The following is a 252277-nucleotide window of genomic DNA, read 5'->3' on the forward strand; positions in this document are numbered from 1 at the left end:
AAACTCCCACTGTTCCTCACAAAGATTATACAGGATCACACACATTCATGCACACAGTACGTGATGGCACGCAAGCATGTGCACGCACACACGCATACAGACAATGGAGTGATTTCCCCCGTTGTCTGATCTGGTTCATGTCTTCCTGGAGAGGAACAAGAGATAATAAAGAAAGAGAGGGAATCGATTCTAGATGCTCCAGTTCACTCCAGTTTCTTCCAGTTCCCTCCCACACCAACCTCACAGCCCTGTCACAGCCGAGGGAGTTATTTTGTAAAAGCTACAGTGCACATTTACCCTGGAAAAAAAGCTACTGAAAATCATTTAGTTGCTGTTTCAGAAGCAGAAATATGCCCTGTTGAAATACTTCTGACTGTTCTACAACTCGCAGCATTTATGTGAGGCAAAGCCTCTGTGATGTGATCACCATAATAGTGTGCTCATCAGTAAATTTGACTCGCTCTCGGTTTGTTAGAAAGCACGATACTGTATATTTAAAGCACGCTGATTTGCAGTGGATGGATTCAATGGATTCAAGCTTAAGCAGCAGAGTCACTGCATTGTTTCACTGTTCAGATCAAGCACTCAGGCCTATGCTGTTATTCTGGTGGATGCCAAACATGCATTTCCTCACTTGTTGAGAATATGACAAAGGATGACTCATCTAACCATACTGCTTCTTTCACCTCTCTGTGGATCTGTACCTATCGTTTTTACACCACTATACTCTCAAAAGTGCATTCGCTGTTGTTACGAGGGGTTTATATATCCATCTATATTATCCCTCTATATTTAACATAATATAGAGAATTTTTGCTGACTTGGATCTGGTTCTGTGGTAACTTTATGACTCTCTCATCAAATTAAATGGTTTTCTGTTTTTTTCCCCTACATATTTACTATGAAACTAAAATTTGCTGCACTGATTTCTTTATCATAGAAAAAAATACACACATTTAGGTTTTGTTACCATTTCTGGTGAAACACTACAGTGTTTGTGAGTCCTGTCATCAGTGCTTCAACTATGAGGACCATCTTTGGACACAAGCCAGCAGACCACAGATGGGTTATATGTTTTTAATCAGAGTTACTAAAAACAAATGTAATCAATGTTTCACAAAACATAGGAAAGCTTAAGTTCCAGCTGTTTGCAGCAGTCCTGTGAGTTTGTTAAATACCTGCAACTTTGTAGGTTTACCTACAGCAAGAGAATCAAAGTGAGGGTTCCCAGAATTATTATTTATTCAGAATTATTCAGAATTCTGTTTAGCCAACAGACAAACAGGTGAGCTGCATACACAGTCGAATTTGGACTTTTTAAGTCATTTGTTACATAACAGCCATCCAGTTAAATAAAAAGATGTTTTTCTCTTGCAATTTTGATAGAAAATCAGGACCAACTGGGCTACAGCTCTTAAATACTACAGCTCAAGACTGAATGTTAATTATTTAAATGTACCGGCAATCTGAACATTTAAGTAGGATTATACTGGCACACTCTGAAGGTTTCTTGAAATGTGCAAACATGAATGGAAACAGTATATAAGGTAAAAAAAAAAAAAAAAAAGCAGCCTTCAGGAATAAATGGTAAATGGCCTGTATTTGTATAGCGCTTTTACTACTCCCTAGTAGTAGTAAAAGGACCCAAAAGCGCGTTACACATTCAGTCATCCACCCATTCACACACTGGTGATGGCAGCTACATTGTAGCCACAGCTGCCCTGGGGCGCACTGACAGAGGCAAGGCTGCCAGACACTGGCACCACCGGGCCCTCTGACCACCACCAGTAGGCAACAGGTGAAGTGTCTTGCCCAAGGACACAACGACCGAGACTGTCAAGTTGGGGCTCGAACCGGCAACCATCTGATTACAAGGTGAACTCCCAACTCTTCAGCCACGATCGCCCAGAATACTTCTCAAAGCTTCTTGAAGGTTGTTCAATGCTCTTCTTTGGATGTTAGGTGCATTTTGATCTGTTCTCTGTCAAGATGATCGCATACTGCTTCAATAATCTTGAGGTCCAGGCTTGAGGGAGGAAATCCATGACAGTGTTTCACTGTGTGAATTTTTGTACAAGTATGCTGTTACTGCATTTGCAGTTTGGGATCACTGTCATGCTGATAAATGAACCCATTGCCAGTCAGATACTTTCCCAGTGGTAATGCATGGTGGACCAAACTCTGATGGTACTTTTCTGGGTCCATCAAGATTTTCATCAAGATTGGCTGCAATGCAACCCCAAACCATGACAGACCCTCCACCATGCTTTACAGATGGCTCTGGACACTCACTGTTATACCTCCCTCCTTGACCTCCTCCATACTTATAGACAACGATTTGGAGCACAACTTTCAAATTCATCACTTCGTAAGACCTGTTGTCACAGATTTTCAGTCCAGTTCTTGGATATGTCTTTGGTCAACATTGGTTGTTGATCATTGGTCATGACAATTAGCATATTAATGACCAAAAAACTGACCTCACAGCCCATTGTTCCTTCAGTGGTGCTAGTTTCTGTCATTATGCAAATGTACTGTTTATAAGGTTGGGGAAACCTGCAGTCAGCTGAAGAAGTCACTTGGATGAGTGACAAAACGTTTCTCCCACTGAAAACACTACATCCAGATGAACAGAATCAATATAAGTATAATTTGACATACCTCAGACTTTTCTTCCCTTTTTCCTCTGCTTAAGAACTGTTTACTGACAGCCACAATTTCTGATGAGGCTTCAATAAACAGTAAATAGATCAATTGAAGGGTCAGATGCATCTCTTAGGTCCTGTATCAGGTCTTTGCTGGATTTTGTTTTCCTGTTTCTTAAGGAGATGACTTTCATATATTGTCCATCTGCTGTAAATAGTTTGCAGGCCCACCACTTCTACAAAGAAATGAGGGCTGGCTCAATACTTATGCACAGCACTGTGTAAAATATATTTTTGTTGTCCAAAAGAGAAGGATGGAGGAGACGTTGCACATAAAAGCATTGACGATTTATGTCTATCTGCAAGAATGCATAAGAAAAAAAAAACTCTATTCAGTGAGCACCATTATTGTCTTGCTTCGATACAGTTCGTAGGCACACTAAAAACCTTACAAATTACATTACATAGAAAAAAGTCAAAAGGAGGAGGCTCATCTGTCTAATCCATTTAGAACCTCAACACTGTACATCACAAGGCATAAGCGTACTGCCATAAAGACTGAAAGAGATGTGTTCTTCGTGCAGTGCGCTTACTCCCACGACTCTGCTGAAATTTTGTTGGGGAAGACAAAGGAGATAAGGTGAGGAGGAACAGAATACATGGGATAACTATCAGGAAGGAAAAGGGGAGCTGAACAGGGAAAAATACAGGGAAAAAAGAGGAGCAGAGGAAAGGATGAGACTGGTTTCTATTTTGTCAAGCTTTGGGACGTGTAAATATAGAGACAAGCTTGTGGTCTTGCGCCATCTTGTGGTAAAAGTGGACTTCCATCATTGAAGTACACTCACCAGACACTTTATTAGGCACATCTTGCTCATACTAAGTTGGACCGCCAGAACTGCTGCAATTCTTCATGGCATGGATTCAACAAGGTGCTGGAAATACTTTACAGAGATTTTTATCCATGGGCATGATGGAAGCTATTTGAATTCAGTAAACGTCTTGACATAATCCAGAAACCAGTTTGAGAGTTTTGACATGGTGTGTTATCCTACTCAAAGCAGCCATCAATAGATAGCATTGTTTAAAAGCCTGCCCGAGTGTACCTTAGTCGGTATTAAGGGGCCCAAAGTTTGCTAAAAATATATCCCCTACACCATTACTCTATTACCACTACCAGCCTGAATCGTTGACACAAGGCAACACAGATCCATGCACTGATGTATATTGCCAAATTCTCACCCTTTCATCCAAATGTTGAGGCACCAATTGAAACTCAGACCAGGCAACATTTCCCTTCTTTTCTCCAATTTTGGTGAAACTGTACAAACTCTAGACTCTGTTTCCTGTTCTTAGCTGATAGGAGTAGCACCTGGTAGGTTCCCCTGCTGCTGTAATCCATCTCCATCAAGGTTTGACATGACATGTTGTGCATTCAGAGATGCTCTTTAGCACACTTCTTGGCTGTAGTGAGTATTACTGTGAAAGGACATGACTTACATTGAACAGCACAAACACGTTTCAGTCCTTTTATTGTCCGGAATCAACGTCTACAGGCAATTACACGCACAAAAAGGCTTGATTATAAAACGTTCTTTCTGCTACAAAAAAAAAGAAGAAGAAGAAAGTTTTCCATCTTTCCAATAATGTTTTAATGCAAACTTTAAAATAACACTGATTGTCAAACTACTGCATTTAACTTTCTTTTAGCTTTTATCTCCAACATAGATACATGGATACTACTGATATGGAAAGACAACACAATCCCACTTCCTGTTTATTTCAGAAAAACTGTGGAAAGACAAAAGTACATATTCATACAGTAAGCTGCAACTTATCTCTGTACATGGCTGTTATTTTAAACTTTAAGACAGCAAACAGCCATAAAACAGACTGAAACATGTTTTTAAGTCATTACATAATTAGAAGTTGGAAATTCCAGTTTTAAAGACATCGAACAGTTTTTCCTTAATGGGCAGCGCAAATAAAAACCACTTTCACGTATAAATAATAAGCCTCTCATCAAGCACAAAGTTGGATGTGTTATATTATTTGCAATCTCTGAAAAGGAGAATCTAACCATTTCAATAAACTCTTGCATACTAGTCAAATATATATATTAAACATTTAATTACCTGGACACTGAAACACTACTAAAATACTCTGACCACATTTAAAACATTTTTTAAGGATGAACGTAAACATTGCAAAGATCCGTTTTTTACTGTTTGCTTCTGTTTTAAAAGCTTTCTTTTTAACTACTGCATTAAGTGGTGTCACTAAAGCAGACAGATTCAGTGCTTTTAAGTCTTAGGTCACTCCTATTTTGCATCTAAAAATGACACATTTGATGTTTGACATGGTCCATTGTGCAGTGAAAACAGTCATACCTGTATTTGGTTTATCTCTCCCCTTGGTCTGAATCATAGCATATAACCTTTAGCGCAAAGCTTTGCAGGAATGGCTCAGCAGATAAAATTTAAGTTAGTGACGTTTTATAGACAGTGACATCCCATTATTTAGCGAAATATCTCATTTCAGATGGTCTCAGCTCATTCACACAGGCCTAGAGACTGATCAGGCCATCTCCCCCGGCAACCTCTAGTTGCTAGGCAAAACTGTGTATTTGGCAACCACTTGGCAAGTGGTTCCTGGAAGTTGGGGAAGGTTGCCAGGTGACATCAGCGCTGCACCACAAATCGTCCTTGTGATTGTTTTGGTCACTATTAGATTGCCACAGTCTCCCATAGCTTGCATGGAAGACAGCAATTTGTTTGCAAGCAGCCTTGACTTGAAAAAGCGCACCACAAACAGGAAACAGAGAAGGTTCACCTTCAAAGTAAAAGTTCTGCCTTACCACTGGAACCAACACATTTCAAAAGGCCCAACTTTTACTTTGAGGGCAAATGTGTTCCGTTTCTGGTTTGTGTTGCACTTTTAACAGTTTCACTACAGCTGGGTGAGCAGTTTTCAAGTGTTTGCAGACAAGTTAACATCTTCCTTGAAAAAGCAACCAGAAAGAGGTTTTTGTTGCAGAACCGTATATCTCTTTAAACCACTCTCAAAAACTTGTTGAGAACACGGTTTTCCCTCGTGACCAGTGGCTGTCTAATGGTCACCAACCAGTCTCTAGATGCCTAAAACACCACTTTCAAAAATACATTGTGTGCAAACATTTTAAATCCTTCTAGATTGTCTTCAGATTTTAAAGTCAATGACTCTTCAGTCATTGACTTTTTTTTTTTTCATGGAATACATCTTAGTAAGTCCTAAGTGGACCGTTTCTCCACACCCTGCTTGATTCCCAGGACCAGATGAACAAACCAGTTAATCTGAACCATCCAGCCTTTCTCCCTGCAGATCTCTATCTGGTCCAGCAGGTGGCGCTGTGCCTCATCTTCACTGCGGCCAACAGTCAGGGCCTCGCGGATGTACTCAATGTCCTCCTTACTAGTCAGCTGAGGCATCCCTGTTAATGAACCAAAAATAAGTGTCAAAGCATGAGCATGTCTTAGTTTCACTTCACTTTGGTATCAATATCTAAAAAGATTGAAAATCTGTTTAAAACTACTTGTCACCGGTGAGCCAGTCATACTCAAATTGGGTACAACTGGACCAACCTGTGAAAATGACACTATTATTATTGTTTTAATAACTGGGTGTTGTGGTATCAGGAGGAGATTGTACCAGTCATAAGCATCATGGAGAAAAGAATGATGAGCAGGTTGGTGTGATGCCGAAGGGCGAGGTAAGCCTTCACGCACACGTCCTGAAACACAGAGGATGTTCATATAGACAAATGTGACTAACTGGTGTTTGCATGAATCTGCATGAATTTAAGAATGGGACGTGTGTGTTCCTGCATCTATATTGTATTGACATGAAAAAAAGCACCTGGAACTTCTGGAAGTGGGGGCTACTTTTCTTTCCCGAAGTTCCCATAACATACAGGAAGTCTGGTGTGAGCACAAAGGGAACCCACTCCTTACTGATTCCCATGAAACTCTTGTAATTCCCCAGGATGTGACCAAAGTCGATGTGGAAGAGATTCCCTGCAGAAACACAAAGGAGGTCTGTTAGTGTGGTGCCACTCGAGTTTAATTTCTTTCTAAAAATATCCCATTTTTGTAATTATTTAATCTGTATTTTGTCTGACAGTGACGTGAAAACGCAGATGTAAGATTACCAGATTCAGTGATCATGATGTTGTCGTTATGGCGATCCCCAATACCCAGGACGTATGTAGCCACACAGTATCCACCACAGGAGTACAGGAACCTCTCCACAGCCTGCTGGAACTACAACACAGACAACAGAGTTTTTAATCATGTACTTGTGTACGACAACATCCGGGCTGTAACCCATCCAGCTTTGATAAGTGAGCTTCACACTAATAGTGTAGCTGTTAAAAACATGCACAAGGACATTCAGCTCCTCATGAAGACCCAAGTTTAATCATCACGACTAATGCAATGGCTAAAGCCCTTACACTGACCTAAGCCTAACTTTATCTTAACCCTTTAAACCAAGTCTTAAATCTCAAAGAGGTCTTTGAAAGGGGTGTGGAAAAAATGAAACACCATCACTCTTACAGCCTAAAAGTGTATCAAAGATAGACTATTACACACTATGTTTTCTAAATTCTGTGTCAAATTTATTAATTTTCATCTTCAGTTTTCTTGAACAAATGACTTGCGTCGCACAGTCTCTAGTTTGCATGAGCAGTTGTTATGAAAGCTCCAACACAGAATCTGCCCACTGGGAACATGCAGAGGCACAAACACACACTCACACACACACACACACACACACACACACACACACACACACACACACACACACAGTGAGTGTATCTTCGCATCAGTCCTTGCTTCAGAAGTGTAGCTTTCTGACTGCTTGCATGTGATGCATTTTGGACACATCTGTAAATTGTAGCTTTAACAAATAACCTCAGTTACACTCTCGCCCAACAGACGCTGCACTATTAAAAGCCAAGTGAGCACACTCACTCACACACACAACAATACTGTTTTGGAAAGAGAACAGCCATAATTATACGGTGGCAGGTTAAATTGATGGTATGTGTGTGAGTCACTGCTGATAAACAAAAGCACCCAAGAAGCAGAAGAAGTCAATGCTAACTGAGCTAGATTAGGGAAGATTCGATTTGGGAAGACTTGTACTTACGTTATATTGACCCCTTTATTTGAAACTCTGGCCATATTTAATATGAGAATCAATTATTGTAACAGAGTTAATGCCAAAAGTGACAAAAGGAGTAACAGGTCCCCTTTAAGAAACTTTGACCTTGTAGTTACTGGAAACATAACTCGGTTTAAAAAAACCACGCAGAGGAAAAAGCGCAGACTGTGGGAGTGCAGGTGTCTGTGCTAAAAGTAGCGCACGTGGGTGCCATAGCGACAGGAAAAACTCTGACGGTTGCTTCCTTCCTCTCTCTTCCTCTCTTCAAAGTGTCATTTCCTCTGATCTAATAAAGTCTGCAAAACTGGTCTTATCAACACAGTTACTTAATGCATGCATTGCGTGCAAGGCTTGTAACTAAAGCTTTGCTGATCAGCGACATGTAATCAAGTATAATGATGAATTGGAGCGGAGGTATCAAATATGGGGGACAGGGACCAGAATCAGCCTGACAAAGACTTCAATCCGGTCAGCTGGATTGCTTTGCGAAAATGGAAGTAGGGCATAAAAAAGTCCACCAATGGATTTAAAAAAACTAGATGACAGCTTTGTAATGCCATTTGTTTTATTTGAGACTTCTACATCATCCGTGTGATTTTTTAAGCAATAAATTGTTTAAAAAAAAAAAATCCCAGCTGCACATCACTGAGCAGTGATGACCAGGAACGCGAGCAGCATGAAAAATCATCAAAGATGGAAAATACAGCATGAAAAACACAGTGACAGCAGTGGAAACTTCATTGTTTAGCACTTGGTTTACCTTCAGCTCTTTGCGTGTTAGGACTTCGCTCTTCACCGCAGCTGATTGACCACAGGACAAACAAGTGCAGCCCGCAGACCGGTTGTACTGCATATTTTTGACACTGACCCCATCTGACAACAAACACTCTCTGTAGGTAGTCAGGCTGTCCACGACTGCCCGCAGACTGTCTTCGTGCTACCCCCGCTCAAGCGTAAAACCATCATAAGCTGTCAGTGATACAGTACGTACCTTGTCCTCACTGACACACTTGTCCCGGAGCCACTGGTAGAGGATTTCATCTTTAAATGCGCCGGTGCTTCCCACAACACTCTGCTGGATGTTGGCGATGGTGGTGGCGTCCTTAACAATCTCAATCATGCCTACAGTGATGCAATAAAGACAGCGATGACACGCTATTTTGGATTTGTCAGGCTCACATGATCAGCCTTGGTTGTTATAAATGAGGGACACAGGATCTAATATGTTTTCTGTATCTCTGCAAGGAATAACCGACCTATCTTATTTCCAGTGGAGATGCAGCCGTACGGTAAAAGACAGAGATCCAGCGATTCAGTCTCCCAGATCGACTCCATGATCAGCAGAATCTGCAAAGAAGACAGATGGAGTGCTACAGAACTTTTCTTCTCATAACTCTCTCAGTCCTGTCTAAGGCTGAGCTGCTACACACCTGCAGGATGAGCATATCCTGTCTGAGATCATCACCGTCTTTGAAGATGATGCCTATGGGGTCTTTGGAGAGAGTGGTGGAGTCGGCCCGTTTGAACTGCAGCCACAGCGGCTTCTTCTTAGACGCCATCACTTTGCACTGCTCAATCTACATAAAGATAAATTGTTTTCATCAAAAATTCAGTCATTTATAGATACAATTCTGACGTCTCTGCCCAGAAATAAGCACTCATGAGAGCTGAAAGTTGTTCTAATTTCAGTGTTTATTGCAGGGTCGTGTTGATGTGTTTGCTCCTCACCAGCAGGGCTCCAGCTCTTAGTCCTGGATCATAAGGAACTCTGAAGCTCTCTGGCAGACCAGAGGACTGCAGATTCTCCAACTTCTGACGCAACTGAAACACCACTGAAAAACACACACTTCTTTCTTTACACGTCTTTTCAAGTCTTAGTGCAAATTAGAAGGTTTAGAATAGTCAGAGTAATATCGACACATCAAAAAATAAAAAATAAATACACATCTGACCATACAGTACATACATGCAACCATGTATTCATACAACAGACATGCTTTACACATGCTTAGATACAAATGCTGGTGTTAACCACAGAAAGTACAACCCAGAATAAACTAGTGAAGAATGTTTAGCAAAGAAAGGTAACCGTAGACATTTAAAGCAAAGGTTTGGGGTGCAAACCTCAAAAGTGTGATATTCTGTTGATAACAGAATAAATAAAACCAGTGTGGAAGAAAAAGTCAGCAGGTTCACTGTATAAGCAGGACCAAAGCCTTGGAGGGTTTGTATTTAAAACTGAAACCATCTATCCATCTTCTTCCACATATCCACTTTGGGGTTTGCAAGGGCACTGGAGCCTATTCCAGCTGTCATAAGACAAAAACTGAGCTTACACCCTGGGCTAACACAGAGAGACAACCATTTTTTATTATTATTAATCCTTTATTTATCCAGGTAAAAAATCTCATTGAGATTAAAAATCTCATTTCCAAGAGAGACCTGGCATCATAGCAACAAAAGTCACATACCACATAGGTATCTAACATTTAAAACAAATACAATATCCCATACAAACATGTGTAAAATATACAATAACAGATCAAATTAAGAGTACATTAAAAATAATCACACTGAGTAAAAGAGCTGTTCTCTCGTTCCTTTAAGACAGACTTAAACTCTCCCAAGGTAACCAATTCTGATAACTTCAGTTCCTTCTGCAGATTATTCCAGGAAGCAGGGGCAGCGTATTTAAAAGCCCTTTTCCCCAATTCTGTTCTGATTTTTGGGACAATCAATTGTATGATTTTGTTCGAACGAAGGTTGTATTGGTTGTGGTTTTTACACATATAAACACATAAATAAGATGGAACCAGCCCAAGGAGAGATTTATAGATAAAAATCAACCAATGGGAGAGTCTGCGAATATGCAAAGATGGACATTTAGCAGCAGCATACAAAGAACAATGATGTACACGATTTCCATAGCCAGTAATAAAACGTAAAGCACAATGGTCCACAGTATCCAACCTCTTTAGGTAGTGGGCAGGTGCATTCATAAAAAGCAGGTCACCATAATCCAATAAAGGTAAAAAGGTTGCACGAATCAAAAGTTTTCTCACTTGGAGGGAGAAACAGGATTGGTTTCTAAAAAGTAACCTAGTTTTAGTTTTAACTTTGACACAAGCCTTTGAATGTGAGTCTTAAATGACAAATTCTGATCTATAATGATCCCTAGATACTTGTAAGATGTGACCATTTCAATTTCAGATCCTTGAATTGTTTTAATCTTAGGAGACGTAGCTAACAACTCTTTGCCATTTGAGAATAACATGAACTTGGATTTCTCTGGATTTAACACCAACTTAAGTTGAGTTAAATGGGACTGAACGACATCAAAGGCAGACTGCAGAAATTGCAGAGTTTGTGCTACTGAAGGGGATGAACAATAAATGATTGTATCATCTGCATAAAGATGAAATGCTGCGTTTGACAAATTATCACAAAGGTTGTTTATGTAAAGAGAAAATAGCAATGGTCCTAATATGGAACCCTGTGGAACTCCTTTGGATACTGGGAGAAAAGAGGAAGAAGACCCAGCAGCACGGACACACTGTTTTCTTGCTGACAAGTAATTTGAAAACCAACTTACAGCATTTACAGATAGACCAATATTGTTTAGACTATTTAATAAAATAGCATGGTCAACTGTATCAAAAGCCTTTGACAAGTCAAGAAAAAGAGCAGCACAGTATTTTTTGCAGTCCATTGAATCAACAATGTCATTAACCACTTTAATAGCAGCAGTTATTGTGCTGTGTTGTTTTCTGAATCCTGACTGATGTTGGGAAAGAACTGAATTTTTGTCCAAAAAGTCTTTCAGTTGTTCACTAATGAACTTTTCTAGAACTTTTGCTAGAACACACAATTTAGATATGGGCCTGTAATTATTAACATCTGAAGGATCACCTCCTTTCAGCAAAGGGAGAACATAGGCAGATTTCCATATTACAGGGATCTCACTGTTCGAGAGGCTAAGATTAAAAATGTAAGTTATCGGTTCTGCTATAAAATCTGCAGCCAACTTAAGAAAATAGGGATCAAGTTGATCTGGTCCTGCAGATTTATTTAGATCCAACAGATTTAAAGCCCTATGGACCTTAAAAACATTTAGTGGAGAAAAACTGAAGGGTTGGACCACAGATTCAGTTTGAGCGGTTGCAGAGAGAGCCTCTTGTTGATTAAGCTGTTTTAAATCTGGATATAAAGATTCAAATAGAGATCCTGAAGAAACAATATGCTCATTAAAGCAGTTTAGAATGTCGCATTTCTCTGTTAAAGTGCAGGAGTCTTTTACAACAAAAGTTGGCATCTCGTTTGTAGTTATGTCCCCATAAGAAGATTTTATTATTTTCCAGAATTTTTTAGGATCGTTCAAATGTTTAGTAGTTTTTGAAAGATAGAATTCTGATTTGGCCTTTTTAATTAAGGAAGTTGAACGGTTTCTGAGCTGTCTAAAAATCAGCCAGTCCGCTTCGGATTTAGTTTTTCTGGCCTTAGCCCAGGCAGCATCCCTTTTTTTGAGTAGACTAGAGAGCTGAAGAGAAAACCAAGGGTTGTTTCTGCATTTTACTCTAAATTTGCAGATAGGGGCATGTTTATTTATAATTTTGATAAAAGTATCATAAAAATAATTCCATGCCAGCTCAAGATCAGTTATCAGGTAAATTCTACTCCAGTTATAGTCCCATAAATCATGAAAGAAAGCTTGCTCACAGAAATGCTTAAAATCTCGTTTAAAAGCTATCTGTGGCCTTGATTTTGGGAGCTTCGATTGCCTGACTACAGCTACCACACAGTGGTCACTGATATCATTTGCGAAAACCCCAGTGTGAGAATATTTATACGGCATATTAGTTAAAAATAAATCAATAAGTGATGACTTTTCTGGGCATTTAAGATTTGGACGAGTTGTGCTGTAAATTAGTTGTGTGAGATTATATGAATCACACATGGATTTAAAACTGTCTGAGGCAGAGGACAACCAGTCCCAGTTGAAATCTCCGGCCAGCACAATTTCATTAAAATTTAAAGTAGATTTTTTACTAAGTGAAACTAAAGCCTCACTACTAGCTGAGGGGGGTCTATAACAGCCCACAATGGTAATAAAATATAGCCCTTGAAAAGTTGGAGTTTGAGGGCAAGAAGTTCAAACTGCTTACAAACAGATACCGATGAATCGACAGTAACATGGAATTTGCTTTTTACATAAATTGCAACACCGCCACCCTTTCTGGGGCGGTCGCAACGGAAAAGATTATAGCCCGTTATTGCAATGTCTTTGTCAGTAATTGATTTAGTAAGCCAGGTTTCTGATAATATAAGAATATCAGTATCTAACTCTTTCATCCAAAATTTCACAAACTCAAGTTTGGGAAGAAGACTTCTGACATTTAAATGAGTGATACCAAGACCTGTTCGAGTTTTGAAATCACAAGGAGTACTTAAGCATTTGCAGTCTGGACCGGGATTAGGTTGCACATTTCCAGATAAAAGAAGCAGAAGAACAATAAAACATTTTCTTTTCACAGATTTTTTTTGTAGGATTACAGACTGATTTCTCTTAGTGCCCGATCTCTTCACGCCTAAACGCAGTTTACTGTCGCCAGTTAACCTAACAGGCATGTCTTTGGACTGTAGGGGGAAACCAGAGTGCTCTGAGCACGTGCAAACTCCACACAGAAAGGCCGGCAGGTTTGAACTACCAGCTCTCTTACTGTGAGGTGACAGGGGCATCCACAAAGGAGTACCACTAAATTACTTTAAAAAAAATAAGCAAATAATGCACGTTCATGCTACACGATATAGGCTCATATCAGTGCTTCTGTTTCTGCTCCTCACCTTGTGGCGTAACATCATACTTGTCTGCAGACATGGTCTTGATCTCACGGGTGACTTTCTGCAGAGCCTCTGTCATATCCACCTGCAAGCATCAGGACTTTCTGTCAAAGATGTGTTCAAACCCAACCCCCCAAACACCTTCTTCTTCAACACAGCCTGAACCTTTCTAGGCAGCTTTCTCGTCATTTCATTAAGAAGTCTTCGGCAAAGCTCTTCTTTGGTCAGCTGCTTTTTGTTCCATTCTCTGTAAAGATTATCCCAAATTTGGACTCTGTAAGACATGCTGCCACCAGTGTTGATTTTGCTGACCAACAATTTTTTGTCACAATTTTCATCAATGACTTCTTTTCCTCTGATGAAAAGAAAAATGATATCTAAATAAAAGTGAATGCACGAGGACAGAAACCAGCGAATAAAAACGAGATGAAATAATTCTGAACGGAAAATTCCAATCAGAACTATTAAGTTGTCTAGAAAGGCGGGACAAGTTTGGAAGTGATCCAATCAGAAGTAATCACCACGTGCAGTGAGGTTAGACATGCTCATTTGATGTGCCGCCAGGATCAGTACAGCTGGTTCACACTGTGTCTCATGAAAACGTCACAAAATCTCAACGCTTGGGAGGAAGAGATGAGCAGACATATGGAAACATTTCACATGTGACATCAAGGAAAATTAAAAAGCTTTGAAAACCGTGTTAAGTCTACTCTAATTATGACTAAAACTACATTTAAATTTGCTGTCAAAGTTATTGATGGTTGCCCCTAATTTTCCCTTCTTTAAGAATGGCGTCTTCACAGCCTGCCCTTCAGACCATGCGTATCACATTTTCACAGTACTATACAATTGTGGAAACATCTATAAATAGGGCGTGTCACCTGCTTCCGGAAGTCCTGCAGCATATTTTCACCACAGCCTCTGAGGTAGGCCTCCAGGAGGACAGCGTACCTCTGCTGGTAGTGCTTGGACTGAGCGATTTCACTCCGCAGGAACCAGAAGAGAAAATGACCGATACGCTTACTCTGCAAAAGAAAAACAAAAGGTGTTGTTTAACTTGACATTTTTTTGACTGCAGTTATTGTGCTAGTAAAACACACACACACACACAGAGCTGAAATGACATAACACAGGCAGACACATGTCTGCTTACCCTCAGAGCTCTCTTCAGCAGGAACCTGACTAGAGCGCTGTCATGGTAGGGCTCAAACTTGACTGCCTGCAGGACACACAAACACATAAACAAAGCAGCTAACATGATTTCTGATGATAGCACAATGTGTGTCTACAACAAGCCTGTGTGACCTCTGGTGTTGTGCAATGCACAAAAAGGAAAATGAAACATTCTTCCTACTCCAAAGCACGTGGTGGTGGGCTTTCTAACAACATCACGCTCTCTTCTCTTTGTACATGTTGCCGTTGGGATTAATTTTTAGAAAATACAACATCTCCTTTCACTGTTATGCTGACGATATCCAGATTTATTCACCTTTGAAATCCGACGTGTCCGCTTCTTTGCAACCTCTGTTCAACTGTTTGCATGAAGTTAAAATTTGGTTATCACATAATTTTCTTACATTGAACGAGAATAAGACCGAAATCTTTGGTAGTCTTTGGTAGTCACACTCCGCTAGACCAGTTAGCTGATGCCCTTGGCCCTCTCGCTAGCATCTCTCGCTCGCTGTAAGAAACCTTGGAGTGTTCCTGGATGGCTCTTTTAAACTTGAGAAACACGTCTCCACTGTGGTAAAAAACAGCTTTTGCCAGTTGCGTCAGATATCCAAAGCAAAGCCGTTCCTTCCTTTAAAGGACCTTGAAAAGCTTATCCACGCATTTATCACATCCAGATTGGACTACTGTAACTCCCTCTACTCGGGCCTCCAACACTCTTCTCTTTACCGGCTTCATTTACCGGCTTCAGTTACCGGCGCGTCTTTCAACAGGTACGAGAATATATGAACGCATAATTTTAGCCAAATTACATTGGCTCCCTGTTAAATATCGCATAGATTTTAAAATTCTTTTATTCACTTTTAAAAGTCTGAATAATTTAGCGCCCAGCTATCTTTCTGAACTACTCCACTTATACAATCCCAACAGAGCACTTAGATCATCCAATCACAGGCTCCTAGCACAACCTAGGTCTCGAATGAAGTCGAGAGGTGACCGGGCCTTTGTAACCGTGGCACCTAGACGTCTTAAAACTTATCTTTTTACTTTGGCTTTTGATTCTAACTAGTTGGCTGTTGTGTTGTTACCTATTTTTTGTTGTCCTGTTTTATTGTTTGTTTTAATTGTCTCATGCTTTTACTGACTGTGAAGCACTATGGTCAACACTGTTGTTTTAATATGTGCTATATAAATAAATTTTGATTTGATTTGATCATCTGCCAGGTGAAGTTAGCAGGCTGTGTGCACACATTTATACCAGAAGAACTGCCTTTTAACAGAGGCTACAGTGTGTTGGGAAGCAGCATGGACTGGCAGTAAAGCAAGTGCAATGAAAACACAGAAGTAACTGTGCTCCAACATAACTGCTATTTAAATGTTTAGAAAAAGAGGCAGCGAGTGGTTTAAAAAGGACTGAATCCCTTTTTTTTTAGCATATTGTGAAGCATCATGGAAACAGTGTATGTAATGTGTATTCTTTCACGTTCACCCTACAAAGACTTTGACACATGCATGTTCTGGAGAATTTTGATGGTATAATATATTCCACAGATCAGTGAGATGTCATAACTGCATTTAGGAAGATGTCTTTCTCCTAAAAGGCTCTTTTGTTGGCCACGGCTGACGACTGATACAGTATCGCTCATGCAAAGCTGACTGCAGAGTCAACTAAACTCACAGCATGAAACAGTGAATCAGACAGAGTGAGAGTGTAAATGCAAAAGAGGCTTGGTCCTCTCGAGCTAATATTTATCCGACCAGTCAAATGTTAGTGGTTACACATTTGAAATCAACAATAAACAACTGTAACAGCAGCAGAGTGTGTGCTCATCAGCACCGCATCATAAACTCACAACAACACAAAACTTGGCAGCAGCAATGTAAAGCAGGCAGTGTGTGTTTTTGTTCACCAAACAAACTGCCAGCGTAGGATTAAAGTGTAGCATGTCTGCGCTAGGCTATGCTAACCAGCGTCACATAGATACCAGAGCCTGAATCTGACACAGGAAACGAATGTCCAACTCTAAAGTGCAAACAGTCTCACATTATCGACACATCAACACAGAAACTGTAAAAGATCAACTTTAGCATTCAGCAACATTTTAAAAAATGCATTAGATTGATTGTTTTGTAAGCAAATGTGGTTTCAGCTGCCAAAAGAATACAGCAGGATACAAAATGTACCATCTGTTTCCTGGTTGTAGATGGAGGAAAGAAAAGTTCTGTGCAAGTACAGCGAGTACATGTTAGGTATGCAAATGTTAGCGGCAGATAACAGCTGATTTTAATGCTGGCCCACGTCAGTCGATGACTCAGCAGATACTTTTACAGCCTTCTTCGATTACAATTGGAGACTCTCACATAGGGCGCCACTTTATTAGGTACACCTCACTAGTGTCAAACTGGACCCATTTTTGGCTTCAGGAGTGCCCTGATGCTTCATGGCACAGATTCCTCTGTGCTGAGACCTTACACCCTCCCTCCATCTTTAGCTCTGAATGCACATGTATAGAAAGGTAGGAAGGTCCTAGAAAAGAGCTGATGGCTAATTCTGTGACTGAAGTGGTTCTTACTCAGATTAACCAAATATTATTTATATTAAAATAAAAGGAAAAAAGACAGGGTGTACCTGTACAAGCTGGAGAAGATATCGGAGCACATCATCATCCTCCAGCGTCTCCAGCTTCCTGACAGCCATTGAGCGAACCTGTGCATCTGAGTAGTGGCAGTCAAGCAGCTGCATGGCCAGGCCAACATCCAGACCACTGCAAAGCAATGTTATGGTGAAAGGTGATACGACATTGATCCTAAACACAGTACAGTGGCAGTTTGAAACGCTCTTGTACCTGGTGTCCCATGCGCTGCTGCGCTCCAGCAGTCGATGCGTCGCCAAAACATCTTCCTGTTTCCCCCATCTGACTGAGCCCAGCAGCTTTGGGTAGGCTCTAAGGGCAAGGCATTTGTTATAAAATTATATTTTCAATACTTTGGGGCAAAACATTACTTTATTGTCGTTTTAATTTAAAAGGACAAATAAAGAAATAAATCAGTACCTGGGGTCACGCATACATTCGTGTCTAAAGTGCCACAGCAGCTCTTTGTCCTCAGGGCTGAGGGGATGTAGGGGATCGGTACCTACAATGGCCTCAAACTGCTTTTTCAAGTGGTTTGGCATCTCTCTCTGACCCCGCTCCCCTCCCTCTGCATCCTCACCCCCAACAGCCCAGTCCCGGCCCACATCCCGGCTCTTGGGTAGTACCACAGGGTAGCAGTATTTGTCCAGCAAAATGGCAATGGCCATGGAAGAGGCCTTGTCTGGGTTCGTGGCTGAGGTGAGCTTGTCCGCGTTGATGCTACTGCTGCTTTCCTCGCTCTTTTCTGGCATTTTCCACATGTGGAGGATAAACTCCCCCTGGCGGAGCAAGGAGCGGTGATCGATCAGGAGCAGATTCACGTAGTACAGGAGACGACTCTTGGTCTTTCCTGAAAGCCGGGTGAACACACAGAATAAAGCATTGCTCTGTAGATTTTCAACATGCGAAAGAACAGAAAGGGAGAGGACTTTACCATCAAGACAGCTGCTTCCCGCTGTACTCTCTTGATAAGAGCTTCCTTTGGAATTTGGGATCTGGGGTTGCTTCCCACAGATCACCTGGGTGGGAAACGTAGAACCATTATGTAACAAAAGTACAATAGTTACAGCTTAATGATTATTTATTCTACCAACAAACAGAGAATGATAACAGCACCAGAAAGAAATTTCTTAGATTACCTGGAGGTTAAGGCATGCCCCCTTAGGCAGATCCTTGATCTTAATGTTAAACTCCAGCCAGCAGTTCCACAGCACTTCTTCACTGAAGGTTTTAGAGGTGGTTCTCTCCTTAAAAATGTAAAAAAAATAAATAAATAAAACACTGCTTTTATCACCCTCCAGCCTTTTTCAAACCCATCTATTTCATATATTTTCATGCTGCTTATACATTTGTGGGCAGAAGTCATCATGGGCATGAATGTGAGGGTAATTTGGAGCTTTCAATGCTTTCTTTGAACTGTTCTTTTTCTAAGGTGGCATACATCTTTAGTTCAAAAACAAGAAGTGAGTGCACAAATTTGAAATTCCTTTAGATATTTTTTAATCCACTATTTAAGTATACATAAAGGGTCTAAAATATACATGCTGCTGCCACTAATATTGGGTTAAATGTCCCTTAGCAAGTTGCACCTGAACCAGGTGCTATTAGTAGCCAACAATAAATCTCGCTGTATATTTGCCTATTCTTCTTGAATAGGCCAGCATTTAAGCATAATCCACGGGCGATCCACGGGCGATCGTGGCTCAAGAGTTGGGAGTTCGCCTTGTAATTGGAAGGTTGCCGGTTCGAGCCCCGGCTTGGACAGTCTCGGTCGTTGTGTCCTTGGGCAAGACACTTCACCCGTTGCCTACTGGTGGTGGTCAGAGGGCCCGGTGGCGCCAGTGTCCGGCAGCCTCGCCTCTGTCAGTGCGCCCCAGGGTGGCTGTGGCTACAATGTAGCTTGCCGTGAATGGGTGGATGACTGGATATGTAAAGCGCTATATAAATACAGGCCATTTACCATTTAATTTTGAAGAGGCTGAGGTCAGAGCTCTGCCAAAGCTGTTCAGGAAGCATAATGGGCCATTATGTTTAAACTGCAGATTCCAGGATCAGCAGTTTAAACAACTGTTAATGTAAGTACATGTTAGTTGGATGTCTTACCGTTTTACCAAGGTCTAGAAGAAGACCCAAACAGTCACCCTCAGAGGGTAGAAAACTGGTTTGAATGCTCAGAAACAACCAAGGCTCAAGCTTGCCATGGAATGGAAAAGTGCTGGAACACCAATGTCACTGTCCACAGTTAAGTGAGTTTTCCATTTCCACGGACTGAAAGGCTTGTATAGTTATATTTAACTCATTCACTCAGTGAAGCAGTGGGCAGCAATTCAGCACCCGGGGAGCTCAGTGGTACCTCAGTGCAGCCGTTGTATTTTCAAATTCAACACAAAACTGTTTTATGTAGTTTGTAACACAAACTATCTGCTAGCTAAATATGCAGTTGCTGTATTTTTTTTCTCTGGGTGAGAAAAAAACATTAAAGTGTGACAGATGAAAGACAGGACAGAGGAAGTGAACGTTAGCAATGCTCATGCTACCAGTAGTGAGAGTGCACTGAAGCACCCAATCTTAGGTATACCCTACCTGGCTAGTCTCATTTTAACCTCTGTTTATATGCTAATTATTGGAAGAAGCATACACATAAACACAACAGTCACCTGAAGGTGCCTAATATTGTAAGTTAGAGACCCTATGAGGACGCACTTGGCGACATTGGGAAGGAAAAACTCCCTTTCAACAGGAAGAAACCTTCAGCAGAAGCGGAGGCTATCTCCCGCTGCCAGTTTGGGTAAGTCAAGACATGACCTGGATGCTTGAGAATCTGCATGGACCAAAACTGGATCACAGTCAGTTAAGGAAGTTAACCTCATAATAAAGCGCTATACAAATACAGGCCATAATAGTATTTGTCAGATAAATGCACTAAAAATGCTTCCAAAGCCACAACAAAATGATCAAAAGGTTAAGTTAATATGACTTGGTTCAGCTTTGATGAAGACCAGTAGGAAGCCAGTGGTCTAAGTTTAAGTTTAATGCAATTTAAAGATAAAATAAAGGGTAAACAAAGTGTAATTTAATCTAGAGACTGCAGAGGGATCAACTTGGTTTTATGGCTGGGCTTAAATTGTCGTTTGAAAAAGTGTAGTTTTGTCTCAATTACCTGAGCTAAAAGCTGCTGCCCGTGAAAGATGCTGGCCTCGATGTAGACAATAAACTCCGGGACTTTGGGGAGAGATGGGATGTCAATACCCAGCACCTTCACTCTGAACTTCCTGTTACAGTCCCACATGGAGATGGTGAACACCCGTTCATGGTCCTTCTCATCAATGGTCAGCTGCTCATGGGTGCCTGAGAGGGAAAAATCAAAAGACTAGGGTTACAAGGTTGGCCATGTGGAAAGAAAATGACTGAACAGCTTAGTTTAACTGTTTACCTGCAACTCCAGTGCAGTCATCAACTTGGGCCCAGTCTTCCTTCTGGACCAGATCCAGATCGGGATCAGGAGGCATCTCCAGAACCAGGTGGATTTCCTCACCATTCTTCAGGCACTGACGGATCCAGTTAAAGTTCTCCAGAGGCTTTTCTCCGTACAGGTACTCCTCCCTGTGGGACAGCGGCATGCTTACTCTCTAATGTAACGAATAAAATAGTAATGCTGCTCTGTTTCTCTCAACTTGGTTCTCAGTTTAAGCCATCAGCGGCTTTCAAGCCCAACTCGATGGCACGGTTACCTGCCACACACCCGCAGCACAAAGTCAGTCTCACACACATTGTCGGGGATGCCCAGCAAAGCTCTTTTATTTGATGTCTTGGCAAAAAAGCTCGCCAACACCTAAACAAGATGGCAAACTTTCAGGAAACTGTACAGGAAATAGGCAGAGGAAACAGTAAAGATATAAGTGGAATTCATCACTGCACATCTACCAGTGTTGGTGTGTCATCAATGGAGACTTTGATGGTCTGGCTGGCTGTCCCTATGTGGATTACCACCAGAATGTGGCCATTATTGATCTGAGAGGAGGAGCAGAACACAAAAAACAACTTGAAAGTCTAAATAAACACACACTAAGACATTTACTCCAACATTTGACCAACAGCTTGTTGACAAATGGTCAGTCATTTACGTTTTGATGCATTCTCAATCATCCAGGTAAGTAAATCTCCAAAAGTTGATTCTATTCATCTGGACGTAGCGTTTTCAGCGGGAGAACCGTTTTGTCACTCATCCAAGTGACTTCCTCAGTCTGAGCTGACTGCAGGTTTCCCCAATCTTATAAACAGTACATTTGCATAATGACAGAAACCAGCCCACTGAAGGAACAATGGGCTGGGAGGTCAGTTCCTTCATCATGATTATGCAAAAACGGCCAGAAGACAGAAGGATGCGACACCGAGGACAAGTGGGTGAAGAATTTGTCTGGCAGACAGCTCACCCAAACAGAGAAAAACATCCTTGCTAAAGGGTTGAATTTTGCTGTCACGCCAAGACAAATCCCGCTAGTGGAACTGATCACAGCCACAGAAACAACAATATTGCAGAAGTGGAAGCAGAGCAACTACGGACAAAGGTTTCGGCCTGTCGCAGCAATGCAAAGCTCCCAGCATCCAACATCACCATGGAGGAGAGGAAGGCACTCACAACAACAATGACAACAACATTATCATCCTTCTGGCAGACAGGAGTAGGTGCACAGTTTTGCTAAACCAGAAAGACTATCGTGAGAAAATTTTGTCACTACTCAATGATGAAAATACTTATGAGCCCCTGAAACAAGACCCAGGCAGTGGCTACAGGAAGAGGGTGATAGACTGTCAGAAGCAGTTAGAACGAGACAATGCTATTGACCAGACCTCATACCACAGGCTGTACCCAGGGGAGTCTACACCAAGTCTGTATGGTTTACCAAAGATACATAAACAGGGTGCACCTTTAAGACCGATTGTCTGTATGATCAACTCGGTCACCAATAACATCTTTAAGTTTCTGGCTTCGATCCTCAACCCGCTGGTAAGCAGCTCTGAACACCACGACCAGAACACCTTGGATTTTGTTGAGATGTTACGATGGAGGCAGTTGAAACCATGGTCTCGTACGACGTTACATCTCTCTTCACTTGCACTCCAGTCATGGAAGCGTTGGAGGTAGTTCGTAAGCGATTACAGGATGATCCCAACCTCAGCAACAGGACCACTCTCAGCATCGACCAAGTGTGTTTGCTTTTGGAACTGTGCCTTCATTTCACCTATTTGACATACAAGGGTCAGTTCTACAGGCAGAAACATGGGTGTGCCATGGGTTCCCCAGTTTCACCCATCCTGGAAAATTTGTACATGGAAGAAGTGGAAAAGAGGGCTTTGCTATCCTACTCTGGAACACCACCAAGTCATTGGTTCAGGTATGTGGATGACACCTGGGTGCAAATCAAATCTCAGGACGTACCACAATTCATGGATCACATTAACTCTGTGGACCGACACATCAAATTCACCAGGGAGGATATGAAAAGTGTCAGGTTAGCCTTCTGTGAGATTTCCATCAGTAATGGGGGACATCTAAAAGCTGACGTGTACCGTAAACCTACAATACGGATCAGTATTTAAGGTTTGACTCTCATCATCCACTGGAGCACAAACTGGGTGTCATCAGGACGCTACAACACAGAGCCAACACCATCCCCACAGACACAGTGGCCAGAGAAGAAGAAAAACATCACATCAGGAAGGCCCCGAGTACATGTGGTTATCCCAGCTGGACTTTTGTCAAAGCTGGGAAGGCGCCAAAAGAAAGCTCCAGCTGATCCAGGAGAGAAGGACAACGGTAGACTAAGCGAAAACCTGTAGTTATCCCGTACGTGTCAGGAGTATTGGAACAGTTGAGACGCATTTTTTCTAAACACCGCATCTCATTGGGGCATACATCGGGGAAACCAAACAACCTCTGGCAAAGCGAACAGCACAACACAGAAGAGCTACCTCGTCAGGCCAGGACTCTGCAGTCTATGGACACCTACAGGCCAGTGGACACTCTTTCAATGATAAGGATGTACACATCCTGGACAGGAAGGAATGCTGGTTTGGAGTCAAGGAGGCCATTTAGGTGAAAAGAGAAAAAGACCATCTCTGAATCGAGGAGGGGGCCTAAGTACCCTTAGGACCCTCCTCTTTCGCCATCTTACAATGCTGTGATTGCAGCCATTCCCCAACTCTCTGTGAATGGTACTCATGGCCATTGATCAGTGGTCTTTGATCAATGGTCATGAGAATTTGCATAATCATGATGAAGGAACTGACCTCCCAGCCCATTGTTCCTTCAGTGGTGCTAGTTTCTGTCATTATGCAAATGTACTGTCTATAAAACTGGAACTGAAGAAGTCACTTGGATAAGTGACGAAACGTTTCTCCCACTGAAAACGCTACATCCAGACGAACAGAATCAACTTTTGGAGGGTCAGTCATTTAGTGGAACATAATTTCTAATTAAGACTAAACTGAGAAATTCATCAAACAGTTGAAAGTTCAAGTTCAGCCTGTTGATCTGCAGTTTTCTTGATGCACTATTTTCCTCATCTCATTCAAAGGCAAAACTCGCTGCTCTCATTCTCTGCCCTGTTCTCCAAGCAAATCACTCCACAGTCAGTTTTTTTGAAAGAACTTTGAATGAAGAGCCTGGGGTTTCACACTGGTAGTAATACGCTCCAGGATCCAATCACCTGTCATTACAATCATACAACTAGGAGGCAAATAGGTGTATACAAGGCTAGAGGAGGTGGTTTCTGTAGCAACAGACATCCCCGTCTATCCTGTAAGCTCAGGCTGGTGAAGAAAGTGGCTCTTTAGTGAACTTACTACTCCAAGTCACACTTTTATGTGTGACTAAAGCTGTATCAGTCATCAGCGCAAGCACAGACTTTATAACTCAAGAAGAAGAGAGAACAGGCAGATGAAGTGTGGAGCTAATACTTTTTTTAGGTTTCAAAATGAATTATTATGACTGAAGCAGAAGCTGTAGCAAAGGTTGGTCCATTTTTTTTAAATAACCTAGCCCGTTTTTCTTTTCTACTTTATAATTATAGGAAAACATCTACATCATTTTACAGAGGTTTTCATTTAAGTCTGCAGGGCTTGGAGTTCTGGGTCAAACCTTGCATATACATATAAGTCATTTTGAACTGCAGTAATTAAAGCTAACAGTGCTAACTGTGTTATACTATTATAAACACACACACACATACACACACCTTGGAGAGCAGGTGCTCGGGCAGAGGCTTGCGTGTCACCCAGGGGTCCATGGAGTAGAGCTTTGGGTCGCGTTCCGACAGCTCTATGCGTCGTGGGGTCAGCAGCTTCCTGCGTGTGAACTCCAGCTCGTCGTCGTGGACGTTGCTGACGTCGGTTACGTCGTAGCCAATCAGGTAGTTCAGGTAGCGCTGGTACTCCACAGACTCCTGTGAGGGCTGTGGGCGGGGCACTAGCTGAATCCGCCCCACATCCTTCTTCAGAGCTTTTGAAACAAACAAACAAACAAAAAACAATTTAACATGATTTAACAAAACATGATTTTTACATCACAGCTAAAGACCAGCTCAGACTCTGATTGCAGGTAGAAGTGGGTCGTGGTACCTCTCCAGTAGCGAATGCAGTCTAGCGTCTGGAAGACCTGGTGCTTGTCATAGATCTCGCAAACGTTGCCCTTCTTCTGGTACAACAGGATGCAATGGTCAGGAGAGAAGCGCTGGTAGAACTCAGGGCACAGGTTCGAAGTCACTGCCTTCATCCATACCTGGGCTTTCACCTGCAAACGAGGCGCAGTGAGGATTTTTAACATCTACAGCAGACGGTACGCGGGTCTGAGAAGAAAAGGAGTGAACGAGCCGGACCTGTTCGACAGTCCAGTTCCCAGCCACGTCCAGCTGCAGAGTGTCGGGGCCACTTCCACCCCGCGCAGCTGTGGGCAGCACAAACTCGACAGAGATCTGATCCATGGAGGTGGAGCAGGACGAGGTTATGGCTTTCTTTCTCCTCCTCCTTCGGCTCTCTTCTCGTGGTACTTGACACTCTTCGTCGCTCACCTGGATCTGCTGCCTGTCCATCGCCTAGCTTGAGGAGGATGAGTATATGGAAATAGGAAAAAAAATCCAACGCGCTGGTGTCATTAATTTGTGACGAGCCCTTCCCTTCAATAAACTCTGAAATTGGAAACATGCTGTGTTTCCTGCTGATGCTGGAAACTGAGACAGGCCATGATTGGCTGGTGAAAATATAAAATACCAAAGCATCTTCGAAGATAGACGACTCAGAGCCATCCCGGTATCAAGCATCGTCCAGCAACGCCTCCTCGTGTCAGCAAAATGTTGTGTCAGCAAATTTACCCAGATTAAGAAAGACTTCAGATTTCTTTTTTTAAACTTATTTTCCATTTATTCACATCATAAATTCAGTTTACTTCTCTTTTTTTAAGATCCAGTTTTAGATTGGCATACTTCCTAAAAGTTGGTATCAGAAAAATTCAGTCAGTCAGTGCAGAGGCAGATGCAGCAATCAGCCCACAGACCTTCAATGTTTTACTGACACCCCCCCCCCCTCTCTCTCTCTCTCTCTCTCTCTCACACACACACACACACACACACACACACACACACACAGCTCTCTATAATTAGACCTATACAAGAATAATACACTTTGCAATCTAAATGTTACCTCTAACTACACTTCAGAATCAGACACAGAAAATAAACACACTGAGGGCGACTGCATGTACTGGCACTGCTTTTGGGAAAGTAAAGATTTACCAAGACGGTATTACTCATATACCTCACTAATAACTAAATACTTTTTCATCTTTTCTTTCAAATCATCTTCACTGGCTGACGTGTTCAGGATTAAATGGCCGGGGTTTCCCTTCTGCTTCTGTCACATCAGCAGAGGAAGCTTTGAAAAGCAGGAAGCAAAACTCAAAACAACATGGATGTGATTACAAGTGGCTTTAGTGACAGTCTGCTGTTTTGACGACTGTGTCATAAACATTTAAAAACACTTGAAAAGTGACCGTGGGGCATCTACTGGTGGGGATAGTTCAGCCTGTATTTAACATGACCACAGCCGAGCAGGGTTAGCCTGTGGGTGTAACGGTACAGCTGCCGCAATAATCGAAAGGAGAGGCGGTAATTCTGTAAAATAAAATTTATAAAAACTCACCAATGAACGAAGATGGCAACGAAATCCGGAGCTTTGGACAAAAGTTTCGGCATTTATGCGGAAAGAAGAGACCACGGAATAGAGTAAATGATACTTTCAAGCTAATGTGCACAGTTTGTGGTTAAGGAAACGCGGCGCTTCTACTCAGAAACTTTGTCAAACTCTCTGGCCAACTTTTGCCCAGTCAGAGTCACACCGACACTTCCGGCTTCTCTCCAAAATAAAATACCATTACGCGACACCATGCTCTCATAGACCAGTGCAGAAAGTTATTATGTATAATATTTACAGTCAGTGACATGGCCCCACCAAGCTGAACACGCTTTCTGCAAAATACGTAAAAGCAAAAAAGGGTAAAGCATTTAAATATTAAGGGCAAACTAAAGTGAAGGGATGTTTAGAGGGAGCATGTAAGAGCTATAAAAGCAATATTATTATGTATATTTATTATTTTTATTATTATACATAATTGCATAGTTCCCTAATTAAGTTAGTGCTTTCTGGCATCAGCATCATGCCTGATCCGATGCCGTAGAACTGCCGTTGTTCACTGCCCTCTGGCGGCTACAGTAGGAAACTACATTACTACCAATACATGCGCTCGTGAGAGGTTTAAGTAATACATTTGTGAAGGAATAAGGGCAAAAATAACAAGATCCGAATTTTACGAATAAAATATGTTGAGCTACCCACTGTCGTTGTTGCTCCATTTATGTTGGTGTTTTATTAATTTATTGTGAAATAGTTGCTGGAAATGTGCATATGTAACTAGATCTAACTTAATCTATCGGGCTTGCTATAAGTCTCCGTAACCATAACCACTAGAGGGTAGTGACTGACAAAATTGCATATCAAATACCTAGTGCCAGCTGCAGTCACGCAATACTTTTTTTAAAAAATAAATACATTTGTTTAAACATGTACTTTCCACGTGTTTTACTAACGACGTGGTCGCCTCACTGTTTTTGCTGAGTTCTGCATGTAGTGCTCTCAAAGTTATGCTCCTAAAGCTCAACTGGTTTGATGAGTTTAATGTTTCTGGGTCTTGCTCAAACTAGTACGCTGATGTGTATTCACTCATTTCACATAATGATAACATTGGTTGCCCATATTTGATTTGTAAAAACAGTCGCCAAAACGGAGAATATCACACAGCAAATTCTGAAATCCATATGTTCGGCTTTACATAGACATCTATAATTACAGTAAAGACCTATTTAATCGCTTCACACAGAAGTTGCAAACTTTGGTGAAAAAACAAACAAATAAAAAACGGGTGTGTGGGACAGAAACCCTAACCAGGCAACATGGCGCCCCCCCAGTGTTTTTGTTGCGCTGGATCTGAGAACTGAGCTGAAGGCTGTTTGACCGCCGATGTTCGTAGTTATTTTACAAAAAGACGCTTGAGTCAAGCATACGACTCCTGTTTCATTTTAGAGTGCTATTGTAAAATTGCGCTAATGGAAATGACTTTCTATTTAGCTTCACATGTAATAAAAGAAAAGAAAATAAATAAAAATGAAAAGTAGACACACACGATACATTTTTAACAAATTTTTTTTTTTGCGGGGATCACAATGTACAAAACCAGCTGGAATGGAATTGACCAATGAGCGCAAGAGAAGTTGCGGATTGACGTCGATTGTGACCAATAGCACAGCTTGTGAAACTGTGTTTATACCTACCCACTTTTCCGTACAGGGAGACTGTTTTGGTGAGTTAAGGAAAGTTCATTGAAATAGTTTATAGGTTTAAAAGCGTTGAAATGAAAAAGCGACTCCACAACTTGATTTGTTTCTCATTGAACTAGGCGTCGGAGCAACAGCGTGAAGCTGACACCGTGCGTTTTTTGTCGTAAAATACATTTGCGCCGCTCGCCCCGTAAAGCTTCATTGTTGACGTTTGTTGTTTTGTTGTAATGTCTTTTGCGCAACCGTGTAGCTCGTCCATTTTCATCCATTTAATGGCATTTTCACCCCGAACATGTTTTGAGAATGTATTCGGTGCGTTTTAATAAAACCCGAGATGTTTTTGGCCACTTTCTTGTCGAAGTACAAACACAATTTTATCGACAGCTAGTTTCGATACAAAATGCTCGAGTGACGCGTTTCAAAACGGGCAGTCCGTGACGTAACGCTGTTGCGTTAGCTTTGGGTGATTTCATTTCTTTGCTTTTTATTCGTTTTGACGACTTTCTTCAACTCTTATTATCGCTCCCTTTCTCCGTATTGAATGAATGGGCTTTTTGTGCGCATGCGTCCAGGAACGAAGTTTATAAACAAGACGTCACATGATTATGAAATTATAAAATAGATAAAAGTTCTCTTCGGGGTCTGCGGTAGTTCTCGTCTTTAGTCCCTCTGGTAGTGAAGTGGAACGGGTCTAATGTGTCTATAGTAAACCTGTTTATGAGAGGGGAATAGCAGCCAGGCTACTGTCCCCTATGCCACCGCAACCATTTATAGCCTATACATTACAGCTCAGTTAGGGATTATATTTCTGTGTGTGTGCGTGCCTGCGGCTGACCCATGGGGATTGGGAACATGGCTAATGCTGATTCAAGTGTATAGATTAGCCTTAATTCTGGGTCATGTATCTGAGACTCATGTAAATCACTCTGTATGTTTTAGTGCCTGACATCATGGTGTGGGAGGTGGTGACTCCAACTGTGCTGTCAGGTCACTCTAAATGTCACCAAGTGCCGGAGCCCGAGCCTCAGGCTGAGGACACAGGTAACCACTGATTACAGCAGTTTGTTAAACATGCTTCTGTGCTATGATGAAGCCGTCAGAAAGCCTCACCAAAAAAAAAGAAGGTCAAGATCTAAATGTCTCTTACCCTGGTTCTGCTGGAGGTTTCTTCCTGTTAAAAGGCAGTTTGTCTTTCCCACTGTCACCAAGTGCTTGGTTTTTTATATTATTATAGGATCTTTACCTTGTGATATAAAATAGCTTGAGGGGATTGTTATTGTGATTTGGTGCTGTATATGTATAATGAAGTTGGACTAAACTAAATTATTTAAAGCCCCGTCAAACCGTTAAAGCATGTGGTGACTCTGCTGTAACCTTCAGAAATGATGATGGATGCAGATGGAGACCAATCGCATGATTCGCTGCGCTGTGACGAACACTTCCCCACCAGTGACAGTTACATGGAATATGGTATATAAGACACGAGGAAGCAGCTTGCAGGCTTCAGCTCTTATCAAAAGGAATTTAACTGTTTCTAATGTCTGTTTACTTCTCCTAGATGACCTCCCAGATCTACAGGAGGTTCGAGAGGAGACGGAATCAACATCACCACCTGTGTACCAGGTGGAGTTGGGTGTGTCACACCAGGAACGAAACACACAGACACACAGACCAGAGCCTCCGGACACACGCTGGCTGACACAGCTAGCACACATTGCCACTGGACCTCAGAGTCCACTGCTACAGGAGCCTCCTGACAGCAGGTAGGTGCATGCCTCTTAAACAAAGCTTGAATACTTTACTGAAGGTACAAATAACTGGAAGTGTGTATAGTCTTAATTTGTCTTGTAAACAAAGTGAAGTGACTCACAGCACCGTGACATTTAGTGACCCGAGATCAATTTTTCTCAACTTTCAAACACATTAGAGGGTTACCTGTGATACATCTGTGCTGAATCTACGTAGAGTCTATGTTCTTTCCAGGTTATGGTGTAAGTTATGGGATAGTGTTTCAGAAGGGTTCATGGTTATGATGCACCTATAGTGTATATTTAACACATAAATATAAGTCCCTCTGTAGATGACAATATTAGACATTTCTGGTCTCCCTCACATCATACAGGGCCAATAGTAGAAAAAATGTCTGAAACCAAGTGTAGAGTTGTCTCAAGTGTGAGCTTTTCACTCACAGACATTACTTGCACATTTGCTGACATAACTATTTGAAACGCCGGAGCTATATTAATATGACAACCCACCACTGTAACAATATATTATCCCCTTTAAAGGTAAAGTATGTAAAATATGACCACTAGATGTCAGTATATTGCACATTGCAGTCAGATGAGTTTTGTTATCCTAACTACAGGGGCCCCTGTGTGGCAATCAACTCTGGCTGCCGTTCATCAGTAGTGAGTGTAGGTCAGTCTGCTGTTTACCTCAGCTAGTGTCCACATCTGTGTACTCTGCAGGAGGCTGTAAAACCTTGAGGAAAGAGTCTGATGCGAGTCAGTGAGTCTGAGAAGCTCAATTCTGTCCGATAATAGCTGTACAGAGCCTCAAATAATGTGGGAATGTAATTTTAAAAAAGTTTATCAGAGGGAAAGATGTCAGGTCACTTGAGCCTAACATTACATGGAATAATGTTACCACATAACCAGCTGTGGTTGTTGTCTTGCCGGCTCATTGTTAGTTGTATGGAAACAAGAAGGTCACATATCTAACACACACAAAAATGTTTATTAAAATGTTAGAGCCTTGACATGACCACCTCAAGCCGCTTCTTCTGATGAGGTGGAAATAAGGGAGGAAAGAGAATAATGTACAATTGTTAAAATATCATATATATAGTTTGAAAGAGAAACTTGTGATCTTTAAATTAAAAGTAACTTATAAGGCATGCAACATATGTGGCCGTTCTCTAGCATACATAAAACAGTAAGGCAGAAGCACGATGTCTTTCTCCACCACTGTATGGCAGGGCAACAAGTGCTGTGTTCTCCTTTGTATTTGTAATGTATTAAGTTTATGAGAAGACATCGGTTTTTTTAAGATATGATTACACATTAATCAGTGTATATTTATGAATACAACATTTTTTTTCTATGAAATAACTTCAACAGTTTACAGACTGTACCTTAAACATAGATGTATATACTTCATTACAACGAAAAAGTGTGTCAGAAACAGGCTTTATTCTCTTTTGGTTGTTTTCTCCTCCAAATTTAAACAAATCACATTTCAAAAATCTCTTTTCCACACGTGAAAAGTACTGAAGCAGCAAGTGAAGCAACAGAGAATGGTTTATTGTTTTTAACCAGAGAACATGGAAACAAAACTAGCGCCATCTCCTGGGGAAATCTGGTACTGCACATGTATTAGTGAAACATTTAAAATATAATTGGACTTACTTTTTTCACTGTTATAACCTCATCAAACACTTATCTTAGTTTTTTTCTATAGTTTCTTGTTTGGTCACATGACTTTTCCCAAAACGAGGCAGTCTTTCTAAGACACTTCAGCTTCAAAGAGGGGATGTTATATAGTCTATGCCTAATATTTCTACTTGTGCACACGAGTTGCTGACATTAAACATACCAAAAATTACAGCTCGTGTTGACAAGTAGAAAAACTTTAGCACCACATCTGAGTGACAACAGCGAGCTTCAGAACATCATCTTTATTACACAATTCTTTGTGTCCTTGAGCCCTCTTTTAGCAACACGTAAGTGGACATTCTGAGCATTTACAGTCACACCTCTCTTTTTGCAGTTCTTCTTCAGTCTGCATCCCGAGCAGCAGCAGTGATCTACATTCCTACGCTCGGCCTCCTCCTCCTCTCCCCAGCAGCCCCCTGTCGTCCCTCAGAGGTCACGGCAGGGAGCGTCAGCGCTGCAGGGTAGAGCCTTCTTATTTCCTGTGCTTCAATACCACCCACAGTCAATTATGAAAACTCACTTACACCACTGCTTTTATAATTGTATACGTTTAATACAGTAGTGGTTTTTTTGGTGAAACCTCCAGAGCTTTTCTGGCTTCTTACAGCATGCATTGATCCTGATGATGCTTCTGTATCTTTCCACAGACAAGCAGTGAATGTGGCTCTGCAGTGTCCACCAGATCTTCTCTGTCTGATGATGAAGACATGGGCTGGAGTTTTTCCTGCCCACCCACTGCCTGGCACTGTTTTTTCAAGGGTACGTACAACACTTACACACTCAGTCAAGATGGACTGATTGTGTTCTTTCATTTCACAGTAGCTCACTGCTCCTCTCTGTCACCAGGAACTCGTCTGCATTTCCACAGCAGCTCAAATATAGAGTGGCGAGAAGCTGAGGACTTGGAGTCTGCTGAGGAAGACTCTGCTGATGAGGAGCAGTCTAGATTTCTGAAGGTACGTTAAGCAAGCAGCAGACTGCTGGGAGAAAATGCATAAAAAAACAAGCAGGGATCCACCAAAAGACATCACACAGTGAGGTAAAAATACCACTTGTTCTTCTGCAGAGTTATGGCTCTGAGGGTCTGCAGCTGGTGGAGCATGCAGAGATTGTGTTGTCTGGTCAGGCTGTTCTACAACTGACCTTTGACCCCGGCACATTTGGATATATCCCCCTGACTGCCCGCTGCCAACTGGATCACCCCTTCTATGTCAAAAACAAAGGTACAAGTGTGGTCAAGGTTTAAAGAGACTAAACAGCATCAATGACTCTGCAGACATTTCATCCTCCTTTCTGTCGTCAGGCTGGTCATCCTTTTACCCCAGCTTGACTGTGGTGCATTATGGGATACCATGTTATGAAATGGAAGTGGGAGATGTTTGCCTGCCTCCAGGACACAGAGACGCCAAGCACACAGAGGATTCTCCAGTCTTTGACACATTTAAAAGGTAAAGCAGATGTTTGCAGTGTCATGCTTAAATACAGTGTTATGCGAAAATGACTCAGTACTAAGGGAAAGGTCTTAAAACAGTAATCAAATGCCCATATAGAGGCTGTGGTTTGGGGTGAAAAAAAGAGGGGAAATAGTCTTGTTTGAACCAGCTAAGCCTAAAATAAACACCACTTAGTTTCAAATCAACCTCTGTTTGTCTCATACTTAGTTATGATTTCACTCCTCTGGACTCCTCGGCGGTTTACGTATTGAGCAGTATGGCGAGAAGGCGGCGTGCTTCCCAGTCCAGTGGGGGAGCTGTTTCTCCAGACAGAGACGTGCTTCAAGGTCCTGCACTTCAAATCTCCTGAATTATTACTTACTCACTGATACCGTTCAGTTTGCAAGATGCAAAAATCCCTGAAAAAAAAATTCATGTGAACCCTGTTTTGAACCCACAGATGTGCACAGTCCCAGTCATTCCCACGCCACTAAGCAAAAGCCCCCCAAAAACCAGCTGCTCAGTACACAAGGAGGCAGCAGCGCCACACCCACTAAGTGCAAGCGGCCAATGAATGCATTCATGCTGTTTGCCAAGAAGTTCAGAGTGGAATACACGCAAATGTACCCGGGCAAAGACAACAGGTGGGTGCATGCCATGGTTGTTAGCGTGGGTGTTGTGTAGGAGTAATCAGGTGTGTGTGTTAGTAAATGTGTGCGTCTGCCATCAGAGCCATCAGCGTCCTCCTCGGTGAGCGGTGGAAGAAAATGCGAAGTGAGGAGCGTCGCGTGTTCACCCTGCAGGCCAAAGCACTCGCAGACGAGCAGAAAAGACTCAACCCAGACTGCTGGAAACGGAAACGAACCAACTCTGTGAGTACACACATGCGCCTGCACAGCTTCACCCACTGTTTTGTATTTCTGCTTCATCCTGCCTCTTTGTCTTGCAGGGCTGTCAAGGAAATTAAGGCTACAGAAAAGAAAAGAGGACAACTGACAGAGCCTGTTGTGTACACACACACACACACACACACGCACTCACATACGCACATTAAAAAAAAGAGCTATGCATAACCGAATATTACGCTTTAGTTCTATATTTGTTTTGTCTTGATCTCCTAAATCCCTGAATCCTGTTATAGTAATGCAAAAAAACAAAAACAAACAAACAGCTGCCCCTGGTGAACACCTTGGGCTGCTCTCAACAAACATCACTTTCCTTTTTCTTGCCTTTCAAAGGTGCTACTTATAAAATCTTGAAGTGCTATAAATCATTATTTCTTAATAGGAATTAGCAGAGGTGTCAAACATCGCCTTTTTTTTGAAATGCTGCGGGACACCGGTAGTGTCTCCTGCCGGGGACCGGATATTTTTCCAAAGAGATGAACGGATTTTAGCTCCAATGAGCAAATTTCGTCTCTACACGTGATTCTTACATCAATGTGATAATATCCACAAAAAAAGAAGAGATTCTGATGATCTTCAGTTTCTCACACTATGCTTGAAACAGGTGGAAGTTGTGGTGCTTTTAGCCAAAGTAGAGAATGTAGCTATTTTTCCAAAATTCTATATTGTACAATAAGAAATATACAATTTATTTTATTGTCTGTATTACTTGTATTTGGACTCAGTGTTATTGCACAAGACTACATATGTTAACTTTGCTTTCATTTATCACGTAGCATTTAATAATGAAACACCACAAACTCTTAAACAGGGGCCTGGGTTTTATTCACCTCCCCACAAATTAAATGTGGCCTTTTTTAGCAGCAATAATAATAATTTGCTGTATTTTAGTGAGTCTCCAGTAGTGCTTCAGTTTTTCTCAGTAAGGGTTCCTCGTGGAGTTGTTATGTAAACAAATGTGTTTACATTTGGCGTTAGTGACCTAAACCTGCCGTGTCATTTGGAGGACTGTGCATCACGTCACCCTTGTGATCGCGTGACAAACCAAGAGACTGCATAATATCATTTGAATTCATCAAGTTGAAGTGATGAAGGGAAAAATAACCATTAAATGTCAACCCAAGTTAAAGCTCTTTCATCTTTGAGGTTAACAATTCTAGTGGCCAACAATGGAGGTAAAGAAAACCATTGAAATGTGGTGGTGCAGTAACTCTAGGTCATCTAAAGAGGGTCATCTGTGCGCTGGTCCACCAACAACCAGAAACAAGTTGCTTTACATGAAGACGAGGCTTAAAACTCTACAGGGTTAAAGCTTCCCTGAACTCCTTGAATCCCTCACTTGCCCAAAGCTTTTATTTTGAAATAAGAAATGTATTTAAGGAAGTAGAACCACACTCTAATTGTACTTTGAATTAAATGACAATTACTTGGACAGTAAATAATCCCACTGCTTAAAGTTTAACTTTACCTGTGACTACTGGTGGCTTGACTTCGTGTAAAATAAATAAATAAAATAATAAAAATAAATTAGTAATACAAATATATATATATATATATATATATATATATATATATATATATATATACACACATTATGACGTGCCCATTGATTAACCGCTACTGTGAACATTCGGTGAAGCTAAATGCCAAGAAATCATCATGAGCAGTCGATGTGATCAGAAACAGGGAAATGTACGATGATGAGGTTTTGTGGTGTATTTTATTCAGGATGTTTCGTTTTTGGCAAAAATAAACAACTTTGTGAATGTGTTTACATGCACATTGTAAAGAGTAAAGAAGGAAGGACATTTTACATTTACATTGTAAATGTAAAATTGTTTACACTGTAAAATTTAGAATCTCAAAGATGAAAATGGGAAAGGAAATAAAGCAGCCCTGAGGCCTCACTGATAGTAGGGAATGCTTGCCAAAGGCACTAAGAAGAATTCTGGTATACAGTCATAAGCATTAAAAAAAAACTAACAGTACTGTTCCTCTTACTAAATAACTGAAAGTGAAACGCGTCTCAGTTCGGAAAACCTTCTGCCTGAAAAGCGCGACCCGGGGCTGAATCGTCATACCTTAATAAAAAAAACAGGAGATATTCCCCGTGTGCATGTAAACACACCCACTGCTAGAAATGTTTGGAATTCAACAGGTGTATGGGAACTCAGCTGTGTGAGGATTTAGAGATGTCACACAATTATTATGAGAGAGTGGGTTTGTGTAGATTTGCTATCCAGGCAGAGTGCAGGAAGGGTGGGCACTCTTAACTCCCACTGCACAACGAGGTTTATTCTTAATGCACTATATACACTTTATCTACTATTTTTTTGTGACTGCTACAGTATAATGTGTAAAGATAAACATTAATATGATCATATAGAAATCTATATTTTTGGTTTTGACTTATCTTTGGTAACTTTTCGTGGTTGTGCTTTGGATTATTTGACTTTTTGTCTTTGCCATCATGTCATGTACAGGTCCATCAGGGGAGACAATGCAATACAGTGTATTATAGTCAAAATAAAAGTGTGATAAACATGTAATGCTCCATGTCTTTACTTCTCTTTGAGTCCAATAATGATAATTTGAAAAGACGAGAAGATGTCTACAATAAAGGTTTGAACAAATCTTTAATCTTGTTGCATTATACATACAGCACCAGTTCATAGCTGGAGATAAAGGTGTAGACATTAAGCTGCTACTGTAATTATAGAGATAAAAAGAGATGCCATTTCATTAAAACTATAAACATGATCAATTTTTCCAGGCTAAAATTATCAAATAGAATCCACACAGTTATATATATGTATGTGTGTGCGTGTGTGTGTGGAAAGGACTAGAAAATCACTTTTTGTAGTAAAATAGAAAATATGTAGAGGTACAGTATAAACATACAGTAATTTGGCCTTTAAAGTATTCTGGGATCTTTACACATAAAGACTTTTTATTCCAGTTAGGACTGCTCTGAGCGTGTTCAGCTGCGGTCTCTGTGATTTACACCAGAAAGAGATTCACAGGTTGGCTAAATGTGTCTGATGCAATAGAAAATACTTGGACCCTTTTAGAAAAATGGAAACAGTCACAGCAAGCGCTACCAAGAATTTCATTGCCAGCCTGTGCCGCTGAGTATTAACAGAACGTTAAGCCTCCCAAAATATCAAGAATATGGGCAGTATCTATTAATTCCTCCCTTGTCTCGTTTCACAGCAGTAAATTTTTACAACGTGATGGCAAAAAAAGAAAAAAAAACTTATCTCTGCCTACATCTATAAGAAAATAAGAAATGTCATCTCTTAAGATTTATTTTCAAATGGATTTTGAGCCGCACATCACTTTAAATCCCAGATTTGATCTTTTTTGTTTCTTTTTTCCTTTTTTAAACAAAACAGCTGAAACTGATGGCATTTTTTTTAACGAGATCACCAACACAGGGAATCACCTTTAAGAAAATAGATAAAAATACCTCACCAGGATTTTGGCATATTAGTCACACAAACAGGTTTTTAAAAGTACAATAACGTGACGTACAAAAGGCACTGGGTACCACGGACCATGGAGCCAGTTGCAAGGTGACGTAAACGTAAAAAAAAAAAAACGAGCAGTTGCTTCAGTTCTCACCAGTGAGGCCTCGGAGAGGTTTGGCTAGTAAGAACATGATTCTAATTAAGGATACGTGGTAGTTTAAGCCCCACAATGTGCTGGTTAATGTGCAGTGCATTTGATATTTTGCAGGGAAATGAAGGGTTGTCTTGCATTGTTTCCCTTTTTAACAATAAAGTAAGAATTTGCACTTTATCTATATTTATCGGCATTTCTACAATTCCATTTTGCCTGTGCATTTCTCTAATATTGATTTATTTTCTCTTAGAAGGAAGGTGTAAACTATGACGGTAATAAAAGAATATACTAATAAAATGAAAGAAACAATAGATAAAAGAAACATTAATAGACAGATTGAATTTAATTATAAGGGATCTGTCATTAGAAATAAACAAAAAAACTTCATGCTGACCAGTGTCAGGTACAGACATGGAGACTTTCTTACCACTATCCCCTAATTCCAACTATCCATCCATTCTCTTCCACTTATCCTTTCAGGGTCGCAGGGGAGTTGGAGCCTGTCCCAGCTGTCTTAGGGCGAGAGGCAGGGCATACCCTGACAGGTCACCAGTGTGTCGCAGGGCTAACACAGACAACCATTCACACCTATGGGCAATTTAGAGTTTCCAATTAGCCTTACCCCACTAACTGCATGTCTTTGGACTGTGGGAGGAAGCCAAAGTACCCGGAGAGGCCATGCAAACTCCACACAGAAAGACCCCGGCCTGATGGATTTGAACTCAGGACCTTCTTACTGTGATGCAACAGTGCTAACCACCGTGCCACCCCTAATTCCAACTAATGCTTTAAATGATGATTAAAAATAAAATAATAATGTATTGTTATAAATGATGCAGGGTTTTGTTTGTTGTTCACTTATAAAGGGTCCCTTAGAAGCAGAAGGGTACCTTTTTCTCTCATCTGGTAGCCTTGTCTGCTGTGCATGCTAACATAACAAAAGGGACACTTTCAGGTGTTTCATCATCGCTTGTCGGGCAGAGTAAGAATTTTCTTCATAATAAGTGATTGAAAGGGAAAAGACTTTAGACCAGAGGTCTTTTAGATTAAATGTCATTTCATTAGATTGTTCTGTTTTGAAAAATGATCTTATAAATAATGATTTTTGAATTTGTGGTAAATGAAAGTATTAGCATGATCAGCAGACCTACTCTTTTCTCCTCGTAATCTCAAATGTGCGCTCGTGTGATTTATTTTCTCTTTCATGCGCATTTTTGTGTGGATGTCTACATGAGCGACTCCAGGCTTTCTGCGATGTTGGTCTGGCCCAGCGGTACAGATCCGTTGGTCTCTGGATTCTGCAGAGCTCTCTGGTCCTCCTGACTGCTCACCAGGCTCAACACCGCTCTGTACAGATACTGGTACTGCTCCTGTAGGGAGTAAAGAGGCAGAACACTGGTAAAAGCTTGTACTTGTTACCTGTCTCATCCATTTATTACTTCTAGGCTGGACAGTTGTGATTCATTATTATCAGATTGTCCTAAATAAACAAAACAACCCCCCCCCCCCCCCCAAAACCTTCAGTTGATCCAAAATGCTGCAGTAAGAGTACTGACAGGGACGAGAAAGAGAGAGCACACTTCCTGTTAACTCCAGAATCAAATTTGAATTCCTTCCCATCATATACAAACTCTTGAATAATTAGGTCCTCTCTTATTTTAAAGACCCCATAGCATCACATCACCCTAATAGAGCACTTAGCTCTCAGACTGTGGGCTTACTTGGGTATTTAAAAGTAGAATGGGAGGCAGAGTCTTCAGCTTTCAGGCCCCTGTTTCTGTGAACCAGCTTCCAGTTTGGCCAGACGAACACCCTCCCTACTTTTTTATTAGGCTTAAAACGTTCCTTTTTGATAATGCATATAGTTACGGCCTGGTCCGGTGACCGCAAGTTTCTTCCTGTTAAAAGTGTGTTTTTCCTTCCTGCTTTTGCCAAAGTGCTTACTCATAAGAGGTTCTCTGATTGTTGGAGTTTTCTCTGTATTACGGTAGAGTCTTTACCTCACAATATAAAGCACCTTGACAGGACTGTTGTTGTGATTTGGTGCAATGTATTTGATTTTATTTATTTTTTCTAAATTATGCTGGTAGATGAGAATTAAAAGGAAACATTCCAGTACTTACTATATCATTAAATACCCCAGGCCTCATGAGGTTGGTCATCCGTGCCACTTGGTAGACATCTACTGATCCCTCCTCCTCTAGCTGATTGGACAGGGTCGTGAGGGCACAAAACAGTCCTGACGTAGCACCTCCCAAACTACACATCCACAAAAAAACCATTAAGAACATTAGACGGATTTAAACAGTTTTATGTCCTTAAAAGGAGTCTGACTCATACTCACGGATCATGTACGATCACCGGTCCCTGTGTGTGCGTGCTCTGTTCTCTGACTCTGTTAATGAGATCAAAGCTGTTTCGGATCGGACTGTCTGGGTTGGGCCAGCAGGTGGTGCTGTACTGACGCACTTCCAGCACATAATTGTTCTAGATGCAAAAACAGTTTTAAAGTCTCAGACTGTATTAAAACATTTTGATTGATGTAAAATATTCTCTTTTATCGCGTGTTACCTGTGGAGACTGGACTGTGAAGTCCTGCACTAAAAGTCTCTCATCATTAGACAGACACATGTGCTCCTCCCTGGAGTATGACACAGTGAAGCCATCAATGCTCAGGGGCTGGTCTTTACTGGGCCAGTACGCACGACACTCTTCGTCTCTCTGAGATAAACAGGAAACATGTTTATGTGTGTGTAGTTTTATATAGATATATCTATATGTATAGGTATCTATAAGTTCTACATGGAGTATGTGTGTGTTTTATACCTGGCTGTTTGAGTCTGGCAGACAGACTACAATCTGTGCATTGTGTTCCCAGATCATTCTCCAGAAATCTGCCACCGTGCTGCTCAGAGGAGTCTGGCTCACTATGAACTCCTTAGTGTAGTGATGTCCCTGTGAAAATACGAGCAGCAATATTTATCCACCAGCTGATTTCGAGGTTTTCGAGACTGGAAAACATTTGCAATTTCCAGTGGTCTTACCATCACGTAGGATGCATTGATGTAGCCTGTGGAGTTTGATTCTGAAGCAGTCAGAGTGACTCTTGATCTCTCCACTTCACAGAGACATGAAGAACCAGGTTAGAGAGAAAATGCCCCCAAAATAAGACAAAAAACAATAATCCTGCATTTAAGTTCATCATTATAGTTAATTAAAGTAACCATAAGGGATTATTGAGCAAGCTGTGGAAGAAATGATGAGGCATCAGGTAACTTGTCGTCATAATCTTGAACCGAAATATCACATTTAACCTCTGACCTCTTCTTCTAGGTCAACGCATTGATCTAAAGGTCAAAGTCATAACTTTGTATAGAGCTATTCAAAACTCTTTCTTAATGCCACTGTTTGCACTGACAATACAGGCATACAGTGATTAACTATGGGGATTCTAAACATCACGTTATAATTTGCATCGAAATATCATGTCATATTTGAACTCTGAACTCTGCCTTTCTTTCTGGTTTATTGTGTGCTATGTATGGACTGAAATTTCCAGAAATTATCTGCAACATATTGCTGGGAGTTGCCGGTTTTGCCCAGTGAGTAATCCAGATCTGCTTACCAGGCATTAGAGCTCTGGCTCTGTTCCTCTCAGCGTTGCCATCTTTCAGGGCAGTGCTGTAGTCTGCGTGCTTCGCCTGACGCTGACTAATTAACTGAAACACAAAAATAAAAACATTTGGTTACATTCACATGGCAGGAACATCACAAATGATTCATTACAAGTTGGTGGGCGAAAAAGGAAGCATGCTGTACCTTGAATTGTTTATCCATACGTGTCCTGCCTGTGGCACCAGGGGTCAGCAGGTCAGAGACGTAATTGTGAAGGAGGTCAGAGGTCACCAAGGTGTCCCGGCTCAAAATAGCTTCAACCAGGGCATCGTGGATGAATATGTACTGCTCCTAGAAGACAGCAAAAAAATGACTTCCTGGTTTTAGTAAGGTATGTCTTTGTGAACACTAGTGAAACACTTTTAAATTCCACAAGTTACATTTTTACAAGAAAGAAATCTGATATGAATGTGTTTCCTCTGGCCCTTGCTGCTGTTTAGTCATCTAGACTGTCTTTATATAAGTGGCCTAGTTTGCCTGTGCTTGAATAAAATGGAACTAGTAATGACTTTGAGGCTTCGAGGCGCGAAAAGTACAAAAATTATACTGAAAAAGCTCAGCAGCAGAAATCAAGTCCCAGTTTGTCAAAAAATGTGCTGTAAGAGAATACGGCGTATTAATATAATAATAATAATAATGTGTGGGGCTATATTTTTCTCGTTCCGTCTTCATCCTCCAAAAGAAAAAGGAGCATGCAGTGAGCTTACACACAGATCGACAAATGCCTCCATCTGCACAGTGACGTGGTTGTTGAGTAAGTCCGTACAGACCTCATTACACCGGCTAAAATTACCCTTAATCTAGCCACTATTTCCTTCTTTGCAAATGTTTAAATTGATATTACATTTCTGGGATTGCCCCCACAAAAGGAAAGGTGAATTCCCACAGCTGTGTCACCCTCTTACCTCTGTCTGAACAAGGAAATTCCTCTGTGTGCGGACATGTTTCAGGAAGCCAAGAACGTTCACTGTCCCTTGATCCTGGATCTGCTGCAGCATGCTGTCTATCACAATGTAGGTTCCTGTCCTTCCCACACCGGCGCTGTGACAGACACATGCATCACATGTTAGCAGTACACACACCATCAAATTGTGGTAAGTCTTAAAGAGCAATAAATCATTCCACACACTCTACCTGCAATGTACCAACACAGGTCCCATCTCCTGCGTACGGGCCCTGGAGGACGCTCTGATGAAGGAGAGGACGGGCAGAGTGTATTCTGGGACGCCCATGTCCGGCCACTGGGTGTAATGGTAATGGAGGACTGTGTGTTCAACTCTCCTTTGAGATACCTAGAGGATCGAAGTGGGTATGAGAAACCTAACCACAAAGCCACTTTGGACTATCGCTGCATAGAGAGAAGGGCTTACCTTATTTGCAGTATCCCTGACAGTGAACGTCCGGAGTGTGTAGTAAGCAAGTGTCTTGGTGTTTTTCAGTGTCACCTGATAAGACCCATACTCTTCCTGGTTCTCCTCTGGCCAGTACTGATCACATTTTGTCTGTAGAAAGGGAGAAAAATTCTGTGGATGTAGTTTAATTTTAGGCCTAATACATCTGAAACCGCAAGGAAAACATGTCAAAAGGAAAGTCCTCAAGTGTATAACAAAGCCAGATTGCACTAGTGTCCATTCTGCAGTTTTTCAGCTGTCAGACTGCAGTGAAACTAAATGAAATACCTGAAGTGAATCAGCTGGTGTCTGCTCATGACAAGAGATGGAAGACACAAACTAAAAAGAAATCAGCTGCCTGGGGTCAGTGTGAATGATATCAGATATAACTGCACTTATGTCTGCGGTGAGGCTTGTGTTTGAGCTCCTACCCGTCCCTTCTCCTTCAGATTGGTGATCATGACAATAACTCCAATATTCTGCTGCCAGATCATCCTCCAAAAGTCCTCCCTGCCTGATTTTAGAGGCCCCTGAGCTGCAATGTATGCCCTCGTCCGCTCATAACCCTGCAAAAGGAAACATCAGTTGGTTTGCGGCAGCCTGGATGTAAGGTGTGTACACGTAAAAGGACCTTTACTTACATCAACAAAGTTAGCGTTGATGTAGTCCCCGCATGTCCCATCTCTGTCCAAACTGTTAGAGAGCTTAACTCTACTGTGGTCGTCTGAGACAAGTAAAAAGAGTCATTAGCAACATTCCTGCTGGCTTACACAGTTAAAAGTTGAACAGCAATGCAGTGAACAGTGAAGGATGACATACAGGCCAGTATGTTGATGTATCGGTTCTTGTTTTTGTTGTCAGGGTGGTTAGAGCTGTCTGTAGTAATGCCCATGTCCACTGTGCATGCCTGCACCTCCTGAAACACACAATCCAATACTAATAAGAATGACAGTAATTACTCAGATGAACACAATGAGGCTGTTTTTCTTACAAGCAGGGAGGTTTGCATTCTCTTCATTTGCCACATTACAATGTGAAGGTCAGGTATATAGAGAAGCTACTATAGGAAATAACAAGAAATAAGCACAACTGAATCATATCAAATCAATTTCTGTCTCTCTACAGTGTGCCTTTTGTCCCGTCTCCCTCCCATCGCACCCAATAGCAGATGGCCGCCCCTCCCTGAGCCTGGTGTTGCTGGAGATTTCTTCTTATTAAAAGGGAGTTTTTCCTTCTCACTGCTTCCAAGTGCTTGCGCATACAGGGTCTTCTGATTGTTGGGGTTGCTGTAGGGTCTTATAATACAAAGCACCTTGAGCACCTCTTGTCGTGACTTGCTGCCATACAAATAAAATGTAATCAAATGAGAGGAGGAGCTGTGTATAGATTTAAGAGAACAAGAAATAAAATCACCCCATGGGATTGGACAAGTCGCCATAATACAAATGTTTTCATTCTGTGATGATGACCCCATATTTAAGCCTCATATTGCAAGCTCTGGGAGAGAAAGGCGACTATTAACAGCCAGTCCCAACAAGCAGCAACCTCGAAGAGCTTCCTGGAGTGGCCACTTAAAATTAAGCATGTTTACATCTTGGCAGACAAAATAATTTTGGTCTCTATAGCTGCTACACCTTTTATGACTTTATGAATTGTACTTTTACTTTATTTTTATTTATATAGCACATTTAATAAAAAAAAAACAAAATGTTGGCCAAAGTAATTTACAATGATAAAAAAATATTACACAGTAACACATAACATCAATAACAAATAAAAAATACCTGGTAACCGATGAGTAAGTAGATAAACAGGTAACTCTCATGCGGTGTTAAAAGTGAGTAAAAACGTGTTGAAGATGGGATTTGTAAAGATTGACGGTCGGGGCCTCTCTAATGTGGAGAGGTAAATCATTCCACATTTTCGGCGCTACAACCACAAACGCCCGGTCACCTGTATTGAATTGTATGAAACTCTTGTATGAATTGTACCAGAATTAATTTGCAGTTCACCTTGTTAAACTTTTTCAAGGTTTAAACATAGGTGGCTATAGCCATTAGCCAACTGCTAGGCCACACCTTAGCTAGCTTGAGACATGGACGTAGCATTCCTTTCTGTGTTTGTGCCTTTGGAGTGATTGAATGCAGCCATCTAACAAACAACATGGATTACTGTCTGGTTAAGTGTGCTAGTAGTCCTTCGAACAAGTCTATCCTTCAGTTTTTGGTGAATATATTTTATTTGCCTGTTTCTTTCTCTGTGCATTGTACCCATACAGTCAAAGGACACAGGTTGCTAGAACTGGCGGATGGGTAATCAAAGTTACTCTTATATTTCTCTGTATTTCTGCCATTTTTACTGACTTCCATTGCTTTTATTAGAAGTGTGTTTAACTCGCACAGGCGACCATATTATTGTGTGTAAAACATGGCGAGTGCAGTAAAAGAAAAATACATTTTCTTCCCAATTAAAACATCAATATGGAACGCTAAATTTTAAAATGTAAATTTTAGATTTTTTACAGTTGCAGTTACACTTGTAAAAATCAGGCCAAGAAAACAACAACAGCTCTGCAACAGGAGAGGGATGGTTGGTGTCTTACCTCATAGGACTCTTTGACAATCTAATGGAGGGTGGTGAGGATGCAGAAAGCACGGCGATGGTGGAGATGAGAGGAGAGTGGGATAGGGGACCAAGATGATGGACAGACAGACAGACAGACAGGGAGTCAGTGCAGGTACAGGATATAGGGGTTCAGATACACACAGAGAGGTGTGTTTAAAGTCCACAGCTCCCATCTGAGCTGTGGACTTTAAACCTGCTACTATGTAAACCATGTTTTGTTATTTTACAAGTATAATTATAAATCAGGCTAGTTTTAATGTAATGATATAGAGAAAGTAAGCAAATGTAAGTCCCCCTGGCAGTAATAAGGGAGAAGTAAACTTTATCTAATCCTATCTGTGTGTGTTTCTTAGGAGGTTCATGCTAGGAAACAGGGGTGACTAATGCCATGCAAATGTACCTGTTGAAATTAATCCATGTGTTTCTCTCAAACCATTAACCAACATTCAGATATGTCAATACTCCACATAAGACTAATATCTCTTTCTTCACATTCTAAACAAGCTAAAATGGAGATTTTAAAAGCCTGAAAGTCAACAGGTAGTTTGCAAGTAGCTGGCCTAGCATTGACAACCTGTCTTTCAGTTGTAAAGTCCAGTTTTCAGGTCAACAGGTTTAAATTTAGAGTCTGGTGTGAGAAGAAAGCTGCACGGTCATGGTTAGTACCAAAACCTTCCTGCATGTTGATGTTGCACATGGGCGTTACACATCAACGCCATGCTAAATGATCTGCCTAAAGAACGTGATGTTAATAGAGATATGGAAGAGCATTAAGGGGCTATGACAAATGAAATACTTATACACATGGACCAGAGCTAGGTGATCTATTTATATGCTGGTTACGTTTTTGTACAAATCCAAAAACAAGAAAATTTTTGTAAGTCTCCTAAAAGCGCAAACATACTGTAACTCACTAGGTTTTTTTTAAAAACAAAAATATCTTCTTCTGAACTCAAACACTGTGACTGGAAATGTCACCGACCTCAAATTCCTTGGAGAAAGTGTTGGTGGTCTGGAGCTCCATGACATGCTTCACAAACTGCTTCACTGTCAGCGGCTCGTGACCATCTGGAACACAAGACTGAATATTAACTACATCCTGGTCACCTCAGCCTAACAGTTACAATAAGACTACTAGGGGATCCTTTGAGCATGTCACCTGTGGCCAACAGCAGGGGTGTAGATGGAGCAGATACAACTTTAGGCGATGTGTCATCTGGGTAGAAATTAGCTGCCTGGAAACAGTTTCTGTGACATACACACAGACATAAAATCTGAAGTAAAGTGCAAGGGTGCAAACTATACAGACAGGCACAGTATGTTTAAGTTGGCACGTACCTCCAGTAGATGAGTATTCCCACTAGTACCAGCAGACAAAGGATGGTGAGAGTGGATACGACAGCCAGAGGAATGACTGTCCTCTTCTCTCTGTCCACACCCTCAACAAGTCCGACCCGAGACTCGTGGCTGCTGTTGCTTCGCTCTGTAAGAGAGTAGAAGACAAGTTTGAAAGTCAAGAATGAACTATGAATTTAAATTGCTATTATTTACAACACAGAGCAACAGTTAAGAGCACAAAAAAACTTTACATAAGAATTTCAAACTGTTCCCCAAAGGTTCCTGTGAAAAACAACTGGTCTGGAATTAAGTGTGGATCTAATGCCCACTTTTGGACATAAGTAATCATACTTATAAAGGTGGGATTGACTATATTCCATTTAAGAGGAGCTGTTAACAAAGCTTGTCTCAAATCACCAGTACTTTTCCTACCATCAGAAGTCTGTTATCATCTTCTAAGATGACATATCTAGCATGTTTTCAAACTGTTTCCTACCATGGATGTATTAAGAGAGCTGAATATACTATCAATCAGATTTCCTGTCTTGCCACAGAGAAGTGCAATTTTCTCCTCGAACTCCTGAGAAAAAGCTCTGGATCTTCACCTGCTAAAGATTCAGACCAAGCCAGAACCAGTTGTCAAACATTGTAATGTGCTGTCTGCAATCTTACCACATAACGCATAGTCAGTTGATCCAGATTTAACTGTCCGTGTCTCCACCAGTAATATTGCTTCTGTATTCTACTTGATTATTGACTCTGATCAAGGTTAAATTAAGAGAAGTCCACCACCTCAAACCTCAAACAATGGGCTGACCTCCCAGCCCATCGTTCCTTCAGTGGGCTGGTTTCAGTCATTATGCAAATATACTGTTTATAAGGTTGGGGAAACCTGCAGTCAGCTGAGACTGAAGAAGTTACTTGGATGAGTGACGAAACGTTTCTCCCACTGAAAACGCTACGTCCAGATGAATCAACTTTTGGAGACCTCAAACCTAGTTAGCTGAAATTGGACTTGTATGCATGTCACATTCCATAACAAACAGCCAGGGCTGTGTCAAATACTACAGTATTTACCTTCCAGTTGCTCCTCCGTTGCCTTGTCGGTGTCCGTCAGTCTGACCAGAGGAACAAGAGGTCCCAACTCAGGGTTACTTGCACCATCAAACAATAACCCATCTACACTGGAGAACTCGTGCACACTGTCTTCAGCTATGCCTTCTTTGTCCTCTTTAGTACCTCCTTTTAAGTATTCTTTATTCTCAAAAGTAGATTCAACCCCTAAAAATGGACCTATAAGGCTTTTGTTTTGATTGTGTTTATAAATTCTGTCACCATGGCCTTGTTCTTCACTGTGGTCAAATAGTATGGACTCTGCTTTTTCACTTTTTGAAAAATTGCCTTTAAGACCTTTGGCATTATTGTCACCTACAGTTCTAAAACCCTTTTTACTGTTATTAAGTACCTTTAGATTTTCTCTAAAGTCAAGCCCATCATGCTCCCCAGAGCCACTGACATCCTCAGCTCCACTTCCGCTATCACCATATATTGTCGTTCCTAATACACTTACCACTATCTTTTTTTCTTTCAGCATCTCCTCAATATTTCTTAAACTCTCATTTCTTACTCCCCTTTCTCTTATATTTTCTCCTTCCTTTCTGTTTAGCTCGCTTTCATTCTCCCGTATCTCATTCTTTGACTCTTTTTCATTCTCATAGTTTTTGCTTTTTGTTACATCTCTTTCATTGATCACTGATCTGTCATTATCAGTGACCATCTTAGTTACTGCTGATCTACTTTTGTCCTCGAAGCTAATAGTTGAAATGTCAAACACTGAAAATTCAGTTTTTACTGCAGCAGCTTCATTGATTTCCTCATTGAAGCCATTGCTGCCAAGGCCAGAGCCTGATCCACTGTCTTCTGCTGAACTTTCTGACAAATCCAGACTTTTGGAATTAAAGAAAAATGTTATTGCACTGACATTGTAGTTATCAATTTGTTTATCCGCCCTGGCTTCCATTTCTCCTATCTTGCTATCACTTTGAGAATGAGGAGACTTGTTTTTTTCTCCATCAGCAGTGTTTGTTTTTGATGGGTTTATGGTACTCCAACCAGAATTAGGAAGGGAATAAGTGGCAAATAATTGATCATGTGAAGACGTGGTAGAGAATTGAGGGTTTTCTACATCAGTCTGCAAAGGAACAAAAGTGGGCTCTTCAGAGGACTTGTCATTATGATGAACGATAACACCACTTTTCCTGTTTTCATGGAGGGCAGGAAAAAGATGGAAGATGGCAGGGTCTTTGCTGAAGGGTGTCTGTAATGGAGGGATTACACTGGATAAATCTCCTTCAGCAGAAAATGCCCATTCAGAGACTGTTGCAAGTGCAGGGTTGATGATAATTCCCTTTTGAGTGTTTTTGAAGCCAGACGAGGCATCAATGGTCGAGTCTTCAACCGTCGACGTGGCTGTATTTGCTGCAAAATATTGCAAAGTCAAAAAAAAAAAAATCCAAGACAGAAAGCTTACAGAAATATCTCCTTTCATTTTGTGTTTCTCAAGCCAGCAAAGATGGAAGCAAAGGAAAGAACTGTTCTTCATTGAGTGTGCGAAAATTCTCCATAAAGGGTACTAGCAGATGAGGCACCCTGGAGATGAAGCAAAGCCTTCATTCTTTAAAGAGGACAGAGGAAAAGAACAACCACCAGAGTGCGCTGTTGAGGCGCAGAAAGAATTCAGACACAGAGAAGGAGTCCCAAAGCAGACGATAATCACCAAGCTCGAGTGGATTCAAGTAGATTACATTGAGCAAGGAAAAAACTTGACCTTCTTGAGGTATGTGCTGAAAGATTTGCAAGAGTCAAACATATTTAATTTCCGGACCAAAAACCAAAGCAAGAAAGGAAGCTGCTGATCATCACTCTAATCATCAAAGCCAACATAATTTTCCTGGCCATCATAATTACCACCACCACATTATCCACATCATGTCACTAAACAACTGATCAGAGAGCGCAGCAGTGATTAGCTACACAGCCACAGGCCATTAGAGGAGAAAAGCAAACAACCACCACACTTAAATCCAGCTTTCCACCACAGAAGAACTTAATCATGTTCCTATGCATTAAAATTCATCAATATGACAATTCACAACTGCTTTTATTAAGACCTGGAGATCAGTTTTGGTGTTTTATTTTGTCTAATGGTGTGTTTGATTGATTCCTAGAGAAGTTGTTACATCTCACCATTGAACATGGGCTGAGTCGTATGCATCAGCACTCTGAGGAGAGAGGAGGTAGTGAAGGACTTGTAAACTGAATCGGCAAGTGTGTTGCTGGGGGTCGCCGTCTTTTCTGTGATCCAGAGAGATGAGGAGGGTAGCGTTTTTGGCAGGGGCTCATTTACAGGGGCATCGTCATCTTCAGAGGGCGGCGGGAAGGCTTCGTCCACTATATAACGGACAAAATGATAAATAAGAAAAGATGGTGTAAACTGAACCTGTCTCATTCTCAATATGTCTCATAAGACACGTTGTGCCGAAACGATGTTCCAGAAGGTCTAAATGTTCTACAGTGATTATAATTTCAGGTTTAGTTCATTTTAAATGTAGACAAACAGTTTCAAACTGAAACTAAACAGTAAAAGATTTACACCACTTGGCAAGTGCCCAGCGGACTTAATCTTCTGTTTGTACCTGTTAGATTAAACTCCCTCCTCACTCTGCGTGACAAGCTGCAATAGCAGAAACAAACAGAAAGAAACAAGAAAAGCACTTATTCTCTGATCTGACCTGGCACTGCAGAGGCAGGCGTCGTTGGAGGGGAGGTGATGATTTCCTGTGGAGAGTTGTTGACTGTGTCTTCATAGAAGACATCTGTGATGTGGATATCCTCCATAGGAGTTGTGTAGAGCTCTGGTGAAGCAGAAGGGAGGCTATTTCCACTGGCTTGCTGTGGTGGGCCTTGATCTCTTGTCTGCGAGCAAAAGATACAGTGGATAAAAGAACAGATGAAGAACTGAATTAGGTTGAATGAAAAAAATTGTTGCTGCAAGTAACAGTGAGTCTTTATGTTTGTTCAAATTAAAAGTTTTAAAGTGAAAAAATCAAAGTAAATTGCGGTATGAGCAACTACCTCATGTGGCAGCACTGACAGCGATGCCTCTTCTGTGATTTGCCGGCGAATTGCTGGCAGAGAGGTTGTCCGAACAACTGGAAATAGGAAGCCTGGTTGTTCAGTTAGCTCAGTGGTAACCCATATTGCGCTATTGCCCTCAAAGCCTGCATTAGTGAAAGGCTGGTTCATCATCTGGTCACCTTCAATCCAGTTCTGATCCACATCATGTGATTTTTTACCCTGTTTCTTTCTGACATTCTGAGAAACTGGGGCCTCGGTGGGTGTCTTCGGGGTTGGAGTGGTGCCTTCTTGGACTGGAATGTTCTGGCTGGCTTGGGTTCGGTCTGTGGGCTGGTTCTCATGATATGAAGGTTGGTTCTGGTAAACTCTGGTCTGCTCCAGTGGAATCGCCTCCACTGGGCTGTTGTCCTCTGAAGCTAAATGCATCGGATTCTGCTTCACTGGCTTCTCCCATCTGACTATGGACGAAAGCTTAAAAGAGGAATAAAAAACAGGTATGTCATGTGTATACTGTGTTTATAGGAAATTAGAAACAAAAAAATGAAGGAGTTTTACAATTTCACCTCTTCCTCCTGAAAAGAGTGAAAAATTACAGTAGGATTACTGTTTATTCTGGTAATCCCAACTCAACATGTCCCTCAAAAAGTCCCTCACAACCTTTTATAAAGCTCTCACAGCCTCTACAAACATAATTACATTAATCTGCATAATAATTAGATGCACTGATTTTATTGCCGACAGGTCAAAAGTCAGCACTGCAAAATAATTGCACAAAATTCAGCTCAATTATGTGGTCAAGTGAAAACACAGATAGCTCAGACAAGCTTACCTCCCTGTTTCCTTCCAAATCCTTTGTGACAGCTTCAGGGTCAGAATCGCTTTCTAAAACAAGAAGGAAGGAAGGAAGAAAGGAAGGAAGGAAGGAAGGAAGGAAGGAAGGAGGGAAGGAAGGAGGGAAGGAAGAAAGAAAGAAAGAAAGAAAGAAAGAAAGAAAGAAAGAAAGAAAGAAAGAAAGAGTTAGCATGTAAAAATGTGCTCTCACCAGGAGCATGCTTGTGTGTCTTTGTACCTGGGTCTTCCAATGGCATGTCCACGATTATCTGGTCGCTCCATCGTCCTCTGAGTCCATTGGTGCAAACAGCCACCACCTGGACCACATAGCTGCTGTTGGCCAGCAGGTTGGAGATGATGGCACCCTGCAAATTTACATGTTAGACTTATGTTAGATCCTTTCAAATGGACCCTCATTACCAGGCCTCTGGAGAACTTCAAGACATGTTGGCTGTGTCCAAATTCAGGGGTAGCATGCTTCGAAGGACCCTACCCTACGTGGAGTGGATAGGTTGGGTCCTTCGAAGCATGCTACCCCTGAATTTGGACACAGCCTTTGAGGAGGTAATTTAGCCATTTAAATCAGCTGTATTGGATCAAGGACACATCTAATACCTGACACCGGCCCTTGAGGCCTGGAGTTCCCCCACCCCTGCTCTAAGTGAATTCAATGCGAATCCTCTTGAGTCGAACCGAATGTCTTTTTACAATGAATCTGCAGTCACAATGACACTTTTAGTATCTTAAAGATATACTTAACCCTCTTAACAGTTACTAAGTATCTATTTGCATTTATCTGCCTGTTCACTTGCTTCTTTCTACACACAGTCACTCATCTTTTTTCATGTACTCTCTCTCAGAATTACCCACATGGATGACACATGACTCCTGGATGTCTTTAAGTATAAGGAAGTTAAATTCACCACCACTATCACACTAAAACAAATATGAAACTACAAGTCGACAATAAAAAAAATAATAAAATAAAGACTGGAAATGAAAATCTCCGAAATCTGAAAATCTTGTACTCTGAAATACAAATACATGGATATTGTTAGTCACAATAAGGGATGTTCAGTGACTCACTGACAGGCAAAAACTGACTGTCACCACCAACAGCAGCAGCTGAACTATGTGAGAGATACATGGAGAGGAAGAGCAGATGGTAGGAATGCTTGATTTTCACCAAAAGTACAGGAAATTACTGTAATTTCTATCGGTTACCTATTTATCAGTTTAATATTGCTGTGTGGACAGTAGATAATAGTACAAAACAACATGAAATTACACATCCAGGCGCTGTTTTTCAGCATTTTGTGGAGAGATATAAAAAGATCTTGCATACCACATCCTGGTCTCCGTCGGTCCTGTACTCCTGCTTGCGCTGGTCTTGGCCCTGCAGCTTCTGGTATGTGACAGTGTACCAGTCGATGGTTGTGTCATACACTGCACGGGGACGCTCCCAGGTCACCATGATGGTGGTGTCGTTCTGAGCATCAGCCTGAACATTCTGTGGCTCAGAGCTGCAAGCTGGAGGCAGTGCACAGAAAGACAGGTTACTAACATGAATAGCATGCAAGAAACATTTTTAAAAAAAGAATGAGAAATAAAGAGATGATAGCAGCAACTGCAAGTAAACATCAAGTATGAGCACACATAAACGTTCCCCACATTGAGTTCTGAGTTTCTGAGGCAACTTGATATTAATCAGCTGCTGAAACTGGGAGGCTGAGTGTATGCGTGTGTGCATGGGTGGATGAATTTGTTACAGGGACAAAAAAAAGCCTTTCTGAATTTCTGAAAACGTTATTTCAATTTCAAAAAGAGCTGCAAAATAAATTGCCTGCACTGAGAGAAGCAGGGCCACTGAATTACAAAGTCGAGCTGCTTGGCAACCCAAAAGACCCACTTTATTTCAAGGTCCCCTTTATGAAAATGGAGAGTGCGGTGAATTGTATCTTTTGATGATCATAATCAGGCTAGCCTTGAAGGACCACATTACAACCATAGTGGATGCAGAAGATGGGCAATATTTTTAGTGGAGTGAAAAAACATAAGATTAATAATGCAATACTTATACTGATCCCTGAGCGGTGATCCAATTTTCTCCTCCACGCACGCAAAATTTGGTATAAATTAGATTGGTGAAAAGCTTCAGAGACTCTGAGTCAAACTCTTTAAAACCTAATAAGGATGTTTTTTTTTCACAATTTAAAATTATAGCATGCTGTATTGGGATGGGGGTGAATAGCATTGTATCTCAATGTCTTACTTTTGGAGACGCTGGTAAATGCGACTATTAGTGTGCACAGTAAATAATCATAAAAAAAACTTGTAAAAAGGTCAGTAAAAACACATATGATGGATAAATGGATGGCAAACTTTTCCTTTAGACTGTGATGACATACTGGGTGTGAGCACCTCCTCGACTCCAGTGTAAGAGGCAAACACCTGACCCATAAACTGCTGCTGCTGCTCTCTGAAGTTGTTCTGCAGGTAATCCGTCAGCATCACATAACCAGCCTGCTCCATAGTCATCACTTCACAAAACACCTCAAGCTGGTGGCAGACAGAAAACACACAGAGGTAAACAAAGAGAAAATGTTGCACATCTTCCTGCTAATCTCTATCAGGCTGCTGAAATAAACCAAAAGTGATGCTTCTGAGTGTTTCTCTGTGTGTGTTAAAGTGGCTTGTGTTGGTGCCAGGCTGAGGCAGAGAGGCAGCGCTGCTCTATTTTTGGTTAGCATGAATATGCCTGTGTCATGCCTTGCCACACTGTTTCAATCATGCATGCACTCACAAAACACACACAAATATTCATGTACAATACACACGCAACCATTCGCAAGGCCTCATTCCCTCTCCATTACTCTGCTGCAAAAGTGATGATTATTACACGGATCAATTCGTCAAGTCAGGGGTCCTTAAGCGTCGTCAGTCCAGAATCAAAATGTAGTAATGCTGCTGCGTCAGCCCGTGATGCCATGTTTACCGGATTACCCTGCTACAAAACCCTGCTCTGTGCAGTTTGACTTAATGTGTCACACTGCATCGCTTCAATTCAGCATTTTGTTTTATTTTGTGCAGAGATGTCAAAGACAATTGACCTGATGCCAACCTCACACAACAACCAGACACAACTGCAGGCAGTTCTGCTGTTTTGTTCATGCACATCATGTGCTGTGCATAGGGCACCAAGTGCTGGAGGGGACGCCAATACAAGATAATGAGATATATATAAATGACAGGCTGACACAGACCTGTCTCTGTATGCGAATCTCAAACCTGATCAGGTGATAAAATAAATAACAGTAGCTGAATTTCTTGCTTGTAGCTGTTTGTAGGAGTCTTTACTTCTGACTTAATTAAATACCAAAGGTCCCGAAATGTAAACACGTAGAAGCATCAGCATTTTCATGATTATATAAATAATGCTGTAATGTATATTTGAATGGTTTTATTCTATGTAGTATTTTTTTTTCTTTTGAATAAATACCGTAAATGTCGGGCTATAAGCCGCTACTTTTTGCACAAGCTTTGAACCCTGCGGCTTTTAGTCAGGTGCGGCTTTTCTATGGATTGTCCATGATTTTTGTCATATCGTAAGACGATTTGTTTTGTGTGTTCCGCTGTTGTACGGCACTACGTTGCCTGGCGGAAGGATCGGGGTTCAAGAGTGGTATGTTAGTCACATGTCCGTCCGCCAGGCAACGTAGTGCCGTACGAAGTAGCGCGAAAAACAAACTTCAAAGTAGCGCTACGCATTCAGCGGGAGGCGTGGATGATGAGCGGCGATAAACTTGCAAGTTATGCCCAAAAAGCAAGTTATGCCCAACTCCACCGGTGGATTCTGACAGCGTGGAAAAGTGTGAAAACATCCACGATCACCAACGGATTTTGAAGGGCTGGACTGCTGCATGATGGAGAGGAGGACACCGCCACGGCCCTTCTGAGGGTGTTCGACTCTGACAATGAGGATTTCTTTGGTTTTGAAAGTGACAACGAAGGAGAGAAGAAGAGTGGATGACGAAGCCATCATGAGCCTGTTTGTATCCGACACTGGAGAAGAGGACTTTGGTGGTTTTAGTGCGTAGGAAGAAGAGAAAGATGGTGGTGAATGACTGACTTTTCTTCTTGTTAAAGCTGTGTCACTGCACCTGAGCCTAAAAGGTAGGCCGAATCTATTTTTCTGGTGTGCTGTAGGTTATTGTTATGTACTACATGTGCAAATATGTACCCATAACTTGTTTTTCAAAATATTAATAAAAGTGATGTCTCCAAACAGCCATCTCTTTCCTGACAATTCCCTTTGTGCATATTCTCTTACATATGATAAGTCAACATTGAAACACCTGCGGCTTTTAGTCAGGTGCGGCTAATGTATGTACAAAACAGGATTTTCCCCTGATTTTAGCTTGTGCAGCTAATATTCAGGTGCGCTTTGTAGTCCGGGAAATACGGTAATTCAGTGTTACATTTGGCCAGTTTTGGGGGTAAGCGTGTGTGTGATTCAGTGTACTTACCTGTGTTTCCGATATGGGCACAACATGCTTAAAGACAATCCATTCCACCATTTCAGTGCATGGGGGGGAAGTCAGTGAGCCGTTGTAGATGTAGTATTTGTCTGTGTTATTTGGCAGCAAGGACCTCAAGGTGAATGCCTCCACTGACCCACTCTTACCTTGCAAAAAACAACAAATAGCAAATCTTTTCTACAAGCTGCAAGAACATCTTTAACATTTTAAAAATATCCCTAAATGTTGTTCTCTGGTCATTTATAGCACTCCTTCATAATTTTTCTCAGATTCATTCTGGTTGTCGTGCACTGTTTACCTCAGCTGTATGTATGACTGCAGTCATTCTGAGGCTGTGAAGGTTTGCAAAAGAAGTCCCATACGAGTCGATGAGTCAATGAAGCTCACTTCTGTTTAATAACAGCTGCACTAAGGTGAGTTGTTGATATTCTGAACTTTTCTGTTGGTAAGCACTGTTGTTTTTGCTGCTGTTAGCTGCTGTTAGCCTCGGTCAGTTGCTGTTATCAGTGAAACTTTCTTTAAAGCGGATCCAACATTGTTAGATTTGGACACTTAACAAATAAACTCTTATACAGTTTGAGAATGTAATTTACCTGGGGTTAATGTTTATCAGAGGGGAAGTGTGATTTTTATTATGCTCGAGCCTAATGCATAACTTTAGCTAATAACTAGTTGTTGTTACTGCTTATCTGGCTTGTTTTGAGTTGGTCTGGAGACGGAATGGAGTCTAAGCAGTCTCATAATTAATAGCAATAATACTGGGAGTAAATGAGCATTTCTATGCATGTTTTCATGTATTAGAGCCCTGACTTCAGCCTAGGAGGTGATGCTTCTGGTGAGGAGAAAGAAGATTGAGGTAGAAATTAAGAAATAAGGAGGGGAAAAACAGCAGTGGTGGAGTAGGCAGATAAAGAAAGACATGATGAGAAAAAGATGATGAAAATATTGTAGGGTCTACCTTACAATATAAAGCGCCTTGAGGCGACTGTTGTTGTAATTTGGCGCTGTATAAATAAAATTTAATTGATTTGAAAATATGTTAAATGGTCACAAGAGTTTTGTGATCTTTAAATTTAATTTATAAGACATACTACATATGTGGACAGTCTCTAGTCACACATATAAAACATGATAAGGCAGAACAGTGATGTCTAGCAGCGCTGCTTCCTATGTACTTTTAATGGATTAATTCTTTTTGAGAACACAAAACTTGCTGTAAGAAGTAATTTCACACTATTTGATGTATATTGAGTACAACATTCTATCTGAGCTCAAAAGAAAATATTTACTGTACCTTTAAGTGAAAAATTGAAATTAGGCCTGCTTTCCCTGATTACGTGTTTTGGGTTATATTTGCTAAAACATACGCTTTTGTTTATCTCTCGATTTGATAGCTTGATATTTAATGTTCATTGTTCACAAGCTGCAATGCACTGTCCTGTAGCTTCAACCTACCAAACCTGCTGACAGTGTTAATGGCTTCCACAACAGGAATTAAGTTCTCATTATCATCCAAGCTAATCTGCAGACAAAAGCACAAGCTATTATTGAGGATCACATAGACAAACAATGACAATATTACATTTACAGTATCTGAGGAGAAACCGATTGGACCCTAATAATGACACTTTAGTTATCAGGTGATCAGGTCAGTTATCAGATCAGCCTACCTCAAATAGCACAGCTAAGGCAGCCACCCTTCCTTCTTTCTCTATAGCTTCATCCAGACTTTGGAACTCCTCTGAATTGTAACAATAGATCTGCATCTGATCCATAAGAGACACAAAAGTTATCACGGTGTAAGGTTATTGGTTAAAAAAGCCAAACTGATGCTGTGCACCACTGTCCTTTACCTCCAGAGGGTATTTCATTCCATTCAGACTGTGTTCAGACCCATCTGATGTTGCATTGCAGCGACCCCAGTGGAAGGTGATTCTGCCAACACGAAACCTGGACCTCAGCCCTCCGCCACTCACAAAGAACTCCCCATCCACATCGATTGCCACTAAAATGCACAATAGAACACAAGTTTAAAAGAGTTTCACAGAAGCCAAAAAGGCCGATCATCAATCTTGTTTAGGCAGGACTCATTACTTATATGTATTCAGTCTCTCCTAACTTCAAAGTATGTCTTTAATGTTTGACAGCCTAAGCAACAGATTAGACAGTAGTAACTTTTAATTCTGAAACATACTTCTCACCTCATAAAAATTAAAAACTTCATGTGATCAAATTTGGCACAATCACCCCTTCAAAATTATCTTCTAAAAAAATTAATTAATTAAAGAAACACTTTTTAATCCGAGTTTAGCATCAAGCCAGTTAAACCTCTAGCATATTGATCTGGTTAGTTAAGTGGGAGAGGGAATTGTTAATCAGTTTCAGCTGCGCTAGAGCAGCAACAATTTAAAAAAACAATAACAATTTTTTTTGTCATAAGCACCACAAGGCTGGGCTCGAACCTACTTAGTTACAGTGTTAGCATTAGCATTACGGTCTCAGAGAAGAATCAATATGCCAGTGTTATACTGGTTTAGGTGCTCACACAGCATACTGCTACCAAGCAGAACAATCACAAGCACGGGCTTATGAGATCAAAATCTGATACATCTGAGGCTGATTGGTTAGGTTCCTGTCATGGCCCATCAGCTGAATACTGGTGATCACCAGATCAATTGGTATATCACTTTCTACTTTGCTGAAAAATATCTCACAACATAATAAAACATTTTAATGAGACTCTGTAGGCTATACATTTCTCTCATGAAAATCCTGCCAGCAATGGAATATCTGTTTAATATGCAATTTCCTCTCAGACAGAGCAAGAAAGGATTAATTTTGGAACCATTAACATATACAGAGCGCACACAGAAGCACACACTCCCACAGCCCAGGCAGTATTGGAAAGAGGGTGATGATAGCTCAGCCAGCTTTCATTTGTTTATCAGACCAGACATCACTCCACATGTTGCCTCTCCTGCCTGTCTCTTCACATCGTCCTCATTTCATGCCTTCCCTCTCTATACGTTTTCCCTTTGCTCTTTTGTCGCCTCTTTTCTTTTGCTCAGTTTCATCTCTGCCTCTTGGCATCGATCTTTCTTTCTCCACACGGTCTCCCTCTGCTGCTGTCCCTCTAGTTGCATCGCTCTCAATTACTTAGTCTCTTTCTCTTCATCTTCCTTTGACTTGTTCTGCTTTAAATCCTAGCTGCGCTCTCCTTCATTAACCTCAGAACTGTGAATCATTTTTTTTGTGGTATTTAGAAAGTTAAGCTTATTTCCACAGCCAGAGATTAAGATGTTGTAATTTCGAGCTCCACGAGTATGTCAAAATCATTGCCGTAAATTGAACTGACCATATATTGTATCTCTACCTCATGTGCTCGCTACTTTAATACTTTAATAAGCTGGTGAAATAGTTCAGTAGAGATGAACTGGCTTGTCGTTGGACAGGACAGAATATTTTTTTAAAGAAAATTAAGAAACAGCACTGGTTAAGGTAAAAAGATAGATGCTGGAAATTATACGTATTAGGGTCAAACACAAACAAAAGCACACAAGGGACAGTAGAGGGCTATCAACATACCAGTCTTCCCGTTGTTGTGAATGGTGGTAGACTCTGCTGTCAAGCTGTTCCAGCCCTCCAGCTGTAGATTCTGGTACTGCAGCCTAACCTGGGTAAATGTCTCGTCGATGTCCACAGGAGACTGTCTGGGACTGTTACAGGATGGATACTTCTTACCCCACTTGCGCTGGTTTAGGGTACCTGTATACAGTATGGAGAAAGTGGATTAGTGCTCATAAAAGCTATTAAAGTACAACTGTTACCACCAGACAATATTCACACGAAAGGCAAGGATTACACCTGTACATTGTGGTGTCACAAAACTAAAAGGTAAAAATACTCAACAAGGTCTCATATATCATAAAGGTAAAAAGTAATACTAAAAAAAGACAAAAAACAAATCATCTGATATCACCAACACGTTCTTATCCCATAACGTAACATACGACGCCATGTGACAAATGTCGATATGTTACACTTTCGGCCATCCAACCTGTCTGTATGTTACGTGTTCGGAAACACGAGAACCATTTGGAATGAATCTACAGATGTATATTTATTTTCTCATCAATAATCGCTTTGGAAAACACTATCTAATACGATTAAGATTGTGGTTAAGGTTAGGGATAAGGTTATGGTTGGGTTAGGGCTGGAATAAACAGCTGGAACATGTGTTACCGCCAGAAGTGTCATTCTGTTGGATTCCATCCACAATCCGGTGCTCCTCATAGGGATGCGACAGGTTACCTTTCACGTTTCTATGGGATGCCTCGAGACGTGACAAATCGTTGGTAATGTTATGCGTTGAGAATGAGAACGGTCTCATACCACTGTTAAAGGTATTATTTTTCATTTTTGGCTGATCATTACAATTTAAATGAGTGCTAGAATAACAACTGTACAAAAACAGTAGTTAATAACAGTTGTTACTAAATGTAACTCCTGTTCTGTGAGTAGGCACAAGGCCACTTACAAGTTTAATCACTGAATGTGTGGACCCAGAAGAAAGAAACCACTTCTGCTTTGTGCTAAAAAGAAATCTTCCCTTTAATGTACAGTTCAGTATATTGCACAGTAATGTAATGTGTACAGTACAGTTTAGTGGTCCATTCAATTAGAATGTATTGTGTCAGTTTCAATTTTTAGTCAGTTCAGAGCAGACGGTCAAACTCAACAGTAACCAATTGGCATCAGTCAAACTTTATGCTAGCATTTTAATTACTCTATATTTTAATATTGATGTGCTGTGGTTGAAGAGATGTCTTTTTTTAAACAAGACTGTATTTTTCACATATAAAGATTAAAAATAAAAACTAAACAAAAACACATTTGTAGTGAAAAATGCAACATGAATAATCCCAATGAGGTAAACCAAAAGCAGCATTCCTCTTTTTTGAGGGAAGGAGTTTTATGCTAATTTTCACCAGCTCAAATGTCTTTGTGCTGTGAATTATTATTTATGAGACCCTGTCAGAATGTACGTATATGATGATTTTCTGAATTTATCTACTGCATGACACATACTCCGCATTTAAATCCACCTGTATAATGACTGTTTTCTGCTTTGGCTACATTTGCTTCATATTCAACATTTATTTAATTTTGTTCATGTCTGAACTGCACCTTTGTATTTATTAACAAGATATATGTGCAAGTGGTTAAAACATTACTTGTTATGTGCAACTTATATATTACTAGTCATGCATTCAGGCACACACAAGTACATGTTTCTGCATAAATAAATGTTTTAATTTATTGTGCATCCAAATCCATGACATTTACTCAGTTCCTCCAGGCATATCTAGGGAAACGCCCGTTAAATGCATTTATTATGCTGACTAAACTTACTGAGCTTTCTGCAACGCTGATAAATACCATAAAAGATAGTACTGTAAATATCATATTTTACATAGGTTTTACAATAACAACTGGGACTTTACTTCATTCTTTTCAATCTGATCCATTAAAAAAAAAAAAAAGATGAATGCATCAAATATGCATCTTTACCAATAACAATTGAGCAAAGACCTATTGTGAGAATTAACATTTCTGCATAATGAAATTGCATAACTAGACGCTTCTTTTCTAAAATATAATCATTAGCATGTGTATACTTAGTATAGTATAGTATACAGTAAAGACAATAAGTCTAACGAGGTCAGAGCAGATGGTTTAACTGTAACTTGTCACACATGACCAAACAGCTATTGGCTTTACATTCCTGCTTGCGTGTGTGAGCATGTGTGTGACGGAGAGAGCGTTGATCGAAATCGATCGCTGTGATCCTTGTTTCGCTGTGCCCTCTTTCAACAGCTGAATACGGAGGGTGAAGGCAGGTGCTTTTTTTCTATCCAAAGATGCCACATGTACGATAAGCAGTTGTGTTACTTTTTCCTCTAATGCTGTCGCCCGGGGACACAGCTGAAGCGACATTCACTCTGCTGTTTTCCAATATAATACAAAATTGAATTTTTCAAACCACTGAAGGGGATTCAGTCACCAATCAACAACCCATTTTTTACAAGCTGAGATTTGTGACCCAATTTGTTTGTGCACTGACCACTCAGAAACCCAACACACAACAGCATCTATCTCTGCATCAAGTATAGATTGACATATGACCTTCAGTATCCGAGTATAATGCTACACCAAGAGACTGTGGAGACTGAAAACCTCAGAGCTACCTCCAGCTCCACTGAGGAATTATCGCATTCTCCAGCCATTCTACCAGTGTATTAAAATCAGCTAAAGGGAGCGCACTTAGTGGCTGCCAGTGGTGTCACCTTATAACCTGGTTCACAGTCTTGGTGTGTGTGCTAATGGGTGTATGACAATCAAATTGTAAAGTGCTTGAATAACAAGCACAATATAAATGTATAGCTGTTTGCCAAGTTTAAACAAGCAGTAAATGGGATGATTTTTCAGTGTTTGCTGGTGAAGCTAAGATAAAACAGTGGTATCATTCTTTCCAAAAGAAATATTGGACTGTCCCTTAAAGACTCTTTAAAGTGCAACTGTGATTTAAGCATATTTTAAGCCTTTACATTGGCTAAGATTTGAACACACAGTATCTGTCACCAAAACCTCAAATCCTACTTTACTTCACTGACTGCAGGCAATCAAAGTGGAGTGCTCTAGTTAAAAGGTCAAAGCAGAATGCTGGTCACACTGTTATTTTGGTCCCAGGTTTAATGACATAATTTTGCATTTATTCTTTATGTGCATTACTGATGTTTATTCACACGTGGGTGTCGGAGAAACATCTCTATGTATCAATAAGCACATCACCCCTACAGCTTCATCTGTCAACATCATAAAACATACACACATACACAAAAACAAACAAACACACACACACTCACTCTTCTGACATAATGCTACCATGGCAACAAGTAGCTGACAGGTTGGTGAGAGGAATAAAAAAAAAATCCCCTGAAGCTAGACTTGGATTCAAATGAAGACAGGAGTCTTCATTTGAATCCATAAATACTCACTCGCACACCAGCTCACACTCGGTAAAGGAGTCAAACAGATGATTAAATATGGAAATTACATTTCATATCTCTGAGTTCCACTTGCTTTTTCAGAGTAATACCAGAAAAAAGTCAGCCAATGCTGCCAGTGCTACTGGCTGTTGTTAAAATCATATAATGTATTTTTTTTGTCAACATGTGTTTTTCATGTTTTAATTTTTACAACTTAGAAAGATGAATTTTAATGATTTCTACTCATTCATATAGCATACCAACACAGCCACCACCACAGACATTAAGGCAAAACTACCCTTCAGCCTCCATTGACATGTAACCTCAGTAAAAAAAATTCCTGATGAATTTAGAGTCTCAGATAACAATGTCAAGTCTTATTAATTTTAAGGTGGAGATATGAGTTTTTTTGGCAAGTTAATAAATGCAGTAAGGTGCGCTTTCCTACAATCTATCTGTAACAGGTAAGAGGAATAATGGTATTTACTGTATTCATTCTTAGCAGAGTGGCACAAGTCCTTATATTCCATTTAAATTGAAGCTCTAATAAGTTTCCTGTGCTCAGTAATACAGTGTTTTTATTATTTCTTACCGAGGTGCTGTAGAGCAAAAATATTTGACCTAAGTATTTATTCACTGATGGATTTTTTAAACAGGAATAAATATGACTAAACACGACTGAAAGCCAACAGTTTGTTTGACATGGACAGATCCTTGATCTTATATAAAAAAAAAAAAACTTTAGTTACCCATATTTTAAACCTCTGGGGCCTCATTCATATCGCCGGCATACACACATAACCAGGTCTGAAATATGTATAAAACAGTAGTGTTCTGTCAGGGTCTTTCTCCTTTCATCTCAGTATTGTGTCAGAAGTCTTCTCACACATCTATTTCCATCACAGGTGATGGATGGGAGACTAGCATAGTAGACAAGCTTACATTGCTTTCACTGCACTTGAGTTGAATTGAGTTTCTCCTGTTGACCATCACAGCCAACATGTGTAACATATGTAACTTGTTTACCATGTTAGTAAAGAAAGCTTCAATGAAGGAGAAGGTAACTCCTCCTGTGTCAAACAGATTCCACAAACGCTTTCAGATTAGCATCAAGTTTAACCAGCTGTTTTTCTAATACAAATCCTACTGTAGATATTGAAAGTCAAAGGCTCAAGCCTTTAATTCACCTGTTTTTAAATAAATATATTTAATATACTTCGGTAAATCAAAATGTAGGCCTGTGTTTCTGAGCTGATTGTAAGCAGAATGTAAAGTGTTTAAAATGAGCTCACAATAATGCTAATCCATGTAACGCTGAGGAGGAATATTTATTTTTGCTGCTTTGTCTGGAATTTGCCAATAATACAGTTTTATTTGTAGTGAAGTGTTTTACATCCAACCATTTTATTGCTTCTTCTACTAAAGCAATGTTTCCATCACCTCACACTATTTTCAGCTAATAGTAAATGGCAACACACACACACACACACACACACACACACACACACACACACACACACACACACACACACACACACACACACACACACACACAGTAGTGAACATGCTCCAGGTACAAAACATGTCCCAAATTCTAGCATCTTTAAAAACCAACCTGATGGATGCACAGCTGGTTGAAAACTCATGACCCATGACAAAACACAAAAATTATAATACTGTATAACTGTTGTTTTGCATTGTGTGGTACATTTTCCTTTTTAGTTTGTCGTTGTTGTTCATAAAGAGAACAACAGGTTTTAAGCTGCTAAAACTGATTCATTTGCTTCGAAATAAGCAATTTGTAATTAATTATTAGAATTGTCATTTAGTCATCTCTGAACTAAAGCACCACAAAAGACAGATAGAAAGGAAAGAAATCATAAATAAAAGTTATTTTTCAGCCAAAAGAGCAGTCAGCTGTTAAAGTGGTCAAGACAGAAACCATTTACACCTGATGCTGCTGCTCCTTTTTATCCCCAGTCATTTGAGCTCACCTCTCACTCAGGGGAGGAGAGAAAACACAGGAGAGGAGGAGAGTGGATAGATGGCAGAAAGAAGAAAAGGAGATACAGCAGCAGAGGGCAAGGAAGCTAAAGTAAGAACAGAAAGAGGAGCAGAGAGAGGATGATATGCAAGACAAGTGGGAGGAACAGAGAAGCACAGAATGAGACAAAATGAGGACAGCAGTGTGCATATGTGCAATGAGGTACAGTGCAGATGTGTTTCAAACAGCACAGGATGTGCACATAGACGTATGGCATGTTTGTGTAGTGTGTGTGTGTCTGTCTCCCCTCGCCCACGCTTACACCAATTAAGCTCCCATGGACAGCATAAACACACAGAGAGCTGATTTCACTGTCTGTCAAAGGTTCTGCACTGCCGAGTGAGCGAAGTGTTCGGAAAACATGCGGGATTATTACTCTGAATAATGTAGGGCTTGACTTTTTTAGTGAGTGTCTGCTCCTGTTTGCATCACTGGCGGCAAAGATAACTGGATATGTATCAAATATTAAATACCGAAAAACGGCCTCTGGTTTAGTTTAACTCGCACTGCCTATTTCGAATCTGCATTATCGTCTGGCTGACATAGATAAAACACCAGTTAAACAGCTTAACCTCATTTCATGCACTGAGAGCCCACTATTTCTCAAAGGTCCTGGATGTAACATTTTATGTACTTAAACACGTTCTTATTGCTTTCATTACCCGCTGGGTTGTTTATCTTTTTTGGCAGGGTTTTTTTTAATCATTCTCTCTAGAAAATGACAGAGATGAATGAGCAATTTTAACAAAAGCTGTAAAGCTGTGAAATCGATCTATTGTACTGTCAGTTTACTGTTTATTACCTCATATCAAACATGCCCAAAGTTTCTAACAATGAGGTCAGCATATGTGTTTTTTCTCTATGACCCCCATCCACCCTGCTGTTAAAATCTTCTGTTTGTAAGAGGCAACCAATGAGAAGAAAGTCGGATTAGATTAGTATGGGGGCAGGGAGTAGATAAAATGACTAAACCGAGGCCAAATAAAGATTATTTTGGACTGAGACTAATGTAAAACTATAACATGAAGCTGGAAATCAGCATAATTTTGGCAATGAAACTTCCCTACTTGATTAACTTACATTAATATTACTACGTTGTAGTCATCTGAGTTTTCCGTAACCCTCCCAATTCAATGCAAAATCCTAGCTACGTTAGCCACTGTAGGAAAAACAACTATGGTTGTTGTTTGTCTGTAGTGAGTGTAGGAAGTCTGTTGCTGTTTAGATGCTAGAGAAGATTAAAACTTGAAAGTAACCCAATGTGTTAAGTGATGTTCACTTATGTCAGATGACAACAATACTGAGGTCCGATGTTGAGGATGTCCTGAACTGTTTTTAACCTCCTAAGGCCCGAACTCTTCCACAGCATGCATTTTTAATTTCTCTTTGATATTTGAGCTAAGACCCTTATGAAAAGGACACCGAGGGAACAGTTTACCCTGCCCGGGACAGGGTTACCGGGGCCCCGCCCTGGAGCCAGGCCCGGGGAGGGTGCCCGAGGGCGAGCGTCTGGTGGCCGGGCCTTAGTCCATGGGGCCCGGCCGGGCACAGCCCGAAGAGGAGACATGGGCCCATCCTCCCGCAGGCCCACCACCCGCAGGAGGCGCCATAGGGGTCGGGTGCATTGTGTGCCGGGTGGCGGCCAGGAGCGGAGGCCCTGGCGGACTGACCCCCGGCTGCCAAGACTGGCAATAGGGACATGGAATGTCACCTCTCTGGTGGGGAAGGAGCCTGAGTTAGTGCGTGAGGTTGAGAGGTACCGGCTAGATATAGTCGGGCTCACCTCTACACATGGCTTGGGCTCTGGAACCAGTCTCCTGGAGAGGGGCTGGACTCTGTCTCAGTCTGGAGTTGCCCCTGGTGAGAGGCGGCGGGCTGGGGTGGGTATTCTAATATCCCCTCGGCTTGCTGCCGGTACGTTGGGGTTTTTCCCGGTGGACGAGAGGGTTTGTTCCCTGCGCCTTAGGGTCGGGGAACGGGTCCTGACTGTCATCTGCGCTTATGCGCCGAGTGGCAGTTCAGAGTACCCAGCCTTCTTAGAGTCCCTGGGGGGGGGGTGCTGGACGGTGCTCCACCCGGACTTCAATGCTCACGTGGGTAACGACAGCGAGACCTGGAGGGGCGTGATTGGGAGGAACGGCCTCCCTGATCTGAACCCGAGCGGTGCTCTGTTATTGGACTTCTGTGCTAATCACAGTTTGGCCATAACGAACACCCTGTTCGAACATAAGAGTGTCCATAAGTGCACGTGGCACCAGGATGCTCTAGGCCGTAGGTCGATGATCGATTTTGTAATCGATCATCGACCATATGTTCTGGACACTCGGGTAAAGAGAGGGGCTGAGCTGTCAACTGATCACCACCTGGTGGTGAGTTGGATCAGGTGGCGGGGGAGGACGCTGGACAGACCTGGTGCACCTAAACGCGTAGTGAGGGTGTGCTGGGAACGTCTAGCAGAGGCCCCAGTCCGCGAGATCTTCAACGCACACCTCCGGCAGAGCTTCAACAGCATTCCGAGGGAGACTGGGGACATTGAGTTCGAATGGACCATGTTCAGCATCTCCATTGCCAAAGCTGCTGCATTGAGCTGCGGCCGCAAGGTGGTTGGTGCCTGCCATGGTGGTAATCCCCGAACCAAATGGTGGACACCAGAGGTGAAGGGAGCCACCAGGCTGAAGAAGGAGTCCTATCGGGCTTGGTTAGCCTGTGGGACTCCGGAGGCAGCCGACAGGTATCGACAGGCCAAGCGGAATGTGGCTCGGGCAGTGGCTGAAGCAAAAACTCGGGTGTGGGAGGAGTTCGGAGAGGCCATTGAAAAAGACTTTCAGACTGCCTCGAAGAGATTCTGGCAAACCGTCAGACGTCTCAGGAGGGGAAAGCGGTGCTCTGTGTATAGTGCTGGCGGAGCGCTGCTGACGTCGACTGAGAAAATTGTCAGGCGGTGGAAGGAATACTTCGAGGACCTCCTTAATCCCACTGACACGTCTTCCGAGGAGGAAGCAGAGTCTGGGGATGAGGGGAATGACCCGCCAATTTCCGGGGGCGAGGTCACTAAGGCAGTTAAACAACTCCTTGGTGGCAGAGCCCCTGGTGTTGATGAGGTCCGCCCCGAGTTCCTGAAGGCTCTGGACGTTGTAGGGCTGTCCTGGTTGACACGCCTCTGCAATGTTGCGTGGAGATCAGGGGCAGTACCTGTGGACTGGCAGACCGGGGTGGTGGTCCCCATCTTTAAGAAAGGGGACCGGAGGGTGTGTTCCAACTACAGGGGGCTCACACTCCTCAGCCTTCCTGGGAAAGTCTATGCCAGGGTGCTGGAAAGGAGAGTTCGTCCATTAGTCGAACCTCGGATACAGGAGGAACAATGCGGTTTTCGTCCTGGTCGCGGAACACTGGACCAGCTCTTTATCCTCTCCAGGATACTTGAGGGTGCATGGGAGTTTGACCAACCAGTCTACATGTGTTTTGTGGACTTGGAGAAGGCATTCGACCGTGTCCCTCGGGGTGTCCTGTGGGAGGTGTTGCGGAAATATGGGGTGTCTGGCCCATTGCTACGGGCCATTCGATCCCTATACAACCGTTGCAAGAGCTTGGTTCGCATCGCCGGCAATAAGTTGGACTCGTTCCCGGTGGGTGATGGGCTCCGCCAGGGCTGCCCTTTGTCTCCGGTTCTGTTCATAATTTTTATGGACAGGATTTCTAGGCGCAGCCAAGTGGCGGAGGGCTTTCGCTTTGGTGGCCTCAGAATCTCATCTCTGATTTTTGCAGATTATGTGGTTCTGTTGGCTTCATCGGGTGAGGGCCTCCAGCTCGCACTGGAACAGTTCGCAGCCGAGTGTGAAGCAGCGGGAATGAGGATCAGCACCTCCAAATCTGAGGCCATGGTTCTCAGCCGGAAAAGGGTGGAGTGCCCACTCCGTGTCGGGGATGAGTTCCTGCCCCAAGTGGAGGAGTTCAAGTATCTCGGGGTCTTGTTCGCGAGTGATGGGAGAAGGGAGCCGGAGATCGACAGACGGATTGGGGCTGCAGCTGCAGTAATGCGGACGCTGCACCGGTCCGTCGTGGTGAAGAGGGAGCTGAGTGTAAAAGCGAAGCTCTCAATTTACCGGTCGATCTACGTCCCTACCCTCACCTATGGCCACGAGCTGTGGGTAGTGACCGAAAGAACGAGATCGCGGATACAAGCGGCAGAAATGAGCTTCCTCCGAAGGGTGGCTGGCCTCTCCCTTAGAGATAGGGTGAGAAGTTCGGCCATCCGGGAGGGGCTCAGAGTAGAGCAGCTGCTGCTCCACATCGAAAGGAGCCAGCTGAGGTGGTTCGGGCATCTGACAAGGATGCCCCCTGGGCGCCTCCTGGGTGAGGTGTTCCAGGCATGTCCCACCGGGAGGAGGCCCCGGGGCAGACCCAGGACACGCTGGAGAGATTATATCTCTCGGCTGGCCTGGGAACGCCTTGGTATTCCCCCGGATAAGCTGGAGGAGGTGGCTGGGGAGAGGGAGGTCTGGGCCTCTTTGCTTAGGCTGCTGCCCCCGCGACCCGGCCCCGGACAAAGCGGATGAAGATGGATGGATGGATGGATATTTGAGCTGATTGGGACCTGATGAATGTAAAAACAAAGAATTACCAGATTTTGTTTTTATCTAATTTTTGTTTCTAAGAAAAATACGAGCCACATATGAGGATATTCATTTAAAATTTTGATAGAACAGTAGCAGTATTATGTCCTCGTAAGTGGATATCAGGCCCTTGTAGAGCAAAATTGAGTATTTTGGTCTAAATAACCCAAAATGTGATGTCCACATATGTGGACGCCAGGTCGTAGGAGGTTAAGGTAAGAACTTCTGTTTTTGCTGCTGTTAGCTGTTGTTAGTCAAACTTTCTTTGAAGTGGCGAATAGACTCTCATACACAAGAATGTATGCAAATTGTTTATCACATGTAAAGTCTATTTCTTTAGGACAAATGAGCCTAACAATACATGTCTGTATCTAGAAGTCATCAGAATCATCATCATTAGCTCAGGTCAGGTCATTATCAACCATCCTAGGGGGCGTGTCCCATTTAAAGCTTGGAACTGAATCGACACACTGGAATCTGGGAAATTCCTAATTATCATAAATGATTCCTACTGGGGACAAATAAGGTGAGTGTACGCTACCAGTAGTACCGTTGCCAGTATCCTAGCCAGCTAAATGTATCTATTTGTCCTGTGAGAGACTAATTAGTGATGAAGCTCCACACTCCACACATCTCTCTCTTTGATTAAGAGGTAAAACCTGTGAAGCTGGTTAATGACCTGCTGCATTTTTTATGTTTTTGGCCTTTTGTTTTGACAGAGCAGGCCCTTATCACAGGGATGCTAATGTAATCAAGCCACACACAAACGACAGAGGCTACTATTCCCGTTAATTAACCCTTCAATATGACATAGGTTATTCTGTATTACACTTTTTCTTTTCTTTTTTTCACTTAAATGACCTCGGACAAGAAAGCCAATTTTTTCTGTTGTTCAATACTGAAGAAATTTAAACTTTATATGCAGAACATTGTAGAATATTTTTAAGGTTATCTGCTATAAAAAGCCAGACCAGGGAAAATCTCCTTCATGTTTTTCTGTGTTTTATTCTCAGTTACTTTCACACAAAGGCATCTGCTGTGATTTTCACAATTCTGAAGAAGTCTCATGTGTATCAGTACTGATAAATGATCAGAATTATAATATTTCTGACTGTCTGAGGCTAAGTTGAATCGAATCGGGACTTTGAAAACCGGAATCGAATGGATTATAGAAATCAGTGATGATACCCAGCCCTAGTGAGCAGCCTAGGCACGACAGAAGTGGATGTAGCTGTAATAGGAAAAGAACTATTGCTAACTTTTCTGTTAAGTTAAGGCCTGATCCTTCTGAAATTCATAGCCAGTGCTCTGACACGGTGTCATCAATCTTTGAATGCTGAAAAAGCACAGTGTATCCAGAAAAACACATTAAATTATATAAATTATTAGAAAATAATTACGCCTAACTTTTTAAAGTTAGGCGTACCGGTACGCCCATGGCAAAAAGTTAGTCTAGAGCCCTGTATAAAGAGCAGATAACAGCGAGCACAGATCACTGCTATCGCACTGCAACTGTTATGTAGGGTTAACAGTTAAGCACTTTTATGCACTACAAATAAATAACCTTGTTCTCGTAAACCTCAATATTCAGTGGTGGATTTTACAATTAGAGAGCCATTCTTCTGTCTCAGCTGGAGTCAGGTGTTTCGATTAGCATCTCAGCTAGCAGTATCACTGATTAAAAGCTGAGCACACAAATAAGAATCATACCTTTGTGTGAGAGTAATTTTTATTCATTTGCGAGCACATACAGACTCACACAGACTGACTGACACAAAGAAGCGAGTCTGTAGCTGACAAGATCTGAGCCACTAAATGAATCCTTTCTGAATGACAGAGAATAGACTACACACACACACACACACACACAATCGCACATCACTCATTCAACAAGATCGACTACAAAGACAGATTGTCACACACATGAGCAGCCAGCATATCTGACAAACAGACCCGTCAGAAAATTCAAAAAGAAAGCAAGCGGGTGGGGGGAGTGAATCAGAGTTCCCATATGAACTTTACGTTATCTCGATGACTCGATAAAGTGGTGAACGTGAGAAAGTCTTCAAACCGCCGCTTGCATAAATATTAAACACCAACTGGTAGACTGGCTCTCTGAATGAATTTACTATTTATCTGAAGTTTTCAAATAAAAATATCTGTATTTCTTACAGAAAACGAGATTCACTTTGACCACTAAAATTATTCCTACTGCCGACACGAGCTTGTATCTTTTAGAATCCCACCTGTTGACCTGTGACTGCTAGGCAAAAAAGACTAGACTGGCCATGCGGGTACACATAAGCGTGAAGTGTGGCGTTTGAACATTTTTAAATGCTGAAGTCACCTCATAACATCTCCCGTCAAGGCTGTGTAGTGCTGCCAGTGCGCAGGGGGGGAAAACCCAAGCAAAGAACTCATTAACCCAACCACATACTGGTGAGAGCAAGTGAAAAGGAGAGAAAATAGGGAGTGCATATTGTGTATTTGTGAATAAAGAAGCACACCTCTGCATCATTACCTCATGTCTCCCACAAGGCTCCAAGAGCAGCCACACAGGCTGAGCAACAACTGGAGCAGAAGAGCAGCCGGCGTAAAGTATTTGGTGACTAAGAGAGCTGTTGAGAACATAGTGGGTGGTGAACACAAGCATGTAAAGGGAAAAAGAAACAACAAACGCATGAAGGAAGGGTGCAATGCACTGCTAGCTGCCTGAGAGATACTTAAATAACAAGGATTTAATGTTTTCTTCATGTCACAGTGGAAATGGCACAATGAGAGCTTTTAAACCGGGATCTGAAAGCTTGTTTCTAAAATTTTCACTCATCAGAAATAAAAGCGGTAAATAAGATGGCTGAGAATAATTAAAGCGACAAATCAGATCTCAGTGAGGAAACAAAATCATGCCTGATGTCTATACTGATGTGAACTGGGTCATGTGCTAGGAATGAAAGGATGCCACACCTTTTACTAGAAATATAAATGACCAACCTACAGAGGGCAGAATTCAAAGACACCTCAAAAATTAAAATGAAAAAATGATGTTCTGTGAAAAGCACAAGGTGCCAATGAGGAACCTGCCAGTTCTGATATTCTATGGCAGATGCCAATCGGGTTCCACGGTGCCAGGCAGCAAGCACACTAGAGGACCATCAGGCCTCCCTCATGAAGTGGCCAGGGGCCTGTTGAAGGTAATTTTGTAGCTCTGACGGGGCTCATTCTCTTCCTGTTTGAAAAAAATGAGCAGATATCAGTCCTGCAGATAGGTTGAGGACCTTCTATGGGTCTGTCTAGCTTTCCTAGAGTAGCGGTCTATTTCCTGGGAGACACAACAAACCTTCTGGCAATGACATATATTGATGTGCCACTCTGGAAGAGCTGGACTACCTGTACAACCTCTGTATGGTCCAGGTATCTCCTCATGCTACCAGTGCTACACTTACCCTAGCAGTCAGTGTCACTAGTGTCAGTGTAATAAGCAACAAATGATAAATAACTAATTAAAGACAATGTCGTTCAAAATAATTGCAAACGCAAAAGGAAGATAACTGGCACTTCTCACATTTAAATAACTACCACTGAAAGTATGGGATTAAAAAGTGTGTTCACAAATCACAAATACAGCAGTGGCCGTTTTAATCCCGAACAGTTTCAGTGTTGATTTGTCATCAGACAGTCAAAACGACTGAGTCTGGTGTGTCACAGAGTTACTTTTCTCCACTCTTACTAAGCACCTTGGGGAATAGGTTTCGCTCTACAATGCTAAAACATCTTCACCCCATTATGTAAGATACAAAGGAAAGACCTATGCTAGGTCTGGCACTTACGGAGCCCCTCTGATGACATGGTCCAAAAAATAAATAAATTGTGGCCACAAAATACTACTTTGTGCCCTCGAAATAGTATAACGTGCCCACAAAATACTTATTTGTGGCCGCGAAATACTATTTCGAGGGCAACGAATGTGGCAACGAATTACGCATTTGTGGCAACGAAATAGATAACGTGCACACATCATATTGATACAATTCCTGGACAGCTGCGTAGAGACATAAGCATAAGAGTAGGCTAAACCTATACACCATGGACAGAGACAGTATGATTGAGTTTTATTTTAGGCTGGGAAAGAGCTACAAATGCATTTTGAAAAGCCTGGCAATGCAAAGAACCATTTTTACGGAGAGACATTTAAACAGGATATTGAGAGCCCAGTTACTTTACAAACTAAAGCACGACCTGGATGCCAGGATAGATTTTATTGTCAACCAACTGCAAGGGCCTGGGAAGGATCACGGTTATCGGTCAAGTGTTTCATGCCCACTAATTAGCATTACACGTTATGCCTATTTCGTGCCCTCAAAATAGTATTTCGTGGGCACAAATAAGTATTTCGCGGGCACGTTATATCCATTTGGTTCCCACGAAGTAGTATTTTGTGGCCACAATTTATTTATTTTTTGGACCATGTCATCAGAGGGGCTCTGTAGTCACTATACAAGTCAAATAAATATGAAAACTGTCTAGCCCGTAGATTTAAAAACAAGATTTGTCTTAATTTGTGTTCCATTTAAAGAAGGCAGAAATAAGCAGAAGAAAACAATTACTAAACTATTTTCTGCTTAATATATTTATTTTATCTCTTTATAAGCTTAATGGAACAGCCTTGAAAATGAAATGATTTGCCCACCACTGCTTAAGGTCAATGGATCATGCAGATGACACAACAGTGACTATATCCCCACCTTACCTGAGTGGGGCCGAATAAGTCATCAAACATCCGATTAACACATCCAGCAGACACAGAGTCCAACATTCCCCTCTCTGCTTTAGTGGCCAAGAAATCCTGTAGCTGATAAACACTCACTGTTCTGGAAACAGCAGCAGAATCAGGCTGAGACATTGCACACAGCAGGGGATAGTTTGCATCAGGTACTAGTGGAAATCATGCTGCCTGACTAGAGCATTCGAGAGGGAGAGCACAGAGCAGTCGCTCACAAGCTGTGAGAGGACATGCGCTATCACATCAGCACAAATCGGTGCAATCGGACTTCAAACAGGCTTTGTGGCAGGGAGTTTGACGATTATGGGCAGAGTCTCACGTGCACCTCAGGTGATGTCGACAAAAGTTTAGAACTGCCTGCTGTTTACTGCAGACAGAGCGATGTAAAGTGTGATCCAGCTTTTGGTTTGCTTGTTTGCTTGTCATAGACTGCATCTGGAAACAGCATTGCAAAAAAGGACAAGTGTGAACTATGAAGGTAAAGCTTCAAGTTGTAAAACTAAAAGAATGACACAATAAAGTCCACATAAAACAAATTTCTGTCATTTCACATCCAGTAAACAGAAGAATAACGAATGCTGTCAAGATCTGCCGAGCTCTTATTCCTTCCTTTGTTTATTTGTTACATACCTGTGCTTGCTTTTCCTACTAAATACTGAACGTGTATACACATACACACATGGACCAATCAGGCATGACTACCTGCCAAATGACTACCTCCCCCTTTTCCTGCCAAAACAGCAAACAACAACAACTGTGATGCACGGTGGATTCTGACACCTTTCTATCACAATGAGGCTGTAGTAAAAAAAAAATAATAATAAAATAGCACTTTGAGTGCTCTATAGCGACCAGTCGATTTATTTTCTCTAATGTGAACAACTAAGAACTCTGTTTGCATGATATGACTGGAAATGCAAAAATTTTGTTGGTGCCTCCTTTGTCTGAATTAACATTATGTGATATCATTGAAATGAATGAGTGATTGCATTTTTATTCATACTGTGCTCCTGTTCCTACATGAAGAACATTGTATAGCTGAACTACGTTGCCTTCCCATTATGCACCTCTCTATTTCATTGGTTGAAATAAATACTTTAGCTTCAATGCAACTTTCTTCGGATTGGCTGCCCCTCATAAACAAAAGATTGTAACAGCGGGTGGGTGGATTTTCCGTGCTCTCATCATAAAATGAGTGTTTAGCGCAGTCTGAAGCCTGAGCCTTTGGCTAAGAGGAATTAATGGTGACCTCATTACTTGGAAATTTTGGCCATGCGTAATATGAGAATCAAATATGATCATTTTCTTTATTCTGTAGAATGTTTTCGACCAATTCTTCTAAAGAGATTTGGGTTAGGTTTTTGTTTATATAAAAGAAGATAATTCAACAAGCACGGATGCTCTCAGGCATTCTCTACCATTATAAAATACACGTACAGAGTCCTAAATTTTCTCATAAATTATTCACTGCTTTTCTCATTTAATATTCTCCCAACTGAATCAACCTGCAGTCATGATTTACTCTTTGGTCCTGGTTTTAGATGAGTGTAACCAGACAGTTCAACATGATATCAAGTCACTTTTGCATCTTTTGTTTCGGGATGTAACCTCTTTAGATGTGCATGTGTTAACTGCAAACTTCTAAGATGAAAATGAGTTAGCTTAATTTGTTTCAACTTGTCGGATTGAAAAATGTCAGACCTCGTCTTTCTTTTTCCTTCTGCCTCATCCATGGATATCAATCAGCCTGTGTGTACAATGGATCAGAGGAGAAGCTGTGCAGCTGCTAACTGAGATCACAATACTGTGACTGTCCACAAAATAGTGCTATGGTTAAAATTAAGATTTCTGAGTCAGAGACATTCCTCACTTCCTCACTCGCCTAATAGTACAAGTGCAATATTTCCCCTCCATCCATGCCGAAATCCACACTGTCTGAATATTCACAGACTATAAACCCACACACAGAGCAAATCACAAACTCCTCTGAGATTTGCCAAAATTAAGCTATTACGCAGTCTCTCTTTTTAGTCCTAATGATTCTGCTGCATGAAGAGCAGCGCTCTGTTCAACTGCAGCATAGATACAGGATGTTTTCTTGGAAACCACTGCACAGTTTAACCAAATGTGTGATCTGAATCTAAATGTGAAAATATATGGGTTGATTCATAGTCTGCTTCTCCTTCCAATCAGATAAAATGAAAACTTTAGGGGGGAATTTTACAAATGCATAAGGACAGAGGTATTCATATTTAAAATCTGCAAATGCATGCATGTACATGTGTGTGCGTTTGTGTGTGTCTTCCCCAGACAATGAGGGGAGTATTGAAGCCTGCATTGCCTTCGGCTATGACTTAGTTGGATCAAGAAGAGGGAAGAGGCAGAGAGACACACAGAGAGGCTCAGATACAGATACTGGGGGGGGGGAGGACAAAAAACATTCAGCATTTCCATTCAATTAAATTCTTTTTGTCTTTGTCATAAGGCCAAAGCATCATGTTGTTACTGCTTCAGTGAAAATACTGTCTTATATAACAGTGATCACATCTATTACGAGGGCTCATTTTTATGTGGTTCTGAGGTAAGTAACTTAAAGCAAATAGAAACCACTGACTTATTTTTGATATCCATTAATAAATAGTGCTATTGTATGTCTATTTCCTCTATAAGGATATGAATATAACAGGCAAAAGCAGGGGAAACTCTGGGTTATCAGGCCACTCTTACATCCACACATACACATAACAGATGGGGCCCTAAGGGGTGTCTTCCAGGCAGAAGGATCCAATGGACACCCTGAAGGCAAAGCACAGTAATGATGAGGACAACACAGAGGAGAAGGCGATGAGGAGGAAGAGGAGGAAGGACTAACACTGATACACTTTGCACACAAATATGGCCTCATGTATGAGTATGCCAGAGTGTGCAGGCAGTTTCTGGAGGACGAAGGAACTGATACCACTAAATGGCCCCACAGTTACCTGATCCAATGAAATCCATCAAAAGTGTGACATCGTTCCATTCCTCACACATTACCGAGTCTATATCATTATACATATCCACATGTTTTTTTCTTATTGAGATTCGATGTGTTTTTAAAGTGTTCCTTTAACTCTTTTGAGCAGTCTAATTTATTTCTCAAGTAGATGAATCAGCAACTTAAAAAAAACAAACAAAAAAACAAACTGTGAATGGTGCAGCCACATGCTGTATGTAATACATTTAATCAAATCAAATCAAATCAAATCAAATCAAATCACTTTTATTGTCACATCACATGTGCAGGTACATTGGTACAGCACATGTGAGTGAAATTCTTGTGTGCGAGCTTCACAAGCAACAGAGTTGTGCAAAATACAATAATGTAAACAAGCAAAATACAAGAATGGCTACATCTGAAACTAATAAATATATGTACAATATATAATAGTATATGCATTTCTGGATGTGTATACTAAATATTTTTCTACGTGTGTGTGTGTGTGTGTGTGTGTGTGTGTGTGTGTGTGTGTGTGTGTGTGTGTGTGTGTGTGTGTGTGTACACATACAGTGGGGCAAAAAAGTATTTAGTCAGCCACCGATTGTGAAAGTTCCCCCACTTAAAATGATGACAGAGGTCAGTAATTTGCACCAGAGGTACACTTCAACTGTGAGAGACAGAATGTGAAAAAAAATCCTTGACTTCACATGGTAGGATTTGTAAAGAATTTATTCGTAAATCAGGGTGGAAAATAAGTATTTGGTCACCTCAAACAAGGAAAATCTCTGGCTCTCACAGACCTGTAACGTCTTCTGTAAGAAGCTTTTCTGTCCCCCACTCGTTACCTGTATGAATGGCACCTGTTTGAACTCATCATCTGTATAAAAGACACCTGTCCACAGCCTCAAACAGTCAGACTCCAAACTCCGCCATGGCCAAGACCAAAGAGTTTTCGAAGGACACCAGGAAAGGTATTGTAGACCTGCACCAGACTGGGAAGAGTGAATCTACAATAGGCAAGCAGCTTGGTGTGAAGAAATCAACTGTGGGAGCAATCATCAGAAAATGGAAGACATACAAGACCACTGATAATCTCCCTCGATCTGGGGCTCCACGCAAGATCTCATCCCGTGGGGTCAAAATGATCATGAGAACGGTGAGCAAAGATCCCAGAACCACACGGGGGGACCTGGTGAATGACCTGCAGAGAGCTGGGACCAAAGTAACAAAGGTCACCATCAGTAACACACTACAACGGCAGGGAATCAAATCCCGCAGTGCCAGACGTGTTCCGCTGCTGAAGCCAGTGCATGTCCAGGCCCGTCTGAAGTTTGCCAGAGAGCACATGGATGATACAGCAGAGGATTGGGAGAATGTCATATGGTCAGATGAAACCAAAGTAGAACTTTTTGGTATAAACTCAACTCGTCGTGTTTGGAGGAAGAAGAATACTGTGTTGCATCCCAAGAACACCATACCTACTGTGAAGCATGGGGGTGGAAACATCATGCTATGGGGCTGTTTTTCTGCCAAGGGGACAGGACGACTGATCCGTGTTAAGGACAGAATGAATGGGGCCATGTATCGTGAGATTTTGAGCCAAAACCTCCTTCCATCAGTGAGAACTTTGAAGATGAAACGAGGCTGGGTCTTCCAACATGACAATGATCCAAAACACACCGCCCGGGCAACAAAGGAGTGGCTCCGTAAGAAGCATTTGAAAGTCCTGGAGTGGCCTAGCCAGTCTCCAGACCTCAACCCCATAGAAAATCTGTGGCGGGAGTTGAAAGTCCATGTTGCTCGGCAACAGCCCCAAAACATCACTGCTCTCGAGAAGATCTGCATGGAGGAATGGGCCAAAATACCAGCTACTGTGTGTGCAAACCTGGTAAAGACCTATAGTAAACGTTTGACCTCTGTTATTGCCAACAAAGGTTATGTTACAAAGTATTGAGTTGTATTTTTGTTATTGACCAAATACTTGTTTTCCACCCTGATTTACGAATAAATTCTTTACAAATCCTACCATGTGGATTCATGGATTTTTTTTTCACATTCTGTCTCTCACAGTTGACGTGTACCTCTGGTGCAAATTACTGACCTCTGTCATCATTTTAAGTGTGGGAACTTGCACAATCGGTGGCTGACTAAATACTTTTTTGCCCCACTGTATTTTACAAATTAAATAGAGTAAACAATAAATAAAATATATAAAAATATACAGAGTTGAGACATGTGCAAAACAGTGGCATTACTGTACAGTATGGAGTGCATAATGTTAAAGTTCCAGTAGTGAAGCTGAGGTGTCTATGACGTGTTCATCAGTCTGATGGCCTGGTGGAAGAAGCTGTCTCTCAGTCTGCTGGTTCGGGACCGGATGCTGCAGAACCTCCTTCCTGATGGAAGTAGTCTGAACAGTTTATGGCTGGGGTGACTGGAGTCCTATCCAGGTGTCTTAGTGACAGTAACAAGAGGCCCAATAATATGCCTGTCCAGCCATAAACTAAACAGATAACAACATGACAAGGGATTTATACTGACTTCATATTATAGCTCACTATCTGATATACAGTATCTCTCACTATTTACTTTCTCAAGCTTTTCCCAGCTTTTGCCAACGATGATGACGATGATTTGAAAAACTATCCCTTGTACAGACTACAAAACACAGACCAACCACTCTTGCTTTGGACTAAAACGTATAAACTATCACTTCTTTAAAAAGGCAGGCCGCCACAAATTCCTAAGCAGGAATTGTGTTTCAGTTCTTTACTTTTAAACATTATTAGGACTCAAACCATAGTACGTCTGAGGTAAGCATCTCAAAAAGGGTATTGTGATCTGGATGTAACCTAATTTGAAACCTTCTCCAACTCTCTAACACCCCCCCCCCCCCCCACACACACACACACACACACTTTCTTTTATTTCCTTTTGAGCCCGCACCCCCCACCCCCACTCCTGACCTAACTAAAACACAGTGCACAGTGCTTCACAATGAAGTGTATTTCTTTCACATGTTAATGCTTTTACTCTTGGCTCAGTGCACAGCACAAGGCAAGAAACAGAGCTGGTCAGGAAAACAAGACTGCGCGCACACACACAGATAGAATGAATCTAAATGAACTGCCGCTGACTTACCTTTATTTGTGATAATGACATTTGAATGAATGAAAGAATGAAAGAAAGAACCATGTCTATTGTAGACATTTGTCATTGTTTCTAACCATTTACACAAAAAAACCTTTTCCACATTGACAAAGAGGGCGTATGTGTGTGTCTGTCGAGGAATTGATTGTACAGATTTGACAAGGGGGAGGAAGAAAAAAACAGAGATGAAAATACATATGAATATGTTGACATTCATGCTGTTTGACAAATAGAACTACAGCGAGTCTCGGAAACAAAAAATAACATAGCTGTATGCGAATTTTGTGTGTGTGCGCATGTATGTAACTCCTCCTTCAAAAATGCACGAGAAGTGATTTATCGGTTCATTAATTAATTAAATTCTTCTGTGACGGCCGATTCGATCCCGTTTTATCCTTTTTGCTTCATTGTTTTTAACATGTTTCATATTTCACCCAGTTAGCAAGGACGTGGATGAATTGTACTTTGGAACAAACAGCCGCGACATTTCATTTTCACAGGCTAACGATATCTGTTTCGGGAATACGGTGACAATTCATCCACCGGTAAAGCAGATTGCGAATGATTACTTTCACATGCTAAATTGTGTGAGAGCTGGAGACACTGTCATGGTAATTTGCAGAAATTCAGGTAAAGGAATGAAGACCAAGAGGAACATTAATCTTTTGCTTTGCGGTGACGTTAACTGCGAATCTCTGCAATGGTAAGCTTCCCTTTTAAGGAGCTGAAACACAGGGATTCAAAGAACAGAAACCCAAACAGTGGATTTGGTGTGCAGGAGAACAGCATTGCCATCTGTCTTCTACAGAAAAAATGTTTCTGTCTGCTCAGTATGCCCATCAATAAACATTTCTAACAAATACTCATAGCTGCACATTATATTCTGTGTACTCATCAGGAGTCGGATCAATAAACCAGACAGAATATGTTGCTGATTTGCCAGTTATTGATTTATACAGTCTATGATCCCTGTAAGCCTAAAACTAACCATTTCTCTTGTATGAGCTTCAAATGACGTGCTTATTATCACCAACATGCTACTTAGAAGTGCAGGTTAATAAGTCTAATAGCTCTGCATTTAACCCCCTGATGGCCTGCTAAGCCTGTTCGCTCCTCCCGGTTCCCCTTGAACAGCTAATCTCTCCCTCTGGGACCATCGCTGTCTGTCTGCGTCCACTCTTCGTTTCTGTTAGACCCACGGCTTAGCTCGGGAGGAGCTTCGTGCTGAGTTAGCCTTTATCATCCAACCATATGGTCTGAGGTAGATCAAGGCTCTCTCGTGGGAGATAGTAACACATAATTCCTTTGCTTGATGTGATGTTCAGACGGTCCAGACTGACATTGACCAGTCTGGTGTAGCTGTCTGTTTCAGGAAGCGTCTGAGTGATTTTGAAATCCTCTGGGATTTCTGGCTGAAACCTTCTGTCACTGTTTGCAAGTTTGCAGTGCGCTCTCCTTCTTTTCCTGCTTGTCTTTCACTTCTCCTTTATCGTTCTTCATATTAGCGATGTAAAATATATTTCAAAGATATTACAACACTGCCTTAAAAATAGACCAGAGATTTGATTTGCCATTTATTGCGCCGTGTAACTGACAGCAGATCAGATTTCTGATGATTCTCATCTGAAATTTCCTCTTAATGCCAAAAAAGGTCAGAAAAGGAAATAAGAAAAGCCACAAAAAGCTCACACAGACCTGAGTATGACCAGTCGACATCTTCGGTGAGCCTCCTCAAGCCTTGGGCCAATGGTTCAGCTTCCACAACTATCAGGGACAGAGAGAGATTATTAAGTATGACGTGATCAATGACTTTTTCTTGGGTTCACTTCAGTTCATTCACCAAGCTGCCTATTAGAAAAAAACTAGTTTCATTTAAGCACACGGCAAAGGTAAGATTCTCTAAGTAACACTGAAACAGCCACAACTTTGAATTATTCCATTTTTCCAACTGGTGTTATATACTGATTTATTCAGTGGCCCTATACATTTATAGGACCACTGAAAAAAATTGGGGTGTGTTTTGGATTTTATTTTCCCAGAATTCTGACACTGACAGAAATGTTTTCTCTTCCGCAGAGCTATGTCAATATATGAAATGACTATTTTTCACTTTTGAAGGGCAAAATAAAATCTTGGTCAAGGTGTTTGAAATGCCACTCACACCAGAAACTACCTTTTAAGGCCCACACGTGACAGATTTCATCATTACAAATTTGCAATGTATTGAACGTAATGTGATATATAGTTCTGGGGCGATCGTGGCTCAAGAGTTGGGAGTTTGCCTTGTAATCGGAAGGTTGCCGGTTCGAGCCCCGGCTTGGACAGTCTCGGTTGTTGTGTCCTTGGGCAAGACACTTCACCCGTTGCCTACTGGTGGTGGTCAGAGGGCCCGGTGGCGCCAGTGTCCGGCAGCCTCGCCTCTGTCAGTGCGCCCCAGGGTGGCTGTGGCTATAATGTAGCTGCCATCACCAGTGTGTGAATGGGTGGATGACTGGTTGTGTAAAGGACTTTGGGGTCCTTAGGGACTAGAAAAGCGCTATACAGATCATTTACCATTTTTTCCAAAGTGACAACATCCCACCTCACACTGTACTTCCCATGAAATACAATAGTTTCAAAGTTACAATTCATAACCAGGAATATAAATAGACATGTTTTTAATTTATGTTTGCAATGAATGCAGGTTAGGTGGTTTACAATAAACATATTCTATATCCTGGGTAGTCCAGTCCAGAGCCTTTTGATGTCTTAATTAAACAAACCAACAAATGAATTCTATACTGAATCAAAACATCTCTATTTTTCATCAAAATGACCTGTGTGTAGCCTTGAGTAACAATCTGTCTTTGCTGGATGGGTTTAATTAATGAAATAATTCCTTCTTCCCATTTTCTGCCACTTGAGCTCATCATGCTCCTCTGACTGTTAAACTATTCTCTGACACAGGGATCAGCAACCTGACAACAATAATTTATGATAATTTGGATGTTTATTATGATTATGATACGATTGCACAATAACACCATGCTTTGGTAGTATTTATGAAATTATTAAACTAAAATAATAAAATTCAATCACTTCTTTTATAATTTTTGTTAAAATCTAAACAGAATAATCATGGCACAGTGAGAAATATATATTCGCATGTACAGGCCGACTTTAGTTACCTGTGTTTTTGCAAATGAATCCGTGTAAATTTGCCTGCTTTGATGATGAATGAAACATTGTAAGTTGTAATAACTGAAAATTAAACAGTTCAGTTTCCGCACCAGGTAAAATTGAATTGTCGCCGTAAAGAAACAGTCTTGGCAGTAAAAGTAAATCTGTCTTTCTTAACAGCCGTTCTTCATTTGGACTCTGTTGGTTGCCATTTATGTGTATACACCCATGTTAAACACAGCTTTACAAGTCCAACAAAGATAAAAGAAAAGGGTGCAGGTGATAAATTGCAACAATGTACATATTACAACTTTTCTTGGCAAATGTAACGAATGATAGCAAATCTAAATAACATTTTCCATCTTTTTAACTAAGTATGTGATGCAAATGAAATAAAAGAGTATCACTAAACAAGAGATGACTTTGTAGAGCGCAGGAAGTAACTGTAATTCTGTTAGCATACACGCACACACAAACACACATTCATAGAGCTATCTATCACGGCAGTAACTTTCACTCTGGGACAGATGAGGACACGATGATGAATGGTGTCGCAGCTTCAGTGTATCTGTGGAAGTGCTGCTTGCATAGCTAATAATTCCACTAGCTGTACATTTGCTAACAGCTTTGTGCCCTTCCATAACCACCCTCTCTTCTATTATCACAGTGTAACAACATAAAAACGCACAACGCTCTGTTCCTTGTGCTAAATCTTGTTCAGACTCTTGCTTTCTATTTTCACATTCTGCATACCAATCTTTTTCTCTGCTTTAGTTTTCCTTCCTACTTCAAACAGGGTTCGGTAATGAAAGGTATTTAATGAAAGAATCGACTGCATGTGAATTTATTTTCTTAACTTGGTTGGTTGGTTTTTAGGAGAGCTGAGTGAGTACTATCAAGTGTATTTCCTAATCATTTCTATTCATGGCACAAGGGTAATCTCAGCTGGATAATAATGTCAACAACATTATCAAGGAATTCTCAGAATTTTTAACAAACATACATTCAAAATATAACATGATAATTTTAACCGGTGATTTTAACCTGCACATAGATAATCCTTCTGACCCTGCAACAAAAGAATTCTTAAACATTCTTCACTGTTTGGATTTTACCCAGCACGTCACGCAGCCGACTCACAACAGAGGACACACTCTGGACCTGGTCATCACCCATGGGCTGTCCACCAGCGTGTCCTCTGTTGTTGACTTGGCTGTCTCTGACCACTACTGTGTGTTTTTTAACATCACCGGTTTTATTCAGCGGGAGACCTCGGTGCGAACTGTGAGGAGGCGCTATCTAACCTCTGAAGTGGCTGCAAATTTTACCAGGGTTTTAGACGAATGCCCCCCTGTGATTTTACCTGCATCCTGCGATTTGATTTTTAGTTATTTCAACAGCAAACTGAAGAAAAGCCTTGACTCCGTTGCTCCACTCACCACCAAAAAGATTAACGTAAAACATGCATCACCTTGGAGAAACGAAGAAGTCAAAAAACTCAAAAGAAATTGCAGGGCAGCAGAAAGGAGATGGAGGAAAACTAAAAATAATATCAACCATCAAATATTTTGCGAGCAACTTAAAGTGTACAATAATACATTAAGGAAGTCAAGAAATTCATACTTCGCCAAAATAATCAGTATTAACAAAAATAATCCCAAGGTCCTCTTTTCCACCATAGATCACTTATTTAACCCTGATTTTAACAGCTCCCAAAGAACCCCCACAGACTCGCTCTGTGAGCAGTTTGCAGACCACTTCAGGGGAAAGATCAGCGCCATCAGATCTGATATTTTATCTAATCGTGATATGATTTTAAATACATCTGAGGGCTCGATTGTACCTGAGGAGACACTGGACAGCTTTGTCCTGGTTAATGCTGAGAACTTTCAGAAAGTTTTCTCCACAGTGAGACCCACCACATGTCTTTTAGATCCAATTCCTTCTTCACTCTTTAAAACACTTTATGGATTTTTTGAGGCTGAGCTTTTATGCATGATGAATTGCTCTCTTCAGTTGGGTGTCTTCCCTGCTGCCTTTAAAACGGCGGTGGTGAGGCCCCTTCTGAAGAAGAGCAATTTGGATTGTAATGATTTTAATAACTACAGACCTGTATCCAACTTACCATTTTTAAGTAAAGTCTTAGAAAAACTTGTTTTTACTCAGATTACTGATTTTCTCAATGATAGACAGATCCTGGAGATATTCCAGTCTGGATTTAGGGTGAACCACAGCACAGAGACGGCTCTCCTAAAGGTTTTAAATGATCTTAGATGTAACTGGGACTCCCAAAAGCTCTCAGTCCTGGTGCTACTGGATCTAAGCGCAGCCTTTGATACAGTAGACCACGCTATTCTTTTAAACAGACTGAAACACATGGTGGGCCTCTCTGGTGCTGTACACAACTGGTTCACTTCCTATCTCTCTGACAGAACTTTTATGGTGAGTATGGATACATGCTCCTCTAAGATCCATAAAATGACATGTGGTGTGCCTCAAGGGTCGGTTCTAGGCCCTGTACTTTTTAATTTGTATATGCTCCCTCTCGGCGGTGTCATCAGGAGGCATGGAGTGAACTTCCACAGTTACGCTGATGACACGCAGCTGTACATCTCCGTGTCTCCTGATGACACCAGACAAATGGATGCCCTCTTTAACTGTATCTTGGATATAAGATCTTGGATGGCAGAAAACTTTTTACAGCTTAACCAGGACAAAACTGAAGTTTTAATTGTCGGTCCTGAGGCTCAGAGAGAGAAACTCTTGTCTAAATTAGAGGCATTTTCACTATGTCCTTCGCTACAAGTGAAAAACCTGGGTGTTATTTTTGACTCTGAGCTTGGTTTTATCCCACATATTAAACATGTAACCAAAATTGGATTTTATCATCTAAAAAATATAGCCAGAGTCCGCCCTATTCTCTCTCGGGCCAACACGGAGATGCTGATGCATGCTTTTATTACCAGTCGCATTGATTACTGTAATGCCCTGCTCTCTGGTCTTCCTAAGAAGAATATTTCAACTTTACAACTCTTGCAAAACTCGGCAGCTCGTGTGCTGACGAAGACCAGAGGGCGGGCCCACATTACACCGGTTTTAGAATCGCTGCACTGGCTCCCCGTGTGTTTCAGGATCGATTTTAAAGTTCTTTTATTGGTTTTTAAATGTCTTAATGGTCTTGGGCCTTCCTATCTCTCAGATCTGCTTTTACCATACGAACCCTCGCGGACCCTGAGGTCCTCTGGTACTGGCCTTTTGATTGTCCCTAAAGTCAGGACACATACTCACGGAGAGGCAGCTTTTCAGTGGTATGGTCCTCGTCTGTGGAACAGCCTGCCGGAGGAGCTCAGGGCCGCAGAGAACGTACATGTTTTCAAGAACAGGCTCAAGACCCACCTTTTTAATTTAGCTTTTACTTAGCGTTTATTTATTTTATGCTTATTTATTCTATCCTGTTATTCTATTATTAATTTAGGATTTACCTAATATTTGTTTGATTTTATTCTTATTCATTTTTTAATCTTCTTATTCTATTTATATTTATATTGTATCCTGTTCTTATTTATTTTATCATTTTACCCTATATATATTGTATTGCGTCATATCTCCAGTGTTTCCTCGGAGGGCGCTCTCTGCACCGGGGCTGTTATTGACCGTGGCTGCTGGGTCTCTGGGGTCCTCTCAGCCTGGCTGGGGGGCTCCTTTGCCTCCCTCCTGCTGTGTGCCCAGCCTGGAGGCTGCGGTCTGTGACCGGCTCCCGGTGCAGACGGCTCCCTGTTATAGTGTTTCCTCACTTGGCTCATGCGAGCCCAGCCCAATTTTTACTCTTTAAGTGTGCGCGTGTGTGTATGTGTGTGTGGGTGGGGGGATATATGTGTATTGAGAGTGTGGGGAGTGAGTTGGAGGGTGGGGTGGGCTGCTTTTAACTATGTAAAGCACTTTGTGCTACATTTTCTCTGTATGAAAAGTGCTTTATAAATAAAGATTGATTGATTGATTGATTGATTGATTATAAAAAAAAATCTTCGCATTTCTGTTAATCAAAACTGCAAAGATGTCTATCTTTACGTGTGGTCCAACAAGCCTGTTGCTACACTGAACCCCACAAAGAGAGCAGCAGGGGGCTCCATGACAGTCCAGACTGCAACATAGAATCTGAAAGGTTTGTGTCAAAAACAACATGAATAAATAAAAAATAAGAGGACTATAAGAAACCATCTTCTCTTTCTTTGATCTTTTACTGTGTGCAAAAATACAGAAAACCTGTCCTCCAGGAAGATGAAAGCCCTGCGCAGAGTCAGATTTAGGTCACGGACAACAACCATCATATCCACAACGTTAAATCTGTCCGTGCGGCTCAAGAATAATCCCATTGTTTACTGCATAAAGCAGCAGGATAGAAACACTGGGTAAATTACTGCACATGTGACATATGCACTTGTGTTGTTCAAACACCAAATATATTTAATGCAACGCTGCCACAAATCCTTTCTGTATCATCTGTTAAAACTCCTTCCTAATGAATATTCAACAAATGCTGACAGAGAATCAGCCACAGGGGGATGTAATGTATTTTACACTTGTCTGACTCATTGTTGCTTCTTCCGCGTTTTTACCCCATAAGTGAATTAAGGGGAAAAAATAAAAGAATCGTTGCTTTCTTCTCTCTCTTTTTGGAGTTTACAGACAGCTCACTGCTAACTAGCTGGCTGAAGAGTTAAAAACAGAAAACATTTTGAGGGAAAAAGGGTTCTGGAAATATCTGAACAGTGACTTATGCTTCAATCCACAAAAACAAACAAAAAAACATGAATCCGCACTTCCTTTACTGTGCTTCATCGCTTTTACATGAATCCAGTCCCACAGTCACCGATGAATCCACTACATTTGGAAATGTATGTAGTTAATGCGTGTATTACCCTGCATATTGCCTGTACTGCAAGAATGAGAAATGATGTGTATTTAGGTGTATGGTCAAGTGAAGAAAACTACAACCAGATCTGTATCTGTGAATTATTATGGTCCATGTAGTCACAATAACTTTAGATGTGTATTATGTGTCTACAAGGGGCGAAGAAAAGCACTGAGGAGAAATGAATGGAGTCAGCTGGAGCTTTAATAATGACTTCATTAACGTCACACTATGCGCAATCTAATTTGGTAATGCTCTTTGGTAAACTTGGATTTTCAAGGGTTTTTTTTCTAGAATTAAATTTCCATCTGAAAAGGGATTTGAAGTATTTCTTTGGAGAAAAACAGGAGAACCGGAGAACTGCCATGGGCAATGCGTGGAAAACAAATATTCAGAATTGAATGAAAATGCAGAATAAATGCATCTCAGCAGTATTTCCTTCCCATGTGATCACTGAGACGACACTTGATTAGACATCCATGACCCGCTGTGCAGTTATGAATTCATGTCCTTTCTCACAATAAAAACGGTTTTCTGCTTAATCAAAAGACAAAACCTTAGTTTACTATGGGACAGAAAATACAGCAACTTTCAGGAGAAACTTAATAATAACTGTATCAAGTCTTCTCTAACTCAAGTGACAGGAATTCACGAATGAACACAGCAAACTTAGCACGTTTTTCACTTCATAATACAGCCTGTGACTAAGAGTGTAATTCCCAAGTAATTAAAGGAAATTTCTGTATGTATTTTATTTAAAATTACAGTATCTACTAATACTTAAAGGTAGGCATACTGGAATAATGGGTAACAAATCAAGTTTTTTAAAGAAACCAAAAAAATAACTTGATTGTAACAAATTTTGAATAATGCCTAAGTAGTTTAGGTAGATTATGAGTACGTTTAAGTACTGCAAAAGTTCAGGTATTTTCCATAAAGGGATCCACAAATTATATTTGCGTAAGTACTGTGAGTGCTGAGTACTTTCTTGGTAATTTGATGAAAAATCACAATCTTACAATGTAAGTGCACTGTACTTTTCTGGACACTGGCTGTATTGTGGAGCGGCTTAATCTTGGCTAAATTCATATATTTTGCAGGAAAAGAGACACTGATGGAGCTTTAGAGGTTCTGCAAAGACAAAAGGGAGAAGCTGCCCGAAAATAGGTGTGCCAAGCTTGTGGTACCATACTCAAAACGTCTCGAGGCAGTGATTGCTGCCAAGAGTGCTTCAACAAAGTCTAAAGCAAAGACTGTGAATGCTTACGTTACATTTTTGTTTTGTTTTTTGTTTTTTTTATATATAGTTGTAAGAATTTCAAGCAAACTTTTTTTATTTTGACATTATGGGGTATTGTATGTAGAATTTTGAGGTGAAATTTTCATATAAAATTCATTTTGGAATAAGACTGAAAAAAATGACAAAATGTGGAACAAGTGAAGCGCTGTGATTACTTTGTGGATGCACGTTATGCTGGCAGTGCCCTGCATGTGAAATGATGCTGGTAAAGCAGGAAAAGATTTCTCAAAATTAGACAATGAAAAGGTTCTCACAGGTGCTTTTCCAGAGTGCTGCCCTTTAAGAGAATACTGCTCAGCAGGACAAATGTAGATGGAAGGCCAGAAGGAGGAAACCAAGACAAGCATTCTCTTAAAAGAGCTGGCAGAGAAAGAGACAAAACTCTCCATGAACAGGAACCAGCAGCTTCAGGTATACTGCCTGAGCTCATGATGTTCCTTTACAACAGTGGCTTGTTGAATCCTAAGAGATTTTTTCAAAAGTGTTTCTCAGTTTAGTGAAGAATCCTTAAAAATAAACTTTTTTTCTGTTCAGCAACTCCAACTTTTACGTCCTTAAATACTTGAAAAAACTAACTGTCTAAACCTACCTACCTAAAAATGTTCTTAGTTTCCTTAGAAGAGATAATGGTATAATAAATAGTTTTAAAGTGTTTTGCTGATATTTTATTGACTCCTTTTACATATAGAGGATTTTCATACTTACTTACTTCACTGAAGAGGTATGTGCCACCCTGCCTAGACCTCTTGCCCCTCCTTTCCCCCCTCATGTAAAGTTTACAAAACACCATTTACACACAAGTCCCAACTCTCTGCACAACATGCACATATTGTCCAGGGTTACTACTGTCTTCACTGCAAGTTATAAGTACACAAGCAGCACTGCTAACGAAAATACCTTTTGTTATCAGTAATGAATACGTTATGCTGAAATGCACACATGTGGAAACTTTTGGGGGTTTTTCCAGTGCAAAAACTGTAAAGTTGAAGCTTTTAGCAGATAAGATAAGGCATATATTGGGGGGTTTGTGGACATTTTGGATCACACAGATAGGTTTCATAGCTACAGCAGGAGCTAGCCACAAGAGCCACAAAGCCACATTTGGTCTGTGGCTGTCAGTCAGTTTTTAGACACTACTTGAGGGAAGAGATGACGAGACAGTGAAAAGCCAGGAGCAAAAAGACACTGGTGCTCTCTGCTTTAAGAGCATAGCGGAGACTGATGGGCTTTCACTGCTACAGGCTGGCCATGCATAAAGCTCACAGCTGAATCACTGTATTATTCCACCCATCTGCACTTTATCTGCTTTATCAGATTTCCTGATATTAAAATTTTAAGAGACTGCTGCAGAAAGAAGACTTTCTATGAACGGTGTTTTATTTAGACAGGAAAGTCAAAGGACATGCAGCGCTCCAACAATGTTTCACTGTCAAACAATCACACGGCTACTATCTGATACCTGCATCAAGGGCATCCAGAAGTAACTGATGTCCTGTGATAAATGAAAGTAATTAAGATGAATGAAATCCTGACTGAAAGGCGTGGAACAGGCACTTGACACTGACGACACTGACTACACTGACGTGTCAGTCAGTGAGGATAATTTGTTATCAGAGCAACACTCATGCATATAAGCACAAAAGATCCTTCGTTTTCACATGTGTATCAGCTGGTTGGGAAAAACTATTTTCCTTAAAAAAAATAAAAAATAAAATAGCATCACACAACCACGTTTCTTAAATTAAATAGCAGGTATTAGTAGTAGGTGCATTTTTAATTTACAGTGCCACTTTTCTTGTAGACAAAATTTAAAAAACAACTTTTAAATGGAAAAGGGGACAAAGATCACAAAGGCAAAGGTCATGAAACTGTTACCTCCTGCTCCCATCACCCTGACGGGTTAGTGCTACCTCTCGAATTTCATTACATCAACACTGATTCATTCCAGACGTGATTTGGTGATGAAGTGCTGAAATTTACTGTTTCAGTCTACATATTTGACCGTGACCTTTTCTCCTTCTTTAGTTACCAATCCCCCTCTGCCCAGAGCAGGGACGTGAACTTACCAAATTAAATCAAGAATTGATGTTTAGGCAAAGAATTTTAGTGTTGCAGTTTGTGAACCTGCATTAGTTTTGGATCACTGGATTTCTCATTCACTGAATTAAACTGATATGTCACTTGTTTTTTGGTTGTTTTTATTAGATTTATACAGCAATAGCATTGGTTTTCTTCTGGTGAAGGCTGCGGTGGGGGGATGGAGATGCTGCGGGAATGATTCATTGAAACCTTCTCACTGTTATTAGATTAAGGAAAAGCGAAGCTGTCCCAGCTGAACACTAATGAATAGCACCGTGTTGGATTACATGACTCCTGGGGGAGATTTAGCCCGACTCCTGAGATGAGGGAATAGGCTGCTATGTTTACACCAACACACACTGATTTCTAATGGTAGATGTTATTACTGTTGTCCTCTTAAATGAGTCTCAGCACTCCAACAGGAAGCCCACATGTGTTCACCCACAGAGGGAAAGGTGTCTGTGAGGTCCTGTGAATGTATTCATTTATAAGGGGTTTACTTTGAAGCCTGGTAAAAATCATATGTGAATTCAATTGTATGTACGATGTTACAATGTTACAATGTTAATAATACATGTAAATGGATCTAATTTGTACAGAGACCATTTTCAAGCAGAAATCTATGATACTTAGATTGTTAGTTTTTCTGAAATGATTCCAACAAAGGCTTACAGTAAGCAGACAGGGAGCTTTTAGGAAAGGGGACCCTAAAGAGACATCCACTAAAATAGATTTTTTTTCAGACCATTGCTTATCTAACTAGGGTTACAGAGGGCTGAAGCTCATCCCAGCTGACATTGTGAAAGAGATGGGGTACACCCTGGACAGGTCATCAAACCATAACAGGACTAACACAAGGAGACAGCCTGCTATTGCTCACATCCACCGCTGCAGCCAATTTAGGCTCCACAAATAGGCTGGCATGTACTGGCACAGCGAGAACATGCAAACTTCACACAGAAAGAAAACTCAAAACCTTCAAGCTGCGAGGCATCATATTTGTCTGCTGTAAGATAAATGAAGACTTTTTTAAATAAACATCCAAAGCTTTAGTGAACAACAAAACATGATGAATTCCACTGTGTCACTATTTATCTAACAAAAACTAAATCAAAATGCAGAAATAGACTGTTAAAAAAAATGCAGTAGCTTGTAGAACTGCCTGGAAATAAAAACTCAAAATAATCATTCTCACGTGGCTTTGTCAGGCTCTCTCGCTTCAGTTTAAGCATAGCTTTGTTAAGTCAGGTCAAAGTCTGGACTTTGATTGGGTCATTGCAACATTTTATTCTTTTATTTTTCAGCCATTCTGTTGTAAATTTACTGCTTCAGATTATTGTTCTCGTGCATGACCCCAAGCAAGGTTTAGCTGTTGACAGATGACCTCACATTTAACTCATAGAAAAGTTTATGATTGACTCAATGACTGTGAGATGTCCAGGTCCTGTAGCTGCACGACATGCCCAAATCATCACACATCCACCCCCGTGCTTGACAGTTGTTATGAAGTGTTTCTGCAGATATGCTGTGTTTGGTGTTAGCCATTATGGCCAAACATATTAACTCTGGCCCTTTGTGTCCAAACCTCATTATTCCAAAGGTCTTGTGGTTTCTCTAGATACATCCTTACAAACCATAAGCCGCGCTTTTATGTTTTTGAAGAGAAGAGGCTTTCTCCTGGCAACCCTTCTAAACACGCTTTAATTTTTTCATCTTTTTCTAATTGTTCTGTCAAGAACTTTAACATTTAGGATGTTAACAGAGGCCTGTAGAGTCTGAGATGTAACTGTTGGCTCATTTAATAAACTACATCATACTGAACAACTCTAAGAAGAAGGACACAATAGTAGATTTGCAAAAATTCAGAGCTCGTCTCCACCCTGTGAAAGTTTGTGGGTTGGACATAGAAGTGGTAACAAAATCTAAATATCTAGTTTTACCACTAGATAACAAACTAGACTGGCCCCTGAATACAGACAAACTATACAAAAAGGGGGAGAGTCGCCTCTTTTTGTTAATCTTACATTCATCTTAAATTTGACCTGAGTGTCAAACCAACATCCAAAGCCAAATTGAGGCATTCAACCATAAACTGAACACTGCTAAGTGAAAGGACGCAGTGACAAAAACTGCCCTGACGGATCTCTGATGAACACACTACATCCGCGTCACATAAAACGTGACACCTGTTGACCTCAGCGTCAGAAACACAAGCCCAAACACACACACAAACGCACACAGGCACATACCACCAGGGGCCATCTTATAACTTATATAGCACTCAGCTGTGTTAGCCATCAGCTGGTTAAATTAGTATGCATGTCATCTCTCACCGTCTCACTATGTCTGTTTCCTTATCGTACTCTATCAGCCTCGGTCTGATTTCCTGTGTGTCATACTGGAAACTATGCACAGGTCCATTAGCAGAATGGTTAAACAGAACAAAGATTTAAACAAGAGACAGCTTAAATGTTGGTTGTACCACAAGCACCCTGTTATTTACAAGTCTAATTAAATATCCATTAAATGGTTCAATGAACATCATTTATTAAACTGTCCATCTAATAAAATCCCAGTAATTTAATTACTTATAGATAAAATGCAGATTTTGCCCAGTTTTGCCTAGTTCTGGGACCTTTTCTGGTCTTTCTGTGTGTTGCTGTGTTTAAGATGTCTCACATATATCTATGTCCACCTGAAAGAATGAAACCTCAGAATAAAGTCCACCAGTGCAGGTTATGAGTTTAAGAGATTAGGCTCCATATAAAATGGAGGATATTGTTTCTGTGTGCTAAACAAACCAAACATTGTTCCGCAGAGAGTCAACGACATTAAAAGCGCAATATAAAACCTTATCACAAAAGCCTATCATTGCACTCTGTGTGTGTGTGTAACAGAGCATGTGGACTGTCTTGCACTCCAGCTGTTCTGAAAGAGGCAAAGAAATAAGCTTTGTGAGAAAGTGTGTGTATGCGTGTGCATGTGACTGGTTTAGAGGTGACCATGAAAATATGGGGCCCTGTCTTGAACAGCTGGGAAAGGGAGGGTTAAAAGACACATATGCAGACACACATACACACACACACAGAGCGTTGACACCCGACTATGTCCAGCCAGATGAGGTATCACATATTCCTTTCCTGCCATTTGGCTCCATGAAAATCTAATAAAACCAAGCTTGTTCTGTAATTTAAAACTCTTCTCAGCTTTAACCAGTTTCATCTACACACTGCCTGACAACTCAAAAGTGGCTGCTGGGTCTCCATGGGACAAAAGCTTTAGTGTGTTTCAGGGTGCGGACTGTACTATAAGGGAATCCCCACACTGGCAGCAGGAGTTAGTAATGTAATCAGAGTTGCATTGAGTTAAACATTTTCTTTCGCCTGTGCAATATTCTTGTTTACTGCACACAATAAATTGAATGACAATATCATACGTAGGCAGTGTCCAGAGAGCAGCAATTACCACAACAGTAAAAATTAATGAGCAGGTGTCCTCTTGCTGTATTTTTCTGTTATTCTGTTAAGATTTTTTGTAAACAATTCCTGGAATATTTTAGATGTAGGCTCAGATGGCCCCGCCCCTCCCTGAGCCTGGTTCTGCCGGAGGTTTCTTCCTGTTAAAAGGCAGTTTTTCCTTCCCACTGTCGCCAAAGTGCTTGCTCATAGGGCGTCATATGATTGTTGGGTTTTTCTCTGTATGTATTATTGTAGGGTCTACCTTACAATATAAAGCGCCTTGAGGTGACCGTTGTTGTGATTTGGCGATATATAGTGAATTGAATTGAATTGAAGATGGGCACAGGAGGAGTGTAGCCAATTTGATCGACAGGTGGATGCTTTCTAATCCTTTTCGGCGTTTAGTTGTAGCTGCTGAAAAACACTGTAAGGAGTCAACTATACGATATTCCCAAAAATAAAATTCTTTTTTTAAAACTTATTATTGTGCATCCAATTAAATATCACTATTACTAACTAAGCCAGGCTAGCATTAGCTAATAACCCCCCCAGCACTACTGTCTCAGACATATATGATCATATCTAGTTAAAAAAAAAATTATCTAATGACCTCAATGGCAAACTTGAGATTAAGAGAAATAGCTTTCAAATCAGCGGGGATCACCACTCTGGCTGGATCCATCTTTGATATACAGTATATTTATTTATATACAGTACTTTATTATCTTCCTGTTCTATTAAATTAGGATTGAGAGAGCTCTTGTCTTGTTCATTGGGCTTCAGTATAATCTTCTAAGTTAAATGAGGTAAGCTCATAAAGCTATAGTGTTAAACTCTGAAAAAAAGATCCCAGCCTTGGGTTAAAGCCAGATGTTAAGAAGATGAATGAGCATGTTCTCTCCACTTTTAGCCTGCAGCTGGGATATTTCTGATGAACTGTGAGTAGCAGAGGCCCTGCAGGGGACTGACCTCAAATTTTTTCTCCTAGATAAAAATCAAACTAGCAGGTCAGACAGGAGCCTTCTTATCCAAAGCCTATGAATAAATGCAGCACATGAAAGCATATGCTCTCTCTCTCTGGCACACATACACATGTGAGTACGTGTCAGATCATTTTCTTAGTCAAATGAGGTGAACACACAATTATCAAAGGAGATTAAATAAGCCATGACACACGTATTACCAGTAACGAATGAGTGATGTGAGGCGACATCTAGGACACACATATGTATGCAGGAAGGAGCGCAGTGGACTGAAGGAAAGCAGCCAGTTGGCACGCACAACTGTTTATCTGTGTGTGTGTGTGTGTGTGTGTGTGTGTGTGTGTGTGTGTGTGTGTGTGTGTGTGTGTGTGTGTGTGTGTGTGTGTGTGTGTGTGTGTGTGCATGTCCGTGCTTAATGTTTCAACCCAATTCCCGTGTTCCCACTGGTTATGTGTTGTGGTTACTGTTGTGTACATGTCCACCTTAGTCATCAGCGAGCTTTGTGCGTCCATGTGTGTGTGTCTCACTAATCTGCCCGTTAGAGCAGTGAGATGTACCATTTCCATCTGCTTGGCACAAACTGAGAAAATACCACACAGCATCTTTGGATATGCGCGTGTGTGTGTGTGTGTGTTTGGAATATGCGATTAGTAGTCTGTAGTTTAGTGGGGCCAGGTTGCACACTGATACATCTGTTTGTGGTTTTAAACAAAGATCATCTTGAAGATTTCCTAGGATCTGCAAGATTTGTTTACTCGAGGAAAGCTAACAAATCTGAATGCACAAAAAGGACACAAGGAAAAAAACATATGGCTTCTTGAAAGCTGTTTTGTTTTCTCTGAGAATTTTCTGCTCTAGGTTGGTTAAATCTTACGTTATGTTACGACACAGACCAACAACATCGCACAGTCTTGTTCATCTGGTGATTCCTTAAAGCGTAATTGTGGAAAAACTTCCCTATCAACAAGTGTCGAGACTCATTGTAGAGTCTATTCAGCATGCTTTCCATAAGCATTCAGCCTCAATCAGCAGAGTTCCCATGACAACAGTTCACAGCGTCATGACAACGGAAGAGCCCCTGATGGCGTGCTGAACACCCTGACTTCCTGTCGGCTTCCTACTCTGACTCTCTCTATCTCCATGGATACAAAACCATCCCCTCTCCTCTCTATTTTTCAGGGCAGGATCACGCCCCCAATTCTTCTCCTGTTTAGCAGAAAGCGCTCACACACAAACACACATAGGCTGGAATAGCAACACAAAAACACATGGATACACTTACAGACTTCAAAAACAATCCCTACACATATACATTTGTATTTATGCACGTATACAAAGGTATTCAAGGGCTGTTGAAAAAGTGTTCAAGCACACAAATATAGGGGAGACTGCTCCAAGAGCTCACCCAAATCTTTCGATTCAAGAATCTCTATGTGCACGCAAGCATGTGTGACTAATGGGGTGGCTGGCTGGTGGGGGTTAATCAACTTTCAAAAAACTCATTGGTCACAGCAGCAGCAACTTAATGAACGTTCCCACTGGAGAAAAAAAAACTTAATGCTCTGCTCAAATTCACTCAACCTCTACTCTTCCCCTCTCTGAATTTTGTGCTTGAAAAAGTAAAAGCTAAATCTCCTTTAACTTTCAATACAACCACTTTTTTGCTCAGTGCCAGGGCCCTGGGGTGCCCCGACTTCCTTAAGGCTCTGGATGTTGTAGGTCTGTCCTGGTTGTCACCTTTCTGCATTATTCAATTAAATTCAATTTTATTTTTACGGCGCCAAATCAAATTAACAGTCGGCTCAAATTGGATTTGATTATTTAAGACCTTGTATGTTCCAAATCATATAGCTCAAATTAAAGCAACTGAGGAATAAAGGGGTGCAACAAACAATTAATATACTGATTAATTTCAGTGTCACATATTATTTTATCCATTATTCCATTTTCTTTACATCTGAAATTTTTGTTGTCAATAAAACAAAAAACAATACTGTGCTGTCATGGTCAGTCTAACCTCTGATATAGGTCTAAGATGCCAAACAAAAGTATTTGCAGTTATAGGTCTATCAGCAGCACACATAACTAAAGATATAAATTGGTATTTAAATAAAAGTCAAGTCTGAATTACACTTTAGCATAAAGCTTAACTTTATTCAATTATCTAACTAAGAACTGTCCTAAAAGTGTGATTGTGTGAGTTCAGAAGTACAGAAACATACTAGAAAGGTACTCCCTCTCCAGAAGCCTTGGTCCTTGTGCCAGCCTCTTAAAAAAACCAAAAAAAAACAACAACAGTAGCTTTTGTATGTGGGCAGAGACAGAGACAGACGGCCATTGTCAGCTGCTGTAACTTCAGACAGACTTTCTCAACTGGAGAGACCACAGAGAGAGCATTGGCATTGGCATTGTATATCTGAGCACTGGTTTCACTGGCTTAGTTACTCTCTTCCTCTCCTTTTCACCTTTTGTCCCCTCTTATCCAGACATTGGCCTTTTTAGATGCAAACTCCTCTGATCCTTATCTTCATCCTCTTATCAGCTCCTGGAGATTTTCAGACTTAAAGCACTAAATGGTGAAGACAAATTTACCACCATTTCAAGTCTGTGACGGCCAGTTGCTGTGAAGTGACAAAGTAACATGGGTTTGAACTTCTCTTACTCTCCAAGTCACCTAGCATCTAGATACCACACAAGAAAGCCGGGCATCTTATTTCTCAGAGAAACATTTAACCACACATTGCTGGGCCAGTGCAAGGCAGCTGTATGGTTGTATTTCAGGCATGATGAATCCAATCCCAGGTTCTAAAGAGGTAGTGCTGATGTTGCCAGTATCAGTTGTAGCAAAAGAGGAGATCATTGAAAAACTGAAGAGCACTGAAGGCTTTTCTAGTTGGTAACCAGAACTCGTCTTATGTTATCAGCATTGTGTTGCATGGTTTTCAGAGAATTCATAGAAACATTAATGAAATGTTGATCCTCCACCACGTTACAAACACTGCCAAAGCCACGGAGAAATGTAGCATTACTAGCTGAGGTCAGAGTTGCCATAACACCAGACAACTGAAGATATCTGGTGAAAGAAGACTTTCACCTCTGCATAGAGTCACTTCCCCAGCAAACTAAGTTTCACTAAGGTCGCTACAGGTCATACTTCTTGGAAGGGGCTGGAGTTTATTAGTGAAGCCGGTCAGCTACAAATCAGAAGGTTGGTGACTTCCCAGCTACAGTGGGGCAAAAAAGTATTTAGTCAGCCACCGATTGTGCAAGTTCCCCCACTTAAAATGATGACAGAGGTCAGTAATTTGCACCAGAGGTACACTTCAACTGTGAGAGACAGAATGTGAAAAGAAAATCCATGAATTCACATGGTAGGATTTGTAAAGAATTTATTCGTAAATTAGGGTGGAAAATAAGTATTTGGTCACCTCAAACAAGGAAAATCTCTGGCTCTCTCTTCTGTAAGAAGCTTTTCTGTCCCCCACTCGTTACCTGTATGAATGGCACCTGTTTGAACTCATCATCTGTATAAAAGACACCTGTCCACAGCCTCAAACAGTCAGACTCCAAACTCCGCCATGGCCAAGACCAAAGAGCTTTCGAAGGACACCAGGAAAAGTATTGTAGACCTGCACCAGACTGGGAAGAGTGAATCTACAATAGGCAAGCAGCTTGGTGTGAAGAAATCAACTGTGGGAGCAATCATCAGAAAATGGAAGACATACAAGACCACTGATAATCTCCCTCGATCTGGGGCTCCACGCAAGATCTCATCCCGTGGAGTCAAAATGATCATGAGAACAGTGAGCAAAGATCCCAGAACCACACGGGGGGACCTGGTGAATGACCTGCAGAGAGCTGGGACCAAAGTAACAAAGGTCACCATCAGTAACACACTACAACGGCAGGGAATCAAATCCCGCAGTGCCAGACGTGTTCCGCTGCTGAAGCCAGTGCATGTCCAGGCCCGTCTGAAGTTTGCCAGAGAGCACATGGATGATACAGCAGAGGATTGGGAGAATGTCATGTGGTCAGATGAAACCAAAGTAGAACTTTTTGGTATAAACTCAACTCGTCGTGTTTGGAGGAAGAAGAATACTGAGTTGCATCCCAAGAACACCATACCTACTGTGAAGCATGGGGGTGGAAACATCATGCTATGGGGCTGTTTTTCTGCCAAGGGGACAGGATGACTGATCCGTGTTAAGGACAGAATGAATGGGGCCATGTATCGTGAGATTTTGAGCCAAAACCTCCTTCCATCAGTGAGAACTTTGAAGATGAAACGAGGCTGGGTCTTCCAACATGACAATGATCCAAAACACACCACCCGGGCAACAAAGGAGTGGCTCCGTAAGAAGCATTTGAAAGTCCTGGAGTGGCCTAGCCAGTCTCCAGACCTCAACCCCATAGAAAATCTGTGGCGGGAGTTGAAAGTCCATGTTGCTCGGCAACAGCCCCAAAACATCACTGCTCTCGAGAAGATCTGCATGGAGGAATGGGCCAAAATACCAGCTACTGTGTGTGCAAACCTGGTAAAGACCTATAGTAAACGTTTGACCTCTGTTATTGCCAACAAAGGTTATGTTACAAAGTATTGAGTTGTATTTTTGTTATTGACCAAATACTTATTTTCCACCCTGATTTACGAATAAATTCTTTACAAATCCTACCATGTGGATTCATGGATTTTTTTTTCACATTCTGTCTCTCACAGTTGAAGTGTACCTCTGGTGCAAATTACTGACCTCTGTCATCATTTTAAGTGGGGGAACTTGCACAATCGGTGGCTGACTAAATACTTTTTTGCCCCACTGTATATGTTTCCCGCTACAGATGCATTTAAGCCTAAACCATGACCTTATTAGGAACATAACCAACTGAAACAGTGAATCGGAATGAGACAACTGAAAATTAAACACTGATTAAAAACGAAACTAAACTGCGAGAGAAAACTGACTAAAGTTTATTTTTAAAATATAGAAACTAAGTTGGGTTTTTTTGTTTTTTTTAAATCCTCAATCATTCCCACTACCTCTTTGTGCAGGTTTTGATGCCCTTTTATCTTTGACACTTTATGCATTTTTAAATCACAACTGACAACAGCAACCAAAGTAATTTGTGAAAAAAAAAAAGAAAGCTCTGACTGACATAAGCAAGCTGAGTTTCCTGTTCAGGCCGCTCAGTATCAAAGAGATCCGTCAGTCCTCGTGGCACAGACCAGCTCTAAAATAGCCATGACCAAACGCTGTCACAGTCGCAGCAGAATGCGTCTGAGTGGATTAAAGAATAAGAGCACTTACGAGTATAATGCTTTAGATGGAGGGGCCAGACAGAAAAGTAGCTGCATGAGTGGGGAAAAACAGAGGGCAGGAAGAAAAATTATCAAAGTAGAAAGCAGCCAATCAATTATTCAGTGCAACAGCTGTGGTTTTTAGCAACACCAACCCAGCAGTGGCTACGGACAGTTCTTCCTACCTCTGCATGTATACTCAACATTCAAGTTTGGCTTTCAATACGATTTGCTGTACAAAGTCTGCAGAACACAGAAATGTTAATAGATTCCTCAACTTTCAGAATGAATCTTTTTTTTAATGCAATATCATCCTCTCCCCAGTGTGTTGTCAAGAAAAAAAGAAATCAGATTTTATATATATATACACTTTTTTTTAAATCCCAAATGCCAGACAGTTAAGAAGGCTTTGGAAAATCTTTCTAACAAGATTTATTTCCCTCAGTGAAGATTTTTATTTCGTTGGTTGACCAAGCTTGACTCCACCAGCCTGCACACGTGTGTATGAATGTGTGTGTGCATGTGTGTAAATTAGTGCGCACATAATCTCATCTTAAGTATGGAGTTAAAGGTAGATGGAGACTGACAAACAGACTTTATCTTAAATGCAATCCTATGTACAAAACAGCAGGGCTCCGAAATAGAAATATGTAGTACTTCTATGTTATGTTGATGCTGACACCAACTAAAACGCTCAGAGGGTTCTGGATTTTTAAATTAGGCAGTGACCTGATTTTTCTATGAGGTATCCTTTAACATTGCCTCAAATAGATACATTGGATATCCCAGTTCATTTTTAATTTTCAGTTTGATTCAATTTCATTTATGTAGCACCACATTATATTAACATTATTTTGTCAGGTGAAGACCCTACAATGGCTCTGTAATCAGTGACAACAGAGCAATCTAAGAGGTCGATCTGCTCAATTCAGTTCAGTTTTGCCCACTATTGACATCACTGCACAAGCAGTGAACCTGAAAGTAAAATCAGGCAGAGCTTATAGTATAGTATGTGCAAATAAATGAAATTATCAACATAAATACATTTATTAGTTTAAATTTTTATTCATTTAGGTCTGTAAGTTGTTGGACAGTGAAATTTCTTTTTTTTTTTTGAATGTGTGTAATTATTTCTTTGTTCATCACCACAGTGAATTTTAAATCAAACATTCAAGATTTGATTTGGGTGCAGCTTTAATTCAAGGGTTTTACAAAAGCACTGTAGTAGTTGTATTAGTTGACTCGAAGTGCTGAACCTGCATTCAGTAACTGTTTGCTGGAACAATGAAGTTCAAAGATATGTCCATGTGAGTGAGGGAGGCCATCATTAGGCTGAAAAAAACAAAATAAACCTACCAAAGAGAGAGCAGAAAATAAAAATGTAGAAGTTGGCTAATGTATTCTATATTCTTAAAAAGAAGGCATGTACGGGCAACACCAAAAGGCCTAATGCCACAGAGGACAAAGTGGATGATCACAGAGTTATTTCCAATGTCACATTGTCAAGAACAGAAGGGAAGTATCTCATTGTAATTGGTTCGTTGGAGAGATAAAATTAAGACTTGTAACTTAAACCAGTATGTTTGGAAGAGAAAGGTATGAAGGAAGGAAAGGAACAGCTCATGATCCAAAGCAGTATTATGGCACGTGCAGGAATGGCTCGGCTAATGTGTATATGATATGACTACTGATAGGAGCAGAAGGATGGCCTGTGAAGTGTACAGGGTGTACTTTCTGTTCAGATTTAGTCAAAACTGATCTCCAAAACTAACCAGACAATGTTTCACAGTGAAAATGGATACTGACCCAAAACATAATGCAAAAGCAACCCAGAAACTTTTCATGCCAAAGAAATGGGATATTCTTGAATGACCACAGCAGTCACCTGATCTTGACCCAAGGGAGCATGCTTCAGTTACTGAAGACAAAACTAAAGGCAGAGAGACCCACAAAAAAAACAGCAACTGAAGGCAGCTGTAGTAAAGACACAGCAGAGCATCTCAAGGGAAGCATGTTATGTGTATGTGACTTCAGGCAGTCACTCACTGCATAGAATTTAGGCCCAGGTATTAAAAATAATCTTTATATTTAAAATTATGTTTGCTTGTCCAATTACTGTTGAGCCTCTGCAAATGGCTCTCTGTGTACAAGAATGGCTGCAATCCTTAACAATGAATCCATTACTTTTGTAAAACCCTTCAAATTAAAGCTGAAAACGTGCACTGTCTGTCATGATTTAATTTAAGGCTGGGCCATATCATACCATTCACGGTATAATGTTGGGCAACGATAAGAAAATGAAATATCGTGATATGGGTAAATGCGCAGTGCCTTTGTTTTCATACGCACATGGTGGAAAAAGCATGGCGGCGACGGAGAATGAGAAGGGCGAAAGCGGATCGTTGAGTGAAACAGATGAACCAGAATTGGTTTGTAAAAATGCTGCAACTTCAGTGGTGTGGAACTGGTTTGGCTTTCGTCCGTCAGATACACAACAAAGCACTATTTTTGGTAGAACATGCTAGCAGGCCGTCGTTATTGCCGTGTTTTTTGGAAAATACGGCACACTTAAAATCAATCCTTTGATTTTTCTGAAAATCGACAGTGCCGCTTATAATCCCGTGTGCCTTATGTATGAATTCTGGTTGTGTTTACTGACCTCGAAACGATTTATGTGCTACACGGCGCTGGAAAATCTGTCAAATGTTTTAGTACGACTTTGCTAAGCTACGAACCTGCACAGCTTATCGTGGTGTTCAATTTGCCTACGAAGATTGATAAAGTAACAGATTTAATGTCAATATGGTTGATTTTAAAGTTCGCTTAAAGAACTAATTTTCATTCATTCTTAATTCTTAGACTTGTCACAGAGCCCAAGAGAATGATCACAACCCCTTGGCAAACTCCGGTCACCAGCGAAAAATGGGCATTGTCCTGCTGGTTAGCAATTGGTTGTTGCACCTTCTGAAACGTGTTGGTTGCACTGATAAGGCACAGCTTTTACATTGAAGGAAAACATTCTCCGTTTCTGGTTTGGATCTCACTTTTTCAAGTTTCCTTATGGCTCAGTGAGCAGTTGGCAACAGTTTGGAGACAAGGTGGTGTCTTCATTCAAACTGAGGGGACACAGGGACAGTCGTATGCACTGTATGTATCAGTTTATGTATTATATTCTCTATAAACCTCTTATTAGAGTCTTCGACCATATCTAATATGAGCATCAACCACCATAGCAATAAATATTCTATAATGTATATTAAAAAAAAGGAAAAAAGGCAACAGATCTCATTTAAAAGTAAAAATTTTAAATCTAACTGTTACAGAAGAGACACGTCTATTGTGCATTACCATCTATTTGACTGATTCGACTGCTTCTTTTATATAATTGATGTGTTTACACATGGAGCATGCTCAGTTCACTAGGGGTGCCAGGATGTACGTGCCAATATTTTGTAGCCAATTACTATTACACCATCAGGCATCCTATCCTTATGTCACCGGATGCAACCCCTTTGGTTCAAATTCCCAGAGTGCACTGGCCAGCCAGATGGTATCTCACAAGCACACCGTACAATTCGCTGAACACTTCAGAGATGACAGTGCATGGTGCTGTAATGCTCAGATTTTCTGCACAGGGGGCTTCATGAAATTCATCTGATGATCAGAGGAATTTTGATGAGATTAGTACACACTACACTCACAGATCAAACACACACACACACACTGATCAATAGCATGCAGCCTGTTGCTGTCTCACTCCATCTAACTATCTGTCATGCACTGCCAAATCTATTACAGCCACAGTGCCTTTGCTACTATTTCCAAGCTCAACACTAGAGCTAAACTCAATACAAAATGATTGGTGGTACCGCGCAACCAACTGCAGAACCAAGCTGGGGAAAAAAGCATCAGCTACAAGGTGTTGTGTTTGGAAAGCTGAGTTTAACGTGTGAGCTGAGCGAAGCCCAGAGTGCTGTGAAGTGGTAAGAGCACCAGAGGAGACAACCACCATGCTGAGCTGAATCAGATTAGGTTTAAATCTCTAACCAGCAGGATCACAGGATACTAAAACTCCATGTTATGGGGGTTTCCAAACACTTGGTTCTTCATATGTACAAAGCCAAAATGTTGTATCCAAAAGGGAACACAAGCTCACATCCTCTCCTTCCTGCTAAACTGCAGATAGAGCATGAAAGGCAGCAGGTGTGATACACACTGAGAAGTCAGATGTACGCTGTATGGAGACTGTGCTGTTAAAAAGCATAAGGCGCAGCAAAAAGGACTGTGTTCACTGCTATTTGTATGTGTGTGTGTTTGCACGGAGGAGTGTGACAGCAAGGCTGAGCAAGAAAATGTGTGTGATGTTGTGTGGTGTCCAGGCATATTGGGAGACAGATGGTGGGGGGAGACGCTGTGCTTCCTCGAGAGAGGGGAGACAATATTTCTCTCACTATGTATCTGAAAACATGAGCTTTCACATAAACATTCAAAAAGCAATGGACCAAACTGCATCAGATAATTGCAAAGAGAATCAACAACAAGTGGACGCCAACAACTTCATCTCAAACTTTGACCGTGCAAAGGCTTTTCTTAGAAAGGAACTCCTCTAAAGTTCAGTAGAAAATGATCTCAGCCGATCACACCAAATCTCAGATGCACAGATCTCTTTATTCCGAGCATCTCCATTTAATTAAGATATGGCCTTTACCCTGTGGTGACAGCAGGTGGTGGAAGGAGTTAAAGGCCGGTGGAATTTATGCAGATTCTGATCCTCTTCTTCTTCTTTTTTTCTTGACATGAGAGCAATAGCAATTGCACTGCTATTATTGAATTCAACCATCCAACCAATCAACCATGTAGTAGAGGAAGATTTCAGGTATCTTCCCTCCCTCGTACCATCTATCATGATGCATCTATTTCTGTACAAATTTAGAGTTTATCAAATTAAAAGAAGGAAAAAAAAGAAAGGATGTCATCAGAGAAAATCTCATCAAATGGGAGCAGACAGGTTTGTGTTTCGGGACGTGAAAACGTTTGAAACCGTCTGATCTCGGCTTAATAACTGGACCGTCATGGGATTCTGCCTTTTGAACAGCTGATTGAATAAAAATCAGTTGGATAACCTCATTAAGACTCAACCTTGAACAACTGACTGTTTGTTATGAGGTCAAAATCAACATTTTTCAACCAGCTTCAGACAGAAGCTGGTTGAGATTGGCAGGCGTCCCTCTAAGTAGTTCAAAGAGCACCTCAGCAAATTTAGAAACGTCTTCATTTCATTCTTCACTTTTGAACTCTTGTTGAAAAATTCCTGACTCTGTGCCAGGAAAATCCCTCCTGGGGCCACTTCAATTTTACTGTTTGCCTCAGGTTTTATGATAACACTTAGATATGCCATATTGGTTATATTTCAGCATCAATTTACTACTATAATATATTTCACAGTGAATGAAAGTTACCATCTAAAGCTACACTGTTCGCTTTAATTCATGTAACTTGGCTTTGCTCCATGAGGGGGCTAGATCTTGGAACTGCCACTAATCTGGTTTTGATGAAATCTGAACAGATCGGATGCTTATGTATTCCAGTTATTAGTCGTTGGTAATGTGTTTGCAGTCAGGATACACAGAATTCACAGTTTCTTCCCCACCTGTTACGCAAATCTGTACCAATTTCAATACACGAATGAGTATCTGTGATTTGGCATCAACAAGCTATTAAGGTGAGGTTAAAATGAGCCAACAAGGTCAAAAAATAATAACTGAGGTGAGTAAATGTTAAAGGCGTGAATTCAGCAGCCAAACCAAAAAGTACTTTCAAACATTATATAGAACCGTACTTAAACCACAATGTGCTAAACATTAAGCTTTCATATGGATTCCCGCGTCTTCCAATTTGAATGAAAATGTAGATTGTATCTACATGTTTGTGACTCAGAGAAAGCCCAGTGGAATCCCGTCATGTCACTGAAAATGTTGATTAATATTTATCTTCTCAGATGCGTTTAGAAGACCGCGAGCGTTCACCAAATAAAACATCAAACACCGAGCGCGCTCACAGCGAGCATCACATTTCATTCACTCTTCAACTTGTCTTTGAAAACGCTTCAACACGTCTAAAGCATGATCAGGGAAACCGCTGCATGCACTGCGCACGCTTCCTCTGAAACAACAATCCTGAAACCCCGAGAAGCCAGCGGCAACATGTGTAATCCTTCTGTCTTTTCCACCGATTGCACATTTGGAAACACGGGCTGAAAGTGTGCCGAATATTCCGGGGGAATAACACGGACCCACCGCTCGGTCTTTAAACGGCGTTCAGAAACATTCACGGCATCACTTGTCAGCCACCACAATCACTTAAATTGGGATTCTTATCATTTTCCTCCTCAGTTTCTTACCTATTTGGATGAAAAGGAGAAGCAGAGAGAAGATAATATGGGTCCTTAGAAGTGCTGTGTCCATGATCTCAGCACGCGAATCAAGCGCAAACAGGCGGAATGTGAGCTTTTAAGGGACGGACAGCGGGTCGAGTGCGTAAAAGATGCGTTAAGAGGTCATCATTCCGTCTCTCCAGCCTTGGACTGCGCTGGCGGGGATGTCGATTCGGATCGTTGTAGTTCGGCTCGGGTTGGTTCGGCTGGGTCTGATTTGAGGAGTGCGGGCTCGCTGGCTGGTTGGACGATTACGGACGCGCATGTACATCGCAGTAAGAGACGAGCTGTGCGCGCGCGCCGCCCACTGCCATTAATGGAAATCACTGTTTCGCTCCTGCGAAATTCCTTATGGTAGTAGGGACATTGTGTGTGTGTGTGTGTGTGTGTGTGTGTGTGTGTGTGTGTGTGTGTGTGTGTGTGTGTGTGTGTGTGTGGCATGCGACTGTGATCAGGCTCTTATATCCCAGGGCGGCAGTACAACACATAATACAGTATTCCTCCTATCTACCCAATGAGATCTTGGTAATATGTGGCACTGTGGGAATGACAAGGATATGCAGTAACTGTACCTGTGCTCTCTAATGTTACAGTGCTGTATAGTGACACACTCATTTCTCACTGCATAGCTCACTTTATTGATTTTTTTCATCCCTTACACAATATTGTGCAAAATTCTTGAGCCTCATTTCTTCATATTTGGCTAAAAATGGAAATAGCTGCAGTGATTTACTGAAATATTCAGTCAAATACTGCATATATAACAAAAACCGAGTTTGTACAATTCTCACAAGCTCAAAAGTCAATATTTGGTGACACAGCCTCGACTCTCTTATGCGAACTTTCTTATAATTTTCAGGTACGGTTCATGTCCTCCACACGTCAAGAAATTTTGTAATGACACACTGCACACCATGCCATGTTAAACCAAGTTTTTGGCTAATATCTCTTTAGGAATCACCTTGTTCATGCAAAAATAATACTTTATCCCTGTCAAACTCTGTCATCTTTGTTATTTTTCATAGATTTGGTGAAAGAAATGGAAAATTGGTTCTTTACTATGTGTCTAATTTGTGCAGACACAAAAGTTGTTCATCCCTTCAGTTACGACCCTTTCAATGCATTACTGATTCATAGGTAAGTGTTAAGTAGTTTAACAAACAAGAAAGAAATTATACTAAAAATGGTCACATACAAGACTGCAGTGAATGAAAAAGCAGACAATGTCCAAAGAAAATCTTTGAAAGTTCTTTAGAAATCTGAAAAACTGCCACTCAAGGCTGCTTTAAAAAATTCCAAGACAGTCTGGATCCTTGGAAGCAAAATATAAAGAAATTAGGGATGGCGGCTTTTGCACAGTTTTTGTGACCCAATGAAACCTGGAGATGTGGGCTACATCTGGGCTTTAGCCACTGGTACACAGTATGGGTATTTGGGCTGCATCCAGCCTTCTTTTCTCCAGGATCAAACCTATATGATTTACACAACATACCACGAGTGCCAAAAGTTTTCCTGGCCCACAGATTTTGTGGTGTTTTGGAACTGTATTTATTATTAAGTCTAGATTTCTGTTTGGGTTCACTGTTGTGGTGATTGAATGTTGTGAGGTTTCCTGTCTCGGTTTGGTTTATCTGTGCATGCTCCCTTGTGTGCTGAACATCATTCCTTTAGGATTCATCCCTTTGCTCCATTCTGTTTACTTTTTGGATTTATGGTTTCTTCAGTTATTAGACTTTGTTGCTCCTGGATGTTTCTCACAGCCATTAAAGGCTCATTTTTATTTCAATCCTTTTTGTTCTCGTGTCTGTTTGTGGGACTTCCCTCCAGCCTTCATTATTACAAAAATAGTCGAAAGGTTGTGGTGTGTGTTTGTGATAGGAAACCCATTGATAGGAAATGAGCATGGCTTTTCATGGGCTAAGCGTCCCCACAGGCAATTTAGACAGCTGTGATGTCACAGAAAAAACAAAAACAAAAGCAGGTTACTTCAAATAGCTCTAATGTCACAGACGGACATCAGGTGGTGACCTTTAAAAAAACAACAACAACAAAAAACCAACTTGAATTTGCGCAGCTAAGCAGAGAAATGACGACAGTCTGCTGAGCTGAAGCAGAAACAAATAACAAAAACAAGAATGTGGAAGCAGCCGAGCCAGCGCAGTCCCACAGAGGAAACAGGGTGATGGTAGAGAGTTTTGGCTGTAGTTGGTTGTGGACTGATGGATTCAGGAGTTTTTGTGTGTCTGTGAGACAGGCATCAGTCACACAATAACACACAGCTCTTGTTGCTCTGTGTGCATTCATTAGCATAAATTAAGAGAGCTAATCCCCCCCTTAACTCAGGCCGGAGCCTCATCTCACTTGTTGGACCAACATTTTTTCGGATGCTTGTTACAATATCCCCTCTGGCGTCCGTGCTGCCGGCACATAAGAGTAAAGGTGCATGCATGTTTGTGAAAGAACGGGAGTGTTGTCTGTGGAAAACATGCTGATTGGACCCTCAGTTTGTGTAATTACTCACACGAATAGAAAAGTTAAGCTTCGGAGGGAATCTTCTCTCACCGAGTCTCATTCAAACCGCACAAACATTACCTTTTATAGTCAAAGCCTGTAACATGAGTGTAAGAAAAGAGGGGTAAATGAATCAAATCATCTGATAACAAACATGTCAGACCCACACACGGTCTCCTCTGACAGTTGCAGCCTGATGAAGGCCTCCTGCAAAAGCATCCAGAGCTTTCTCACATCCTGTTACTGAGTAAAGCTGATTCTGTTTCCAGTGCACACAGGCAGCTATGGATTATGGATTACGTGTTTGCTCTCTTTCCTCACTCTCACTGTGCATTCACATCACGACTGGAACAAGGTCAATAACCTGACAGGAGCTCATTTAGGTTACCCACAGAGAAGATTTGCGCCACGTTATCAGCGGCGCCTCTAATCACTGATTTAATGACACTTTAAGAAAAGATTCACGCCGCAGCTGCCCTCCATTCATCTTTGCCTCATATACTTCTAACTGTGGATGACTACTCAAGTAGTTTTTAACATAAATAAACCAGTTTGACAAAAACCCTTGTACCCTGTTCTGAATTTTCATGCACTGATACACCAAACACGAGCAGAGTCAGTACTCTTCTTGCCAGCTGCTGTCCAGGACAGTGGACTGCATGGAGAGGCAGCTGACTGAGTGTTTTAAAACACATAGAAATAAAAAAATCTTTGCAGCGTTCATGTGGCTTCTTTCACATTTACACATGTGCATATAGTGTCAACAAATGTTATTTAAATGAGTGTGGAAATGCTAAAACTTCTGTTACCATGACAGTGGATGTCATTTCCAGACTGACAATGATATTGACTGGTTGACTGGTGGCAACGGGAGGTCAGCATCCTGGACACCACTGGTTTGGCAAATACTGCTCGATGTGTTCGTTTGTGTTTGTGGGTGAAAGAAAGAGATGCCTCCGCCGTGGAGTGAGTGATTTAATGCTTACTGTAAGTGCTGAAAACATTGGGCTGCACATTATACAGTAGGTGGTTGCTCAAACACTGTACAGTACATTGTGTTGAGAATTCGTGAGCCAAGCTTCCGTGTTCTCTGCGATTAAAAGGCAGCTGACCTATCAGTCAGTGTCAGGAGAGAAAGGGGTTTCTTTTTCTTTTCTTTCCACGGTCATCGATTTATATTAGCAGCACCTGAGTGTAAGTGTTTTCATCTGAGAGTGAAACTGAATGCGAGCAAGTGTGTGACTGTGATCTGACATTTACCGTCCTGGAATACTAAAGTTTCCACTAACAATCTTGAAGTCAAATGACTCATCTCTCACTCTATTTATCACGTGAGCAGGGAGAAAAAGGACTTACTTATCTGTAATTCTGTTTTTACAATATTCAGACCTCATTATCGGCTCCTTCATTTCTTATTTGTCTCTGGGGAATAGATGCCATCTCACAACACTCATAAATATTCTGATATGATGGCCCCTAGCACATGTTGATAAATGGACTAGCTGAACAAATCCAGACGTGCAGATCATTTATATCACACAAATTCATGTTAACATCATAGTCTCATTAACCTTGCTTGAATGAAGTGTTTACATGACAGTTTCTATGAGTCACAGAAAGATAGAGGCACACAGTGAGAGCAGGAGAACAAGAATCAGACTGGTAGCTGAAAGATTCATTAAGGATATTTGGACAGATTAATGGCCTAGAGACAAAATCACATCTGCCCAATCATAAAATCTATCATAGAAGAATACAGTGAAAAAATAGAAAGTACAGTATAAAGACTCTCCTTTAACGTCAATAGATTGATCTGAGCGTTAAAGTGATAATAATGCTAAATAGGACTATTTAAAACAGAAAGAACAAAGAGAAAACAGCTTTAGTGAAATGTCTCTGTAGGTTTCTCAGTCATCCAAGTCCTGCTAGTCTAAAGAGCTTTGAAAGAAAGCGACTGGACATTTTTAAGTTCTTGAAGGTGTTTCAACTCTCATCCAAGAGGCTTCTTCTGTTGCAAGATGTATTTCATTGCAATATTTAAAAATCACAAGCAAGGATAAAATTTTTAAAGTTTAGCTTACAGACAGCGTGCACATTATATCTGATAATCCCTTTTAAACTGCTCTTAGAACTGACTTTAAACCTAACTGTCAGAGGTGGGACCAAGTCATTGTTTTGCAAGTCTCAAGTAAGTCTCAAGTCTTTATCCTCAAGTCTCAAGTCAAGTCTCAAGTAATGTCAGGCAAGTCAGAGTCGAGTCTCAAGTCACTGGTGTAAAAGTCCGAGTCAAGTCACAAGTCTGAAACTTTGAATTTCAAGTCCTTTCGAGTCTTTAAAAAAAAAACAACGAAAAAATAATGTTGCAGTTATGCTAAATGTAAATATTAGACCATGTAATTTTTAAATCTGTGTTTTTCTCAACACATGACAAAATAGTGAACTTAGAAAATATACACAAATTGTGAAATTGCACCTCTTTAAAATGCAGCTCAATTAAACCTAGCTCCAAGAATAATTTTCACCGACAGTTCTGAGATAAGCTGCATGTTATTCTTGGATGCGGTTGTAGGACCAGCTTTAAAATCGCATGACAAAAATATCATACACATAAAAAAAAACTGTATCACCAACGTAGCCTGGAAAACATTTGCTAGTTAGATGAAGTCAGCTATCTCATTGTAGCATATTTATATGCATATTTATAATCATACGGTTCTTGGAGTGAGTGCATACACTCATGAAGTTTAGTAACTTCAGGTCACTGCAACAAGCCCAGGTACAGTTTACCGACGGATGGGTGCAGGACCTTGAAATGCACCGTGTAGAACGAAAGACCATCGTACGTATCATAAGTTTACCAGTCTCACAAATTGTCGTCATAAATACACATTCATTAACTGTTTATTAATAGGACCTTTGAGCTCAACGGTAATTAATTAGTAGTGGAAATAATTTCTGGTAGCATCACAGAAATGTAGCAGTGACAATAATACTGTATGCTGTAATCGTACTGGGCAATTAGTGATACAAAAAACCTGTTTTATCCTGTGAATAAAAGTATATGTTTTTGTCAATGTACCACAATAACAGAAGCGAAACGCAATATTGTGTCAGGATAATTTACTATTTATGCACAATAAACAAAGGAGCATAGCGCGACAATTTCTGTTCAGCGCCAGACTTGCTTGTAACCTATATCACTAATTATGTTATGAAAATGACGTATTAACTACTAAAAGACACTGACCTTCGTGTAAATGCTTGGAGCAGACTAACCTGTGAGCTGGAGGGTTCTGGGACGTTATATTTGATCTTTGAATGGCTGCAAACCAGGCCATCCGTCGCGTCTTACTTCGGAAACATGGCTCGAACAATTTCTCTTCAACGACGTAATCCGATAACAACCGATCTCTTTACCCGTCGGCTTCCCGTGGCTGTCATGCGACCGGCTATTGCAGTTAATAATACAACAGCTTCTTGACATTTTTGTGTTTCTTTTTATCGCTGTATAACTGATTTCAATTGAAAGCCTGCGTGCGCTACTACCGCTTGCCACGAGTTCCCAGAATCCTTTGCGGTTCTACCCGTGAATGACGTCACATTTTCAATCTCTATATAATATGCATGTTAAATTTTATATTTGGGGTAAAATATCAAGTCTTTTCAAGTAAACCGGTTCAAGTCCAATTCAAGTCCCAAGTCATTGGTGTAAAAGTCCAAGTCAAGTCACAAGTCTTAGAACATTTTTTCAAGTCAAGTCTAAAGTCATAAAATTAATGACTCGAGTCTGACTCGAGTCCAAGTCATGTGACTCGAGTCCACACCTCTGCTAACTGTCTTGTCACAAGTACTGTAAACCTCTTCTTGACATACAGGCCGAAGTGACACTGACTGACAGGTGACAGCAGACTGATGGTCACCCCAAAGGAACAGGTGCTCATACAATTTAAAGCATGCATTAAAAATATAGAAAAAGTACTTCTTCCACTGGTGCAGCTTTTTTTAAATTCTATTTGTGGCATTATTCCTGACAACTGTGAATGGATAATACATCACACTGCTCCAATCTAACGGTCGCTGCTCACATTTCTGGTTCTCTCCGCAAAGAATCTGTTGCCAGATCAGATGGTGCTTCTGCTGCTGACAACATTGCAGTAGGAGGAAGAGGAAATGCTTTAGTGCTTTTAATAGCTTTGAAATGACACAATGGATCAACCACCTCACCAGTTCATTTAAAAAAAAAATGAAAGCAAGACTTTCAAACAGAATGAGAAAATAACTTTGAGATCTATCAGAGTCAAATGAAAGTGGTGAGAGCCTACATTACCCAAGTGGTTGATCCCATAGAATTAAGCTTCAAATTCCAGAGATGACCCACATTGTATGTGGAGTGTGCACACACACACACACACACACAAAATGATACAACTGTCAAAAACAGCCAGGTCATTTAAGAGCAAAAAAGAGGAGGAAATGAATATTCATGAAAGCACAAACCTTCCAAACCTCTGAGCTCTGCTTTATTTCTCTTTTAAACATTTTAAAACTTTCATAATAGCCCGATGTATTTTTGATGTGTAGTCACATCTCTTAATTGTGGGGTAGGAGAGATTCTTCTGGAAACAAAAACTTCATATGGACAGATCACGATCACAGCAATGTGCCTGCTCCATTTAATCTTTATTCAGTGGTTCATAACATTTTGTCTTCTTTTTGCTTATTATCACAATTTGTAACAAATAAATAAATAAAATATGAAGCGCTTTTTCAAAAACATACACACGTTTCAGGAATGGCGCTTCATTTAGTTTATTGCAGACCCAGCCCTCCGTGTTGGATCTAAAAGCAGCTCTGCTCCTTCACAGAATGCAGTTACTAAGCCTTGGCTTTATAACCCACTTCCATTTAAGGTTATTTGGTTTGAAGCAGCACATAATGTGGCAGACCTTCCATGAGAATGAGAGTGAGAGTTTGCAGGGCGAGGGTATATAGGGGGCAGATTATAATTGGGCCGAGAGGTACAGTATACTTCATTTGGAGTTCCTGATTTTGCAGAAAGCAGTGGTTTTTAAGTGCAAAGGGTCACTGTGAATGAGGTTTAGTTTTTAACATGGCATGAAGTGTGGCGTCATCAGATGTGTGGACCTCTGTTCTTCAGCCTGCACTCATTATTGAAACAAAGTTTTCTCAAGAAGCCAGTCTGAACTCTAATGCTGCCTGTGACTGCACTGCAAATTAAAATTCACTTCAGTTCAATTCAGTTTTATTATATAGCACCAAATCACAACAACATTTGTCTCTTTATACTATATGTAAAGATCCTACAATAATACAGAGAAACCCCAACAATCAGACAACCCCCTATGAGAAAGCACGTGGCAGCAGTGGGAAGGAAAAACTCCCTTTTAACAGGAAGAAACCTCCAGCAGACCCAACGCTCAGGGAAGGACGGCTATCTGCCGTGGCTCTGCTTTGATTCTGCTTTATCAAAAAAGAAAACAAATTAAAAAGCAGACAGGGTGCCAGTCTCAGCCTCAAATCCAAAGTGAAAGCTGGTTCCACAGAAGAGGAGCCAAAATGCTCTGCCTCCCATTCTACTTTTAAAACAAGATGTGTTCCTGAATGTTTGTGTTTTTCTGTTTTGCCTCCATATTTGTTGCTCTGTGTTGTGTATTAGTTTCAGATCTTAATCCAACAGTGCTTTCCATGGCTGTGGCTTTGCACTGTCACAGTCCGGCGAGGGCAGACTGTATGTGTTGACAAAAGGACCCAAAACGCAGACTCCAAAAACTGAACGTGGCGTGGAGTTAACAAAAAACAAGCCGTTTATTGAGGCTAGCAAAAAAGGGTACAAACAAAAGGGCATTGGTGAAACTAAACAATAACCTAAACTGGGTGAACTAAAACTAAACATGAAAAAACCTTAAACATGGTGAACTGACATAGATTCCTGAAGTTGTGACGTGGATGAGCAGACGACCTGACAAAGAATGACTGAAAGCACACGGACTAAATACACACAGGAGGATAATGAGGGAAGTGGGAACACATGGAGAAACAGCTGACACACATGAACACAACGACGTCACAAGGAGAGAGTAACACTAAAAACATTGAACATAGGAACACAGGACCCCTTCAAAATAACATAGGAAATATAATGAGACGCAGACCTGACAACATAAGACACACAGACATGAAACACACGAAGGGCAAGGGAGACTTCACAGGGGTTGAAAACACAAGGGGGAACTAATAAGCAAATGCACATAGGAAACCTAATGAGCTTAAACATACACTATAAACATCAAAAGAACTAAAACTCAAAACACTGGGTCATAAGACCCAGGATCGTGACATGCACTCCCTGTTTCTCACCGTGTGAAGTCTAAACTTCAACTCGTGTGAAGTTTAGAGCTCAAAGACTCATTCAATAATTAAGCTCTTGCAGTGTGTATACAGTACAACATGGTTCTTAATTCTCCACCACATTGTTCAATATAACCAAGCGGCAGAAATCTTATGGTATTCAATTTCAATTCAATTTGATATATACAGTGCCAAATAACAACAACAGTTGCCTAAAGCCACTTTATATTGCATGGTAGACCCTACACAATACATACAGAGAAAAACCCAACAGTCATATGGTCCCCTCTGAGCAAGCACTTTGGCGACAGTGGGAAGGAAAAACTCCCTTTTAACAGGAAGAAACCTCCGGCAGAACCAGGCTCCCTGTTGGTATTGTCAACAATATTTTAAACTTAAACCTAGTTTTTTTTAAATTCTTTAATTAACCCTCTGTCTCATCCACTACCATCTTTCAAATTGCAAGTCAGACTATTTTGTAAGCACTCTTAAAATAACTGCAATTCTGTTACAATTTTTGCTAAAAGTCAGAAATTTCCTGAAAGATGAGATTGATTTCTTTAATTCTATAGCTAAAATGACAAAATAAGTCCATTAGGTCTGTATGGATCCTGCTTGATAAGGGGTTGAGCCTCATGTATGGTTTGCTTCCAGCAATCTCAGCTGCCTGAACCACTCTGCTGCACTCAACTGCCTCTGATTCTCAAATAAAATCTATTGAACTATTTAGCTCTAATCTCTGAATCCAGCTTTTGATTCTTAAATCCTTTAGTTCTTAATAAGTGTGTGTCCCAGATGAAACGAGTCATCGTAAGTCCGCAGTCAACTGAAATAAGGATGCAAAACTGCGAGTCACAAATTACAGACATGAGGGAGACACTCATTATTCATCACTCAGAGATTTACAACGCATCTTCAAAACTTTGCAGCTTGCCTTGGAGCCTAATGCATTTTTTAAGCTGAGTTACTTTTGCACAGGAGCTACATAAGCCGACAAGCATGTTTACCATAAGATTTGGCGGAGGGTTAGAGCCTGGTGGGATAAAGCTCATGGCAAATGCATAGGATTCCTCCCACATGAAACAGGCTCTCTTTTTAGATATTAGGACTTTATCTTACAGCACTGGTTCAATGTGAGTCAATGTGAGTTGTTGATGTATCTATGATAGCATGAAATATGCATCTTGTGTGCCAACAAAAATCCAATCAATGAACTCATCACACTGTAATGTAACAATTTTAGTAGTGTAGTGTAATTGCAGACAATTTTAGCCACTTTAAGACTTTTTTGAATATCACAGCCCCTCGTTTATTTATTGGTTTTCCACGCACTTCCAGAGAGCTGCTCTATACCTGCTGAAATCTGTGTAATGAAGTAAGCTCAAATGAAAACCCCTCATTAACAGAGGAAGTAACACACCAGACGTGAGGTCAGTAAATGGTTTGTGCCATAAATAGTGAATGAAGTTCTGTCTCTGAAGAAACGCACTCAAGACACGCACAAACACTTACTTTCCCCAGAACAGGGTGAGCCTCTCACCCTTGCATCGGGGGTGCTTGTGTTTTTCATTCCCTTCAGTCTACACACCAACTAGGGTGGATTTCTGCTGGGCGCCATGGCAACCAGTGGGGCTATTCTCCATCACAGTGGCTGAGGGAGGAAAGAAAAAGGAGAGTTAATCAACAACACGCATTTCCCACTAAGACACACATGCACACACATACACAAAAAATCATTACATTCACTTAGCGTTTGCTGAGGCTTCCACGGATAATATGGAGGTATGAATAAATTCATGACCTCCCATACAAACAGACTCAAAGTTTTAGCAAAATTACCCACGGTCACAGCTGGGGTTTCCTGTGGTCCTGTGTTTACTGACATTAAACTATTCCAAACCAAGTTGCAACTAGCAGCATTCCTACCTTTGCCAAGGAGGTTTTGTTGTCTCGCTCAGTCTGTTTGTTATCAGGATTACTCACACTTATGGCTTTAACACTTAAAATGTTTAAGTTTTGAAGTTAATCTGGATCTGGATCCAGGAAACAGAATTTTTTGGAGGGATTTTTTTTTTTTTTTTGCCATTATGAGACAGAGTCTTTTTCCCCTCATATCTTTACAAATGCATAAGAAAATGAAAAAAAAATGAAATTGAGAGAAATCATCTACAGTTTGAAAAATCCCAAACCAATCAACAGGTTCTCCCTGTGTCTGTGTGGGTTTTATCTGGCATGGCAGCTTCATAAAACTAGACTGGAGGTACTTTCTTCCCTGAGGACTGACTTGTCAATAACAATACTAAAAGACTTATCTGGCAAATAAGAATAAAACCACCTTAAAACCTAAACTAGAAATGCCAACCCACTGTTGGAGACAACTCAAAAAGAAAATCTAGCGATCCAAGAGTGTCAAATACAGCGCTTATAATTCATCAGCTGTCTCTGTCCTGTGGTTTTCTCTAAAACCCAAGTGGCCTGTTTCAAAGAGTCCACTTCTCTTTAACGATTTTCTAGTCCAATGATTTCTTCTGTCCAGACACCACTGTAACACCTCACTGCATTTGGCACATATTACCATTTGGACAGTGTAATAAATAAATAAATAAATAAATAAATAAATAAATAAAAATATAAAAAAGATGTGAACGTTTTACAGTGGGTAGAATAGAAAAATAAATGCTGTCAGTGGAAAATTTGCTATCAATCACTCACATGTTGCTTCCTTTAGGAAATACCGTCCTGTAATATACATATAGAGAGAGAGATGTCATACCACCCAGACAAAACCTGCCTCACAAGCAACACAGTTTAAAAATACAATTTAATTAAACGGATGAATTACTTAATATTACATTAATATACAAAAAAAACAACCTTCAAAACCTGTCGTCCTCGCGCTTCTTTGGTGTAACAATGGCGCCATCACCTGGTACATTTCAGTAGCTACGTCCGAACGTCATCACGGCGCGACAAGGAAGCGCCTCTGTGAGCGTCCTTCACTTTGCTCTACGCTACAAACACCCGAGCAGGTTACAAAAGTCTGTCTGTCGTTTGTGGAGTACAAGTAGCTCTGTGCGGGTGGTCGGGCTTTATGGAGTGAACGCGGGAGACTGAAGGGAGACGTGCTCTGAGAGGTTTCCGCGTTTTTATTCAGTGAGTGACGTTTAGCTAAGTTTATACAGGTGAAGTTGGTTTGGCAGCTACCGGTGTGGTGCCACAAAAGTCATTTCTAATATTTCTCTGCTTTTTTAGTGCCCAATATGTTTGCTTATATTGGTAAATAAACTGTATTCAAGAGGATTTATAAAGGTGTTATATATAAAAAATAATGATTATTTTGCAAGTATTTTTATGACTCTTTGTATTTGCACCCACATTATATCCAATCAGTTAGTCCAGTCATTTACAACAGATGAAATATAGTCATTTTTGGCAAATACCGGAAATTAATTGTTGTCTGACTTTTTGCCACAGCACCTGTTGTTGTGTAAGGTTGCAGTCTGGTATTAAAGCAGGCTTAGAAGATGTGCAAGTTCTTTTTGAGGCTGTTTTTTCAGTGTGAACACAGAAAGTTGTGAAAACCTGGACAATATGTGAAGGTAAAGTTTACCCAACTGTATATACAAAGCTTAGATTAACTGTTATATGGATGAGGGGACTTTCCTGACTAGAATAGATTTCTGTGGTAGAGAAACTGTTATATTTTAACAGTTTACCTGTGCTAAGTCATTAGCTATTAAAATTTCTGTTTTATTGATGATTAATTTTCTCTTTGTGTTTGGGGCAGTGATGACAGCTCCAAACTCAGCAGAAAGGAAGACCTGCTGGGATGCCAGGGATCATCTCTGGAAGTGTTTGGATGATAATGATGACAATGCTGCATCGTGCCAGAGGTTCCAGAGCGAATTTGAGGCCAAATGCCCGGCCCAGTGGGTAAAATATCCCATCTTTTTTATTAATGGTTGAAGTTAGGGTTGCAGATAGTGTCGATAGCAGTGTCACAGATGAGCAGCCGACAGTGTTTATTGGACAATTTTGGAAACTTTAAGTTAAATGTAGACATTTAGAGAACATTTTAAAGAACCTAAGCAGCAACAAGATTGTCAGCCTTCAGTAGCTTCTTGCTCCTTTTCATTCTCCCCTGCAGGTGAAGTATTTTACCAAAAGGAGAGACTTCCTGAAATACAAGGAGAAGATGCAGACAGAGGGATTCACACCTGCTGAAGGCCCCCAGGGGGCATCCTAATCACCTAGAAACCATCAAGAGCTGCAAGTTGGCCTGGGTTTGCTGAGGTGCAGGACTTGGACAGGAGCTTGTGGCTTTGTTGCGGACAGAGTGCGTGAAGATCAAACTAATAATGTTATTTATTTTTAAAAATAAAGGCTGCTTTAGGAAATACAAGTGGCAGCACAGGGGACCTGTTTGAAAATCCTCATATCTTCCATCCCCAGAAATGCTAAAGAGTCCAGAGTTATGGAGTCCAGTAGGATTTCACCTCAAAGTAACGTGTCATTTTGGACAGATTTTACTATCATTACCTCCTGCTGGAATTCTGAAGTCTCACATTCAACCTGTTGCCATTAGTTCTCACAACACTGTCCAATATTAATGTTTCTGTGGTTCTCTTCAAGCAAAACAATTTTTTTCCCTAACACGTATTTCTCTCAGCAGAACAGAGAATCTGTTCTGCTTTTGCGTCTGCCTGGTGTTTTTCTTAAAAATATGTGATTTGCAAATAAGAGCTGATCTGATAGTGGAGATTTAAACTCTTTACTCTCATTTTTTGAAAATCTTGAAAGCTTGAATGACTTGTGTCGTTCAAGAATAAATCAAAACAACAGAGTGGTTTTAGTGGTTTTATTGTTGCACATGAAGTAATATTGGATCATCTTGACTCCTAGGTTGTGTTGTGGCTGGATATGAATGCACTATCAGGGTCAAACAAAACTTAAGAATGTTACAGCTCATTTGAAACAGGCAAGGACATAGTATGCTTATATTACAAGTCTTTAAAGTATTTACAGAAGAGCGTGGCCCCTGGGTCAAAGGTCACTGCTGTAACACGACTGAGATGTACGAAACCTTCAGGAGAAGTCAATAAATTACACAAGAAAAAGACATGCTTCTGATTGAGGCTACGCTAAAGGCCCATACTGTACTTACAATGCCGTGATATTAAAAAAAAAAAAAGTGACTAATGACACTTAAAATCTGTGTACAAATATATAAAGGCATATATTTTACATTTTTGCACAGTACAGTGAGTGTTCTGTGCAAACCTTTTTTGTGATTTGACAGTTGATTGAACAAACTACTACACCCTTCCACTCCTTGCTTGCACAGTCTTTTCCTTAAATGCTTTCTTTGCGTGCTGCATTAAAGAACCAGTACCCAGAGGGAGTCTGCGGCCTCCCACAGTGGCATTTCATTTTTTTTCTTTACATGCCAGGAGAAATGTTGCTCCTCCCAGGAGACAATGAAAAAGTACAAAAAGCGGTCACGCTATGGTGCGACAAGTGAACGATTTCGTGAAACCAATTTTTCTGCAGTTACTAAAAAAGCTTTCTGTATTTCATAAAGATCCTTTGTTAATGTTTGACTAACATGAGCGCCACAGTTAAAGCTCATACTTCAATAAGTAGGTAAATTATCTTGTTCGACTTGATCTACCTTTAAAAATTTCCAGATCCTTTCAACATGTGACATGAATGCAAATCAGGAGCGCAGAGACAAAGACAAACACCCTGCTGGGTTCACTGGGTAATGACCAGAGTTGGTCTATAAGCTTCTGCAATTAGGAAAAGAAAGTTCTGGCATAGGTCGAGCAAAAAGTAACTGAAGGCAGCTCAAGTCTTTAGCGTAAATACATCTTTTCTAAACTTCGTTATGTTATGTGATTGAAGGAGAAAGGTAAAAAGGCTGGTTGCAGTCGAGTAGTCACAAAAACCCCAACTTTTATGCCTTTCTGATCATTTTTCCTTGGCCTTCATGGAAGTAAAAGAACCGTGGTCCTGTGCTTCCAGCTGGTCTTCTGAGGTAACATTAAAACTGACACACTTTAAAGGGCACATTAACCTGATTTTTTGAAAATGGACTTTATTGAACCTTCTGACAATTATTGTTAATTAATAAAATAATCATTTGAATATCTGAGATTTAAATTGTGCCATATTTGCTACATCAGATTTTTCTTTTTTTGCTTAAAAATGTACTGTGCAATTTCTTTACAATTTGGGGGGGGGGGGGGTCACACTGATGATGTAAGACATTTCAGAAACTCACGTATCATGTCTGTGATACACTAGGAGTCACACTTTTATTTGCCAGATGGCTGGTGGAGTCAGGGAATATTTTTCCTAGCGGTGGGTCCCAGGGGGTTGCCGACTGGTCACCACCAGGGCATCTCTAGATATGCTAAAGGAAGCCCCCTTATTTAGTATTTACCATTTAAGCTGCTCTTGTTATGGCTGCCAGGTGCACATCATTCATTTTATGAATCTTCCTAAGCAAAACTGACTAAAACTACCGCAACCAGGGTGAGGATGAGGGTGGAGTGTGCTTTGACATCACAGGAAGACATGAACACTGTTGGGATAAGAAGTTTGATAGTAGGTCATGTTAAAGTAGTGTGTAAATTCATTAACACAAGGCACTGTAAAAGGCACTGCAGTGTTCGAGTAACATGTAGCAACAAGAATTGTAACGTTCACAGCATTTTAGGACACAAAAGCAGCTTCAGAAACTTTGGTAAGAATGTGCATGAAATGTGTAAGGAAGGCCCACGGTGTTCAACGTAAAAAGTACAGTAGCTCTACATATACAGTACACTGGCAGCCACGGTAGATTTCTCTTTTCATGCTCTTTTCTCGCTTTAATCCAGCAACCACTTCTTCCCTCTTACACGAAAGACAAGACCGATTTTTTCCAGAAATGCTGAAATGTGTTCAATTTAGTTGTAAAAAGTATATTTCATTGGAAATGTTTAAGTTCAGCAAACATGCAATAAAAAGAGACTTGTCTACAGTGGCCTTATGTAGCTTATTTCTATCTAAAAACAGTGAAATGAAAGGATGTTGTAGATCTGAAAATGTATTTCAGGTTTACTGTAAAACTGTAACTTATCATTTTTCTTCTACTACAAATCAAAAAAACTAAATCAGTTCTTGATTTTTTAAGGTTTCAGTTGGAGTTTAATGTCCTCCAGTGGCCAAAGGCGTTTAACATTCCTTGTAACACACCAGTATGGCCAGTATATAATAGTATATCTAAGCAGCTGGTGAGGGTTGTTTCTCCACTTCTTCTCCTTCTCACCACATCCATGTTCTTCTTTTAAGGTCTGTTTAATCAGTATAATTCTGAGCAATCGCAACACTTGCCCAGTCTCTTCCTCATCTGTTTTTGAGTTCATCCCCGCTTTGTACCACCAGCACCTGCCCACTGTTAGTTATAAGCTCCCAGTGACATTCCTGGCCAGTGCCCAGGCTGGGAACTCAGTCAGATTGAAGAGTGGAACCCCCCAGGTGGTGATGGCCAACATTACCACTGCCACGCCAATCAGATTCACCCCAAAACCTGCTTTGACCTGGAGATGAGGAGGAGAAAAATTACTTCAGTAAGCATCAAGAGTTTCTGTTTGCCACATAGTACGAAATAAAAAGAGCCTCGAATTGGATACGCTGTTCCCGGAAGTCTTTTGATTCCGCAGGTGCAAGAAGATTGTGGGACAGTGAGTGTGTGTTTGTGTGTCGTACCATGTCCCTGATCTGCACGTGGCCGTAACTGAAGACGATGGCGTTGGGGGGGTTCCCCACTGGAAGCATGACCCCAAATGACACGCACATGGTGGAAGGGATCAAAGTGTGGAGGGGGTTGATGTGCAGAGTCTCCGACTGGACAGAGAAGTACGCAATGAAGAAGAACAAAGGGGGTAAAGAGAGAGTAATGAAGAAAAAAGACAAGTGCGAAGAGGAGAGGTGAAATGGTTGGGAGTACAGAGGTTATAGATAACTCGGAAAAATGTAGAAGGAGGGAAGAGAAAAGAAAAAAGGATGATAAAGAAAAATTTAACAAATGGGAGAAAGAGAAGGTCAGAGTTACCAACTGCTACAAAAGTTGATATGACACTTAAAAACAACATTTTCACATAATATAATCATAAAAATGTTTGTCTAGAATTAACGTCACAACTGACCCATCCTGTCGCTATGATGTCATACTTTTGCAATGTGGGGAAAAATAAAAAAAAATTGCACATGTACAATTTTATCTGCTGTTACAATGGTAAGCATTTTAAGGTTGTTTTTTTTTTAAACTGAACTTTAAAACATGCAACAAGAGTGGTAATAAAAACCCACAGAAGCCGACAGACATCACTGACTATATTTTAAGGGCCGGTTGAGATTACATAGAACAAGACAAAAATCATTAAAACATGTTAAAAAAAAGACTTTAGCCTTAATGAATGCAGTGTAGTTTGGAGCCGGAAGCAGGGTTCATACATCATCAGTTAACAACTGGACAGAGGTGAAGTATTATGGCACCTGCTGTGAAATAAAAAGAGCCTTGATGTGCACTTTATGAGTAAGTGCACGAGGAACAGGCGCCATTCTGCAATAAAATGGCTTGTGACGTACTGGTGAGAAAACGTCACCACTGACAGCTAAAATGGATTATTGCCAGTACAGCAGTTTTTGGGGGGGGTTCTGAGTAAAAGGGTCATAATGTGCAGATGCACAAATATTTTTCCCCTACTCTTACATGTGTTTGTGCTGCTATCCCAGTATAGTATAAGAGTATAAATAACACAGGTTGTTTTTATGGAAGCCCGTTTCCGCCAATACAAAAAAAAAAAAAAAAAAGGATCCATAACTCAAACTTCCAAGTTATTTTCTCGAAATTTCGATTTATTAACTCAAAATTTTGAGAAAAGTAACTCGAAATTTCGAGTTAGCGCTGCCAATCAGTAATCTACGTGAATGACGTCATTTCCTTGTTACCCGGAAGCTGAAGCCCTCAGCTACAAATGCTACAGCTAAGCTACCAGTATTACATCCAGTTGTGAATGCACAGATTGCTGAGTGTTTTCAGCCTGGCTTCACAAATGATGAAATCCCTGTGTTATTGGCTGAATCACATGGTGTTACTATCAGCAAACATACTCGCGAAAGCGCCAATTTGTTGGGATCCGTTTTTGAGTGTGCGGTCCTCTGCGCCATATGCTTCCGGGTAACAAGAAAGTGACCTCATTCACGTATATTTTTGATTGGCAGAGCTAACTCGAAATTTTGAGAAAAGTAACTCGAAATTTCGAGTTATGGATACTAGCTTCTTTGTTTTTATTTAGTGGCGGAAACGAGCTTCCATATGTTTTAGATATCTATATGTATATAAAAAGAGAACTCGGCCTCACAATCAGTGCCACTTGCCTCAAGCTTTACATTGTTTGCACTGTTACACGCACGCACTTATGTAATGGTTATGTAACCAGTACTATTTAGACCACCTGGTAAAGATTATTCAAATTCGTGGCCCACATCAGAAGTAATTAGCACAGTTTAAAAATGAAAAAGTATTTTCAAGCAGCACATTAGTGCAGACCTGTTAGACTGAATATCCTCCAGGTCATTTATGTGAGTGTTTTTAATGATTTATGACATTTTTATGATCATTAATGAGGAACAGGTGTTGCGATATGAAAGAGAATATGTCGTACCAGCGCAGACAGGATGGGCAGGAAGACGGTGAGAGTTGCTGGGTTGGAGGCGAACTCGGTGACCGCAGAAACCAGCAGGCAGGCTAGCAGGGTGACCGCCCAGGGAGGAAGACCACTCATGGGCTCCAGCTGTCTGCCAATCCACACTGACAGGCCGGACACCTACACACACACGCAACATTAATCAGCTTTCTACATGCTGTTCATATCCCCACCATTACCTAATGTAATAATATGTGAAATGATTCTTCTCTTTTATAGCTACAGTCTCTTGTAGATACGTGTTGAAATCACATTAACTCCATCAAAGTAATCAAGAAATTTATAATGGTGAAAATGGATCGCAGATTCAGATTACCCAGATGCTATGATGCCAGAGCAGTAGAGTAATACAAGAACACACAGACATATATTCGTAGTACCTTGCAGCCCGCTGCCAGTGCATAGCCTCCACCAACCAGGATGACGATCTCCCACGGCATGAGTCTCTGGAAGTCCTTCCAGGTGATCATGGGAGCCAGTGGGTCAGACTCTGAATCATCATCTAATATTTTAAATTGACAGAAAAAAATGTCAATAGAGCAGGATCTGGGGGAATAATATCATGTAATACTTGTGGTTGACAAACACTTGAAAAGTCATTTATTTTACCAAATCTCAAATGAATGGCTCACAACATCTGTAATGTGCTGTTAAAATAATCTGAGGTAGTATACGAATGTTAACGAAGCTAGCTGAACAACATCACTGGGCCCTTTTTTATTATTCAATATGTTTTAAAGCCACCAAATGGAGCCCTGATGAGACAACCCAAAGGTGCTCGAGTGCTGACCTGAGTTTTTACAGCAAGAGGAGGAAGAGAAGGGCCGCCTGGCAGGGATGAGGAAGAGGAGGAAGCCCAGAAGAACAGACACCGTTGCATCAGTCCTGTAGCCTTTCCTGAGAGAGAAATTAAGAATACACAGATATAAAACAGATAATGCAAAAGTACTCTAACAGAGGCCAAAAATCAAAAATATGGTGTATGAAAAGAGCATAAGCACTCCTTACTAAGTGTCTATTATACCTACTATTATACCTACTCTATGTGACAGGGTGTGTATTTGTTACGGAGAACCAGTGCTTCCCTAAAGTGTCTGACCACTAACACTTCTGAACGTTTGTGGTGATCCGGCGCGACATTATCAGTACTTACTTTTCAAAGAGCGACGTCCAGCCGGGCACAAAGCCAGGCTCTCTGGTGAACCACAGCAGTGTCATCAGGATGAAGAAAACACCTGTCACCACCTCTGGGTAGCTGCACACACAATCCACAAAAGCGCGTCAGCAACAATTACATGAGTGACAACACGATGGGGACAAAATGTCACGTCTAGGCTCGTGAGTAAGATGCAAATGCATAGCTTATATTTACACACAGGTGAATTTAGTCCTTTAAATATACATAAAAAGTGGAAGAGTTGACATCAGAGTTGGAATTTCGGGAAATTATTTTGCATCGTTTCAGCTCTGGCACACACCTGATGGGTCCCAGCTTTGCGTACTCCTCGTGGATCCTCCTCTCTGACAGCATCTCTCTCCTGGTTTTGCGTTTCTTACTGAGTGAGCAGGTTTCTCTGAAGCTGAACACACAGACAGCAACAACAAGATCAACCACACGGTGACCTGATACGGTCGCTTTGTGCTTTTCAAGCTGTAGCCTCAACAACATACAGGCAGCAGGATTACCATGAGTCCATAATGACAACATGGAGATGTGGGCAAGTAGGAGACCCACCTCTGTAATCACACCCCTGCCTGTGACCATTAGCACAGCAACTAGCAACACAGCACACACACAAAGATCCTCGAACGGGCACTCACTTGCAGCCGAGGAAAAGGAAGTGCAGCCACAGCCAGGTGAGAACCAGCATGATGATGGCGATGGGGAAGCTGAAGATGAACCATGTGCCAAAGTTGATCACCTTTGCGTCTGGATAACGGCTGGAAAGACAGTTGGAAACAGCAGCTTTAAACCACACTCATCGGTATTCATTTCACTTTAATGTGTAATATACGCATTGCTACACACTGGCTCTTTAGGGGCTGAGCCTCATGACTTGTGACGGCATGTGTCACGGCCGATAAAAATGGAACCTTATCACGTTTAAAAATAGCAGATTAACTCACATCAGCTACACACATTGACCCAGCCTCGGTCACGTGTGTTTGCTTTGACTGACAGATGTTGTCATTCTCATTTACTTATCTGTGCAGCATTACAGCTGACTGTCCACACTGATAAGACTGTGACTATCACAGCTCAGAGAGCTATACTACACTACTGGACAGAAGCCATAATGGGTCACCGAAATTCTCTTAAGAAACACTTAAGAAGCTTCTATAGAGCAGAACGCAGTTACAGAGTAAAGCAGCAGCATCTATCTATTTTAAAAGAAGAGAACCAACATGACATGCCAGAAAGGATGCCACTTTCTAATATTCAGCCTTATATATAAAGCTTTGTAATATCTTTACACATTCACCTAACAAGTGGAAGATATTAGTTCAATCCCGGGAAGAGACACAAATCCCTTTGGGGCTGCATCAGGAAGGTATCTGGCGTAACATTTGCTATAACAAAAAATGTGTGGAGGGACTTGTGTAGCGCCCCCTTGTGGATAAGAGAGCAGCCAAAAAGTATCCATTAATGCCCTACATCTAAGTTCACATTCACACTCATATGAGGAGTAACTCAGGGATACTTTAGCATGCAGCCTGGAGCATCCAGGTGGGAATCAAACTACCAACCTTCCCCTTACTGTAGTAGACGACCTGCTCTAACCACACGGTTGCTACACACTTCTGCAATATACTATTAATATTTACAACCCTTTATTGATAACCTATTGAAAGGTAAGTTTATCACCTAATTAAATGTATTCATGTTTAAAGAGTAGTGCTGTTCATACATCTAGAACAGTGGTTTCAAACATAAGGCCCGGGGGCCGGAATTAGCCCAGCAACTCCTCCAATCCTAGAAGGTTTTGGAAAATGTGTATAAATTAGGAACTTCTGACTGTATTTTGAGAAGTTTTCCAGGTTTCCCTACTGACAAAACCTTCTCCATTGCCATTCATACTGCAAGAAACTAACAGATACACAGGAAAATGACAAAAATGTTCCTGTTTTTTCAAGATTTACTATATTTTCTGTGATTAACTAGAACGTCTATTTAATTTAACACATTTGTCATGTAGAAAAGTTGAAATGTACTGTTGAAACTGGACTTCTTTTTCTGATATTAAGAGTTATCAGGGATTAAATGTTGAGTGAAATGTCTTTATTCTGACAGAAAGGGTTGATTCGCTGATACGATTGATACGATCAAAGTGGCCCACCGTGTAGTTTGACGTCCCTGATGTGGAATGTTTAGGTGTTAGTTGCTCAGATTTGGAGATACTTTGAATCTAGAATCCACTGGAACTAAATGACATTCACTGTTGCTTTCTAAGCTCATAAATGGTTTCAGTTGTTTGTTTTTTCAAAGATTAAGTTTTTATTCTTATTTTAGCTAATTAAAATGTTGTTGTTTTTTCAGTTAACTATGTATCCTTGGTGATCTCTGTACCCTAATTCCACCCAGTGACAGCTGGGATAGGTGAGGATAACCTCCCCCTTTTTTCCACAGAGAAAAAGAAATCTGAGAAAACTGTGAGGAGACCATATCATCAACATTAATAGCCCTCTGTGTAGTGTATCAGTAGTTTATGATTAGTGCACTTTAAGCTATAAGACAAGTTGTTGGTCTCCACTGTTGTTTCATTTAAAGCTATATAGGTAATAAACTGTGTTTGCTCTGATATGCTTCACTGCTCTGTAACGACGCTAAGCAGAGTAAAGGTGACATGCAAATACGGTGATCACGTATCTGCTGCACAAACAACTCTGCCATGCCTTCTCTGACCTCCGGGCATTCTCATCGTGGATGGAAAAGTGAAAGCGAGCCAATAAAAAGTATGGGAAAATGACTGGGCTGCTTGTCATCCTCTGAGAATCATAGATATCTGCATCAAATTTTACAGATCCCATCACCTAGATAATATGAGGGGAAAACCCCATCAACCTCATAGCTCGACAGAAAGAATCAGGGAAAACAGACCTCTGGGAACCATGAGTTTCTATATAAAATAACAGCAGAGAGAAAAAAATGAGATATTTCAGGCAAATAGAAAGTTTCATTTATGAAAAACAAGAACACAATAAATTAAATAAAAGTATGAAACTATTCTAGAGCTTTTAAGATTTCATGTTAACACCAAATTGCATTTTAAAAAGAACTAAAGTAATAAAAATCATAATATATTGACAACATCAGTGTCAGTGTCCATCAGGATTTCCTGTGCTGGGTTAAATTTTATGATCCGTACTAAAGAGACACATTTAAAAACGCTGACAGTCTGCTGGTGGGGCTCTGGAGCCATGAAACACTGGATTCGTTGCACAGTTTAAATAGTTGAAACCCAGTTTACACGAGTATCTTTAATAAGAGCAGAACTTTCACCACTGAAACACAAAATCCAGCTTCTATTACCGCAAAATTATGTACAAATGGAGACAGAGAACAATTAAGCGTACAGTGGAGGGGGTAATAATTCAAAGATGCAGTCCTGTCAGAAAAAAACAGAACTAAATTTTTAAAGTATCTCACTTAAAAAAAAAATTTTAAAAAAAAAACAAAAAAAAAAACAGCCTTTCATCAGCAGGCAAAAGTGGAAGAAAGTTATAAGATGTGAGGCTTCAGCACAGACGTACATAAAAGATGGATGTTGCTAGCAGGATTTTTTTAACCTAGATCTCGTATGGGTATTATTTGTCATTATGGTAACCAGCCTCTACTTGTCTTTATAGTCCTTTTTAACTCTAATGGGGACCATAATGTATCAAATGAGCATTACAGTGTATTCAATGAGAATTAAGATAGCGACTGGAGACCATAAACTCATCAGGAAAATGTTTACTGAGATTATAGATCAAGCCAACGTTGGCAATTAGTCAGAGACTTCAACATAAACTGACTTTAAAAATAAAACCAAATATCCTGATTTCAGTTTTAGGATACTACATTTCTGAATCATCAGTTAAAAATAAAAAGAGTTGATTCAGAAAGCTATGAGTAATGATATGTTTGCAGTTCCATTCAATCCTATTTTATTCATATAGCACCAAACCATAGTTGGCTCAAGGTGCTTTATATTGTAAGGTAAAGACCCTACAATAACAGAGAAAACCTAGCAGCCTAAGTCTACAGCAGGTTAACTAAGGAAGGATTCAGGGATACCTGATCTAGACCCAACTATAAGCTTTACTAAAAAGGAAAGTTTTAAGCGTTCTTTTAAAAGGAGACAGATTATCTCCTGAATCAGAACTTCCATAGAAGAGGGGCCTGAAAGCTGAAGATTCTCCCTCCCATTCCATTTTCAATATTATAGGAACCACAAGTAAGCCAGCAGTCTGAGAGCAAAGTGCTCTACTGAGGTGATACAGTACTATGAGTTTCACAGATAAGACAGAGCCTGATTGTATGTGAGGATAAAGATTTTAAACTCAATTCTGGATTTAACAGACAGAGCCAATGAAGAGAAGCCAGTGTGGAAGAAATCTGCTCTCTCTTTCTAGTCCTTCCCAGTACTCTTTCTGCAGCATTTAGGATCAACTGATCAATCCGTTGGGCATCTTTCCATCCGTTGGGCATCTTTCTTTGCCTTTAGACAACAATTCTGATGGCAAAAGAGCCAAACGGGACAGGCCAAACAAAAAAAAAAAAAAAAAGGATCAACTGAAAGCTTTTCAGGAATATTTACAGTAGTCCACCCTAGAAGTAATAAATGCATGGAATAGTTTTCCAGCATCACTCTGAGACAGGATGTTTCTACTTTTAGAGATTTTATGCAAATGCAGGAAAGTAGTCATTACACTGGAGGCCAAGGTAATGCCATCCAGAGTAAATATCTGGTTACATACAATGTTTCTAAGATATTTAAGGGCCAAGTACAATAATCTCACAATTGGAGGTCTTCTAGGTCATTATGTCTTTAAGAAATCCCTGCACTTTAATTAATTGGAGTGTGTTATCTGGCTTAATGGATATATAAAGCTGGGTATCATCTGCATAGCAATGAAAATGTACACAGAATATTGCCTAAGTGATGAATGAATAATTTGAATAGAACTGGTCCCAGGCAGAACCCTATGGAACTCCACAAGTAGCTAGCTAAGAGAAACCTGCAAACAAACAGCTCATTTTCAGCTTCTAAAAGTTAGCCGGGTACTAAAATAACCCTCCGATAAATCTAACATTGCTTTGTTAGCGTCTCTGCCCTCATTCACATATCATGGGACTGACAGTGACAAGTCCTCCACTTCGTGTAGACACATACTAATGTGTCAAAAGCACATAGCATAGATAAAAAGGCTTTTTTGTTTAATTTGTCTGTATGTTTGAATTTATTTTTATAAGTTTGGTTGTATTTGTGCAGCACTGACTAAAATCACATCCACAATCTGTACAAATATGCTTGTCAAAGCAACTGATGTCAAGTTTATCACTTGTTGTACGAGCATGGACTCCAGTTTTGGATCAACTAAACTGAATAAGTACACACAATCAACGAATTTCAAGCTTAAATCTCTAATCTATGAGATTTTACTTTACACTGCTTAGATTTGTTGCTGTCCCTGTTAGCATCACAACTACTAGCACACACGCAATCCCACACAGATCAAAACCTGACTTTTGTCCACAAGCTGTGACATGAAGGAGGCCATTCTGTCAGGCAGTGGCCAGATGAAATCATCTCTGTGAGCACTGTAGAGGCTGATTAGTTTGATCTCTTGTGGCCCCAGACACTCAGCTAACATAAACTTTTTCAAAATAGAGAACACAGCAGCCAAGAAATCAACCAAGCTGTAAACATGTCTGAGAACTGAGGAGATGTCTGCAGTCATCCAAAGCCATTACAGACCAGCATCTCTCTCTGGTTCTGAACGGTTTGTAAAGTAGATTTAATATTACTGTCAACAGATTTTGGAAGCTTATTTAAATCATTACATAAGCAAGCGTTTGTGTAGATACCACATACGTGAGCATACTTACGTGTTAAACTGTTCAGCAAAGATGAGGTTGGTTGACGTGCCGGTGATGGTGATGAGTCCTCCGATGGTCGCTGCATACGTGATGCTTAGTGACAGGCATTTACAGATCATGTGATCCCTTTTGGTGGGATACTGGGAGTCTCTTCTCATCTTCACCCTCTTTACATTTGGGATTTCAATCTCAACCTAGAGTGATGAAAATGTTGTAAACGAAGAGCAAACATGAGAAGCAATCAGGAAGATTGCTTCTAGCTCTTGTTTCCAGCAACATGGCTCTGGCCCACCCTCTTCACTGACACACTGCTCACCTGTGGCAGGTGGCCGTTGATGTTTTTTATGAATTCCTGGTTTGAGATGGGCTTGAGACCCAAACCGTTGACCTCAGCGGTTTTTGTCTGAAAACAACAGAATACCGAATCAGTGAAAGCATATAGATTTTTCTGTGGCTAATTTCCACATTCTGTGTACTTCACACACACACACACACACACACACACACACACACACACACACACACACACACACACACACACACACACACACACACACACACACACACACACACACACACACACACACACACACACACACACGTCACTTACGTCACTTAGTGTGGAGAGCTCCTGCTTATTGTTGTCATTGCTGAAATAAGAAGAGAAGAAAGAAAATCAGTATGGTTGTGTGAGAGAAAATTGACTTTACTTTGGTTAAAATGAGTGAGACTGAAGGAAAACAGTCATTTGATGTAACTTATTAGCACAGATAAAGAGGTAAAATCCTTGCAGAAATACCACAGAACCCTGTGTAGACAACTTAAACAGACATTCACATATCATCGAGTGTACACTGCATAAATAAAGACCCAAAATGTCCACAGACACATACCAGTTGTTGCGGTAGAGCAGCTCTAGCTGGTTCTTGTCCAGGTTCTCCTCTTTGTCTGGCACAGCTGCAGAGAAACACGGGCATCGTCAAGTCAATGACAGAAGTAGTTTGAAAAGTTTGACTGTTTGCCTGTTAACAGGAGACCCTCTCTGCTACAGCACCTTCTAGCTAATGTCCACACTGGTGCAAGCACTGTTGTTATATTTGCAGAAATGTAGTGACAGACCCAGACATACCACTGTCCTCTTCAGGCACCTCTGCTGTTTCAGAGTCGACATGACTGTCTGCCAGACCGGTGCAGATCAGCTGCTGCAGGACGGCCTCAGCTATGGGCATCACCATGGCTGTGGTGGATGTGTTGCTGAGCCACATGGAGAGAAATACGGTGCAGCACATGAAGCCCAGTACCAACCTGCACAAGAAGGAGGTCATTTTATACTTTTGTGTGTGTGTGTGTGTGGGGGGGGGCGCACATTATGACTACATTTACCATCATTATAGTGTTTAAATGTGCAAAAGTGTGATGCTCACATGCCAGGCTTGGCCCCTGCAATCATCACCATCCTCAAAGCAATCCGTTTATGAAGGTTCCACTTCTCTATGGAGGCCGCCAGGCAAATGACTCCCATCAGCAGCAGAGTTGTGTCTTTGCAGTACTCTGCTGCTACCTGAACACGCACAGAGGTACAAAAATTATCACTTCAAATGATAAGTCTACATCATTTCAAACTAATTCAACAGATGCTGGGAAAATAAACAAAATGAGATGTTGTAGGCAGGAAGAAGTTCCGAGACCCTCCTTTCACCCGGTCCACCCTCCCTCGTACAGGATCAGCACTTACGGTTTGTTGTTCTTAATTTGCTCTACTTCCCATCAGCAGCGTTCACAGGTCTGCAGCGTTACATAATCCCAAGTGCACTCACCTCTCACCTAAAATCTTTTAATTTTCCTTAATAATAATACATTTTATTTAAAAAATAGCGCCTTTCAAAGCACCCAAGGACACTGTACAACAGATAAAAACACAGAAACTGGAAATATACACAATAATAAGAATAACAGATAAAAGTTAGAGCATACAGAGGTTTAAACATAAGCAATTTTAAACAGATGAGTTTTGAGGGTGGACTTAAAAAGAGGGAATGAACTAATATTTCTGAGGTCAGAGGGGTAAGGAATTCCAAAGTCGAGGGGCAGAGCAACTAAAAGTCCTGCCCCCTATTGTAATCAGACGAGCGGAAGGAACAGAGAGAGAAAGAGAAGATGAAGATCTGAGGCACCGGGATGGGAAGTTCATCTGTACTAAATCGGAGAGGTATGGTGGAGAGAGAGAATGAATAGCCTTAAATGTATAGAGGATTATTTTTAAATGGATGCGAAATTTAACCGGGAGCCAGTGAAGCTGCTTCAGGATTGGGGAGATGTGGTGGGTAGAGGAAGTCCTAGTAATAATACAGGCAGCTGAACGTTTACACTTTGGTCTTCTTGGGAACAAAAGTACACAGGGTAGGCCCTATAAAATGTCTCTCCACACTGTTTGTTGTCATATAAGATGTCAAAATCCCATAAATGAACTTTTAAAAACAAGAAACCAACTTTTAGCCTGAATGGGAATCAGACAGATGCTGGAATGCATCCAAGCCTATCAGCTGCTTCACAGTAACAATAACAGCTGTTATTAAGCTGTTTATTAAGTTAAAGGAATGACTAAAATAGCTAAAATCTCAGTGTTAGCTAATGCAAAGCTTAGTAGTGACAGCTCCAGGTTTAACAGACACATAATCATTGCTACAGTATTCACATACAGTGTACAGATTATCCTCCACAGCTGTTTAGCACTGAAACTCGGCTAATCGGTTTTCATTTCAATTTGCAGGTACAAATCCAAGTCATAGTCCTTTCCAATCACTTTAAATACTAGCTTTTTTATGGAACACTTATGACCGCAGAAAACTTTAACTGTTAACTGGATGAGATAAGATCCTGTGCATTGTTGATGCTCTTATATTCCACTCTTGAGTGGCAGCAGATGAAGATGGAATCTAATCTCTAAATTAGCAGCATTAAAGCAGCAGAAAATGAGGAGATTACAAAAAAATGAAAGTGCTATAATAGACTGGAAATGTTGCATAAAGCTCTCTGCTGGCATATTTATGGAACACCATCACAAGCGGCTTACAGCAGTGTTAACAGGCAGCTTTTGTCACTGTTTGTCAAGGCGCTTTGGTCACGACTCAGTTTTTATGTAATGCAGATAACAAAGGTAAAGATGATGAAGGTGAGTTTAATTGAGAGGAAACTGTTACTGGTATTATTTTTTTTTAAAGAAAAAAAAAGGGAACTGACGCCAATGGCCACCACTATCAGTAACGCCAATCGTACTGTATTAAGGATCGGCAGTGGTGTTAATGGTCGTAAAGAGGCTGGGTGTGGCCATGTGAAGAACATCAGTGGGTACTGATGATGAGTGCTGGGTTAACGGGTTCATCTGCACTCTCCACTCAGTCATGTCTAATGAAACCTTCACAGTTGACTGACCATGCCTCTGGTTTACACTGGAGTGTAATAGGATAAGCAACAGAGAACTGTAAATCAAAAAACTGATGTATGTCTGAGGAGCACACACGTGGACCAAATTTCTTTAAGCATACATAGCACAGTCCAGAACACAAAAACCATGCACCGTCTGATCTGCACGTATATTTTTACTACCACCTTTTTCTTTCTTTTCTTGCTTTAATGTTGCTTTAGAAAAAAAGTAGCAAACCCCCAATAAAGTAAGACAATGCAGTTTCTAAGGAGAATATTCTTAATTATTCAATAACCTCTTCCTATTAACATGGACATAACTCTACTTAAACAGATATATAGAGATCTGTACAGCAGATTTTTACTTTATAAAAACTGTAAACACTAAAAATTGATGAAGTTTGTAAAAAAAAAAAAAAAAAACCTACTGGGGACTCCTGTGCCTCATACTGTACAGTTACAAGAACACTTATAATAATGTATACTTTATTGATCCCCATAGGGGAATTACTCTCTCTGCATTGGACCCATTCAATCAGTGGGCAGCCACTAAGCAGGCGCAGCATGTAGGGACAGTACTTTGCTCAGGGGTATCTCAGGGTAGCCTTTCAGTGGATTCGAACCCCAGACCTTCCGACGATGGGGAACCCACTCTACCTACTGAGCTATCCCTGCCCCACTTGTTTAATTAGCAAAAAGCAAAAACCTTAACAAGAATCTGACCAAGACTTTTGTACTGCTACAGGAGTCTCAGTCCTGGTGCCTTTTCAAACTGAAAGAACGGAGGAGGATATTTGCATAATAAGGCAAAGTTTTAACAAAAGACATCCAGAATTAGGATGTAATAAATTAAAGAATAATTGTTATCGTTTAGATTTACTGCACTGTGTCAAAGCTGTAATTTGCCTTGAAAATATTTAGCTACGCATGGTGCTGTAGCAGGATTTGCAGCACATGGCTGTGTGGGAATTATATCATTTTTATATTATGTTTATTCTTCTATATCCTTTTTATTAAGCTTTGAGTAGTGGCATTTGATGAGAACATTTATTCAATTTATTGAACATATAGTTTTAATCATGTTATTACACACATTGCATATGTGCTCATGAAAGAGTTAAGCACTCAGTCCTGTGAAGGTCAGAAGCTTCGTTCAGCGTGACTGTCTATCCTATTTTACAGTGCTTTTCAATGTTCAAACGGGCATTTTAATCACAAGACACATTGAAAACCCGAGAAACATGATGTGAAAATCTCCATACAAAGACAGAAAAGTGGAATCAGCACACACAGCATTCACTGGTGCACAGAATGACACTAAGATTAAGATATTGTCTTTTCAGAAATTGAGAGCAGGCGATGCTAAAACTTCCTCCAATTTTCAAACATGCAAGCAAAATTTTAGGTATTTTGTGGGACACTGAACTGTCTTTTAGCACCTTGTACCAATCAGTTTAAGATTTCACTTATAACGCATTAAAGCATGAGGTCATAGTCATAGTGTCTCTGCTCTGCATGTTCTAACCCGACTATGTGAAACTGCCACAATCGGTCGCGTTCATTCTGAAAAACGGGATCTTTGTTTTTCTTTGCTCTCCTTCTCTGCCAGGCTCTGCAGTTATGAAAAATCAAAACTTTTAGCTCACAATAGATGCTACAATTTTCAATATACAACTCACTCTTAATTTGGCATCTCAAATAGAGTTTATAAGACAGGTTTCAGAGAACTGAAGCTCAAACCAGACAATCAGCTGGAAAGAAGGACTCACCTCACTGGACTTGAGTACACCAAAGAGCGGGTAGAGGAAGGCTGGGACCAGAGCAGCAGCACCCAAGGGAACAGCTTCAGACACCCAGTAGACGGCCGTCACCATCAACACATAAGCACAGCACGCCTCCTGCAACCCCCAAAAAAGTCTGTCTATATCATCCACACAATAAGCAATACAGAAAAAAAGACACAGGTCTCTATAGCAATTGCATTATTATTTTAGATTGGTAGCAACATTGTCCACACACACACATCCATGTGTGGATGTGCTCACATGGATGTGTGTGTGTGGATGTGCTCACATGGATGCGCACAGTCTTTTAGAATACATTACAAGTACAAGTACAAATATTGTGTGAGTTTATTGTTGTGGCAGCAGTGGGGAGTGTTGTTTGTACTTAATATCCAACTGGGACACACACTAACACTCTTTCTGACAAAACTCTAGCACACACACACACACACTGATATTACATTAATCTTGTTATTGGTTATATAATGTCAGCATGCCAGCCTCTCATACCGCTCTGTCGCAACACCAGTGGGCTTAGTGACACGCTCTCCAATCTTCAAAACTAAAGTTGAATCTCGTGACATTTGTTAAGACCTTTTATAGCTGACACTCGCTTCGCAGAAAAATACAGTTTGTTCACAAATGAATTATGCTTAATGCTTAATAAGCTTAATTTAGGTCAGAATGAATGTGTCATAGACAGGGTGCACATAGTGCTATTATATATGCAGGTTATCACTATGTTATAATATGAGACTTGGATAGTCTTTTGTTGAACACAGATTTCATATTAGCTTCTATCAAACGCTGCTGGAGTCTGTACTGAAGAATGCTTAGTATAGCATTTCGCTTGTAGCAGGTCACTTAATCTCAAGTTAATAAACCCACAGGGAGGAGAATTAGCCACAGGACTTCAGCGTGAACCATGTCCAGACCTGCTTGAACTCCCATTTAAAAAAAAAAAAAAAACCTTTTCAGAAGTCAAGCTTATCCATGCCTGCTGTTTACATTATGTTGCAAGAAAACCCATGTACATTATTACAATTCAAAGACATTGTAAAAGAACCCTGAAACTTTGAAGTTTCAAAATATCCACAGGTAAGCACAGATGCCTCAGTGCATGTGACAACAACCACAAAGAGACTGTACAAATGTGGCCAGTGTGCAAAAGAAAAAAAATGGTGTTCAAAAGGAACACAATAGCCAAACTACAGTTTGACGATCAACATATCAATGAAGACAAGAAATATGAGAGAATGCTTGTTGGTAATCTGCTGCTCGCAGACCATTTTTAAGGCGGCTCAGTATGTTTGAATATGCATATTGATCTTCAGTGTGTTTATCATGTGTTTGTATTCAAACTGTGAACCACTTTGCAACTCTGTGTTTTGAAACGTGCTATGCAACTAATGTTATTATAAAGCTACAATAAGCCATTTTAATAGCTATATTAAAAGTTTTAATAGCTGTAGAAGTAGTATAGAAACAGTAACAAGCAAGTAAATATTTAAAAGCCTATTATTATTTTCAACTACCACATTTATTTATTTAAAAAACTACCTTACAGTACTATTGATGGGTCTGATTATTCAAGATATTTTATGTAACATGAAGGATTTTAAATTTATTTTGGATTTAACAGCGAGCCAATGAAGAGGCAGTATGGGAGAAATATGCTTTCTGTTTGTAGTCTATGTCAGCTTGTCTGTTGCTGTGTTTTGGATCAAATGAAAACTTCTCAGGCAGTTTCAGGACAGCCTGATAAAAATGAATTACAGTAGTTGAGTCTAGAAGTAATAAATGTTGCAGAGTGATGGTAAAATAGTTTTTCAGCATAACTCCGAGACAGGCTGTTTCTAATTTTAGACATATTGCACAGATGGAGTAAGGTCTTTATGTCTATAAGACGTTCCTGCAGTTAAATTTACTGGTCATCTAGCTTTGTGAGTAGATAAAACTGGGTATCATCTGCACAGCAATGGAAATGTATGCTATGCCTTCTAATAATACCGCCTAAAGGAAGTATCTATAATGTAAACGGAAGTGGTCCTAGCACGAAACCCTGTGGAACTCCACATCTTAACCTTAACCCCAGTGTGTGAAGACGACTCCCTATTTCTGCTCTAACTGATATCACAGACAGCCAAAAATGTTAAAATGTCTCAAAAGGGGCATTTAGAGCATTTTAAAGCCGGAGCTGTTGGCTCACAGGGATTACTTGCACATACAAAGCTCTCATTATATGAAGCACTGGCCATATTTAACAAGCATCTACCACTCTAACAGAAAATAAGCAGAAGCATAAAATGTGCTCTGACGTTGCTCTGTTTTTGATTTGCTGTTGACAACACAGGTTTTTACTCTAAAGACAGGTGCTTACTTTTTGGAAACGCTCCTAAAGATTTAAGAGGCATTTCCAGGCATTAGGTGCAGCTGCCTGATTAGACCAAATGAGATGTTTGGGGTTCATAATCAAAGAGAACTTCGCCACTGAAAAGATTACAACAATTTAAATCCACTAAGAAAACATTCCAGTATTATAAAGAGAGACATTGTGTCCAAATAATGAGTTTTTGCACTTTAACAGCTAGCTTTACAGCTCCTGCCTGTGTCGGACACAACACCACACCGAGGACGTGCTGGAAGTCTGCCAGATCAGAATCAGAATGCTTTATTAATCCTGGGGGGGATAGGATTAAAGCCATGCCAAAGGTCTGACTACTGGTTTGCGGGGGGGAAAGCACACTGATGAGAATGTAAAGAGAAAAAGAAATGTGACCTTCGGAAAGAACAAACAAATGGACAGATAAACAAAAAAGACAAATCAGCAGTAATCCATGATTGATTATTGGTCACTATTTATCAGAGCACAGTTGCCCCACAGAAACTGCAGCTTCAGTTAGATCCTCAAATCCTACTCTTTGGCTTCCTTGTTTGGCTTGTTTTTAAAGCCATTGTACTTCAACCTTTGTGCTGAAAAGACTTCACGCTAAGACGTGTCGAGGTTCCGAAGTCATCACATGAAAGATAACCTCTGCTTGTGCTGATTTAAGGCAGGCTTCTCTGAAGGTTATGTAACCAGTTATTAATCTTAAAAATCATTTCAACTACAAAATTAGCAACTCTCTGTGGTGACAAAATTAAAATCAGCCTACATATATTTTATGAAAGTGCCACCTGCAGGGCCATTTTTGAGGGAAAGTGGACAACTGACCGGCCACCCCGGCTGTGACAGGCATGAAAGTGTGAGATGCTGTTTTTTGTATTCCATCTAGGTGAGAGTTCACTTGATTTCTGCTTCTGTTGTAAAATGTGATATTGGAGAACCAGAGGGAAAATGTTAAACGGCTTAACAAACTGTAATGGACCCTTCAGGCACAATCGTATCTTTCCTCAAGCAAGATGCTGCAGAGAAGAAAAATATAAGTTTTTATATTCTGGGTATTTAGCTGCAGTTTGTCATAAGAAACATCCATAAGTGACAGTGCATCCTATTACTCTCTTTGTGCTAATGAAAACAGTGAAATAGATCATGCTTTAGACCATTTAAATGCATTTAACAATCAGGACACCAAAAGGACTCATAATTTGTTTGTAACAATGCCCTGGACTTGTTGTTTCCTACTTTCCTGTGAGATCTGTGAGGAAGAAAGAGGAATGCAAAAGTTTTCTCTTTACAGCTATTCACTAGACACTTCTTGAGTCTTTTGCATCGGAGCCCGGTGTGGTTTTAGAAGCTTTGAGCAAAGCGATTACTGTGAGCTTACTGGGATGAGAAAAGATGTTTTTCTTTGAAATCTCAGTGTTTTACAGCTGATAGGTCAGCTTTTCTCTAAACAGAAGCCCACTGATTGCCTCGTCAACTAACTGTTATCCGTGATCAGCTTGGGAAATGAACAGGAATATTATTCAGTTTAGAAAAAGAAGAGACAGTTACCTAAGGATGTCTGATAGGCAGATTAGATCACAGCTCAAACGTTTTTCACTGAGTCAATCAGCAGAAGGCTAAACGGCTCAATAGATAACATGCACACGGTTCACTCCTGTGCCCATTTGTATGGAAAAATACTCACATGAAAACTGACTTGATACTGACAACACTGATGAAACTTCCTTTTCTAAGACTGGAGTTTGACCTGTCCAAGGTGTACCTCGGCTATCTCATCAGTTATAGAGTGCACACCTACAGACCCCACTACCCTGAACTGGGTAACAAATGGATGACATATCAGTCAAACAAATTAATTATCCAAATTGCTCTGACAATAAAAGCATTTTTAAAAGAACATCAGTACACATCACAGCTAAAAAGACCATCTTAGGTGAGTCATACACATATTTGTCCTGATCACCACAGTTATCGTCCTACAGGGTACATTCATTGGCAATCCATCCACATGACAAGACAGCTAAAAACCACAAATGCCAGATTTCTGCTAAAGGAAAATTCAGAGGCTCACCAAATATAAATCGTAATTAACTGCCAGTTTTTTAACAGTAGCAGCAATTTTTCAGTGTGTGCATCACAGCAGCCAAGCCAAAGGCCAGGGAACATCTCTTTGCGTGTGTGTATACGTAGCTGTCTGGACTCAGCAAAAATTCTGGAAAGTTGTGAAACTGCACACGTGCGCCTCTGATAAGCACTGTGCTTATCTGCCACTGACTCTGCTTCTTTGTTCCTGTCCTCAGTCTCTCTGACCTGGCCTGACTGCATCCTACAGATGTCCTGTTCAGCTGCAGCTGGACACAGGACCTCTCCAAACACACACACAATGTTTCTCTGAACCAGTCACATTCCCGACACAGTCTGGGGTCCCTGGTGTCGTAAGGAAGCCACGTGGGGGCTCAAATCCAGCGTGGTTGTGGGTTGATTATATAACTTAATTGCTTGGGTTGTTTCTTTCTTTTTCTTTGTAGTCAAGTTTTTGTTCTTTTGTTCTTTCTTGGCCTCATCCTGCACCACTTACTCATGCCAAACATCCACCACCACTGACATAACAGCAGGGCTCCTTGGCGATCGCTCTTATTGGCTGACGGTCAACTTGTGGAGCATAACACTTTCTTTGAATATGAATGACATTAAAATAAACACAGAGAAACACCTGTAGTTACAATTGATATATGTGTAGAAAACACTATGGCCATGTCCCAGAATATGATCTAAAGCGCATCGCCTCTCTTACGACTGTTTTATCACAGAACACCTTGAGGATTTTGAAAATGCATTGCGCATGCCGTGAGTTTTGAAATGACGTGGGCCTTTCAAACCAACACATTCTCACTCCCTTTAAATTGATTGTTACCTCTGTGACTCAGATTGTAATACATTAAAGTCACAAACTGGAGCTAATGTGTACCATTTGCATCATAAATACAGTGACGTGCTCTGATAGGGTGTTTTAAAGCTTCAATTTTGGTTTGCTGATTGCTACTGTCTTTCACTGGTCACGGGAGAAAAAGAATCCTAATCCCAATTGAGGTGTTCTCAGTATGACCTACACTAGAGGGAAAAAAGTGCTTTCTACTGGATATCATGGAATCTGACAGGTGACCACGTTAACCAGAGAGGCTCTGCAAATCAGAGAAATGCACTGGTCTGAGCCTCGGTAAATATGAGACCACACCACAATCAGAAAGTCTGAAACAAACAAAACAAATATTCAAATATTTTTTAAAAAATACATGAAACTCACTCCCCAGCAGCAAAAGTTTAAGGTTTTAGTCTCAGAATGGCGAATGCTTGCACATGGCTCATGTAATTTTGTGCTTTTCATTACGATTTCACTAATCCGAGGACACTGAAAACAGAGCTATCCCAGATTCGGAGGGAAGACACGCAAAAGAGGAACGGACCTCTCTCCTTTTATTCCCATCTTTTCCCTCTTCACTTTTTTATTTTTCAGGAGCACGATGATGTTTAGGTCATTAACAAGTCGCGACATCTCCTCTCCACACACGGCTCAGCTGATGATCGGGGGAGCTCGAGACAAGCGATTATCAAAACGGAGGACAGTGCGCCTTTCTCTCTCTCCCTCACACACACACACACACACACACACACACACACACACACACACACACACACACACCAAGATCCCATCAGGACACTGAGGCCAAGAGCAGCAGCATCACCACCCACAGATCAACTGGATATCTTGTTTACTGCTGTGCCGGATGGTTGCTAGGTATTTATTAAGAGTAAATTATTGGCGCATGATGTTTGATTTAACCTAAGTTCGCATATACTGATTATTTTTAACATACATCTTTAATTTATTTCTTATAGGCACTGGTATATCCATCACATTTAATGCTTTGAAGAGATTTTCTGGTGCTTTAAAAGTAGTTTCTCGTCATTTCGTCTTTAAATGTTTCACATCTGTGCATTTAAAAAAAAGTGTATATGTCGAACTACGAATTAACTTCAATAAATTTGACGCATTTATATGTCAATAATTTCCAATAGAATATTAATACCTTTATATTCTATCCATCAAATACATTGATAGTGAAAATTATACAGTTAAACTCTACCGTGCTCTTATTTTGAAACCCATTTGGTTATGGTAAGCGTTCTGTTGCGTGTATATGCTGCGTGTAATGATAAAAACTTCACATTTTTTCACACTCTCTCTCTCGTACTCACACTGGTAGGGTGGATGAGCGGTAAGGGAAGCAGGGACAGCGGAATGAACACCACAAGGATCAGCTTCCTCGCTCTCCACAGCTTCCTGAACAGATCCATCCTGGCTGCGGCCTCCAGCCTCATGGGTGACCCGGGGCTCTGGGTGGAACCGGCCACAACTCAGCAGAACCGGGCGTAAGAGTCAGAAGTGGCCTACGGAAAGCCTCAAGGCACAGTCAAGCAGGGAGAGCCGGAGGAAAGAGGAGGGGGTGGTACGATCCTCCAGGGAGAGCGTAAAGTTCTCAGTTTGGGCTGTGCGCCTTAACGCACAGACGGCGGAGCCTGATCGGGTTCTCGGTGAGGTGAGAGAGCTTGGCTGAGCTTTACTTCCACGGTGACTTTCACTCGCACCGTACACTACACACGAAGGTCCCCCTCTTCCTCTCTGTGTGTGACGCTCTCCGAAGCATCAGGTGAGCGTGCCGGCGCATTTATCGGACTGCACAGGTATGCTAATTAATCCCAAGGTTTCCCCACCCTCTGTGGCTGTGAGGCCACCAATCAGGGCGGGTGAAAAAAGTTTGCGCAAGGGTGAGAGTGTGCGTGTGTGTGTGTGTGCAAAGCACACATACACACACACAAAAACGTGTTCAAGGGATGAGAAGGAAATACTTCTTAATCAATTATGTAAAAAAAAAAACAGTGGCTCGTACACAAAAACTGTTTGTCTTATAAAGTGAATCATAGCAATTATCAGAAGGTTTCTAAAGTCATAAAACAAAGCGCCTCATAGAAGCAACAAATCAATCAGGTCAAACAATCACGAAACAGTGATCCAATGATGACGATCAAATAAAACAAACAAGAACGCAGCAAGAGGACAAAACATTATTCTGTTATAATTATACAATTATTCTAAGTAATCGGCCTGTCTGTCTGTTTGTCAGCAGTCTATTGTCCACAGTTGTTGAGATATCATTTTCAAACTTTGAGTGACGGTAGATACCAACAATAGCTCGAGCTGATTTAATTTAGCTGAAACATCAAGGTCACACCAAATGTGAAAACCAGTAGAAACGTTTTTTATAGATCATCTTCAAACTTCACAGCAATATACTGGCCTTGTGCGACATGAGTACCCAGGCTGAAGAAGCATTTGACCTTGACCTTCATGTTAATGGCCAAGATCAAAGTTGACCTTGAAGAAAAAATTCAGGGAACCATATCGCGTAATATGTCATACAAAAGGCCATCAAGACAGCTGCACAACACTTGTGCAGAGAAGTGACACAGTGTATTTGATTAGATCTTTTCAATATGACATCACAAAAAAATCACACATTGCATTAATATCTTAAAATATCAAGTTTTTAGAGCTTATAGAAGCCAAAGATTTCAGAAAGTTCTGCTCAAGTCATATTGTTAAAGATAATAGCATACAAGGTCAAAGGTCAGTGTCACACAAATTAGGGAAAAAATCTGTGGCTCATATATTAGTATGAATTAGTCATCGGGGGACATAAGCAACAGGCTAATGTCATGTTGTATTAAAAGCATCATAAAGCATCAAAGTGTTAGCATAGCTCTTGACCTTCTGTGGAAATGTCACTGTTGTTCTTTAATGTTTCAAAATGCAAAGTTGGGAGTTTTGCTTTGAAATTGTTTTTGGACAGTGGGTGTGCATAGTCCTAACTTTTGGAACTGCAACATAAATGAGGGGTTAATGGAGAAAAATGTATTTATATAGGTTTAAACTATGTTATTCTGTATGTAACAGAAATCCCTACCACACCAGCAGGTATAAAAACATAACACAGGAGGCCAGTATGGAAACCATTGACGTGTGGCCGCATTCATACACTGCCATCTAGAGGATTCACAGAGTTAATGGCATCAAGTGAAGTTTCTAAACAGCTTTCCTCCACCAGACTCCTGCTGGCCCTGACAATGATGTTAGTGTTTAGCCTATTGCTAATCCAGGTAGAGAAAAACTATATATATGTTTTTTATTTTTGCTGAAAATTTTGACTCTGTTGGGATTAATACAACCTTTATCTTTAAACAGTTATCAAAAGGTAACTGTTATTGTATCTTCTAATATATGAAGAAATAATGAAATGTAATTCATAAAGTAACTTCTATTATAGACAGATAATAACAGTTTAATTTTTTTTAGTTCTTTGCAACAGTAAAAACAATATTTCTATGAATGTTAAGAATTTAGTACTAAGGGTTCCCAAATCATTTTTCTCTTTTAACAGAAAGGATTTTTAAATCTCTGTTTTAGTAACGCTACAGAGAACAAAAGCTTTTTCTCAGTGAATATGTTTAATCCCAACATGGCAGTTTTCCATCCATTTTCAGTCCTTTAGTATTTTTCTAAGACTGACGCTGTTATTAAGGGTGCTGATGTTTATTAATAGCCTTCGAAAATGTCATGATTTTGTTGAAATCATCCTATTGTTAGGAATATGATCTTAAAACAACAGAAATTGTCTTTGTGGATCCATCTCCATTGCTTGCACCAAACAGTTCACATCTGTGATTTATTGTCATATATATATATATCTTATTGTAGAATCTAGAGCACGCTGTCGATATTGAAAGTTTTGCCCTGCTGTTGTTTCAATCACATCTTTCTAATAGAATCCAATTTATTCATGTAAACAGGAGTCTTCTTCACACAAAAAGGTTCATTATGTAGTTCCACAGGGCTCCATGTTAGAACCAGTTCTGTTTACATTATGCACGCTTCCCTTAGGCAGTATCATTCAGAGGCATAGCATACATTTTCATGGGTATGTTGATGATACCCAACTCTAGCTATCCATGAAGTCAGATAACACACACCAATTATTTAAACTGCAGGAATGTCTTAAAGACATAAAGACCTGGATGGCCTCTAATTTCCTGCTTCTAAATTCAGATAAAACTGAGGTAAGTGTATTTGGCCCTGAAAATGTTAGAACAATGGTATCTAACTAGATTCCAGTTCTGGGTGGCATTACCTTGGCCTCCAGTAACACTGAGGAACCTTGGAGTCATTTCTGACCAGGATATGTCCTTCAATGCACATTAAACAAATATGTAAGACTGCTTACTTGCATTGACACAATATCTCTAAAATTAGAAACATCCTGTCTCAGAGTGATGCTGATCACTCAGAGTGATTACTTCTAGGCTACACTATTATAATTCTTTATGATCAGACTATCCTATAATATAAATATAAATAAAATATATAAATAAAATAGATTTGAATTAAAATTAAAATTATCCTCATAACAAATCATTCAACAGAAAATATGATAGTAAGGAAACAGTTGCACATCAACAGGCTTTGTATACTCTGAGACCTCTCAGTTGTTCACACCTGCTGCATGTTTATATCACTTTACTTATTAGATATAATAAAGTTTTATGCGGAGCTTCTCTGAAATCCTGCTTATCCAGAGAAGGGGAGCTGTCCACCCTTCTGTGGTGCTGAAGGCTGCTCATTAGCAGCAGTTTGCTTTCAACACATCATTAGTTCGAGGCATGATCAGTACACAACTGTGCTGACTACAGGTTAAATGTTGTGTTTCTATGTATTTATGATAAAATAATAGAATGTTTAAAAAGTAAAGAATATTTCTAATTAAAATAGGAGTAGAGACAGTATATGAAATGTTTAAAATGGATTTTAAAAAATAGGAGGTCTGGTTGAATTTGAATTCATTAAAAAAAAGCCAGGGGCAATTTAAAAAAAAACTGGAAAACTTCTTCTATGCTGAAAAACCAACTGGTGGACCATCTCACCGCTAATTAGTTTAATTAGTAACATGACTGGGTTTCAGAAGTAACGGTAAAGGAGAAGGGTTCAGGGAATCCACAGAAATCTCTGTACACTCTTCAGTGCAAGAGAAAATTGTAGCATGCAAAGAAAATATACATATGTACACAAGATCCAGAAACAATGCTATCTTCTCTGGGCCTGAGCTCATTTTAGGATGAAGTGAAGATAGAAGTGAAGATTACATGAACACAGGTTTCCACCCAGATGTCTTTTTGATGTCAAAGACATTCTACACATTCGGCATCAGCACAGATTTGTGGTTTTTTTTAAAAAAGGTCAAGTGCTACACTAGTCCTTAACTAGTAAGCCACTTAAAGCAAGACATTTTATCAAAAACAAATGCAACACATAAGACTCCAGCATGTAGAATATCTTAAGTAGTAGCGAGGGAATGAGAAGATTAACAAAAGGTGAAGTTATCGCAGGATCAATGGGCAGGAAGCGCGGAGATATCTTGCCCTTGAAACACAAAGGTGTGGTCAAATACTGTTCACCTGCTGTAGATATTTGTTTTTAGGTCTGCCACTTCTTCCTTTGTCATCCATTTGTCCAGTTTCCCCAGATATCTTCAAGGACACGCTGCAAAACATGCTGAAATATGTCAGTAGTGCTTTGTGATTAACGTTTTTGGTGTAAAAATACTATTTTATGCCAGTGAAACTGTCATCTTTGGCATTTTTCATAGATTTTGCTAAAGATATGGGAACAAGTTGATTTCTGTGATAGGCTACAAGTAACAAGCAGCCCAAAGATATCATTTAAAATTGGTTCTCTGTTATGTGTATGGTTCATACCTTGGGTCGCATGCTTGAATGTTTTGGTGTTTAGTGGTTTAACAAGAATTTTAAAAAAAATTCTTATGATAATGGTCAGATACAAGGACTGGACTGAAAGAAACTAAAAAAAAAATCTTTTAAAAGTTCAGAAAACTGGAAAACTATAGCTCAAGAGCACTTTAAACATTACAAAAAAGCCTGGAGGATATCAAGAAATGAGGGGTAGCTCAAGACTTTCGTATAGCACTGAAGAAGAAGTAGAAAAACACTGCTTCATAATCTCTAACAAGCATAGAGGTAGTGTTTAAGTGACACACCCGTGTCCAATGTTTAATGAGGGAGGCATCAGCTTTAAAAGTAAATTATATACACTTTAAAAAAAATGTAAAAAAGTTCTACATTTAAAACGTTGTGTTTGTACTGTTTTCAGCAAAATATAGGTTTCAATTCTTTGCCAATTGTCGCTTTGTGCTCTCTGATTTCCACCGTTGAACTGCATTAACCTCTGATTGCTACAAGATGGTGCTGTATACCTCCCCAAGGTATGTTTTTGGAGCATTTGGCATGGTTTGTTTTATAGATGGCACTCTTATAGATACACATCCACTGTAAAATAAAAGGTAAACAGAAATGGAATCTAGATTAAGGCTGAACATTTTAATTAATTTATTATTAGAAACAGTTGATATTATATTATGATAATCGAAACTGAGAGCCAAATCCACCTCAGTTCACATGAAATAGTTTGTAGTTTTCACTCAATTCTTTTAAAACGATAAACGTAGTTTTAAAGACATTTATATCAATTTGTGCTCCTATTCATTTTTTATAAATTAAAATGCCTCACTGTCATTAACTCTTCTTAAAACAGCAGCGTCTAATCACTTTTTGTACCAGTTATTACTGGACTCTTACTGCACCCTGCGGTGTAGATCAGACAGGAGTTCAGACACTCTACAGGACTCCAGTCCCCCAGCCTCTCGACGTGTCACTGCAAGTTCACATGTTTATCTGACTGCTTATTTTTAATCTGCCACTGTTACTTCCCTCCCAAATTAACGTCAACGCTGTGGGGAGTCACCCAAAGCTCAGATCTTCCCTTAAATCCTCATCCTACAGATTAGGAAGTGGTTAAGTGTTCCAATCCTGAGAACTAAATTGAGTATCCAGGTGTGGAAACCAGAGAAGAATCAAAGTGGAAGCATTAACTTTTAACTTCTGATTACAGTGTACATTTAATCATTACATTACATTTAATCTCAGTGTTTTCTCCTCCCTCGTGTATCATGTTTGTCTTTCCCTTCTATTTTACACTCCTTTGGTCTTCAGATGCTGTGATGGTGCAGTTTCCCCCACAGAGATCAATGACTTCTCATCTCATGTGTCACAGTTACCTCAGTGATGGCAAAGCAGAATTTTCAGGCTACACTCCAGCTCTCAACAAGTCAATCAACCAGTGTGGGCAGTACATTTTCCCCCCATTAAATATTAATAAAAAATAACAAATAAAACTAAAAGCACTTCTGTTTAGTCCAAACAAATAAGCCCAATCTTGTGTCACACACGACAATACTTCAGTAACCGCTCAAGGAACCTCTTGTGGGAACTTATTCCCCAGCTGGGCCACAGTTTCTGAACAGTCTATGATTTGAACCAGCAGCTTTGCCCTTCAAATCCCCTCTGTCGTGTTTGACTGCTTCCTTCCTCTGGGGTCAAATGTGGTTTGTCTCAGCAGGAACAGATGCTTCAAGATACAACTGGTTCTCATCAGAAAAAAAAAAAAGAAACTAAAAAAAGAAACACATCATTAATGCCGTAGAAAGATGAATCCAATCAGGGCAGATCTTTTTTTAATCTACAGTTTCCCACTGTGCTGCAGTAAGACCCTGTAAGCTGTTTATCGCTGGGTATGATGATGTTGTGTCTGCGTTATATGCAGTGCAGATAGACTGAAAGTAATGAGGCAGCTTCATTTGGAAGCAGACAGGTCTAGAGCAATATATATATATATATATACAATATCATTCTCAATCATAACAAAATCAGTATAAAATATGAACGAAGCCTTTGGTGACATAGATCCACAATCTTGCAACAGTTGGCGACACCTGACTCCTAATCTTATTGCAAGAGTGTTTACAATCTGTCTAAGCTAGGAACCAAATAAAAGACACGAGTCAGGCAGTCTGAGCAATAAGACTTTTTTTCATCTTCAATTAGATTTAATGTCAAAGAAAAGGCACTGAGTAATACTTTAGAGAAGTGATGTCTAAAAAAAATGTTAAACATAAGGAACTGAAGAGCACAGAGGACAGGAATGCAAACAGACATCAGACAGGGAGACGGGACCATAAACAGACAGGGAACTAATAGGGAACGAATGAATAGGAAAACAAAAAGAAGGCAGGCGGTGAATCATAAAGGAGGCAACAACAAAAAACAAAACACACATGCAGGAAGTAAAAACACAATAAGATGCGTGAGCAAATTACTTGTCAAAATAAAACAGGAAGTAAGGAAAAGAGAGGGAATAACTCACACAAAAAAATATGAAGACAAGAAATGAGGGAGAGAAGTCAGAAGGAAACATACTAGGAAACTAGCATGGATTGAGAAAACAGCAGTCAAATATAGCAAACAAAGACCCTCTGTTTTCTATTCATGGCATCCCAGCTTCACTTTCCCATACCAATGGTGAAAGCACATAAGCATGCTGGCCAATATACAAAACTTTCAGTGCTGCAAAGGATGATTTTGGCTTCTTGAGGTCAGCTGAAAAAAATGTTCAGTATAGGAGCTGATAGCAGCTAAACTTTGAGAAAATAGTGCCTGCTTTTATATCCCTACATCAAATTTGTACCTGGATTTCATTTTTTGAAATGAAAACAGAAAATGAAAAAATCTGATCGGTCGGTCTGGTTTCAATGAAAATGGAAGAAAAACAGTCACAACAAAATGACATAACTGCAGGAAAACCTAAATGATAGTATAAGGTCAAATATAGTGTGTAAACAGTGTCTGTCACTTTCAGGAAGGTCCGCTTCCTTTCCGGGTGCTGCTTTATTGTAGGTTTTTATGAATACTCTGCAAATATTAAAATTTACTTCTCTCTTGAGATCTTTTAGCTCTAGTTTGGTCTCCACCTTCTTCCACCTTGGAAGAATTTGAGGCTCATTATCTGTTAAATCCTTTGATAAGACCACAAACACCACAAACAAGTTCCAAGACTCAGATTATCTGAGGTGACGCTAAGCTAAACTAAGCTAAGCTAAGGCAACCAGTGGTTATAGTTCTGTGGTTATACAGGGTGGGCCATTTATATGGATACACCGTAATAAAATGGGAATGGTTGGTGATATTAAAGTCCTGTTTGTGGCACGTTAGTATATGTGAGGGGGCAAACTCCTCAAGATGGGTGGTGACCATGGTGGCCATTTAGAAGTCGGCCATCTTGGATACAACTTTTGTTTTTTCAATAGGAAGAGAGCCATGTGACACATCAAACTTATTGGTAATGTCACAAGAAAAACAATGGTGTGCTTGGTTTCAATGTAACTTTATTCTTTCATGAGTTATTTACAAGTTTCTGACCGCTTATAAAATGTGTTCAATGTGCTGCCCATTGTGTGGAATTGTCAATGCAACCCTCTTCTCCCATTCTTCACACACTGATTGTCATGGTCCTGGGTCCTTTTGACCCAGGGTTTTGTGTTTTCTATTAGTGTGATTTTTGGTTCTGTTCTTCCTCTGTTTAGTGTTTACTCTGTTCTGCCCGTGTGTTCCTCTATCTAGTCCGCGTTTCTTAGTCTGTGTCCTTGTATGTGTAAGTTCCTGTTTTATTGTGAAGGTCTGCGTCTTAGTGTTTTCAGTTCGCCTCCCTAGTCTCGTCACGTTAATCCCTCCCAGCTGTGTCCCCCACCTGTGTGTAATCTCCCTGTGTTCTCTGTTGTTTAAGTTCTAGTTTTTCCCATTTTAGAGTATTTTCAGTTCTGTTTCTCGCCACCCCTGCTTTGTGTTGTACTCCACCCCTTTGGTTATTAAAGCTCGCTCACAACTACGCAGTCTGCATCTTGGGTCCGTTTATATTTTCACACGGCCTGCCTCGGCACCCCGTGACACTGATAGCAACACCGCAGGAGAAAGGCCAGCACAGGGATCCAGTATCCGTAGTTTCAGGTGCTGCACATCTCGTATCTTGACACCATAGACAATTGCCTTCAGATAACCCCAAAGATAAAAGTCTAAGGGGGTCAGATCGGGAGACCTCGGGGGCCATTCAACTGGCCCACAACAACCAATCCACTTTCCAGGAAACTGTTCATCTAGGAATGCTCGGACCTGGCACCCATAATGTGGTGCTGCACCATCTTGCTGGAAAAACTCAGGGAACGTGCCAGCTTCAGTGCATAAAGAGGGAAACACATCATCATGTAGTAATTTCAAATATCCAGTGGCCTTGAGGTTTCCATTGATGAAGAATGGTACCCCATATACCACACCAAACCATCACTTTTGTTGTTCCAACAGTCTTGGAGGGATCCATCCAATGTGGGTTAGTGTCAGACCAATACTGGTGGTTTTGTTTGTTAACTTCACCATTCACATAAAAGTTTGCCTCATCACTGAACAAAATCTTCTGCGTGAACTGAGGGTCCTGTTCCAATTTTTGTTTTCATTGAGATCCTCCGAAGGGATGTTCGACTAATGCCAGTCTCCAGTGACATGCGGCGAGTGCTATGCTGTGGGCTCTTGCTGAATGAAGCTAGGACAGCCACTGATGTTTCTTCATTAGTGACAGTTTTCTTGCGTCCACATTTTGGCAAATCCAACACTGAACCAGCTTCACGAAACTTAGCAAGCAGTTTGCTAACTGTAGCATGGGAGATGGGTGGTCTCGTTGGGTGTCTTGCATTGAGATCTGCTGCAATAACCCAGTTACTGTGTTCACCAGATATCAACACAATTTTGATCCGCTCGCGTGTTAACCTCTTCGACATGTCAATGGCTGTGAACAAAGAGAAACTTGTAAATAACTCATGAAAGAATAAAGTTATGTTGAAACCAAGCACACCATTGTTTTTCTTGTGACATTACCAATAAGTTTGATGTGTCACATGGCCCTCTTCCTGTTGAAAAAAAAAATTGTATCCAAGATGGCCGACGTCTAAATGGCCACCACCCATCTTGAGGAGTTTCCCCCCTCACATATACTAATGTGCCACAAACAGGACTTTAATATCACCAACCATTCCCATGTTATTACGGTGTATCCATATAAATGGCCCACCCTGTAGTTTTGTGTAAGCACCCCTGACATTCAAAGCAGGCATTAATAATTTAAACCTTGGGTGCTAATTCAATTTCAACACTATATAGTAATTCGCCTCCTGTACTGTTGTCATGAACTGAGACATTAGCTATAGCCACCCTTAAAAACCTTTTTTTCTGCTTTTTAACCTGCTTTTGGAGAGTCCTACATTTGAAGAGCTTTAGCTTCATTTTTTAGCACTTTAAATGTAGATTTTAATCATTTTGAGTTTCTGCAATCTACAATGTGTTTGTTTTTGTACAAGCAGCTAGGTATACTAATCTGCTCCTTTCATTGGAAATAATGAGCTGAATGAATTCACTCGTGGGTGCTGCCAGCATACACTGTTTGAAAGTTAGAACTTTTTTGCAGTCTAATCTTTAACAGTATTATCAGAAGCTGTGACAATTAAGACAAACTTTACATATGAAGGCTTTAATATTAAGTTTAAAAAATACAAAAACCGTTAAAAAAAAAGACTCAAACAAGAAACAGTGTTGCACATTAGATCTGAACGATTCGATTAACATGGAGTAATATGTGTAATTCAAACCACTAAGTCCTTTATTAAACAGAAAGAGTCAAGTCCAAATCTAACTGTTACTTTTGGTTCGAAATCTATTTTAATGCGTGGCCATAAAACCAAAACAATGAGCAAAAATGCTCTGCACTGTGGGAGAAAGCTGCAAAATTGGGTGGCTCTTAAGATGATGTCATAACATTCCCACATAAAGCTATTTGACATTTAAATTCAAAATAAAATATAAACTATCAGACGCTGACGTTTTTATAAATATATATATCCATGTGATGCAGTGACAGAATACATAAGAATGTATACAACTGCTTGAACATAACAGCTACAGACAGACAGAAATGAAAACACACAGAGAAACACGAAAACGTGAGTGTTCTGTTTCTCTATTATATAACAGTATTTAATGTGCTCTAAGATGTCGCATTAGGGATTAGGCTGATAGTGACTGTGCTGCAGATTGTCTCCGCCTCAGTGTATACGCACACAGACAGACTTCTAATGTTTAATATTCCTCATACTAACCACACTGTACATGCAGGCAGCTTTATTATTCATCAGAGCAAAATGAGGCTTCTCTCTCTGGTTGATAAGCTGGAGTTTTTATGTTGTGATGTTCCACGCTCTCCCAGACATCAAAACTTAAGACTGATGTTCGCAAAAACTGGGAAATCTGGTGTTAATATTCTAGCTTTTTAAGAAAAATGCTTTAAAATTAGTATGCTGCTTTTTAGCTATTTCTATAGCTACTTTTTGGTTGGTTTGTTTTTGATTTTGATTTTGATTTAAATAAAAACTGTGATCACAAAACTCCCCAAAATTAGTTATTATGTACTAAATCAGAGAGTCAAACGCTGCTGTTCTGTCAAATGCCCTTGGTGTTGCAACTTATATACATAAACTGTCCTTTTGCATCAGTGCTTTTAGTGCATCAGTACCAATATTAGATCATGGCAGATTATCTTCCTCTTTTGAGGTGTGATATAGTTCACAGTTGGTGATACGGTGGCAGCAGAGTAAAGTCAGCCAGTAAAGTGTGGTTCTTTTGGAAGCCTTGTGTTTTTTGCATGTTTTTATCTAAGTTTTTCCATTCATTTTCACTCACACATTGGTAAGATTTTAATGCAAGGAATTACTTCCTTAGATTGTTGTTTGATTATAATAGTATAACTGTGCATGTTTAAAAATGCCAAGTTGTTTTTTTGTAATCTTCTATATGTGACAACGTAGCAGCAAGATCCTACTGATGACTCTGCTCCAATTTACTGCTCTCACTACCAGTGTTGGGACTAACGCGTTATTAAGTAACGCGTTACAGTAACTACGTTATTATTGTGGTAACGAGCACGGTAACTAGTTATTATGCCAAAATCAGGAACGCGTTACTCGTTACTGGGATTTAGATAGGGTCGTTACTCGTTACTTCGTGTGGTGGCATCGCGGAGCTTCCACAGATTCAGTAACATTAGCAAGTGGTGGAGGCAGCAGGTGGATGAAGGAAAAGAGACCCGAGGCGGCCGCCGGTCCAAGTGTGAACTGAACTTCAGGTAAGAAGTTATGACCTGCAGTCTCTCTGGGTCAGATATAAACCAAGTTTAGGTGGAGTTTATTTTCGTTATTCTGACCTTTTCCGTACTGCGTGCTAGCTAGCATGACGGAGTTTCTATACAGCTGGGTGGTGCTATGAAGTTAATGATGTTGAACTTTATGTTGTTCATAAGTTATTAGAGTTGCCAACCGTCCCGTCTGGTATTCAGAGGAAATATTACGCGTTTCTTATTGAGGTGAAAAGGAACAGATTGTCCCGTAATTCAGCTGCAATGAAAAAGACACAAAGCTGGATTTATTCTGTGTCTTTGCTGCACAGCTGCCTCTCCTCTCATTCTCTCCCCCTCCCTCTCCCGTTTTTACTTCAATCATGAAACTGATCAGTGATCAGCTGATCAGCTCTCTCGTTTGTTTATCGCTCACTTTGCTCCGAAAGAGGAAACCAGCGGATGTCGCGCTAAACAACAGCAGCACGTTTAAGCTTGATCAGCTGTTGTTAGAATTTATTTAATATTAATTTCTAGTATCAGCTGATGTTTGCTGGAGCCACAGCTGTAAAGCTGCTGGTCATGATATGGTTTGGTTATCTGGTGAGAGGGAAACATGAAGATGAAACCAGGAGATGTCCTTACTGAATCATCAGAGCTGTGATGGAGAAACAGGTTTACCTTTTAGGTGACATGAATGAGTTGAAGTTATGAACTGTTTCTGAGAGACAAATAACACCAGGATCCTTTTTTAGGTAGCTGACAGCTGGTAACTGTGCAGGGGCGGGTCTAGCAAAGTGTTGCCAGGGGGGCATGTAGGGCATTAACAGGGAGAGGGGGGCACAAAGAAATACTTTTCTTTCTTATTCTCATTTAAAATGTCTAGCTTTTAAAAAATAATTATCTGAATCTTACAACAAACGATTGATAGATTGATGCATATATACCATCAGAACAGTGAACATCACTGTCACAACAGTGTTTATTTTCATTCAAAGGCTTTATGATTTTTCCTATAATGGTGGGCCGGTCTCTAGTCAAAATGCCCGGGCCAGTTTTCTGTCCCAGTCCAGCCCTGTATGCAGCTCATCTGCAGTCTGGTGTTACCTACATCTTCCTATTCAGAAGGCAGAATTTCCGAGTTCTGAGTACAATCGAAAGCACCACGACTGCAGTTTTTGTGTTGGATGTAAAAGGCGCACATGACGCTGTGACGTAGGCTAGAATCATGGCAGCAGTCAATGACGGTCCAGGCGTGGGATTTCTCTCGTGGAAATATGCACATTATCTTTTTCTTTCTATTGGTAGGTGGCACAGTGCACTGTGGCAAGTAAGCAAGCTAGAAGACTGCAAAGTTATGGGAGCAACACATTAACAAGAGAATTCTGAGTAAAACCAAAGTTACTTTCCCTAGTAACTAGTTACTTTGAAAGTAACGAGTAACTTGAAGTAACTGAGTTACTTTTGAGAGAAGTAACTAGTAATGTAACTAAGTTACTATTTTAAAGTAACTTACCCAACACTGCTCACTACTGAGACATAGCCAGGTGATGCCAAGGGATAGCTTGTGTCATGAGACACAGCTTTGACAAAACACCAGCATTTGACGCCCTGGGAATGAGAAAGAGCTGGGTAGTAACAGTGTCCTACCCTGTGTTTTATGGCAGATGGCAAACAGTGTTAACTTGCAATACCTCCAGCCACTGTGTTGGAGTGTTAAATAGTTACTGACACTGGATTATTTTTGACATTATTATATTTGTATGAAGGCACATTAAACTTTGTCATCAAAAATCCTAAACTGATTATTGTCTTAGTCAGTAGGCGAATAGTAGTGATTTTATTCAACCGTATCAAAGGTGTCACTGAATCTTACTATACCGCTGAAAGAAGACATGTCAATAAACATGTTTGGCTTAAAAGTGTGAACATGTCGTGAACATCTGTCACCTCCCCTTGCTATCCATGTCTGTCGCTTCTTAACCCAGCTGACTTTCAGTTTCCTCTTTGTGCTTTTCTCCTCTTTTTAAAGCAATCCAGCTGATTGCATTCAACATCCAACCTCCTCACTCACAGTGTAACATGCTGAGTAAATGCTGATAGTCTGTTCAGGCTGTTGGCATGAGATATACAGTGCTGTGAAAAAGTATTTGCCCCCCTTCCTGATTTCTTAGTTTTTTGTATATATATCACACTTGTTTCAGATCGTCAAACACATTTTAATATTAACCAAACTAAAATAACCAAACAAGTGATTGATTGATTGATTGATTGATTGATTGATTGATTGATTGATTGATTGATTGATTGATTAGACAGCCTGGTGATTATTAGGTTTGGGTGTGGCTAGTACAATTGGACTCCTTTTACTCAAGCTGTGGTTAAGTTAAGTCGTGATTTAACATGGCAGTAAGTATTTTTTCACTTAGGGCCTGGCAGGTTTAAGCTTGTTTCCTGACATAAATTAGATAATTGTTTAAAAACTGCACATTGTATTTGTTTGGGTTATGAGTCACTTATATTAGAACATGTTTGATGTTCTGAAGCATTTAACTGTGAGCAAAACAAGAAATCAGGAGAGGGAATGCAGAGTACTAAAAAATACTTTCTCATTGCACTTATTATTGAATTTGTTAAGCATTAATGTGGTAATTATTTATAGATGTTCAAAAAACACAGCAAGGAGCACATTATACATAATCTGATCAAACTGTGCTTAAGTCAGTGAGAGTAGAAACCTGAGTGTGAACTTTTTAAACAAACCATACTTGTTTGGAAGGGTTTACATACTGCTTCACTGAATTTTGTCTTCTTTTTTGTTAAATAAATAATGAGCTGGCATGCTATGCAGTTTTGCTCGTAGTTTTATTTATGTAATTTTATGACTGGATGTTTTTCAAGTATTTTATTAGCCTGTTACTTAGCATATCAGCATATCCTCATTGCACCAGTGCAGTTTATCAATGCATCTTGCAAGCTAGCAGAGGCTAGCTAGCATCCAGACGCGTTACTGTAATCCGATTACTTTTTTCAAGTAACGAGTAAAGTAAGGGATTACTATTGCAAAAACGGTAATTAGATTACCGTTACTTTCCTGTAGGAACGCTGCATTACTGCGTTACAAAAACCGTGATTTTTTTTGCGAGAAGGTCTCATGACAGTGACGTAAGCAAGTGCGTCGTTTGTGACAACAGCTGTGTGCAGATCAACAATATCCAGTGCGGGAGAGAGTATGAGCGTGCAGCGTTTAAAGCGTGGAAGTACTGACCTTACTAAAAACATTAGCGTCCGTTGTGCGTGGGAAGGAAACTTCTTTTTAAAGCGAAAAACCCCCCTAAACTTCCAAGCAAGCACCGAGTGCGCAACGACGTAATGGGAAATTCATAGAGAAACTCGCGGATTCTTCAACTGACCGCTGCGGCACACCTGCACCAGGGTAAACCTACGCCTACGCCACTCCTGCTTTACAGGTGAAAATAGAGCAAAAGGACCGCTAGTCTTTGACTTTATTTATTTTCTGATGTGTTTTACTTGCATCTATTTGAAAGAGTGAGTGTAAACACAAAAATTTTTTTTGCTTGATGCATGAAGTGAAAAGATTAAAACTAATAAAACAAGTTTAAAAAAGAGACTTTTCCATTTGATTACATTTTGTATGATGGATTATGTAAAAAAAAAAGTAGAATTGGGCTGAAAGATCTATCGCTTTATCACCTATTCAGGTTGTAAATCGTGTTTTTAAAAAGTAACTAAGTAATTAATTACTTTTGAAAATAAGTAATCAGTAAAGTAACGGGATTACTTTTTGGGGGAAGTAATCAGTAATTAGTTACTGATTACTTTTTTCAAGTAAGTTGACCAACACTAATACAGACAAAGGAACTTCTCAGTCCAAAAGGCCAACACGGTAGTGGCCAAAACGCTAATGTTGAAGCTTCAAAATATACAATCTAGGATCAGTGGGTGACTCCATCAGTTTTTTTTATTGTCTATGTTCTTAACTTGTAAAACTTAAGGGTTTTCCAGCTAGCAGTTAATTTTTGGTTCGGTGCTGAGCATGTGGTATATAGTGGGCTCCCAAGAGCTTTTCAAGCCTCAAAATTAGGTAAATGAAATGAGCTGTGTGTCTAAATACCACAACAGCCCCTTTTCCATTATTACCTACTTGAATCGACTCGCCATGGTTTGCCACGGTTTTCAGGGTTTATCATTAGGTCATAGTACCTGGTACTGTCATGGGTGTATACTAGAAGGGAAACTGGACGAGCAGCAAGGGATGATCACGGAAGCAGAAAGACAAAAAACCCGGTTAAAATAGTTAAATAAAAATAAATACACTTTATTTACAGCATAAAAATACCCTGACCAGGGAAGAGAATTTTTTTTAAAACATAAAACTCAGCACAATAAAAGTCCAAAAGGTCCTCAGTCAGTGAGCTAAAGTCCCAAGGGTCCCAATCAGGCTCTGCAACACTTCTTGGCCGTTAAGGGTCCGCCGAGTCCACCAGTGGGAGCCAGGCTGACAGCGTCCTCCGTCGTCTCCTCGCCATTCCACACCACCTTCCACCCGCGAGGGCAAAGCTCCAAACTCTGCCTGCCACTGCTCCGTGCCTTTAGTGTTTAGCTGCCATCAACTGGACCCTCTCTCTTCTCCTGCTGTCGCGCCCTTCCGCCAATTGCCACCCCACGGCTCTCACTGCCTTTGCCAGCTATGTTTCCCTTTTCCGACCAACAACAAGGGAGGCCTGATTGATTGCCGTCCTCTATGCCCTCCAGGTGTATCTAATTAGTTAGGGAAAGCAGGGGGGAGGAGTCTCTCCAGAAGAAGTCCCAATAAATACAGTAAAAGCATGCAAAAAAAGAAAAATACTCTTATCATCAAACACAACAAAGCATGCAACAACCAGTAAAGAAAAATCCTTCTGCCCTAGATGGCAGTACCAGGTACTAAGATAGTACCTGCTCAGCCAGAGTTCCTAGCAGGTACTAACATGTGACGTTCTCAGACTGCATGCCACAGACTGACTGGTCAGTAGTTTCACTCGATTGTGAGAGCATCTCATTCAGGAAAATCAAAACCGCCTGGTATATCTTTGCCACGAAGTCCACTTTTGTTGTATCGTTCATTAATTACATCGTGGGATGCTAGGACGTTTCTATGACAATGACCACGCACATTAGGAGGTACTCAATTGTAATGGAAAACCAGTCGATCCGAGTAGCTAATATTGGAAAAGGGGCTTAAGGCGCTCCTTATAGCTAAGGGGAAACTACAATGAGAGCTCAGTGTCCCTTCCTATGAAAAACCTCTTTAATGTTACACATAAAGTATTTGTTTTTGCTTTTATTGACATTTATTTGAAAAGAGACCATGTACATTATTAACACAAATGCCCCCCATTGGATGCATTGTACCAGAGTTAGCTTAAAGCTAACTCTGCTTTAAGAGTTAGCTTAAAGCTAACTCTGCCATCCCTTGGTGGGTTACATGAAGATGATAACAAAAATGTCAAATCAAAAGTATATTGCTGACTACATTTTTAAAGTAGAAATTCACATATCACATATGATATAACATGCTGCTATTGAGAAGAATTTAAACATTCACTGTGTTTGAGTTTTCTGCCAGCATTTTAGTTCACACTTGCATTAGAGGTTAAAGCTCAAACCTGAAGCCACCTTTTCTCTGTTCTAGCCACATTTTGTGATTTATGCCAGCAGCACTTTTCCCATAAAAACCTGGTCTTGTTCAGCTATAATTTGATGGCTTAAAATAAAACCTTGGATCAGTCCTTTGAAGCCATCCCTGTGTCCATTTTGGCAAAGCTGTAGCTGTAAATAATGTAGTTTGCAGCAGCGGAGCCTAGTGAGCCCCCATTTACTGGCCGAACATTTGATAGATGGCAGTTTTCGCAGGCTAAAAGGGCCAGATCACTCCATCGTTCTTTCTTTTTCAATCTCTTGCCGTCTTTCTCTCTCCCACTGCTTTCCTCCTCGCTCTCATGTCATCGCTCACTCTGTCCGCTCCTCTCTTGCTTTTTGATCCTCTCAGACTCTACCTCCTTTCCTTGCTCTACACATCTTGTTCTCTCTCTGTCTCATTCTCCTATTTTTGGTCCCAGCTGCATCAATAATTCATATCTTTGCATGGACTTTCTGACTTGAGAGCTATCAACAAGAGCTATCAGGGTCATCATGTTACACCTGTGACATACGCTGTCCCACATGAGGATGCATGCACACACACACACATACAGTTAAACACAAATGGACGATAGTGCACACATTTAGTGACGCAAGAGAAGGCAGTCAGGTACTCAAGTCACGTTTTTGATCACATGAATGCAGCAAAAAAGATAATCAGAAACAGTGATGATAAATTAATGAGCAGAGAAACTCAGTTTTGGACTAAGGCATCAAACTCACCTCACAGGCTTCAGTGTCTTATTGAAATAAAGCCTTGTGCACTGTGTCACCAAAACACATCCTCCTTGTTGTGATTTGAACATGCCTGATGCTCACTGTTCATTTCTGTGAAAGAGTCAACAACTGGTGAGTTATTGGGGAACGGTGACATATTGTAAGATAGTCACAGGCTGACCTGGGAGTATAATGCCAAACAAGTGTGTACTTTCTCAAACTTTGCTTGAAGATAGCAAGACACAGTGCATGCTAGATAATTTCTTACACTGCTGTCACCAAAGCTTCAAATCTGCCTCACGGGGTAATCTAGGGCTACTATTTTTGGATTGACAGACAGTTTTCACGGCTGGATGCTGGGCTGAGTTCCTGACTTCAGTGAACACAAGAAAAGGCTTATCTTATCTTGCAAGGCTACAAACATGTGATAAAATGTCTCTTTAATATTTTGAATAAAATCCATCAAATAGGGTGCAAATCAGCCTGCTAGACTTGCTGTTTGACATGAAGGTGCAAAATTTAGAAGGTGTGCATTCTTAATAATAATAATGGATTGGATTTATATAGCGCTTTTCAAGGCACCCAAAGCGCTTTACAATACCACTATTCATTCACTCTCACATTCACACACTGGTGGAGGCAAGCTACAGTTGTAGCCACAGCTGCCCTGGGGCAGACTGACAGAAGCGAGGCTGCCATATCGCGCCATCGGCCCCTCTGGCCAACACCAGTAGGCAAGTAGGGTAAAGTGTCTTGCCCAAGGACACAACGACCAGGACAGAGAGCCCGGGGATCGAACCGGCGACCTTCCGGTTACAGATACGCTTCCCAACCCCCTGAGCCACGGTCGCCTTCTTAGATCTACTCATCTCTCCCTTTTCTGCTGTAGGTTTGCTGACACATTCATGTGTGTCTCTCCAGCATAAGCCAGCTAACCATAGCAGCTCCCCTTCCTGTCAGGAGCCCTCTTTAATCTGAATTGACATTATGAGACCTTTGCTGAACAAAAAGCTGGACCTCACTTCAAATCTTCGTATAGCTAATCTCACCTTCTGATTTGACCATCTGTCTCTTAAAACTGTTTTAAGGTGATGAAACTGTCAGAAACTGTCACGGCCTGGGGGTTCAGCTGGTCGCTGATCAGCTGTCTCCCCCTCTTTTTCTCTAGTCCTCTCTCTCTCTTCTCCGCTTTCTCGCCAGGGCTGAACTCATTATGGGTTCACGCCCTTGGCCCACGGCCTCGGAGGAAGGCCTTGTGCCTTATCAGTGTGGTATTTAAGAGGGGAAGCAATGGCTGTTCTTCGCTGGATCGTTGCGAGAATCGCGTCAGTGAAAGTCGAGCGCCCCAGCAAGTATTTTCCCATGCAGTGTATGTGTTCAGCATTTAACAAGCGTCTCTTTGTGTACAGATTCCCTGGACTGTTCCCCGGGTGTGCGAGTGGATTCGTGTCTGGATTGTGTGGAGTGAGACGAGTGTGTTCCCCTGGATTTTCCCCGGAGCCCTGCCCCCCTCACCTTTTGTACATAGCACTGCCTCATATCTGTGTATATACTCTCTTTGGACATTGTTCTGCAATAAATTTCCTTGTGTGCATCATCCCCGGAGTCCAGCGCGTGAGTCCACCCCGTACGTCGTGACAGAATCACAACAATGGGGAAAAAAGAAATTCAAATTAAATTCAAAGTGCAAAGAGAAAATTTGAAACAGAAAACAAACTCAGTTCTCCTGTGTTTAAGATGTTTTGTCAGCCCGTACATCCACCCCAACCTCCTCCCTAAGCAGACTTTGTGGTTCTATAACCCCTAGTTTTTCCTTCTCCCAGTTTCTATAGGCACTAATAAATCTAACAGTTGGTCCAGTGAACCCAGGATTAATATTATTGAAGGACAAGGTAAGAAGAAAAGGTGGCCAAACTTAAAATTGCCAATGCGGCAGATTTACCAAGCAAAGAAATTGCATAAAATTGCAGCAAAATAGTGTGTTAGCACAATCACCAAATAGTACTTATAGGTTTGCTTAGTTTTACAGGGGATTTACAAAAGTCGTGCTCTTTTCCAAACACAGGTGCAATCAGTTCATTTCAACATCAAGTGCAAAAAATAAGAATTGCTTTTTTTCTGTGGTAAAGATTGGTGCAATCAGCAGCAAACTGCGTGTCGCAAACATTAGTAAATCTTTTTGCGGGCTTCATTTAAATATTCTCCTCCCTGCAGTTTTGTGCTGTCACTTCATTCTCTTTGTAAATACCCACAGTATTTTTTTACACCAAACACCATCGGTGCAACGTGTTGGTAAATCTGTCCCGTAGTCAGTCAAGTAGTCTGCTAACACCTGCTGTGCAGAGATACTGGTAGACTTGACCTGAGGTGTCAGCCATTCTATGTTGGGCCATGAGCTAAATCAAGTATTTGTTCTCTGTGCCACTTGGTGTGTTTCACTGCCTATGTAGTCGATATGTTTGAGTTTGTTGCAGGACCTTGTGTTTTATGCAGTCAGACTTTCTAACCACATACTGTATGGGATAAAAGTTCCAGGCTTTCCATTCTTTTTTTCTGCCAAAAGCTCTGGAAGCTTTAACTTCTCTTAGCATGGTGTAGTCTAATCTCCAGCTTGCAATCTCCTAGCTGGCTGTCATCAAGTAGCGAATAATCATCAGTCTGAATCGTTTAATGTAAACACCAATATTCAATGCTCCATGCATGCAACCTGCAAGAGGGTGAGAGGGGCAGAGAGGGAAAGAGCAGCCACCAGGAATATCAGGACTTAAGGCTGCATGAGTTACAGCTCAGCACGGCTCAGCGAGTGAGTTACTGTTATGCAAGAGCTCAGTCAGCCCAGCTGGAGATCAGGGAGAGAGAGAGAGAGAGAGCAGCAGCAGTCCGAGTGAGAGCACAAGCAAGTAAGCCGAGAGACGGCGAAGAGCAGGCTGGAGAGAAAACAGCAGCAAGTGAGCAGAGAGCAGGCAGATTACAGCTGGATCTACTACACATGCATACACGAACACACTTATATACACGCTGTCACGATCCTTTCTTCTGTCTCATGCCTCTATGCAGAGCAGCAGCATCATGAGAGGACACACAGAGGGAGTTTACCTCTCTTCACCAAGGGAGTAAGGAAAAGAAGAGAGGAGAGGAGAAGACTGAAGAAAGCAAGACAGAGAAAAAAGGAAAGAAAGAAGAAAACTTTCCTCTACAGGATCTTTCCTCCACGTTTTGAGACTTACCATGAGGCTCTGAATTCTCTTCCTCTCTCATAGCTCTTCTTCAGTAGCTGAACCCATGTCTCTAAAAGTGGCAGCCACCAGTAAAAGTGCCAGCACCCACCTCTTGATGCTGCTGTGCCCCCTGCTCTGTGCTCTGGTCCCTGCTGGAGGCTCCACACTGAGCCCCGAGGACTCGCGGAGCACTGCTGCCACGTTGCTGCCAGAGGACTTGACCGGCACAACAATACAACTCCAGCCAGACCTGCAGACTGAAGCCCAGACACCAACAGAGGCACAGACAGAAGCACAGACAGAGGCTGTGACAGATATGCAGACCCAGGGTGTCACCAGCAATTATACAGGTTGGTCTAATGCCTTACTTTTACTTTTACTTTTACTGTTTTCACTGCTTCAATATTTCAGTGTGCATGAGGGGCAAATGGTCATTCTTGCTTATTAGCAAAACATTTTGATGAGGATGACTGAGTGCCAAAGCTGAATCTATGGAAAGACTGAAATCCCACACTGAATAAAACATTCATACAAATAAGACAAGCAGCAACAACAAACAGTGTATTAAAAAGTCAATTTAGTCTTTTTTTAAAGTCTAACCCTTTACACATAATCCAGGAAAATTGCAAAAACTGTGAAAAAAGGACCACAATAACAACATAACACAGTATGCATAAAAATCCAGGTAAATGGGGTATTTACAAAAACACTACAAAAAGATTTTTGCATATCTACCTCCTCTCCAGTCAACCTCACTATGGTTTTATCTGGTTCCTTACCTGAACTCAACCTAAGCACAAAAACCACAACAACAACAACAAAAATTCTCTAAGATCATTTTCTTTAAGCAACACTGCATTTTATCTACAAAAGTGTCTTTGAAAGTACCTAAAAGTCCAGTGGACTTGTGTTTTATGCAGTGCTTTACTTGTGTTTTATCCTTTGCTTAAAGCTGGTTTGAAATTTTCAGCTTGAGCACCCATAGAAAAAAAGCAACTTACTCACTCTGAAAGCTTCCACTTTGTCTTTCAGTTCACTCACAAGAAAGATGTAAAAAAACAGAAAGAAACCAAAACAAAATAGAACAGGCATGTTATCACTCTGGCTGTTATAGTGGATGAGTGTGCCTCTCAGTCATTTGGACTGTTTATGAAGGCCTGCCTTTACTTTTGATTTATAGTAAATCCTTCTGTTTGCAGTTAAGTAAGCTTGCAGTTTTGTAATCGTGCGAACATTTGGCAGCACAAGTACATGCAAGGACACACGTGTAAAAGGAGCAAGACCCCCGTACAGAACAGAGCAGGCTTCAGTCACAAGAAATCTGACAATAAGTCAGATAAACAATACATAAGCTGTGAAAGATGCGGCTTGCAGATTTGCAGCAAATGTTGGCAGGATAAAACAGCCTAAACCTCTCATGTCTAAATTATCATCAGTGACAACTGTAACCAATCAGGATAAGTTGTTCTCCCCAGTTAAGAAAATAATCATTGTCACATACATCAAAAACTACTGTTTCTTTCAATGAAAGTCTGTTATTGCTTTCTCCAAAACGTAGAACGGGTTAGGGTTAACAGCTATGATGGCTTAAGTCTCAGAGGATTACCACAGCCACTATGAGATTTGTTAATTGGATGCGTGGTAGTGTACCAGCTGAGCCATTAGCAGTTGTGGGCTGACATTAAGATTGGCAGATCTGCCCGGATTGTTTGGGGTGGACTTTGTGGCCTGCTGCAACTAACAGTGTGCTCAGTTTGATTATTAGCATGAGCTGGTATACAATAAGCAGATAGTTCCCTCTTGTTTTGTGCAGGAAGCTGAAACTATTGTGTTTTTAGGGTCTAGTAGGTGCTTCCAAAACACGAGGCGTTTTGAGTGACACAATTTATATATAAGTCATTTAAATGCAATCCAGTTAGCCACGTAAATGGCAGCTCTAACGTTAGCGCTCACATTTACCAAATAAAAGACAGAAAAATGAACCAGCAGTAAAAACCTGACTTTATTAAACCTATGTGTAACAGAGGAAATACAATGTGATTTTGACTTGGCAGACCTAAATATAAAAATGTATAACAGTCATTTTTTTCAACTTGTTAGGCATCCATCACACTATGGAGCAATTTAGAGAGAAAAAACAAACAAGCTCAAACAGCATTAGAAGGAAATAAAAGGCTACAGCAAGAGATGCTGTTGGATTACATCACTGCAGAGCTCATATGAGCAACGTGGAAAGCAAACAGAGAAAAAAAATGGTAGCTTCCATGGGATCCCTGAAATGTTTGGTGTGAAACAACTTTAATATTATCAGTAAACGCAAATCCGTAAATGTAAGCAACAACTCTGTCATGCAAAGAGGAAACAAAGCCATTCAAAAAATAAATGCTGCTGTCTCCTGTCAGCTTTATATACAGTACTACAGTCTTATGAGATAAGTGGAAAAGTTTCATGTCCTGTGATTCTACTTGGAACTCATGGATGCCACAGCTTCTGTGGTAAAAAGGAGGTGAGGTCTAATAGTGCACCGAGCATGAGCAACACACATCTGCGAAGGCACTATCAATGAGTAGCAGACAATATGTTGCCATCCATTTTCAGGAAAAGGCTTGCCTATTTGAGCAAGATAATATCAAACCATAGTATGCACGTATTCCAAAAATATTATTTTAAATAAAAGAAAAAAAAACACAAAATACCAAGTTTCAACATTTCATATACGATGTAGTTGGATTATGATTTGGCAGACAGCTACACTTGCAGCATGTTTAAGTACAAACTGAGGGTTTCCATGTCTGGCTCTCTGATGCCTCTTTGGCAGCGGTCCCCAACCTTTTTTGCGCCACGGACCGGTTTATGCCCGACAATATTTTCTTTAAGGTGTCGCGGATAAATACAGCAAAATAAAACTAGTACCGGTACCGAAAAAAAGAAGATTTATTCATAACACATGTGAAAAAACCCAGGAAAACCGATAAAAACGATAACAAAATAACGCTAAAAACCCTGAAAACCATACATTACACACCCGAGCCTCAACTCTCGCGGCCCGGTACAGAAGTGTAAGTGGGTGCTGTGTGAGGCGGCAGGTGATGCAGTTAAAGAAAGTTCATTATGTCCACGCTGGAGCAGCTCAGCCTGAAGAGAAAGCTGCAGCGCCACTCGCATGACTTCATCTCTACTGGAGCATGAGCTGCCTTTATCTTTTCCTCCTCTCCCACTGCCCATCTAGGCTATTCCTCTTTGCTTTTCTGTCTATAAGTCTCTCCGTTTCACCAATCCCTGTCTCCTCTGTTTCTCAGTTAATTGCTTTTTTTTATCCTCTGTCACTTGGTTTCTTTCTTCATCTCATCTCATTTCCCTTCTTTATTCTATTATCATTTGTATTTTTTCTTTTACTTTTTCCCACTGTCTCTCTCTCTTTTTGGTTTTCCACCATTTATTCTTACGTCCTCGCCCACCCTCCTCTCAGTCACACTGCCCATATCCTCACGTGTACACACAAACAGCCTACAGCAGATGACAAAATGCAAAGCTCACGTGGCTAATACACACATAATTCACTTTCTCTCTCTCTCTCACACACACACACACACACTAGAAATGGACGCACTCAGCCCAAACGACAGCAATCTTCTTAAAGGTTTAGAAACAACACAGTTGCTCATTTCACAACTGCAGCAATCTGTCTGACCAAGCAGGAATAAGCACTTCATGCTTTAATAACACACACACACACATACAGGTAATCAGCTGGCCTGCCACACTGCACCACATGGAGGGTTTTCACTTGACCAGAGGTTTTATGCAAGAGAGTGCCCAAAAATTTTAAATCCTAAACGTGTGATTAATGTTAACTCTCCTAAAAGCAACATGTGAGTGGTAGCTATGTTTATGAAAAAATCAAATCCTAATCAGCTAGCTTTAAGAGATAAAAGCTGCTCTCCAGATTCTGTTTACTTACCCCCATCACTTTAAAGCTGTTTGATTTTTTACTTTAGGACCAGATTACAGCAGCAATGCAGTGTTTATGTTTAGTCATTATAGGTGTTTTAGTTTTGGCTTTGTAAGTATAAAGCCACTGTCAGGTGACAAAAATTAATTCAGTTAAATATAGGAGATGCAGAGCACTTTGATTCAGCAGCCAAATTAAAGGCAATGAACAAAGTCAAATAATAAAGTAAAAAGTAAAAAAAAATGTCTAGCATGATAAAGCATATAGTCGGTTCACCATGTGGATGTCACCCATTTCCTCTCCAAAGCGTGGTAGACAGCATGCAGAAGTTCCAGTACCAGTAGGGGGAGAAAATTTATTTAAAGCCAAAAAGTCATCCTTCTACTCCAGCTAGGCAGCTAACATGTAAAGTCTGTTTAAACACTTTCCCATAATTCTTTTCATGTAGGCTTGAAATGAAATATCTCCCTCTGCTGTTACTGCAACTTATCACACGTGGCCATTCGGCTAATATCACCCATTAGTCCTTGATATTTAGCTAACCATTTGTTCATTGCTTTTAACAAGTAATTCAGCCATCTGTAAATCTATTTCTCTAACCTAATTCTGCAGTTTTTACATTACATTTGGCTAACTAAATGTAACACATTTAGCTAACTCAATTTACTTTTCAGTAAACTGATCTATTTGTCCATTGCTTTTAGCTTGTTTAGGCAAGTGTTTCCCAACCACTGAGGCACGGCACATAGGTGTGCCATGAGAAATTATCAGGTATGCTGTGGAAGATTATCTAACCAACGATCAGCGTAACAGGCAGAACAACATTTTCTTCCACTGAAGGGCAGTACAACTACCTGCCCTAATTAAATGGGTTGCCGACTGCCAGTAAAACAGAAGGAGAGGAAGAACAAATCACATGATGTGAGCCGATGCAGCGTGTATTAGCAATAGATAAATATTTGAAAAGAAAAAGTAGTCAGTCTGACCTGGGTCCTGGAGAAAATTCTGACCCAAATGAAGGCCCTAGCATTAGTAGTGGTCAGAAGAACGCAAAAAAGGTATACTGGGGACAAACTAAGCCAATTCCCCTACGCCTGGTGTGTGGGGGGAAATGGTGAAAATGGTTTTTGTGACATTTCTGTTTGGTGGTGTGCTGTGTGATTTTTCTAAGGTGAAATATGTGCCGTGGCTCCAAACGGTTGGAAAAACTGGTTTGGACCGTTTAACATTCACTTTGAGCAGTTTCATTGAGCCTTTAATGCATTATTTACAGCTGTTTCCACCACTTTTCAATTACTTTTGAGCTGTTACGATCAGCTAACAGCTTTAACCATTCAACACTACATGACTATAAACTAACCAGCCATGTCAGGAACTCTTTTATTTATTTACTGCCTTTAAGCATGTAGACATGTTCAAGTAATCATGCTGAATTTCAAACTGAGTATCAGAATGGAGAAGAAGGTGATTTAAGTGACTTTGAATTGGTGATTGCTGGAGCCAGACGGTGTGAATATTCGAGAAACTGCTGACATACAACCACCTCTAGGGTTTACAGACAACGGTTGAAAACATTTTCCAGTAAGCAGGCAGTTCTCTGGGTGAAAATCCCTCATAACAACCAAGAGCATCTCTGAATGCGTAACCTATCAAAACTGAAGCAGATTAGCAGCAGCAGCAGAAGACCACACTGGGTGTCCATCCTCTAATGACCACAGTGTACCCATCTTCTTATGGCTGCTTCCAGCAGGATGTCCTAAAGATCAAACCACATCAGTTCACTGTACTGTAATAATATGCTTTAAAAAATCTGCATCTATTATAAGCAAGGTCAATTCTTTTATTTATTTATAGCTATTAAAGACAAGATTTAGTGTCTGAAAACACAACTGAGATGTCCTGTTAGCAGAATTCACAGTGTTAATATCGATGAGGCTGGCGAAGCAGGTGTCTTAAAGTTTAGTTCAAAGATCCTTGGAGTGTCGGGTAAAACAGAGCTTTCAGACTGAATCGATAGAAGCTGCGATTCATTATGCAGCTCATCCAGGAATCCTTACCACTGCCTGGAAGTAAATTGATCTCTATTGATCACGTTATCCTCAAGTGATTCTTCTTTTACATCTGACTATGTTTACATTTCTCTTCTTTTTCCTCTCTTCTTGTGAAATGTTTCAAATAATGCACGTTTATTAGTTTTTACTCATACTATTAAATTATCGATGGATTTTTATCTCAGATCGAATCAGATCAGAATCAAAATCAGATCATTATGATTCACAGCCTTCATTTCACCTACCATCCAAAACGTTCCATGCAGTATCTTTCACACAGAACTTACATTGTACATAATGTTCCTTGCATGAAAGGAGACATTTAGTCATAAACTACACAAGATTCATCCTGGAACTGAATGAATGATTAAAATATTAGGATTCATGAAGCGACCAGGAAGGTGCAAATTATGAAGCTAAAACATGCAATATGTGGTTTCCTTGCTGATGCTGAAGGTAAAAAAAAAAAAACAATCAAAAAAGGATTAAGACAAATTTTTAGGGGAATAAGATTCATCAAATATTGTATGAGGATTTGAAGCCTAAATGTTAAACTGACCAGTAGACTGACATTGGCAGCTCTACACCCCTTCAGATTAGCATACAGATAGAAATAATAGACCTGAATAAAATTAGAAACCAGTTGTCTTAGGGTTGGAAATTTTGGAAAGTAGGAACTTGAAACGAACTGAACACTGCACACTTAGATATCAGCATAAAAAGAAATCATTGGTAGAAATACTTTGTTTTGTACGACTTTTCTCAGGTTTATATAGCTTTAAATATGTGGTCAATAGCAGACTGAGCTGGAGATGGAGTGAGAAGCTGCAGCAGTGCATGTTGATGTCCAGATCGACTTCCTGCGGAGGAACTGGCAGACTCCTGATAAGCAGCAGTTATTTCAGCTTTAGAAAAGCTGTAAGCCTCAAAGTTAACATGATAACACAACCTATTAACCACGACAGAGTGTAAGAGTTAATGTTAATCCCTAAATTAGGCCTATATCTGTTACTTGGCAGACCTTTGGGCTATTTAATCTAAACAAGCCAAAATTGACAGCGAATCCTTTTTAGACTGTCTGGGATATTGCTTATTTTCCCTCTAAAGACATTTCTGTCCAAAAAATCTTTATTAAAAAATCTACAATTGTTTGACTGAATGAGACAACATATGTATGTATATATATATATATATATATATATATATATATATATATATATATATATATATATATAGATAGATAGATAGATAGATAGATAGATAGATAGATAGATAGATAGATAATATTTTTAGTGTGTTTTTAATGAAGTTAATCAAGTTAAATACTCTAAAGCGAATCAACTTTGCGAATAAGAACAATAAAGTTCAATTTTAGACACATTATCTACTTAAGTGTTGCTTGTAAGCTGCTTTTATTCACTCTGAGTTGCTTTAAATAAAAAGGTCAGCCAAAAACGTAAACGTAAAATGTTTTAATGCTTTTAATCTGATTACCTTCTTGGCAGAGCCTATTACCTTTGCCTATTCCAGGTTACATCTAGTGCAAGAAATCCTGTTACTGACACGCTGACACACGCGGATAAAGATGCATTCATTGGTAGCAGATAGAGTCCAGTATATTTTAACATGAGTTACTTCTGTCCACTTGTATATAAAAAAATTTTCTCCACCAGCTAAAAATAACATACGTTTCTCCCATTAGCACACCATTTTAATCTTCTTCCCTTATGTATAATACTGTTGCATGTTTTTAGTCTTACTAACCACTCAAAGCACATTTTTTCCATATGCCATTTAATTGAATACACTTTACTCAGTTTATCTACCTTTAGCTAGCCCATCTGTGGTTAGTCTAGAATCACTAATCTCATGTTTTTGAGTGGAACTCACACAGGCACAGGAATAACATGCAAGCTCCACACAAAATGGGCCATAAATGGACGTGCTGTGGGGCAACAGCGCTGCCCATCCAATCCAACCTCTAGTATCAGTTACCGCATAATGTTCGCTAATTTCCCTTCAGCGAGAAACACTCAAGAAAGGTGATACACAGAGGAGCGTTTTGGCAAAGATAATGTTGGCAGTTTCTAGATTTCTGCAGTTTGACTGACAGGAATTTATTTGGGGACAAGTATGGTACAAGCCACGACACACACACTTGTTTTCATATCTTAGTGAGGACATCTAACTGACACAATGCTTACCCTAACCCTAACCATCAAAAATGAATGTCTAACCCTAACCATAATGTAATTGTAACCCTGAAAGTAAAACCAAATTTGAGTCTGAAAAATGCCTTCAAACTCGTTCTATGGGCATTTTGTCCCATAAGCGACTGTTGGTCCCCACAAGTATAGTAGCACTCCTACTTTTGGTCCTCACGATGATGTATAAACACACACACGTAGATCCAGGGGTATTTCTGTCAATGACAAACACTGTCGTCACTCCAGAGCTGTCCAGCTCGGTGAGCTTCAGACAAAAAAGACTTGCCTCTGTACCCGGCCTGTCAATCCAATATGGCGTTTGGCAGTGACTCAACTTCATTATTACCTTCCCACAGCTTAAACCTAGCTCAACAAAGTCACTAAGCTGGAGCTGGAAATGAGCCTTCTCTCTTCTTTGATGGGTGAAGCAGAAGGGGAACAACTGCTCTTGCACTCTGTCATTTTTGATTTTCTTTTGTGATATAAGTATACTAATTTATCCTCTCAGTATTTCCATTTCCTACATTTTTAAAAGGCAAGCATGAGTTTTATTTGACTCTCCGCATTTGAAACAAAGTGACAGGCACTATGGTGGAACATGCACGCGGAGAAAGTGGGAATAGTCCTGTTATATAAATTTGATGAAGCCTTTTTGCTTAAATGTGTGCTTTTTTTTCTTCTTTTTTTCCCCTTTTTATTTTGTGCAGAATGTACTGAATTCATGGAGCTGTCGCCAAGGCTAATAGAAACTCAAAAGACACTATCGATGCTCAAAATTCAGTCCTACTGTCAGATCTCTACCTGGAAAAATTATCCTTGGTCAAATCTGGCAGCTTTCGGCTAACGTCTGTAGTTTTTGCACACTCAATGAATAAAGGAAAACATAAACCAAGAGATAATCCCTCATAAATGTGATGATCATTTCACATGTTAGGAAAAAGGATTAAACATATGCCATAAACACATGCACTAATTCACAGCTGAGGTTTTAAGGGTTTGCACAGGAGCATACGCTGCACAAGCAGAGAGAGCTGCGGGCATTAGGTAATCAGCTGTGATGCAGCGCATCAGCGAGGTGCCACAGAAATAGATCCACTGATGGATAGGACAGGGAAGCACGATGTTTGTTTGAGCTCAGACCATGTAAGAGAGCAGCTGGAGCAAATGGAGCAAAAAAAGAAGTGCTCAAGAAGATAGGAACTTGAGGACAAACAAGATGCAGCAAGTCAGCCAGATACCCCATCTCTCATTAATATCAGTTCAGAGTTTTAGCATCTGCGTGACTCAAATGAAGTTTATTTGGAAGCATTGTGTATCCAAGGATAGGTTTTGTGGACACTAGCCATGTTTTTCCTGAACTATCCCCCAACTCTGTGAAATGTTTGTTTTTTTATACATAAGACAAGTATTACAATTGCCTTTTTTAGGTAAGATTATAAATTTGAGTTTCTATAAGTAGCTGAAATTGAAATAAAATGGGTAAAGGGCTCTATAAACCTGCTGTTAATAAAAACACGCATGCATTTTTTATTCACTGCATTTTCATTTGTGCATGCTGTGGGTACAGATAGTGTGTATTGGATGTGTTCCCTCTGCGTGTGAATGTGTTTGAATCTTTAATGTGGAGAACCTAATCTTTATTTAATCACAAACTATTCCGAGTGCTTCCATGACAGAGACGAGTGAGGGAGGTGATAAAGAAGAATACAACCCAGTGGATGTTTGGTTGGACAGTGTGGGGTTGCCTGGTTTGGGGAGTGGGGAGGGGTGGGGGGCAGAGTTGTATTAGTACCCTGCTGGCAGCCAAACTCTTTGATATTTTTTTTCTGAATGGGTCTGAAACAAATCGACTGGGCAAACACAGCACAGAGCTAACACACACACATACCCTCACTGCGCTCATACTGTCTTCTCTCTGGGGAAAACACACAATACCTGAACACCAGCATACCTCACAGAAGCAAACGAAGTCTGTGCTTGGAAGCTGCTGTCAGTCCCCCGCTCACACGTCCCCTGTGAGCATTCATTTCAGTTAAAGTCAGATAAAGAAAAAAGTACACTCCAACACAGCCAACACAGATTCAATCTTTTCAGCATTAATTTTGCTTTTCATTGTTTCTGAGCACCACTGAGGACACTATGCTTGTTTGCTCTACACTGTCTTCATTGTTCCTTTTCTACAGTAAAAACCCAGAGGGAAGAAGCTAAGAATCTCAAAAGACATCTCAGAGTCTTAAATAGTGCACCCTGTTTCCTAATGTGTTGCTTAGTAAGTTCACTTTAAACACTGCTGATAAATGGATATCAGTTAATGGGATGACTCTGACTTTGTCAAAGGACTACATAAAGCCACCACGATAAACCTCATTGGATTTTGAAGCTTTTGGCTGGTGGAATCTTAGATTTTTTGAAACTGGATGAATAATTGGCTGGCCAACTAATGGTTAATTATATCTGGTGAAAAACAGGCTTAAAATAAAATAAAAACGACAGTTGACATTCAACAGTACTTTTAAATAGCCACACCCTTTTATGGTCATGAGCTGCAGAATTACATAAAGAGACCATTTTTGCACCAGCAATACACAATTAACATTATGGGCGATCGTGGCTGATGGGCAATCGTGGCTCAAGAGTTGGGAGTTCGCCTTGTAATCAGAAGGTTGCCGGTTCAAGCCGCGGCATGGACAGTCTCGGTCGTTGTGTCCTTGGGCGAGCAGCCTCTCCTCTGTCAGTGCGCCCCAGGGTGGCTGTGGCTACAATGTAGCTTGCCATCACCAGTGGGTGGATGACTGGTTGTGTAAAGCACTTTGGGGTCCTTAGGGACTAGTAAAGCCCTATATAAACACAGGCCAGGCCATTTACCATTATTTCGTGTATAGTGTTTTAACCTCGAGAGCGAATAGGATTACTTTATGTTTATTTATTTCTTATTGTTGAACACTAGTTTTGTCACAATATTACAATTTTCAATACAGCGGGGAAAAATATGACCCAAAATGACTAAGCACAGCAAGAAAGAGGTTAAAACAAAGAGCCATTTTCCGGCAGGTTTAAGGTACTTTATGTTGGCTGTATTTTTTATTTTTTAAATCGAGTTGGTAAAGTGGGCTGCTACTGGGACAGGGCTGGTAATGATGACTGCTAGCCACTACTCACTACCTTAATTGTAACTTAACAGATAGCTAATGCAGCTATCAGGTACTACTAATAGTTAAATGGCTATGGTTAACATGTGTGCCAGCCAGTTTAGCATTTGTGATAACTCTTTAAAATTTAAGTGCTGTTGAAATGGGAGCTTTAAGTTCCACCTTTTTTAGCGTCGTGAACCACAACTACTGTTCAGGTGTTCAGCTGCTAGTGAGAGGAGGGGCTGTGAGCCTGCCTGTCCGTTCCTTTCAGCTTTACTGAGCATTTTAGCATTAAACCTCAGTGTCTCAATTGTCATCACACCAAGAACCTGTTGTTCATTGTAAACACACTGTAGCTCAAGCCCAGTGTCCACTAGCTGCAGATCACACATAGCCAAAGTTAACTGCTAGCTGTTGAACAGGGTGAACCGTTTAGATGGTACTTGCCAGGAATTGTAATTATGAGTAAGTGACAACCAAGAAAGTTACCTTTGAAAAATGTAATAAAATGAATGCTAATGTTGCTTTAGTCATTAAAGTATTTAAAATTGATCTTGTCTCTCTGAGTACTACAAATCCATCCATACTGTAATAGCCTGCTGATTTAAAACAGAGTGAGTCCATTGCTGAGCAACGATAGTGACATTGTTTTGTTATAGTACACTGTTAATGCATGCTGTGGTTTGTGGTCAGGAAACACTGACCTCCAGTCATTGGCTCTCTGTAAATCTGCAAGTTCCTTTAGAATCCTACTGTAAATAAAGCAGCTAAATGCAAATCCATATGGTTGATAATCTCCACCAGTTGATAATCAATATGACCATGAGGACAGTGAACAATGTGTTGTTTAGTGCGCTGCCTTTTAATAGGTCATAAACTGAGAGCTCCTGGTGCCGTAATAATGTCTGATAAACTCACCAGATGAATCTCTGATGATAATTGCATTCACCTCGTTTTAATTAAAGATCATTTAGCTTTCATTCAAATGCAAATTTATCTCTTTAATATTCTTTCTGTGAGAGGTTTGCCCCACTACAACACAAATGAGCAATTACTTTTTATTTCCACAGCAGGAATATTGAATGTTGCAAAGGAGCAAAAGAAAAGAGCAAAGTATTGGAAAATAAAAGAAATTTGACTTGAGTCTGATCCACATCACTGATGACATCTTGAGTGTGTAACTTTTCTTGAACAAGGTTAAACATAACGTCTTTTATAAGTTAAAGGTGTGCTGTATTTCATGACTGTAAAGCAGATTGTTTGAATCATTTAAACAGATGATGTCCTTTAATGTCATTTCTTTATCTTAGTGCCGTGTGTGCATGCTCTGCCAATACAGACATCAGGACCTAAAAAATTCAAGCGTTTGTTTTTTTTTAAGTACACTATAAAGCCCCCTCTACAAAATACATGATGGTCGCCAGATAGATATATACTACATACAAACACAAAGCATGAGTAAAAGGTCTCTTAAGGGAAACAGAAAGGCTTTTAGTCCACCGTTTAAAAAAGAACAGAGTCAGCTTGTCCTTGTTTCCCTGTACTGTAGCAATCACGCACCTGTCTCGTGTATGCTGTGCTGTGTAACTCTGTGTGTGTGTGTGTGAGGGAGAGGATGCTGTCATCTTCGCATAGGATCATGGGATCCTCTCCCTTACTGTCTCTAACGCAGCAGAAATCCTCCCATCTGTCGCTCCTAATCAGCAGAGAGCAGCTTGTATGTTCATAGGGATGATATCTCTCTCTCTCTCTCTCTCTCTCTCTCTCTCTCTCCCATGCACACACACACACACACACACACACACACACACACAAGATTACACTAATAGTGACACAGCAAAGCATTCCACGGTATCACGCGCTCCTCTGGCCATTACTCATTAAAACACCATAATAGCAAACACTTTCTGTGTTTAATTCTTTAATCCATTTTAAAGCACAAATGATTATTTTTTTTACTAAAAATAGAAAATATTACTATAGATAGAACAAAGGTGTCCAACCCACAAAGAATCAACCTGGTCATCCTCCATTAGCATCTTTCAACTTAGCATTTAGCTTTAATCTCGTGCAGATTAACTGTTCAAGTCTAAGAAATTCATGTTCTAACCTGCTTCCAGTTGCTGTGTTCAGCAAACCTTTCTGGGCTGTTGTGATATACCGATTTGATATTTAAAACATGAAATATTAGGATCATGATGGCACTATACATACCACACATCTAGTGTGAACCTACACTGTATCGTAAAAGTAGATGAGAAAGAGAAAAAAGTTAGCCTATATTCAAGGATGACCCAGGGCTACTTTCCAAAACCGAAATGAAATCACAATAAACTAAAGATAATTTTACCAAAGGAAATTACATATTTTTACATTTTTCCATAGGCATGAAATAATATAATTATAAAATAATTATATTATAATTATTGGGCCAAAAAAAAAAGTGCAGCAAAAATTTGATTGCTAGCATAGCATTTAGCTACTAGACACTATAGAAACCCTAGTAACTGCGTTAGTGCGTTCCAATAGTAAAGTCAGAAAACAGGATTTGTTTTGCATTTTAGAAAGGTCAACACATTCATGCATCACTATCGATACAGCACGATGCTTATTTGCCACCGCTGCAGCATCTTCATGGGTGGATCCTGGTCAGTGCTTTGCGTGGGTTGTTTTTTTTAGCAAATCTCAAATAGCAGTGGCAGTATAGATTAAAAGTTCATATTAAAATTTTACATTGTCTGGCAGTGAAGCAATCAGAATTGTTGTCTGAAGTCCAAACAAAATGCCCAACAGATTAAATTGGGCTGAATCTGATGATTTTCCAGTTGAAAATCCCAACTGGGACTCAAAAATTCCAATTTCCAAGTTAATCTGGACCACATTAAAAGTCAACAATACTCTGAGACTTCAGGTAACGATGGGTGCTATAAACACTGGTGACGCAAAATGGGTGGACCAAGTTCAGCGTCTACGTGGGCAACTGAAGCAACTAGTTGATTAGTGTAGTTAGCTAAAGTATTATATGACAGGATAATTAATCCATTAGAGGGTTACCAGAGCCTGGAATATTGTCTAGTGACCAGCCAACACAATAAACCGATTGGTGACAAGTGTCTTGTTTCCTTTGTGAAAGTTTTCTTCAGTTAATGATTCAAGTGATAATGCAGCTTTCCAATTCCATGATGAGGTCAAAACATATTTCTGTACATTCTGCTGGATATCCGCCATTATTAGTATAAAACTCTGCAGATATAACTCAAATGCAACATTCTGGCAAAAAATTTTTAAAACCCAGAATTTCTGCAGTTCAATTTACACCTGGTGACTGCTGAATCGTCACTACTATCGACTGTATGCACAACCCTGTCAGCCCCTATCGCATGTTCATTTTCCCCCCCAGATATTTTTGTTGAATTTTATGCATCAATTTTACAAAAGACAAATTGCACAGTATGCTGTTTTCTTTTTGAAGAACGTAAAACAATATGAGACATACATTCCCACATCATAATTACAACAGTGCCAGTAGATGTAAAAAAAATAAATAAATAAAGAGAGAGAGAGAGAGAGAGAGAGAGAGATCCAAGCTAATAATACAAAGTGGACCCACACCCCTGCACAAACAAACAAACAAACAAACAAACAAAAAAAAGGTCTAAGATTTAAAATAAGTGGTCAGCTTAGTCATCGTAATAAGTCAAATCCGTAAAAAAAAAAAATATATATATATATATATATATAAATAACACCCAGCACGCCCCTGCGGGCGGTTTATCCTTCAAGCTCGGGTCCTCTACCAGAGGCCTGGGAGCTTGAGGGTCCTGCGCAGTATCTTAGCTGTTCCCAGGACTGCGCTCTTCTGGACAGAGATCTCCGATGTTGTTCCCGGGATCTGCTGGAGCCACTCGCCTATCTTGGGAGTCACCGCACCTAGTGCTCCGATTACCACGGGGACCACCGTTACCTTCACCCTCCACATCCTCTCGAGCTCTTCTCTGAGCCCTTGGTATTTCTCCAGCTTCTCGTGTTCCTTCTTCCTGATATTGCTGTCATTCGGAACCGCTACATCGATCACTACGGCCGTCTTCTTCTGTTTGTCTACCACCACTATGTCCGGTTGGTTAGCCACCACCATTTTGTCCGTCTGTATCTGGAAGTCCCACAGGATCTTAGCTCGGTCATTCTCCACCACCCTTGGGGGAATCTCCCATTTTGACCTCGGGACTTCCAGGTTATACTCCGCACAGATGTTCCTGTACACTATGCCGGCCACTTGGTTATGGCGTTCCATGTATGCCTTGCCTGCTAGCATCTTGCACCCTGCTGTTATGTGCTGGATTGTCTCTGGGGCATCTTTACACAGCCTGCACCTGGGGTCTTGCCTGGTGTGATAGACCCCAGCCTCTATGGATCTTGTGCTCAGAGCTTGTTCTTGTGCTGCCATGATTAGTGCCTCTGTGCTGTCTTTCAGTCCAGCTTTGTCCAGCCACTGGTAGGATTTCTGGATATCAGCCACCTCCTCTATCTGCCGGTGGTACATACCGTGCAGGGCTCTGTCCTTCCATGATGGTTCCTCGTCTCCCTCCTCTTTCTTGGGTTTTTGCTGCCTGAGGTATTCACTGAGCACTCGGTCAGTTGGGGCCATCTTCCCAATGTATTCTTGGATGTTCGTTGTCTCATCCTGGACTGTGGTGCTGACACTCACCAGTCCCCGGCCCCCTTCCTTCCGCTTAGCGTACAGCCTCAGGGTGCTGGACTTGGGGTGAAACCCTCCATGCATGGTAAGGAGCTTTCTTGTCTTTATGTCAGTGGCTTCTATCTCCTCCTTTGGCCAGCCTATTACCCCAGCAGGGTACCTGATCACGGGCAGGGCGTACGTGTTGATGGCCCGGATCTTGTTCTTACCATTCAGCTGACTCCTCAGGACTTGCCTGACCCTCTGCAGGTACTTGGTGGTTGCAGCTTTTCTAGCGGCCTCTTCATGGTTCCCATTCGCCTGCGGGATCCCCAAGTACTTGTAACTGTCCTCTATGTCTGCAATGTTGCCTTCTGGTAGTTCAATCCCCTCAGTTCTGACTACCTTCCCTCTCTTTGTTACCATCCGACTACACTTCTCCAGTCCGAACGACATTCCAATGTCATTGCTGTATAGCCTGGTAGTGTGGATCAGTGAATCGATGTCTCGTTCACTCTTGGCATACAGCTTGATGTCATCCATGTACAGGAGGTGGCTGACAACTGCTCCGTTCCGTAGTCGGTATCCGTAGCCAGTCTTGTTAATGATCTCACTGAGGGGGTTCAGGCCTATGCAGAACAGCAGTGGGGACAGAGCATCTCCTTGGTAGATCCCGCACTTGATGGTGATTTGTGCTATGGGCTTGGAGTTGGCCTCTAGTGTTGTACGCCACATCCCCATTGAGTTCCTGATGAAGGCTCTTAGGGTCCCATTGATCTTGTACAATTCTAGGCATTCCAGTATCCAGCTGTGGGGCATTGAGTCATAGGCCTTCTTGTAATCAATCCAGGCAGTGCACAGGTTGGTCAGTCTGGTCTTGCAGTCTCGGCTGATTGTTCTGTCTACCAGTAGCTGGTGTTTTGCGCCTCTGGTATTCTTGCCAATTCCTTTCTGTGTCCCGCTCATGTATTGACCCATGTGCCTGTTCATCTTAGCCGATATGATGCCTGACAGGAGCTTCCATGTAGTACTGAGGCAGGTTATTGGTCGGTAGTTGGAGGGGACCGGTCCCTTCTTGGGGTCCTTGGGGATCAGGACCGTCCGGCCTTCAGTTAGCCATTCCGGGTGTCTCTCGTTAACTAGCAGCTGGTTCATTTGTGCTGCCAGACGCTCGTGGAGTGCAGTTAGCTTCTTCAGCCAGTAGGCGTGAACCATGTCGGGCCCTGGTGCTGTCCAACTCTTCATACTGGAGACCCTTTCTTGGATATCTGCCACTGTGATGGTTACTGGACCCTGTTCAGGGAGGTCGCTGTGGTCTGCCCTCAGATCCTCTAGCCACTGAGCATTGCCGTTATGGGTTGCATCCTTCTCCCATATGCTCTTCCAGTATTGCTCCGTCTCCAGCCTTGGTGGTGCTGTTCTCTTATTGTTCCCTTGCCACTGAGAGTACACCTTTGCTGGTTCTGTGGAGAACAGCTGGTTTATTCTCCTGCCTTCTATCTCTCTGGTGTACCTCCTCATATATATATATATTAAAAAAGTAGATAAATAGATAAATAAATGAAATCATAAAGTGCAGGCTCAATAGAGTGTGTATAATTAAACATAAAATAAATAAAACTAAGTCTGAGCTGGCTAAATGGGAGTGTTGCATCATATGTTCATTTTTTTCTATCATTCTTTGCAGCGATGCAAAAAACAAACAAAAAAATGCTTGCATTGCTTTTCTGTAAGCTGCAGTATAAAAATGTGGCACATTTTGTGCAATCAGTGATGCTGTATGTTTACATGAGATTTTCTGAGAGCTTCAAAAATCCCCACAGCACAAGCTAACAATAGCTGCTGTATCACAAGACCTCTCAGAGGTATTTGTGTATTGTAGCATGAGGAAGATAAAAATAGTGCTGCATGCCTCTGCTTTTCTCCATCTATCGCTCTCTGCTAGTGAAAATGGTAATCTAAATGCCCCACCACAGATTGCAGAAACTTGGGAGCAAGCTGTGGTTATGCCTGAAACGAACATGGATAAAGAAGCGGGAAAAGAGGGGGGGGGGACATTAACTCTGCTAAAGATGGTCCAGCTATTGGAAAAGACATTAACTCCACAGAAATCAAATGGCACTAATCCATGAAAAGGCATAATGTTGGCTCACACACACACTAACTCATGACCTCAGTGAAAAAACCTTTAGAGGGTTCTACTATACTTTTCCTTGCTCGGTCGCATACATATACTGTTATAGGACCTAAAGTTGATATTCCACATGGATAAAGGTTAAAATGAGGTCTTTGTAATGAGCTCTAAGCATCATTTTTCTATTCTAGGCTCTTGGTGTCTTGATGCCTGCTCTGCGGTGTCCCTGAGAGTAGATATCCCTAACATAGTTATCTCTGGCACACCTCTGGCTGTGAGTGCAGCAGCCCTACTCATCCAGCCTTTTGTTTGCGAGGGGCTTTCAATCAGAATAAAGAAGGCTTAAAGGAAGGTGTACCTTCCTCAACTCACTAAACCTCAGTGCCCCCTTGAGGACTTTTGGAGGGCACCCTGTCTAACTTAATCCCCTTTTTCTTTAGCACAATGACCATGTGTTTGGTTGATCTAAGCACTTTTGTCCCACATCCCATCAGGTCTGTCCTGTATGCCTGTCCTGCCACCACGTCGGGGTTCCTTCTATGTGGAAGGTGGAACAGGTGTGTCGATCGGGAGTGCTTTGGCCTTTTGGTGCAGAGATGGATACCAGCTGGTTGGCAGCGACAAAATCTACTGCCATGTCAGGAATGGTAAAGCGCAGTGGAGCAACTACCTGCCTGTCTGTGAAGGTGTGTAGATTTAAGTATGGAAAACCTAAAACTTAAATACATTAGCCCAAAGATTTCTCTCCTGCATTTACTTTTTTTTAGTTTTCACCATTCAAACTTCTACTTTTATAAAAGAAAGAAAAAAAAGACTCATTGACAGTACACAGTTCTTTTGTGTGCTCAGGGAACAAGTCTAACTGTTCCTCTCAACATGCAAGCAATCAAAGCAAAGAGGAAAGAAGAGAGAACCTGAAGAGTCATTTCTGCTCTCCCAACAGCTATCCCCAGGCCGGAGGACCGTGGACTGAGAGTGGCTGTGCTGGCCTCAGTTGTTAGTGGCATTGTCATCCTCGCCATGTCCCTGTCCTTTCTCATCTGCTGTCTGCAGGAGCGATCCAGCCGGGACCGTTCCAAGAAAGATGGACGGATCAGGTAGGAATGGGGATGGCGGTGCGGAGTTATGTTGGTATCAAACTCTCAAAAACTGATAAATCTCTCCTGTGACCTCGTCAGACGCAGAGACAAGCGCTCCGCCCGTCGCAGCGAGTGCTGGCTGGAGAGAGAGGAGGGCGAATGGGAAGCCTTCCCTCCACCTAAGATCTTCCACCTGTCCCAGAGGATGAACCCCCGTCTTGCTCCAGACAGCCCGCTCTACCTGACGGGAGGCCTCAGTGGATACGAGAACAGAGGATACCAAAGGTAACCTGGCAACATTCACAGGAACCAAACACACAGAAAATCTTTTTTAAAAGTCACTAAAAACAAAATAAACTCAACATTTCTCCCAAATTGTGCCGAGACAAATATAGTAAGTAAGAAGGTTTACACCTTAGACCTTTATTTTGGATACATGCGACTGATACAAGTAAATTGAACATGCCTGTATTGTGTTATACATGTAAAAAAAAAAAAAAGGGAAATGAATCATGATCATTTGGAACCAGACCAAGACCACTTCCTCTTGAGGGTCCTGGTGGGGTTGTTTTGATCTGCACTTGAGAGCAATTACGGTGTGAAAACACTCACTAACGGTTCTGTGTAACAACCATCTGCTGAGTCAAGTTAAACTTGGGTTATTTTATAGTTGTAGCATTTCTATAATTCCTGACATGTTTCAATAAACCAGTTGTTTGTTTCGATCTGTACTTTAATCTAATCTTGAAGTGAAGCCTTAGCCTAACGTGGATACATTTCATATGAGTTCTCTTGTTTGTAATAACAGATGGCTTATTGTGCTTCTGTCTTTCAGGAGTCAGGAGAGTCTGCTGAAGGCCTCCATGCCCGGGCTCTACCGCTCCGAGTCTCAGCTTTACCCACATGTTGTCCTGCAGAGGGTCCCAACGCCGACTGCACCGTCCGCTCCGACTGCTCCCTCGGCTCCTCTCTACCTTCACCTCCCTGACTCCTCTTCTGCCGCTTCCTCTCCCGCCCACACCATCCCCCACAGCCAGCCACACGGCATGCCACAGTACCCCACCCCAACATATCCTCCAAAACCCAATGTAGTGCCAAACTACCACCACCCAACACCGGCGCCCATCTATCCCAACCCCAATCCAACACCACAGAGGCCATGGCAGTAAGCTACGTACTTCCGCTTCCATTTTTTCTGGGCGCTGTGGTGCTCCTACTGAAGAACGGGCATGTTCAGAGACACATGAAGTCTTTTTACTCTTTCTTATCCCAGTTTTCTCCCACAGAGGTCTGCCAGTGCCAATAATCTAAAGCAGACATGTAGAAATGGACATGCAGCCAGCGTAGAAGCTCCCCTTTGTTGTGCATGCTTGATGGACTTCTCAGTTTGGACTGAGCGGGAACCTAACAACTTTTTTCCCCTTGATTCTCACTCAGATGAAGCTATGTTACCAGCAGGGGGAGACTGGTGGAGAAAACCCTGCTTTTGTTTAACAACCACCAGATCGTCATTACTGAAACCCGATGTAGCCTAGCAACAAAGGGACACAAAGAGTTGTTATTTAGATTCCACTAATTTTGTTCATTGAAGGAAGACTTTGTTTAGGCAGCTCTCAGAAATGTACATTTTAATAGCTAACTGTTTAGAAATAATCAGCCATCATCGCACATATTATTCTCTTGAGCTAAATAAATTGACAAATATATATTTTTTGACATATCTTCTTGGAATCATACCCATCTTTTTACCAGAGCCATGTGTGATGTAATGAAAGCAGCTCTTGTTAATACACTGAGGTATTTTCCCACAATGAATGGGTAAAACACAGTAATGAGGGCTTTTATTGGCAGCAAGCGCCGTTGTAGCAACCACTGAGCAAAGCCAGCTTGTGTGGATTTAACAGCACACTGGCTATTGTTAATTCACATATTCTTTCTTTCAACACTGTTAACTACTTTTAACTTTTTCTTCTGTCTGTGTCTGTTTATGTTTCCTTCTTGCAGCTATTTGTGTAGTACAATAAGAAAATTAATAAGAAAAGCTTTAGTGATCAGCACTGTGGCTGGTGAAACATTCCAGCGTGGTTATTCTGGGGACGCTTGTGGGTTATAATAAAAAAAAAAAAATCATCACGTTATAATTAATTCTATGACAACATATTTAATTTTATGAAGATCTTTTGTGCAATGTTAGTGAAACATGAGGAAGTCAGGCACACTGAGTCTGCAGTGGGTGGAGATGCTAAACCTTTATTGTTCCTTTGAACTGTTTAAATGCATTTAAATCATAAACTGTGCAAGGCCCATTTACTTTTATTTTTAATAGAACACTAATAAATCTGCACTTTAACCCTTTTTTAAATGGCTAGTCTTTTACTGTAAACTATTTGTATAACAACAGGACTGCCATAAATGCTGAATAAAGAGAGTTCAATATGTTCAGTATGTGTTTTAAGAGTTTTTCAAAAGGAATGCATGGAGAGATGATTACAGACCCAATTCATCACTGTGTCCGGGCAGCTGAAAATGACAAGCTGGCCTACATTTTCAGCATGTTTTTCACATTCAGCAAATCACAACAGTTTCCTCAAGACACTTTATGTTGTAAGGTTAAGACCTCACAATAATAGAGAGAAAAAACCCAACAATTAAAAAACCCCTATAAGCAACACTCTGTGACAGTGGGAAGAAAATCTCCCCTTTAACAGGAAGAAACCTCCCATAGAACCAGGATCTGGGAGGGGCAGCCACCTGCCACGACTAACGATAACTGGGGATCTCTGATGACATCATGAAATCTGGTACATCGCTCATACCATCTTCCCAACCTTGGGTGTTTTTGGAGGAAAGGAAACCCTGTCTGTCTCAAAGGTAAAGGCAAAGGTAAAAGTTTACATAGCCACAAGTCCACTAACTGGACATTTGATTGCAACTAATGCAAGACCAAGATTATTACACCGCCCGGGCTTTTGTGTCAACACGATGAAGTGTGACTTAGGTTAGGACATCATGTAAAATCCAACCCCAGAATCTACTTCACTACATTCAGATATCTGTAACAGCTTTACAGAGCTGGCACATGGTGCAACGTGGCTCATACTTTCTGAGGTAAAAACAAGGTCTATGACTCAATCACAACCTTAGCACTCACAAACTTAAAGATTTTGAGCTTATTCCATCAACTAAGCTTTAAGCTCACAAGACCCTTAGACCTCAGGGCTGTCCTGCTGTCAAAATGTCCAAGAGCATGGGGACATTTTCCCAGATATTAAGTGCTTTTTATACACTCCTTCCAAAAGTCTGCATTTATATAGACTTTGCACAAGGGAATTACCCACAGCATAGAAGACTGTGATGTTTAACGCAAAGTTGCTATGGAAACCCTTGCATTTAGAAACTAAAAAGAAGTAGCTGTTTCCCTAAAGGCTTTGGCGATGAAGAAAGTTCCAAATCTGCAAAAACACAAAGTATGTTTTGACACTGTTAGAAACTACAGTCACATTGCTACTTATACCGTTTACATTCTACTTATGCACAGCAAAGTTTCAAAGTGTCCTAACAGGTGATATTAATTAGGCCTAAAAGTGTTTTGTCCCTTGGCGCCCTAAAACATACTAAAGTGGGTATGTCATGTAATCCATGTACATCCAGCTAATTTAAGAATACTTACCAGGAGAGAGACATCAAATTTTTCCAAGTGTACCATAAAAAGAAGACTTTAAGAGAGCAAGCAGAGAGAGTTCACCACAAGATCAGCCCATACCAGAGGTTGATCTTATAGAAGATCAACCTATACCTATACCATATGAAAAGAGGAATGTCTGCTGAAAAAATGTAACAACTGCAATCCAGTGTTTTTGTTTAAAGCCTCAATTTAAAGCAGAGTCTTAGCTTTGGTTGTGTTGTGGTTATTATATTTTATATTATATTATATTATCCATCCATCCATTCGCTTATCCTTTTTCAGGGTCGCGGGGGGCGCTGGAGCTTATCCCAGCTGTCATAGGGCGAGAGGCGGGGAACACCCTGGACAGGTCGCCAGTCTGTCGCAGGGCCAACACACAGGGACAGACAACCATTCGCACTCACATTCACTCGCACATTCAAACCTAGTGACAATTTGGATTATCCAATCAACCTATCCCCACAAGCTGCATGTCTTTGGACGGTGGGAGGAAGCCGGAGTACCCGGAGAGAACCCACGCAAACACGGGGAGAACATGCAAACTCCACACAGAAAGACCCCGGCCTGATGGTGGAATTGAACTCAGGACCTTCTTGCTGTGCGGCAACAGTGCTAACCACCGTGCCACCGTGATAAATACATTTTTATATTATATTATATTATATTATATTATATTATATTATATTATATTATGTTATATTATGTTATATTATGTTATATTATATAAATCTATTGCAGAGATGAACATAAAAAATGAACCAAAACTAGCTATATTGTAATCTAAGGTTATCTTGAAGTTTAGGCATTGACAGAAAAAAATAGTTGCCATTTATAAGAATCCCAGTGTTAAAGGAAGCAGGCTTCTTGTGTCCGATGTTCATATTGAACTGAACCAAGGTTGAACATATCTAAATCTGCTCCTGTAAGCCAAAACTGCTCCTAATAGTATAATATTAATGATTATCTGCTTTTGTTCTGAGACAACATCTATATGTCACACAAAAATTTTAAATTTTTTCTAATAGTTCATTTCAATTTGGTGCCAGTTGTCTCCTACACAGCATACGTTAATAATGTTGTTGGTAATTAATATTTTTATAAGTAGTAGTTGACATGTTATATAATTAAATGTTATACATAACTGTAAATTAATGTGTTACATAAAAATTTCTCTATATTAAAAATAAAAGCTTTTCTTAAAAATGGAGCATAATTTTTCATTTTCACGTCCTCTTTTCCTTATTGGTTGTTTTCTTCGTTGTTTGCTTCCTCTTCTTTGTAAAGCAATTATTTTAAATGTCTAATGGAATAACTCTATGGATAACATGACATCATTATCTGTGTTGTTTGTGAGATTTGACTCCTTTTGTAAGTGGTTGTATATTAATATTATTTTAAAAATGAATTAAATAGTTCACTGTCTTCACCATATTGGCAAATTCATGCTTTAAAAACTTTCAAGCATGGATGTAATTACTGTGCGAAAACCATTTTGGCACTGGTATCAAATAAAGACATTAATTTTAAAATGAAAAAAACTGTTGGGACAATTACTTAAAAATGCTCTTTTACTGACAAAGTCTTCCCCCTCGGCTCTGTTACAGCAGATACAATGACAACAGTTATCACATACAAACATCAGACACTTTGTCTTTGATAGCAGGGCATGTTCATCATGCTTCAGTGTCCATTTCACATGGCACAGATGGCAAAAGTATGTGGTGAGTTTTCCTTGTAAAGCCAAAAAGAGCGTCTTACTCATGACTTCCAACTGAACCCCGTCAGATGCGACATGCATTCAAGGCAACAGAGTCACATTATACTTTCAAGATTTGAGGAACCAGTGGTATAACCAGACTCTACATGAGCTATACTGAGGCCAGTCACTGCAAATTAAACTAAAATTCACCTTTACTTTCACTCTTGTAACCTCAGAGTAAGCTCGGTAACGACTGTGGCTACAGCTCTTGCTCAAATCTAAACGTCCGCTTGCATTCTGACCTCTGACAGCTAATGACAGTATATCTGAGCTACCTACAATGTTGAGATTATTCACGAGTGGCTCTACTACACAAATATCACAGCTCATTTCTATGCTGATATTCTGGGGCCAAAACAAAGGAAATCTGTCCTCAGAGTCCTTTGGCTCCTCAAAGGAGTTCATTGTACAAGAGATCACGTTAGCATCATGTTAGAACGTCTCTGTTAACGGGCAAACACTACAGCCTGACTTCAACTTCATCCTTTAGTGTTAATTCATGATAGAAACATAGATTTTACCAGCTTTATGTTACATACTGAATATAAACACCCTTGCATTTTGTTTTCTTTGTGTTCTCTTTTACTTAATCTATGGATTTTTACAAGGAGGCCGTAATCACATTTCTCTAAACTGTAAATACATGACTGTGATTTGTAAAGTCACACTTCCACATGATATTCTTGCCATACAACTTTGTTTTGTGTGGTTAAACTGTTAAATGTGAAGCTGATTTATTACTAGGGTTTAGCTTCTTCCTGTTAAATGAGAAACCAGGTGGTCAGACATATGTAAGAAATTTATAAAGACTACAGAGTCTACCATTCCTACCATTCATTCAGCAATCAGAACTGTAAACAGTATTCAATATTCAAGTATTTATTTTAATAAAAACAGTCCTGAAGTAAAGCGTTCTCCTTGAAACACATTCCCTTCGTAGGTCCTCGTAGCATTAGCGATCCTTGCTAGTAGCCCCATTGCTAGCTAAATGTCAAAGTTGGAATCTGTGTGTTGATTGTGCTAGATAATAACATGAAACCTTTTAACCACATTATTGTTATAATTCTTTGATTGTCTCTAAGTGTAAACCAAGCATCTTTGCTCATGTGGTCTGATTAGGTGACAAAAGTGCTCGGCTAGCTCAGTAGAAGCAAAAATCAGACACACTTCTGGATCATTTGTGTATACAAATGATTAGGAATGAACACAATTTCTTTTAAATAATACAGTACGTGTGATTCAAGCGCTGGGTGTCTTTGGCAATCTCGCAATTCTGATAGTCCATTATCAAATACAGCCCATGATCTGCATGTCCCCAGCAGTGTCTGTTGTCTAGTGTCTAGTTTGTGTTGTTTTCTTCACCCCATTACTGCCACTACAGGTTTGTGAAGTGCGATGGAGAATGAAGAATTCACAAAATACTTAAATAATACTAATTAAGCAGTAGGGGTTTGTTTTATAGAGAAACTACAAGGTGATTAACTTTTTTTCTCCTGCAATTACGATCTTACAAAAATTTGGCATTTGTGAATCACTGCAGAATTTTAGGTAACAGTATTTATATGTGACACAGTGTTTTTAACTCACCCCACACTGCGTGGCTGTGCTGGGCATGTCCAAAATGAAAATTAGCTGAACCAGTAGTGGTTGTTCAAGGACTGAGGTGCCCTGATTTGTACATATTTAGCTGCAGTTTTTAATCAAGGAGCTAAAACGGACACATTCTTTTTAACCTTCTTCAGCAATTTACTCATCAGTTTTTTCTTTTTTCTTTTTTTTTTTACTTTTACTTAAAATGTGTCTGATGGGAATCTTTAACATACGATAAAAAAATTGAACAATCAGACAATGTATGAAAAACAAGTCATTCCTAAAACTGTACCAAAGGTTCCACAAATGTCAGTGTTTGAGGTTTCTGTAGCAGCACTGCACATTACAGGACTTCTATGCTCCTTCAGACCTTGGTGGCCTTGGTGACTAAGGGCAGCAGAGCAAATAGATTTCCCTGCTGTTGAAGGTCTCGTCTCCAACCCCTATTCAGGATGCACAAGTGTTACTAAGGAAGACACTGTATCACCGCAGGCTCCAAGGGATCTTCAACCAGACCTTCTTTCAAGCAAAAACGAAGTACCCGCAGGCTAATCTCAGTCACAACACTTCCTGTACACTTCCTGTTCAGCGGTCCTCAAGTCTGACATGTTGTGACTTTTGGTACAAGTCCTGTAAGTTCAATTGTGCAAGGCCAGTTCAGGTATCAGGCAGATCAGAATTAACTGAACTGCCTAGTTCTCAGCTGTGAGAGAGAGCGAGGCCAAGAGTCTGAGCACCCTCTAGAAAGGCCAGTGTAAATCCTCCAACTCCCCTGATTGACCCATGTTCACGTCCGTCTCCAGCAAGCTCATGATGACCGCCATGGCAGCCTCGTCGCTGCTGAAGCTGCTCAGGCCTGGCACCACCATGCTGTCCAGGTCCAGCTGGGCGGGCTCGCCTGAGTGAAACACGAGCAAAACAAAAAATGAGATCTGAGAAAAAAATAACACCTTTAACAGTGTCCGGTAAGCGGAAAAGAACAGAGTGACGTCAAGTCAAGCAGCCGGAGCCTGAGCTTCAGCAGTGATGGGCTGGAAATGTTCCTACAGTACAACTGCTGTGGGAAACAATATTTGCTGTCTGGACTGGTTTACGCTGCTGTTGTCTTTAAAAATGAAAAAAACAACAACAACAATCTAGCACATGGCTCTGTGTCCAGCTTTTATTTATTTTATGTACTTTTATGTGCCAAAGCATCTCTAAGCAACGCTAACATAATTTAATAAGTGATGTAAGTAACATAATGCATAGCTTTAAAATAATAATAATGAATAATATGTTACTCTTTTTGAATAATGACCAAAAATCTCATCAATAATTTTAGTTTGCTCATTTTTGCTAATTAAAATGCTCATTTTAAAGTAGCATTTTACCATTAGCTTGTGGGAGCTGCTAGGTTAGCTGGTTTCAGTTAGCTTCTTTTGCTTTGGCAAAGTTACAGAAGACACTGGCTTCAGCTTCACTGCTTTAGCATCCTTTTTTATTCTAAGGAAAGACAGAGGCAAAATCATTGGGAAGTGAAGTGATGAAGCTTCAGTTCAGAAACTGTTACATTTTTTAAATGTGTCACTCACTGACTTTACCTCAGTTTTGTGCATGTGTATACAGTATATTCTGCTTTTATGAAGTTTATCCATAAACTGCTGTTGTATTGCCTAAATTTGGATTGCTTGCTTACATCTTTTCTTGGCCTGCAGCTGTGAAATCACGAGTGGGATGCACACCATAAACAGCCGAGGTATTTACTAATACAAAATATAAAGTGGTGCTCAGTTACTCTCGTCCTTCACTGCAGACTGCAGTACAGGAAAAAGAAAAGACAGAAACTGTTAACAGAGTGTATTTGTGATGGTCTTGCTGGCAGTACCTGCGCTTTCAGAAGTTGAGCTGCTCGTCCCTGCTGCCGTCCTTGAGTCAGACTGGGACTGGGACTGTGATGAACTGCCTGCTGCGTCCTCCCTGCAGGATGCCTGCAACAAGCCATTATACATTAAAACAGCGTGCAGGACCCTGCGGTTCACCTTTCTCCACTGAAGTGTGTAATTAAACTCAGGAAAACAAGCTGCTTTCCTCTTTCTCACACACATCTCCTCCTACATTTGAAGAGTTTCTTGTCTACGGGGATGATGATACACCTTGTGAGGATGCTGTGGTGGAAGTACAGTTCAGAGCTTTGCATTATATAAAGTAATGGCATACTGACAAATCTTGATACTTTAGATAATTATAAAAGTGTTATTGTGAATTCAATCACAATATCGGACCTCCCCATGTCACCATCCAGCCATCTATTCATCCATTTTACAAACTGCTTATTGAATTTAGGCCCACTTTAGGCCACTAAGTGGCCAAGCATGCAGGTTTATTTACTCTGAGAGAAATGCTGAAGTTGCCAGAGGAAGCACAGCGAGTACGTCCAAACTCCATACTCAAAGGCCTTAGCCAACCACGAGGTTCAAACCAGGAACCTTCCTGCTGTAAGGTGGCCCCCATTAAAATGGCATGTTTATCCAAATTTCCATAAAATGATCAACCAGAATGAGAAATACTCCTAATGTTTCACCGGAAAACGAATCGCACCATTCCTCCAAATCCAAACAGTAAAGATTCAGGATTTCAAAAAAAAAGTGCCAGAAGTTCAAAAAAGGGCAAAAACTATAAACTAAAGGATGAAATATTATGAATAAATTAACCCCCAGCAGCACACCAAGCAAACTGATTCCAGTTGGTGCTTCATGGTTACTGTTAGTAACAGTGGGGAAGTTGCCTGTCCTATTATTTAGGTCACTCACACTCCTGCTGGTTTGTGGGGACACCAGTGGACATTTCTCCTGGGCTGGGCCAAACGGACTCGAAGCTCCGCTTGATGGAGATGAGTTCACCCTGTCAAAAAAATTATAAAACATTGGGTCTTGATGCATGCTCAATCATCCAGGTAAGTAAAACACTGGATTTATCACAAACGGGGTTTCAGTGTTATTCTGGATGTTTTTGTACCAAATGTTCAGATTTATTGGAGCATCTATCAGAAAATATGACGCCTTTCTACGAAGAAAAGCAACATGATTTTAAATTCATCAAGCCTTGACAAACAGAGAGTTGACAGACTGTACCTGTAGGAGTCGATGAGCTCATTTGCGATTTGGGTCCCAATGCTGCCAGCGTAGATCATTGTGCCGGTGCCACTGGAGAAGCCGGGAATTACTGGTATTTGCTTTATGTCGTCTTTTAAGGCAGGAGGACAAAAAAAAGCTCAGACAAAAAAGACACATGACAGCACGGTGAATACACGGCTCTGTGTGCATCTCTTACCCTGGAGTGCCTTTGAGCTGCCTGCCTCCTCCTCATCTTTTGTGTGACCGGGCCCCCTGTTGGTGCAATGGAGTATTTTAACTGCTTCATCCAGAACAGAGTTGTATTAAAAGCTTTACTACGGCAGCACGGTGCATATGAAAGAGCAACAATAAAGTTGAAACGACAGCAATTGGTACTTACGAAATAACCCTATTTAAAGACACGATAAACTCAACTTCTTTGGTCCATGGATTTGTGAAACTAAACCACTGACTTTGGAGGGAAACGTAGGAGCCGTATTTTGTTTTAAACTTGTAGCACTGTGTCTCAATCTTCTCTTTGCTTCGAAGCACTGCCAAGAGATTTGACACATGTCATCACAAAGCAAAGTGAAAAAAGTCACTACAAGCGCTTTCCTTTTCTTTTCCTTCTGACCTGAAGACAAACTGAGCTACAGTTATTTTAGCATAGATTCAGTTTGGCATCAGTTGTGGCTTTGCTAATTACCTTGCCTGTGCTTTCCTGCAAGGTGCTGCAGGTCATCTTGGTGAAAGTACTCATAGCAGGATGTGCCGAGAACTTCCTGCGGCAAATAACCAATGACGGTTGTGGCTCTGAGGGAAAAAAAGAGAGGAAAAAGATGGAGTTTAGTGATTCTGGTCTTGCTTCTTTCACTGCCTCTCAGGATTGTGCCAATTAAAAATAGTAGAGGGAAATGGAACCAAAGCAAATACAGAATAGATAACACTTCACAAAAAGGGACACGAAAATTTGCTTAGTCACCTGCAAACAAACAAAGAACGAATCAGGAGCAATCTGATCGCTAACAAAGTTGTTCGTTAGGACTAGAGCTTATAGATTGCTCTATTTAATTATTAGCTACTGTATTTTGCAGTCTAGTGGTATCAGCAATATCCGATAAATTAACATTTTAAAAAGGAGAAATAGGAAAAAAAACAACCTTCAGCTATGATATGAATGTTGGCATTACACAGTTTGTCCACCAGAGGGCACTGTGCCACTTCCCTGTTGCCAAGATGTGTTTCAAATACTACAAATCCAGCGATCAACTGATCGGATCAGAGCTGGACAGAGTGTGGATGAATGTTAGGGGAATGTTATGTTTCGTACATCTGGGCGGAAAAAAAAAAGCAACCTATTAAATTCCTCAATCACCTATAACCAATATAGGCACTGGTCTTAAAAATCCTTTATTGGACAGGCTGTAGTTAATACTTTCCTAATAGCTCCAGATCCAAACCCTGCACAAAACCCCTCCACTAACTATTTATTCATTAGCATGTTCCTCTTTCTATGCTGCCAAAAAGAGTCATGATTCATAGTTACTGTGGAGGATCTACTGTAACAGCACACAACTTAAACATTACTCAAAAATTACCAACTACTTTTGTATTCCAGGGTAACAATGCAGTTACGCGATGATTGTCTTTACAATTATTGCCTTGTTGAGACTGTAATCATCATATTTAGATACTCATATTCAGTTCACCTGTGCCTAAAATTTAGAGCAAGTAAAAGTAAATTAGAAGATAATAGAAAGAAAAGATACGGTTAGACGGAGGTCAACAAAGCATCAGAATAGAAAAATTAAGCAATATGCCTCGAAAATGGACAACAAAACAAATGAAAAACAGAGTAGAGAAACGAGCGTCTGTGTTAGCGTCACAACTGGAAGAAATGGGCTGAATGACATGTGATTACATCCAGAAAAGCTTAAAAAAATAACTGCAGAAAACTGGGTTACAGTGACGACAGAGACGGGGTGATAGTGGATGAGTGGATGAAGTGGATGTTCAGTGATGAATCACAAATCCACATTAGTGAAGGAGATGATGCTGGAACCTCTGTGTGGTGCTGTTTGTTGGCGATACAGTCCATTTTATCTTACCACAGAGCAAAGACTGTTAAATCCTTTTTTCAGGAAAAACTTAGGGGGCCAATAACCGTCCTGCAAAGCTGATCTGTCACCCACTATCTGAGAAAAGACTAACTGTGATTCTGGTCATGACTTTTCCTTTGCTTCATGTCTAAAAAATGCTATTAATAATGTCATTTAATGTATGTTTCATGAAACCAAAATATTCAGCCATTAAACACAAATGGGTTTATGTCATATTTGTGGATGGTTTATTTGCTACATTGCAAATAAATCTGACTGAAATTGATTGGAATTTTGGATAATATGTAATAAATAAATGGTTACATTTTGATCAGGAAGGCTAATGAAGAAACAGGGAGATTAGCTTCCAGACAGTTATGAACTAATTCATACTTGACACGCCACTGAAATAGCATATGTTCATTTCATTCAAAAACAGTCGCTTTAAGCTCCTTTAAGTACGATTAGGATCCTACGATAATACAGAGAAAACCTCAACAGTCACACAACCCCATATGAGCAAAAACTTGGTGACAGCAGGAAGGAAAAACTCCCTTTTAAGAGGAAGAAACCTCCAGCAGAATCAGGCTCAGGGAGGGGCAGCCATCTGGTTGGGGGTGAGAGGAGGTAGGAAGACAGATCAAAGACACACTGTGGAAGAGAGCCAAGCCAGAGTAATTAATAATAGTAATTAGTAATAACTAATGATTAGATGGTGTATAAACATATACAGTAAAAAGAAGAAGCAGTCAGTGCCTCACAGGCACAGCAGTCTAGGCCTATTGTAACATAACTAAGCAAGGGTCACCTGATCCAGTCTGAACTATAGTTTTAAGTCTAATCTTGAAAGGAGAGACAGTGTCTGTCTTCTGAATCCAAACTAGGAGCTGGTGTCACAGAAGAGAGGCCTGACAGCTGAAAGCTAGGGTACTTTTAAATACTCTAGTAAGTATTCAAGTAAGCCAGCAGTCAGTCAAGGCTCTGCCAGGGTGATATGGTACTTTGAAGTAGATGTTGGCTTGTTTTATAGTAAGTATTCATTAAGGCATTCCTGATTCGTTCTTCGGCAACTAAGAAAGTTTTCACCTCCCTTATCATAAAGTGTTAGCATAGTATAAATAAGCCTCTCATGTAACATTCATCAGTCACACACATGGGTAATTCATTTAATAAAGTGATTCACTATACTTGTGTTGTGAAATTACTTCCCAAAAAATGAGAAGAGATTTTCACGTGATGCCCTCAAGATGCTCAGGTCTTTCTGAGAAACAACGGCAGACACAGAAATGATTATCTCCACTGACAGTCCGACCGACAAATCTCACACTGCTGCGCTCAGAGGCCTCCACACCACGCAACGCCTCTGCCATTCTTTTCTCAGCAGAACTGCGTGCGCACAACAAATCCATGACTCACGGCGGAAAGATACATGGTGCACATGAATGTAGTTAGAAAGGGGAAACTCACTGTTGATCTACAAAAGTGAACTTGCCGTCAATCGCACAGCGAGTGACGAACTCAGTGGGCTTGACGTTGATGTCTTTGGAAGGCTGATGGGACGCGTGAGAGTAGAGGCGGCACATGGTCACCAGGCACGTCAGGGTCGAGCTTTCCTTGTCGGCGTCGGCCTCCAGCGAGTCCAGCTGGCTGCTCGGCCAGCTCCGCATGTACCCGGTGCAGTGCAGTGTGCAGAATCTGTAAGTGTCTGCAGGTAGAAAACAAGTCGTGTGTATGATATAATATCCTTTCTAGTATTGTTAGATTGTGTTTTGGGTGAACTGTGTATATTTAGTGGCACAGAACATAAAATCAGACCTGGTTTCAACAGTCCAGCTTATTTTTCAGGCAACATGAGGAAGCAGCTACTCCTTCAAACGTCACTCCATGTTAGATAAAAACAACATGCTTTAATTCACAGCTGCCGTTACAGCTTACCTGAAGACAAAAATCTACAGGTATTGTTTAAGTTTCAACACGTGGGTTCATATTTGTTTAAGCTTTTTACAGAAAACCAGAAACTGGGTTGGCCAGTTCCTCTGGTTTCAGACAGTAAGCCTGTCAAAGAGAGGTTTGACTTCTGAATTTCTCATGTGGATTCTTTTAAACAAGAAAAAGCAAACATGAGAACAGTGCTTAACAGTGTAACTCACAGTCATGTGAACAAGAAATCCTCCCGTCTCCTTTTCATATCAAAGGTTTTATGTATCAGGATATGATTTTAAAAAATCACCAGATCTCAACCCAACTTAAATGCTGTGGCTGTGCATAAACAAATGCCTGCAAACTTCAGTAAACTAAAGTAATGTTAGAAACAAGAGTGCGCCAGAATTCCTCCACAACAATGTGAGACGTGGATGAAGTCACACAGAAAACCATTGGCTGCTAAAAGTGCTTCTACAAGCTGCTGAATCACAGAGTGTGTTTCCTTTTCCACACACTGCTTCGGCAACCAATAAAGAGCGAATGGGCTTTTTTGCATTATGTGCTGATATATAAAACCACAAAAGTTAAAGAGGGTGTGCTTTCCTCTTCACATGACTGCCTGTGTTTCAGTAATATTGGTACATAAACCAAATCCATGTCACTCAGGAATAAGATACAGCACATCAGAGTTGTATACACTTAAAATAAAGCAGGAGTGAAAGTGAGCCCTGCCTCTCACCTTATGACAGCTGTGATGTGCTTCAGGATCTTCATGATAGTAAATCAGATTGTCAGTTAAGAAAATAGATTGATGGATAAATAATGCTACTAAATAACATTAAAATATTCCTAATTATTTTAGAATGTAAGTGGGAAAATCATACTGAAGCCTACAATGTACTGTAGACTGTAACGCAGCGGTCCCCAACCTTTTTTGCACCACAGACCGATTTATGTCCAAAAATATTTTCACAGACCGGCCTTTAAGGTGTCGCAGATATATACAGATATATACAACAAAACAAAAGAGGCCGGAGGACCGCTGCTGTAACGGACTGTAAGGCAGTTGCTTGGTTTTTCCACTGAGTGGTACCAAAGCTTCATTTTCTGCTGCACAGTTAGCAGAGTTTGACCAGCTACTAATTTGGTGATTACACAATGGCTAGCAGTGACCTACTTACTGTGCAAAACAACATGTTTTAAATTGTGGCATCTAAGACTAGAAAAAAAAAGTCTTTATGCAGTCATGTTTGTTTCTTTATTTAAGTCACTGTTGATGTGAAAACATACAAGTATCTAGAGAATTAGTAGCTTAATAAGCAGCTCCATAGAACAAGAGAAAATGTGAAGAGAAAAGCCACTCTCATCCACTCTCCACCAAATTTTAATAAGATAATTTCTTTAGTTCCCCAACATGCAAACTAGACAGGGCAAAAACACTAAGTTCACTCCATGTGCTTGATTTCCTATATATATGGAACCATGAAGAGGCCGCTAGAAAAGCTGCAACCACCAAGTACCTGCAGAGGGTCAGGCAAGTCCTGAGGAGTCAGCTGAATGGTAAGAACAAGATCCGGGCCATCAACACGTACGCCCTGCCCGTGATCAGGTACCCTGCTGGGGTAATAGGCTGGCCAAAGGAGGAGATAGAAGCCACTGACATAAAGACAAGAAAGCTCCTTACCATGCATGGAGGGTTTCACCCCAAGTCCAGCACCCTGAGGCTGTACGCTAAGCGGAAGGAAGGGGGCCGGGGACTGGTGAGTGTCAGCACCACAGTCCAGGATGAGACAATGAACATCCAAGAATACATTGGGAAGATGGCCCCAACTGACCGAGTGCTCAGTGAATACCTCAGGCAGCAGAAACCCAAGAAAGAGGAGGGAGACGAGGAACCATCATGGAAGGACAGAGCCCTGCACGGTATGTACCACCGGCAGATAGAGGAGGTGGCTGATATCCAGAAATCCTACCAGTGGCTGGACAAAGCTGGACTGAAAGACAGCACAGAGGCACTAATCATGGCAGCACAAGAACAAGCTCTGAGCACAAGATCCATAGAGGCTGGGGTCTATCACACCAGGCAAGACCCCAGGTGCAGGCTGTGTAAAGATGCCCCAGAGACAATCCAGCACATAACAGCAGGGTGCAAGATGCTAGCAGGCAAGGCATACATGGAACGCCATAACCAAGTGGCCGGCATAGTGTACAGGAACATCTGTGCCGAGTATAACCTAGAAGTCCCGAGGTCAAAATGGGAGATGCCCCCAAGGGTGGTGGAGAATGACCGAGCTAAGATCCTGTGGGACTTCCAGATACAGACGGACAAAATGGTGGTGGCTAACCAACCGGACATAGTGGTGGTAGACAAACAGAAGAAGACGGCCGTAGTGATCGATGTAGCGGTTCCGAATGACAGCAATATCAGGAAGAAGGAACACGAGAAGCTGGAGAAATACCAAGGGCTCAGAGAAGAGCTCGAGAGGATGTGGAGGGTGAAGGTAACGGTGGTCCCCGTGGTAATCGGAGCACTAGGTGCGGTGACTCCCAAGATAGGCGAGTGGCTCCAGCAGATCCCAGGAACAACATCGGAGATCTCTGTCCAGAAGAGCGCAGTCCTGGGAACAGCTAAGATACTGCGCAGGACCCTCAAGCTCCCAGGCCTCTGGTAGAGGACCCGAGCTTGAAGGATAAACCGCCCGCAGGGGCGTGCTGGGTGTTTTTTTTTTTTATATATATGTATATATATATATATATATATATATATATATATATATATATATATATATATATATATATATATATATATATATATATATATATATATATATAACATATCATATATTTTAATTCATTTTATTTTAATATATAATGTTTTTGGTAGGCATCTTCAGACCTCTTCCTCATCTCTTTAGCTCTGCAGGACCAGGACTGAACCTGAGCGTTTATACAAAGTGGAACAGTTTCAGTCTATTCAATAAATAACTCACTCGGGCTGTTTCTCGCAGCTGAATCACCTTAAGCGCTCTCATCAGAGCAGCGCAAGATAAACAAGACACTCCAAAGTAGCTCTGTCTGAAGCTATGAATAGAGCCAGTGTGTGTGTGTGTGTGTCTTCACTGAATCTAAATTCGATAAGCAACAATATTAGACTGGTGCAGTTGCTTGAGCCTTCATGTTTCACCAGCATATTCACAGCACGTCGATTATTAATTGATACTTCATATCTACACGTCGTGCCACCTCCAGACTGAACCCACCTTTCTTTTTTGAAGCTGTAGGCAGCGAGTGTTTGTCCTCGTGTTTCTCTGTCAGTCGACTGTGCTTCATGCGGCAGAAGAAGGATCGCCGAGCTCCGGTGGTTAAGTGGGTCGCTCTGACAGGAGCATCCACCTGGACCTGAACCCCAGCTGCACACAGAAGGACCACATTCGTGACTGGGACACGTAGTGCTTATTCTGTTTTTCTAAACATCATCTCATACAGACTACTGTGCAAAACACTCAAGCCACCACTCATTCCTTTACATTTTCCTAAGAAAATAAATAGCAATTAACTGAAATGTGGAAACTTGCATGAAAATAAAGCATATAAGGCAAAAACAAAGGTTGTTCAGTTCCAACAAGCCTGAAAGTCAATATTTGACATGGCCACCTTTATTCTTCAACACAGCATGAACTCTCTTTTGAAGTCAACCGTCTTTAGTCTTCATGAGCACTTCTCCAGGCTTCTTGATGTTCAAAGCTCTCCTTTAGATGTTGGCTTCCTTTTGTTCCTTTTTCTCTTAGGTTGATCCCATACTGCTTCCATAAAGTCCAGGTTCAGGGGAAGGCAATCCATGACTGATAGCATTTTTGGGCTGTGACCCAGGGTTTTGAGTTTATTTTGTATTTTAGTTTTTCTTATGTTAGATTGCATTAATGTTAAGTTCTTGTGTTGTTATTATTAGTCAGGATTTAGTTGAGTTTCAGTCTAGTTTATGTTATCATCCATGTCTCCTTGTTTATGAGTCTTTTTCTGTTTGTCATGTGTTATCATCTCGTCTGTGTAGGTTCCCCTTGTGTGTCTCTCTCTCGCTCCCTCTCTCTGTATTTTGTGTCAAGCTTGCGTGTCCCAGTTCATGTCTCTCCATGTTTCCATGTTTCTTTGAAAGTCTTGTTTCCATGTTCAGTGTGTTAAGTTTTGCTTCCCCTGTGGCATCATGATTATTTGTGTCAGCTGTGTGTATTTAAGTCCTCTGTCTCCCTCTGTTCATTGCTGGTGTGTCTGTTTTCCCTCCTCTGATTCCAGGTACCTCATGATTCTGTTCAGCTTACGTCATGTTTACTAGTTACTAATAAACATGACGTAAGCTGAGTTACTCCCATACTCCTGCTCAGAATCATGTTCATGTCTCGTTTGTCATAGTTTCCACAGCCTAGCTTTTCCCAGTTTAGGTTTTAATTTAAATTTTGGCCCTGCTCATTTTTGCCTTGTTTTGTAATCATGTTTTTTGGCCAAATAAACATTTTTTGTTAAGATTCAGTACCGTCTCCTTCCATGTCTGCACTTGGGACCACGTCACAAACACACCGGCTGCCCCGCTGTTTCAGTTTTATTGTATGTTTTTCTGTTCAGGTATGCTTTTACTGCACTGACGCCTTTACCATGCTAAACAAAATATAGCAAATTTTAGAAACTGAACCAATCAGATTTTCCTAATCAGACAAAAATCTGGCCTATTCTGTTTTTTTTTTTTATGATTCTTGTCTATATTCATAATTTGATCAGTTATGTCAAGATCTTGTGATCACTTTCTTTATGACATGACAATTAGATACTGTTCATCTGCTGTAGATAGTTTTTTTTGGGCTGGCACTCCTTTATATTGCTTCATATTGTCCACTTGTTTAGTTTTTCTCAGTTTTCTTTTAAGGCACACTGCACACCATGACAGGATATGTGAAATTATGTCAGAGACGCCTAATAATAGCTCTTGGTTGGTGCAAACATACTATTTGATGACTGTTAAATTGTGTTATCATTGCTATTTTTCATAAATTAAAAAAAAAACAACTGAATTTGTGGTTTTTCCTACCCTGTTACTGGCATCAGGGTGCTAGTAACAAAGTGGCTAAAAATACAATTTCCAACTTGACTGATAAGTTGTCTGCATACACACTGTCACTCTGTGTACACCTCACCTAAGCACACTGAGTTCCTTGTTTTGCTTCAACTCAATTTTATTTATATAGTGCAGAATCATAAGAAAAGTCACCTCACTGTGTTTTATATTGTAAGATTAAGACCCTACAAAACTCTAGGTGAGACTCAAACAATGAAGCAACCCCCTATGAACAATCACTTGGTGACAGTGGGAGGAAAAACTCCCTTTTAACTGGAAGAAACCTCCGGCAGAAGCAGGTTTAGGGAACAGCAGCCATGTGCTGCAATCAGTTATAATTGAAGGGAAAACAAAAAAAAGAAACAGAGGAGAAAAGAGACCCAGTGCAAAGGGAGAAAGAAGACAAAAATATAATAACATGCTGCAGTATTGTATAAACAGTGGACACTGAAAAGAGGCGAGTGATGAAGAAGTGCACAGTGCCTATGGGAGCATTTCCAAGGGATGGTTCAGGGTCACCTGACCCAGCTCAAACTATCAGCTTTAGCAAAAAAGAGAGGAACTGTTACTCAAGACCATGTTGAAAAGAAATCACAAGAAAGACTGTCTCCTTGGAAGAAATAAGGAAATGAGGTGTGGCTCAAGACATTTGCACAATACTGGAGCTCCGGTGGACTTACTTGCTGCATCAAGAAGACGCTGACGAGGGTACATCTCTGACGAAGACAGCTGTTCCTTCACTTTGTTGATGTCTTTGTGGTGGATGAAATCAAACAAGCTCTGCCCAGTCAGTTCCAACTGTGAATACAAATGTTGTACATCTATTTACTCAGCTTTTTAATGTTTAGTAAATTCAATTTCATTTAATTTTTTACAAAGCACTAAGTCACAACTACAGCGCCTCAAGGCACTTTAGTTGCACTAAGGTAAAGGCCCTACGATAATACAGAAAAAAAAACAAAAATCAGACAAGTTCCTTTGAGCAAGCACTTGGCAACAGTGGGAAAGAAAAACTCCCTTTTAACAGGAAGAAACCTCCAGTTGAACCAGGATCAGGGTGGGGCAGCCATCTGCTGTGACCACTTAGAGGTGATTGGAAAAGAAGAGCGAAATATAAAGTTTTAGTCTTAAATGCACTTTTTTCCACTGCTCTGTATGGTCTAAGTAAGGGCTGATATCATTGGTACACAGCCTTGGCTGTGAGCACAGAATCCCCACCCAACTGCTATTCTAATGTTTTTGTTTGGAAGTGACAGCCAACCATTATACACTGTATATTAGCAGCTAAATCATGCTGTGCCTTTTTTTCACTTTCAGTGATGTTATCTCCTTGTACATAATCCACTGCCATGCAGACATGGACTCGTTTCTTAGAAGCTTTTCTTTGCTATCCCTCCTAATCACCATTCCTCTCTGCTTGCACACAGTGAGTCTTAAAGTTGAAACTGTAGAGCAAAGCATGCACTACAGAGATACTTTCAAAAATGTATCAAAGCTTAGAGATTAATAGCTGTGCAGAAACATCAGGGCATTGCCTTGATTATTAACTTTTACTTGCAGTGCTGAGTCTTCAGCAGAGCATCAATAAAATGCTTCATACTGAACAACAATTTATGTGAACACTGAGTTGTAAAGATTTAGTTCAGCCACAAAGGACTGTGGATAGTGTGGAACATTTACAAATGAATTTATTCTAAAAATAATAATAATAATAATAATAATAATAATAATAATAAAAATATAAAACTTCTACTCTGAGCGTCCAAAAGGTTAAAAAAAAAGTTTTCATATTGTTTCCTTGATTTAACAAAAGCCAAGAGGTTGGTTACTAACACTTACTGCAAACAGGAAGCAACATTAGCCTTTATCTGGTGATGAATGCAGATCCACTTCAATCCACTTTTGTTCTGTTTTTGGGCTCCACCATCCCCTGAGGGAAATGTCTGGCTCTTCATCTTCTAAATGTTACTATACCTGTCATTTGATGCTGGGCAACTGCACAACTAAAAACTACATCTTTTTAAATTTAAGGTCATTTAATGACCTGTTTTTAAAAAGCAATTCCTGACAGTACATGTGAATATAAATGGTCACCATGAAGGTGTTGTCATATACAACTAACTGCATTGGCAATAGCCAACACTGACTGTACTGACAACTAAAGAGTGAAATATTAATATTCTATCAATAATATAATATTGATAGATTAATATTGATATTAGTGTAAAATTGTTACGGCTCCAGACTCTCTTCACTTGCCTCACATATTCAGTGTAGATTATATACCAGAGGCCGTTCCTGATTCAAGGAATTTATGTTTCCAAATCATCGATCCTTAATGTTAGGAAAATAACTACTGTGGAGCCACAACAATCACGTAGTGAAAATCTAATATCATAATAGCCTTGGTTATAACGCAGGTAACTTTGGAGATAACATCAGTCCATGAAAACAATGAAACATTGCATTCTATATAAACCTTTTGCCAGCCTCTTTTTTCAGTGATATATATATATATATATATATATATATATATATATATATATATATATATATATATATATATATATACATATATATATATATATATATATATATATATAAAATTAGGTCCTATATGTATAATATAGGACCTAGCTATTTTACAAATTTTGTGAGGTACTTTGTTCAGTTTTACCGATCTGTACTTTTACATCTTCATTTTGCTAACATTCAGAAAAAGAGAGAGCTGCAACCAGTAAATGAATATTGCAAGTCGTGTGGTGGGAGGGTAACACACCCGGCTAAAGTTGAGGATCTTGGAGACGGATTCGGAGATGAACAGGATTTTCGCCCGGTCACAACTTACGACTAAAAGGAAACCATCGGCAGCCTGGTAGATACACAGAAATACGTGTTAATAAAAGCATAAAAGCGTGAATGAAACAGACGTACGAGGACATACCCTCAGCAGAAGGTGTCTGAGGTCATCGTGAGGCAGGATGGAAGGCTTGCAGGTGGTTTCTGAAAAGGCGCTGCCCATCCCAGCTGAAAGCAGGGGAGCTTTTAGAGTGACAAAAATCAACATCACTGACCACTTAAATCACCACGTGGGTTAAGAAGTACCTTTGAGGGCTTTCAAGTGCTGCACAGCCTTCCGCAGCACAGTGAGTTTGTCGAGCTTTCGAGCCATGGGCTGACAGGCAGGGATCATGGCAGCCAGCTCATCAATCAGATTGTTCATTTTGTCTCTCCGCCGCTTCTCAATTTGACGGTGAGGCTCCCTGTAGGCACATTCAGCCATCAGACAGTCTGTATCTTAGAACTTGAAAGGGGAATGCATAGCTACATTACTACCTGCTGTGTCTTTTCTGGGGGGAAAAATAATTACCTGGAAATTGTAATGGAGCTATTTTAAGACTGTCTAAGTCATTAGGGTTTTAAATAGCTGACATCTTAAACTAAATGAGACCAAGGAAAGCTACATGAGACTTTTTTTAAAGCCACAGACGGCGCAGTCGTTTGATATAAAAATAGAATCACCTGAAGCATTTCATTTTGACTTGCTGATCCTCCCCTTCAGATCTGCAAATGAAAGCATCAAAAATCAAATTCTTTTTTCAGCACGGTCTAACTCAATGCAGATACAGCGGACAACTCAACGTACCTGCTGAGGTCATCGTCCATTTGGATGTCAAGGCTTTGCCTGTGAGATCGGTTGGACAAACGGTGCGTCATTTAGTTTGTGTACATTGTACCATATAATTTTAGCTACAGGCATAAACAAGAGTGAAATGTCTCAGAGTTTGTTTTTTCTTCTTAGACAACATAACACTGCTCTTACTGTACATGCGCATCTGACCTCTCCTCCACATCTCCCTTTCGTTTCCTTGGCAGCTCGACAGCTGGCAGCAAGGAGCCTGCTTGGCTTGGCCCTTCATCCTCTGGAGCAGGATCTGATACATGAAAACAATCACCACAGTGATGTGAGAAGCTACAAATGAACACAGTACAACAACCTTGATCTTTCTAATAACGCTTGCTCTGTTTACACTATGAATGAATGAATGGAGGCTGGGGTTTCTGATTTTAATGAGTTGACTTTATATCAAATGAAAATACCATTAAAGATCTTAAAAAACACATTGAGATTATTCTGACAGTCAAAAATCATCACCCAGGTATCTGGTATATCAGTGGTATGTGACTAAAAGGAGGAGACTTTATTTAGTAGGCTAAAGACTTTTTTCATCTACATGTATGAGTGAATAAATAATGCTTAATTTGAGTTTTGAAGGTTAACAAACTCAACTGTTTTACTGTGTTTTGCTGTTTACAAATTATATTTTTGAACATACACAAATTGTTTGTCTTTTTGAAAACGAGCACCATCAGAATGACTCATATAATTTTTTCTGCATTAACAGGCGGAAAGTATTTTTGAAGGCTGAAATCTCAGCCAGGAATGCTCACTTTAAAGGCTGACCCAAAAACAATTTTATAGCTGGACAGCTCATTTATTTTTCCCATTTTGCCCTGTTTTCTTGCCAATTTTCATACACACATTCTGTTTCTAGGCAAACTTTTGATGCACTGGCTAAAAGTTGCCGTTACATGGCGCCAAACCCCCATGCTATGCACTCCTGCAGTTTGTGAATTTCAGAGGCACGTGAGAGTAAATAGGGTTTGGCCCATTGTATTCACTAATGCTTATATAATACTGTAACACTGACCTACTTCTTACTCGGGGATCCCATTCTATAAAGTATGACATCTATTTGTGAGGAAAAATGTTTTGATAAAGTGACAGACACGTATCTAGGTGAAGAAAAGCAAATAGCACAATACTCAAACTGAACAAAAAACCCATTTTATGTTTGAATCTTTAAAGTACAATAATATATATTGTAAATAAAAGTTTATTTTTAACAGAAAACCCAGAGGTTGTCACAGTGACCCTTTTCTCACGTACATGTGTCCCACTAACAAGCACAGCAAGCTTTCACTATCAACAAAAACTCTTACTATGAGATCAGGGCCCGACTGAACTTTAATGATATTGACATCATTTTCTTTAATCCCTCCAGAGGAGTTTAGTGGGTCATCACTGACGCAAAAGTGAAATGTGGGAGTGACACTTGCAGGCTCTCACTTCCACCCACCATGGCTTTTCACTGCTAGTTGCTGCACCACACACTTTTTTTCCCCGTTTCTTTGTTAGTCAAGAAATGTGTTCTCCTGCCACCTGCACCAGCACTGCCAAGTCATATTTAAAGCAATGCCCCTTGCTTTTATCGGTGCAAAGTGCACGTCTAGATGGTCAACACTGAGTCACGCCCAAGCTGAGAGCACCAGTCGTGACTAGAGTACTGATGAGAGGCCAAGCCAGCCTGCAGGGTAGCAGATGACATACCATATTACAGAAACGCAGGAACACAGGCCACCACCTGTGGTGGAAATGCACAGGAGTGTAACTCAGTATGAAACAGAGTAAGCATGTTATGACCTACATGTACTTCTCCACCTTTAAGTGTACCACTTGAATCACTTCAAGGTATTTGGAGGTGGGGATGTTTTGGGGTCTTTTGTGAGCTCACAGTTTCTTTTTGTGGGTGTGATTTATGTTTGAGTTCTTTGTTATTATTTTTGTATGCTCTGGCTCTACACCACCCACACCAAAGGATCACTTTTTCTCAAAGTCTTCATTTGGGTCTTACCTGCGGTTGAGGGAAAAAGTTTGTATATGGCCTGATTTAGTTTGTTGATACCCTAAAAAAACTATAATACACCAATTAAAGTAGCACAGTTACTCTAATTTAATACATTATAAACCAACACGTAGCCATTTTCTTGATAAGCTAAAAACGATGACTCTCCCACATAAGACAAATAAACAAAAAATAAATGTAGCCCTAATTGTGTGGACAGCAGGGGCTTGCAGATAACTAGCTACTGGAAGGCTTTTAAGTTGTGATGACACCATTACCTAAACATACTGACACCAAACACTAACTGGGATTTTGCACTTAAGCTCAGAATATGCGGCTTTCAACAACACAATTATAGATATGATACAAATTATCTTACCAACTAGTAATGACAGGTTTTCCATACCATGCTGGCACAAAAACATAGAGGTGCTTTCAGAAAATGTCCACAAGTGTGACGTACAGGGGCTGTCACACCAGAGGTCAAAAACATCACACAAGAGGACGTGATATCTTTAAAACAAATAAATCAAACACGTTTGAACACTTTTTATTCCTTTTTGGCCACTTTCAAATTCAGCAGTTCCTGAAATTAAAATATTTGCTGCTATGTGTGTGTGTGTGTGTGTGTGTGTGTGTGTGTGGGGGGGGGGGGGGGGGGGGGGTAAATTACTAATGTTATGTCATTAGAATAAGGATCTAAGCGTGACGAGTTTGGAACTTTAATCTTTTTAGAGTGTAGAAAATATGAATGGGAGAGGCAGGACAAAAAGGTACACACAGAAAATGAACAGAGATCCACACAGAAGGGAGGCAATCCTAACAGGACAGCCAAAGGAAAACAAAATTTACTTAAAAATATCACTTCTCGCATATCTTGATCAATTTAGTTTCATACCAAGTGACTGAATGACTGCCTGTTATTAAGAACAAAGAAAGGAACTGTTGTTGCTTTGGTTACCTTAAAATATTTGACACTATTTGAACTTGTAAATAGTTGATGACATTTCATTCACAATAGACTGATTCCATTCAAATTTGAACTTGACATTTCACAAATTTAATGAGAATTACCACAAAGACACAGCTACTAAAAGGGAAACAAAATAACTACAAAGAAATGTAAAATAAGTAGAAAGAAACACAAGTTAAGTAGAGATAGACACTAAACAACTACACAATGACACAGGACTTCAAAATGATTAATTTAATTACAAAGAGTTAATTACAAAGAGATATACAATGAGAAGGAACAAGCAGAAATAACTATAAAGAGTAACCAAATGACTGCTAAGAGACACAACACTATGACAAGAAACAAAAGACACAGAATAACTCCAGTTAAACGTTAACTACAAAGAGTACTAAAATACACAAAACTAATAAAAAGAGGTAGAAAAACACAACAAAAATACATGCAGTGAGACTTAAAATGACCAGAAAGACACAAAAAACATGGAAAATGATGACAAGTGGGGAAAAAAGCACCACCTTCTATCTCAGCTGAATACTGAAGGTTAACTTCAGTATTTTCAACCAGCAGCAGGACATGAATGTATCAGTCGTGGTCTTTTGAACCTGTAAAGAAGGGTGTGTTCTGTGGCTCAATGCCTCGTAATTTTTCCATTGCTATAAACTATCTGGTTTACACAACAAAGAGCAAGGTGATTGGTTTAAATTGGTTATTAGGCACTCATTTATTACACTGCACAGATAAATACGACCTTTTGTGTATCTTTACACAATTTTACTCATTTGAGAAATTAAACCCATTTGATTTAATAGTGCCCCAGTTGTTTTTTAGTTAACCCTGTTAAAACCATGTTTAGATGTTATACAGTTCAGTACACAATAACCACCCATTACATTCATTTAGATGACAAAAGCTGAAAATGTAGAAGCTTTATTGAATCAGAATTGATAGCAGAGGTGTTTTACTGGACTGCATTTCATTTCATAATGTGCATAATAAAGTAAATGTCACATTATTCCAAGGCTCAGTGTCTCTGCGTACTTCTGGTAACATAACATAATAGCAGGGTTGTAGTTTTGGATGGATGCAGAAAGGTCAAGCCCTAAATCCTACAGTTACAGTGCAATATGTTCTGGGTTATTTCTGGTCAACTGACCTACAATTTCCTACAACCGCTAAAACCAGTACATGCTATTGCTAAGGATGTTTTGCAATAAGAGAATATTCTTTTACAAGTGGCACAGGGGCTATTCTGTTACAAAGCATGCGTTTTTTAACCTATACTGAGGTCAAGGTACAGTTTACCAAAAAAATGTTCACAACAAAATAATATCTGAGTCTATGATTCTTTAATTGAGGTATTTATAGAGCAAATCACACAGTATTAAAGTATTTTGAACATGTATTTTAAGAACTGCATTTACCCCATTTAAACATACTTACTTAATTAACTGCCTAACAGTAACAATCAGTTTGAAGATGAAATCTTGTATTTAAAAGTTTGGTAACAGTTGTGTGTAGTTAAACATTTTAGGGGCTAGATTGTGTGGGATTAGGGTAGAGAGTTAATGTGATGGTTTCAACATTTACAGTAAATGATTACAGTGCTAACAGCTGTACTTTAAAATACTGACAGGACCATTTGAAATATATGGATTTACAGAGGAAAATTGGGTTATGTATGGCTTAAGAGGGCTTTATATTTTCATGCATGTTGTCATTGTGATAGCCTTTTAGCACAGAGCTAATAGTTTTACTACCATGAAATAAGTTTATCCACACTATTTACATGGTGATGTTACATTTGCAACCCAAATGGCTGTACTTAAGATTAGCTTTTGTAAAACAACAAAGGGCCAAATGCATATTCATGAGCACGAAAGACAAAAGGAGGGCAAGGCAGCTTTGAAGGAAAATGCTTTAGAAAATACCCAACTGGAAATTCTGGGTGCTAAAGTTTCATTGTTGAAAAGTGAAAATTTTAGTTTTCACATATACATAATGCACCTTACTCACAGTGGCTAGTTTGAGAGAAAATAACAAGTGAACACAGGTGTTACTAATCCATTTAACCAGGGCTTTGACCCAAACAGAATATCACTAATGTCATTAGTAACACCTGTGTTACCTACTGTTCCTGTCAAAATATCATACTGGGGAAAAGCGATACATTCACAGACCTGCCATTTAATCTAAACAAGAGGCTACTTTTTGTTCGTTTTCAGGAGTTGTACTTTTAATGTGGTATTTGACAATAGCTTTCATATTCTCGTCATAATTTTAGATTGTATTTTGAATTAAATAACGTAAGGGGTTTACATCAAGTGTCTTTGCACATTTTGTATAAACTGTATGATTTCTTTTCAATACCTAGATTTGAACTAATCTTCCATGAATGTAGCTAGCACTGAAACATATTTTTCAGACGTATTTACGCCCTGTAATGATTTACTCCTGTGCATTGTACTGTGTTTACCAGAATGTTAGCACTTCGACCACCGTGGTTCAACTTTTTTTAAAAAGTTCCGGTGATGGTTTAACCCCTTTGTGTTTTAATATCCCGCCGTTAGTCTGCATTATTTGAACTGAAGGGTTTGGTAGCTGACATTCCTCTGTGCTTCTTGGTACGGCTCGGAAACGGCAGGGAGCGACTGCTTCCCTCTGCTGCACACCGAAGGCAGAGCTGCTCTACTGCTCTACTGACCCAGTTTCTGAAAGAAGCTGAACGAGAAAGAATGTTGGGGGGGCAAATCTCGAGGAACCACGTGACAATATAAGCTCCTCGAGGCCAGTTTGGTGAAAGTTAGGCAAATATTAATATCAGCACCAGGCTTAGAGAAGACGCCGGGTTTTCGCAAAGGAACCGCTTGTTAGCAAAGTGTAAAAGTATTTCTGGGCTTTTGGGATGAAGTCGTCGTCATGGTTACAGTGACGTGTTTTTATCGTGAGTGTGAAGTTCGCCGACAAAACTCCCCCCTCCGCTCGCGTCCCCCTCCCTGGAAACGAGCACCACATAGTACGGGAATGAATGGAGAGGGTGTCACGCGCGTTGCCAGCCGACGCGTTCGGTTTTAGGAGGCAGGTGCCAGCTGCTCGAGACACCGGTGCGACGCACTGTAGCGGCTGGTCCAGCAAGGCTACTGCGACTGCTGCCACTCGGTTAAGTGTTATCGTTACTGCCGCTGTGAGGTCGTCTGCTCTCAATGTCCTCAATGTCTCTGTAAAGTTCTTTTTTAAGTAACCTTCACTCAATATAACCTAACTTGCCGTTAAAGAAAAAACACGTCAAGGGACGAAAGAAGTTCAGAACTAATTCGTGGAAGAAGGCATACCACTAGTGCTTAATTTATTTTTTCAGCTAATTGAAGGAGAAAAGTAGTTGCCCCAAAGAATATATTAAAAAGAAGCAAAGCTAAGCTACCCACAATAACCACAACGTCGTCAAGCCGGAGCCCCTACCTGCTGGCCTCTCCGCCGTCCCGTCAGAGCCCCCAGCCGACATGCCTACGGACTGCAGCCGGTGTGCCCGGTGAAGGCTTCGCAACGCCGCGGCGCATGAGGAGCCACCAGCTGTAGTAGTAGCAGAAGGAGAGGAGGGAGGTTAGGAGAGCCGGGGTGTCGTATAATTGACTTCATTTTTCCCTCTCACCCGACTCCTCCTCCCCCCTATCTGTTTTTTTTACAAGGGGGGGGGGGGGGGGGGAGTAGAAACGTGAGGGATGGGTGAGAGTGGAACACCCAGGTCCTTTAGGAAACAAGGGAAGAGTTCACACTTGTCTCGTCCTTAATCGCCTGCTCGCTTCATTCACAGCCGTGTTCACTCGACGGTGTTATAAGCTGCTGAGTCCATTCATATCAGCGCGACTAGAAGTCATGAATCAGCGTCACGTTAGTCGGAATGGAGAAAAAAATCTGTCAAAAATAACCTATTCGCTGCGTGACGATAACATTCGTAGGAAATCGGTTATTTGAATGTACTGCTGTTTTGAAAACGCACTTAAAAATGTCAGCTTTTACTGTAAAGGGGTTTATCTTCGTTTTAAACCGTTGTTTTGGCATTTGGATGCTGGGAATAATAGTGGCACAGACTTGAATTTCCATTGGCACACCTTGGATATGTTAAAAGTCTGTCAGGAAGTGGATGGTCTGCCAGGAAACGTGGGATGACGCCGTGACGGCGCTAATAAACGAGCTCTCATTCATACAGCCGGCCTTGGCTTGACAGGACCGGTGAGGGATTGGTTTACCCGATGCAGCGCACGTTTTGGTGACCTGAAAAAGTACCAAGTGCGCGTCACCGATCTGACTTTGCTACTCTCTCGCGTTCCTCCAAACAGAGCTGCCACGCGACAGATGTCTCACTCTGAACTTATTTCCTGGAACCAACACGATCGCGTTCATGGGCTAACATTGAAGGAGTATATGGGATTAAACCAAGGTGGTCCTGCTAGACTGAGATTTTGAAAACTACAAAGTCGTTTCCTCTTTCATCAGAAGAAACCGAAAACCGTTATGTCCAAGCATGAACGTGTACACACAATAAACACATGTACATACATCAGCAACAACTTCAAAAAAACAAACATACCCATTATATCACGGATGTTAAAATCATGGCCCCCTGGGCCTTAAGTCTGACACCCATGTAATATTTGATTCCCTTCTGCCCTGCTGCTGGACACGGGGGTTGGGGTATCTGTGGACCAGGCTTATCCCAGCACATCTTATGGATGCTTGATGGGATTGTTTGGGGAGATGTTTTGGGGTGATGTGGAAGCAAACACATCACTCCACCGCTGTCGGGTAGTGTCCTTTCAATGGAGTAGGGGTCTCTGTTGTTCACGTCACCCACCTGTGATCTTAATGCTAGAATATGTGCAAACATTAAGCTAAGGTAGAAAGTTGGCTAAGACTGGGTGAAAATGTCTGTAATTTGGGGGTTTCCTCATATCCTTGTTTTATAAGAATACTTTAAATAAATCTATTTTTGTTTATTTAAACAAAGACAGAGGCAAAGGTGTTAAATATAAAAGTCTAATTATTCTAACACCAAAATTCCCCAAAATTTGAGATAAAAAAAAGATTTCAGTAATTCTTTATCGCAGATATCGACGATCTTTGGCTCTCACCTACATAGTGTAATTCGAGACTTTTGCACGAGACTTTACGTAAGGGGGAAGGCTGCACGTGCGAGCGAGAAACGTGTTGACCTATATATTATATAACTGGACAGTCACGTGGCGCTTGGCTCGTTAACCCATTTAAAGCCCGTCGGCAGGGAAAGTAGTCCCGTGCACTTTAGACACCCGGAAACATCGCAAGTGGACAGGAAACACCTTAAGACGCCGAGACACACGACATTATACGCGCTTAGGCAGGGATAGTGACGGTTATATGACGTTAAAGTGGAAAGCTATCAAAAATGCACAGCTTCGAAAATGACTTTTTATGGCCCAGTTTGTAATGAGAGGTTCTGTTGGATATCGCTGCAAGCAGGCAGGTGTGCTTTTCAGTTGTTTATTTGTATCGTATTCACTCCTGTCACACATGGAAACCTATATGAGTCCTGGCGGTCTGTTTTCGGCCCTGGATGTGTATGTTTTCGGGGCGCAGTGACTTGTACTCCAGGTTTAATTTATTAATAACAGGCTATTTTGTTGGCTCTGTTGGCTCTTGGCTTGCTATCCTGCTTGTGACCCCCTCTGTGTTATAATCATAAAGACAAAAAAACATCTTTCTCACCATGGTGCCATGTTCCACCAGTAATGTGGTGTGAATTTTACCCTCACGCAGCAGTAAAACAACCTTATCAGCCCATATGCAGATACACTGCTTCGGTAAGGGCTCTTTAACCTCTAATTCAGGATGTGTTTCCAAGGTTTTGCCATCCTACTTTGCTTAACATGCTTAATAATCAGCATAAATAATTTAAAATACAAATGTCTTAAACTTTAAACTTCAAATTCTATTTATTTAAAAAAAGAAAAAATATAAAGCAGCTACTTAACGGGTAGACAACTATGGATGCACGATAATAACTGGGTTGTGACATGGCAATATCATCCCTGCATCAGGTGCACTTACGAGAACTTACATAACCTAGTTGTTGTGAGCTCTCTGCAGTAACCTGATTTCTTCATGGACACCAGGAACCCGGTTTCTTAATCGGGGTAAGGGATTATAGAAAAACCCGGTTAACACAACTGTGTTTTTGCAGGGAGGAGGAAAAAAAGGTGAATTCTTGGCTTATCTTATTCTAGGCCTGGCTCGTGTTCAGGAGTCAATAGGGAAAGCACTGTGGTGGGATGGCAGGAGAGATCTGCATCACTGGTTGTAAAACATAAAATGTACAGTGAAGCAAATACAAATGTTATTTTTAGTCCCCATACAGTTAAGTAAGCAATAATCATTATGTTTTAAGCTGTTCGTGAATAATATACCTGCAAAATAATCTAAATAGACCAGATTTAGAAAGATTGCTTTTAAATGTGCAATCAAAAAGCTGTTCAGTACATCCCTAAAGTTAACTTTAAGGTGGCAAATATCTAAATATCCAAACACATGGCAGCAACTCTGTGCATTTAGGCATGCAGACATGGTCACAACGACCTGCTGAAGTTTAAAGCGAGTATCAGAACGAGGAAAAAGGGGATTATGAACGTGGCGTGGTTGTTGGTGCCAGATGTCTGAGTATTTCAGAAACTGCTGTTCTGCTGGGAATTTTCCCACATACCCATCTGTAAGGTTTACAGAGAATGGGCTGAAAGAGAGAAAATGTCTAGTGAGCAGCATTTCTCATTGTAAAGTGTCTTCTTGATATCAGAGGTCTGATGAGAATGGCTAGAGTGCTTCAAGCTGATAGGAAGGCAATAATAACTCAACCACTCGCTACAACTGAGGTGTGTAGGCGAGCATATTTGAATCTATTGCACATCAAACTGTAAAGCAGATGGGCTTCAGCAGAAGACCACACTGGGTGTCACTCCTCCACCGACAAACTTTGGGTACCTCAGAACCAACTGAGCACAATGCAACACATCAGCAGCTCAGAACATCTCAAAGTGGTTTATTGGTGATAAAAGGGAGCTTACTATACCCTTAAGGTGTCCAGAGTCACCAGATCTAAATCCAATAGAGCACCTTTTGAATATGGTGGAACAGAGTGCCCAGTGAGTGTAAACAGCTATCTATACAGTGTATACAACATGTAGCTTCAGTAGCTAGCTAGCTAAACCACAACATCCATTCATAAGATTTTGATCAGCAGTAAAGCTGCAACAAGAGCTCCCTCTAGTAGCGGCAATAATCATAGCAGGAAGACAATGGATTGACACTGCTTGTGCCTCTATATCAGGGGTAGGCAACTCCAGGCCTCAAGGGCTGGTGTCCTGCAGATTTTAGATGTGTCCTGGATCCAACACAACTTATTTAAATGGTTAAAATACCTCCTCACTATGTCTTGAAGTTGACCCAGGGTGACATATAAAACCTGCAGGACACCAGCAGGACACCAGCACTTGAGGCCTCAAGGCCTCAAGTTGCCTACGCCTGCTCTCTATATTATAAGAGTTTGATGGAAATGTCTTTTTGAAGTTCAAGTTTTGAAAGTTCTGATTATCCATTGTGCAGTGACCCGCTCAGTGTTGTAACTTAAAACGATGACCCAGGTCAGCGCTGCAAAAGTTATAGTCCTCGCAGTCACGGACAGTAGCACACCTTATGTTCTTCAAGAGTCATTTTGCAGCCTTCTCCACAGGCGGCACACAGGAAGCCCTGCTGGTTTAGCCTTAGGTGTTTAAATAAACACTAACAATCCATTTTTATCAATGTGTGATCACACTTTAGTCTGATTAGAGTTCAAGCATTCATTTATCATCCAGTATGAACCCCCCCCCCCCCCAAACATTGAAGAAATCTTAAGACATGAAGTGTTTAATTTTATTATTTTAAGCATTTTATCAACATAAAAACTCAATGATGTGAATGAATATATTAATGAGCATTTCCTCTTCAACTCCACACAGTTGCCTTCAAGTGTCTACAACAATATGTACACATCATTACACAAAATATCGCACGACACAGTATTGGCCTGTGGAGGGTGGTTTGAGAACCTTAATTTGCCTCATCAAAGGGAAAATTTCAAATTATTTGCCAAATCACTCGGAAGCTTTCTTAGTCAATGTTAAATATATTTCTTGAAACATTGGGCAACAATGACGTGTCTGACACCAAGGCTGAGTCGTCTAGGCTGGTTTGGTCCATCAGAAGTAAATTGTCTGGCTTAATGAACGATAAAAGTGAAACATTTCATGAACTCGACCTCGTGAAAAAGCCACAATAATTCTATTCCCTTTAGATAAAGTGACACAGTAATGGATTTCAAGTCAGTATGTATATATAAGAATTGTATGGATACCAATAGAAGATTTACCCTCAGTTTTCATGAAGAAAAAAAAAATCTATCACAAAACAGAGTTAGGACACTGAACACCAGAAAGTATCTACTTAACAAAAACTGCATTTTTAATCACTCGTGCAGTTGCACACACACTCACAGACTAGCTTACCATGAACAACCTCTACTGTTTGGCTGTGAAACAGGAAGCTCTGAATACAGCACTCGGGCGCTGATACCCAGGTTGTGTCAGAGCATTCCAGTGATTAGACAGAACCTTGAATGTGCAGCGGTAGCCATCAGCAAACACAATCCGCTTCTAATGTATGGGTCCTGCTCCTGACCTGTTGTACCCAGGTCTTAGCCCCATCCGTGTCAATTAAAAACAGTCCATAGGGTTGACTGTGTGATATGATGCAGATTGTTTTGGCTTGTGTTTCAAGGGCATCACCAATTTTCATAGGGAGTATTAGCCTCCCTTTATGGACAGGAGTATAGTGTAGTCTGGTGTTTTTCTAGAGGGAGAAGTCTGAAAACTTTACTCTGATGATGTCACAGTGATGTCACCAGACTATGAACTTTAAAAACAGGCGGTACAGAGTTTGGAAGACACAAGCTTTGGGAGATAGAAAAACACCACATCATATGTTGCATTATAGAATATGTCAGGTTTACAGTATATCCTGGCATCAAGTTTAATACCCCTTTACATTTGAGGTCAAACAACATTTAAAAAAAAAAAAAAAAAAAAAATCCTTTTTTCAGTATACTGAACATTCCCAATGAATCCAATTCATCAGCATTTTAATGAAAAACAAGGAAATAATAAATAACAGAAAAAATATTCACGCATCTGCCCTCAAAATCCTTCATTAGTCATCATATGTGTCATCACATTTTCAGCAGGACTAGCTTGAAGGGGAAGGGGAAAAATATAAATGAAATCAATCAGTTGTAGATGCACTGTCTCCGTCATCCCTCAGAAATAAGGAACACTTTCAGTTTCATAAAGGATTCATTCCTGTGATGGCTACGGCTGAACTGCGGTAAAGTCCTCAGTAGATTTCCCTTCCCTGCGGGTGAACCTATAGATATCCTAATTGAGAAACATCAATCTCCCGCACATTCATTTTCTCACATGTGTACAAATAGAAATGGCAATTTATTCCATAACCAAGTTTAGCTCTCCTGGAACCCTTTTTTTCCCTTCTTTGCAGGTAGTTTTAAGTTAAGTGCAGCAAGCGACAGCTACATGTGAATTTGTGAGGGTCAGAGTTCTTTGGTAAGCATTTTTTAGCACTGTGCCTTGTCCCAACTCTGAGCACACATGAAGCTTAAATGTCTTGTTGAGAAAGTGAGAAAACAGCCTCAGATCTGCTGTTCATGGTAAAAGGTATCCTTTTCTAGACATTTAAAAAAAAAAAAAATGCAGGAACTTGAATACACAAAGATCCACTGTGTTAATCTACAACTTTCATCCTTACTTGTCAAACAAAGACAAACTGTTCATTGTGTTTTCCTTGACACATATTTTATGAGTCTCCCGTTTATTACCTAACCTATAAGCCACCTGCTTTTCTGTAGTCCTGTTGTTTCTTACTGCTTTATCACCACAGATATGCCTTATCACTCTGCAGACACATCAAATCGAAACATCAGTGCTTTCGCTTACTCCTTTCCACTTTGAGTCAAAACAGTTGGTTATAATGAATGCCGTCTTATTGGTCTCACCTATATATCTGGTTAAATATTTATCAGCTCTATGAAAAGGCACTTTGCATGTTTTGTCGACCTAAGAAAAAAAGAAGCGATTGGCCCGTGCACTGATCAGAATTTCAAATAAATCAGAGGAAATAACAAGTACTTTAGCACTGATCTGACCAAAACTCAGATCAGAAGGGGCACGCTCAGCAGTTTGTTTGGCAATGCAAATAGGGCAACACGCTGCAGAAACTGATGTCCAGCACAGGGTAAACTGCATTTCATTGTTTCCTGGCAACAAGCTGTTCTTATGCAAGAAAAGCAACTGTGCTGAGACAACGCTGCAGGCTGGGTTCCCCTCGCTGAGCTGCCACAAACTCACACGGTTTCACTAGCACGAGGGTTAGAGGATGGTTCCAGCATGATTTGAGTTTTTTGCTCATTTCTTTTAGATTTTCTATCCTTTTGATGCTACTGATTTTGAACCAGGCTAACAGCTAAATGCTAATAGCTAGATTGTGAATGCAAAGTCACTTTTTATATATAGAGAGAAGTTTTTTGTTACACTTTAAGTGTAAAGAATGCTCTACAGTGGTGTTACATGCTAACATCAGAGTGGCAATGCTAAAATGTTTAACGTGTTCACCACAGTGGTTTAGTGTATTAGCATGCTAACATTTGCTAATTAGCATAAGACAGCAAAGCTGAGACTGTGAGAATGCTGCAGCTATCGCTAACTTTAGAGGCCTCTGTCGCATAAACTTTGACCCGATGATGACACTAGACGATGTTACACCTGTCCAATCATTGTTGGACCAACTATACCTTGAGCCAGCAGCACCGTTTAGCTAGCATTATCCAAACTACAACTATCCAAACACATAGCTTGTGCTGTTAACCTAAGCCGTTTTACAGTTTTGATACCAACTGACCTTTAATTGGGATCCATTACAACTTTGTGAGCTAATATTTTAGTTCTAAAAAAACTTTTTTTTTGTTTGACCACTAGACAGTTGGCTCCTATATTCTTCAGTTGGGGTTAACTCTTAATTACACTTTGGAAAGTCAGCAAAAAAAAAAACACTGGAAATCATGCTGGAACTTGATAACAGAGTATTGGATACAATAAGTGAGGGGTTCCTGATTTTACCAATCATCCAGAGTTTGACTACAGTGTATAGAGCTCATTTTCAATATCAGAAATGCAGTTTGCATCTGACTAGCCACCAGTGTAAAAACTTATGTTAAAAAGTTTGAGCAGTCATTTGAATTCAAGCCTTGTTCTCGTGTATGTATGTATGTATGTATGTATGTATGTATGTATATATATATTAAAAAAAAAAAAAAAAAAAAACTTCTCCAGAAGCAGTATGCCGCTGAACATGCAGATATGCTGATTTAGTGTCCTAGTTAGTGAGCTGGCCTGAGTGCTATGGCTAAAGACGGCACGTGTATACAATATCAACAACCGAGGTAATGCGGTAATGCTCTTTAATTTCCGAGTTCTTGGCTTTCTTGCCGCGGCTGAGCAGACCTAAATAACTTATGATGAAGGTTAAATTTAGACTGAGAGGCTGACAGCGCAGCCTTCAGCACCAGCGGGGCTCCGGGGCCCGACCCTGTGTCCGTAAACGTCTATTTTTCTCCACCACACCGTCCACCCGTTTGAGTGCGTCAAGCCTTCCCTGCCTTCATGTATGTGGGGATGGTCCCTCGCTGAGTCAGGCCCTCAAAGCGTTTGTAGGTGTAGTTGAGGAACACCCAGTCCTTTGATTTGAAGTCTGGCTCCGTTGCGTTAGCTGTTTCACAAAGACAAACAACAAAAGCAATTTACCACTTGGGGGCACCACAGACTATGCAATGATATCCCCCCTCATATATTTTAACACATTACAATATAAAATATGACTTATTTAGACTGAGCCCCTCAGTCTGTATCTGAAACAAGCCATTTTAGCTCTTCTTCCTTTTAATCCAGCTGTGTTCTGACTGGTTGCCCTTTGCAAACATAAGGTCTGACCAGCAGGTGGGTGAAGCTGCTGACCATTTTAGAGATATTCACTCTGAATGACATACCTTCAAGCCTAAGCTTTTGGCTCATAAAAACTGTATAAAATATAAATAAAAACAGAATGCAATTATTTGCAAATATAAAAAAACCCACATTTTACTCACATTAGAACATATGAAACGTAAAATGTTTAAACTGAGATGTTTTAGTGTTTCATGAAAAATATTAATGCATTTTAAATTTGATGGCAGCAACATTACTCAAAATATTTGGGATGGGGCAACAAACATAAATGGCACTGAAAGGAAACAGTTGGAGGAACACTTTGCAAGTAATCAGAGTAAATTGGCTACAGGTCAGTAAAACGGTGAAGACTTTGAATATCTAACTTACAGTACATGATATTACCACAAGATTCAGAGAATCTGGAGAAATGTCTGTGTGCACGGGGCTAACAATCAACAGTGGATGCACATGGCCCGCAGGGAGCTCTGCATTAAAATCAGAAATTACTGTGTCATGGAAATCACTGCACGGGCTCAGGAACACTTCCAGAAATCATCTTCTCTGAACACAGTTCACTATGCCATCCACAAATACAGGTTAAAGCTCTATCTCTCAAAGAAGAAGCTATAGGTGAGCAAGATCCTGGAACTTCTCCCTGAGCCAACACACATTTAAAGTGCAAAGCTGTTGTGGTCAGCCCATTGAAATTTGAAATTGTTTAGAATGAACACCTAGTCCTTTGATCCATGTCCTTTTCCAAACACATGAATGCACTGAGAGGAATGGTTCTGTATTTCCAAACCAGCTCCTACTACACTCTGAGATTTTCATCACCATCAGTGGCAACTAACCATGACTAACCGTGCCCACTCTTCCAACTTCTCAGTAGTATGTCGATTGTAAAACACACGACAATAAAACTGGACTGTCTGTGTATCAACACAAACTCATAAAAAAAAAAAAAAAAGACTCTGCCTGGTCCTCACTATGTAGATCAGCCCACAAGCTGGTCCTGTTAACACCTCAGTGTGTCCCTGCAGTTCAAAGACTCCTTGTTGTCACCAAGTCTGTGGGGCGGTGGAGTCAACAAGCTACCGAGGTGAGGCCGTGCATGGCTGCTTTGACACTACAGACTGACACGTGCACTGAGATCCACATGGGGATGACATCAATGGCATCAACTATTTAAACTTCTGATTCCAACATCCCAACCAGGACTGTGTCGTTTTCCTAACGAGCAGGATTGACAAACTTAGCCAAGCCAGCACCATCATTGGCCAAAATCTGGAGGCATTTAAGTCAGTGAGGGGACTGAACAAACTGCTCTAATCATGGACAATCCATCACATTCACTCCGTGTTATAGGATCAATAAAGTAAATGTAAAAAATTACTGCATTGTGTCTTTATTTTTGCTTCAGACAGTATCGCAACATTTTTGTAGCTTGGGTGCTTTATGACAGGAAATACAGAAAGGTGGAAGATAGATATAACACAGTTGTTTCTTAGAGCTTACAGAAATGATGAAATGTTAAATTGGACTACAACTTCTGCTTTTGTTGAGAACTGCAATGACTCATCTGTGGTTTGTCATGCGATGTCTGAATCTGATGAAAGGCTAGTTAGTGTTCCTAATCAGGATTTTCCTCTAGCGGCGACAGAAAAGCTTTCGGAAAACAAACCTGGCTGAAGGATGTCCGATTCAGGGAAGTCATCAAAGTTAGAGGTGTCGTCAATACTTTTGATTTCTATGGAGATGGCGGCTGGCCGCTCCCTGTAGAGAATCATCAATAGAAATAAGATGCGTTGCGTTTTTCACTTTCCCGAGGGGACTGCATTCATAAGCAGCAGATATGCTCTTTTGTACCTGATGTGCTCCCAATCCACCGACTCAAAAAACTGGTGGCTCTTGATCTCGTCCACGCTCACAGCTCCGATCCGGTTCTCTGCATCTGTGCAAAACCTAAAACACAGCAGAGGTTTTCTTGGCATAACTTCACCTGCTTCCAAGCTTCACGAGGAAGAGATCTGAAGAGGTTACATCCCCAGTAGTACTTGTAGAATAAGGAACAATGTAACTGCTTAACCCACACATGTTGGCTTGTAGCTTCCATCAGAGTCATCATCACGAGAACCAAAGTTGTTCTTTGTGCTGCAAGTTTGTGTAAGATTTAAATTTTTTTCTGAATATCTAAAACACACAGGCAGGAAAATGACCCCAAAAAAGTGTTGAAGCTTCAATGACAGAAATTTGTTAGCTTCTAATTATCATCACAGTTAGCCAGATCGACTACAGTGAAATGAAGGGAAAGAAAAGCAGCTCAAGCTGCAGTTTCTCCTCTGAGAATAAAGGCTCAGTCTAGCCAAACATACAGTTTATACCTTAATATCAAGTCTTTGGCTCTCTCTGAGATGGGAACTTCAGGTGGGAAGACAAGTGTTTCCTTCCAGTTCATAACCTTCCTGTACGTCTCCTGTGGTGTCTCTGAGCAGAAGGGCGGATAACCTGATAGAGAACCAACAAGTATGTTATAACATCTGTGGCAGAGCAGTTGATATTACTGACTCTTCTGACAGGATAATCCAGCCGAGTTAATGATTGTCTGTCAAGAACCTGTGGGTACTTCGGTTTTTCTTTCATTTACATCCATTTAAAAGCTGCAAAGCATGAAAGAGTCTTTGAAATATTAACCCAACAGTGGCTATTTTTCACAGCAGGAACTTTTTCAAGGAACCAGAAACTTATGAGAATCACTACATTTCCATCACAGGGACCTGGATCTAAATAAAGTTCCAGGGAAATTATTTTTTCTTCCACAAAAAGTCCCTGCTCAGGTTCCAGTACTTTCTGTAAGTTCAGGAAATCCTGCTCACAAAGTTCCATATACTGCATTTTTGCCATTGACAGCAGATGTTTGATAATAACATTGTAAGCTATCAGTTGTATTTGTGTAAATGCAATTCTTCAAATCGTCCTATATTGGTGCCCTCTGTGTGTGTCATGCTTACCGATGAGCATCTCATACATGATCACACCCAGAGACCACCAGTCGCACAGTTTGTTGTACCCCGTCTGCATGAACACTTCAGGAGCGATGTAGTCTGGCGTTCCCACAGTGGAATAAGCCTGAAAGTCACACCAGATGAGAGGTGAAGGTTTTTACCTTGAAACTTAGAAACAATAACATCAAGTTTACTGTAACAGGGAGATGCTTTCTTTATTATTCTGCTGTCTGTAGTACACCTACTCTTTTCTTTGAAAGCTTCTCATTTACAGTCATGTGAAAAAAAATGTTTTCACATCCCTGTGATTCAACAGCCAACTTTAGCTCCAATAAGTTGAAGTACTCATTTTCAGTATGACTTCATCAGTCTCTCACATTGTTGTAGGGGAATTTTGTCTGACTCTTTATAACATTGCTTCAGTTCATTTATGTGCAGCTCTATTTAGATCCCATCACAGCATTTCAATCAGGCTGAGGTCTGGACTTTGACTGAGCCACTGCAACACCTTGATTCTTTTCCTTTGGGATCATCATCCTGTTATATGACCCAGTTAGCTCAAACTTGGACTCCATTCTGGTATACAGAGGAGTTCAAGTCCCACTCATTGACTGCAAGGTGTGCAGGTACTGTGGCTGCACATCACACCTCCTTTAACATTCATGACAGTTAGCGTGTGGTGTTTGTGCTGATATGCTGTGCCTGGTTTTCACCATTCTACAGGCAAACAAGCTGCCAAAACTTCTGCTTTTATAGAATTTTTAATAATAATACAATTTTTGAAAAGTTACTTCTGTCACTGACACAATCAGTCAATTTTCTGACTTCAATTCAGGAGTGCCATTCCTCTCTCCTATAATTTGTCTAGTAAAATGCCAAAATTATACCAGCTGTCTCCGGTTCTTCTTCCAGGTCTCTGCTTTCCTCTTGGAGTTCATATTTTGAAAGGCTGAAAAATAAAGAAAAACAACCATTAAAAAAAAATTACATGAAAAGTTTTGTTTCTAATAGTTTTGCCAGAATTATTGTTATGTTATTTTGTTGAGGATGTCATGTTCGTGACTCACAGAAATCACTGGGCGGGTTGTGCGTCAGGTTCCTGTAAAATTCTGTGCGATGAGCTTTCTTCAGCCCAGTACACAGGCCAAAATCTGACAGTTTCACATGTCCCTGTGAGCAAATGAACATTTAATTAAGGAGTCTGCATCTTACAGATTATGATATCGGAAATATGGAAACGTCTCTGTGAATCTGCATGTGCTTTTGTGTTTCTGTTCTCACTCTGGAGTCCAGCAGCAGGTTGTCCGGTTTGATGTCTCTGTGGATGAATCCCAGCTGGTGGATGGAGTCAATGGCCAGTACTGTCTCTGCGATGTAGAACTGAGTGGCCTCTTCAGAGAGAGTGTCCTTCTTCATCAGCAGTGTCATCATGTCACCTGGCAAAAAGGTCAGACCTTTTAGATCTGAGATCCTAACATCAGGTGACCTGAGATGGTCTGTGGATTTTGCCAGTACTAACCTCCAGGCAGGAACTCCATAATGAGGTAGAGGTTTCTCTTGTCCTGGAAGCTGTAGAACATCTTGACCACCCAGGCACCATCTGCCTCAACCAGAATATCCCTCTCTGCCCGGATGTGAGCGACCTACGGGGAGAGCGCAGATACAGGATCCTGAATGCAGCAGAACAAGTATGGCTTATTATCCTGGAGAACTGTGACGCAGGCAAACGCATTACCTGTTCTTTCTCCAGCATGTCTGCTTTCCTCAAAATCTTCATGGCATAAATGTGGCCTGTGTCTTTCTTCTGTACCAAACGCACCTGAGGGACACAGCATCAGTCAAAATCACAAAGAGACACCTTTTTGATTACAGTCCCACAATCCTGGAGGCTCGAGTTTTGTTTTAGTTTTTTGTTTAAATGTACCTCTCCAAAAGCACCTCGTCCAATGACCTTTAGGGACTCAAAGTCATCCAAACCGAGTCGTGTCCTCTTCAGTCGTAAAAACTCTGTCTCCTTTCGGGCATGCTGAGAGCGCCGCATTACTTTCTGTAAAGAAAACAGATTTGTGAACAAGTCTAAGAACGAAAAGAGAAAAGTAGGAATTATGTAACTAAAGTACAAAGCGTACTGTACCTCCTCATCTGGTAAACCTTCCTCTTCCATGGCCTTCTCCAGTTTTTTCTGCCTATGAATAAAAACAATAGATTCCTTTAAAAAAAAAAAATGCAAATAACACACAAGCTTCCTCATGATACACAAATTAGAGCGGAGAGGAAAAATGAAAAAAGGGGGGAAAAAACAAAACAAAAACAGGAAGAGATTCGATGACCTCGGACGTGTCAAATCTTGAAAATGAATCCCCCCCTGTTTATGGAGGGGTGTAAACAGGGACCCAGCCTTCTTTTACAGGAGCCACTGAACTGTGACGCCTGGACAAAAGATCGACTCTCAGGTAACGTGAGAACAGAAGTGGTCAGATTCCCTGTGTTGTGTTCACACCTAGGATGAAACGTGTCTGCATTGTTAGCTTTTCCAGTGGTTAGTCGGAGGGACACTTGATGCGTGCATAACCTAAGCATTTAACTGGTATGATGCTCAGTTAGTAAAGGAATAAAAAGTTCTATGCAGTACCTCATCTCACGCTCTTCGTGCTGGGTGAGCAGAGTGCTGTAGAAATTTTCCAGTGTCAGCTTGGCCACTGTCACCCTCTCTCGGGTGTGGTTGCTCATGGGAAGGGCAGCTGCAGTCCCTCCCGTCATGGCCATACTATCCTGCAAGACAACAGAAACAAAAGAACAAAGATCAGATTGTGCACATCGGTCCGCTGATGTGCAGGAAGTATCTGTACTATCCACTCCACACTAACGTTTCCAAAGATATAGACAGACATGTGCAAACTCCATAATCAGAGCGCCGCGAAAGTTTTCTCCCCACTGCCAGGTAGGAGCTCGACTGACAGCAGGTAACCTCAGGGAAGGTTTAAAATATCACCAGGATACAGGCCACACCCAGAAATTCTTTGTCTGTGTTTTATTTTCCTTTCAATTTTAACATAAATCAATAAACTATAACAGATAACAGAAACAAAGGAGTTCAAAGGAATTTCCTTTGAAACTGTCACTCTGACTGCTTTCTAAACTAATTTTATGCTTCCACACAGTCAAACACAACAATATAATATGCTCCGTTTATTATCTTACGTCTGTTGATTCGGTCCTCTGCTAAAATTTGACCTTGCAAGTCTTCACTCCATGCATTCAGCTTGTGAAGTAACTCTCATAGAAACAGAATATAAGCAGATTATAAAAGCTACACTCTGCCCGTCCTGTTTGCAAACTGTGCTGTATTCTGCGCGGCCATGACAGTGTTTCCACCACAAATACTGCAGCCCTCAGGTAACGACGAGGGCGTGGACACACCTGTGTCTGAGGTACGATTACACATACTCTATGAACTGGAAAGGGATTGCACACCACCATGACTGTCACGGCAGACTTACCATAAAAGTATTACACTACATAAATACATGTAGAAGGATGACAGTAACATTATTCCTGGCGTGCCAAGTGTCTGCTTTAGAGCAAACAAAAAAGGTCTAATGTCAAAATAGAGCCAGACCGTTCCATCAGTCAGCCAGTACTTTTAGTTTATTTTTACTATCCACATAAGTGTTATCACATATGCGCCAAAATAAACAGCCCTGCCTGTGCACAGCAGCTCCGACTCACTGGTTTACTACAGCCTCATCCCTGTCTGCAGCACCGCAGCTGACTGGATGATGTTTCTGAGTCAGGTGTTGTCGCCATGATTGGTAACTAAGCAGATTGTTCAATACTGTATTTTAATGTGTAACCAATGGCAGGGTGTATCAAAGAGGCGTTTTCAAAAGGCTGTGCTTTTTTAAAGTAATGGACATGGAAGCTTGTGGCAAATACATGGCCAATACATTTCTTGAATTTAAAGTTTTACACACAAACATGTTCACAAGTGCTCAATGTGCTCCAGATAGTAAACTGGACCCATACTTTTGCAAGCATGTATTGAGCCACTGCAGCCACTGCTGTTGCTCCCTACCAGCAACTACGTGAAACTCACGAAAGTGTTTACAGTCGTTGCCGGGCTAACAGCTGCAGAACCACATGATTCTGTTTGATACAGCCTGTGCTGTTTGCACATGTTAGTGATGCCTCAGGCTGCTTTTTCATATCTAATACTGTGACAGTGAGTATCTACCAAGCTTTCCCAACTCATATCATCTGCTAATATGCTGCCTGTGACAGAGTTACCTTTATGGCATGTTGCTCAAACTTTAAAATTTAAGAATGCAGGAAGGATTTCTCAACATCAAATCTAGTATTGTTTAGCCACTACTTCAAAGAGGATATATTATTTAAACCTCCGAAACTCTGACTCCATAACCATCCACTGGTCTGGATTGGAGTCAGAGAGGTTTAAATAACACATAAATAACATATATTCATATAAAATGTGAAGGTGGACATAAGTTTTGTACGTTTAACTGTATTTTTTAGTTTTACAGCTTTTCCTGCTGATAAAGACCTCTCCCATGGCCATTCATACTACACCAGAGTAATTAAGTAATAGACAAAAAAAAGTTTTTCATTATAGAAACTGGGAAACACTATTTAAATTTTACTTCTTTTTCTTAAATTATGATGTCTCAGGGATTACATGTGTAGTTTACACTGACAGAAAGTAGAGTGTGGTCCAGCCCATTTAAAATCAAAGAAGGCTGTACGTGGCCCACAAACTAAAAAGAGTTTGACATCCTTGAATTAAGTCATTTCAGCCATTCTTGCCATGTGTCATGTGCCATAGATACCAGTGTAATATTACTGGTAATTACCGTAGCTCATATTGTCCACTTTATCAGCCAAAGCAGTTTATTAGTGTAACTGCAGCAACAGCACACTTTATAGAAAAAGCAGGCGTTACCAACACTGGCTTTACTGTTTCAAACCCTTGCGTGTTGTAAAAGTGACAATGTACATTCATGCCAAGGGTTCAGCTCTGGAACAGATCCCAAGCAGTGTAGCCTTAAGTCCAGATGAAAGAGCTTGAAAACGTTCAACTACTTGGGAAGAGTTTTCTCTACAAAGCCCTCATGTGGGTGGAATGAAAAGCTCAGGCAGCAAAAGAAACATACATGCACGTGAGGCTGAGGCCACTAGTAGTTTAAACATAATCAGAGACAAATGATCATGCTAAAGAGCACAAGAAAGGAAAAAAGAAGAAGGAAGTTTGATTTTCCCCCAGCGAAATTCATAGAATATAAAAAACACAAACACAAAAACAACAGACTGTGAACATATTATGTAACAAAGGAAGTAAGGAAGGAAGAAGAAGAAGGGGGGTCGTGTATATCATCAAAACATTTCAGCAGTTCGCTATCAGAAAAGGTATGAATGGGCTTGATTAGCTCACAAGGAGATAAAACAGCCCTGCAGGCAAAAGATAGGACCCGTGTTTCGTCTAGTCACTGGTCTTTTTCCCGTTATGGCCCCGCGATCCCACAACAACAAGACATTTCCTGACTTCTGAGAAAAGTCCTGAATCACTGCTGCAAACTGGGAGGAAAACTGGATCAGTAGCAAACAATGGCTTCTGCGTTAGCGAGGTCTGTGCTGATGTACCTGCACCACAGCACACGCTGGGAGCTCAGCAACTCTGAACAAGCACACTTACACTTGTGCATTCACGTGGGCAAGATGTGGTGCAACTTTTTTAAGGTTTCCATCAGCTATGACTGGACCTCTGTGTACTCTACCTGCAAGCACACTTTTCTTCATAAAGAAGTGGATACCACACCACCTCAGCAACTACTACAAACTACTACATTAGAGGTCACTCACTCTGGGACAAGTTTATTTCTCTGTGACTGCAGCTAATATTTCAGTTACTGACTAGATTTATGATTTTGACTGCTGATTAGGCACCGGCTAATGGCTGGGCCTTACTTAATAAGACTGGACTTAAAAGAAAGTGCATGAATTATAGACATATACCTCCCTATCCCCACCATTAGACGACTTTATTGACACGATAAGAGCACTCTGGAGAAAAAGGATACCGTATTAGCTAACCCAAAGTGTAGGTTATCACGGAGCTATCGTTTAAATGCATAAACAGGAAGGGGGTCACATCCTCTGCATGTAGTCAAAATGTCCATCCAAATATTGTGAAATAAAAAAATAAAAAAAATTGCTATACTACAACTATGCACCACTGCCTTAAATAATCAACAGATTTATAACCATAAGTATTAAGTAAACAAATGACCAGTAATATTATGAGCTGGTGTAGTATTTCATATCTGCAGGTGGTTTGTTCAAGTGGTGTTGCAATAACCCAGCAGAAGCTGTTGCTCATTTGCTGTGGGCTTGTATGTATACCACTGTCTACTAGGGCTGCCACAAAAAGATTATTTTGATAGTCGACTAGTCACCGATTATTTTTGCGATTAGTCGACTAATCAGATCATCATCCATTGGACGTACAGCTTATTGCACCAGCAGCATCTGGTCTTATATAACTATCATTAGCTTACAGCTTGAAGTGTTTGTGCTAACTAAAAATAAAGACAAGATGGTAGTTTATTAATTTTTAATGAAATTTGCAGATTGTTTCGGTGAAGTTTAATAAACTCCTTGCTTTCTAAAATATAACAGGACACCGGAGTATATTCTCCAGCGTCTCACACTTCTGATAATCAGCTGTCTGCTTGACAGTTTTAGCTGTGCAAAAACTATAACTTTAATCTCAGCCAAACCGATTTACTCAGGAACAAATAAAATACTAAAGAAAGCCAAACAATAACATTTTTAAGTTATCTAAGTGACTTATATATATGTTTAACCTGACTAGCGGAAGACGGCGGTGGGTTTGAAAACGATTTGCCGGGAGTCCGGTGTTCTCACGGCTCTAGTTAGCCTTGCCCCCGCCTAGCTAACGAGCTAGTGGGTAACAGACGTCGAAAACGTCGGAGCGCTTTTGAAAATATGTGGTGTCTTGATAAACTGAGCAGATATTTGAGGTTTACACAGCTACATTCTCGCCTGAAAATATGTTAAACGTTTATTTTGTGACCCAGAAAGAATAATAAGAGTAAAGTTAAAACTAACTAGCTGCCACCATTGTTGACAACTGCGCTGGGCTGCGCTATGAATTCTGGGACACAGCTTCTTCTTCTTCGGGGTTTAACGGCAGCTGGCATCCTTGGACATGCAGTGCTGCCATCTTCTGTTTCAGTCCGTTATTACACTCTTAAATCCTACTACTCATTCCTGCGTCCTTTGTGATCTTACAAAGCTTCAAACGATGCGTCGACTATTAAATTAGTCGTCGACGATTTTAATAGTCGACATAATCGTGACTAGTCGACTAATCGTGGCAGCCCTACTGTCTACTATGCAGTCTCTCCATTTCATTATTTTGAAATATAGTTTGCCCCCACCCCTCCTCCAAAGTTATGTGGCCTTGAGTTGTGTATTTTATATAAATTATATGTTTGCATATTTTTTTAAAGGAGACAACATGGGTCATGACTACTGCCGTGCAGACATCTATCCTGAGTCTCCCATAAAGTTTTCACAGGATAAGTATTTAGGGCTCAATGAAATACAGAGCCATATACAGAGCTTCAATATGCACAGCTAATGGTCACTCTTAACCAGCTAGCTTGGGTCATTCCCATCTCATTCCCATTTCCATTCTGCAATCAGACAGACATCAGTGACGGCAGTCCTTGTTCAGCCTGAGAGAACCGATTTGAGCTGGAGCATCACTCTAACCAGAACCTGAAGCAGGCGGAGAGCTGATTCGTTTGCCAGCAGACCAAGTTCACTGCTGAGAGAAGAGAGCAGACCGAGGACCGCTGCTTGCTGCGGTTCAGAAAGTGAAGGTGCAGCTCACCTATGACGCGCTCAGTTGAAAGACAGCTGACTATTTCTTTAGTGCTCATTGTCACAAAGTAACATAGTATTATTTTATGTATTTTAGACAGTTGCTTTTGCACACATAAACACCAGTGTGTACGAGGAGCAGGAGTTTCACTGTATGTTCGACTAAAGTCATTAGAGAGGGACATGAACTTACAGTAAATTGGCTTCTACACATACGTTACCATGCAGACTAAGATAAATGGGTTATACAAAAGAGCTTGTTTGCTATCCATCTATAATAATAATTATAATAATAATAATTATTATTATTATTATTATTATTATTATTATTATTATTATTATTATTATTATTATTATTATTATTATGCTTAAAATAAAGATTGTGCATTCTTAATTTGTTCTTGGCTGGGAATATCATGGTTTCATGACTAATGTGCTGACAGAAAAAGCACCAATATTAGTTAGAGCCTGCATGCTATTGGAATAGAGCAGAACTAATCCAGGATGACATGGTGTTAGGTTTAAATTATCTTGATGACAGTCAAATAGTATATTCAGTTCTTTCATTTAGTTTGATTGCGCTGTTATTTTTTTATCCATCTTAGAAGAAGAAATGTTCACAACCTAAACTGGATAACCTGGATTATCCACATAGAAAGGAAATGAGTGGAATGATGTGCTTTTCGTAATATGTGAAAAGAGACTCAGAATTTCCCCTCATGGAGTTTTTTTTTCCTGGTTTTCCAAACAAGGTGGAAAAAGAGGCATCATTTAAACTGTTACATCATAACTGAGCCAGCCAGGCCTTAGCTCTGCCTAAAGGGGATTCAGTTGGCTTGAAGATAACCAGATCCACCCCACAGCTAAACAAACACGGCTGCGCAACTCAGGCACTTATAAGGAAGGCATTACCAACTCGGGCTTGCTATTTAGAAACTTAAGAATGCAGCCTAAAACAGCCCACTAGAACTGAAATACACCAGTGGCTCCAGTAAAGCATTTGGTCCCAATGAAAGCGTCCAACCATAGGAACATTATTTTTAGCCAGTTCTAATGAGGATTTCCAGTCTATCAAGCAGCCATAATTATCAGAAAATAATGAAGATTTCTGTCAAACAAGCTAACACAGACTCATTTCCTTTACGGTTCACAGGCTGTTCTTGGGTCACCAGCAATGGCAACATCTATTCATTTTACACAAATCAAGTAATACATAATATATACATAGCTTCTTACACTTAAAATAAAGTGTTACTGGCAGCTGCCAGATTGTTTGACCACACTTTCAAGTACTAAAAACCTCCAACAGAACAACATGAATGATTTTTAGTTAGTAAGAAATGATTTCTCAATGGAATTCTGAGATCTGTGGATCAGTTTGAGACTATCTGCACGAGAAGAAGCCAGTGTCATACAAGCAGGCAAGCTATAACCCCGGATGCACCACTGAACTTTAAAATCCAGCCTGCTGCAGGTGTTTCTGGAGAAATACTTTACTTTGAATAGAAAGAAGAATCAGGACAGATGAAGCTCAGTGTACCCGTTAACCACTGATTTCTCAGTTTTGTGTGAAAAATTCTTCAGTTTCACACACTCCACCCTTAAAGCACTCGGAGTGAGTGGACAGGAAACCCTTTCCCTCCTGAATGAAAGGACTCAGTCATGAATCAACACACAAATGTGTGCTTACGCACAGAGAAACTGTGAAAGCATATGTTCCCCTGAACAGTTAGTTTATTTTAAGCTAAACAGCCAAGTGTGTGTTAAAAACTCAATAAATGATTCCTGAAGTATATTAACAACTTAACAAAAGGACATTTATCTCAAATACATTCTGAAATCCAATCCACCAGAGAGAGCAGTCAGTTCATATTAGAAGTGAACAAAATATATGGCAAAAAATGGCAATTTTTTAAGGCACAGCTGTTAAGCTTTTCACCCTTTATATGTGGCGATTGACCAGTTACCGGTATGTACACATGCACATGTTTGCCTTAGCTAATGTTTCCCGGCTCACCTACACTGACGCCACCCTGTCGGACCTCAGCTACCATAGGTCCGCCACTGCTGCATGCCTCACACTAGGGAGAATATTCACCGCTTCTTTCTTGTAGTTAGCTTGTTTGACGCTATACTGTGCGAGCTACCTATTTGCTACATTCCCTTTGCGTGTCTGTGTGGCAGGTTCAACTATATTAATAAATTCAATTCGGACAGGATAAAAAATGGACAGCATTTTTTTAAATAAATCTTTTTCACTTACCTCCGTGTCCTGCTCCAGAGTCAATTATTGGCGTGCCGCCAGGCCACGACCCAAATGAAGAAATGAAATGTCTTATATCGTTTCTGCCTAATTTTTTAGGCAGTTGGAAGCTAGAGGCTCTGGTTATAGGCTACCCCTTAGAGGAACCTTAGAGGCTGCACAGTAAACATCACCGCTATTGACCCCAAATCATAACAAAAGACCTCTGACGGCAAAAATACCCCACGCTGAAATAATTTGAAAATATTTTACTGTCTGTACATGTGGCAACCGACCCCCCAAAAACACACTGTTCCCTTCGGTCCTTTATGGCTACAAAATATGAAATAAGCTCCGCTGCTTCCTGAGACCGTCGGGCTCGTCAGACGTTCCGACAACGCAACGGCGTAGCGCCTGAATGACGCTAACGCCGACCAATCAGCGATGACTAAAAGAATCCGTGTTTTCTTCTGCCCAATAAAACGTGACCTCTACATAAGGGTGATAGATTGGCCAATAAGAGCATCCAAGCCGCCCTGCAAGAGTCGGGGACGGGTCCAGCTAGCAAGCGTTTGCAGCGATGAAAGAATTTCCAGCAGTTGGAGGCTTTGATACATAATTTTATTGGTTGTGCTTAACGCAAATTCTTACTAAAATAGCTTTTATTATTCTGATAATTTGCAAGTATTAAATGGTATTTTATTGCAAAATGTTCTTCACACATAATTATGAAATACCGTATGAATGAGAGGGTATGTAAAGCCAATAAAAGGTCACATTGGTGATCAATACACAAGCATCAGGTTTCTAATTGTTGACTAAATGAAAAAGCTGCAGGAGTTAGTTATACTGAAATGTTACTGCTATTCAAAATATAAGTAGAACTAATCGAAACCACACGGATATTTTATTGGACGTTTATCTAGTGGCAATAAACCAGATAGAACGTAATAAAGTATGATAAGATAAAAGTCACACAGTCCACATTTATAGCACTTTCTATTAAGGCACAATCTGAGACTTTTGCCATAGCAGTTTGAGATGATAACAGCTTGTCTGCCTACAAACCCTTTAAAAAGTGCTCATTGTTTAAACTAGAAACCGAAATAAATGTGTCCGCATTCCAACATTGTTACAGTAGAGCCCTTCAAAAAGGAACGGACTTGTTTCCTTAATAATCCCATCAGTGGTGCTTAGAAATGTCTTCATCCTATCTGGACTCTTTCATTTCCTTGTAGATTGTCCTATAGACCTTTGGGATAAACAAAGAACATTAAAGGGAGAAGCTACACTAATCACATGTGAATGAAAACGCAGATAACAAAATTTGAGCACAGACAAAGTTTTGTTGACCAAACCAGGGCAGGTGAAGATTTGCTGTCATAAATCTCCTCGTTCGGGCGGGTTAAGTGCTTTTACTGTTAGGACCATGATGTCAACATGCAGACAGGCGGGTGGGTCCCACTAACACGTCTGGGTGTGGTGGCCAGCAGACAAGGCTGTTTTTATATTTCTCACATCAATGGGGCCCACTGAGCTGTGACACAGCACCTATATTTAGATTTGGGCTATAAAGTCTCTGGCCTGCAGCCTGGGTTTCACAAAGTTCAGTCTGAAATGGATTCAGCCAATATGAAAGCATTTGTTTTGCAAAAATCAAGATTGCACTGCATGACTTGTGAAAATATTTTAGTTGCAAATGTGACAAAGGTGATTTTTGCTCTTTAGGTTTTTTTTAAATATGATGTATCAGACTAACTAGGAGTTAGAACAGAACACACGCATATACATAACTTTCTGTAACGTGAAATTTTCATGCCTTTTACTGAAACGTTTCAAACCGTCGATAGAACCAGATTATGGAGTTGTTTTTTCCCCTCCTTTAAAAATTTTTTTCCTTTCACTATTGTTTTTGTCAAAACACATTATGAAATATACAAGAGCCACAGCTTAGTTCCTCAAAGCTGTGTCCATCAGAATTTCCTTTAAAGGTCACATGAACTGAAATGTGGTCATTCTTTAATTGTAATCGTTTCCTGGTAAAGGCTCGCAGTACGTCATGTCAGTTTCTGCTAGTGTATCAGTTCCAATGAAAAAAATGAAACTGATGCAATGCCACAAACAAACTCCAACAATTAACATCACCCACATGGTTCGTGTACAAAACGCTTGTGGTAACAGTTTGCAAATTATATAAAAAAGGAATATTATTAACACTTATGTGGCTGTCCACGGTTTATTTAAAAAAGAAAATACCTCAGAGAGATGAGCTATCAATATCTACAAAATCTGACATAAATATATAACATATAGTGTACATAAATCACATAACACCTGTCAGATTGGTCTCCTCAGGCCCACAAAAGTTGTTTTTGTTTTTTTAAAATAAAAATTTCAGGAAAAAAAAGATCCGTGTGCATGTAAAGACACCATCCTTCATCCTTCTTTAGCTGAGCTGCAGAAAACAAACAAAAAACATAAAGATGACCTCATCCACACAGAACCGCTTCAGCATCTACATGTTCACACATTTGACATGTGAACACACACCATGTTTGGCAGTTTCAACGATGGCCTATTGTGGCTGAAGGCAAAGAAAATAAAAATAGCTGAAAAGACTGAAAATTGTCCAGAATCATATTATGCATTCCTCGGGTCAGGATTCAGCCGGTGATGGCTGGCTGGGTGCCCCGTTGCGGGTGCGGAGCTGAGATTGGGCAATGTCAGCCAGTGCACTCTGGATCTTCTCCAGGAGCATATCGCCGCGGTAAACCACCTCTTCTAGCCGAGCTGCTGCCTCATGGTTCTCCTCCTCCAGCTGCCGCAGACTGGCCGCCTGATGAGAGGTCACAGTCAGTCAGATTTAATGAAAACAGCTTTGGTGTTTTTATTTTCCCTTTTGTGGAGCGTCAAATAACTGATAACAACTGAGTGAAGGTTTCCTTTAATTGTGTATAACTTGGGAGCATCAGATCTCACAATAACTGACTGAATAATAAAAGAATTCCCACCTGGTACACCCAATATCCCCACACAACGCAGGTGGTGTGTGTGAGCAACTTTTAAATAGTTGATGAGAACCACTTTGTACAAGTTTTGTTTCACGGTTCAAAAGCTGCCATCAGACTGTGACGAGATTCCATGCATGATTCGCAATGTGTGCAGAAAGTCTCCTGAGACGTGGTCTTACAGCTGATCATTTCTAACAGCTTTGTATGACAGATGTCTTTTTACTTTATATCTAAAACCAGTTGCGTATATTGTCGGCCCTCAGAGAGCTACAGGGAAACTAGAACTTCTGGGCTGTGCAAGTCTCATTCACAAAATTCCACTGACATCTGACAGCACTAATATCTAAAAAAAATGCTGCCCTGTGGTCCGCATGAAGATAGAAGTATCCTTGCACAAAGAACCAACACCACTGATTATACAATATTGCTCGGCTGTTTTTCAGAAAGACTGACGACTACTGCTCCGACTTATAAAAAGCTAGAAATGACATGAGCTGCCTGTAAGGATGGCTTACTTTCTTATAACATTACCTAGAGATAAATATCATACTTGTTTGAGAAAGAGCAGCACCTACTCGGCTCAGAAAAGGCATTTGGAGCTTGTAATGACATTAAGCATGATTGGTCCATGCAGATTAAAAGCAATGAAAGTTTGTTTTTTGTTTCTTAAATACCTAATTTTCCAGCAATATATACAATTATTAGTCACGTCATCAGCAAAAATGTGCATACTGCCAAGATCCATGAATCTTTTAGAGAAATCATTTAACAACAATGCTGGTGATTTTCCTTTGGCTCAGACTAAAACTTCCTCTATGCAGGGAAACTCCCCCCTTCCCTGTGTACTCAGAGTCTAAGTTTCCCAAACATTACCAATTTGGCAGTTTTAACTGGTTTAAGTGAGCTTTACCATTTACTTAATGGATGTTCCTCAAAATAATCTCGTTATCGGAACACTCCAGCCGTGGTGTTTATCGTTCCTCTCTTGAGTGAAGGCCATAAAATATTAAAAGAGATGTTTTTGCTTTTTTGTCTACTGATAAAAGTCTCTGGAAACAGATCAAAAAGTTAGCAAGTTTTCCAAGTACCACTAATGTCATTCAAAGATATTTGTGTTACAAATGCTCACTGGCAGTACTGTGTATTGCACTCAAATATGCTTGCTGGGAAACATCCTATTCTCAATTTTCTGTTCTTTAATCTATTCTAGTCTAATCTAATAGCAGAAAGCAGTGCACAGGAAAGTGACACTTGATGCCATGTATCTTTCTATTTACGGGAGAGAGATCAACACAAGAATGACTGTTGTTGTCTTTAACATATTTCACTATAGACTATAAACAGTTTGCTTACACACAAAACACACTTCCCTCTGCTGACTGATAGCTAGACATACTAACAGTGCTCCTCTACTTGAATTAGTTTTTTTTTTTTATGTCCGGGAAAATAGAATTAATACATTGAAATACATATATACACATGTGAAATAGTCGGTGATACTTATGAATGTGCTGACCTGCAGAGCTGCTGTGGACTCCTCACTGGGCAGCGAGTCTATGAGTACATCCACATCTTTGGCTGTTCGGGCTATAAGGGCTGCAAACAGCTGGGCATACTCTAAACAGAGATCACGAAAAACAAAACACAGGTGAATGATCCTGCATATCATTAAAAAAAAAAAAAAAAAAAAAAAAAAAAAATTATATATATATATATATATATATATATATATATATATATATATATATATATATATATATATATATATATATATATATATATATATATATATATATATATATATATATATATATATATATATATAAAAATAACAGAACACAAACACACACTCTACGTGCTGTTGAACCACAGAAAGTACCCCCTCCCCCCCTTTTTTATAAGAGAAAAATCATTATGTACCATAATATTCAGAGTGAAAAGATAAAATGTCACTAAATATTGAGTAAAATGTAAAGTGGTGAAACTAAATCATTTGAGTTGTAGAGAGACACTCATCATGAATGATATGTAGGTGTAGTGATGGAGACCCGGTGTTGTATGATCAGGGGGGAGTACTGTACAAAGCACCAATGTGGACATTTTCATTCCTGTTTCAGACAAATTTTTTCAAGCTAACAAGCTGTTCCACATTATGTAAGCCAGTCTGTACTGCATTTATGTCAGTTTGCATAAGATTTTGTCCGTGTAGCCTAGGGCTGCCATGATTAGTCGACTAGTCATGATTACGTCGACTATCAAAATCGTCGACAACTAATTTAATAGTCGCGCGTCGTTTGAAGCTTTGTAAGATCCCAAAAGACGCGGGAATAAGTAGTAGCATTTAAGAGTGTAATAACAGACTGAAACAGAAGATGGCAGCACTGCATGTACAAGGATGCCAGCTGCCGTTAAACCCCGAAGAAGAAGAAGTAGTGTCCGGTATCGTAGCCGAGTCCAAATTCAGGAACTGCATCCTACTGTGCCCCCATTTGTAGGCCGATTACGTTACAGTGATACGACGAAGACTGTCCGAATTCGAAGACTCCGACAAATGCGGCCGACAAATGCGCCCTTCATTTCCCCAGATTTGAAGGATGGGTCAGGTGTATACTTCGTGGCCCAACCTATCCCAGAATTCATAGCTGTTGCTCAGCTTCCAACAATGGCAACAGCTAGTTAGTGTTAATATTACTCTTATTATTTTTTCTGGGTCACAAAATAAACGTTTAACATATTTTCAGGCGAGACTGTAACTGTATCAACCTCAAATATCTGCTCAGTTTATCAAGACACCACATATTTTTAAAAGCGCTCCAACGTTTTCAGAGACGTCTGTTACCCACCAGCTCGATAGCTAGCCAGGGTTCAAGGCTCACTAGAGCCGGTGAGAACACCGGACTCCCAGCAAATCGTTTTCAAATCCACCGCCGTCTTTCGCTACTCAGGTTAAACACGATATACAAGTCACTTAGAGAACTTAAAAATGTTATTGTTTGGCTTTTTTCAGTGTTTTATTTGTTCCTGAGTAAATCGGTTTGGCTGCAATTAAAGTTCTAGTTTTTACACAGCTGAATAAACGTCAAGAAGATAACTGATTATCAGAAGTGTGAGATGCTCGAGAATATACTCCGGTGTCCTGTTATATTTTAGATAGCAAGGAGCAGACGGCTGAGTTTATTAAACTTCACCAAAACAATCTGCAAATTTCATTAAAATGTAATAAACTATCATCTTGTCTTTATTTTTAGTTAGCACATACCTTACACATTTAAAGCTGTAAGCTAATGATAGTTATATGAGAGCAGATGCATGCTGGTGCAATAAGCTGTAAGGTTTACGTCCAAAGGATGCATGATCTGATTAGTCAACTAATCGCAAAAATAATCGGTGACTAGTCGACTATCAAAATAATCGTTTGTGGCAGCCCTAGTGTAGCCTGATGAATCTGGGTATGCAACCTCTACAGACATGCTTGTGTGCAGTGCACCAAGAGATCAACAGCACATGTAGCACTGGCTGACAGTGATAATACTGGAAACTAATTTGCTGACGAGTTCACTTTAACAGGAAAGAGAGTAACAGAGGAGTTCACCACAAAGAGGAAACAGTGGCAAAAAATAATCAACAATTAAAAAAAGCAGCATGAGAAACACAGACAGTGGATACGTAGACAATTTTCAATACCGTGTTTCATTTCACTGCAAAGAAGTTATTTTTATATTATGACATATCTTTTCTGTATCAGGGTCGAAGTTGAAGGAGAAACTGAACAAATGCAAACAAGTCTAGCTCACAGACTGTTCCGCATAATTGTTATACTGCCCTCTGGTGACAGCACACAGCTATAACATGTACCAACACACAGCTATATACTGGGCTGGAAATCACCAGAGACCCTTTGATACCACATTTTTACAATATATTACTGTCATTTTCAACATTATATGATATGTTAAATATTGCAATAACATATACTACAATTTATGTCCTAAAAGTTGAACTTTATCAGTATCTGTTTTATCCAATGAGATAAAGTAATCTCACTGCAAAATGAGATTGTCAAGCATCCCCCATCACTGTTATTAAAACCTGCCACAAATGTTACTATAAAATAAGAGTCATTCTGACTGATATCAGTCTGAGGTTCAATAGGTCAAGTTGGCAATTACATGCAATCTGTTTCTGATTGCATGGGCAACAAACACATGTTGTCCATAGGGAAGTTGCACAGTGACCTCTGGTGGAGAAGCTATGCAACGTCATTGATGAGTTTTTCTCTCATCTCCTCTTGAATTTTTATTTTTTTATATTTAGTAGCTTTTAAAAAGCAGATATCAATAGAGAGACAAATAACTAATATCAACTGATATAAAAACTATGGTTAAAATTAATGTCATAGTAAAAAACACACAAACCTTCTGTTGGGTTTGCTGGCTGATCCTTGTTGATAGCTGTCTGGATGTTACTGAAAGATGCAGGAGGTGCACACTGTTGCAGGACGCCGATAGCATTACAAAACTGATCCGCAAGCTGGACACACAAAACAAAACCAGTAATAGGTTACGCTGTCGTTTAAACAAGACAATAGCTGCTGATGAGAACATAAACTTCAGGCAAAAGAAATTTAAAGAGGTTTCTTTTACCAGTTTTATCAAGGTATGTTTTTTTTTTTTTAAATTATAAAATATAGGTATTTAGTTTACCAGTGCCAACCATAAGGAGGCCAGAATCCAATTTTACCCACTGTGAAAATGTGAAGGCGTGCTTAAGTTTTGGACTTTTAAATGTATTTTCATAAGTTTTACAGCTTCTCCTGAAGATAAAACGTCCCCCAAATAATTAAATGAGAGAAAGTTCATTTTTTAAACCATCTACTATAGAAATCTATGCTTTTTACAATGGGGTCACATTACAAAATATATTATTACAGGACAGTCTACACAACAAGCCAAAAGAACGTTTTCTGTTATTTTTGCACATTTATTTCCTACAATTTAAGCCCAACGAGTCACACTGACAAATTTTTCTTTATTGTGCAGAAAAACTAAGAAGGACTGTTAAAACCAACATCTTTTTCTTATATTACAATGTCTCAGGGATTAAATGTATAGTTAAAGTTCTGACTGAGAGTGACAGAAAGGGGAGTGTCACTGATCGGCCCAAAGTGTGTTGTATGTAGGCCACCTAGTAAAAGGATGTTTGACATCCCTTGTCTAGAACCACCCTTAAATTATTATTATTATTTTGTTTGTTTGTTTGTTTTGGAAAATGGCAAATAGTTGCAGCGGGAGTTGAAAATAGTTGAAACGGGAGAAAATACGTGGAAATACAGTATGTAAGGCAAAAACAGATTTTGCAGTATTCTAGCAAGCTGGTACAACATGAAGAATCAAAATCTGACCTACTTTTCTCCATTCGTAATTCCTATAAGTTCAACATCTGTTCAAGACCACTGAAAAAAAATAAGCAAATTTGGTCCCTTGCAAGCCAAATATAAAGAAATTACCTTTGCACAGTATTGTAGTAACACTGTTTTCTTTCCAAATATATTTATTTTGTATCATTTTGTTCAATGAAGCTACTCAAAACGACGTTTTAACACTGTAACACTTCATTGTTTAAAATAACTTAGCTGGTTTGGTCGTTTAGTAACACAGGCCTTTAGCTATAATTGCTATAATGGTTAGCTACCCCGTGTTGTTGACACGTTACTAAACTATTAGGGCCACTGGTTTGCGTTAGCTACCAACTCTAAACGACATAACGATGCATTTTATATTTTTAACACCTCCTTCTACCAAAGAATGTTTAAAATATTCAACATTTGCCTTACCGAATTGACTGCGTCTTGAAGTTGTGTTAGCCGGTCCGCCATATTGTCTGTTTCTGACGTAACTGTCGCGAGAACATAAAACATCTCGCGGTATATTCGGTATTTTGGGAACCTTGGTTGTCATAGGTTGGGTTACTTACTTTTATCATCTCACAACTGGGTTCACAGCAAACTTGAAACGCGTTAAAATCGATATTTTCATATCAGCAGAGATTATCTTCTATTTTAACGAGGAACGGATCTTTATTAGAGCCTGTTTGTGGGTGCTTTATGAGGACTAATGTTAGCCTTTAGCTAATATTAGCTGCCAAACATCAACAGGAAGTAGCAGCGGGGTTAACGCAATTCCAATGTCTTGTACTGTGGCTTCCCCAGGTATGATCATTTTTGTTTCTTTAATTCATTATCTAAATTGAATGGCAACACTGATTTGTTATACGCACCCGTTTATAATGCGAGCATGTAAGTGGATTTGCATGAAAGCTTAACTCTGATTAGTAAGTTGGCTAATAAGTGAGCCGAGCTTGTGTATGTATGTATGTGTTGTTAAAATATGTTTTACGTTGTCAGCTAACTGAATTTGGAAAACTGAGATACTAATCCCCTTCACGTTTTATATAGCTGAGACGAATATGCTTCCAAAGTAATCATGTAAAGTGAATCTGACACATAAAACACGTAAGGCTTGCTCCTAATAAGCGAATTAGCTGACACGGCAGCTGTAATGACGGGAAGGTCGAGGAGGAGAAAGCCTAGATTCAATGTCAATGAATGATTTTTAGCTGGTATTTCGAAGTCAGAGCTGACGCTTCAGTTGAGGTTACTTCTTGGTTTACAGATATTTTTAAAATTGTATAATACCAATATCGCGGTGTTGTTGTTTGAACAAATAAAACAGAACTAGATCAAGCATTTCTGATTTAAGTCGTATTTAAAAAAATATTAAAGTGATCATCATATAAAAAAAGACTACTTTTATAGAAAATGACTGATGTAACCTATTGCTGCTTAACAGCAGCAATACAGGGAGTGCAGAATTATTAGGCAAATGAGTATTTTGTCCACATCATCCTCTTCATGCATGTTGTCTTACTCCAAGCTGTATAGGCTCGAAAGCCTACTACCAATTAAGCATATTAGGTGATGTGCATCTCTGTAATGAGAAGGGGTGTGGTCTAATGACATCAACACCCTATATCAGGTGTGCATAATTAATAGGCAACGTCCTTTCCTTTGGCAAAATGGGTCAAAAGAAGGACTTGACAGGCTCAGAAAAGTCAAAAATAGTGAGATATCTTGCAGAGGGATGCAGCAGTCTCAAAATTGCAAAGCTTCTGAAGCGTGATCATGAAACAATCAAGCGTTTCATTCAAAATAGTCAACAGGGTCGCAAGAAGCGTGTGGAAAAACCAAGGCGCCAAATAACTGCCCATGAACTGAGAAAAGTCAAGCGTGCAGCTGCCAAGATGCCACTTGCCACCAGTTTGGCCATATTTCAGAGCTGCAACATCACTGGAGTGCCCAAAAGCACAAGGTGTGCAATACTCAGAGACATGGCCAAGGTAAGAAAGGCTGAAAGACGACCACCAGTGAACAAGACACACAAGCTGAAACGTCAAGACTGGGCCAAGAAATATCTCAAGACTGGTTTTTCTAAGGTTTTATGGACTGATGAAATGAGAGTGAGTCTTGATGGGCCAGATGGATCAGAATCAGAATCAGAATACTTTATTGATCCCTGGGGGAAATTATTTTTTGTTACAGTGCTCCATTTTAAACCAACATTAAGACAAGACAGACAATACGCTAACTAAGAATAGTACAATATATACATATATATACATACATACATACATAAGTCACTTATAAATAAATATTTGGAAAAGAAACATGTGTAGTTGTAGCAGCAAACAGTGTGTTAAGTGGATACGTTGTACAGGGAGATGGCCACAGGCAGGAATGATTTCCTGTGTCGTTCAGTGGTGCTTTTCGGTAATCTCAGTCTCTCACTGAACGAGCTCCTGTGACTGACCAACATGTCATGGAGTGGGTGGGAGGTGTTATCCAACATTGTCTTTATCTTGGACAGCATCCGCCTCTCCGACACCACCTTGAGGGAGTCCAGCTCCATCCCCACAACATTGCTGGCCTTACGGATCAGTTTATTAAGTCTGTTGGCATCTGCGACCCTCAGCCTGCTCCCCCAGCATGCAACAGCATAGAGGATCGCACTGGCCACAACAGACTCATAGAAAATCCTCAGCATTTTCTGGCAGATGTTGAAGGACCTCAGTCGCCTCAAAAAATAGAGACGACTCTGGCCCTTCCTGTAAAGTGCTGTGGTGTTTTTAGCCCAGTCCAGTTTATTGTCAATGTGTACTCCAAGGTATTTATAGTCCTCCACAATGTCAACACTGACCCCCTGGATTGAAACAGGGGTCAAGTGTTTCCTGGTCTTCCTGAAGTCCACGATCAGTTCCTTGGTCTTTGCCACGTTGAGCTGCAGATGATTCTGCTCACACCACGTGACAAAGGAGTCGACCACAGCCCGGTACTCTGTCTCATCATCCCTGCTGATGCATCCAACCACCGCAGAGTCATCAGAAAACTTCTGAAGATGGCAGGTCTCTGTGCAGTGGCTGAAGTCTGTGGTGTAGAGGGTGAAGAGGAAGGGGGAGAGGACAGTCCCCTGTGGTGCCCCTGTGTTGCTAATCACCTTGTCAGACACACACTGTGGGAGACGTACATATTGTGGTCTTCCTGTCAGGTAATCAACAATCCAGGACACCAGAGAAGCATCCACCTGCATCGCTGCTAACTTATCACCCAGGAGGGTCGGCCTGATGGTGTTGAAAGCACTGGAAAAGTCAAAAAACATGACCCTCACAGTGCTCGCCGGCTGGTCCAGATGGGTGTAGACACGATTGAGCAGGTAGATGATGGCGTCCTCTGTTCCGAGACGAGGCTGATAAGCGAACTGAAGGGGATCCAGATGTGGTCTTACTATGGGTCGCAGCTGGTCCAGGATGAGCCTTTCCAGGGTCTTCATGATGTGGGAGGTCAGTGCCACGGGCCTATAATCCTGGGGGCCACTGGGACGAGGCGTCTTTGGTACAGGGACGAGGCATGATGTCTTCCACATCACCGGGACCCTCTGCAGACTCAGACTCAGCATAAACAGTTTATGAAAGACTCCACACAGCTGGGGGGCACAGGCCTTGAGGACGAGGGGACTCACTCCGTCTGGTCCAGCAGACTTGCCTGAGTGAAGTCTCCTCATTTGCATCTCAACCTGGTATTGAGTGAAGGTGATGGGTGGGGGAGGGGTGTCAGGAATCTCACAGGAGGCAACATGTGAAGAGAGAGGCTGGCACAGTGGTGTGGCTCTGGATTCCAGGCTGACTGCAGGTGAGGTTGTGGGGGTGGGAGCAGACACTGTGGTGTCGAATCTATTGAAAAACAGATTCAACTCGTCGGCTCTATTCTCACCTCCCTCAGCTCCCCTGCTGTTGGTTGGCCTGAATCCAGTGATGGTCTTCATGCCCCTCCACACCTCTCTCATGCTGTTCTGCTGGAGTTTCCACTCCAGCTTCCTCCTGTAATTGTCCTTAGCCTCTCTGATCTTGTCCTTTAGTAACACCTGGACCTTCCTCACCTCCTCTTTGTTGCCCCCTCTGAAAGCCCTCTTCTTGTTGTTGAGGAGGGCTTTGATGTCCTTAGTCACCCATGGCTTGTTATTTGGGTAACAATGAACAGTCTGAGCTGGAACAATGGAGTCGGTGCAGAAAGTTATGTAGTCTGTGATACACTCAGTAAGCCCATTGATGTCGTCGGCGTGAGGCTCACAGAGTGTTTCCCAGTCGGTCACCTCGAAACAGCCCTGTAGTTCCGCTATTGCCTCCTCTGACCACCTCCTAACAGTCCTGGTGGTCACAGGTTCCCTCCTCACAATTGGCACATAGCGGGGGGTGAGGTGAATCAGGTTATGATCTGACCTACCAAGTGGGGGGAGGGAGGAGGAGCTGTATGCATCCTTGACGTTAGCATACAGTAAGTCTAAAGTTTTCTCTCCCCTGGTGGGACAGTCCACCTATTGTTTGAATGTTGGTAGTGTATTGTCCAGTGATACATGGTTGAAGTCACCCGAGATCACAATAAAGGCACTCGGGTGCTGAGTCTGTAGCCGAGCTATGGCAGAGTGGATAGTGTCACATGCAGCTGTGGGGTTAGCAGAGGGGGGAACATAAACAGCCACCAAGATGACGTGAGAGAATTCCCTGGGTAAATAATACGGCCTGAGTCCAACAGCACACAGTTCAGTGTCCGGGCAACAAATCCTTTCTTTGATTGTTATGTTGGCAGGGTTACACCACCGGTTGTTAACTAAAACAGCAAGCCCCCCTCCTTTACGCTTACCGCTAGCGATGCTGTCCCTGTCCGCCCGAACAGTGTGGAAGCCTTCCACGGAAGCATTCTCATCGGGAATGACCTGGTGCAGCCATGATTCGGTGAAACACATCAGGCTACACTCTCGGTATTCCCTCTGACTCCGTACCAGTGCTGAGAGCTCGTCGATTTTACTTGCCAACGATCGCACATTTCCCATCACGATAGACGGCAGACACGGTTTAAACCTCCTCCTCGCTTCGAGCCTCCGCTGCCAGCGAGCCGGCCGGCATCAGGGCGATCAGCTGATCTCTGGAGTAAACAGTCCGTGTGTGTAGGAGATGTGCCGCGGTCCCGTTCCATGATAAAAGTAACAGTTCCACGGCCACCAGAAGAACAAAAACTCTCTCAATCCACATGATTGAGTAAGAGATAGAAAACGGAGGAAAATACAAGTCAGAAAAAAAAAAGAATACGTAAGAAAAAAGAGCTAAACTAAGAGAAAAGCAGGAGCGACTGTAACAGGCTGCACGCTGGTTGGCGCATGCGCACTAAGGATGGGCCCGTGGCTGGATTGGTAAAGGGCAGAGAGCTCCAGTCCGACTCAGACGCCAGCAAGGTGGAGGTGGAGTACTGGTTTAGGCTGGTATCATCAAAGATGAGCTTGTGGGGCCTTTTCGGGTTGAGGATGGAGTCAAGCTCAACTCCCAGTCCTACTGCCAGTTTCTGGAAGACACCTTCTTCAAGCAGTGGTACAGGAAGAAGTCTGCATCCTTCAAGAAAAACATAATTTTCATGCAGGACAATGCTCCATCACACGCGTCCAAGTACTCCACAGCGTGGCTGGCAAGAAAGGGTATAAAAGAAGAAAAACTAATGACATGGCCTCCTTGTTCACCTG

The 252277-nt window shown here is 40.6% G+C and overlaps 10 protein-coding genes and 1 long non-coding RNA gene across 18 annotated transcripts in view; 5 read left to right on the top strand and 6 right to left on the bottom strand.

Moving 5' to 3' along the window:
- Nucleotides 1-5032: 5032 nt before the first annotated feature.
- Nucleotides 5033-26841, bottom strand: pik3cg (phosphatidylinositol-4,5-bisphosphate 3-kinase, catalytic subunit gamma). Its single transcript, XM_026147351.2, has 24 exons — nucleotides 26684-26841; nucleotides 25366-25585; nucleotides 25109-25280; nucleotides 24727-24989; nucleotides 21413-21499; nucleotides 21220-21320; nucleotides 20922-21091; nucleotides 20649-20836; nucleotides 18628-18735; nucleotides 18423-18507; nucleotides 17909-18338; nucleotides 17702-17800; nucleotides 17485-17620; nucleotides 14839-14904; nucleotides 14567-14710; nucleotides 13689-13770; nucleotides 9576-9679; nucleotides 9278-9424; nucleotides 9104-9194; nucleotides 8839-8969; nucleotides 6832-6943; nucleotides 6540-6697; nucleotides 6333-6414; nucleotides 5033-6114 (listed from the first exon to the last, which is right to left on the bottom strand). The coding sequence occupies exons 2-24, from the start codon at nucleotides 25576-25578 to the stop codon at nucleotides 5915-5917; spliced, it is 3369 nt and encodes a 1122-aa protein (XP_026003136.1). The 5' UTR covers nucleotides 25579-25585; nucleotides 26684-26841; the 3' UTR covers nucleotides 5033-5914.
- A 1420-nt stretch (nucleotides 26842-28261) lies between these two features.
- LOC113009474 (HMG box-containing protein 1-like) lies at nucleotides 28262-34854 on the top strand. Of its 2 annotated transcripts, none has more exons than XM_026147785.2 (13): nucleotides 28262-28397; nucleotides 29314-29415; nucleotides 29755-29844; nucleotides 29933-30137; nucleotides 32146-32272; nucleotides 32459-32570; nucleotides 32658-32767; nucleotides 32878-33034; nucleotides 33115-33259; nucleotides 33473-33591; nucleotides 33705-33888; nucleotides 33975-34116; nucleotides 34194-34854. In XM_026147785.2, exons 1-13 carry the CDS (start codon nucleotides 28280-28282, stop codon nucleotides 34209-34211), a joined length of 1629 nt encoding a protein of 542 aa, XP_026003570.1. In that variant the 5' UTR covers nucleotides 28262-28279; the 3' UTR covers nucleotides 34212-34854. The 2 variants fall into 2 exon arrangements, with proteins under 2 accessions (XP_026003570.1, XP_026003571.1); XM_026147786.2 differs by lacking the exon at nucleotides 28262-28397 and adding an exon at nucleotides 28488-28523.
- A 3239-nt stretch (nucleotides 34855-38093) lies between these two features.
- Nucleotides 38094-108804, bottom strand: ptprz1b (protein tyrosine phosphatase receptor type Z1b). Of its 3 annotated transcripts, XM_080291209.1 has the most exons (33): nucleotides 108509-108804; nucleotides 82620-82688; nucleotides 59894-60073; nucleotides 58162-58313; nucleotides 57979-58074; nucleotides 57764-57830; nucleotides 56297-56454; nucleotides 54179-54329; nucleotides 53116-53300; nucleotides 52009-52135; nucleotides 51769-51821; nucleotides 51158-51410; nucleotides 50937-51013; nucleotides 50594-50777; nucleotides 50049-50252; nucleotides 46803-46947; nucleotides 46624-46712; nucleotides 46447-46532; nucleotides 45442-45462; nucleotides 43659-43755; nucleotides 43481-43563; nucleotides 43271-43405; nucleotides 42819-42950; nucleotides 42583-42740; nucleotides 42354-42489; nucleotides 41593-41739; nucleotides 41399-41492; nucleotides 40818-40891; nucleotides 40600-40728; nucleotides 40345-40494; nucleotides 40118-40260; nucleotides 39897-40032; nucleotides 38094-39143 (listed from the first exon to the last, which is right to left on the bottom strand). In XM_080291209.1, the coding sequence occupies exons 1-33, from the start codon at nucleotides 108570-108572 to the stop codon at nucleotides 39000-39002; spliced, it is 4119 nt and encodes a 1372-aa protein (XP_080147335.1). In that variant the 5' UTR covers nucleotides 108573-108804; the 3' UTR covers nucleotides 38094-38999. The 3 variants fall into 3 exon arrangements, with proteins under 3 accessions (XP_080147335.1, XP_026002389.2, XP_026002390.2); XM_026146604.2 differs by having other exon boundaries at nucleotides 50937-51410; XM_026146605.2 differs by lacking the exon at nucleotides 45442-45462 and having other exon boundaries at nucleotides 50937-51410.
- Nucleotides 108805-120382: 11578 nt separating this feature from the next.
- Nucleotides 120383-122753, top strand: coa6 (cytochrome c oxidase assembly factor 6). Its single transcript, XM_026146355.2, has 3 exons — nucleotides 120383-120574; nucleotides 121209-121354; nucleotides 121569-122753. Coding segments are annotated over exons 1-3 (246 nt in total). The 5' UTR covers nucleotides 120383-120573; the 3' UTR covers nucleotides 121668-122753.
- A 1257-nt stretch (nucleotides 122754-124010) lies between these two features.
- Nucleotides 124011-146583, bottom strand: slc13a4 (solute carrier family 13 member 4). 2 transcript variants are annotated; one of them, XM_026146348.2, is made up of 16 exons: nucleotides 146114-146583; nucleotides 139453-139581; nucleotides 135685-135821; nucleotides 135390-135565; nucleotides 135154-135217; nucleotides 134871-134910; nucleotides 134577-134663; nucleotides 134270-134454; nucleotides 128998-129117; nucleotides 128655-128756; nucleotides 128330-128431; nucleotides 127967-128073; nucleotides 127557-127678; nucleotides 127135-127296; nucleotides 125174-125311; nucleotides 124011-125004 (listed from the first exon to the last, which is right to left on the bottom strand). In XM_026146348.2, the coding sequence occupies exons 1-16, from the start codon at nucleotides 146234-146236 to the stop codon at nucleotides 124867-124869; spliced, it is 1932 nt and encodes a 643-aa protein (XP_026002133.1). In that variant the 5' UTR covers nucleotides 146237-146583; the 3' UTR covers nucleotides 124011-124866. The 2 variants fall into 2 exon arrangements, with proteins under 2 accessions (XP_026002133.1, XP_026002132.1); XM_026146347.2 differs by having other exon boundaries at nucleotides 134862-134910; nucleotides 146114-146560.
- Nucleotides 146122-166098, top strand: LOC145421457 (uncharacterized). Its single transcript, XR_013902819.1, has 2 exons — nucleotides 146122-146565; nucleotides 165911-166098. It is a non-coding gene; the product is annotated as an uncharacterized LOC145421457 (long non-coding RNA).
- A 956-nt stretch (nucleotides 166099-167054) lies between these two features.
- LOC113008711 (uncharacterized) lies at nucleotides 167055-189390 on the top strand. Its single transcript, XM_026146351.2, has 5 exons — nucleotides 167055-168069; nucleotides 186364-186555; nucleotides 186813-186966; nucleotides 187048-187233; nucleotides 187784-189390. Exons 1-5 carry the CDS (start codon nucleotides 167784-167786, stop codon nucleotides 188115-188117), a joined length of 1152 nt encoding a protein of 383 aa, XP_026002136.1. The 5' UTR covers nucleotides 167055-167783; the 3' UTR covers nucleotides 188118-189390.
- A 2793-nt stretch (nucleotides 189391-192183) lies between these two features.
- On the bottom strand, nucleotides 192184-216546 carry LOC113018387 (basic helix-loop-helix ARNT-like protein 2). Of its 3 annotated transcripts, none has more exons than XM_026161454.2 (17): nucleotides 216323-216546; nucleotides 210027-210138; nucleotides 209850-209888; nucleotides 209726-209767; nucleotides 209309-209466; nucleotides 209148-209230; nucleotides 208983-209075; nucleotides 206884-207001; nucleotides 204360-204509; nucleotides 200644-200881; nucleotides 197784-197890; nucleotides 197478-197628; nucleotides 197295-197350; nucleotides 197096-197207; nucleotides 196775-196865; nucleotides 195850-195952; nucleotides 192184-194880 (listed from the first exon to the last, which is right to left on the bottom strand). In XM_026161454.2, the coding sequence occupies exons 1-17, from the start codon at nucleotides 216363-216365 to the stop codon at nucleotides 194723-194725; spliced, it is 1854 nt and encodes a 617-aa protein (XP_026017239.1). In that variant the 5' UTR covers nucleotides 216366-216546; the 3' UTR covers nucleotides 192184-194722. The 3 variants fall into 3 exon arrangements, with proteins under 3 accessions (XP_026017239.1, XP_026017240.1, XP_026017238.1); XM_026161455.2 differs by having other exon boundaries at nucleotides 210045-210138; nucleotides 216323-216543; XM_026161453.2 differs by having other exon boundaries at nucleotides 209850-209897; nucleotides 216323-216543.
- Nucleotides 216547-224436: 7890 nt separating this feature from the next.
- Nucleotides 224437-238566, bottom strand: LOC113018391 (serine/threonine-protein kinase 38-like). Of its 2 annotated transcripts, XM_026161457.2 has the most exons (14): nucleotides 238168-238566; nucleotides 230614-230753; nucleotides 230116-230167; nucleotides 229906-230028; nucleotides 229717-229800; nucleotides 229501-229624; nucleotides 229263-229417; nucleotides 229049-229151; nucleotides 228869-228930; nucleotides 227988-228105; nucleotides 227361-227484; nucleotides 226846-226941; nucleotides 226661-226752; nucleotides 224437-224761 (listed from the first exon to the last, which is right to left on the bottom strand). In XM_026161457.2, the coding sequence occupies exons 2-14, from the start codon at nucleotides 230745-230747 to the stop codon at nucleotides 224637-224639; spliced, it is 1392 nt and encodes a 463-aa protein (XP_026017242.1). In that variant the 5' UTR covers nucleotides 230748-230753; nucleotides 238168-238566; the 3' UTR covers nucleotides 224437-224636. The 2 variants fall into 2 exon arrangements, with proteins under 2 accessions (XP_026017242.1, XP_080147928.1); XM_080291802.1 differs by having other exon boundaries at nucleotides 229906-230167; nucleotides 238168-238308.
- A 1802-nt stretch (nucleotides 238567-240368) lies between these two features.
- On the bottom strand, nucleotides 240369-247152 carry med21 (mediator complex subunit 21). The gene is made up of 4 exons (XM_026146256.2): nucleotides 246991-247152; nucleotides 245573-245687; nucleotides 242674-242774; nucleotides 240369-240982 (listed from the first exon to the last, which is right to left on the bottom strand). The coding sequence occupies exons 1-4, from the start codon at nucleotides 247072-247074 to the stop codon at nucleotides 240803-240805; spliced, it is 480 nt and encodes a 159-aa protein (XP_026002041.1). The 5' UTR covers nucleotides 247075-247152; the 3' UTR covers nucleotides 240369-240802.
- A 58-nt stretch (nucleotides 247153-247210) lies between these two features.
- fgfr1op2 (FGFR1 oncogene partner 2) overlaps nucleotides 247211-252277 on the top strand; it is a 9114-nt gene continuing 4047 nt past the window's right edge. The window contains exon 1 of the mRNA XM_026161463.2: nucleotides 247211-247365. Coding sequence (XP_026017248.1) covers nucleotides 247341-247365 — 25 coding nt within the window. The 5' untranslated portion in view covers nucleotides 247211-247340. The remainder of the gene's footprint in view (nucleotides 247366-252277) is intronic.

The sequence above is a fragment of the Astatotilapia calliptera genome, chromosome 17 (genome assembly GCF_964374335.1).
Source record: "Astatotilapia calliptera chromosome 17, fAstCal68.1, whole genome shotgun sequence".
Taxonomy (NCBI): domain Eukaryota; kingdom Metazoa; phylum Chordata; class Actinopteri; order Cichliformes; family Cichlidae; genus Astatotilapia; species Astatotilapia calliptera.

What these genes read in the sequence shown, in the direction of transcription:
- LOC113018387 (XM_026161453.2), bottom strand. Translation starts at nt 216,365, where the DNA reads ATGTCGGCTGGGGGCTCTGACGGGACGGCGGAGAGGCCAGCAG. An exon ending in TACAGCTTCAAAAAAGAAAG is followed by an intron (nt 200,882 to 204,359) that starts GTGGGTTCAGTC and finishes TTCTACCTGCAG; the next exon opens with ACACTTACAGATTCTGCACA. An exon ending in CCCCACAAACCAGCAGGAGT is followed by an intron (nt 195,953 to 196,774) that starts GTGAGTGACCTA and finishes GGCTTGTTGCAG; the next exon opens with GCATCCTGCAGGGAGGACGC.
- pik3cg (XM_026147351.2), bottom strand. Translation starts at nt 25,578, where the DNA reads ATGGACAGGCAGCAGATCCAGGTGAGCGACGAAGAGTGTCAAGTACCA. An exon ending in TTGATGACACACCAACACTG is followed by an intron (nt 21,321 to 21,412) that starts GTAGATGTGCAG and finishes CATCTTGTTTAG; the next exon opens with GTGTTGGCGAGCTTTTTTGC. An exon ending in GTGCTGCGGGTGTGTGGCAG is followed by an intron (nt 21,092 to 21,219) that starts GTAACCGTGCCA and finishes GCTGTCCCACAG; the next exon opens with GGAGGAGTACCTGTACGGAG.
- LOC113018391 (XM_080291802.1), bottom strand. Translation starts at nt 230,747, where the DNA reads ATGGCCATGACGGGAGGGACTGCAGCTGCCCTTCCCATGAGCAACCAC. An exon ending in AGAAGAACCGGAGACAGCTG is followed by an intron (nt 228,106 to 228,868) that starts GTATAATTTTGG and finishes TGTGACTTTCAG; the next exon opens with GCTTATTCCACTGTGGGAAC. An exon ending in GTGGATTGGGAGCACATCAG is followed by an intron (nt 226,753 to 226,845) that starts GTACAAAAGAGC and finishes GATTCTCTACAG; the next exon opens with GGAGCGGCCAGCCGCCATCT.
- LOC113008711 (XM_026146351.2), top strand. Translation starts at nt 167,784, where the DNA reads ATGTCTCTAAAAGTGGCAGCCACCAGTAAAAGTGCCAGCACCCACCTC. An exon ending in CTACCTGCCTGTCTGTGAAG is followed by an intron (nt 186,556 to 186,812) that starts GTGTGTAGATTT and finishes CTCTCCCAACAG; the next exon opens with CTATCCCCAGGCCGGAGGAC. An exon ending in GAGAACAGAGGATACCAAAG is followed by an intron (nt 187,234 to 187,783) that starts GTAACCTGGCAA and finishes TCTGTCTTTCAG; the next exon opens with GAGTCAGGAGAGTCTGCTGA.
- ptprz1b (XM_026146604.2), bottom strand. Translation starts at nt 108,572, where the DNA reads ATGGACACAGCACTTCTAAGGACCCATATTATCTTCTCTCTGCTTCTC. An exon ending in TAACACTGTCAGCAGGTTTG is followed by an intron (nt 56,455 to 57,763) that starts GTAGGTTGAAGC and finishes GTTTTTTGCAAG; the next exon opens with GTAAGAGTGGGTCAGTGGAG. An exon ending in ATCTGAAGGAGAAGGGACGG is followed by an intron (nt 42,951 to 43,270) that starts GTAGGAGCTCAA and finishes CCCTTTCTACAG; the next exon opens with ACAAAATGTGATCAGTACTG.
- slc13a4 (XM_026146347.2), bottom strand. Translation starts at nt 146,236, where the DNA reads ATGAGGCTGGAGGCCGCAGCCAGGATGGATCTGTTCAGGAAGCTGTGG. An exon ending in TCAACGGCCACCTGCCACAG is followed by an intron (nt 134,455 to 134,576) that starts GTGAGCAGTGTG and finishes TCATCACTCTAG; the next exon opens with GTTGAGATTGAAATCCCAAA. An exon ending in ACGTGCAGATCAGGGACATG is followed by an intron (nt 125,005 to 125,173) that starts GTACGACACACA and finishes CCTCATCTCCAG; the next exon opens with GTCAAAGCAGGTTTTGGGGT.
- coa6 (XM_026146355.2), top strand. An exon ending in CCAAATGCCCGGCCCAGTGG is followed by an intron (nt 121,355 to 121,568) that starts GTAAAATATCCC and finishes TCTCCCCTGCAG; the next exon opens with GTGAAGTATTTTACCAAAAG.
- med21 (XM_026146256.2), bottom strand. Translation starts at nt 247,074, where the DNA reads ATGTTTTATGTTCTCGCGACAGTTACGTCAGAAACAGACAATATGGCG. An exon ending in TTCAAGACGCAGTCAATTCG is followed by an intron (nt 245,688 to 246,990) that starts GTAAGGCAAATG and finishes TTGTGTGTCCAG; the next exon opens with CTTGCGGATCAGTTTTGTAA. An exon ending in AGTCCACAGCAGCTCTGCAG is followed by an intron (nt 240,983 to 242,673) that starts GTCAGCACATTC and finishes ACCTCTCATCAG; the next exon opens with GCGGCCAGTCTGCGGCAGCT.
- LOC113009474 (XM_026147785.2), top strand. Translation starts at nt 28,280, where the DNA reads ATGGAATTGACCAATGAGCGCAAGAGAAGTTGCGGATTGACGTCGATT. An exon ending in GGGAGCGTCAGCGCTGCAGG is followed by an intron (nt 32,273 to 32,458) that starts GTAGAGCCTTCT and finishes ATCTTTCCACAG; the next exon opens with ACAAGCAGTGAATGTGGCTC. An exon ending in CTGGCACTGTTTTTTCAAGG is followed by an intron (nt 32,571 to 32,657) that starts GTACGTACAACA and finishes CTCTGTCACCAG; the next exon opens with GAACTCGTCTGCATTTCCAC.